The 243,677-nt window shown below is 41.9% G+C and overlaps 15 protein-coding genes across 34 annotated transcripts; 4 read left to right on the top strand and 11 right to left on the bottom strand.

Annotated features, from left to right (window-relative positions):
* Positions 1-861: 861 nt before the first annotated feature.
* Positions 862-10,907, top strand: oit3 (oncoprotein induced transcript 3). Its single transcript, XM_085800417.1, has 9 exons — positions 862-1,050; positions 4,087-4,461; positions 4,563-4,673; positions 6,408-6,530; positions 6,636-6,758; positions 7,678-7,838; positions 7,997-8,409; positions 9,584-9,683; positions 9,840-10,907. Exons 1-9 carry the CDS (start codon positions 993-995, stop codon positions 9,996-9,998), a joined length of 1,623 nt encoding a protein of 540 aa, XP_085656543.1. The 5' UTR covers positions 862-992; the 3' UTR covers positions 9,999-10,907.
* pla2g12b (phospholipase A2, group XIIB) lies at positions 10,243-13,096 on the bottom strand. Of its 2 annotated transcripts, none has more exons than XM_085800418.1 (4): positions 12,387-13,096; positions 11,796-11,884; positions 11,499-11,664; positions 10,243-11,352 (listed from the first exon to the last, which is right to left on the bottom strand). In XM_085800418.1, exons 1-4 carry the CDS (start codon positions 12,964-12,966, stop codon positions 11,234-11,236), a joined length of 954 nt encoding a protein of 317 aa, XP_085656544.1. In that variant the 5' UTR covers positions 12,967-13,096; the 3' UTR covers positions 10,243-11,233. The 2 variants fall into 2 exon arrangements, with proteins under 2 accessions (XP_085656544.1, XP_085656545.1); XM_085800419.1 differs by having other exon boundaries at positions 11,808-11,884.
* Positions 13,097-14,885: 1,789 nt separating this feature from the next.
* Positions 14,886-18,146, bottom strand: LOC146973648 (uncharacterized protein C6orf118-like). Its single transcript, XM_085799024.1, has 9 exons — positions 17,529-18,146; positions 17,204-17,326; positions 16,729-16,788; positions 16,245-16,369; positions 16,095-16,156; positions 15,546-15,718; positions 15,346-15,399; positions 15,165-15,226; positions 14,886-15,057 (listed from the first exon to the last, which is right to left on the bottom strand). The coding sequence occupies exons 1-9, from the start codon at positions 18,144-18,146 to the stop codon at positions 15,009-15,011; spliced, it is 1,326 nt and encodes a 441-aa protein (XP_085655150.1). The 3' UTR covers positions 14,886-15,008.
* Positions 18,147-21,196: 3,050 nt separating this feature from the next.
* Positions 21,197-78,279, bottom strand: pde10a (phosphodiesterase 10A). Of its 6 annotated transcripts, none has more exons than XM_085800410.1 (23): positions 77,050-78,279; positions 76,772-76,945; positions 46,909-47,040; positions 36,573-36,601; positions 35,295-35,418; positions 34,278-34,327; positions 34,011-34,151; positions 33,261-33,416; positions 32,391-32,441; positions 31,809-31,867; positions 31,453-31,504; positions 30,746-30,888; positions 30,293-30,385; positions 29,974-30,160; positions 28,841-28,983; positions 28,440-28,523; positions 28,197-28,347; positions 27,605-27,760; positions 26,899-27,071; positions 26,644-26,755; positions 26,330-26,410; positions 25,427-25,515; positions 21,197-23,897 (listed from the first exon to the last, which is right to left on the bottom strand). In XM_085800410.1, exons 2-23 carry the CDS (start codon positions 76,839-76,841, stop codon positions 23,798-23,800), a joined length of 2,376 nt encoding a protein of 791 aa, XP_085656536.1. In that variant the 5' UTR covers positions 76,842-76,945; positions 77,050-78,279; the 3' UTR covers positions 21,197-23,797. The 6 variants fall into 6 exon arrangements, with proteins under 6 accessions (XP_085656536.1, XP_085656538.1, XP_085656537.1 ...); XM_085800412.1 differs by having other exon boundaries at positions 35,295-35,415; XM_085800411.1 differs by lacking the exon at positions 77,050-78,279 and having other exon boundaries at positions 76,772-77,006.
* A 6,058-nt stretch (positions 78,280-84,337) lies between these two features.
* Positions 84,338-87,037, bottom strand: tbxtb (T-box transcription factor Tb). The gene is made up of 8 exons (XM_085799023.1): positions 86,832-87,037; positions 86,455-86,719; positions 86,147-86,281; positions 85,874-85,935; positions 85,723-85,784; positions 85,435-85,611; positions 84,964-85,096; positions 84,338-84,644 (listed from the first exon to the last, which is right to left on the bottom strand). The coding sequence occupies exons 1-8, from the start codon at positions 87,035-87,037 to the stop codon at positions 84,380-84,382; spliced, it is 1,305 nt and encodes a 434-aa protein (XP_085655149.1). The 3' UTR covers positions 84,338-84,379.
* A 1,057-nt stretch (positions 87,038-88,094) lies between these two features.
* LOC146973645 (uncharacterized) lies at positions 88,095-95,818 on the bottom strand. Its single transcript, XM_085799022.1, is given in 11 exon segments — positions 88,095-88,288; positions 88,291-88,341; positions 88,434-88,581; positions 88,836-88,896; positions 89,111-89,214; positions 89,319-89,390; positions 90,999-91,095; positions 93,656-93,758; positions 93,864-94,002; positions 94,114-94,194; positions 95,643-95,818. Coding segments are annotated over 11 exon segments (1,080 nt in total). The 5' UTR covers positions 95,775-95,818; the 3' UTR covers positions 88,095-88,196.
* Positions 95,819-98,692: 2,874 nt separating this feature from the next.
* prr18 (proline rich 18) lies at positions 98,693-100,769 on the bottom strand. Its single transcript, XM_085800408.1, has one exon. The coding sequence runs from the start codon at positions 100,557-100,559 to the stop codon at positions 99,792-99,794; it is 768 nt and encodes a 255-aa protein (XP_085656534.1). The 5' UTR covers positions 100,560-100,769; the 3' UTR covers positions 98,693-99,791.
* Positions 100,770-102,609: 1,840 nt separating this feature from the next.
* Positions 102,610-114,894, bottom strand: sft2d1 (SFT2 domain containing 1). The gene is made up of 8 exons (XM_085800409.1): positions 114,673-114,894; positions 113,809-113,895; positions 112,702-112,784; positions 108,501-108,582; positions 108,025-108,060; positions 107,872-107,930; positions 105,521-105,550; positions 102,610-103,317 (listed from the first exon to the last, which is right to left on the bottom strand). The coding sequence occupies exons 1-8, from the start codon at positions 114,736-114,738 to the stop codon at positions 103,278-103,280; spliced, it is 483 nt and encodes a 160-aa protein (XP_085656535.1). The 5' UTR covers positions 114,739-114,894; the 3' UTR covers positions 102,610-103,277.
* A 2,699-nt stretch (positions 114,895-117,593) lies between these two features.
* mertka (c-mer proto-oncogene tyrosine kinase a) lies at positions 117,594-132,543 on the top strand. Its single transcript, XM_085800407.1, has 19 exons — positions 117,594-118,216; positions 119,224-119,539; positions 119,636-119,736; positions 119,822-119,986; positions 123,971-124,057; positions 124,151-124,266; positions 124,352-124,541; positions 125,219-125,364; positions 126,901-127,036; positions 127,882-128,032; positions 129,113-129,201; positions 129,320-129,415; positions 129,538-129,618; positions 129,704-129,796; positions 129,885-130,003; positions 130,101-130,210; positions 130,317-130,476; positions 131,139-131,275; positions 131,745-132,543. The coding sequence occupies exons 1-19, from the start codon at positions 118,129-118,131 to the stop codon at positions 132,196-132,198; spliced, it is 2,835 nt and encodes a 944-aa protein (XP_085656533.1). The 5' UTR covers positions 117,594-118,128; the 3' UTR covers positions 132,199-132,543.
* Positions 132,544-133,224: 681 nt separating this feature from the next.
* tmem87b (transmembrane protein 87B) lies at positions 133,225-141,660 on the top strand. Of its 3 annotated transcripts, none has more exons than XM_085800403.1 (19): positions 133,225-133,387; positions 134,293-134,353; positions 134,445-134,536; positions 134,634-134,768; positions 134,848-134,901; positions 135,012-135,183; positions 135,376-135,437; positions 135,769-135,952; positions 136,052-136,151; positions 136,240-136,333; positions 136,990-137,063; positions 137,967-138,073; positions 138,188-138,246; positions 138,333-138,436; positions 138,527-138,600; positions 138,734-138,804; positions 138,996-139,048; positions 139,152-139,182; positions 139,745-141,660. In XM_085800403.1, exons 1-19 carry the CDS (start codon positions 133,238-133,240, stop codon positions 139,784-139,786), a joined length of 1,719 nt encoding a protein of 572 aa, XP_085656529.1. In that variant the 5' UTR covers positions 133,225-133,237; the 3' UTR covers positions 139,787-141,660. The 3 variants fall into 3 exon arrangements, with proteins under 3 accessions (XP_085656529.1, XP_085656532.1, XP_085656531.1); XM_085800406.1 differs by lacking the exon at positions 136,990-137,063 and adding an exon at positions 136,677-136,750; XM_085800405.1 differs by lacking the exon at positions 136,990-137,063 and adding an exon at positions 136,677-136,759 and having other exon boundaries at positions 137,976-138,073.
* Positions 141,661-143,979: 2,319 nt separating this feature from the next.
* fbln7 (fibulin 7) lies at positions 143,980-154,971 on the bottom strand. Its single transcript, XM_085800402.1, has 8 exons — positions 154,672-154,971; positions 153,269-153,431; positions 151,784-151,960; positions 149,268-149,393; positions 148,924-149,061; positions 148,214-148,351; positions 147,601-147,739; positions 143,980-145,886 (listed from the first exon to the last, which is right to left on the bottom strand). The coding sequence occupies exons 1-8, from the start codon at positions 154,747-154,749 to the stop codon at positions 145,514-145,516; spliced, it is 1,332 nt and encodes a 443-aa protein (XP_085656528.1). The 5' UTR covers positions 154,750-154,971; the 3' UTR covers positions 143,980-145,513.
* Positions 154,972-155,856: 885 nt separating this feature from the next.
* zc3h6 (zinc finger CCCH-type containing 6) lies at positions 155,857-164,540 on the top strand. 3 transcript variants are annotated; one of them, XM_085800398.1, is made up of 12 exons: positions 155,857-156,355; positions 158,317-158,548; positions 158,671-158,793; positions 158,884-159,130; positions 159,219-159,361; positions 159,566-159,694; positions 159,969-160,085; positions 160,201-160,308; positions 160,424-160,653; positions 160,736-161,148; positions 161,235-161,411; positions 161,489-164,540. In XM_085800398.1, the coding sequence occupies exons 1-12, from the start codon at positions 156,270-156,272 to the stop codon at positions 163,006-163,008; spliced, it is 3,525 nt and encodes a 1,174-aa protein (XP_085656524.1). In that variant the 5' UTR covers positions 155,857-156,269; the 3' UTR covers positions 163,009-164,540. The 3 variants fall into 3 exon arrangements, with proteins under 3 accessions (XP_085656524.1, XP_085656525.1, XP_085656526.1); XM_085800399.1 differs by having other exon boundaries at positions 155,886-156,154; XM_085800400.1 differs by having other exon boundaries at positions 155,887-156,066.
* A 124-nt stretch (positions 164,541-164,664) lies between these two features.
* LOC146973638 (uncharacterized) lies at positions 164,665-171,973 on the bottom strand. The gene is made up of 7 exons (XM_085800401.1): positions 171,728-171,973; positions 171,413-171,596; positions 166,229-169,528; positions 165,967-166,143; positions 165,265-165,437; positions 165,053-165,170; positions 164,665-164,919 (listed from the first exon to the last, which is right to left on the bottom strand). The coding sequence occupies exons 1-7, from the start codon at positions 171,919-171,921 to the stop codon at positions 164,719-164,721; spliced, it is 4,347 nt and encodes a 1,448-aa protein (XP_085656527.1). The 5' UTR covers positions 171,922-171,973; the 3' UTR covers positions 164,665-164,718.
* Positions 171,974-172,689: 716 nt separating this feature from the next.
* On the bottom strand, positions 172,690-219,961 carry itga9 (integrin, alpha 9). Its single transcript, XM_085800397.1, has 28 exons — positions 219,548-219,961; positions 219,100-219,227; positions 217,630-217,736; positions 215,265-215,388; positions 213,640-213,707; positions 210,904-211,033; positions 210,737-210,822; positions 210,589-210,651; positions 209,994-210,131; positions 209,471-209,576; positions 207,642-207,736; positions 207,231-207,321; positions 206,888-206,933; positions 206,616-206,770; positions 204,696-204,856; positions 189,019-189,171; positions 188,210-188,286; positions 187,586-187,733; positions 183,940-184,026; positions 183,671-183,750; positions 183,372-183,455; positions 182,838-182,946; positions 182,626-182,733; positions 181,244-181,369; positions 180,946-181,065; positions 180,755-180,850; positions 177,300-177,419; positions 172,690-175,179 (listed from the first exon to the last, which is right to left on the bottom strand). Exons 1-28 carry the CDS (start codon positions 219,733-219,735, stop codon positions 175,081-175,083), a joined length of 3,093 nt encoding a protein of 1,030 aa, XP_085656523.1. The 5' UTR covers positions 219,736-219,961; the 3' UTR covers positions 172,690-175,080.
* Positions 219,962-221,025: 1,064 nt separating this feature from the next.
* Positions 221,026-242,804, bottom strand: golga4 (golgin A4). Of its 10 annotated transcripts, none has more exons than XM_085800381.1 (25): positions 242,604-242,804; positions 241,523-241,603; positions 239,795-239,896; positions 237,180-237,248; positions 236,755-237,081; positions 236,570-236,617; positions 236,403-236,459; positions 236,225-236,323; positions 235,543-235,693; positions 235,223-235,413; positions 233,801-233,884; positions 233,294-233,441; positions 233,024-233,202; positions 232,708-232,806; positions 232,447-232,602; positions 228,314-232,062; positions 228,063-228,184; positions 227,497-227,627; positions 226,814-226,900; positions 225,148-225,168; positions 224,963-225,031; positions 224,549-224,624; positions 222,862-222,959; positions 221,876-221,962; positions 221,026-221,725 (listed from the first exon to the last, which is right to left on the bottom strand). In XM_085800381.1, exons 1-25 carry the CDS (start codon positions 242,679-242,681, stop codon positions 221,711-221,713), a joined length of 6,324 nt encoding a protein of 2,107 aa, XP_085656507.1. In that variant the 5' UTR covers positions 242,682-242,804; the 3' UTR covers positions 221,026-221,710. The 10 variants fall into 10 exon arrangements, with proteins under 10 accessions (XP_085656507.1, XP_085656509.1, XP_085656508.1 ...); XM_085800383.1 differs by having other exon boundaries at positions 233,042-233,202; XM_085800382.1 differs by having other exon boundaries at positions 241,523-241,600.
* Between the last annotated feature and the right edge of the window lie 873 nt (positions 242,805-243,677).

Here is a 243,677-nt window from a genome sequence, read left to right as displayed (position 1 = left end):
ATAATCACTAAAACCAATGTAAGTACAGTTAATATAATTTCAAAGTTTACCCAAAAGTCCAAAGTCTGAAAACTATATTAAGATGAAATTTAGAGGAAAGTTGAACAAAAGGAAACCATTAAAAATAAAGAACTCTGCGTCCATACTGTATGACTTCCCTCTGCACAGTGTGGTTATGCAGTGGTGTAATAAAATGCTGATTGAATCTGCCTGTGCCGTAGAGACTTGCAGCCGGGAGGCCTAACAGTGTCTTATTTCCAGGGGTAATCACAAAAGAAGAATGGCATGTTCCACCTCATTTATTCTAACAGCCTTGAGGATTAATGCTTCCATTGCTTCAATTACATATAAGCAATAAAAACTGCTAGCACGAGGTTAGTTTGGGCAGCGTCTAAATGAAAAGGACCATACTTTAGGCATTTTCTGGCCTGTACTGGTGGGTAAGTAATTAGCTGAATGAGAACATATTCAGTCACTAGCACAGTGTCGCTCAGAGTGTCTCAGTCTACTTTAAGGGAAATCCTGAGTGTGCAAACCCAACTATTGCCTTAAAGTGAAGGATGCTGCCGCCGGCTGCACAATGTTACGCAGATTAATCAGGCTGGTTTAATGCTGCTGGAGATCATTGCTTTCATTTCAGTGGCCTTTAAATCAGGAGGGGGGGATGAGACAGAGTAGATAGCCATGTTTAATTATCATAAGCCCAAAACACACTTTTTCTGAATATGTTTGGGATAGTTTAGGGTAGTGTAAAGTGATCTGTGTGTGGAGACAGGGGAGGAGAGTGTGGGGACTGTTCAGTCTGAAACAATGGGAGGATGGTCCTGTTGTGGGATTTAGGGAGAACAAGGTCAGGGGATCAAGGTGAGAAACAGACATGACAATGTGACGTATACAGATAAGACAAGCCTATTAAAGACAGACCCCCAATAGGAATACACACCATACACATGAACCTGGATTTATTATTCATCCAACTGTGAGAAAACATCATGATTTTTTGGGTGATTACCAGTCTGCTTCAGGAATTTCTTGCAGTTGCAGGTGAAGGTGAGTGTAATATTTCCCATTTTGTTTACACTCAGAACAGGCAGGTGTCTCATGCACTAAGATTATTTTGCATTTTTGTACAGAAATGTGTTATTGTCTGTGTCCATTGTGCTTTACGATATAATAGGCTTTATGCACAGCTCCACTACTTCCTGAACTTAAACAAGCTCCTTTATTTCCTGTATTACATTACTGGACAAACTAAACTAAACTAAATTAATCCAGGTGTGTCTGACTCTGACCTCAGTAGTCACAACAATGGTCAGGCACACCTGGATTAATCCGTTTGTCCAATAATGTAAGACAGGAAATAAAGGAGCTTGTCTAAGTTCAGGAAGTAGTGGAGCTGTGCATAACGCCTATAGATTAAGAAAAGCAAGCAGCCAAATCTTTCTTATTGTCAACACATTTTTAAAAAGTATTTATTTTGGGGGTTTATTTCTTTGCCTTTAATTGACAGGACAGTTGAAATAGACAGGAAATGGGGAGACAAAGAGAGGGGGAATGACAAGCAGCAATGGGCCGCCGAGGGAATTGAACAGGGGCCGCTGCAGTGAGGACTGTAGCCTCTATATATGGGGTGCCTGCTTAACCCAGTGAGCTATTCAATGCCCCACTTCCAACAGATTTAATGAAAAATCCAAAACCAATAATGTGGCTGTTTAATCTCTTCTACTTGAGGACTTCTCTGACACTCAGCACCGAGCCAATTAATTTTTACTAAATTTATTTACTTATTGTGGAAAATTGCACATCAAATACATATTACTTCCAAAGGCTAAATATGTTCCCAGAATGGGAAGAGATCTATAGTTGTTGTTTTTCTTTTTAAATGTCACTCAAACTGGGGTAAATTCAGGCTGGGACCGTTTTACACTGTGGATTGATTTATTTGAAACAGTATTTAGAGCAGCAGTATCAGGAACTGGGATTGAAAATGATCCATAACACACATGTTTATGATGAGGTAATATATCAGACTCCGAGGCTCACTGATGTGTTTTAATAGTGTCTAGATAATAACTGAGGTTTATGGCACAGGATTTGAAGATACTATATCAGATTCTAGATAATCGGTACATCTTTGTAGAACTGTTTCTTTGTTGGTTCTGCTGTTTTCATGGGATTTATTAAGGATAGTGAAAGTATATCTTCAGCTTAATTCTTTAACATGAAATTGTTTTTATGAGGAACAATAAGGTTGGACATTGTCAAGTGTTGGTCCTCATCTTCATCTATATAGATAACACACAGGAGTCTGACCTGGGTCTTGTGCTGCTCCACGTTCCCTTAATAGCTGTATTAAGTTATTCGAGCCCCATCTGGAAGATTTAATACCTCCATTAACATAGAACTGCATGAGTCAGCTCTGTCCTCTGCCCCCTCTGTGGTGCTCGAGCTGGAACACAGTCAGCCAGTTGTACGTCTCAGGCTCAGGCCCAGGACATGGATTGATCCTCCTTTAACTGAAGCAGCAGGTTGCGACAAGATGGACAGTCCATTATTGGTTGGTGTGTGTGTGTGTGTGTGTGTGTGTGTGTGTGTGTGTGTGTGTGTGTGTGTGTGTGTGTGTGTGTGTTCTTGTACATGCTACGTTGTGAGGACCGGAAGTTTTTAACCAACAGAGTGAGGACATTTTTGGGAAGTGAGGACATTTTGGCCGGTCCTCACTTTTTCAAAGGGCTTCTTGAGGGCTAAGACTTGGGTTAAGACATTAGGTTATAATTAGGTTTAAATTAGGTTTAGAGTAATGGTTAAGTTTAGGCATTTGTTTTGGATGGTTAAGGTTAGGGTAAGGGTCTAGGGAATACATTATGTCAATGACATGTCCTCACAAAGATAGATTTACAAGGATGTGTGTGCGCGCACGTCTGTGAAATGAATTCACATTTTTTTCTACCACAACTTGTGCATGGTTGTGTGTCATCATGTTTACATGTGATATCAGATATGAGAGGAACTGTTATTGTCAGCCTTGATCTAGGTGTCACACAGAAAGCCATTTTTATTCAAGGTATGGAGGAGGGGAGGTAGTAACGTGGACATTTTATGTTGAGCATTAATCCAGCTAAATGCAAAGCATGGAGCCCTGGTTATGCTGGTGTTTACTGCTCCGTGCCGGTCCTCCGCACTGTCATGTTTCCTGGCTGTGGCCTGTCACTGAAGATGCTTTACTGCTGAGGTGATCAACCTCCTGCTGTGTCCTCATCACCACTGATACTCAGTGATTAACAGTTACTGTCACTCTTATCCAATTTGCCCATTCCCATTATCCCTCATGTCTTCTTCTTCTCTCTTTGTTTTACATCTAGCTCTTAATTACACTGTTGAGAGGGCCTGATGAGGGGGGAGACTATTGATTGTGTAGCTGCACTTTGTTTACTCTGCCCGTTCAGCTGTTCCCCTGATTCGGCACAACTGGCTGCAGTGAGAAGAGTCGCCACTGACAGAACTGGCTGGATAAAGAGCCCTTTGTGGACGGCTCGACTTTTAGCTCAATTAAAATTGACTGTGGTACAGTTTATCTTGAAGCTTTGCTTCATGGTAATGTATACATTTGCTCCAGTGAGCAGGATAGACACAATCTCACTGAAGAGAGTAAAGATTTTGTACTTGTTTATGGGGTGAGCAGACATTTGGATCTTTCACAAAGTGACAGCTGCTATCACCTGGAATCAACTCACAGCTAAAGGCTCATGCCACTGAAGTGACGAGACAAAGACGGCTCTATTAACATGTAGCAACGGCAGGTAATTTTGGTTGTGGATATTTTAATTTTCACAGGAATTGAAGAAGAGTTTATAACATAATTTTGCCTCTGTTGTGATAAAAAGAAACCTGTCTAGAAGACTGGGGAAGCATAGAGGAAGTATACTGTTATTCTTAAGGGTGAAGTTTCCCTTCCATTGTTTCATCACATTATCATTTGCTTCAGTAAAAGTTGAGTCTTAGTCTGAAAAGTTACCAACTTTGACAACCCTTTCAGAGACTGTACAAAATTCTTCTCATTTTTTCCATCCCACCCACATGCCTCAGCCCTGGACCCGTGCTCTGCCTACATCAGCCTGAACGAGCCCTGGAGGAACACAGACTACCATGTCAACCAGACGTCTGGTGTGCCCCTGTGTGACAGCCACATGTCTGGAGAGTGGTACCGCTTCACCGGCATGGCTGGGGATGCCATGCCCACCTTCTGCATCTCTGAGAATCACTGTGGCACCCACGCTCCCATCTGGCTCAATGGCAGCCACCCCCAACCCAGTGAAGGCATTGTCAGCCTGCCTGTGTGCGCCAGCTTCAATGGCGACTGCTGCCAATGGAACGCTAACGCAGAAGTGAAAGCCTGCGCTGGGGGGTACTTTGTCTACCGCCTGCCCAGACCCTCAGTCTGCTTCCATGTTTACTGTGGCCGTGAGTGACCGTGTCTGACGTGTAAAAAGTCACCGCATGCTACATAAAGCCTATTACTGAATTTTCATGCTGTTATGTTAATGTACATGTGTGTTGCACAGATTTCTATGATATCTGCGATGAGGTGGACTGTGAGGGTCCCAGATGTCCTCAGTCTGACTGTCGCTGTGGATCTGGAACTGTGCTGGGACCAGACGGACAAACATGCCTGGGTGAGACTGACAGGGACACAGAGGGACAAGGAAGCAAGGGGACAGATAAGATGTGCAACAGAGGAAGATAAGAAAAGGGAATGTTGAAGCAGGAAACGCTGGAAATGGTTTCTGAAAAACAATAACAAGCCAACCCTTGATTTGTTTTGACAATATACATTCATATTTTAGGAGGCACGTTTTTATGCCATTCTGAGTCAGTGTTACATCCCTGTTGTTTACCTCCCTCAAATGGGATGTCTGAGCTCTAATAAAGTTTATGTCTTTCTTTATTATAGTTTTTCACAGTCTTACTCATTATCATTCATGTCAGGGTTTATTTTCAAGAGCGCAAAAGTTCAAAACAGTAAATCTGATGAAAATGAATTTGATTGGATTATTTTGTCACTGAATATCAAGACAATTAAATGCACTTTGCCATCTGACCACGTAGTGGAAACAGCGAGAGGATTCACCTATCATTCTCAGGGGTTTAAACCCTCTTAGACCCTCTTGCTGTACCCAAATTCGACACTCTTCATTTGAACTGATTTAATTGGATATTATTGAGCTGTTACAGTCACTAAATACTGTAATAAAAATGGATGACATAGCAGCTGTTACATTTCTTACTAAATCTTTACTTTTGGCCATTTTAGCACTTTCAGCAAGCTGTTCCAACTTCTGACTCACTCACTTAATAGTTTTCACACCAGTGAATCGCAGCACTCACAGCACTGTGTGATTTTATGGCTGACTAAATGTGTGGATATTTATTCTTGTAAAATCAACTCATTGTATCAGCTACACCATAATATTTACACTAACCAGGGGGTTAGATGTTAGTCTAGAAAGTCTTTTTTTGGTTTTTGGTCCATTTTCTCCAAAACCACTGGCCCGATTTCAACCAGACCTTCTGCGTTGGACTCCCCTCAGCCCCCCAGATGACATATTCGAGTTTGGAGAAATTTGAATTTTGGGCCCAAAAGCCAATTTTCGACACCCCTGGTGGTTAGAAATTTTTTGCATTCACTGGAGGGATCTTTCGCCATTTTCTCCAAAACCACTGGCCTGGTTTCAACCAAACCTTCTGCGTTGGACTCCACTCGGACCCCCCAAATGATAAATTCGAGTTCGGAGAAATTTGAATTGACACGCCCAGCCCCCTTCAAATGCAGAAACATTACACTGCACCATGACTCTGCCACTGCTGCTCCGGCCATTTGATCTCATTTCTATAACTGTATTCTGATTGCTGTTAACAGGAGGTAACACAATCATGTTTTATAGGCTATTTGCTGACTTCACTATTCGTATGTGTGTGTGTGTGTGTGTGTGTGTGTGTGTGTGGTACACTGGATGGTACACCTGATAATCTGTGACAGGCATGAAGTAGGAATCTAGCGTGCTTGAAATCTGCCATTGTCTCATTATTCATCCATCAACCAAATCAGCCTTTCAGTGTCTCAGAAATGACTTCCTCATCTCTCCATCCTCACTCCCTCCATTTCCTCACTTTCTTGCACGCTCACTTTTGTCTCTCCTTTTATTTCATCCATCATTATTTCTTTACAAGCCCCCTCAGTATTATAAACTTAGATTTAAAGTACTTTAAAGTTGATTTATCATCCTCTTCCACAAAGTGCTAAGTGAATTGCCTGGAGGTAATAACTCCACCCTTCTGCTACTCAGTCAATTAAAACAAGACTCATCTGATAATTACTGACCCAGGTGTGTTGTGTGTCCCATGTTCAGATGTGAATGAGTGTGAGAAGGGCAATGGTGGTTGTGCAGAGGTGTGTGTGAACACCAAAGGCTCCAGGCGTTGTGATTGTGGGCCGGGCCGTGTGCTGGATGAGGATGGACACAATTGCAGAGGTATATCTATATTTGTATAACACACCAGTGTTGTACTGAGATAATTAAACCATCAACCACACAGTGTTCTCCATCTTTTCCTTTTCTCTGTGTTGCCTTGTGCAGAGATAGCAGGTTGTGACGGTAACAATGGAGGCTGCAGCCATGGCTGCTCCTCACTGTTGGACTCCTATCAGTGCCACTGCCCGAGAGGACTGGAGCTGGGAGAGGATAAACAAACATGTCAGGGTGGGTATGTGTACCTGTGTATGTGTGTGAGATAAGGGTAGGTATTGAGGATAGATAATCAATGAGACAGCAAAGCAAACTGACACTCAGATTCATGCTTGCATTAATCTGAAAAGATGGTAGAGATTTGACCAAAACCCTTTTTTTAGTCTGTATCTAAAAGATTTTTATAACATAGAATGTGGTCATTTATTTATCATGGAGGATCTTTAATCATAATAGCAGTTGATAAGAGGAATGTCCAGTTCTTTTCTGCAGACCTCTTGGCTGGGGAATGGAATAATGCAACAGTAAAGTAAAAACAACGAGTTAGTTTTAGTCCATTTACTTCTGCCAACAGTCAAAATCTCAAATATGTTCAGTGTATAATCACACAAAACAAAAAATAGACAGCAAATATTCATGAAACCAGTAGATATTTGGCGCATTTGATAGAAAAACTGCTCTTATAATAAAACAATAAAAGTGGTTGCCAACGAGTTTGATTTTGGATTATGGTAACCAATCATTAAAACAGCAAATCATTTCAGCTATTTTCAAATTGGCATCAGAGACAATTGGAAAAAGCAGCATATAAACAGATGCATGAGGCTTCTGCACCTTGTACCTTGAGGGAAGCACAATATTGACAAACTCAAATTCTTACATTATTTAGCTAAGGGTCAGGCAGATGGTGCTGCAAGGCGAAACACATATTGGGTTTTTTATTGGTTTTCTTTCAAGAAAACATGTTAAAGAATACAACCCTGTTCTCTGTGCCTCTGCACTTTGCTTTCACTGTCATTTTTCATGTGCTCAGCAATAGAGATTGTGTAGTATGTCTTCATCTAATCAAACAACTGTGGGATGGTTTTACGCTGCCCTTTGTTATTGTACCCATGTGCTCTTTCATGATAAGAGACATTTTTCTCCCCTGCAGTGCCAGTCCAGTGTGATCCCAGCTCTATTACAGTGTCAGTTCCTAAGGACCTTGTTGGAGGACTGGAGCTCTTTTTGTCCAACTCGTCTTGTCGCGGCGTCTCCAATGGCACACACATCAACCTCAACTTCAGCCTCAAGACCTGTGGCACAGTGGTGGAGGTCAGGATTACAGAGTTGGAAATTTTAGACCGAATGTGCTCAGGGTTTAATCTTCATGGTTAGGGGGTTGGGGAAATAATACCACTATATCAAAGAGCACAGTTGTGTGAGCTTGTCACTGAAAAAGCTATTGAAGTAAAGTAAATGTTGGCCCTCAGGTAACTGATGACAAGATTGTGGGAACCAACCTGGTGACCGGCCTCCCCAGGAGCAGCCCAGGGAGCAGCAGCGACTTAATAGTTCGCACCAGCAACTTGGTGCTCCCAGTCACCTGTGTGTTCCCCAGAGAGTACCATGTGTCAGACGGGTACCAGGCGAGTCTACGCAGCTCAGCCCTGAAGCTGGCCGGCCACAGTGAAGGAGTCTTCCCCTTCTTCCTGGAGCTCTTCAAGAATGCAGAGTTCTCCGAGCCGTACCGCAACCCGCCCCAGCTCCGGCTCCAAGACTCCCTGTTCTTCGGGGTGGAGCCCAAAGAGAGAGTGGACGGTCTCTCTGCGTTAGTGGAGAGCTGCTTCGCCACACCAGGTCCCAGAGCTGACCAGGCTCTCAAGTATTATCTCATCAAAGATGGGTAAATAGTTTGGAGGTTCTACCAGTTTCAAACCCTCTTGTGCTTCTCGATATGCCACACCTCAAGAAGAAAACAGTAATGCTTAAACAGTACCTACACATGTTTGTTAATGAATAGGTTTCTGTTCTGTTTTTCCTTTCCTTTCTATGCCAAGTTCTTCTACAGTATCACACTGAATGATGTTTAGGTTTGTTTAGCAGTGTGCTGTGTTTTAACAAAACAAAACAAAAATGCTTGGATATTTATAGAACCTCTGGTATTTGGTCAATAAATTCAATTTTATTTGGCCAGTTTTTAAGATCAAGTCAGTCTCTGGTGTTTCTCTCTCTGGATTACTTTGCTTGTAAAATAGCTACATTTTGTTTGGCGATTACAGCACTGTTAGTCTGAACTAAACAGTCATCAGTTTTCATTGTGACATTTTCTGTTTTTATTGATAGTCATTTCAATAAAAGTCTTCAACTCTGAAGTCATATTTCACATCTAGAGAAAGTTAATAGATGTTTCAAATCTAATTTTATACATATATATTTTATAACCCAAGCAAATGAAAACAGAAATGCTTAGTACAACAAGAAGTGAGAGGGTAACAGCTTTTTGTAATTTAGGTGAACTTCTTGCTCATGCACTAAAAAACTGCTGAATTCTGTCTTTTTAATGTTTTATCTTTAGGACCAGAGCTGCATTTACTCTGGCAACTTAACAGTTCTTCTAATACACATTGGCTGGATCAGACCCAGCTCTGTTTCCACAGCATCAGCTGCTTGACAGTTATAGGACAGGAAATCTCCGTTCCTTCAAGGAAATGTCAGATGAAAAATGCCACTGGCCTCGCGCTCTGATTAATGTGGAAAGAAAACAAGAATGTTTTGGGTCGAAAAAAAAAATCGAAACACAGAACAGCCTTATTTTCTGGGGAACACTCCCTTTTGGCAGACCATTTCGTCATTGAATCTAGAGTAAGAGTCCTCCATGTTTCTGTGTGAACACCAAATAGTAGGGGCTACAATCTATTTTCACGATTGCCTATTAAAAATACAGCAGATTTTCCAGGCCTTGGGGCAGCTCAACTTGATGAAATAGCTAGTTAGAAATATATATGGATCACTGAGTACTGTGTTAAGATATCGTATGCACTTATAATTGTATTTCCCCTCCTTCACTTCTGATCCAGGTGCATCTCAGATGGAGCAGTGACACAGTACTCATCAAAGGACCAGCTCTCTAAGCACTACCAGGTCCCTGTGTTCAAGTTCATTGGCAAGGACAATCAAGTGAGTAAAAAGAAGCATGCTGGGAGCCAGCTGGCGAGTGTGTGTCTGTGTAACAGTAGCACCATAATGTAAAGACTGGCTTCACCTAAATTAGCAGTGTCCTCACACTCTGATGGTGGTCTCTGCTTAAAATAAGTGTGTTTCCTCTGTTTACAGCAAGTCTATCTCCACTGCCTGGTGTTAGTATGTGGGGCAGGAGACTCCCGCTGTGCCCAGCCTTGCCGTAGACGCGTGCGGAGGGAGACGCGGACGAGTGAACCGCAGCAGCAGCAGCAGCACACACTGAGCGGAGGTCCCATCTTTATCCTGCCTTAGTCATGATGCTGACATACAGCCAGAAAAAACAACAACACAATGAAAACAAGCCAGCAGCAAATAAAGGACATTAACATTTCATTTGATATTTAAAATAGCAAACAAATATGGGTTTACACTCACAAAGTAGTTATTGCACTGTCCCTTTTTAGGTCATGTAGATGTACAGTAAACACATTACTATTTTTTGCCGGTTGTCGCTTGCTTTGCTGTAGATCAGTTAAATTCTGCTTAATGTATCCAAGTGTCCCCCACTTTGCCTGGCAGCACAATTTGCTGACATTAATGTGAATGACATTTCTATTAGAAATCATTCAGAGGGGCCACAGTTCATTTGTAACAACTCCAGCATGACGGATGTTTTTCTAGGTCACACTTTGAGGCATTTCTCAGGCTTGATTACAGCTTAAAGATTTAGTGGATTTATAAAAGTGGTTTATATTTCACACTATCACTGGCTTGAAAAATACATGTGCAACATCCACAGATGCATCCTGACTCATTTGCTCAGTATAATCGATGGCTGGGAAGCATGTCACACATTACAGTGTGGTGGGAAAGAGATATTAGTGCTCTGTGCCCGGAAATTATGCAAACGCTTCATCACTCTGACAATTAAACTAGAATTAATCATGTCATTTAAACTGCAATTAGTCATGCATTTATTCATTAAAAAAACAAAACAAATAACTGACAAATAACTTACATCAAACATTAACATAGTAGATGTAATAGGCATTACATTTTACAATACGCAGACTTAAGGTCTGAACAGACTAGTTTGATAAATGTTAAATACCAGAGCACAATGTACCGTGTGCGCCACAGTAATTATCTTGTGACTTTCTATCTGGAGCAAATTAATCCTACTACAATATCCTTCCCATCAGGCACTTTGTTTGGAGTCATCAGAGTAATTTATGGTAATGGAGTCATAGAGGCCTAAAAATGGCTTAAAATGTAATGAACTATGGAGAGTATAACATGCATGAACAAGATTCTGCAAGTCATATTCAGATATCTAATATTTGTTTGTAAAACCTATGAATAAAAGCTAAGAAACTGTTCATTTGCACTGCTCATTTATGTCCCTGGCTCTTAATCTTTAGAGCGCTCATGTGAAGTATCTCCTCTTTGACAAATACCCTATAAATATACAGTATAATCAGTGAAAATACCCATGACCCTCTTATTTGTCTGTGAAAGTGTCTGGGAGTTATCCACTGTGCTCTGTGTCACAGCTCGTCCCTCTCCTCTCCCTCGCAGATGCATGCTGCCCTCTGGCTGTTCATGTAAGGCCTGCAACCCAGAGTCCACACCGTGTTGTAGAGTCCATCTGCCATCGACTCACAGGCTAGGACAGAGATAAAGAAGGGAGACACGTTTACTTATCATAACTTTTTACTTTTCCATAACTCACAAGGAAGAGTGATGCTCTTGTCAGATATTCTAGTACACAGCCAGGAAAAAGTGAGAACTAACTCTTTGCAATTTTCTCACCTTGCACCCTTGACCCAAAGCCCAGGCTCTTCTTGAGGTCAGAGCAGATGCCGTGCAGACATGTGCGGAACTTGGAGTCGCAGTCGTACTTGTTTGTTCCACAAGTGTCGTAGCACCCATCCAGCTGGTTGCAGCACTCTGTCATGGCAGGGATCCCCAGGTCAAGCTGTGAAAATGAAGAATCAGGTTGTGTCAGCACAGTTTACTCACACAGAAGCTATAGTGTTATAGTTGAAGCCAGCTTCACAGTGATGTACTGTAGCTCTGGGCTGTTGGTCCTATAAACAGGCCACCTACAGCGGCATTCACCTGGAAACCAGCCAGAGAGGAGCTGCAGCCGTTGGGCTCCGGAGGCTGGTAGCTGGGCCGAGGCTGAGGAGTTTCTCCTGAGAAAACAACAAAGAAGGTTCCATTTAATTCTTGGGCAAACATAATAGTGTATTGACAAGGTAATGTCATCATCAGCTCCCAGTCAAGGATTCATATCTATGTTCTTGTGTTGTGTCACAGCACAGATAACACATAACAGTTGTTTTGATTGTATAACTGTAAGGTACAGTACATCTACACCTCCCAGACTGATAAAGACTGTATTCAGGTTTCTGTATCAGCAGCAGCCTACGAGCCGTTTTTGTAATCTCAGATCAAGACCTGAAGTGGCTGATAAACTGACAGTAGAATTTATTAAACCTGAGTTAAAGTGTTCTTAGGAAACTCACAAATAGTTACAGAAGGGATATTGGATCTGAACAGCAAAATATTGATTTGAAAACACCCCAATAACAACAGCAATCTAGCTATCTGTTGGTCATTCCCACCTCCTGGACACTAGACATCTGATTTTCTCAATAACATGACAGTGGATTAATTCATAAGATTCATTCTTACCATATCTGCAGCGGTACTGGCACACCCCATCCTTACCCCCCACCAGCTCCACCAGTGAGTCAAAGTATCCATGCACAGTCTGGAAACTATTTCTAATTGAGTTAAGGCTCCAACTGTTTTGTTCTTCATTAGCCAAGGGTTTGTCCAGGGACTGAGTCTTCATGGGTCTGATCTCATTCTCACTCTCCTCCTCCTCCTTCGCAGAAGTTTGCTTCTGGGTGACAGCCTCTTCAGCAAGAGCATCCATAGCAGGGATGTCTCTGGCAGGCCCATCACTGTCTGTCCCTGGCTCTTCAGCTGGAGCCCCATCTGCCACTTCTTGTTCCTCCGCTGCTGGGTTACCCACTGTAAGTATTTTAGCTAATAATTTGTCACCAAAGCTAGTATCAGCTACAGGCTCCTCAGCTGCAGGCGAATCACCCACAGAGGAAGCTGCAATAAAACCTTCATCTGCAGTAGCCGAGGTCGCAGCTCGGGCCTCCTCCTCCACCTCGTTTTCTTGAGCCTGGTAGTGGCCTAAAGTGGCACACATGCCCATGGACACGCAGAGGAGGAGCAGGACCACAGTCCGGGTCAGCATGGTGTTGAGCTGGCGACAATCCAAGCCGAGGAAGCTCCCCACAAGGCGAGGTGTTGTTAACAGGGTGAGAGGGGCTTAGACAGTGAGGGACAAAAACACACTGCGCTCCTCCCGGCTGTGTCAGCCAGAGAGCAGACTTTGACCTCTGATTAGGTTCTAGCAGACAGCAAGGCACCCCCTCTCATGATGGGGGCAAAGGTCACCAGCACATCAATCCAAAGAAATCTAATTCAATTCCTGTAATCTTCTCTTTCTCTGTGATTCTTGAGCACATTAAACGAGTGATTTCACTACAGTTTTATCTCCAGAGTTCATAATTGGATTTTTGTGACTCAACAGTCACATGACTTGAGCCTAGAGGAAAACCCTCTTCCTATTCACTTTAACACTTCCCACATCGAATGCTGACATTTCAGCCTGTGACCTTTATCAACATATCATCAACTTCAAACGGGCGCCACTGTATTTTGATAAAGGTCATACACTGGTACTTCAGCGGCCAACAAGTAGAGAGTGGTGCATTATCTTAATCATTCAGCATGAGGTTGTTTTCAAAGCAGCTTGTTCCAGTGCAAACTTCAGAGCACTTCTCTGATATGTATGTGCCGCCCTCTTGTGGTTATATTAAAGTGCTCCTAATGCTGTGGAAATGTATTTCTTTAGTGTCCCTGCCTAACAACTGAGGTCTGTTTTACTCCTACTTGTGAATCACGTTATGGGATTTCATTTTCTTGCCTTATTGAGTCTGTATAAATGAATACTGATTACTGTCTTGTAGCCATAGAAGGGCTTGTTATCCTCCTGATCTTCTTCATATTAAAATATAGTAATTGAACAGCCCTGGGCCACTAAAACAACATATGGGAAGTGTCAAAATCACTGCTGCTCTTTGGCTGCAGGGGGACTAGAAACTGTGAAATCTGACATCTTCTAACATGAAACACCGCATATGCATGTGATCACTGAGCCTGAAGCCCTTTCATAGTCTTAGGCCTGAGAATACTGATGCTTATGCAACACAAGTAAAAGTAAATGTTCACCACAAACAGCAGAACAAACTAACTACATGAAATTACTCATATTTGTGTTTAACCCTCTATAGCATGCATTTGTATTTTAGGGGGGAATACTGTAGCTATGTCACCCCAGTTTTGGGAGCTGGTTAATACACTTAATACATTGCTATGTTACTCTACTGACTGATCCTGACCTCCTAACTGTGCTACTACTAGGTCCATTCTTCCTCACTGTCACTCTCCTCAAGCTCACTGTCCTCACTGTCAGAAGGAAAGAGCCTTATTGTTCGATCACATTCCTTCCACACATGAAATGTTCCTGCATCCATTTCCTGTGAGGACTTAAATAGTAAATAGTATAGCAAAGACATTGATTGTGGTGACCACATCTGCATGTTGCATGTTATTGCCCAAACAAAATTTCGTAAATCACAGACTTGTCATGTTCCTTTCTAAATTATATTTTATTTTAAAATATTTACATGGGCAATGTGAGCACCATGCCAGAGAGGGTTAAGTTCAGTTTTGAGGTACTGTATGTGTACAAGGTGTAATTGAACACTTTACACTTTCAGAGGCAAACCTTTTACTCCAGGTGGTTTAATACTAGTATACGAGTAGACTACAAAATACATGATCATCCTCTAAACTGGAGGAGATTGTTCCAGATTAAACTTTCAGACAGTAAATAAAGTAGCTAATATTAGCTTCACAGTAACCATCAACAATATCAAAATACATGCTAACGTGTACCATAGTAGCAGCTGCTTCAATGCGGGACTTGTAATAGAATATTTTCAGTTGTGTTATTGATATTACCAGCTTTAACATATGATCTACATGTTATATTCAATAAAGAGATTTCCTACACACTCAGCTTGGGGGCTATGAATACTACAAGGTTTCTATGTTGTTGCTGTGAAATATGTGATTATTTTAAAACATTTTATTGCATATTTTCTTGTGCATACCATGTGACTTTGAAACAGCCATCTCGAGAAGTCTGTTGTCTATTTGTTGATGAATTTATTCACTGTCTGTCTGCAGATCGTCCTGTATTTCATCCCATAACATCCTAGTGGTAAAAACAGAGAGCAGCAGTTAGCAAGAAAGAGGCCCTTGGATCCCATAAATGGTCCTCTGATCAATTGTGACATAGCGTAAGTGAAATATTACATGTACCGTCTCATGGTCTTGTTTAATTTCTCCCTGTTCAGCACTGAGTTGATTTTGTTTTCCATATTCTTAAGGGAAAAATACAGAGCAAAAAACATGACCCTCTGTCACACAGCAATTTGTGCATTTAAAATCTGTAATACTATCACAAAAATGATAAGGGAGGAAAAAGGTCAAACTCCCTTGCCTTGTTGGCGGCCTTCAGACGCTCATTTGAGGCTATCAGTCCCAGTGTCTCTCTCTGTATGTGAACACAAAAACAGGTTACATAAAAAAGTGCAGCTATATGCAGTTTTACAGTAGCAATCGCCAATCACACATCCTGTGCTAACTTTATCTCTGAAAGGTTTAGAGTTAGTGGAGGAGAACCAGTTAATTTGCCAGCACCCTCAGGTCTTTGATGCGTCTTTCAGTGTCGGTGGCTGTAACAGTGGACACCTGGCTCTCCTTAATCTCTTCCTCCAGCTGTTGGATCTCCGTCCACATGTTCAATACCTGAAGCCTCTTGAATTGCACCCTGTCGGTGTGGTCTGCGTTCTGCGGCCCTGACAGAGGTATATCTGTCCAAACAGGGAGGAGATGAGCATGAATGCACTGTAGTGACTAATGATGAATTTGAAGTCTGAGAAAAGTTGAGTCTAGGGCAAGGCAGCTGGACTAGGTTGTAGATACGTGAAGACGTTTCACCTCTTATCCAAGAGGCTTTTTCTGTTGTTCTGTACTTGTACATTCACACCCCTGGAGGCATCATAAAGTCACAGCTGACTCACCAATACTACAAAACTCTCTTTATGTCTGTTGGCATGACAAAGTGATTATTTGTTCAGTGTGTCCAAAGACTGAACAAATGTGCTGTTGCCCTGCAGGATAGTGCAGCAAATGCTTAGATGTGGTTTTACCAATGATCAGATATACCAATGTAGTCTTGAGACTTACTCTTCATGTCACTGTCCTCTGGGCCTGCGATAGCTGGAACATTCTGTAATTTATTTTGGACTCTAAGGTTAAAAAAGAACAAATATACTTAATAATAACACAATATATTATTATATAATTTTTTTTTTGGCAGAGAGATGCTTGCAGTACCGTTTATTCTCCCTCAGAGCGCTTCTGAATTCCTCCTCCAGCCTGCGAACCTCCTCTGCAGCCTCATCCACCTCCACCTCCCTGAGTTTGCCAGTGCTGGGGTCTTCAAGTGAAGTATTCGGTGACTGCAATGCAACAACAAATTATAATTAAGACTTTTATTGTTTGCCAAATACATAATGAACATATATCCTAAACCAACCGTTGAAATGAATTACAGGCCTTGTGATAAATGTTATTCATCATCAGAACTAATATTATAGGATGCTATTTTCTTTCATTCTCACATACTATGCAAAACGATTTCCTCAGACTTTGAAGTGACAAATTCACAGGACTTAATAAGACATTAGATTATGCTTGCAGTGAGTCACCTACAGAAGGGAATCAATGTCCGTAACATCAAATAAGACCAGAGAGTCACACCCATGTTGTATGTACCATCTAAATCTATATTGATCACATCATAGCCAGTGTGCTTTACCTTGTCATGTAGAGGTAAGTGGGAATCCATCAAGTGGTTAACATACAAATCATAATCTGTCTGAAAAAACAAACAAAAGACATTTATCATGAACACAACAGGGTGGTACAGATTTTGTGAATTAGTGTGAGTTTTTACACATTACTACAACATTTGTGCCCTTATTAAGGATAATCTAGAGAGTGCTCATTCCTGTCCATGAAAACATATGAATGCCAAGCAATGATTAGTTTTATTTAATCCTAGTTTATTTCACATGCAAAGTGCACAAACAAAACTTGCATGACATTTCTTATGAATGAGCTGTAATGGAGCCGTTGCCCTCTGATGACCTGCTTCCTGACGTTTCATGACCAGGGTCCAGTGGTTGCTCTACTTCCGCTTGCTACACGAGGGATTCACTCTCTCTTGGCTCTAATACGTCTGACGGCACATGCTAAAAATGTGCTAGTGGGTACAGAGGAAATGGAAAAACCTTAATTTCCCTGAGGATGCGTCCAAATACTGGCGAGCTTTCACATACATCATCAAAGACGTCACTGAACACCGCAAGGCGGTCTCTGCTGGGCCAGCTCTGCACTGACAGCTTCTTCAGCTCCTGGATGTGACAGGAACACACACACAGCGTTAGCAAGTGAAGATGTGCGTGCCAGTCTGTGTGCGTCTTTATTCATGCACCTTCTGCAAGAGTGTGGAGAAAGCATCTCTTTTCAAAATGGACATATTAGAAAGACTGAAGATAAGGAAACCAGTGCAATTACAGAACTATGATGATGTCATGATTTGTGTACCAGGCTCACCTTTTGTAGTTTTTTCTCATGCTTTTCTGCAACATTTATTCCAGCCCAGTGAGTTTCCTTGGCTATGAATTGCCTACCTAACCACTGATTTGTCTTTAGTTGGTCTTCATTGTTCTGTCCCTCCTGCTCAGACTGGCGTCTCCCCTCCACATCAGATGAAGGGTTAACCTCGTGGGAAAAATCTCTCGGCTGGAGCAGCAACAAGTTTGATGACGAGCAATGAGCTTTGTCAGATTGGCTTGTATCTTCTCTCCTGTCTGCATGTGATGAATGATCAGTAGCCTGGTCTTGTCTTGACTCAGAGACTTCAGACTCCACTAAAGCAGTGCTGGCAGTGACCTCAGATGGAGACTCGTTCAATGCTTTATTCTTCACACAGGTCAGTGCCTTTGTTCGGCGTTGCTGGAGTGTCACAGGGCTTGGGGTTTCCTCTTGGCACTGAGACATCTTCCAGAAAGACTGCTTTGTGTCCATATGCGGCTGACCCTGGTTCAGACTGTGGGGCCCCAGATGACCTGAGGAGTAGGTCATGATATCAGCCTTCTGACCAGCCTCAGCAGCCAGTAGCAGGCTGTCGCTCCCAGAGCACCCAGGCTTTGGCTCAGTGCTGCTGGACATACTGTAACTATGGAGGCACAGTTTGTTACTAGTACCCTACTGTATGTACTGATATTGAATTGAGCTATTATCCAAAGCAAATACACAACATGAAAATGTGTGAAAAAGAATGAAAAAAATTAGGGGAAAATGGGCCTATATAGCTAAAACTGTATTTCAACCGTTCTTTAAGTTAAAGCTAGGGAGGTAACTAATGCTAAATAGTTTTACTTTCATGCGAAGTAAATATTTAGTTTGTAAGCAGCTGAAGCAAAGATGAAATAGAGAAACCATAAATGATAAGCTCACCTGTTTGGTAACTAGTTGTAGGCTACTTAGGACAGGAAGCAGAAAACCAACTTTCCTCATAGACTGTCTTTCCTCAAGTCCACAACAGTCTCGGTTGCTAGGAGACCCAAACGCGTAGTGCTTGCGTTGCGTTCACTGTCTTGTTAATAATCGTTCCCATGAGCTTTGAGGTGCAAGATCTCATTTGTGCCTGAGAAGGTAAATAAGTGACGTTAAAGTCACGATGTTAAACCCCAAATAGTCTGTGATTGGTTTAATAAAAGATGTATATTGCAGTAATTGTTGTTGCCAATTAAAAACAAAAGTTTTTGCTATTTGATCAGTTGAAATGAATGATCCATTCCATGATTGTATGGTATAATGCCAAATGATAAAGTGTTTCATTTCTCTGTTTTACCCTACTTCCCCTTTCTTGCAAACTGAAGGGCAACCCCCAGCTCATTTGAGTCTCGACTGTATCTAGCTACTAAAGGAACCACTCTATTTTACTGCCCTATGTTGAGCATTATGCATTAAAGGAATGATGTCTCATAAGCAGTGTTAGTCTATATGTGACACAATGAAAGAAAAAGAAAACTGAAATAAATAAACAGGCTACTGATTAATACTGAAGTCACAATGTCTCACTCACCAGGCTTCATCTTACTCATACTTTCACTTCTTAATTCTCATTTCACTGTGACTGCAGAACCAGTCTCTACAAGTCAGCACAACTCATCATTATTGCTGCTGCTGATGCAAGCCTATCTGAGTTTCATCTCATGAGGGTAACTCCAAGTTTGGGCTTTTCTTCTCCTTTCAAGAGTCCTTTAACAGTATAAGAGTTAAACTCATTATCACAATTGATAATGAACACATCTACATCTGCATCTTGTTAGTCATTTGACATGGCTGCTATGAATTTAGTCAAGATCCAGAAAAAACACAATGTGACATTGTTCAAATTTAATTCTCAACACTGCAAATGTGCTCTGTAAATTATTTAATGTGCAAAACAACAGACTCCAACAAATTCTCCCTATTTACCATTTTTTTCTTATTTTGTGATACTCAAATTTCCTGCAGGCTACCACAAATCCTTACACACAATAACCAAATTACCAGATAAACCGTGTAAACATTGGTTGTTGGGGAAATCGGGTTACTGAAAAAACTCCTGCAAATGCTTCAATCAAACTATTATCTTAATCGGGTTAGTCACAGTAATTGGGTTATTGTGTGCAAATACACAGTCGTGATGTAGCCTTTACTGCAAAAGAGAAGGAAAAGGGGAAAGGGAGTGAGACTCAGGCCTAAGGGCTGGCACGGCCAGAATAGGAAAGCACCCAGATGGCAGAGCTGAGCATGAGGGCAAATACAGTGTAACATGTTATGCTTCACTGAAACAAGTTTCCAGTATTTGGTATTGGGAGTCTGCATTACAGTAAGTTGCATTCTTGTGTTGTCCTTTAATGTTTGAGGTAAAAACAAACAAACAAACAACAACAAAAAAAACAGGGCTGCAGTGTATGATGTCTGAAGATCTGAAGTGTTTACCGGCCAACTGAGCTTGTGTTGCTCATGACAATGGGATTTGAGAAAAAGCATTTATCTTCCATAATATCCAATCAAGTACTACTAATGTAAATAAAAATAATCACCACCGTAGCTTGAGAGAAATGAAAAAGGTGCTTTAATTAAGCAGTTGCTGTCCGGAAATTGTCTGTATTCATAATGACTATATATCAAAAAAAAAAAAAAAAAGGAAGAAAAAAGCTGCAATTGTAATTGAAAATAACACAAATTAAAGATTGCTGAGCAAACAGCAAAAATAAAAAAAAGACACAGCATGTGAAGAGTTATTCTTCATCCCCGCTCCACCCATTTCAAATTAATTTAAAGTTGGAAAACCCCAATGGATGGCTTCCAGCCTCAGTGTTGGTCACCAGCTGTTAAACACCAGAGTGCAGCCGTGTAGTGGTGGGCAGCCTTGTTGTTGGAATAAGTAGGTGTCATTGTTTTACTGAGAGATAACAACTGAGCATGGTGAAACGTCCTGACGGGACCATTGCATTTATTCAACAAATTATTTAATGGATGACAAAATATTGAAACACCTAAGGTGTTTCATCTCTGCCACCAACTCAGCCAAACATTCCAACACCAAGAAAATTTGGACAAAAAATATAAAAAGAAAGCCTTTTTAATAGATGGTGGAACATGATGTAGGAAATGGATCAAACGTACGAATGGGGATTACCATGTGTCTGATAAATAAAAAAGACTAGTGCTAGGCGTAAGGGCTCGAAAAGTGATTTGAAGTGTGGGGGGTGACATATGTCACTACACATGCAGAAGTAATCTGATAGCCCACGTGCCATATTTTGTATTAAGTGCTAATAATGTGTCTTAAAATGGGGCCAAAGTTATGTGCATAATTGTATAGTTTTAAAATGGTGCCTCATAAAATAAAAGGAAAATATTCTCACCATTACCAGACATTTTCAATATCCCAATTTTTATTCATATTTTGACTATCAAAAAAAACAAAAAAGAAAAAAAACAAAACAAAGAAATGACATTGACATATCTCTGGGATAATGAAACAAAAAGTACCTGATTGAGTGCAATAACATAATGTCAATCAGGAGTGACGCATCTTCACCCAACACTGTCACTGACTCTGCAGCTCTACCAATAAAACAATGTGCATTAAGAGTTAAATAAAGGCAAATAAATAGGCAGCTCAAACATGGAATAAAGAATGATCTGGAACACACATGTGTTTTTCAGATATTTAATAAAATTCATTTGGGCTACTGCTCTTACATTTACAGTTGAGACATTCCTCAATTATTCTGGGTAACAGTAACATGTCTAGACCGTTTTGTTTATCTTGATGTTTACTTTGTACAAAACAAAAAGGCCAACATTATTTTTCTTTGTATAAAAAATATAAGTTAATTTAAATTTAACTCTAATTAAGAAAATAACAATAGTAATAAGAGCAATAATAATAATCATCAATAATAATAATGATAAAGATCATAAGCTAAACATAGTGCAGACAATGGGATATAACTGGTGCTGAAAAATAGAAGGGACAGTGCAGTGTTATGGACTTAACCATGTTCTCATGTGGGGTTGGAGTGGGGAAAGAGACAGTCAAAGCTTCCTCTCTCTCTCTCTCTTACTCTCTCTCTCTTACACACACACAAATACACACCCTCTCTCACACACATACACACAGACTACACACCCAGTCAGAAAGCGCATGACTGCCATTCAGTTTAGCACCATCAGAGCGAACGTCTCAGTCTGTACAAACTAATTCCTAGGTTGCACACAGTATACACCTATTACCGTATATGCAAAACTATATATAAACTTCAGTTCAGGTGCATGCTAATTGTGGCTCTTGGTTGAAGCTTACTGGAAGCAGTTCTGAAAAGAGTAAGACAGAGGACATCATGGAAACTGATGGCGCACTATAACCCACATGCCACCACCGAGGATCTGCAATCAATGAAACATTCATCGAAATGTACATTCACACCATATGGGTGAAGGGGAGCGGGAGTGGAGCGGGGCTGGGCTGGGATGAGGGGGTAAGGGATGGGAGGAGGGGGCACAGTACCAGTTGTAAAACAAATTATTTGAGCGGCAATTTCAGTCTTGGAGGGACGATGTCCACTGGAATGACAGTTTCAGACAAAAATCGTTTTGTCTTTTGGAAGATCTTGGGAACTCATTTGAAAGAGTCCAAATGCAGCCTCCGTCTGAAGCGCGAGGGGACGTGAATTTCTGTCCTTCGGGGTAGGTCATGGACGTGATGGGGGGTGAACTTCTGTCACACAACCTGCAGAAAGTCAACCGACATTCTTTTGAGCTTTTGAGTCCCAGACATTTGATGCACTTTAGCTTTACAGGTTTGACAGTACGGGAGAGTACAAGGCTGACGGCCGCTGAGAGCTGCTGTGCCCTGCACCAACAGCAAAATGACAAAGTGTTCAGTGTCACTGATGTTTCATACTACGGCTTTGAACCTGCAAGGACACCCGTTTATGTCAAAAAGGAGAAAACATCTGAGACTGTGCAGGCCACCAATTATCCCACCTTCCACTCTTAATCTGATTTACATCTTTAAAATTCACCACACCTTCACCCTGTGCTCTAGATCAGGGTGCTGTCTGGACATGACACGTGGTAGTTGACCTGTAAAAAGTTTTTTGTGGCTCTGCAAACAGACTAATCTTTATAATCCACTCAGCCAACTTGTGCAGTATCCTTACTATAGCTGTGAAGAAGTGATTAGCGATTAATAAGAAGAACCAGACTGTTGTGTAAAATAATTCATGATGGGATAGTGGTGTGGAAAATGTTGTGAGAGTGGAAATTCAATCGAATGCAGTCTTGGTGTACTATAAATGGTTTTAAGTGATGCTATTTGTGCATCTTGGATTTTTTTTTTTTGTCTTGTGAACTCCGTCCTACAAACATTATGACTGCTGGCCTGGGGTCAGATCCGGTTGATCAGAAGAAAAGTTGATGTACTATGCAGCAGGTTCCTAAATGCCAGGGGGAGCCGGGGGGCAGTGCTGTGGGGGGTCCACTTCAGGGAGAAACATTGTGACTCTCTTGTGACTTGTGTTCACAAGTGTCGACATTATCTAACTCCTCTCATCGCAGTTCATCCACGTTTTGTAGAATATGCTGCAGGGGGATTTCTGCAATTTCCACGTAAAATAGGCTGTATCTCTTTATTCAAGTACTGCAAAGGATTTTTGCTCAAAAAAGTAATAAAAAAACATTCTGACACGCACCTTCTCAATAAGGTGGCATTACACCATACATCTGCTCTACACATTCCTTCTGTCTCTGGGAACACCTTGCTGAAGTAGTGCGTGTACGATAAACCTACCACAGAAGGCAAACAGTACCATTTTCAAAAAAGCCTGAACCGACAACAAGATTTCACATAACCAAGCCTGTGAAAGGTTCAGAGTAAGGCCTCTGCAAATACAAGACCATAAAAGAAAATTAAAAAAACAAAACAAAAACAAACATAAAACAGCCAAACTAAAACAACCAAAACGGCACAAGTCCATTCTACCAAATGAATTCCCAAGCTGAGTGGACGCAGGGTGATGGGTTGAAGTCCCTCAGCCCCATCAGCTGTCTGTCAGTCTCTGGGATCGGTGAAACCGCCAGTGTTGACACCTCCGTCACCCAATGAGGTAACTGTGTGTTTTCAAAGTCAAGTCGCCTTTAGCTGATCTGTCTCCTGCTCACACAGGATGTGGGCTCTTCCTCCTACAAAGTTCCAGGTCCGTGGCAGGATTCACGTTGTACTCCTTTGGTGGGCCAGCAAACCCCTTTGGTAGTCAGTTGTCCACCTTGACAGGGCCTGAAACGCAAGGTCGACTGGGCACTACATCCTCCAACTCTCCCCGTGCTATCTTCTCCCACTGGCCCAGGTTCTCCCTGCAAACACACATCACCTCGGATCAGAGTCGGACTCTGCTGCGTGTCATGGGTTCACAATCATGGCAGTGAAAACAGATATTACTTGAAATTGGAAATAAGATAAGAACCAAACATATTGTAAACTTAATAATAAGACAAAAGTATTTCAGTTAATTAAAAAAAGGGAATGAAATTGCTGAGTGTTTTTTTTTGTCAAATCCAGTGATTTAAGGTTAATTTGAATTAGTATCTTATAATTTGAGGAAGCTATTATCAGATCTATATTTGTGATTTTTTTCTACTGCAGTCAATGTACAGTTGTTTTCCTAACAACTTTACAACTCCTTAAATGTACTCACACTATGTGATGATGGTTAGTTGAGACACAACATTATAACACTTTGCTGCCACAAGGGTGTGCATCTGATTCTGACTGTGGTATGGCCAGTGTTGTCATGTCATAATGAGACAGCCTGTACTTTAAAAAGAAGAAGTTGGAGAAGCTGAGCTTATGCAACTGAAGCATTGATGTTGAGAAACAGAAGAATATGAAGTCACAGCTCTGATCGTGTTAAATCTCAAAATCCACAATGTAAAAAAGCTGCATTAAGCACGGACTTGTTTTGCTCTTAATTCAAGACAAAAACTCGACTCAAATGAGCACATGTCACCACAGCCAGGGAGCAACAGTGTAATTCATTAGTCACCTGCTGTAGCAGTTCCATCAGTTCATGTTGTCATGAAGGTAACCTCTGCTCCCCGCGCCATAATCAAGCCTGACATACGAGCGCAGAAAGTGCTGCCCTTTGCTGCCACTCCATTCAATTAGCCAGCCTGATGCAGTTTACACGTCTGTGGCAGATCCCACAACAAGCAGCCGGGCTCCGCGGGGTCTAGGCCTGCTGCCCACCGAAGGCCCCGGTGCTGACGTACTGCCGGGGCTTAAATATTACACTGCTCACTTTGTTTGCATTCCCCGCAGAGCAAGGTCACAACATTTTAGAAACCAGCAGGTTACCCCAGGGGGGGCGGCAAATGTGCAACATGATCCTGCCCAACAACCAGAAATCACACTTATAAATACATTCTTACCGTCACACAAACACACAGCTACACTGAGTTGGGACGAGCAACTGTTTCCTGTTCGCCCACTGTATAATGAAATATCTGTATATGAGCCTTTATATATAGTATATATATATATTAAGTTTGTTTAATTCAGTGTCAGTGCAGAAGTACGATATGTGTGTTTGCATTTTCAGTGGAATGTGCACCTATACACACACACACATTTCTAATCAACCTCAAATCTCATTTGTCTGGCCGATTGCTGCTGAAACAGAAGCTGCTGTCTGTATCAGACCATAACGTTTGAATTGTTTTTGACTTATTTTCTTTTTTTATTTCAATAATTATTCAGTTATTTAATATTCTTATTCAACACATACTGTAATCTATATACATTCTCACGTTCTTGCTGAGTCTTTCCTCACATAAGGCACACGGTGAAGGATGAGGCTTGGAAAACTACAGCTCTGAATACTTACTTGCAGGCTCTTAGAAGAGGACTAGAAGGAGGGAAAAGCTCAGATAGTGTCGTGTAACACGGAATTGCAACAGCATTGTAGAATCCCACCTAAAAAGACAAACATAAAAAACAAACACATATAGATAACTGATTAATTGTCATTCATTAACAAAATTTACACCATTAATACCTGACACGAGTATTACAAAACCTACAAAATGATGGACGTGTAGGGACTGACAATACATTTTATGGAATTTGTTGATATTCTTTCTATATCACCGTTTCATTATGCTTCATAAAAACACAATTATCACCTTGTTATGCTATTATTGCATTATTATATTGATATGTTTTTTCAGGCTGCAATTGTTTAAAATGACAGTACTTACTATATTAGATAACTGATGTATCTGGTTTCTTTGGCAGTATTTAAAGCGTATATGAAAACAAAGGCTCAAACATAGCTTTGGAGAATAGTTTAACCCATATTAATTATTCTTAAAAAGTCTATTAAACTAGATATAACCAGAGTATTATGTAGGAACGTCTTTCACTGGATGTTATTATATACAGAATAAATGTGTTTTTTATTTTTTATTTTTTAATCTTGGTTTGTAGTGATACTTTGTTATTTAAGTTATCATTTCCTACATAAGGAGGATTTTCTAGTCCTCTCTCCACCACTGGCATCTGCGATTTCTTCTCTGTATTTTCTTCTTCTGAGAACTTTTACAAGAATCACCAGCTTCCCTCATGTGGTTATTTCACACTACACATCAGAATGCTGAGATTTTAAACTTCTTTGTGTGTGTGTGTGTGTGTGTGTGTGTGTGTGTGTGTGTATCTGTGTGTGTGTGTGTGTGTGAAGTGGGGAGAGTAAGTATAGTCAGAGACACGTGAGTAAAAATGCTGGTCTCACTTGGCCCTGGGGAACCTCGGCCTTCTTGTCTCTGTCCATCATAGCGATCGGCTGCATCCCAATCTTCTTCATCTCGTCTCCCTGTAGAGGAACAAAGAAGTAAGGAGAGAATTTTTATTTTATTTTATTTTATTTTATTCTTGCACTCTGCGTCAAATCTCCTGACCATTAGACAACACTACATTGTGCCTTATAAATTGTAGGACTGCTAGGTGTAGCAGTACTTACAAGGAATAACAGAGATCTGGCTGTTTGACTGGAGGCATGATCATGACACTAAAACTGTTCAAACTCTCAACAGTATCCCACTGTACCTCAGCCCAGAACTCAGCATAGATGTCGTTGGCTGTGAGTCGTGTGATTTGCCATTGCTTGGTAACAGAACACAGGTCACATGCTGTCATCATCAGACCAATCACACGGTCCCTGGAGGGGAGCAAAGCCTTATTATAGCCATGTGGAGAAACTCAATGTGCCGTTTATGCGCACCGGGTCAAAATATGTCTCGGAGAGGTTTAATATGATCCTGTGCACTAGTGCGAGTCGCCGCCGCCGCCGCCGCCGCTCACCTGTGCGAGTGGTTGTTGAAGTCCAGCCCACCCAAGGTCAGCAGCTCCGACAGCTGCTGGTGGTTGTTGAAGTACAGGGCGAGGTCCGTGGCGATGATGGCCTTCCGGATGATCTCCAGCACCTGCTCGTACTCGGTGGAATTCAGGTTGGAGAAAATATTGTGCCCTTCCAGCTATGAGAAACAAAGAGATCAATAAAAAAGCAAAAGCTCCACTTATGAGGCGTTCAGCTCAGCTAGACTACAACAGGTTGTAATCTCAGATTCATCTCAGGTTCACGCCATCCAAACAGATCCCGGATATCACAGAAGAGGGCAGTGAATCTGTGTGTGCGTGTGCATTCATTTCCAGTAATTATGCGTCATATTCTATTTGTGAAAATTAAAGAAAGCCGTGTTTCATGCACAGACAAAAGATCTGCTGAAAAGATTTCAACTTTACACCAGTTCAATTAAATTTGTAATATTGATTTTTTTTTTAATCTTTGTGGATTTAGTCTCTAAAATTTAGCTCTATGGAAATATATTTTTTTGCTTTGTAATTCCTTTGATGACATGTGGTGTTCCCAGTCGTTTGCCCCATCTGCAAGTCTTTAAGTGAGATAATGAAAGAGATGTTATATTAGCACGGCATTTTATACTAGATTATGACATTTAAAGAAAATACATGTTTATTGCACAGTAAGTTCTGCATAGCTGAGATCTACCTGTAGGATGGAGACAGTCTGAGAGAAGTGGTGCTGCTCCATGGTGGAGGTGGAGTACAGAGCAGCCAGCGGATGGTCGAACTTCTGCAGGTATGCGTTACTGTACCCCCGATGGTCCAGGTCATGGCACAGACAGGCTATCAACAGACCTTTCTTCTGTAAATCAGAATAGGTAGTTTTAAAAAAAATGGTTATAATGGTAGATTATTGTATTGTTTGTTTGTGTGTCTGCTTTAAGTTTTGCTGTCTCTGTTTGGGACCTAATCTCTTGTTTTATCTATTTTATATGTTCTTTCTCTTCAATGCTGTAGTCTATGTGCCTAGTGTCTCTCTCCCGTATTTTTAGTCCATGTGTTGTGTGCCTGTCTTCCTTGTTTTAAATCCATGTGTACCATCTACCATCAAATAGGACCACAATGGAAACAAGCATTTGGGCTTTATTGTGTTTTTTTTATCCCTTTGAACACTTGTCTAATGTTGTTCAATAAAGTTTTCAATCAATCAATCAATACACAGGTGATAATCTGTCCTATACAGTTTAACTCATTTTTGTCAAGCAGAGATAAAAAGTCAGACCCAACAGGGAGCAAACCTCCAGCTCTGTGAAGATCCCAGTGGTTTTCTGTAGGATGGCGTACATACAGTGTGCCACCGTCACCGCGTGCTTCCAGTTGTGGTAGGGCACACGTCGGTAGTTCTTCCGCACTGACATGGTGAACCGACAAAGTTTCTCCAACTCAAAGCTACGTGCAGAGGAGGGAAGACACGGAGGGATGATTAAACGCCTCGGTGAGGAACTGACAGTGACGTTGACATCGGCCCTGTGACACTTTACCTGGTCTTTCCACAGGAGTTATGAACCATGTAGATGAAGACAGCAGGCCAGATCTCCTCAAAGGGACTGATGTCAAAGTGGAACCTGAAGGAAGGAGGAAGAGATGGGAGGAGAGGCTTAAATTAGCATGAACGGCACACCTGGGAGAGGGAGAGAAGAGACAGATAAAGGGACATCTGAGGTCTGTGTGTGTTCAACTGACAGGCTTACTCAGAAGGCACGCCCCTTCCTGTACTGTGCAAGCACATACACACGCACACCCCCTCCCAACCCCCGTCAGGTCTGGACTCTTTCACAGACGTGTGGCTGTGGGCCAGCCACACTCAGAGTCACGGGTTTCGTGTATCAGAGGAGATAGTGACCCAAAGCTACTCCGGATCTGAACCTGAGAGGGCACTCACATTTCGATCTCCTTATAAATGGGTGCAGGGAGGTTGAGCTGGGTCAGGGTCTTCCATTCCTCTGATGTGCAGATGCTGTGATAAGACAGTTTTTCCATCGTCACTCTGTAAATGCATTCAGAGTGCCGGATCCTGTGGTACATCTATGGGAATCACAGAACAGGGATTAGACTATAAAACATCGGGGGAGAAGCTGAACAATCCAGTGGAATAAATACCATGCGAATGAAAATATCTTATATCACTGTTGAATCCTTTAAGTATTGTTGTTGGAATTTCCAAAAGGGTCAAACAGAGTTAAGTTATCCGCAACAGTCCTGTATCATATTTTATCTGTGTGTCTCCAAAAAGTGTCTCCACATCTGGTTTGTATCCCTGTCCCCCTTCCCAGACAGGCAGGAATAAGACAGTCAGGTACAGGCGCCAGGCCTTACACCTTCCACCATAAATCACCATAAATCAGGAGCTGGCGAGAGTCAGTTTCCTAGAGACGTGAGGCATAAATTACAGCTAAACATAAATCCTGTCAGTGGACGGATGCAGACTGCTTGTCTTAAAATATTAACGTGCCTCATCAATTTTAAAACCAACTTTGTGACGCCGCTCCTGCGTAAGTTCGTCGCACGAGATGATGGTGAGTCAGGCCCCACAGAGAGGAGAGGCTTTTGACAGACAGACCACACAAGGCAAGCTTCGAGAGTTAGCATGATTCATGAAAACGTCTGTGTGTTCCATGTAAGGGATAATCATCACTGTCAACCATCAAATAAGAAGCTTTTGTTCAGATTTTGGGGCAATGAACACTTTAAATAGAAGCTGTTGGCACTACTTTTGTCAGCCTTGGAGAAAAAACGATATTACTACTGTGAGAAACAGGGGAACAGTGGAAACAAGCCTCACAGCAGTGAGAGTGATTTCAGGATGGTGACGAGGCCACTGCGTCAAAGGTGCAGTTATCTGAAAATAAGCCAGGACGGACTATTCATTTCTCCAAAGTACTACACAATGTTCACATAATCTACCCACACTGGATGAAATACATAACAGGCCTGTGCAGACTGACATCAAGTGAATGGATGACATTTTTTGCAGTTAGTCGTTTAAATATTGTAATACTGATTGTGTGTACTCACATTTGCACAGTGTAAGGCCAGAGCACAAAAGACAGCAAACATCTTAAAGTTGTTTTCATCTGTTTTAGTGAAGGCACTTCCGCAAAGCTTGTTCACCATCTGCACCACTCCTATAACGCTCCCCCTGCTCACGATGGGCATGCACAGGATGTTCCGCGTGGTGTATCCGGTTTTCAGGTCCACCTCTCTGTTAATGGGTTAGACAGACACATAAAAAAAATCAAGATCATCTCGATTATCTCATACGTTGACAGCAGAAGAGAAACAACTTAAAAAAGTTAAATGAATGATCAACGATCACATATAATAAAAAAGTTACCGGTTGAACCGTGGGTCTGCATAGGCATCTGGGATATTTAAGACTTCCCCTGTCCGAGCCACTTGGCCAGCTATTCCCTTGTCTATAGAAAACCTACAGGGGAGGGGGAGAAGAGAGGAGAGCAGTTCAACTTGTGGACTGTGTGTTAAGGCTTCTCAGGCTGGGTGGATGCATAAAAATCTGCTTTGAAAAAAAAAATCAATGATAAATCAATCAAAGAAAAATCTATGTGAAAACTGGATTTTAGAAATTGCAAATTTACAAGACTTCATATTCTCATTGTAACTGAACTGTTGTAGTTGTAAAAAAAAAATGGTACCAAATCAGCAGGTCATTTGAATTGTTTTTCTTTTGACTGAACACGAGAAAATCCATTTAAAAAAAGAACATAGACATAAAATTAAATGAGCTTGGTATATTGTCAGAGAAATACTGGAGGTAAAACGTACACACCTAATTTCTTTGGTTTTCCTAAAGACAGGTTTGCCTTCTTTCTCTTCCCCGATATCAAACAAGTCGGAATACAGTTCTTTGTTGTTGTGATCTACCTGGAAGAGTGCGCACCTGTCCGCATTCACCAGGTTTTTTGCATATATCTGCAAAACAGCAGCAGGCACGCAGACTTATTAAACATTTGAAAGGGCTTAAAATAAAACCATCAGAAAATTACACATAGCACCTGCCACTGAATTAAATCATACACATTGCTGCAATTTGAATTGTTTGGTTTGGATGGAACAGTTCAGTCTAAAACATACACACACACATCTAAGACTACAGGTCATTCCAGTTCATTTCAGGGTTTGAAACAGATGACTTGAATGACCTGAGATGACACCACGATCACAAGGCAACAACACATACGAACACAGAGGTGGGTTTTAGTAAAATAAACACGCATCCAGACCACGTCTTCTTTAGTAGTGAGCTGAAAAACCTGCTTATTTCAGGCCAAGCCGAGTTTAAACATGTATTTACTATGTAAGCATGATTATAAAAAATCAGTATCACAACTAGCAAAGGTACAGTACTGAGGTGGCCAGTGTGTATCTGCATTACATTACTACTCAGTTTAACACACATAGCCTGACACACACTCCCAGGATGTGTAGCCTTGAAGACAATGTGAATGAACACATACTTGCAGAAATCACACTCACCATAATATGTTCAAGTAGAGAATCTATTGCCACAATGTTATCAAAGTATGTTCTGTGCGAAAAGAAGAAATGACGCATTGAGATGTTTGACAAATGGGAAGCTCTGATGACGTTCACATTCAAGACATGAAAGCTAAGTTGGCTAAAATTCTTTTCTATTTAGCGAGCAAAAAAAAAAGAAAAAAAGTTTTATTTAACATTGGACCTGACAAGAATAAAGATTAAATACAAACTCACTTTTTTTTTGTTATACTTAAGACTAAAATAGGAACATGGTGTCAATACAGAGTTGAAAAGATTTTCAGCAGCATTGATCTATCTAGTGTTAGCCAAACTGTCCCACCATCAGCTCTTACTTTGACACATCTAGTAGGAAGTCATTGAGCTCAGTCTGTTTGGCGAGGCCTCTGCACACCTAGAAACAAAGAAAACCAGGTCATGACCCGGCGCACAGGCGATTCAAACATTTCCCACAGAGCACATACAGCATCCTGCATGTACTGTAAACAGACCGACTTGCTGTCTACACACTTGGCTGTGGGCCACCTCCACGAGTTTCAGTGGCAACAGTGTGTTTTCGCAGCGAGCAGCTAACAGCGCTGCAGTGGGACGCTGCTTCTCTGAGGTGTTATGCTATCTGTTCATATAAAAACACCACCGGGGCGTAATGACGTCCTCGGGGAGCTGTTTGTTGAATCTATGGCTTAGTTGATTGGACTGGGCCGAGTGACAACCCAGTTCCTGTACACAGTGGATTTCCCCATTAAAAACACCCGTGCAGAACCAGAACAAACAAAGTCACCCAAGATCATAATAAGTGGGACGGGCGGGCTTCACCTTACTCCCAGACCAGTCTTTAGTGAAGTGTTACATTTCAGTTTACCTGCTACAGTGTGCAATCTGAAATTCAGAGCAGCCATGTGTGGAAGTTTGCTCACCTGTACTTGATGAATGGCAACTGACGCCCACGCTAAATTTGCTGTTGCAACCTGGAAAAGAAAGTGAAGTTTAGTCCCAAGGAAAAGCAGAAAACACAAACAAACAAACAGCAAATTTGCTACACATTTTCCAACTTTAATTTGCTCTTGTCACATTTCCACATTTCTTTTGTAAAACTCGACTTAATCGTCTGTTCTGCACAGCCCACAGATTCAGAGTCATGATTGGGACACCATCCGTAACACTGCTGCATGTGCATGTTTGCTGTTATGGGTTAAAACTGAAGTGATGCAGAATTAAAGCTGCACTACGAGATATTTTGCAACCCAAACGAGGCCAACCCACATTAGGATTAGAGCCCTGCAGTTTTCCTCAGCTCAGCAGAACATTTTTGTTTCTGTAACCTACAACTTTAATGTTTTGTTTGACAGTCTCTCCCACCTCTTTACCTGCAGCTGTTTTAATTGAAAAGCTTTTGATAAACACTGTGTGCTACCCACACATCAACAGTTGGCAAGGGTAAGGTGAATATTGGACTGTAAGTTGCCAGAAATTCAAAATAACTGTCCTCAAGCCAGTTTTACCTGTTGAATTCTGCTGAATCTTCAAACCCATGCACCGTAAGTGAGCAACCTGTATCTTATGTAATTTTCTATCTTATTACACTGTACTACGTATATATCTCATTAGCAGCTAGTAGGAAATCCGTCAAGACAAAAAACATGAGTCAGTATTTTCTAGATGAGCCCGACAAAACTTGTACAGATCTTAAACAGACCCAGATTAAGGTGAATACCAGGCTAACTGTCGTTCTGTGAGCCTTGCTCCAGCCTCCCACTCTTGGTGTGTTTTGTCTGGGTCAGACTGACCTCCTGGTGGCTGAGGTTGAAGGGCTCCTTGCCCCAGTGCCGATGCAGCTCCAGGATGGCAATGAGGTCCCCGATGGCAGTGAGGATGGGGAGGCACAGGACAGAGTGAACATGGATCCCTGAGTCCTGTCCTGTGCCGTCGGGGAAGCGCTCGTCCTGCGAGACAGAGGTCAGTGAAGATTGTTATCACCTGGTATAGATGGCGAACAAGACAAATCCTAACATTTGCCCCTCAGCAGGGCAAAAAACCCCGTTACTGAAGCTGCATTTACCACTGTACACAAAATGTGGTGTGACACCTGTCCGAGTGTTACCACATGCAAGGATTTCACCTTAACAAAGATTTGTAGCTTTCAACTTATTTTAGACATGGTATTTTCTCACAAAAGAACACCTTTGAAAATATTTTCTTTCAAAGCATAACGGGGTTTCCAGTTTTATGAGTGTATAAAGTGTGAAAGAGGACGCATCTCCATTATTTATTATCTGTGCTGTATTATAACAGCAGCAGAGCATGTGAAGTGACTCTGAACATGTAAGTCCTCCATCAATCCAAATTTAAATATTTCTACAGTATTTTTGTAGTTTTACCTTGAGGTGCTGAGTACACTGAACCAGATGATGAAGAACACGGATGAGTTTACAGTATAAGGAGTTCATTAGGAGATCTGCAGTTGCACATCACAGCTATGCAGTGAAATGTTCCTGTGATGGCTGAAGCTGAACTGGATGAAAGAAAACAAGTCTTACCCCCATGATGTCCTCTACCAGCAGTGTTTTGCGAATCTTGGCAACATGAGCGGCAATGGTTGTCCCAAATGCGATGGGGCCTGAGGGGATGAGGCTTGGAGGGCCATCCTTGGCCCCCGTTGGAGTGAACATACATAAACTCTGTTGAGAAGCATCGACAAGAACAAAGAACAGGGGGAAACAGAAACGGAGACATGTATGTCAGAACACATGCATACAACTGTATTGTTGCATAAAATGTCTTCAGCGAATGTCCTCTGTACTTACATTGTTGCATTCTCCCAAGAAGTAAAGTGCAAATCCATCAGCTTTTGTTGCTGTAGAAACAAAAGACACACAGGTCACAGGTGTGCGATGTAAGTGCTTTAAATACGGTTAGACTGTTACAAGTTGCAAGCGACCGGTTAGCCGTCATTGTACGTATGTCATAACATCTGACATAGATATGTTCAACAGCCAATGGCAGGTATACCTGAGAGGGTAACATGTCAAGGAGACAACAGTCCGGTTACAATCCAATAACAATCTATTAACAGTGTCCCACATTACAACAAGGGCACTCTGACCGAAGGCTTTGACTGCCATCCAGTTCATCTTATTCCCTGTCCTCCGCTCCAGTCCCCCTTCACACTGATATATAGGTCATGTTATCATACAATGTGACAACAGATAGACTGGAGGATCAGCAGTGAATACACAGATGATCAAGAAGTTAATGAGCAGAGTGGTTTTAGTGAACTGATCCTTTTGTGGCTTGGTTAGACCCTTCACTTTGTCTTGGATGCATTTCTATCACTGATCCTGTCCACCAACTTAAAGATCATGATGAAGTAAGCCTTTATTTCTATATGACATTGAAAAACACTGGGCATTGGGAATTAAACTCTAGAATAAGGTGTATTTTTTAACAAACTTTGAGAAAGTTAGATGATAAATTATTGATTTTATATTTCATTTGTATTAGTTTTCGTTATCGCAGCATATGGGGGCAGACGTCCCACAGTGGGCAACATAGTCAGTGCCAGACAAAATGCAAAATTTGACTTCAGAAAAACCTCCCTCTACTGCTTAGATTACGCACCAGGGAAAATCCTGCTCCCTCTCTCTCAAGTTGTAGGACATTTACAATATCTAACCCCCCAACTCATGATGAGAAATTTACATGAAGGTATGGATATTTTTCTGGAAGAAACGTTGCTGTCAGTGTCACTTTTGGGCTGCGGAACCAGTGTGATGTTGAGTGAAAGTGAGAGGATCAATAATCTATGGGATTTCTACATTTACCTGTTTTGATGATGTTGCACAACTCATAGAGCAGGAGTTTGTTGTCTCCTCCAGTGTCCAGGCGCTGCTCCATGTAGCTGTTGAGTTCGTACACCACACCCTGCATATTTGTGTCCTGGTACTGCTGGACACAAGACACACAGAAAGTTGCAACTCCACAGTCTCACATAAACACTGAGATTGAATTTCAAAATTCAGCAAGTGCTTCGACAAGGGAAAAAAAGTGACAAGCTGCACTCTGCATGGATCCAGTCTAACGTTACAGCAGCAGACAGCTACTAATTCAAATAGTAAGATTTTAATTGTTTTTTTTTATGAATGAATGAAAGGGGATTATCTTCCTGCCATTCACAAAGACAGAGCCATTCATCACAACATTACCCTTCACCCACCCTTACATTTCCCTTCACTGCTGCATTCTAGCCCAGGGATCCCCCTGCAGTCCCAAGAGGGGGCCGCTGGAGCCCCACAGCTCTGATTAGAGGCTTGGCAAGCTCTGATGCTCAGCCTCAGCTTAAAGGTGTGGTTACGTAAGAGGCAGCCCTCCTGCCTTGTATGGGGCCAGAGAACTATTTCTGCGCTTGCAGAGAGGGTGAGGACAGGACGGCAGGGAGAGTGGTGTACTAGAAAGCTTCCCCCACGGGACGCCTTCTATCCTCCCACATCCTGTTTGCACAGACGTATGGATGACGCACTGAGGGGTCGAGTGGCCCTCGTTTTTTTTTCTTCCTGTGTGTATGTGTGTGAAATCCCCTCTAACCAGCTCCGGGGCCCTGGTGTGGGTGCTGACACCTGGACTCCTCGGGGCATGATGGTGTTAAGCTAACAAAGGTGTGAACACAGGGATGTGGAGCGCAGGGTTTTTACTTTTCCGTTTCTCATTAACTATCTATGTGGTGCCGACTTGGACACTCACAGAGCATCACTGCTGTGCTACATCTCATCCAAGACTGCACAGGTATGAATTTGTAAAGTATTTAAGGCCTTTTATATTTTTTTCAAGCCACTGAATCAACATCACACTGGTGCTGTTCTAAAGAAAGAAAGGAACAAGGACAAAAAAAACTAAAAGTGTAGTTAATCTGCATCTTAATTAAGCACACCCAGACGATTTTGCAGTTTGCAGAAGGACAGTGTCCTGTGTTCTGTGCTGTCCTTGCATGAGTTCAGGCAAAGTGTCCATTCCTGAGTATGAACTCAATTAGTCACAAAGGTGAGCTTTGGGGAATCAGGGAGGTTGTAACAAAAATATCTACAGAAAATTAAGCAAAAACCTACCCTGCTGACTTCTTTAGCTGATGTGTCATCTGTAAAGAGAGAAAAAGCACAAAGTTAAAAAGAACTTCACAAAAAAAAAGATTCCCTACAAATTAAAACTTTAATCCATAAAAAAAAATCTAATCAATCCTTGCAAACTGAAAATACTCAGGTATTTTGCCACTGGTTAACTTGGTCTGGACTGTCCAGCAGCAGCAACTGACATTACTGAGTCAGTCTGCACAGTTGAGGACTCCCTGCTGTTTTACATGTTTTGGCACTTCTAATGAATTTTTAAATGTGGCCACAGTGGCTTTTGTTTGGCAAAAGTTACTCACTGAAGTCTTTCTTGATGTAATAGTCTGTGAATAGGATTGGATATAAACTTAGTTTGTGTTAATAACCTGGTGAAGGCAGATGTGTGAAACCAACTTTGTCTGTACTTTAAAGCTGAACACACCACTGTGTGAGAGCGACACACAGGCCTGACCCGGCTGTCTAAAGGTTGGGTGGATACATTGGATTTGTGCACGGGGGGATAATGAAGACACAGCACTAAAAACAGCAAGTAAGCAGTGTTTGCCCTCACAACCGTTGACAGGTAAATGGCAAATGAGTCAAGGCAAAAAAATATGCAGTGTTTAAGCATTAATACGCATTCTATACATAAATTATGGATGAATATATTACCTGCTTTTGATGGGAGACATTTGCTTAAATTATGCTCCTTTTAAAACAGAATTAAGAGAAGTATTAATTTAACCTGACAAGTGCAAAATTTTGTGGCCCCGAGTGCAAATTCTTGGTGTGATTTCAGGCTGTTGGAGAGACAGTAGACATATGACTATTGTCTTTGGATGTCGACACTGAAGTATGTGATAATAATGAAGCCTTCAGCCAATCAAAACACTTTCTGGACTTATAGTCTAGGAGTGGGCCTGCGAGTGCTACTTGGGATGAAAATAAAACCATTCACACAGCTCAAGCGGTTCTTCATTACACGCGAGTCACCAGCACACGAGAACAGTAACTGCTCAGATCTCTTTGATAACTTTTCATGTGATCAAACCATGCAAAAAGCTGGGCAGATTTTAGAAACAGCTTCTGAAGTGCTGACTTGAGCGGGCGCTCCTTTGAGACAAACCTCTTTGTACATGTGAAGATAGAAATTACAGCCAGCAACATTGTTTGTTGTTTTAAACATTCCACCAGTATGCTATGAGTTTCCTAACTTAGCCATGAGAGCTATTTTAGAGTGAACCCCTGGCCGGGAATGACGTCAATCAGAGGACAGAGCGTTGCACTTGAAAAGGACTTCAAACCCTTTTTGAAAGGAGGAGAAATACAACTTTTTTTCAAGGGAGAATCTTTTTTTAATAATAGCTTGTTGAGACTTCTTTAAAGGACAAATATTAAAAAGTATTACCTATTCAAAGTTGGTCTACATTTATTAGAGCAGTTCTCTCATTGTAACACAAACACAGTGATGCATCCACTGATTATTGTGCAGAAAGAAAGACAGAAAGAAAGAAAGAAAGAAAGAAAGAAAGAAAGAAAGAAAGAAAGAAAGAAAGAAAGAAAGAAAGAAAGAAAGAAAGAAAGAAAGAAAGAAAAATAATCATGTCTTAAATTCAACCTGTATGGGAACTGAGAACCAGTTCCAGTTGAGAACTGGTTTCCTTTTCAGATGTTTCTCACAAAACAATGACGTCAAACTCACGCATGGGTGAAAACAGCGATACGTTACATCTATCTACGCAACATGGACTTCAGCTCCAGGAATGTCATGTATTTGACACTTTGTTCACAACCGAGCAGCATGTCCTTTACCAGGGCAAATATTTTGTGTTGTAATAGGCTACCAATATCACACAGACACTTTTTCATTAAATTCATTAGAAACTTGGTTCACACAGACAATTGTTCAGGAATCATTAAGGGAATCAATTAAGAATCAGACTAATTATCAGACACTGATATTAAGTCTTGTCCAGTGACATGACAGGTTGACAGGTGTCTAATGTCAGGTGGTGAATGAATGCGAGTATAGTGAGTGAGATGCTGGAGATAAAGGGCTGAGCAAATAAACCTGATTTAAACCATAAGATGAAGTAACTGTAAAAACATACCAGGAAATTTAATACTGATTCCATATTTGGATTGTTATACAGTGTGTCGGTGTTTGTGGTTTTTGAGCTTTAAAATATATATTTCTCCCTTTCAGGACCTGAGGTCTCATCTCTCAGGACCCCCTCACCCACTTGGCTGTGGCAGGGACAAGCAGGGAGGAGGGGCAGGATAGGTAAGAACCCACAGGTCATAACCAAATGCAAGCAACACTATAACAAGCTATAACTCTAGATTTTAAATACCAGAGGGTGGATTTTTTTTTCTTCTGCCTTGTCTGTTGATGTTGGCTGCCATAGTGCTGTTGGTTCTCAACAACATATCATTGCCACTTAACATTATTGTAAGGTGCCGCAGTGCCAATAGCTCCAGCAACACTGATATGTACGAGTGGGACTGGGCAACAAATCCTATCAGTGAATAAGTATGTGATGATATGATCACGCAGTGTTATCATGTTATGAAATTCTTTTGTGTGAAGGAATGAGTCTGAAGCTAAATTGAGTTCTAGTTTTACACATGAAAAGAAAGTGATGTAATGTGTCACAGTGAAATACAACCCATCAGTTTTTTTTTCATGAGCTTTTACAAACATTTCCAAAAATAATAATTATATTGCGCAAATATTATTATCAATATTTCAACTGTATCACTCAGCACTACATTAAAGCCTTCCTATTCCCAGAGGTATTCACTCAGTAAGGGCTCATCGGTCCTACAATGCTCAACGTCCCTCCTGGAGGAAATGGTCACCAGGCAGTGTTTGTAGTGTAGCAGGTCCAATTACAGCCTTGCAAAGCTCCTCTGCCGGCATCTCGAGTGGAGCCGTCCCAGTGGAACAACAGGGTGAGCACTGAGCATTGTTTCCGCACACTGGAAATGTCTAAGGGGCCAAAAAGTAACACGAAGCTGCTGTACTCGCGGACTAGACCCTGTAAGGTAAATCTCTAAATGAGATACGAAAGCGAGTGCCGTTTAAATCTGCTACACTTAACCAGGCGCCTGGTTGGATCAGTTCCAGTAGTTTATTTAAAGTAAGCATGCACACATTCAGCAGGTGGAGGTCCAGCATGACTCTCTCATATTCCTGGTTTTCCTTGAAAACAGAGGAAAAAGAGAAAACGTGCTGTTGCTTTTTGGCCGGGACAACTTTGTTGAAGAAAGTGCGCACTATAGCTGCTCCCTGTCTGGCCGGCTCTGTCAACGTGGAAGAGGCTTCAGAATATATAAAACTGACACTTTGCCTGCCCCATTTTGCAACAATAACATCTTTGTTTCATCAGGTATGTGTCAGGGGATTAACCCCAATTATACACCTACCCCTGAGGCAGAGGGGAAAGGAATGTATGTGTGTGTGTGTGTGTGTGTGTGTGTGTGTGTGTATATGTGCATGTCTGTGTGTTTTATCAGCACACCATGTGGTCAGCCGCCACCAGCACGGGGACAGAGACCAGTAGCCTGTTCTAATGCCATCCCATATTTTCTGGGACCTGCTGTGCTTTGAGTAAACACAGGAGGAGAGGGCCGACATGTTCTTAGAAAATGCGCTGCCAGCTCACTACACACCGAGCACTAAACACAACTGTCGAGCAACTCCTGCACCCGGCGGAGGCTGAGCAGACACTCTGAGTAACTTCATCACACCATTCATGTTTTTCCCTGAACAACCTCAAAAGCTTTAAAAGGATACAACCTCTTTATTAAAGTAAAGCTCAGAAGATTACTAAGGTGGTCAATGTAATATACTGCACATACAGATTCTGTTTGTCTGCATACATAAAATATTAATAACTACTTTAAACCATTTTCACACATCTGGCTTACAGAGCGAGAGGTCCATGTGGCTATTGTAGATAATCCTTAATTACACTTTAATGTTTTAATGCACACCATTTGGACAGTGTTTTAAATTTGAGGTTGGTAGTCCTGATACATTAGCTGTTCTGACTTTGAATGTGAATCTCGCACCAGTGTAACAGTTCAGACGGAGGAGCAGCAGCCAGCTGAGGCTGGAAAGAGAAAAACCCTCTAACAGACCATTTTTGGAAAAACAGAACAAACAGCAAAGTTAAAATAAATGGATCAGCAGCATGACGTCAGAGAGGAGAGAAACCCTATCCAGAGTCTGCATCGAAAATGTTATTCTACTTCCATCACCACAATAACAACAAGAAGGCAAAAAGCCTTTTCTCACCCTACAAGGATAACTGTGTGAATTATTACATGTATTGATTTCATGGTGTGTTTCATCTTTGTGCCAGACATTTGTGCTACAGATGAAACACACACACACACACACACACACACAGAGGACCCACGATTAGTTTAATGCCTGGATTCAACAGATTGGGCAACAAAGAGTGAAGCAGACAGTCCAAGTACTGAATCCATGATAACGTGTAAAAAAAACTTTTCAAAAGAATTCAGCTGCAGATTCAAACAGACTTCTTTTTTTTTAGCTGGAGTGAATCGTTAATAATACTTTTGCATCAATAGATACTCTGTCATCAGTTATGAAATTCACTAACCGAAGTACAGTACATGTACATTAAAGAAACATCTCAAACTCCAGCTCTACTGGTCATTAAAAAGACTAGATGAAGATGATTGTTGCTCATGGTTGGCTGCTGTGTTTATTACACGGCTTCCTCAGGTACGTGGCGTTGTCTGCACCTTTGAATGTTGAATCAAAAAATATTTGCTCTGCAGCAAGTGTGAAAAATATGCAGGAGAAAATTTGCGTAAATAAATTCTGATTTGCATGCTCACACTGCAAAGTGTACAACGTATCAGTGTCATATGGCTATGGATGACAAATATACTGTTACTCTGAGAACTACTTAGTGAAACTTAGTTGTCAAAAATACTAAAAGGAGAATAGCTGAGAGCATAAAAATCTGGATTATAATTGTGCCAATATCGTGCAGCCTTATGACAGACTGATGACTTCTGGAGACCTTAAAAGAGACACATCTGCAAACACACCAACACACAAAACCTGCGTTAAGGTCTCTGGTGAACTGTTTGATAAATGATTTGAAGAAGCACCACAGAAGATATCAGCAGCCCCCAAAGTTAAGAAAAAAAAATCCCTCAGTCAGCTGGGTCTAATGTGCACAATACTTGATGGGTGCTTTATTGATCTGCCGCCAAGGATACACAGTCTCCCACAGGACGGTCAGCTAGCAGTGACTCAGCGGTCAATATGTGTCGACCTAGTGGTTGTCCTGCATCGACCTGCTCCATAGAGGACGTGCAGCTGCCAAAAGCAGCGGCCTTCTTCTTCTCTTCACCTACAAACTCATCCTCCGCTGTTTTTTAAAACTGTAATGTTGATCTGTTTGCAGGTCTCTCTTTAAAGCAGAAGTAAGCGATCCGGTGGTTTTGGCTAACTTCTTGTCAGCCGATGGAGTTAGCAGTCTCCGCCCTCGTCCCTTCGTCACCACATTCACGCGCATCCCTTGGCTGCACACACAGAGAGGACCGCCCCTTTATGCCGTTCTCTCTCCTCATTGGATAAAGGTTGTAGGATACAAGGAAAGTTTTCTCCTCGGCTTACAGCAGAGCAGAGTGACTGACAGACCCGTGTTTCAGACCAAACACTCTATATAAGTGATTGCCGTCGGAAGATATAACTATTAAAGACTTATATTAACACAAATATTCCGCTTACTTCTGCTTTAAATTCCCGTGTGAAAAAAGGGTTTAACTAACTTTCACCAACAAATATATTTTCATGCATTTTAAAGGATTTTTTTAACTTTTACTTTTATTTGGCATATTCAACCATATTAATTGCATTTTAAACTACACTAGCAAGTTGCACCCACTCAGCGCTGCACAGGGGGCCCACTCCTCCTCCTCCTCCCCCCTGATGGAACGCCCTGCAGGTGAGACAGCTCTCTTATCACCGTGGTTGCTTATGAGTGTCTGCTACACAAGCACATCTTTGTTTTCTTGTGACTACCATCCAAACACATCTGACAAACAGTATCAGCTGCTCAACAGTTCAGCCCAACTCCTGCCTCACTCAAGGCCAGGAGGAGACTGGAGGCTCAGCTCAGCCGGCTTCCACAAAGTTTTCCATCTCTAATCAGGCAGCCAGTCCCACTCGTGAAGGATGTTTAACCTTGTGAGGGATGTTCTCATCATGTGTACTATGTTGCCAACAGAAAATTCTGACCTATTGATCGCTTGAGTGATTTATCAACCAAAAGTTCTATGCTATATGCTATGGTTTTTTTTTTTTTTTTTTTTTTAAATTTCCTCACATTTGATTAATGAATATACTGTATCCAAACTATCCAGGCGTCATGGTGTAGGAAATATATGATGAGAATACAAATGAAATGCAAAAACTGAAAGACTTTATCCAACCTCAAGCCTCAGCTTAACTGGGCTGAGGGACTAAGAGTTGTTATTATGTGTAAACGTGTACATCGTGTGTATGTGTATGTGTATGCAATATATAAGGTGGGGGTGGAGAGGGGTGGCGTAGCAGCAGAGGGTTTGGGATTTGTTAATTACCCTGTGGCAGCGTGTGGTGTGAACAATGCCAGTGGGACAGTGGTCAAGAGAGGTTGTAATGGTGAAATGACATCAGTGGGAACTCTGGGAAATCTTGTTCAGCTCTGTAGCTTATGAAACACCTACATCTGACTAGAAAGCCTCATCTCGACGCATAAGCACAGCTACTTAAGTAATAAAAATAAACTGCACAAAAGAGTATAATTCAGGTATGTGAAAAAGCAAATTTTCAATATTACCAAACAGTGATTAGTGTGCAAATGTGGCAGCTTTTTCTGGAACCACAGGCTGTAACACAACATTTGGGAACACACACACACACACACAGACACTTGTGTATGTGTACAGAGAAACTGATTTATGTAATCCAATGTTGTCCATCACATGATAAGTGAGAACGGGACTGGCTGCAGGGACGGCTTCCAGGAAGCTGTGGTTATCTCAGTGACGATCACATGATGACAGGTCCTGCTGCTGCTGCACTCATAAAGAATATAATATCAATCCTATCCCTAAAAAAAAAAAAAAAGTTACAGGAAAAGGAAATACATCTTCCGAATAGACGACAGAAATGAATCTACAAGTCAAATACCAGCCATCATCCCATCACAGTGACCGTTCAGCCTGTGTGATGAACCAGAAATTAGACAGCCACTGAGAGTGAGACGCAGAGAGGCTTCAGAGTGGTGCCCAAGTGTCTGCTCACAGTGGTCCGACAGAGGAAGTGGACTCAGAGTGATACTACTGATGTGATATAGAGATCAACCCCGAGAGAGACACGAGGCATAATGGGGGAGCTGTCGGGCTGATTACTGATGTTTTCGCTCTGAGTCTGGTCGCCTCTCTCTCAGCTGAAGAGCCCAACTGCTCCGAGCAAGTGGCTGAATATTGTTCAGTACCTGCAATGTGTAAATGCATTCTTGCAACTTGGTAAACTCAGGAAGCCTGGCGTGAGTCTCCACTGGTCCAGACAAAACTGCATGGCGAAAATTTGGCAAGTGAATTTTTTCAAACTAATAACCATCCAGACCAAATCTTTCTGTCCTCAATCCATCACAGGACCAATCAAATTTTATTTATATAGCAACTACTCACAACAGATGTTATCTAAACTCACTATTCAAATAAATGTTTTGTTAATACTACTGTGTTATTTTCTGGGTAAATTCCTACATAACCATTTGGACCAAAAGACATTTTACCCCCCCTCAAAAAAGGATAAGCATTGCCGCTGATGAAGTAAAATATTGTTTCATTCCATGCATATACATCTTCCTGGTCTTTAAATTACCCACAATGCAACTTGACTACAGACAATTCTATTGAATCTTCAGGTATAAAATAATTTCTTCGGAAAATTAGGTGAAAACTAATGTATCATATTTTATGCTATAAACACTTCATACATATTTTTATTAAGTTAATGCTAAACAGAGCAGTAAAACAAACTGACGTAAGCTACATTGCAAAGATACACTCACTGTAACACTTCCAACCATGTGTAAAATCAAATAAAAGATGACGCTGTTGTTTAGCAACTAGGACGACAGACACAAACAAACAAACTAATCCAACAAAATTAAATTCCAAGAAATAGGAATAGCCCTTGGTGGTCCGCATGCCCCCCACCCCCATCATCTGTCCATCTGTGATTTAACTGATAGGAATTTTTGGAGGTAAAAGGTCTAGACACTCATGGCATGGCAGCGTACTGCATACCTACCTGCATCTGACCTACATTAATCAGCAAGTGCTGGTACTCAGGGAGAGCTGAAGGTATGCAGGTGGGCAAATGCTGAAAATTCCCAGCAAAGGAGCGGTCACAGTGTGATGTCGTCTTTATCACACCATGAAAAAAACTATTATCAATTATATTATCTACTGTAATAGTCAAAAAAACAACTGTGATTTGCTTCTTTATCAGTTCAGTAATTTTATATTTTTTAACACAAACTGTGCTGTATCGTTGCTCTGGCCCTCCTCTTTGCATCCTCACCTATAACAAACTGATGCGGGTTACCATTTCACCAGCAGCTTGACGCATAGTAGGGGATCAGTAATGTTGTTTGCATTACTGTTCACCACTGACGTCATTGCACTCTAGTTTTTTTCTCTCTCTCTCTGTCTTGCAGGCTGTCAGTGTTCAGCATGCTTCTCTGCACAACATGAGAATCGGCTGAGATCAGAAAACTTGCTCGAGACATGAAATCCATCATAATGAATGTCATGTCAAAGTGAGGTCACGCCTGTGTAGTAATGCAGCACAGACGTTTCAATGATAACTTTGTTCACTGATTGGCTGCATGACTCGAGACAGTTTCAGTTTTATGCGAGCTGATTTTCCAACCGCACTGAAATAACTAGTAGCTGAGATAAACACAGATTTTAAAACATGCTTTGAAAAATCTGTAGTAAACAAAGGGGTTCTTAAGGTTGTGGAGTTTCTGGAAAGGATGGGAACAACATGACCTTTGCACTGTGGGGAATTTGGTTTCATGACTCATATGATTACTGAAAACTGATCACAACGCATCAGCCTGAAAGTCTTTGTGCTCTCTGCTATTAAACTTTGTGAATCAACGTTCTCCTTTTGCTCAGGCTTCATCTGCTCTGACCTGAACTACATGGGTGAAATTAGTTATTCCCACTTGGCGCCGGCTAGAATCATTTTGGCCTCTATTTCTACCTGTTAGAGTCAACACACACACACACACACACACACACATGTACGCACTGCACTGTATACAGGAAACTGTTTTAAGTGCAGGATCAGACCTGAGAGACCAACGTCTCTGCATGGCAGCAATAAACACAACTGTCTGTAAACCACATGGAGAAAGCAGCAGCTCCCAAATGTGACAAATCCATCCTCCGCCAGCCCCAGCTCCCCCCCCCCCCGCCCCCCCCCTTCACTTCAACACACCCACACCCTGAGCCAGCACAACCCCTCACCACCACCACCCCCACCCCCACCATCCCCGCCCCTCCCCTGGGCCCCCTTCAGCCGGCTGCATGTCTCTGGAGGTCGCCTCTGACGTCAGCAGCTCGACTGGGCAGAGTGCCAGCTCTGTGGGCCCTTGATGGATGCGGTTGGTCTGAGAAACAGTCCGCTGTGTGTGGAGCGCACGGCACAGACTCAACTCGGCCCGCTCAAACACATCTAATGACCCGTAAACACCCGACAAGCCCGTTCCCTCTCCCTTTCGTCTGTCTATCACACACACACACACATATACACACACACGCACACACACACACAGGCGATTAAAGGAAACACGTGAAGATGAGTGATTTGTACTGCAAATGGCCAGGATAATAAATGGAGCCCACAGAGTTACACTCTGCCTCGGCTCCAGTTATCCTTTGGTCTTTAAGAGAAAAGGTTTTAGTTTTTCAGAGCAATAAAAGCTAAAAGACTGACGTGGCTGCAGATATTCATGGCAGCCTGTATTTGTGGTTGACTCCTCGGGAACTCGTATGGGATTATGTGAGCTAAAAAGTACAAACATTTAACCAAAGTAAAATATTACAGAAATTACAACTGTGCGTCAATACACTGAAATCCGCTGATCCAATCATTATGTCACAGTGATCCAGAGAGCTGCAGCATGTGTGTGTGTGTGTGTGTTTCTTTGTTTATCCCTGTATGTCTGTGTGCATGCATGTGCGTGTGTGTGTGTGTGAGTGTGTCGGAGTGGTATACCTGCAGGCCTGCTGCTGGTCTTCCTCTTCAGCCATCTGTCCAACGTCTCTGCACTCACACTCTCCAACACAAAGTCGTCCAGCATCTGCGGGTGCAGCGAGAGGTAGGCCTTCACTTTCTCATCTGTCAAGCCTGAAGTGCACAGAAACAAAAATGTCTTTTAGTTCATGCACAGCGCAACTTTATCCATGACTAAGCAGAGCATAAGAATAATAATAATAAAAAACAAAACAAAACATTAAAGTGGCGCAGGGAGATGTTGCACAAAATCATGGAAATAGCAGAAAAGTGTGGAGAAGAGAAACAGAAAGATATAAGAGGATGGAAATAACGTCTCAGTCTGGCCCACAGTGTTCCCGACAGCCACCCAAACAAATCCACAGGCTAGAGGCAGCAGAAGGTCATCTCTCTTTTCGTTGTACCGTGAGGTGAGTGCAGCAGCAGCAGCAGCAGCAGCGCCTAGTTTTCCGGCTAAGGCTCTCCGATAGCTGGGCTAGCTCACTTATGTTTACTGTAAAGCTGTGTCTCCAGGGATAGGAGCCCCCAACAGAGGCAGCAGGATAAAGGAGGACTCGATTGTGCTTAATAGGCAATTAGGTTCTTGAGAGCTCGCTAAGTGCTGCTGTTTACTGTCTTTGTTGTCAGGGAAAAAAGCCATTTGCCAGACCATCGTTGAGGGAAAGTTGTTTTTAATATACCCGCTGGCGTCTGAGAGGCCGTCATGATGCACTAGGAAACCATCATGTTTAGGTCACTCACGCAAGATGGAGTGTGTGTCTAAAACAAAGACTAAATCCAGTCGTGAGACGTCATCTCATCCTGGGACAGTGAACTCAACGCTCACAACCAAAAGGGATAATTCCTAAAAAAAAAAAAAAGAAAAACCCAAAACAAATCCTATGGCAGTGCTGAATTTATGACATGCTCCACAGGATTGATATCTGTTATCAGATAATAGCAGAAAAGAGAGGTGCTGTATTCACACAGCCCCGATCATTTCACTGCTTTCTCACGAAACGTCTGGTTATCAGCAGCATCTGTGTAGACTCCCTTCAACTATGAATCACAGGAGGACATGCAGCTGGAAGGCATGTGTTCTGCTGTCAGACACACACACACGGCATGAAAATATTACTAAGTGGGGCGTCTGTCTGAAATCCTTTATATCAGGTTAGAGAATGGCTACAGTTGCTTGTGGACAACAAAACAAGTACATGAGGGGTGGCACAGACTGCAGCTTTGTGCCAGATGACAAAATAAAACCAGCTGCAGGGGATACGACTATCCATTCCACTTAAAACTGCAGGTAACTTCATGTGCGTCAATAAAGAGCGTTTCAAACCTGCATCTCAGGAAAAACTTTAACTTATTCCAATTTAATTTGAGCATCAAAGTGCTCCTGACTCCGGTAAAAAAGTCAGCAGCTACCTACGACCTTTGATTTATTCCCCCAGAACAAATAATTTGATCTTCAGTTACGATGGATCATCTGCTCAGCGTGTGTGCCGCGTCTATGTGTGTGTGTGTGTGTGTGTGTGGAGGTCGAGGAGGCTTGTGGTGGTTGCAGGCAAATAAGGGAAACAGAGGTGGGGGTAAGTTTGGGGGGTGGAGGACGCTGCGGTCTGACGCTGTCCAGACACGAGACACAGCTCTTCAGGAGCGGAACGCCTCACGAGACTCCTGGCCAGCTCTGACGCACATCGGCAGAATACGGCTTAATAAATGAGAGAAAGTTAAGGGGGGTTGAAGGGAGCTGCAGGGGACAGAAAGACACACAGAGAGGAGTAAAATGGGAGCACTGCAAAAGACCCGTACGACTTTGTCCTATCTGACACACAAAGGAGGCACTGTGATTGGTGACACCACAAAAAAAGAAAACACAAGGAGGCTGTGTGAATTTATGAATACAAGTTTTGTGTCGATCGGCTCTGAAAATTATTTAGGAATCATATGTGTGCACATCAACAAAAATAGTCAAATGTCCTATTTCCATGGGGCAAAAAACAAACAGCACTGATAAGAATATTGCAGGGGGCATATAATGGTTCATAAAACAGTGTTGTGGGTACACCCTTGTGCTTAGAGTTGAGTCCACAGTAGCAAGAACTGTGGAAAGGGGGAGTTTAGGACCTCTTACTCAACAGTTAACTGTCTACAAGTACAACAAAATTTTCATTAAAGTAATATATGGCTCGTACATGTCAACTAATACCCCAGTAATTTCCTAAAAGAAAAGGCTACCCATACATTTTTGGTTTTGTCAACAGGACCAGTCTGTCTCTCAGTACTTTCCAACTTCCCCAACCTGTCTGTGTGTCAGCTCCAAGCTCATTTCTTCCTGCTCAAGACATAAATCGAAATAGTAGTTATGAATATATGCTTTTTATTAAAATCAGGAAAAATCATTTTCTAAAAGGGCAGAGTACCGCACGTTGTATATCAAACATTATTAAAACAGAAGTCAGAGTGCATTCGCTGGGGACTATTTTCAGCTGCGGATTGATACACTTTTGGAGCTCTGCTGATTATTTCAGTTGGCAAGACGGTGTTTCTGGGATTGATTCAAAATAAACTACAGTGCCCGACCGTGTTCATCAGAATGAAGGAGGATGTCAGCCAGTGCAGCTCTGTGATGTGTATTTATTAGTTTCTGGTCAACAATGGAGCTCTACTGCACAGAGCAACAACTGTATCAGGCTTCAGCTGAACACACACAGCACTTGTTACTGGGATTACTTCAATGTTTCTTTGGGTCTTTTCATGGTATGTGTGACTATCACCAGACTTATCCTCCAGAACTTACAGTATCTTGCTATCTTGATGCATTAATTGAGTTCTTGCAGGGCAGATGTATCACAATGTAATACAATAATGTGATGTATTACCGGAAGACAGTCCACATGACAGGAAAACCTTCAGGGGTCGACTTCCTCTAAATGTGAGAGCAAAGATGTTTGAAAATGTCAAATCAAAGTTACATAATTTTGACATTTTGTTGAAGTAATTTGAACATTTCTTTCAGTGAATGACTAATGAATCTGTTCCACAGTTAGTTCAGGTGATCCAGTGGGGGGCATCTTGACCTATTAAATGTATTTATCTGTATCAGTTTAGGAAAACAAAATGTAAATGTCGTCAATCTCTATTGAAGTGCCTTGGAAAAAAGAAACCAGAGGAATGACTGGTTTGATCTGACAGCCACTATATTATGGCACGATGGTGATTGATGGCACTTTTTTTTTTTCCTGTACATTCCTGCTACTTTTCTGCCGACCTTACAGGCTTTCCCTCTGATTTCCTCTGAAGTCTTTAGAGCCGCAGCTCACCCTAATGTGACCGCAGTGACACTCAGAGCTGTGGGATATGCGTCAGTGTCCCGAGCCTGCGACTACGGCGGCTAATCAAAGGTGCAGCCAGATCTGTCCCACATGCTGTGGTCCAGAATGGTTAACCCCATTGGGAACCACATGTGCTCACTCAATCAGGAGAGAGAGCGAGCGAGAGAGAGCGAGCCGTGGTATGAACAACAGCTTGGTTGCTGGTTTGACCAAAGCGTTTTGCTTTTATTTTGTAAAGCCACAGTGATATTTTCCTTCCCACTGGGGCCGACGCTGCTGAAGACAATGGCGTCATCAAGATAAGATAAAATATTTTTCATTTGTTTCTAACAGATATCGTGATAAGGAAACATGTTTGACATGTCTAGCCCGAACTGATTTCAAACAGCTTCATTTTTGAAGATTCGTTATATTAAAAAATATAAATCTTAATCCAGTCCATGATTTTTATTCGTGAGCAGATACAACATTAAACTGTGTGTACTTTGTTGGCAGTGCAAAGCCTGTGGCAGGAGATGACTGCCATTTACTTCACATGTTCATTATCACACTTAAAAGGCCAGTCAAGTAAAGTAGTTTTGCGCTCAAATCCTATTGAAGTTAAATATCTACTTCAAGTATCAAAAATAAAAGTTCCAGTGATGCAGAAAAAACATCCTGTGACTGATATCTTATTATATATGACTCTGTTTAGACTGTGAGCACCGATGCATCCATGCATGAGTCGAATTTTACTGTTGTTGGTGGAGATAGAGCTGGTTTAGTAAAGTGGTTCCCAACCTCAGGGTCAGGCCATCTTCATAGGGTCGCATGATAAATGTTGGGGGTTGAGAGAGGATTAATGGGGCAGCAATTAAGAAAAAAAAAATCTAATCTTTGCTTTTTTATGAAATTTGTGCCTTTGAACTTTTTTTTTTTTTTTTTACATGGATCCATTTTAAAGGGGGGAAGCAGCTCCTTTGAACTGTGACTTCACACTACTTTAGTTGGAAATGGTTGGAAACTACTATTTCAGTCTTTAACAATGTTTTGCATTTTATGCATTCATCATGTTTCTATGTAAAATCTCGATTTACTATAGATGTGGAGGAGATAAAAACAGAACTATAGGAATATAGCATAAACAGAAACATTCATGTAAAGTACATGTTGAGATTGCACTTAAGAGCTTAGTTACTTCCCACATCTGTGTTTCAATGAAGTTGCTCCTTTTCGACAAACGTATAGGCGGGAAGTAGTTTGTTGTGCAGTATGTTTATGAGTGGCTGTAGCCCAGTTGGCAGAGATTTTGGTTCCTGACTCAGACTTGGGCTTCCTGTGTAAAAACTGAAGCCTGAGTTCATGCAGTGAGGTATTGTTGCATAACACTTATCTTGACTATAGCACACCACACCCTGGGACTGGGAAGGGAAGGCCAAACCAGTCTCAGTCCGTCTGGGTCTCTCAACATGAGCACGCTCCTGTTTGACTGGGAATGCGCTCACAGACAGCACCAGTTTGTGCTGCTAATATGGAAATTCAGGCATCAAAACATCCTGAAAAAGCATCAAAATAGTCAATTCTCCAGAGTAACAATTCCACTTTATGAGAATTTTTATTAAGGAAATCAATTAGGCATGCTCTGATTTTATATGGAAAAGTAAATGGCTTGTAGAGATGCTGTAAACTGTTAAGTAATTCACTCCATCGTATAATAAAATGTGCTTTGAATAAATATTTTTTATGCATTGTATTAGCACAACAACTTTAAAGTGTTGAAATCAGCATCGGATTTGAAACTTGACACTCAATCAGTTGTGGTGAGGTATCACACATCAGCATCAGGGACAATGCAGGTCAACGTTTATCAATGGTACACAAGAGGAAAACCCCAGTGTATTCTTCTGACTCCACATCTCTTTATGAAACAAAACCACCATGAAGTAAGCAAGGCCTCATTTCTCTGTGTCCACAAGACTGTTCTTATTTTCCCATTAACATTTTGTTTGATTTACGCTTGCACAACCTCCGTCCGTCACTGTAAGCAGCACAGAAACACCACGCTGCATGTCAACCCCTCAGTCTTCATCTGATAGCCCAGGCACAGTGACGGTGATTGCAGTAGACATCTCCAGCCACCGATCAGCTTCCTCTTTTACTTCTTTTCTTCAAAGGATTCTATTTTAAAATCTGAATTTCTCAACATGAACGTCAGTGATGAGAGTAACCTCACCCACATATCACAAGTTTCTTACCCAAAGCAGCGCAATCAGTGTCTCACTGTTATGTAGGGGAATTCATTTTTTTAAACTTTTTTTTTTCTTTGATTCACTGAATAATCCTTTTGTCTATAAGATGTCATAAAACTGCAAAGAAATGAATGTGATGTGGAGGTTTACCAGCACACAGTGACATCTTTGATATTATTATTATCATTACATATAATATTATATTATAATAAAAATATATACGTATTTGGTATGGTTTGCCCCGGTGGCTGAACCCAATAGTGTGTACCATGTAGGCTTGGTTCTAGTAGCAGCAGCCACGGGTTTGAATCCGTGTGTCAATCCTGTGTGTCAACCCCCCTCCCTCTCCACCTCACCGTCCTGTCAAATTTAAGGCAAAAAGTTCCCCAAAAAATAACAGAAAAAAAAAAAAAAAGTGAAGGTAGTTTATAAACTAGCTCCGAAGTTGAACATGCTTGGGACACTTTGTGCACTAAATCTTGCCTGTCAGGTTCATTCAGATAAACTCTTTGCCCAGACACTTCATTACTAGTGGGCTGGTGTGAGGTGTGGAGGAACACTTGGTGAAGTCTGACTTGGCAGTTGAAGCTTGTTTGGTGCAACAGACATTACACCACAGGTGTAGAGGCTGTTTAACAAGGCTGCTCAGCTGAGAGAACCCTGATGAGGCATTGACTCAGTTGGCAGGAAGGTGGTTACTGTAGCTAAGGGTGAAGTGTGAGTTCATTTCACTAGTGGTGTGCATTTTTGTTTTTTTCTTTCCTGAAATACTTTAGGAATTACACAAAGGTTGAAACAATATGAGGACTGGTTGAATTGTCTCATTCCTGCTTTGTAGGTTTGCACATTCCTGGAGGTACTGTAAAAGGAAAGTATTGCTTTATCTGAAACAATAAGCTCACGTGCGCAGATGAAGAGATGGAGAGCTGTTAAAGACAACAACCAGCTCCACCCATCTCCATCATGCATTTCTATTTCCCATGAAGCAGTTCGCTATCATGTGCGACTGACAGACAGACAGTGCCGTAACGGAGGCGAACGTGCGTCCCCGGCGCTCCTGTCCTGTTGAGCAGCACTGTCAACAGCAGCGCCGAGTGTTTAGCGAGCAAGATGTTCCTCCTCTGCAACACATAGATGAAAAATGCACATGAGAGAAAAAGGGAAAAGACCACTTCTCTAGAAGCGCACTCCTTCTGGCAGAGAGTCAAGGGCAAGCTGCCAAGGTACTACTTTTCACTCTCCTGACATGAGGCTGAGGCAGGAAAAGGGGGTGGGGTTGGGGGGTTGCTGCAGGGTGCGTGCGTCAGCAGGTCCGCCTGGGACTCCCTTGCCAGGAGGTGGGAAGAGCATGTGGTTCTTATCTTATCTATGGGAGGGCTGGAGCACAGCGTCCAAGACTGACATTCAGTTAGCGGCAAAGAGGGAAAAAAGAGCTAACGCTGAAGATGAAAACGCTTTGACTCCTCTCCCACTGCTCACCTCATTTATTCATTGAGCCTGTGCCCGTGAAAATGTGTGTGTGTGTGTGTGTGTACAGGTGAGCACTGCACATACATCTACGTACACACACACTCCCCACATTCCACAGGAGTGCCAAGGGTGAGGTGGCCGGTGTGGCTAAATCAATGCACCAGTCAGTGAAAAAGTGTCAAATTAGGAAAACGCTGTTTCGCCCTGGACTTAAGCTGCAGTCCCATCACTTCCACAGACACGCCTCCACATGGCAAAAACAAACACCACTGCACAAACATGCAAGCTCACACCTCTCTCTCTCTCACATACACACACACATAGTGCAAGAGAGAGAGAGATTTCCATGGAAATGTAATTTGCATTATTTCCACCTCCATGGTCCAGGTCATAGACGTAAAGGGTAAGGGCTATAAATGGCAAACTGAGATGTAGATAAGGCATGTCCCTTGATCCACAGCCGAATAGTGTGGTCACAGGCAGGCGGCAGCGCTCTAACTGCAGCTACAGACAGACACACTGCAGGTCGACCTTCAACTCCAAACTTTCTTGTGCTTTTCCCTCACTGAGAGGAAACTGAACGACAGCCAGAGGTGGGGAGATCACGCAGCACTGTAACGCTGCAAACAGTAAAGCTGGAGCTGCTGCTTCAGAGTCAGCATCTCGCTCGAACCGGTGATTTGATGTAGCGCTGCATCTGCACCCCCCACCCCCCACCTCCCCCTCTGCTTTCCTTCCCCAGAGCCACATCAGTTATCAGGGGTCATGTTCCCCGCTCCACATCTGGACTGATGCTGAACTCTGCAGCCGCTCTGCAGAGGGGCCAGTTGGGACCTGGTAATGAGAACCACAGATTCCTTGCGTCTTCTCCAGTGCAGTGTTCTTTTATGAGCCCTGACACGAGGACAAGTTGTAAAGAAATCTACATGCATGTGGCCTTTTCCCATCCCCTCAGATACCAACCCACGACAAGCTGACGAGGGGTCAACGGACGCCTTGAGGAGAATGTCATCTGTTTCCCCACTCTGATCGTGCACTGTGCCCTGGCGCTGATCCAGTCCTGCACAGATCTTCACATTAAAAAAAAAAAAAAGAAGGGTTGAAACCGCAAACAAGCTAATTTTCTTTGGCTTGAATTTTCTGAAAGTTTAAATAAACACAGAAGACAAATCACAAAGAGAAACTATTTGGCATGTGTTCAGCCCAGTCTGGAATTATTTAGCCATTCAAATTTCAATCAGGCTTTAATTTTCATAAGGCAGTCCTATCAGGTGCGTTATGTATTTACATATTCTGTGACAGTGCTGAGAGAAATCCTCGCTGCGAGAGAGAAGGCATGCGGTGGGACAGGAAATGTCCAGCGTGAGCACTTCCTGCCTGACAATGCAGCCTTCTTCACTGAGTTAAGCAATTCGTCGACAACCAATTGGGTTTGAAAATGCCTGGGAGATCACATTAAGGGTGACCCAGACTGACCTCTGATACTGACCAGAACTATCCACCAACAATGCACACAAACACGCGCATGCATAGCCTATTTATTTTCCCACAACGTGAGGCTACAAACAGCTATAATATCCCAGGACCAAGTCACTGCTGAGAATTATATGAGCAACCAGGGAGTGAAAGAGCCAACATGTTGTCTTTGACAAACTGGAGTCTGTCTCTCTAGGGAGCAACTGGACAGTCCAACAACCAGTCCAATTTCAGAAAGGACAAACAATGATAGGAGGATAAACATACCATCAGTGGCTGGAAAACAAAACCGCACTTTTTCACCACAATAAAAGCCCTCCTCTACCCTTTGTTGGATACATTTGAAGTCATCTATCATACATGGAATCTTTGTAGAAAGCACTCTCCATAAACAACAGCGTTGTAAAAACATACAGAGCCCATAACGAGTTGTATTCTAGTTGAGAAATGAATGTGTTCGGGTGTTTTTATCACTGTCACAAAGCCTTGGATGGAGCATAATCAAATTATTTCCTGATCCCACACGAATCAGAGGGAAACATGCAATGAGAAGGCAAACAGTGTGTCAAGTTAATCCTATATTTAACCCAGATTAATTGACAGCTGTACAGCATTTGAAAGAAAAGAAAAAAAGACTGAACAGCATAAATGTGAGTGACGATACTCAAACAAACACCAAACTATGACAGGAGTGGAAACAACAGTGGATGATATGTATTTTCTAAGGTCAACATATTTGTGAATGACATGTTTATGATGTCAAAAAAAGGATGAGTATTCAGCTCAGTGGATGTTACTTTAAGGCAGTCGACTTTTCACATCCACTGCTGTTTTGTAAATTCAAAACGTTTGAAGGCTTTGTGAAATCTGAAATTCTTGTCCTTTTTTGGTCAGTGTGAGGGCAGGATACCTACATACTGTACCTCAATAATACATTCCATGACTGCAGTTTACTGCTATGTGCGTACTTTGGCATCACTCAGTATCCCAGGCCCCAAACTTACTAACTTGTTATTACAGGGTTGCCACTAAAGGTCACTTGAGGTGCCACTGAAACAACTGGAACCACTGACGGAATAATTCATGTGGCATACAGACAGACAGACAGACAGACAAGACAGACAAGACAGACAGACAGACAAGACAGACAGACACCGGGAATTATGGAAAGACAGAAGTGATAAAGTTTGGAGTTCCCACAGCAACATTGCAAAGATACAACAGCAGATGAATGTCAAAATGTGGACTGGAAATCACCACTGAACTGCTCTGACATGCAAAGGAAAATTAAGTATTTTATAGAAGCATACAGGAGATATTTAATTTAGTGACAGATTTTTTTTCTGTATTTTTCATCATTTGTAACAATTTAATTAATTTGTAACAAATTATTTAATGAGAATAATATCAAATTGTTAGGATATCTGCTTCTAATGTGTATTAACAAAATCTACAATAAAGGAAAAAATAAATTATCATAAGAGCCAAACTGAATAGGATATTATTAGTGTAGGACACTATGGAATAAGAGCTAGTATTAGCCTACAGTGGCCTATATATATTATTAGTTATAGGAAATAATAATAACAACAATATGCTAATTCTGACAGTTATATTTAGGCCACCTAACCTTTTCTTCTGCAGTATTTTAGGATTTATTTCTATTGGGATAAGCAGCATTACACTTTCTCTCCTCACTCCGGCTCCTGCTGCTCAGACTTCGCTTCGCTCTCTGATGACATGTCTTGTTGCAGCACTGCTGACACACCGGACTCAGCTCAGATCCGAGACGGGATTCACGAATCTGATCTAAATTGTGATTAAAACCCTGAAAAGAAGAAGACTGAGGAGACGCACGCTACATTTGACGAATTGCAGTCCTGCCTGGTTCCCCACCAATGAAGTCCCCACCCATCTAAATCAGCTATCAATCGGTCATTCATAAAGTTGAGTAGACAAACGGGCAAATAACGTCCGCCTGCAGGACCAGCAGAAATAACGCATCCCAAATATACCAGTGTTTTTGTGATTTGCTCCCCTGTTACTGTTAATTCAACACGGTCTGTATTCTATGCGTAAATGTCTTGTCCATTCTGAATGTTAATAAAAAATAAAAAATAAAAAATACCTACTTGCACCCAAGAAACAGTCCGTTAACCTTCTGAAACAGCTTGTTGAAGACGGACCATCTTCCATGTCGGATTGTGAGCGCAAGAGGAGAGAGGAGCCACGGAGAAAAGTGCGCCTCTGCAGCTGCAACTTGGTGCGTCTGGGCAAAAAAAAAGCAAAACTATTCCAGGACGCGCTGAGGTGATGGTGTCCTCAGTGCTTGAGGCTGTGCACGGTTTTAGGAAGGGCAAGAAGAGCAGTGTGCTGCCCCCACCCCCCCACCACCAGCGCTATAACCCAGCACCGCTGGCCGAGGTGTAGCTACAGTCGGTCCGCCTCCTCGGCGTGGTGGCTCCGCTGTGGATGTGCAGCAGCAGACTGGAGGAGCAGGGACGACGACGCATAGACACAGAGAAATGGGAGTAAACACACACACACACACACACACACACACACACACACACACACACACACACACACACACACACACACACACACGGGGAGAGAGAGCGCGCCAATGTCAAGTGTACTGCAACGACAGAGCTCGACTTCCTCGGATTGGTTTCAAATTAAAAGCCCCCAAAATAGCGAGTGCCGTGTAAAATGCCTTCTAACACTATATATACTAAAATCACATTTTATCAAGACCATTAGTTGATTTCACAACCATTTCCAGGAGTTTTATTCAGTAAAAACATTCGTGCAGCCCTCGAGGTCTGTGGGTCTGCAACTTCGGCAGTGTGCGGATTTCTCATGAAAGCTGTTCACAAATGCACCCACAACCAGGAAAGGGCGCATAATGCATACATACATCATCTTTAACTGATACAAACAAATTGTCAGTAAAATGAAAATGATCAGGGTTTTTTTCTTCCACAAGCCAAGACATGCATTTTAATTTGAATGGGACATTGTCGTTGTTTCCGGTGTTTTAGCATATTGACGCGTCTGGGCAGCGCACTCTTGACGCTGCTGAGTGCTGTTCCTGTTCCTGAATTTGGCTGCGTAAAAGGGGCCGAGCCATATGCCCAGCGCTCAGCAGAGACACGCTGCTGTTTCCTGATCTACGACTCAGTGGTCAAGGAGGAGACGGCGACAACCTCCAAATTTACAGCATGGCAGGACAAAGCAATGAAGCGTCCGATGCTGCGTGAACTGACTGATAATGAACAGCACCGCGTGTAGAGAACAAGGCTTTAAGCGTCTTGCTCTTGTGCCCTTTAGCAAGGCACTGATTCCTCCCTGCCACGGAGGTCCCAGAGCTGCCACAGACCACCCTATGCACACTGACAGCTAGAACCAGGGATCAATATGTATCAGTATATTAAGTGTTAGGTTGGGCTCTACCAAACCACATTTTTATGAATGGCTTGAGCCCACCAGCACCTTCATTCAGATCTGCCTTCCATTAAAGCCTGGCACCCAGACAACAACTACCTGCGTCAAACACACAATCTCCTGGATGAAAATAAATACCAAACATTAAAAGACACACTTTCATCATGGTGCAGCATAGGGCAAGATTATTTAATTTAACAGAAACAATGTGAGAGCAAGCAAGGAGTTACAGTTTCAACACTCACCACACCAAGGTCTATCAGTTCCTTGTCTAGCTTGGGATTTTACGTAAGGTTCATTTGTCTGAGGTAAAATGAAAATTTGTCTTTATGCCACTTTCTCTGAATCACTGTTGATATTTCACCTCCTGATTTCAAAAATATGCAGAGACTTGCATTTACAAAAGGAATGTATTCAATTGATTTATTTCACCAGGCCAAACTCAGTCGTACATTTACATAAATTATAATTGTAAATATCGCCTTGAATGGGCATGATAAAATAAATCAATACAGTACATTCCTTCAGCAAACGCCTAACTCTGCAAATCACTGCAAAGACTGCACAGCTGCAGTGCAGCTGAAATATTTAGACTAAACTTGCTCACCAGAATCGTGGGGTTATAATCCTATAATGATAATAATGATAATAATAATATCGGGTCTCATAGAGATAATAATAAAAACAATCAAATTAACCTCAAATTCAGGTCAACCAGAAGCACATTTTGCATCCTGCACCGGCAATCTGGAGTGAAAACAATGGAAGCTGAACACACAGATGCACATTTCTAAGAGCGATGAACAATCATTTAGCTTCTACAGTGTTCAAAGTAGAAAATGGTACATTTAACGTTAGCGGCCACAGAATCATCCCAGTGTCAGATTAGATAGTTCAAGTGTTAAAATGTCAAAGGATTTCCTGTATCATTTTGAGTTCTCTCTGACGTCCTCGAGGCCACACTGCACAGTTTCTGCCTTAAAACCAGCCAAGGAATGCATCACCACTCATGTTTATATTTCCACTAAGAATATCCATGTAGAAAAGAGGCACATCACTCATTTACAGGACATTGGTAGAGCAAAACAATCCTGACATGGAACTCATTTCGAGCCATAAACCGACAAACTACACATAATATACAGCATACATAAAGATCTCAGTTCACTCTACATGTACAAAATGTCAACAATTATCAACATGCATGTGAACTGCCATGGTTTAAATAACAGATCGTTTTTTTTCTTTCTGTGTGAACAGTCTCAGTGAAGATCCCACATCAGGCCCCAAATGAAGTGAACTCCTGGGGTTCACAACCTCTGTCGATGTGCGCTGGTGTTATCAGTGCTCACAGAGCACCTGAACAGCTCTGAGTCAGCAACATGATACAGCACAAAGCGTGCCAGACTGGCCGCAGCATTACATACTGATCATATCGGGAGAGAGAGAGAGAGGAGAGAGGAGAGAGATGTGTGGGAGCTATGGTAGGTGACGTCAGCATTTGCGCTATCAATCAAAGGCATTCCTACACTCTCGAGCAGCTGGTCCATTCAGAGGTCACGTATAACATAATGGATTCTGTCTGACACACTCTGTCGTGTTTCCTCCCATTTTAGTCCCATGAGAGTAACCCCTCAATGTAGAGACTGCTTTCTTCTGAAGGTAACACATCAAACACCTAATTTCATATACACGATGTCTTTTGATTCTCCAAGTGTAAGAGTATTACCTGATTCTGTTCATTTGAAAGACCTTATAATATGCCCAGGATTTCTTTTATCTTTCTGAATGAGATATACTGTAGATAAATTCAGCCATTAAGATTTTCACCTGAAAAATATCTACATTAAATTTATTATGTGCATGCTTTTAATGCTCTGAATATTAATCAGATTTTATTCTGAATTAAGGCTCTAATGAGAATAAAGAAAAGAGGTTGTAAAAGCAATATAACCACAAATGAAATGATGAAAACAATCAAAGAGAGGGTTCTGGGTTGAAGTTCAGAGAGCTCTGTCAGCCGTTCACCTTCTGCACTTCCTCCCAGCACTTCAACTAACTTATACACAGAAATTCAGACTGACAAAAAAACGCTTGAAGACGTTTCCTGCGAAGTTCGTGACTAGAGGTTTATGAGCTTATGTGAGACGGTTATGGATGAAGAACATATAGAGAGATGCGGTAGATCACAAGGGATGCCACGACTCTGTCTGTGACCCACCAGTGAACCCTTCTGATCCACCACTCTCCAAAGTGGCAGAGAACTTGCAGAACTATTACATAACAGGAAGTAACTGACCAGCTTGACCTGTCAAATTAAACCGATGTCTGTTTAAAATTAGTCCACTTGGATCAGGACGAAGCTCAGCTCTAATATATTACTCCATCAGTGATACAAATGATTAGAAGAAATTAAAGACAAGCATGAATAGAACATGATGGTTGTTTTATCTGCACAGTGGTCTGTAATTATTTTCACCCTTGAGCACAATTCCAGAGTATGTGTATTATATTTTAATGTGTGTGTTTGTGTATATGCGGCACAGGAGTCATACTGTATATTGACGGTTGGAGAAAGACACAAGTGCAACACAAAGATACCAGCAAATCCTGAGCAGTCAGATGTTTCCTGTACTATTTTTAAGTGCACAAAGCGAGCAGCATTTTGTAAGGGACACATTGTTGGTTGGTGCCTGGCAGCAAGTACAAGAGTAGTTCATCAAACTGCTACTTTGACCCCCACATACAAAGATTGTGTGAGACATGTTTTTAATTTGAAACTGTGGAAAGAATATACAGCTGTATAGTTTTTCATCACGCTAAAGGTCTGACAAAGATCCAGTCCTGGGCAGAGGTGGAGGAATCATAGATTGTAAAAGTAAAATACAATACTGTAGAATTGTATTGTACATAAAGCATCACCGGTTTTATTTATGCATTAATGTGACATCTAACATCTGTATATTAGCCTACTTGTTTTCCTCAGCCAGGCCCCAGAATTATTTAGTATTAGACAAACAACAAAAGAAAAGCAGCATAATTTCCACATTTGAGGATCTGTAACGATTTCAGGTCTAATTTTTATTTGTTGGGTTAATTTATTTTATTTCCAAGAGTGCATCATATTTTATAAAATCATCATACATTTATATGCAAAACCTGTGAAATAGTTTAATGCACATATGCTGAGATGTAAAACCTATTTTTGTGCTGGGCAGAGAATCATGTAAAAATATACAATGATAGATCACAAGCAGACAGACGGGTCAACAGATGGATTTTGTGATTTTTCTGCGTCACAGTATCTTTCTATTTGTTTGGATACAGTTGGGATAAATGAACTAAGCACCACAAGACCCCCCTCCCATAAAAAAAACTCAAAATGTCCGCCAGGGCTCTCTATCTGGCTTGATCTGTATCAATTTGGACAGGCAGTGTGCACTCTTTTCTCTGTCAACATTATCCTGCCACCAAATCCCATATCCATCTGTGAATGGATCACATGTGTGTTACAGGGAAATTTATGGAAATCAAAAAAGTGATGATGAAAGACGCTGAAATCTCATCTGTCTTAATATGAGATGTGTGTGTGTGTGTGTCACATGCAGTTGGTTTCTATGGCTGTTGGTGAAAGAGTGGCTTGACTATTGTCCGCCGGGGGATCAACAGCTGACTGAAGAGTGAAGTGGTCGGCAGCCATGCTTAACTGTTCTCCCCTCTCGGCTGTTTTTAGCAAACATCCTCCTGATGACTACGGCCTCTGTCTCCCAACGTAAGAGCTGCACATCTTCAGACGTGTGTGCGCTTGTTCACACACAGCTTTACCCCCTACCCCCACATTACAGACCTCATCCACTTAAGCACATTTCTCATTCAAGGCACTGTACAAGCTTTTTGCACACGCCCCAGATGTAAGTGAAACATTTACAGATCACATGCAAGCACACGCAAACATGAACACACAGGAGCATACTTACATCTATGTAGGCACAAACACACACACACATCCACACACACACACACACACACACACACACACACACACACACACACACACTCTGTCTCTGTCTCTCTCTCTCTCTCACACACACACACACACTCACACACATCACATGCGGCAGACACACACCACAGAGACTTCCAGTCCCCTCCCCCCAACTGAATAGTCTGTTCTGACAATCCACAGGACAGCCGGAGCATTGACGTCAGAGGCAGGCCCATGAAAATACAGGGTCCCTGGGGGGCTGAGGGAGTTATGCACATCTTCACAGCTTGGCTTGCAACTAGTTCAACAACCAGTGAGCATATTACTGCCTCTGTTTACTCTTATTTGTCAGAAAATGCAACAATAAAAAAGAAAAAAAGAAAAAAAAAGGAGCTTCACATTTACACAAAGCCTGGCATGCACAAATTTGCATGCGACTGCAATGCGGATCATCTCAAACATGACGTCAATGGACGTCATTGCACTGTGATCCATTAGGACAAATGTGAGATAGGTGCATAATTTAGGTTAATGGAAACACAAATCACAGCACATCATTACCTGCCCTCCTGTCGTCTTAATAATTGCCATTTTGAATAACTGTTGTCAGATTGTAGTATATTAGACGTACCCAGAGGAAAGGTTTGTTGCTCGCTCAGACATCCTCACGCTCCCAGGAGAAAAGATGACATCTTTGTTTATCGCTCAATGTTCTGAACCTCTTTCTGTTTTTTTTCTTCTTCTTCTTCTTCTTCTAAGACATCATTAGGACATCAGAGCCATTAATCTCATTGCCCCCCCTCGCTCAGGCCCCGCACCTTTTCTGACATTGTCTATGGCAACTTATGTGACGTATTTTGTTACAGACAAACATACTGTTTGTCAAATATACTATTTGTCCATCTGTTCGCAAATAGACTGCCTGATGCTGAGGTCGTAATTATGGGCATATGTTGCGTTTTCCTGCCTGACATGTTAGTGATTAACAGAGAAAGTACGGCTCGAGTCGCACCTCACTCATTCACACTCATCAGATCTACATGCTCACTATTTTCACGCTGCCAGTGCTCTAAAGTATTTCCATCATTACATTAGCTTGTTGCTCGCTAGCTAAATCAATCATTTGTTTCTGTTCCCATGAAATGGTGACCACTACCACAAGGGACAATACAAGAAAGCCTGAGTAGAGAAGTGGGAAGGCTTTTCTTCTCAGCATTACACGCCTGCTGAGTTCATTCCTCTGTCTGTCTGTCTGGGCGCATACGAATTGTTGGGATGCTACAGTGCATCCAAGTTTTAGCTTGGCCCGGTCTTTATTGCATATTGCATGATGGTGCATCAGTCAGGTCACTTGGACAGCCACTGTCCAGGTTTGTGGATCTAGTCCAGGATATGTCTCTTAAAAAGTCAGAGGGATCTGATCTGGGTCCACTATAACTGTGATATCTAAGAGGTTTAGCATCTGTGATACTTCTGACTACAAGGACGCGAGGAAACTGAGAAGAGCAAGGAGAGGTTAGTCTCACTAGACCTAACCTCTTGATTGCCCAGTAGAAGCTTTGATGGTTTCTTCTTTGTTTCAGTAAAGTTGGAAGTAGAGCAGAACTCTCAAAAGTACACATTAATGGAAAATATAAGTGGGCATCCTACTCCTCAGTACTGCAGCCAAAATAATCCATTCTGTAGAAGCTGCTTTGGCCAGCTGCAGATATGCTGCCCTACGAGAACCACAAGGTTTAGCTGCATCTCCAAAGCGCCATCCCCTATAGGCAGGAGTCGATATGAACATCTTGTCCATGAAGTACTAAGCCCACAGTTAGATGCCACATGTAGTGACTCAGCTGTATTTTGGAGGATTTCCTTCCATGTGATAAACATTGTGACAGGAAATTAAGAGTCCCGTGCAGTGGAACCACTAAAAACAGGCTTTTTTTTTTTCTCAGCGTTGTTACATCAGATATAAGCATTGTCGCATCAGTGAAAGAACAGTGTAGATTACAAAGCAGGGATTAGGCCTACATGTTGCATCCCCAAGGGCAAGTGTCCACTAATAAAACTTGGCTCTTCAGCTGCCTACTGCAAGAGACGCAGCACTGGCTTGTCAACAGGAAGCAGGCTGAACTGGTGAAAGTTGCCTTTTATGGACTCACTGACAGTAACAGCATGCTCAAGTAACCTGAGGAGGATGAGGGCCCTAACTTTCATTTGGGGTGGAGCTGATTAAATGAAACACAGTCCAGTTCTTTCCATTATTGTGTATTATGTGATATAGGCTTGTGCTGGCTGATCTGCTTCCTCTGCAGTTCTCTCCGACACTATGAAGAAGTCCTCTGGAGACCCTGCATCTACAGTTTCTTGCCAAGAGCCGTGTTGCTCTAACAGCAAAGCATATCAGCAGCAAAAGTGTCAGGACCCCCAAAATGGTAGATCAGGATGCTCTCCGTTTCTACTACCCTCCATCTGTCAACGATGCTTTAAGAACTAGGAGTGGTGAAATTTCATTAATGGATATGTACGTGGCTTGATTAGTCTGACTACCTGGTTAATGCAACCTGTTTTAATGAAGGTAATGTATACTCAATACCAGAGTCTATTTCTGGGTACGAGTTCTTTCAATAGTCTCTCTTCAACAATATACTGTACACTTTTAGTGAGACATGTGAAATTGATCTTCCTGAAAAGCTATCACTCGAAAATGATGATGTGACTGTTTATAATGTAAACTCAATTGATCCTATGCAGAGCACACACTGCACACACCACAAACCAACAATGTTTCAATCAGTCAAGCCAGTGGAAAACAAAAAAAACCCACAACAACCACTTGCAAAAGTTGTAACTTGCAAAATTACAGTACACAGACACCAAATGTATTAATCTAGGAAGCAGATGCAGATGTGATGCCCACATAAACTAAACTCTGTTTCAAGGAACTTTGTGACTATCTTGACGCTTGTCAATACCTGTTGTAAATGAATCAGGTCAATCGTGACGAATAATTATAGACTATGGTTAGTCTTTGCAGGTTTAGTTATTGATTTTATTGATTAAGATATGAATGTAATCCCCAAATTCATGCTAACACTGCAGCACTGCTGTAGCAGAGTCTGACAGGGCAAGGACAAGGACAAGTGTTTACAGTATACCACAGGTTTTAGACAAACCAGGTTAAACTGAGAGCAAGTGGTGAATGTTTGTTCAATGGGACTTTTTTCCCACTGAACAAATATTAATTTAGGCAGGACAATATTATCATATCCAATGAATAAGAAAAAATATTTAAGCTTCACCAGTGAAGTAAAATAAGGCAATAGTTTAAAAAGAGGTGACAGTTTTACAGTGCTCCATTTCACGACCAGTCATTCAGGGTTAGGGTTAGGATTCATTCATGGATCATTCATGTATTTACTATGATGAGAATTCATCTAATTCAGAATATACTACCTGTCATAATATTGGTCTACTTTAGAAGCTTTCGTGCCATTATTCCTGCCATACAAAAAATAGGATAATGTACTTTTAGATGGTCTAATTGTGGTGTCAGTATATGTACATCTTATAAACATGCAAGTTTATCGAAAAGCAATTAAAAATTCCAAACCACAAAATCTATTCAGCAAGACAATGTTTCAATCCCAGTTGGAGCTTTGTCAGGTTAAAAATAAAATAATTTACAGTAAAATGAAATCCAAAAACCTGACCTGACAGCTTGGAGTCATTTTGCAGACCGTTATTTCTTTTCACTGATTGTGGTGTTAACAATATTTATTTGGCTTTTGAGAAGTAGTTGAGTTGAGTTGAGATTACTTTATTTATCCCATAGGGCAATTCAGTTTCTACAGCTGACCACCGCACCACAATCACATACACAAGCACAATTGAGGAGGAAAGTGCAAGGCAGTGCAAAATTGAGATCAGGTAAGATAAAAGTACAAAAATATAATAGTAGGGCAATATACATAAAAACACATTGTCAACAACAGTACTAAAAACTACAGCTTCAAGCCAGCTGAGAATTCAACAAAGTAATGGCAGAAGGCAGTAAACAAGTTGGAAAAGAAAAGTTAAATTTAGCAGACAACCAGAGACAAAAGTAAAACATGGGATGAGAAAATGCAACACATGACACATCGCTAGTGTAATTTCATGTTCTAAATGTACATAGTATGCTTCTGTACCATGTGGTTATGGTTATCTACTGTGAGGCACCAGAAGTATGACATCTCTGATACAGATGAATGTTTCATTTTATTAGCAGATGCTATTCTGAATAATTAATTGTCTAATCCCTGCAGAGAGAGAATGTTTGATCACATCACTTCCCTATTTATCTACATGGAGGTCAGAGGTCAAAGCAAACTGTAGCACCCCTGGAAGCCGATGGGTATTCCTGTGCATCATTGCAACCTGAAGCGGGTCACTCTAGATAGTAAAAAAAAAAAAAAAAGCAGAAGAAGCAAGACACAACATTATAGACGTAGGTTTGTAAGGCAGCACTCAGAGCAGCAGAGCATACTCTGACTGCAAAAAGAAGCATTTGTAAATTTAGAGCACTGCCAGAATTCCTCTGCCTAAATTCAGAGCATCAGACTCACTGGTAGCAGACAACGTGGAACAGACGTCTCAAATGAGCAACTATGCTACAACTATGGCAACTGGCATCTCATTAAACGGCTTAAAAGTATAAAACTATGGCTCTTTAGACCAAAACTTGGCCTTCTAACTCACTACTGTGGGGTTTCATCATATTTTGGAGAGACTGTCCAAAAATGTGCCAGCGTTTCTTCTTTCCATTCTCTAATTACAACTTACACCTTTGGGTATTAGTTAATTAAAAATGTTTATGTATTAATACATTTTAGTTTTTGGATATACATTAATTATAAAACTTGTACATTCATTAATATAGGTATATACTGTAAATCCTTTACGAATAATTATTTCTAGATTATGAACTTTATTCATTTATAAGAAACACTTAAACAACAGAAATATTTTTATGCCAAATGTGATAAGGCATCCAAAATTTACACAAATGTTGCACAACAGACAAAGTCTCCCTTCAATAGTGTGTTTATTTAACGTGTTTTTACTTCATGATTGTGCATAACAAAACTGCACGGTGCAGCTGATGGAGAAAATGTAATGACGTGATCCCTGACGAACATATTTCATTGTGCATTTCAACAGTTCTGATGCAGCTGTTGACTGAAACAGTGGAAGCCGTCCTCTGCTTGTCTGCCACATGCTGACAAATTTAATGTGGACGAATAACACCTCTAATGCTCTCAGTGGCTCACTGCGATCCAGAGCCTCGAACTGCACAATTAAATTCAAAAGGAGAGAGGATTAACGTGGATAATATGGCGGGAAATAAATGAAAGAAATGCTGATAAGGTTTCCTATCAGTGCAGGAGAGACAAAACAGAGAAGGCATATTCAGAGAGCCCACATTGGACAGGTGGTGCAGATATGTGATGTGTATAGCTGTGTGGAGCGCTGCAGTGGAGGGAGCTGCAGAAAGCACATGAATCAAAAAAACAAAAACAAAAAACATTTAAATAGGTGAAAAAAAAAAAACGTGATGAAAGAAGTGTGCAGGGGTAAGGAGGGGGGTGGTGGGTGTATCTGCGTCAGAGCTGGAGCCAATGAAGTCAGAGATGGGGCAGGCTCGAGCAGGAGATGCTGTTACTGCCACTCACAGCACCCGCCTGGGCCTCATGTCCTCTACGTCACAGAGCTGGCACAAATTATGCCTGCCTGAACGTTTGTCACACACATGCATGCACACATTCAAACACACACACACACACGGTAAAATGTAATTTATGTGCATTACACATCTATACCGCAGCATTCAATGCCATTTAAATTAGCTCAACAGCAGACACATATTTTATTCCCTTCAAAGTAAAACCACAGTGAAAGATTGTTCTCTAAATTCAGATTTGTGAAAATAAACAAATAAAAAATACAGTCCTGAAAATGAAGGATGACTTTTACAATCTCATAAAGCAACAGTTTTTTTTCTTACATCATCCATTGCACCTTATGCAACATGCGCTAATGCTAATATATTTAAATAGCTGCAGCATACATCCTGATGGCCAAATGTCTTTCTTCTGTCAGTGTCAAAGGATGCATTACTAATAAAGCAGCCGGTCCAGCATTATATAATATGTTCTATTTTTTCTATATATCATTACAGCATTAAATTATGTATATAGGATTAGCTCTGAAGTGCTCCTAAAAAAATTAATTCTTTAAGATTTTCCTCTCAAAAATGCAGATTAATCAAAGCATTTTGTGATAAAATCCATATTAAAATTTTTTAAAAAAGGTCTGATTAAATAAACAGCCTCATTTCTTTCATGAATAAGAAAATTAATTCTCAAAAACATATACTTTTAATTTTTTTTTCTCCCTGACGAACACTGTCCAGTGTTTACACACACACACATGCATCTCTCACACATGCAAATCCTGGTTATTTAGATTAGTGGGCAGTGTTTCTGTTGGCACCACTTCTGACCTAGATTATCACATCCGTAATTCTAGAGGATGATTATGATGATGAGCATGTGGTCAGAGGTCTGTTGAGGAGGGGGGGGGGCAAACAAAACAAACAGTGCTCATTGGCTTTGCTGACGTCACACGGCCATGTAAAATGCTTCACTGTGCAATCTCATAAAAACTGCAGGCAAAACAAGGGGGTCAAATGTGTGTCTTCAGATGTACTTATGATGAAGACACCATGTGCTGAGAACACACCTTTATAAAGCTTTACACAGCTGCAAATATTATTCTATTGTTTCAGCTACAATCTATATTTTCTCTCATCAGTGAAATTTAGCTTTGCGCCACAGCTCTGTTTCTTTTTTATTATACATTTTTTTTAAATTTCATTTATTATATATTTTATTCTTTGCATGCTTCTTATGCTAATGCTTCAAAAAAAGCATGAGCAGTAGCTGCAGCTCATCTGGCAGGAGTCACATCCTATAGGTGATGACGCAGGCAGGAGACATGAGCCATGAGCCATGACCTCATTCGCTCCACATCAAACCATCACCCTGCTCTATACCTCACACACGTCACACACACACACACACACACACACACACACACACGCACTAAAGATGAGCTACAACTGGCTTTACAAAAGACACACACCCTCTTGCGCTCCTTCACACGTTGCTTGATAAACACACATGTGCTGGTCATGCTAACGCTGTCCTGGTCAAACTGAGGCTCTCTAACCACCAAACACTCGTCAGCGCTCACAGCTGAGTGATGTCACACAGCCTGTCACAGTGGATCTCTGCTGACGGTGTACAGTGTATATGAAGCGAGGCGCTCGCCGAACGGCTGTTTGACTCTGGCCCTTGTGCAAGCATTATACACACGGACGCACCAACAGGAAATTATCTTTAACACAACAGCACTGTTTATTTTTACATGTGATCCTTGCTCAGTTTGTAGCCTACTCACCAAGTTTGATTTTTTTCAGTAAAGACAGATTTTTTTTCTATTTCAGTTTTATTTCAACAATAGCTATGAATAAAACAGGTTGTGATTAAAATCTTTAACTAATATATCCCTGGAACAATTGAGTTGCATTGTTATCCAAAAATGTGTTTTCTTGCGCACAATGAAATGTTACTAAGCTTAATTTCTAGCAGTTGTTTTTGTACCTTATGAAAGAAATTAAAAAGAAAAGAAAAAAACAGTGAGAGAGAGAGAGAGAAAGACAGACGGAGAGCTCCATATTGAGCTCAAAGAATTTGGGGAGTGGTGGGGAGAGGGGGGTCGGTAGCTGGCGGCCTGCAGCCCTCATCAGACGCCAAACAAATTCAGTATGAATCATAGGTGAGAAATATGGGTGCTGACGTACAGGCCTGTCAATCTGAGCAGGCCAAGACGTCCAAGCAGCCAGATGTCAGGTCTGCCTGTTTAGTGATAATACATGGACACAATCCATTTATGAACCGAACACACACACACACTTAGCCTTGTCCTTTCCTCACACTTCGTTTTCAAACTATAACAAAACATTCATTGTTTGAATTTTTAAAGAGCTGTAATATGTTTTACTGTATTCTATAATCTAATTGTTCAACTCAATATGTTAGTGATGAGGCTTAACCTTGTTCAGCAGTCAACCATCACTGAAACTGTAAAACGGATAACTAATAACCTGTGTGTGATGTAACAACAATATAATTATATATAAAAATTAATAAATAAATAATTAAAAATATATATATAATATATATATACAGTATATAATAACAGCTCCACTGACAAATAAAGGAGCAAATAAATCAAGAATTTTGTGTCAGGTATCAGCAAGTCTGCAAATAATAATCGGTGAAAGAAGAGAAAAAGGAGAAATATCTTCAATATATATTTTCAATGGTAAAATCCCTGATGCTGCTCGCTGCGTTTCATCTTTATACTTTAGCCCCACCTAGTGTCTGTCTGTCTGTCTGTCTGTCTGTCTGTCTGTCTGTACACAAATGGAAGATCTAACCTTTGGCAGATTAAAGAGAGGTCAAAGATCAGTTAAATGGATATAAAACATGTGGCAAATATGATGATGTGAGGACATTTTGTATTCTTACTATCCTGCACAAACCTTTGTGTGCTCTATACTGTGACCTGCAGTACACAGTGAGACCACTAAGTGGTATTCTTGTACAAGCGCCGTCTACAGCTCAGGCCTCAAAGCCTGAAGCTGTGAGCCGCTGTACGACATTGTCTTCGAGAAAAACGTGGATGAGAGCATGTGCGAGGATACGTGAGTGTTTGAATGTGTGTGAGGCTGTGCGTGTGGTTTACACACTAAAGGCTCTGTGGCGTCATGAGGATGGCAAATGGCCCCTGCGAGCCTCAGTCTCTCAGCATCGAGGGTACAAAGCCAAGCTAAAGAGACACACATGGTGCACCGCTGGAAAGCCATGCCTGCTTATGACGCTGGGCTGCTCCTCTGTTTAATCTATGAGGACAAACCCGTCCACAAGATGTGGAACTATTCTCTCAGTGGTCTGAATTCACTTTTAAGAGAAACTCTAACTGATCTCCTGTCTCATAGGAACAGGGCCTTTTTGTTCCTGTGTGTGGAGGCCATTTTGTAATGTTCTTCTTGACGTTTTGTTAATGAGTTGGGGGTGCCTTCATTGTTACAGTGAAGACGATATATGGCATCCATTTGCTCCAAAGACTTCTGATGCGGGAAAACAAAGTTCACACGGTCAAATCTCCACCACATGAACTTAATCATTCCACTTTTTGTCTCCTTTGGTAACAGTTGTAGTATGTAACAGTACTATTATAAGGGTAATCTATATTCTTTTATGAACAATGTACGTTTGAGTGTCTTTCAGCTCAGCCTTTGATTACAAAACTGTTCCACAACTTTACCCTTTTCTTTTGCCAGCAGTAAACTTCAAAAAAGCTATGACAAACTGGCCAGCAGGCACATTTAAAGACAGGCTGATAGCAGCTCAGGAGCCAGGTATTTCCCCTCAGGAGATGGTGGAGACCAAAATGGAGCAAAAGGGGAAATGTACTAATGGATTTGTAATCACTGAGCTGCCAGAAACATCAGTCCAAATGAACACTGATGTTGCTTTGCATCATCTAAAAACATCTTGTGATAATGTCAGTGTTGTAGGATGTTCCACAGCGCCAAGTAATGCTGCATTAAATCAATCAATTACTATTATAGTTGAGAGTGAATACAGTAGGTTGCCTAACACATGTTTTGACTCTCTTATTTGTATATGACCATATTTCCTCATATTTGCAGTATACTGATGTCCACTGAAGCAGAACAGTCCACACCACAAATAAATTCTCACTTTGGTTGTTATTTTGTTTGGGGTGTCCACACAGCCATATACAATATTACTACAATTTCCACAGTTTGACAGTTTGATCAAACGCCCTTCACCCTGTGTATCCTGTCTTTCAGTGCTGAGTGTTAAAAGCCAAAACAGGGAATCTAAAAAAAACTACAATGTCACTCTCACGAGGAACAAAGACTATTTGAATCAGCAGTGCATTCAGAGATCAAGCTTCATGGCCACCTTTGCATTGGTATCTTACTGTAATGGCAGAGAGCTGGGCATCTGCACGGCTGCTGACTACCTGTAGTGATGGTTGATGGGTGGCTGGGTGGCCCAGGAGTGGCCCTGTAATCGACAGGTCCAGGCTGCACACCAAGAGGCAAGACAAAAAACGCTTTGTGGCCCTGATATGAATCTCAATGCCTCTGTTTCTACACCTCCTCTCCTGGCCTCGCTGTGGATATCTGAGCGAACAAAAACGATCTCCATGAGAAAGTACGGGCTTGAACACTCAGAGGAGACAGTGAATGGAGATGCGACAGCAGCAGCACGGTGGCTGGTCCTAATTTTCAGATTCTGTTCATGATACACAAATACGTCATGTACTGTATCACAAAACCAAATCAGTTTGGTTTCAAGGACATTAGGTTTAAAGGATTCAAGCGCAGTATATCCTCTGGATCCTTCACAAATCAATCATTCATTTTAACGAATGCCAATTATTTCATTCATTTTATCACTTTTTCTATCAATTCTGTTTCAAATCGGCATTTCCTTTAAACGCATACCTGTATTTGTTTCAGAGAGTGTACCAAGCCTGCACCAAAGTGCGCAGGATGGCAGAATCTTGAGTGGGAGGCGTTCAGTGGGTGTGTACCCCCTAAGTAGACACAGATGCCAGGCACAGTCGGGGAAGGAAGCGCCCGGCTCTCCAACCGTGTTAGCCAAGGGAAACTCTCATTTGGGCGTGGGCCCAAAAAGACTTGCAGCCAAAGACTGTGATGCAAACAGGTCACATTTTCAGTGCAAACAAACAATTCCGCAGGCCTGAGGAAGTCATAATGTTTACTGTGAGTCCCGCACTGCACCTTGGAGTTTATAATGAAGTCTTAAAGGATTAGCTCTCTTGAATCAGGAAAAAAAAACTAAAATTCAGCGGTGGCCGTGCAGATTGATGCGATTTGATTTGTTCAGCTTATGAGAAATCTGTTCGTAAGATTTCTGCCTCCAGGAAAACTAATCAGCAGTATAATATAAACTGTAACTGACATATTACATGTGGAGAGATTTCCAAACATTGGCAAATAAAAGCATGCCTTGATATTACTGGAGGTAAATGAACTGATCCAACAAGTCCTCCAACATAAACAACCCTATAGGTTGTTTTTCAATGCTCTGATATGAATCAGAAGTGTGTGCATTACCCTAATACACACACAACTGTACTGAGTGTGGCCTAGCCGACCGTACCTGGTGGTTACTATAATAACAACAGCAACAACTTGCCTCAGGTTTTGGTACCAGAACTATAAGAAATTATTGTAATTTACTTTCTTAACATTAGACAGTCATTGTTGTCGTGGTTACAATAACAACAATGTGTGACTTTGATGAATACTCATGGATAAAAGAATCAACATAAACTGCCGACTTCATGTGGGAATCAAACATTACTCTCCTGTGTCTTATTACTGTGACCTTGTTGCTCTTTATTCTACATCAGTGGGACATTCCTGTTGCTTTTAATTACTACAACCACTAGATGTCACATGGCAACAAGACTTATCTATGGGCAACAACAACCTGCTGCATGCAATGGGAAACTTGGTTTTTCTTTGATGTGTTGTGTAATAATTTTATAATCTATTCTGCTGTTTTTAAGCAAACTGTTCTATTAAACAAATAGGCATGTACCTCTTAGGCAAATAATGCTTAACGTCAGATGATGGTACTTTGAACTGTCTGGATACACATGTGTACGGCATCATCATTGTATAAAAATCTGATCCTATCTTCGGTGGGTGTCCAGTCTCTTGAGACCCCCGTGGTTGAAAGACACTGCACCCTATTCAGCCGAATAGCAAGACTTGGTCTCTGAATCTCTTTGATAATCATTGCTGACTATTGCTGGTTCTTCATTCTAAATTGATATACTCTGTAATACATTCTTTAAATCTCAGTGAGACTTATTGATGTCTTTACTTCCTCACCATAGAGCCTCTAGACTGCACAAATGGCCTATGGGCTTGTTTTCTATAGGAGGACACTGCTCTTCAAAAAGTGAAATTCAACGGAAATGAAACGTTGTACTGAATAAGGTTTCCATATACTAATGGCACTGAATTTCACACTGTGATGCACAGGAAACACCACAAATGTCCAGTCCTCATGTGAGCCGTTTCCATTGCTACAGCACAATTCAAGCAAGCAGGCACGACTCTCTGCTTGAAGGTGATGTTGTTCTTGGCCTTGAACTTACAACTCCTGTCATGTGTTTGCCAGCATAATAGCAGCCACACTGCCAATCGAGTTATTTCAAAAGCTGCCTCTTGAAAAGGAGGAATTGAATTTCAAACGAAAGGATGAGCCGAACCAGTGTTTTCAACTGCAAGACCAGGGACGCAGCAGAAACCAAACCCAGCAGTTGCTTCAGTCTGGTCACGTAAATGCTCTATACGTCACAATGACGGGCATCAAACTGATATCAGTTACGTAAGATCACATACACTTTGAGGAAAGTAAAGTGCAACATTCCTAAGAACTGGGTTGATTTTTGTGGCTTTTGTTTAGTGTCTAGTGATGACGCATATGTAACTATGATCATCCCATGACTGGATTAATACCTCCGCATGCCTGAGGGTGTTTAATGTCAAAGGGATCTAAACTGTAAGTTTGTTTATATAGTGGCCTGTTTTGACAGGTGTTAGTTAAAATAAATATATAATACAATAATAATAAACCTCTTCTAACCAATTTGTACTCTAAGACAGCTGTCAGGCCAGAGGGGTGGCAGTGGGTGCCACGGTTCCTCCCTCTACCAGAGTCCGATCATGGAGAGATTACAGAGCAGGTTGACATGCACTGGACTGAACTTCTCCATGATGTGTCTGTTAATGGTTGGAAAGTCAATCAAATAACCACAAAGGGGCGCAGAACACAAAACAGTGTTGTGTCTCTTTCAGTGGGTGGGAGACCTTTTAAATGTCTGCGTCCTTTGTCTCAGACTCTTTCCATGACTGTTGGCTATTCACTGATGTAGCTTCATAACAGAATATTTTAAGTTCTCCTTTCTCTTGTCAAATGTTTTATTTTATTTCACTGATATTCACAAATGATACATGGAGGGGCAGCTCTGTGCTGGCGAGTTGCCATTTGTAACTACGACATTTAGCAACAGTTTGCTTTTATTTTCTCTGTGCAAATGAAAGAGCTGCTTAATATACTGGGCCACTGGGTGCACACCAGGAACATTCCTATTGTAGATCCGTCCCTGACTGCTCCTCTAAACTCACACAGTGCAACAACAGATTAATTTACAGTGACGACAAAGCTCAAACTTATACAGCGTATAGGCTACATTACAGTCCCTGAACAATGACAGATCTACTACCCACAAAGCTGAGCTCACCCACATTCTTTCCTCTGGTGCCACACTTTACACTGAACTACTGTACACTTCCCTCTGTGGCTGAAAATGAAAGTCTGTTTTGCAGCCAAACCTGATGTTGCACAAATGTGACTCCACTGAGGATTGATGAGAGATTATAAAAAGTAATCCACAGCAGCAAAGAAGATCTCTTTCTAGGGATAAAATATACACATAAAGGAGAGTTGATTGCATGGCAGCAGGGTCTTGACCCTATAAGTTTGATATAGTATAGATAGAGTTGATACAGCAGCTCTACGGCCAAGACTTGAAACCCCAGAAAACTGTGTCCTACTCAGAAAAGCTCTGTGGGAACATCAAAACATAAAGGAATTCATCCCAATGTCCCAATGCATGTAACACACGCAGCAATCCAGCAACAATTCAACTTTCAGACTGTCATTTCTGACCATGATTCCTACCTTGGTCGCTGCTTGCTGCAGGAGATTCCTCAAAGTCCTGGTCGTCAGGACTTTTCCGTTTCTTCGACATTTGCTGCTCCCTATTCCAGTGATGGATCTACCCACCGCTGAATCGATATCTGCTGATAACGTGAGACACCTTCAACCAGCGGGATATACAACACATACAACAGTCTGTGGGGGAGGCGAGAAGAGAAATGCGAATAAATCTCAGTCCCATTCATTCAAATCCTTTCTCTATATGTCATCTTTCCAACGTGCGGTGTGCGCAAAGTTACCATGTGGTGGCCAGCAGAGCATCTGGAGACGCAGCGAGGCATGGAGCTGGAGCCGGACAGCTCCCGATTCCCGCCGTAATCGGACAAGATGTGTCTCCGCGGACAGTCCGGGGTTTATTTCTCTTGACAAATGAGTAGTATTTGCAGCTGAAGTGATTTGTCGATCACGTGCGTCGCGGATTATGCTTGAACACCGCTTAGATGGAAATTACGCACTGGCGGCAACTTGTTGATCCACGTCTTTATGAAAACATTGGTTTTCGTCACTCCGGATGGATTTTGAAAAAAAAAGAGAAAAAAAAATCAATTTAGATTTTCAACGTTGTATGAGGTGTTTTGCTTGAATGGTGCACAGCGACGTCAGACTACAAGTCTAATCAGGCATGGATGACGCACAGCCGACACAACGGGAACTCTTGGGTATCTTGAAGAGTATAGGCCAATGTAAATGGAGATTATCTGGACGTGCTCTGAGTACACCAAAGCATGTGCGGCGACATTTGAGCTGCACACTAAGTTGCGGGTAGAAAATGCTCTCCGGCAACATCTGTGAGGGAAGAGAGGATTCCTCCTCGGCGTAAAACTGGAGACAGTGCACTACAGATGTGGTGTAGGGGGAGAGCGCGGCACAATACCTTCTCTTTCACAACACCATCAGTCCAGCGACGAGTAGAAAAAACTCTATTAGTCAGTGACACTTCTTGCGTAAAACCTCCAAATCCAAGTGCCAGAGAGACATACACCGAACAAACGCGCATTGTGTTATGAGGAGCAGTCTTGGACGGACAGGTTTGCTTTCACTCCAGTGTGCGGGGGCCACAGAGCAACTTGAGAATAAGCTGTGAATAAATGCAGCGGGAGAGTCGTGCTGTTGCGCGTACTATAGAGCAGACAATGACGCCACCGGTCTGGCTTTTACAAATTGCTTGATGGTAGTTTTCCCCTCCGGTCGTCTCAGCTCTGAATGCAAGAGAGAAAGGGAGAGAGAGAGAAAAAAAAATCAGCACTCCTCTTTTCACTAAGGCAACAAAAGGTCTGCACGTGCTTTGGGGAGTTTTAAGAGATGTCCAGTTGGATAAAAGTGCGCAGACCTTCCTCAGATTATCAGTGACTTCTACACTTTCACACATTCATTTTCCTTCCAGGAGAGTCACAGATGGGTGCCTGACACCAGTTGAGCAAAGGCTCCCCCTCAACCGACCACAACTCCCTCCCTCCTCCTCCTCCTCCTCCTCCTCTCTTCATTCTCTCATATGCTGATTTATTTATGAACTCTCCCGGGTCAGGGGATCATATTCCATTTACTACATCTGGTTTAGATTTCCAATGCAGCACCTATACAGTTTCTTCAAAATGTGTCACTTGGATGTCAGGGCCGAATAGTTTTGAAATTAAATAAAAAGAAAAGAGAGAAAAAAATGGTATTTTTTTTGTGCATCCATGCGCACATCCGCGGCGGCTGTCTTTGCAAAGGGCTACAGTTGCATTCAAGTCCGTGACGCTGGTGTTTCGTGGTATTTTCTGAGGGCAAACACGCCTCCCTCTCTCTCACACACTCTCGCTCTCCTCGCCCCCCTCCCCTCTTCCATCCCTCATTCACTGCAGCTACTGACGTCAAGAGTTGCTTGCGTCAATGCTCCCTGCTTTGACAGAGCTTTTTTTTTTCAGTGGGATCATAATGGGATTATTAGGCTTAGAGAAATACCCTGCCTTCGTGGCTTTTTAGATATTTTTGATAGATGTCCCGTCCTCTTTTCTTGCTTTAAATATTATTTATTATGAGAAGAAAAGGACAGGAGACACATAATTAGCACTTACTGTATAACAAATATTGAATTACTGTATATCATTTCACAAAATGATGATGCTATTCCTCCAGTTTTTCTATTGCATTGTAGCCTAATTAGTTACAAAGCTGCATGAATCTAAAAACATATAGAAAGCCCATTTATCTATTAAAAAACATACAGTAGTCTATATGTATGTTTATGGACATGGATTATGGATCTACACAAATATGAATGAATATTTCTATTATGATTATTACTATAGATACATGACAGGTAATCCACTTGATCTGTGTTGATTAATTTGACACTGATGTGTTTTAAGACTCATTTCTTATAACTCTTCAAACACACAAACGGCTGTTTGACTCACACAGTTGCACACACACGAACTGTACAGACAGAGACCTTTTCATCCACTTCGCTGGGTTGACAGTGAGATGCTCAGAGACATTAGTGAATCAGTCAGTTGTGTATTTGATTTAGCGGATTAGTCTGTGCCTTCCTGTCTGTCTGTGGTTGCTGGTTGTATAAGGGAGAGGATGTCATGATGTCCTGATACACTGACCTTCATCTTCTGGGCTGAATGGGCTCTTGTGCTGTTGACTGACCTCAAGTCACTTCGGTCATAATGCCTTCTCAACTCGACTGCTCTACACTTTGTTTCACAGTCTGTGTCTGGATATTCAAACTCCATATGCTCTACGCTTATTGATGTCGCTGAGTTCTCTCTTAAACATCGACTTGTGCTTGTATAGAGTGATAGAAAGGCAAACAGAAACCAAACGAGTGAAAAAATAATACAAATGTCACAATTTCTCTGAGAGGGGAAAGAAAATCTCATTTTTGTTTACTCCCTGGGTGCAGATGAACGTAATGGGAATGTAATTAGCTCTGCAGACATTTAGTTATAGATCAAAGTCCTGGACAGGCTGAAATTTTGATGTGACAACAGAGTCAGATGGAAAGTCAGTGGATCGTCAGAGGTATTGTTAAAAGCCCACAATGCTGGCAGTGATCATCATCAATAACATTTATGCACAGAGACAGAAAACACATGCTGCGTCGTATTGTGATGTTCTGATAGGAAAGAGGCCGGATTGACTGTAAATAACTTGATCGCTTACCCTTCAGGTCATTTAAGGTTCACCAATAGCAACAACACAGACTGATACAGGAAAATCTCCAGCATGATGTCCTTCCTGTGGCAGATGAAACAACACAGCAGTTTACTTCAAAGCAGGAATTGTTCATAATTTATAAGTCATTATTTTATGCATTTTGTCCTGTTTACTACTATAAATAGCCGTATGGTACACAGGACATACAATACAGACGATGCAGTTATTGACTCTGAAAGATGCTTGTGAAACAGAAGCCTGATGGGCGGAGCCCTCGCTGTTAGCAGCAGACAGCTTCTGAAGAATATTCACATTTTTATGAGCACGAGGAAGGAAAGGAATTTCAGTCAAGATAGAGATGGGAAACTGCCCTGATGGGTTCAGAGAGATATTTCCCTGAATTGAGTCTTTCCATCTGAATAGTGCAGGCCACCTGGCCAACAAAGTGCAGAGGACCAGAATGTTGTACTTATGATTGTGTACATGCAGTCTGTGGTGCAATACCAAATAAAGCAACAAGAAGGATGGATCCAATGGCTGTAGTAGTATTAGAGAAAGTATTAAAATCAACTGCCAGAGTTTAGTTTTAGAAGTGAATCCTTTTTGCCTTTTATTGTTCAGATGATTCAAAGGTGTTGTGTCATCTTCACAGATGCTGGAATAAATACATCTTCTTAAATTATCTAGTTGTAAAGTTTTGCTATTGCTAAATAAACAGTCAGCATTAACAGCTGTTTACTCACCAGTCTAGAAGAAATTATTTGCGTTCAGCATCAAACTTCATTCCTTTCCTTAAGGGCTGTTTCAAGAGGTGGAAAGCAACACCAGTGCTAACTCTTGTCTCCGTCATGTCTTTTCTTCTACTGTTAGCAGGTCGCTCCGGCCCGTGTCGTCGTTTTAATAGTTGTCCTGTAATCGCAACAACATCCAAACAGAGAAGACTTACAAATAGCCACTTGAAGCTAAATACTGAAGGCGTGAATAAAACTGATGGGGTGAACTTTGTTTTTAACTATTGAGCACAAAGAAAGAGCCTGTGTAGAGGGAATGACCTCCCAAACTGGTTCCAAAAATTCTAACCAAATGCATCCCAAATGGGGCTAGTGGTTTAATGAGAGTGTTGGTTTAATGAGAATGGTTTTACAAGTGTGAGTTCAGTGCACAATACATCTGGTAAGGAGGTAAACAAACAGGATATTTTCCCAAAAATTAACCATTTAGGTGCATCTCAGTTATACTCTGATGATATATTTAATTTACATTATATATAGGGGGGGGGGGGTTAAGGTTAGGGTTGCCATACCACAATTGAGGTGAATTATGTATTTCTGTATGAGGGACTGTTTTGTTCCAGACAAAGGTTGATAGAGGACTAAATTTACCTATGGAGCTAAAGACAAATTTTGTTAAAATGAGCATTCAAACAGGTAAAGGAGTTTAGGATTTACACTCGTCTTGATGGTGCTGATCCTATCACTCAGAGAAAGGGGTGGCAAGCCACAATATCTAAAGTCCTGGCTAAATATAATCTATCTAGTAGGGAGAGATAAAATCAAAAGAGTATAACAGCAAATCATCAGCATAAAGTGATACTTCTAATCCAGGATACACATTTTGGGCCAGATAATCCCACTCCACCCAATCAAAAGCTTTCCCATCTTGAAATGATAATAAAAATCTGTGGTGTGTCAGATGGAGAGGGATTATAAAGGATTTTTAGAAGGCATCCAATGAATATCCATTCTTGATGAAGCCTATTTGGTCTGCTGAAAGAACTGAGGGGAGGTTTACCACAAAACATTGTGCAAAGAGTTTTGCAAGCAACTTTTCTAACAATCACTTAACTTTGCTATGGGACTGTGGTTGGTATGTGCTACACTGACAAGTTTTTATGTTTCTTCATGGGAGGGAAATAGCTCTTTTGCTCACAGATGGAGGGAGAGAATTTCAGGAAAATGATTTCTCGAAGTCAGAGAGGCGAGTGTTTCTGAGAATACCTGATCTACGCTGGGAATGTCAAGAGGATGAAAAAGCTTTTCCAGGCCAGATGCATCTCCTGAAGTTTCTGAAGGGCCGAATCTGGAAAAGTATAGGGATAAAACCAAGAATGTATTTTTGAAATGGCACTTTAGACCAAATTTATTAATTGTTTCAGGTATCTACTAACACTGTCTTCTCTGAAAGTAAAGGGAGTGGAGCTGTATAGCCTTTGAGGACTTGCTGTCTTTGCAGCTCAACCCTAACCCTAACCTAACCCTGTGCATACTGTGCTCTACAGCTTTACAGTATCTCATAACCTAAACCTGAGATATCTAACCTGTGAAGCCACTGTGATATATAACTTGAGATGTAAATTATGGTATCAATAGTTTTATTTTAAATAGGATAACATTGAAAATTCTTGCTCATACCAACTATGCAACCGTTAAACAATCAACAATTTTTTGTTGGTTATAATTGAACACAATTTACAGAATTACATTTTAGAAAGTACATTTTTGTATACATGAAAAAAAAGAAAAGAAAGAAAGAAAACCTTTCAATATGTCAATAGCTTTGGTTCAATAACTTAGGTCGAGCACACTAAGACACACTAAGGTCATTTTCATGTTGTGCCTGCACTGGCATGACTTAATACATTTTTCACACCTAACTGAGAAACTGCATGTCTTGACTTGCTCTTTAACAGGATGGTGCTATAAAGCTCTGTGCTTAATTAAGGGGATTGAAAAGAGAGTACTGTAGCTCTGTATATTTGATGGATAGTCAATTATTGAAACCACTGCAAATCTTATTTAGTCTTAACCAAAGTCTTCAAGAAAACATTTTATTAACTTTGTTTGAATGTCTGTACTGTAGAAGAACACTGCACTCATGTCAGTGAGATGTGAATGGGAATAGGGTGAAAGGGTTAAAGCTGAGTGTTGATCTCTGGGGTTTCTCACCCTGACATCGAGCCCATACAGCCCCAGCAGTCCACCCCCCTCCCCCCCTTCACATGTACACGGATGTAATTCCTCACCCATGTGTGCAAAAACGCTCCCTCTGTACTCTCAAAAATGGGAGGATGAAGAAGAGCTGAGCAGGACTTTTAACTGCATCACAGAAAAATGAAATATGCATCTTTCTAATAATGTTCTACTAAATTTAGGAGGAAGAAAGCAGTTTTGTCCCAAACATCTGACTGAATGTGCATGACAAATAGAGAAAAGTGTTGATTTAGCACAGGAAGAAAAGGAATGGGCTTTTGGGATTAATTGTGAATGATATTATGAAGTAAATATTGTTGGTGGATGTTAGATATTCAACAGATCTGTTGCTGGACTTTAAAGCGTAAATCTCTGCTTTCCTGACTTTCTCAGGAATCTCAGGTACATGTTTTTTTTTCTTTAAAAAAAATAAATAAAAACCTATATAAAGTTTCTGTGGAATTGATGAACATTTTATCAGGACCAACTAGACCACTGATGTCTCAACTAAAACTGCCCCTTATATTACCGGGGACCTCCTTTAATTTGAAGCAACCCTGGAGGCCCCTAGACTTTATGAACCACTTGTGAAGATATTTTTTAAATGTGCCTACTGAGGAATTTCCCGTTGTGGCTTCTACTGTATGGAAAAAAACAAAACTAAAGGACACGGCACCCAAAGTGTGACAACTTAAAAAACAACAACATAAAGAACAGTGTTGGTGAGCTACGAGCAACATAGTGCAAAAGCACAACAATGACATTTTTATTGTCATGTTCAAGGCCTCAGAGCAGAAGCCTCCTGAGGGACCTGGACATGATATGGAAAGTTGTGCATCTGCATTGTGTGCACAACAGACTTTTCATTCACTCATTTTCATTTCATTTTTGAAATAATCTGGAATACCACAACTCAAACAGCATCACTGTAGTAAAAAACAAACACTGCATTTATTTATTTACATGTAAAATCTTGTTTGCTTTCTCATTTACACTATAAACATTATTCAGCTGTACATTTATTTATTTATGTTTTGCTAATGGCTATGAATATTATTGACTTGTGCTTAATATAAGCAGATTAAAATAGTTTTAAAAGGATAAATATACTTATCCTGCTATGCTGCTATGCTGAGCAAAAGCATATGGTAAACTTGAAGGAAAACCAACCAAATATAAAAAATAAACATATTAATTTTGTTGTTTGAAATACAAAAGAATAGGAAATCTAAGTAACCTTTAGAAATATTAAATTAAAAAGTACAATTTTGAAGGGTGGATTCAACTCAAAGTCAATGTTGAAATTTATGAGCCAAATTAAAAGTGAAAATGAAATGAATTCAAGCTCCCTGAAAACAACAGCTGTGGGTGGCCCTGATAAATGTGATTTTTAAACAAATAAAACCAAATGTTTCATTCTTCATGTCTTTCCCAGATCGCAGAGACACTTCCATCAGAGGGACGGAGGTGTGATAGGGGTCCAGGCGGAAGGAAGTCGCCCCTGTGGGGACGTGTCATACTGGGCTGTGTCATGCACCTCTGTGGCTGTGTCATACATGGGAGAGCCAGACGAGGGCGCTGTGACTGAGTAAGACAGGCCTGTGTAGTGGTTGCTGGACCCTCGGAGGAATTGGGAGCTCAGGCCGTTGTTTATCCCTCCATTCTGAGACACGGGAGTCAGGGGCGAGTTCCCCACAGACCACAGGCTGGTGTACTGACTGTACAGAGAGACGGACAGAGAACATCTTACTCTTCTTCTCTTATGTTGTCCTAGAGGTGTTTCTCAGGCAAACATCAAATTGTTTCAAATCTATAAGTTATCAGTCTATACAGTATATTGATATATATTTGAGTTAAATATGACAAACAATGTTAAATCATGGTTTCCAAAAACAAGTTGTTACATAATGGAGCTGTTTATGGAGAAATAGACACTTTGTAGACAACTTTCTAATTTAGTTATTTTCTCCATCTCTACCATCTTCCTCATGTTTCTGAGCTTGTGCAATAAAAATAAAAGAAGGAAACTGCACAAACCTAGAGTTGGTAGCAGAGGTAGAATTGTGGGCCATGGGCATCATGCTGGAGTGTGTTGGCATCTGCAGACCGGACCAGTTATCATGACTTGACAGCATCGTTAGACAGGCTGAGGAGTTATCGGAGTAACCAGCTACAAACAGAAGCAGCAGGGTTAAGAGGGTACACAGGTAACAGGTGGTTTTAGATATAAGAAATCAAATCTTTTACTAATAAAACTGTTATTTTCTCACTGAAGTTGTGAGATTCTCTGATATCAGTGTGACAGTTAAAGGTGTGAATCCTCTGCACATACATTCCCCATCTGAACCCCGGTCATTTACAGCTCTGTGGCTCCTCTCTCACAAAAGCCCAAGGAATGCAAAACATTCCTCGCTCAACAACATTTGTTTGAGTTTCTTGTTAATAGCTGGGGAGGAAGTGGTGTAATTCCTGGATGCATGAAGGTTAAAGGTGGAGGAGGGCACTTACTGGGCGAGTTGGCCCGATGGGTGTACGGGGTGGTGTAAGGGGCAGAGCGGTGGTTCCTCAGGGTGGAGTAGCGCTCACAACCATGGGATGAAGAGAGGGTGATGGGGCCCCCAAACTGGCTGTGGGGACTAGTTGGAGTGCAGAGGGAGCTTGTGCTAGGAATAAACCAGCCACCTACTGGCTCCACAGAGGACAAGAGACATGATGGGCACCGAATAATGTACCAGTCTGAGACTAATTTAATTTAAAAATTGAAAATTAAAGAAATAAATACTGATTTATACTCACGTTGAGAGTAAGTTGACTGTTGGTTTTCATTGGCATCTTCTCTCATGTCTTTGATGTCACTTCTGCAAAATTAAAATTCATTAATTTCTACCAGACATCTTGTTGGAACTAACTTTTACTTATCTTGAAGACATTCTACAAGTAGTCTCACCTCTCCTTTGCGTCCAGGAAGGCCTTGGCAAAAGGATTGTACTTTATTTTAAGAGAAGTTACCTAAAAACCAAAAATAGACGGACAAAAATAATTAGGACGGTATTTGGGGGTAATTATAATCCCAGAAAATCAAATCAAAACGTGCGTAAATACCGTGCTTAAATTACGCATAGTTTTTACGCGCATATACGAAACATTATTCACAATTATTGATTGCTTATTAGGAGTGTGTTAGTTCAAAAAAAAAAAAAAAAAAAGCTTTATTACCAACCTCTTCGTTTTGGTATGCTGTCACTGCGATGAACTGTGTCTCTGGGAAAGAGTGGCTGGTGATCATCCTCCTTGGGCCTCCCACGCGCACTATATGGATGCGTGGCTCATACTTGTGCAAGGAGTTTAACATTATCTGAGAAAAAAACAACAAAAAACAAACAAAAAAACATGATAATTCCATGTCACCAAGATATAATTTTATATTTTTTTATTGTAAGAATGAATTTAAATGAGACAAATATAAAAAGACAAAGACGATGAAAGACACAAAAAAGTAAAGCATCAAACATCCTGTCGCCTCCTTACCTGACCTCCACCGTTGAGTTTATTGGTGAGTTTGACTTTACTAAACGACACCGGAGCTTTCATCCAGTGCGCTCCGAAGTTTGGAGAGTCCGGGTGGATGTACACGCAGCTGGGAGTCTGAGGCTCAGGCTTTCCACCGGGGACCCACTCTCCGTTCACATATTTCCACCTGTGGTTGTCCGCAGATACAAAGTCCAGCAAAATCGAATACATTGCGTTCGGGTCTAGTCCAGACACGTTCACTTTCAGCACAGGAAACATGCGCCTGATGAAAGGGAGAATACCAAAATAAATATTTATACTATTAGCTTTAAAAGTATGGTGTTGAACTTTTGTGGTTATAGATATTAAAACACTCTGTGCGCAGTTGAACTCACCTGCCGTTCTTTGTCACTATCATTTCATTAATAAGATTCTTAAACTTTTGCCATAGCTCGTTCTCATCCAGGGAGACTTTCAGTTCCCTCTCCGTGGGGTCGCCCTTCTCGCTGCCGGCCTGCAGCTCGCTCTCCACCGCACTGAGGAGGTGATCCACCCGGTACTGGCTGGCCTTACCGGGGCACTCTCCCGCGCCCGTAGCCATCCTGTCCAGCAGCTCCAGGGCGCAACAGTTGTAATCACAGAGCTTACTGACAAAAAATAAATAAATCTGACCCAGAATTTGCTTCTTCTTATTTTCGTGTCTCCACAAACAACGTTTTTCTACGGACGCGGAACGTCACGCACTGCTCCTGATTATATAGGCAGAAGAGACGCTCCATCTCCGGACGGCGGTCTGGAGCAGAGGTGGTTGGTTCCTGTCCCCTTTGATCTTTGCGGGCTTGGTGCTGATTGGCTGGGGGCGGCCATATCATTCAGGGCCACAGGATGACAGCGTTTTGAATAAAGAAGTTTAGCCTACTTTATTACATCAACCTGCAAATATTGACACTTAGATCAAAGCCACACCTGCAGAAATGAAACCACCAGGCGGGCCGGGACTGGCCCTCAGCCTCACAGGACTTAGATATCAGTCAATTTGTGTTCGATTCAGCTTCAGCTGCTTTTTGGCACAAACCCGTTGTTATCCAAAAGGGATTAAAACTCAAAGATCAGGAGGATGACGTGAAGATGTGCCTTCCTCGGGATGAACACGTACATTTTTGTTCATTATGATCCACCATCCTGCTACTGTGGATAACTTAATCAATAACATGTTAAACCAAATTAACTACTCTGACTGAAGTTTGCAAAAACAAAACAATAATGCACAGGTGTTTTTTTTGTGTGTGTGTTTGTTTTTTTCTTTTTACTTCTTCTTACTCCTGTTTACAGATATTTTTGACAAGAAATATAAAGCACATTTGACTTGTGATTTAATTATTTTATTACAAACTTTTATTTTTATGTCACTAAACTGATTATTGATTCTTATTACAGTTTCAACTTTGATGGACTTTCACTTTTATTCAGGAAAAACTACCACATAATTTGACTTTATTCTCAATATAACTGAATTAAAATGACAATTTTACTATAATAACACTATATTTTTGTTGTCATGCAATGCAGTTATATAACATTGTAAAGAACATACAGAGACATTACATTACGTTCCCTATAGGTGCTACAGTATGGTGGTGATGTCTTCAGTGATCTGTGTTGTCTGTGTAATTACTCCACAGTTTAAACCCTTTGTCAATGATCTAAAGTGAGAACAGAGAAAAATTTAAATTAAAAGACCACGCAATCTTGACCAAAAATTATTTCAATTGAAGATGTATATTTACCTGGATGTTCTTTTGCTGACACACGTCTTCGAGGGATAAGGGATCAGGTGTTTTACGTTGGCAAATTGCTGTGTGCAAAACCGGAGACTCAAAACACTGGTGGCTGCCAAGGAAACACCCAGTCATGAAGCATGCCAAGACTGACAATCAGTCTTTTGTTTCTATTAAACAAATGAAAAAAAACAAGATTGTGCATATTTGTGTTCACCCACCTAGCTGAGGTCATTCTGGTCAGCTGCTGGGGATGGATAGGGCGGTCATTCTGGACACTGATTGGTTGTTTCGGTTTGGTTGAGTGGAGAAGCGGCTGCTTGGTTTGTCTTGTCTTCCCTTCTTTGGAGTTAAGAGCCGGAAGCATCTATGAAAGAACAAGAAAGGAGCAACATATCAACTGATTTACATCCATACACATAGTACAGCAGCATCACGCTTACAAATAACCACTGTATGCCTGTAATTCTGTTCACTGTGACCTGTTGTCATGAAGTCTTTGAAACAGAAGAAAACAAACCAAATGTTAAAGGCAGATACTGTGTGACAGCCACATGTTAGCTTCCATAGAGCTCTGTGGTGTTGTGCTGTGTTGTGTTGTGGCTGGTTTGTGTTACTAACCAGATCTTGGACGCCTCGTTCCTCCTGCCAGCACAGCGAGTCTGTCTCTCTGTCCAACAGTCTGGACCAGAGTTCACAGCAAGCAGAGAAAAACAAACCCCTCTCAGTTTAAAGAGCACTTAAAAGACTTCTTGAATATGCTTCTGATCTCCTGTCTCCACACTGGGCCTGAATGTTACTTCTTCAAAACCAAATATGAACTTAAAAAGAAAAAAAAAATCTCAATGTTAGTGCATCATTTTTTTGTGTTTCTGTCTGTCTGCTGAATTACCGACCTTTTGGAGAAAGCCATGTTGGTTAAGCAAAGATCTCGCATCTGTCTCAGCCGACTCAAGTAAATCTCTGCTTTCCTGCTCTTCTCAGGAATCTCAGGAATAATCTGGTTTGAGAAAGTGGAGCATATGAGCATTTTACTCTCTGCTGCCTTGTCCTGGCTATCACACCGTGTAACCATAAAAGAGGCAACATCAGTGGCTGACCTACCAAATCAGGCATCTTGCTTTGGAAGTTTCTCATAATGTTCGGCTGTAGTGTTGCAAATGTGGGAACTTTCATCTGTGGGAAGTATATATTACATTCATTCATCATTTCCTTTTCCATTAAAAAAGACATCCCCGGCCTTGTGTATGAGGTGAAATGACCATGGTGTAAAAGTCAGAGGTGTCATAGCCAGCGTTATTTCCCACAGTCCTAGTGTCCCATTTGGCACCTTCCTCTCCTCTAACACCCCACCCAGCGCTAACTGTCGCACTCGGCCACTTCCTGATATGAAACTGCAGCACTATTACTTAAGGTTACTGCTCTATAGGGTACTATAGATCCCCAGGCCTATTACTCCTACCCTCAAACAATAAAATGCAGGTGCAAGTCAAATAAAAACTTTGAAGCGTGTATTCACCTTGCTTCCTTTTTAAAAGTTAAAAGACCAATACAGTGTTTTTGCATCTTGCAACCCCTTTGACTTTCCCGCTAACCATGCTCATTGGTGGATTGTTGAAAGTCAACTTAGATTATGAAACACACATTTGCTGAAGTGCACTGCGAACATACTGTTATATTATAATAAACCTATAAGGGAAACCATGTGGAAAACATAAAAGTCATATTTACTATTCACAATTTGTTGTAAACTGGCAAAATGCAGACATATTTATCAAATGACTACTAAACACAGAAAAAACATGAATGTAACAAAAATGCAAAAATGAGCATGGACTAGAACCAACACCTGCCTGATGGTGTTTTTGCAAGTATCAATGGGACTCTGGGGAGTGAATGAATTGTATCCCTCCATAATAATGTTAGAGAAACACAAGCAGAGGTGAAGAGGCTTAAACTATAAATCACATAATAATAAGTGAACCAAATGAAAATGAATGAAAAACTAAAATACCTCCCTCATCCCTTGCAGAGCATACAAAATGAAAGTACTGTATGGTGTTTATGGTTTCCTAACTTTGCTGTAGTTCCAACGAATATATGTCCACACAAACACTCACAGCCTGAACCTTGGATTGACACCCCGAGGACGTCAATAGTGGGGACAGGCCTCTCCGGCAGCGGTGGATCTGAGATGTCAACACAAAGCTGCTGTGCGTAATTCTTTGACCAGCCTTGTCTGACCACTGTTTGCCTTCTCCTGCTCTCCCTCCATCCAGGCTCATCGTCTGTTTGCTTGGGCCCAGTTTGACATGGAGGTGAGAGAAAAATGAGTCCTGCGTGTTTGTCCGTATATGCTCATCTCAGCACCTGAGCATAACCTCATCTCCGATGTTCTTGTTTTTCTCTCTCTCTCTTTTTTTTTTTTTAAACTTCACCAGACTCTCTACTATCACTGCAAAGACTTGGAATAGTGCTCTGTATGGCTCCACCATCTCTTAGTAACCCATTCTTCATGCCAAGCTGAGATAACCAAAGCCAGGGAAAGTTGCACAGAGCCCACTGAAAGAAAGTCAATAAGTATATTTCCCAAAATGTCAACTTTTCCTTGTTGAGGGGTATCATGGGAAAGGTGAAAAGAGTTGCTAAAACAGATTATTGATCTTGCAGTCTCACTGCTGAGTGTATTCTAATAGGGAGGTTTATGCATGTTGGATGATCACTGCTCCAGGTGTGTTTGCCCTTGTGAAGAGGGATTACTGCCCCTGTGATTCTGAGACTAACCTTGGGAAACATTTGCTCAGTTGTATCGTCCTCCTGGCTGCCTCTAAAGACCAGCTCCACCAAACTCTCCGCTGAACCAGACTCTTGCTCTAATAACCTGCACATACACATTGAAATGATGTTAAAGCTGGTATAACAAAACAAAATCGACACTAACCCAACAGACAATGACTGAAAAAATAAAACCCATCACCCCTTAACGGACGTGTAATAACATCTTTATCGGCCTACTTGCTGCTGTGGTGTGTGACCTGCGCACAAAATGTCAGGTTGTTAATATATTCCTAACGGTGTGCTACTTCTCAAGAGTAGCCTTAGTGCGGTGCAGCTCACACCCGATAACACTGCGCACTCGGGTGACAACACACTTTGTCTGCTGGGTGCAAACTGGCTCCAGGGAGGACTCCTGAGCAAGGCAGCGTTTACTCACAGGACAGTGCAGCAGGTAACAGATCTATACAAACCCCACAAGCTGCACAGGATGCAGGTGGAGGAGGGAGGATGCTGACCTCTGCACTCATGTTATGTACAATATTAGTGATGACATGTTAACAGGAGATGCTGTAGAAGGTTGGTTATGAAAAGACTCCATTAACACATCATGAGTGTTACCCCATTAGGATGCTACTAAATAAGAGGCAGCTGGACCAGCCCTGCCTTATGTACATTTTCCACTCATTGAGGTCAATTTATAGTAATAGACATGGTATGTTCTGGTAAATCTAATTTTGTAGATCTGTACTGCACACTTGTGAAATTCAACATGTTGAAGAGACCATGACCAGATGGCCACAAAGATAGCAAATTACTGCCTCAACTGTCCAATAAATCAGAGCAGCTAATAATGATTATATAAATAGCCACAAAGCAGGACAGATTGGATAAATTGGCTCATTAGTTTAAAAAAAATAACCAAGGACTGTGCCGACTCCATATTTTGGCTTTGGTTCTAATTGCTTTTATTTTGGGTATTTCTCATGCTTGAGGGGAATGTGCTTATGGCACATGGCGGGTTGTTGGGTGTACGAGGGTGGGGGGGCGGGGGGCACTGGTGTCTCGCCATGTTTGTCTGTGGAGCGGTGAGATTTCACACTGATGGAAGACTTGTCAGCGCAGGCCTTCATTCGTCTTCTTACCAAGCTCCTAATGTCCCCGAGCCAGCGTGCTGCTCGCCGGTGGCAGCCTCGTACTAACAACATACATGCTCCTACTAAACAGAGTTCAGCCCTAATTAACAACAGTATAACACCCTCCTGTTACACATTCACAACATGTAAACACAGAGGACGGCGAGGGGGATATGAACAGATGCACCCATTTACATGGGATCTGGGGGACATTCCTTGGAGACGAATGTCTTCACATCATAAGGAAAAACAGTGATGTAGAATATCTGAAATGGTCTTTTAATTGTTTGTGTTTTGTGTCACTGGTCCACACAAGTAAGAACATGCTGTTTATAATATATATACAAATATTCCTGAATCAATATAATACATGTTTTGACTGTATTACAAGATCTCCAACTAGAAATGTTTAAATTTGGAAGAAGACTTTGTCTTTAGTGCAGCAGCTACAGGTTCAAATCCGACTTGTGACTCTTTACTGCATGTCAAACCACCTCTCTATCCACTGTCCTACAATAATAGAGGTTAAATGCACTCCAAAATAAATTAAAACTAAAAGAAATAGTGGGGAAGTGGTCACTGAAACTAAAGTGCTGGAAGAAGTTTTCAGTTTAAGCACTGAGTGAAGCTGAAATGATGGTTCATATTTGGGGAAATACTGAGCTAGAGGAGAGAGGTCAAGCAAAAAATGAGAGGTGGTGGCTCAGTTGGACAGATAGAAAGACAGTCAAAACGTTGGATGAAGGGATTCTCAAAAAGGTTCCCTTGTAATTAAAGAATGCCATATTGATTGTTTTTGTAACCGCTGCTGAATACTTACATAACTGATGATGAGTGGAACCACAACACAACTCAAATTCACAGGCTCTGAGATTATCTCTGTCACTTTTGGTAAATGGAGCACTGTTTGCCTGGAAGCCTGTAAAGCTTTAAAAGAGAAGAAACTCTCCAAACATTTCAACATCTGCTCACAGTGCTGGCATGAAGTGACACCACTGCCCCAATTGCTATATCTCTTTTGTAGTGGGCATAATTACAACATTTCCCCCTCCTCCCCCCGGATGATGTTTGCAAGAGTCAGAGCGGCCGTCCAAGGAGGTGAGCCTCCACAACAGAGGGTCAGATTGTGTTTGGTCATCTCACTTCGACGTGAGTAATCAGCACCGTCCTGCAGGGAGGTCCGTGCTAAACAAGCCTGCAGCGGAGTCTGTGTTTGCTCTTGAAGGCAACGCAAACAAAAGATCCAGAGAACCCACAGCTTTAGACCAGAAGCCTCTGCAGCTGAGTACCATCTCTCTGTCAGCTCGCCACCAATACTGGAACTATCGCTCCAACGTTGGTGCTACATGTAGGAGAACATGGCTTTATATGACCAAAGCAGCAGTGGCAGTGATATTTGGAAATATGTTTGATGGAAGTTTTGACCAACTTGATAAATCACCAAAATATGAATTGTACATGTTGTAAATGCACTAATACTCAATCTGATTATAACAATTGCAGACTTGTTGGAGTGTAGGTCGTTACAACCTGGAGTGGAAAACATTGTCCTTGTGTCCTCTGTCTTCAACAGTGCCTGGATGTTCTTCTGTAGCCTTGTACTGAGGATGGGCTGCAGACTGGCTCTTTAGCGCTGTTAACATTACAACAACATACAAGCATAGTCACATGCAAGTGTTTTCCAATATACAATCTAAGAAGGACACCAATGGTATTGTGTATGGATCTGAGACTTAACTCTTTTTCTTGATGTCTTGCAGACTTCTCTGAAGCTGTGATGGGTGACCATTATACTTGATGCACCTATAAAACTCCTCCAAGTCGTGATGGGTTTTCATATGTCCACGCTCAGCTAACTGCCTCTGGAGTTCAAATATCTCAGAGAAAAATGCAGCAACAGGAGATGAAACCTCACAAAAGAGGGACAAACCCTATATTTGAAATCAAATGCCACATTTCTTTTTTTTTCTTTCAGTGTTGGGACATACCAGGTGATAACTGGTTTTGGGGAGGGACTTCAGGTATGAGTCATCGTGCTGCAGCTTGGAAAAAGACAGCTTCTTTTGTTTCTAAGTACAGAGGGAAAGTGAAGGAGGCAGACACACAGTCAGAGACGGGAAATGTGGGAATATAAATTTAAAGTGAGCCTTCCTTGTTTCAGGGACTGGGAAACAGAGCACACACAACAAATGAGAAGTAAACAAACAGCCACAGGAAGCCATTCAACTGAGGCAAGGACCAATTAGGCCCCAGCAGGTGTTCCTGCCTCTGCCTGCTTTGGTCCTGCTTCACCTCCGTGTCTGTGACAGAGTCTCTGGATCTGAGCTGAGGAAACAACAGGTAGTTTCATTTGCTGAGCAATTTGAAGCAAAGGATTCCTGCAAGAGGACCTCTAAGTCCTTTATTGTGCTCTCATCACCCCCACTCCACCACCCCAAGTGCAAGTCATTAGAGGGGGGCAATTACATCCTCCTGAAGAAGCTCAGCTTTTACAGGAGGGGAAGATAAGACAGGACCTCTGTCTTGTTAGACCCCCTCTATGCAGGCGGTCTCTGAAGCTTATTGCTCTTTTCACACCCAGACACAACAGAGACAAGACAGTCAAAATCAAAGTCAATCACATGGAGAAAGAAAATGTATGAAAGCAAAGACAAGGCACACCGTCTTGAATCTTGCAAGCAACTGAATACATAATCGTGAAATGCTGCCATAATGAAAGTTTTATACAACTGAGATCATTATAATGTACTTTAATTTAAAAATCAACTGAATTTTCATATTTTAAATTTCCAAAAATTTGGAAAAAATTTCAAAAAGTTCACAAATTATGACAGTAAAGTAATGTGGCCAGTTTAAAAAAAAATAAAGTTTTGGATTTGGAATTGAAGCTCAAACTGGACTGAATAACTGTGATACCAAAACCTCAAATTAAAAATGTTGTAACTTAATGTCTACACTGCACAGAGCATATAGACTCAGAGGATTCAGGCCTGTGATCACATCCACTGTATTCATGTGACTTCAGGGCTAAAAATGATTGTGAAGGTGTTGTGGTCAAAACACACACAGGGTTGATACACGGGTTTGTGTATCATCACACCACAACTGTAACAGGTCATTTGAACAGAGCTGATAAACTTAGCAGATGAATAACTCAACCCATGGTAATAAAATAGAGCTCATTTCAGTGAAACAAACACCACACAAACAGCTGACAGTCTAACAGATACAGTATGGTGTGTAGATGGTGTCTTTTTAAACTAAGACAACAACATTATTTTAATTCAGCCATAAATGAGGCAGACCACTGTTTATTATGTGTGTGTGTGTGTGTGTGTGTGTGTGTGTGTGTGTGTGTGTGTGTGTGTGTGTGTGTGTGTGTGTCCTATAAATTGAATTTTAATTATCATAGACACACAAAAGCTGTTATAGGTTATAGGTGTGATAACTCTAACTCTAACTAACCTCTACAAGACATGACAGAACTTAAATAATAAATACAGACAGAATAATTCACCTGCGTATTCTCAGTGTCTGACTTGGCCCTTGCCTTCTCATCTCTCTCCTGCTGCAGTAATCTCTGTGACTGCACCTTGTCTCTGAGCAGGGCAGCGTAGCGGCAGTAGAGAGCGTCTCTGAGACGGTGCATGTTCCTGTAGGTCTCTAGATGGCGCTGGATGATAGACAAAGAAAATGAAGGCTGCTGACTGGGTGGGAAGTGAGTTGAGAAGAAGCATCCACTGAGTGTGGAGGAGGCAGGGAACATTGTGTCAGTTTAGTGACTGCAGGTAATGACATGATGAAATGACTGATCACAGTGAGGTGCCGATCAAAGGACATCAGTGTGGCTTCTCTGCGAGAGCCGACTGCAGGATCAGTGTGAAACCTCGAGATCTTACATTCAATATTTATCAACCTGCTCCAGCTGAGCCTGACACCGGGCCTCGGCTTCCTGGTCTGGGTCTGGGCCGCTGTGTTGCATCTTCTTCCTCCTCCTCCGGGGCTTAACTTTGACTTTATTTCCTGCCTAACAACAGCAGGAAAAAAAAAACTATTTAGATGCTGTGGGAGTGAATCAGTCAGCTTGCCTCAAGATTATAAAAAGAATGCATTTTTGGTAATCCCTCTCGTCTGCCAGCAGCATCCTCCCACACAACAGCCTGACATTGTGTTCTTGCAGTGCCCAACCAAAAGAAAGAAGAGATACGCAGGAGGAAGATGCCCACTTCCCCTCCTACAGAGCCCTCACCTTTCTCTTCCTGATCCTTCTGAAAATCATTTTCTATGGCAATGCTCTGCCCTCAATCTATATTTGGCAACAGTGTCTTTAATCTCTCATTAATGTATGTAATGATGAGGAATGATGCTCAACAGATGTTCTAGAGGGAAGTTTTATTGGGGACAGGCTTCACTACTACATCTCTCAGAAAATGTTGGCTGGTCCCAACAAAGACTACTGAGAGTATAAAGTGGAAATCTAAGATGTAGAGGAATGCAAAATGTGGGGTATTTAAGACAAAAATGCAAGGCTAATGGGAGAAACAACACGCATGCCAGCGCAGATTAACTTCACAGAAAAAAACATGGAGTGCATGCTTCTTTTTATAACCCTCAAATGAAGAATGAAACCTGCTTGAGCTTTTATGGGAGGACTGCACTCTCTGATCTAAGTCTTCTCTGTGAGGTCGCCCTGTCCCTGGGAAATGTCTCATTGTTAACAGGCTGCCACTGAATGACCGCATTACTAAAGTTTATGGGCCGAGACGATTCAGGGAGTGTCTGCTTTGTCCTTTCTCACAAAAGCTGCTGGAGACGAAGGATTTATCGGTTCCGTTGCCACAGAAATGCCGTGGCGACGGAGGAAGGGGGATCTGCGGCACTTTGCTGTCACTGCTGTGTGCAAAGTTGTCAGTGACAGGCTGAAGGCAGCATCCATCTGCGTTCCCTGCCACTACAAATCAGTGGAGGATAATGCAGCTGCCCCGCTCCACCACGTCACTACTCGAAACTGCGATCATGACTCTGCAGTGAGGTGGACAGGAGCCTACAGCCATTTCCTCCTCACTCCTGAGCCAAAAAGAGAAGCTGAGATGGGAATGACTCATTAGGGAGTCAAACATTAGATGCTGTAGGTGTGAACAGAAACAGTTTGTAGCAGAGGATGAAAAGAGCTGAGGCCTGCAGTATATGGGCTGGAGCTATTAACTTAAAAGGAAAAAGACCTTGAGGGTCGCTTTGGAGAAAAGTGTTTCCACTTTGTAACCAAGTCGACCGTCTCAACAGCTGCCAGCTCCAGCTTCTTTAAATTCTACTTCTCCTATTGGACAAATATTAGAGCTGCTTCAGACATAATAACGCAGCTCTCACCCCCAGGACGGCCATGAATAGCTCGGCTTCAGGCCTAAATCAGATGGCAATGAATACCACGGGGAGGCAACATAAACAAGGCCACAATTGAAATGACACAATAGAGTGGGATTACACAACTTTCAGACACCGAGCCAGTAGATAATATCATCATCACAGGAACCATGGAGAACCCAACGGGTCTTGGTACAAACTGTACTGGCTCAGCCATGATCTCAGTCTGCCACATAAAACCACTGTGTGACACTGAATGGGGATCTATTCAGGACCAGATACTGTGTTGTAGCGTCATGTCTGTGTGTAGTCACATGATGACAAAACCTGTACTGGCATGTACTTGTACTGTCCTACAAAGTTGTACCAGGACACGTTTGACAGCGGCAGATTTATAACTGAAGTGTTTATCTGTCCCTGAATGAAATGTCATTGAAACAGAATAAAGGTGAGTGGGTTATTCGAAATACCTTTGCATCCACAATAGCGGGCAGAGTGTTTGCCTGATGAAGGACTTGGCACTCAGATCTCATTGCAAATCCACAATGGAGACCTTTAGAGAAAACAGGCTTGTTTCACTGAAAGAAAATAACATACAAATCCACACTGGTGATGTGTAAAATGTCCTGGCATCAAAATGTAAAAACAATATCAAGTGATAATATTAGGCCTACCTGTGAATTCGGTCTTTGGTGTGTGAACTTTTCAAACGCACTCTACTGTACAGACGTTGCTCTCCTCTGCTTAAGCTCTAATTGAGGTTTTAAAGTGAACCACACCGTGAGTAAAACTCTGGTTACCAAGTTACACAGGACAATACAAAAGAGTTTAAAGCTCATTGCAGAAAACCTCCACACGTTACAAACATTTAACTATGTTTGTGACCCTGCACAGAGATTTAATTTGTGTCCAAGGTTTGCATGCGATTGTCATTTCCTTCAAAGTTTCCCTTTGAGTGGTTTAATGATCAGCGCAATAAAGTGAAGGCAGCTGAGGTAAAACAACAAAGAAACCAGAGGAGTCTTTATGGCGCAGTTTTGTTTGGTGTATTTTGCTGAGTAATGTTTTTTTTTTTTTTACTGGTTTGTCTCTAGGCCCTCAAGTTGTACAGTCTCTGTCTCTCTGACTTACACAAGTTCACTGCTCTTTGAGTATGGAAAAGTCAGGGTTAATCTTTCTGGAGCTTTAACAGACATGTGGACCAGATTTTTAGTACTAACACTGTTTATCTCATGTTGCTGCCTGTATTGTGTTGTTTGATGTGACAAAAGAAAGGCAGACTGGGGGTAATTTCCTGAAGGGATCATGCACCTGGACCCTACAGTACACTGATCAACCCTGCTTAACAGGAAATCTAAGAAGCTTAGAACACTAATGCCCAAATGGCTTCAGGTAGCAACAGTGGCAACAAAGAGCCTTTACACAAACTGGCTGAGAACTGGCCAGAAGTGTGAAAGAAATCCAAATGACTGCAAATCATCATCACGTAACAGACTTATAGAAGCACAACAACATTAAGCAGAAACTTTAAAGGCTCAGGGACACTTGTGTAATTTAAAAAAACGTGTTTTTACTTCAAATGGCATAAAATCATCAGCTGAGAAAAAACATTTGACAGTACAAATATTTAGTAAATATTAAATACTGTACAACACTGATAAATCCCTACAAAGGATATAACCCTCTCATTAGAGGAAAAATAAACAGTCCAGTTTGGTTTCAGCAGCAGGCTCATATAAAGCCCTGTTGTTGACAGCTTATTGTTCTCCAGCACAAAGGAACGGTTTCGCGTCCCTTTAGGCAAAGCTCTCTGCCAATCCACAGGCGCCCCGCTGAAAACAAAAACCATGTGCAAAGGACAGGAATATTAAGGTATTAAAATCAAAACTTCAACAAAACATTGAATAGGCAAAAGCAAAGTCCCTGGTGTACCGTGACAAGCAGTGGAGGAGTTAGGCTGCAAATAGCTTAAGCTTTAAAATCAGATTTTTTTTTGTTAAGAAGTCAATGTCAGAGTGAATCATGTTCAGATCAAATTGAAGCATCTGTTTCTGTTTTTGTAAGTAGCCTAAATGCAATTTCTAATGGTAGCGACGTCTATTTTTAGGAAGTTGTAATGAAAAAGACCCTCAGGACAAATTGACATTCCTCCGGAGAGATGCGTATGTTCTCCCCCCTCATTTACAAAGGTTCAATTTCACAAGATTCAAATTTAGTGTATGCCGTGCCACAGCAGCAGGCCTATATCAGTGCCAGTCCATCGTCTCCTCGTTGGAAGTTTAGAAAAGAGCTCAGTCTTCAGGTGTCAGCAGCCTTTAAGGTGCGGGAGTGCAGAAAGTTTGTCCACTTTTCCCAAAGCAGCGGCGTTTTCGACTCCTTTCAGCCACTCTTTACATTTCCTGACAACAGTCTCATCCACATCTCCATCCTCTTCTTCATACTCCACATCGTCGTACTTGTATTGATCGTTCAACAGTGATATTTTAACGATGGCGGTGATGTCCTGCTCGGCGCTCTCCACTTTGGCGACGGGAGCGCAGCCCTTGGAGACTCCGTGCGTCTTTTTGGATGGAAAAACTCGCCTGTGCCGAAAGTCCGCGGAGGCACAACACTTCTGCTGCTTTGCCAACATCTGTTTCTCTAGATTGCGTTTTTGGATAACGAGAATGGCCTCTGGAGTGAGGCTGAGGGTAAACTGAATCTCCTTCTTCCCTTCGTCTTTGCTATGCAGCTGTCTGGCAGAGTCCATGGAGCTGGAGCGCCTGACTCCCTCCGATGAGTCCTGAGGTTTGGGCACCGAGAGCCAGGAGCACTTTCCCTGAGACTCCTGAGCGGCCCCCGGTTTCTGAGCCGGGCTTTTACTCTTGTCTTGGTGGGCTTTACGCCCCAGATTCCTTAAATTCGCCGCAGCCCATGAGGTGGACTGCTTCCCCTTGTCGGACCCTCCTTTCTCTCCACCCGATTTGCTGGTGATCTCAGACTGAGGAGGCACTCCGTTGGCTTTCTTTTTCCCGAATAGTTCCCTGCCGGGAGATGAGATCCGCTGGTGGAGGCTGATGGGCGGAAAAGGCATCGTTGTAGGCTAATATCTTGGAAGCGATCAGGATATAAAAGCGTGCAAATGTTCAAAGTGCAGATGAGGAAGCCCTGCGCAAAGCGGCGAGGGGAGCTCTGTGTGCATTATCCAACGGCGACGTGGAGGCAGGCTGGAGGTGCACCTGTTGTCCGCGCCGGCTGGAGTTCAACTGGTGCACACGCTCGCTCAGCCTGGCTGCTTTATGGTCGCGGCGGCAGGAAGGCGTGGTCAGGAGACGCACCGAACAAAGCCGTGAAAAAACTGGTGATGTCATATCATCATTTGCAATAACTTCCTCAAACGACGAGCCACATCCACCTCATGTTACCCTCGTGTTTTCTCACAGTGCCGCTGTGCTGTCACTAGACCACATGGCACACATCCAAACTCCCAGCATCTGTTTAATAGACACTCTGAAAGCCAAGGAGTGCATTCAAAGAGATGAGGTTTAGTGACTAATCTGATTCACTGAGGATGACTAATTTTGGTCTGTTTATAAGAAATAAACAATTACTTTAAACAGACAAATTAACTGGAAATGAAGCAGATACAGTAGGGCTCCATACTGTTTAGTCCTTGGTGCTTACAGAAAACTGTCCTTGAACTAACAAAACATGTCAGTGACACAATGACATGCAGTTTGCCCCCCCCTCCCCTTTCACTCAGCCAATACAGCCTCAAATGTCAATAAACGGATGTATAGAGAGTCCATAGCCATGCAGCCTATGAAAGAAATCTGGGGTTTAAAATACAAATAGTCTACAATATTGATTTCTCCTCCTTTCTGCTGTTGTCTGCTCTTTCACCCGGACAGTTCCACAATTGATTCAGCGTGATTTTGTTTCCCTCAGTGTAGGGTATAAGAAGAAATCAATATTTCCTTCCAAATGTATGGCATGGCATGACATGGAGTCATGCAACTGATATTGTGTTGCTCTGATTATTCCTACATCATTACATGACGTTTTTGTGTATTTTCATTTCTTCAAATCCTTAGAGCAGAATTATATTCCTCCAGTGATTCAATTCACTCCTCTCTACCTTGGGGCAACCTGACAACTAGCGGTGTTAATAAATGGCATGGAAATTACCCTTAGAAACACAGGCCGAGTTATTTATTCATCTATGAGCCAGATCATGAGGTTGGACATGGGAGGCAGACTTGTTTAATTTAAGCGGCTGTTGTGGCGTGGGATCCCTCTTCTCTCTGACATAAGAATGGATTAGATGTAATGAAGAGGAAACAGTCGGGACACTAACAGATTGCCGAGGTCAGGGTACTTCCCCTTCATCCTCCAACTTTGGCGTAATCCAAAAATGGCGGGTAAAGAAATCAGATCACAAAAACAACCACGGCCCCTTCATTCTACGGCATGATTTTATCCCTAAGATTACTCTGAGAGGGATTTACCAGGTCTCCGACAAGTTAGTTGAACAAGTAGTACTGAGGGGAGATTTTGTGCATGTTAATCCACCACAATATTACACAAGCGTCTAAAGAAACAATGTGGGGGCTGCAAAACAAGAAGTAAAAGGCTGTTATTTAGTCACATCAAGTACAAAGAAAAGCCTGAGGCACGTTTCTGGGCAAAAACTGCAGCTGATACATGGGTGTTTTCTGTTCATCCTCCAGTATAAACCAAACTCTGGGGATGTATTTATGACCAAGTGCCAGTCCAACGTACTCCAAGAAATGAAACACACCTTTTCATTGGGATAATGTACACATCTGCACCACAGATGGGGGGTAGGCAGAGGTTATGAGTCTTTCCAGAGGAGGTTGTCATGACAACCGCATCCTCAAAGGATATGCCATGATGCTGAAGCAATATATGGACCCCGATGCAAGCTATACTGGGTTATTAGGTCACGTCAAATTCACAATGCTCAGAAAAGCGTAATTAACTGGGTCGTTTCTACATCTGCCAGGAAATCACATCTGAAAAAAAGGAGAAGCAATTTTGATGTAATTTCTTGAGCTTGCAGAGTGCGGGGGGAGGTTGGGGGTGATCAAATACACACAGAACACTTACAGACTAAACAGGAGCTGCGTTTTGGTCTTTAATCTCTTTAGCTTTGCTGGAAAAAACCCAAAAGAGCAGTGGATATCATATATCCCAGTGCATCATCAGTGAAGCAGTGTCTCAACCCCCTCAGGGAAAATGATCATATATAAACAGAGTAGCATCTGGGAGTCTCTTTATACATCAGTGCGTCATACACAGATTGAAAACAGAAAGACGATGTGTTTTAATAGTGTGTGTGTTTAAGAAGTCAAAACGCCATTTACAAGTCCAGAAGAAAATAGAAATTCACACTGTTAAAGCTGTAAATATGAATGGTTGGTCACTGTGTCAACAGATCTCTGTATATAAATGTTTGTGTACTGTGTACACAATATTAAGGCACTTTCCCTGCATTTTAACTGTATAAAATCTTCAGAAAACATAAGAATATCTTTAAATATATTAAGCATTAAAGGCACTCATATCTCTCATCAAAGCAAAAAGAGTGATGAATGTTACAATCTGATTATTGTTACAAACCTTTAGCTATAGACCTAAAAAGCAAAAATTCACAGTAGGAAAAAGCCACAGTAAAAAAAATTTGGAGATAAAGTGTATACACAATTTAGATTTATATTTTACGGAGCCACTGTTCTTGGAGTTTGCATATTGGGACCAGTCTTCATATGGAATTAAGGACTCCGCAGTCCTAAGACAGACAGGTTGTGAAGCATTTCATCACAGCATCCCTGTGTGAAAGAAAAAAATGGTGAGAAAATATCCAGAGAAATTATCAACAGCATTATAAACGATAAAATGAAGTAGGGACGCGCAAGAAAAAAGATATGAAGGAGTGCAGCTCTAAAATTGTTCAGGAATAAATAAATCCACTGGAGGCTAAATTCGGTCATGCACGTAAAATCGAAAGCGACAAAAAAAGCACCTTGCACCCTTTGTTACGATGATTAGGGTGGGGCTCGTCATGAATAAGTGAGTGTGTTTTGGCGGGGAAGCACCACATGTTCAGATTGATGGGGGCTCCCGCTCTCTAGGTAGTCTGTGTTGAAGGATGATGCAATGTGAGTAATCACCTTGGCAACCACGGACCCTTGCCTACACTGTTTCCCTTCACAACGCTTGCTCTTGCCATCAATGTGTTGCTATGCAGACTTCGCCTGCAGCCACAGTCAAATTTCGGGTGGAGGAGGTGTGAAACCCGTCAAGGTTAAAAGGAGAAAGGGGGATCATAAGCAGGGAGGAGGAGGAGGAGGAGGAGGGGAGGTCAGTGGACAGACAGGAGACTCCCACCATCAAACGCCTTGGTAAGTCGCTTTGGTGTACAACACAAAATCATTCAACACCAAAGTCCTCCTATTATTCTTCCATACAGCATGCAGGTTGTTTTTATTCACTGGGGGCTTGGTGCTATTTAGAACTGCATGAATAAATAATCAGTCTCGGAGACTTTCTCCACTTCTGATTAAATATCAGAGCAACAGTCGCCTTAAAGCACTGTGGGAAGTGCACATGCAGCAGGATTTAGTACTTTGGTCTGAAGGCATGAGAGGTTATAAATAGGCAACAAGGTAAAATACATTAAAGGATCAAGTCCACTGGCCATGTGGCGTTGTGGCTAGCCAGGTATCACAGTTTCTGTGACCACAGACAGGAATGGGAAAGGCACAGACTTTATGCTTATGCTAAAAGACTAATGCTTTTTATGTGTCACCCAGAGTGATAAAGGCCTGAGATGAAAAGACGCAGCTGCTCTCTAGCAACACTGAAAACAAAAGAGAGCAAAATGATGAAATCTAAATTAAATGAAAAATGGATTAGAGTAAGAAGCTTAAAGGAGAGAGGAGGATATGTTGACAAAAAATGGAAGAAATATAATAACAAAGGACTAAAAAAATAGACAAGTGATCACTTGGACCTGAGTGGTCAGCACAAACACTGGCTGTCAAATTTGCATTTCTCCATTGGAATTTGGTGTTTGGAAGGGTGGCATGGGAAAAAAAGGTCTTTGTCTCAGCTTTGTGTTGTTGTTAGCGTTTGTGTTGGGGGAGGGGACGCTATAGTTCGTCTCTCAGCTGTCAGAATGGATTACGGGGTCGCCCAAATACACACGGCACTAAGTGAGGGGGCTGCATGGGGTGGGGGATCTGGGGCTCTCACCAAAATGAGACATAACCCTGCTTACAGCTGGACTGGAAAAACAACATCACACCTCATGCTTGGCACGTGCCACTGAGGTGGGACGCCATATGGCACAAATTGAGAAGTAAATACCTGAGTACATGGGAGTATTTTCTTTCAGTGCCACTAAGCTCCATATTGTATATGTTGTACAATAAACACAAAGAAAATGAGCTATGAGGACGACTGATATTCTTTTCTCTGGATTGTTTTTCAGGACAAGGGCTTTAGGTGTAGATCTAATTAATATTTTGCTGTGTGCTTCCACCCTGTAGAGCTTAATATAAGCTCATCAACAAGTAATGTAAAAGCTACAAGGGGGGAAGAAATACCTTTGGCAAATCTGGCTTAAAGAGCATTATATCTAGGAATGATTTGATTTAGATATTATGAATAAAGCGAGTAACGTCACAGGGCTACTGCACAGTGTGAAACAACAAGCTGCCATTTGTTTGACACAGAGAGCCTGCGCTGGTCGTAGTGGGGGATTACAGCCATATGGTGGAGGCAAACAGTGTTTAGAGGAAAAATAAAAACATGTTTTCATTGCAGTGTCGCGTAACGTTTTCCCTCCAGTGTGTGGGGTGTGACAGTGTAGGGCATTATATTAGATTAGATATAAAGGGTAGGGGAAAATGAATTTAATTTGTAGGTCAAGTGAACGGCCAGCTCAAATATAGAAGATAACAGACTTCACATAACATGTTTCAGGATTTGTGCAGACAAAACACAGCTCATAAAATGATTTTATCTTACCTGGCAAATGGAATGTAAGAGATGCTATACCTGAAAGAGAGAAACACAAAACATGATTATGAGGAGAAAATGTTTACAGTAAATAAAGATATCTAAATCTAATCTAATCAAATCCAAGTCAACAAAATACATTTTTTATATACAATGCCATTAGTACTTATTTCAAGCTCATGTATAATTAATGTGACGTCACCCTTAGATTTGCCTCCGCTGGCCTCACAGTTAAAATTTAAGGTCGCTTTAGTTAAACATTTACAGTCAAGTTGCTATTACTTTGCTGCTCCATTACAAAGACAAGTCAACGTGTCTTTAAATCACCACAACATATAACTGTTCCTGTACTTCTATATGTCACATCATGTAGTATCATTAGAAACCCAGGAATCTTTACTCTAGCTTAAGGTTCACTTAGTTTTAATGATAACTTTCAGCATGCCTTGGGTTTGTAATGCTGTAAAGTAAGGAGATTTAAGATTAAATGCAGAGAGAAAGTAATGTGATTAAAACAAAGAAAAAAGCCCCTGATTAGAAAACTAAAATATGTAAAATATGTGAAGAATCTGCTACAGCAGTTGGATTATTAACTAGAGCTCAAGCCTGAACATGATTTCCAACTTATGTGATCACAAGTTAACAGGAAATCTTCCTCTGCCCCCCCTGAGCTGTGACAGAGGTTTTAACTACTGTAGCATATTTTAAGTACATATTCTTAATGTCCAAACAAAACAAGTCAACTGTTTAATTATTACTTCCTTCTGCTGTGCTCTACACTGAGTCAATGACAGCCAGGAAAGCTTCAGTGTCATATGGTCACTTCGGCCTGAGGACTGGACTTTGCCCACTTCACTGTGTGGGTCGGTGGCGACGTCTTATGACAGAGCCACCTTCACACAGACCTCTGTGTGCCTGCGTGGGAGTGCACTATGCCCTCCAGTCTGTTATGAGTGAGTCTGGGATGTGTGACTTTGTGGTTTCCATGGTGATGCCTCTGCGATAGGAGGCAGAGCGGAAGTGAATGTCCTGCATGGAGGTGCGAAAGCAGTGTAGTCATGATGAGGCTGACACAGTCCTGCTCTATGATGCGCTCAGACCGTCCGCTCCTGCTGTTTGTGTTTCCATACACAGTTCACACACCGAAACTCTTTTGTTGCTGCTGTGCAAATATGCACAAATTGATGAACACGCAAGCGCTGACATGCCAACACACATCCGTGACAGCTCTTATTATTCACTACTATGTGGCACCTTAACCTCAATGACCTTAATACAACATGTCCTCCTTTCTCAGTCTGCTAGTCTGGTTTTTATGCAGGGTCCATAAAAGCAAATGTAAGAGCCTGAATTCAAAAGTAACAGGAGCACTAGTACACATAACACAAGTGTTCACATTTTAAATGTTTAGTCAAACAAATGTGAAACAGAAATGGCAATCCCAATTCTCCAGAGCCAAAGGTGACGTCTAGACCCACTAACACCACCAAAAATATACTCTTTTTCTCTTATAAATATACGCTTTCAATGTTAAATAAACCCAATCCAAATCCTCACATTATAGGAAGGAGGAAATGTTGGCAATTAAAATATCCAAGTTATCGAAATTTGCAGGTAAATAAATCAATAAACTTGAAATAACAGAGCCATTTTTTGTATTTTGTATACAGATAGTCTGATGGAGCCATTCACCTGTGATTCTGGCAGTAGTAGCAATAGTAGTAGTAGTAATGACCCCAGAGACAGCTGGCACTGACTTTGTCTTGGTTGGAAATGCCTGTCTACCTTTCTTGCCAGGGCGACATCAGTGTGTCAAAACAAGTAGGTCCACACTGATCCTGATTACCTACATGGCAACAGGCCAAAAACATACTGAGCTCCTGTGCCACCTGGCATGACCTACCTACCAGTCTTATTAAACACCACTGACTCCACCTGTGTGTCAAGTAGACATCACTGATTGCTCAGGCAAACTAGGGCAAATCCTTGTAATCAAACTACTCATGGTAGAATACATGTACTTCTTTTTAACTTTAGATGATTTCCAGCGTATTTCCATTGTGTTCCAAGTAAAAAAAAAAACGTATTCAAAATATCTTGAAAAGATATGGTGCTGTTCACTGTGCCAATGATTGTGTACGTTCATTGCACGTGCCGACTGCAGTAAATCAGCTTATTGCTTCAGCGGCGTGATTATCTCAACTCACGGACATGGATAACTCAAGCCAAAGCAGCTGGACCAAAGTTCTCTGTCACGGAGAAGATGGCTTCATCTGCGTTGGTGTGAGTGATGATGAGTAAATGAATGTGCCAAATGTAGCAAAGAAGAGCGATGGCTCAGATTCTTCAGTCACACTTACCATGTCATCGCCAAAAACTGCAGAATACAGAAGATGATAGCCAGTCCCTTTTTATGCCACTGTAAAATAAAACAATGGTTATTCTGACAGTTCAAAATGCTGCACTAAAACAATTTAAAACAATAGTCTGAAAACTATGTGTTATCTACTTACCCAAAACACTGCACAAAGTGTTAAGAGAAGGCAGAGCTGGTGAAAAGAAGAAAGGAATGATTACAGTGTCAACTTGTATGGTTGTAATGTCAGATCAATTTTACAGGAATTGTACAAATCGAAAAATAAGGAAAACATGTTAATCTGTTGACGGAAAATGACAATTGAGTCAAACTGGAATACAGTATGTTGTCAAGATCAGTCACCTTATCTTCTCAACTCTTTAAGACTGCAAGGTAAAGAGCATCAGACCCCTAATTGAACATGGCCTTCTAATCCAAAGCCAGAAACACCTTTCAAGGGTAGGTGACAGCAGATACACTATAGATAAAATGTTGCCTCCCCTCAAGAAGGATTTACCAGTATTGAGAAAACCATTTCCAATACAGAAAAAAAAAAATTCAATATAAACTGGAAGACATAGAAAAACCCAGAGAGTCAAGATAAGAGTTCATATCAACAGTGAAAGTAGTTACCAGCATAACAATGGTGGCTATCAGTCTTGTTGGCTCAAACATTCGCTTCAGCTGTTTTAACGGTCCCATTAGGAAGCAGGTGCTATAGAAGAAGAACAAAGAAACAAGAAAGGTAACAGTTTTTAAACATCAGAAAATAATGGTGTGAATTGTTAATCCAGGATCTGAAAAAACCTCTTGAATGAGATGTGAAATGTCCTTAAGTATCTACAACCAGACCCAGCTGCCCTTGATTCAACTTTCCCTACGTTTACATTAAATTTGCATTTCCTTTTTAGCAGCTGATTTTATCCACAGAGAGTTACAAGTGAGGGACTCACCAGAGGGCTGGAGAATTTTCACAGATATCTAGGAAATGTTTTTTTCTTGACGCCTGGTGCTTCCCTTTTTACGCTGAAGTGTAATTTCATTGCACTTAGTCATTCGATGTGTCAAGCAAGTGTGTGTTCATTTTCAGTTTCTGTAGGTGCTTTTGTCATCGCAGTCGCAGTCTTTTATGCCAATTCTATTTGCAAAGGGTTTTATTAAAAGAGCAAATATCACCATGATCTGCTAGGACAGACATTGCGCACATACTTGTTTATTGTGGAGGATTTCCAAACAGTTCTCATTGTGTGTGCGCACACACACAGACACACACACAAACAAATCTCTTCTGAGGGACATACATGTCTGGTGGCCACCACCATCAAATTGACACTACATGTGGCATGCATTAGGAGGGTAAATATTTCATGGCCAACACCAAGACGACACACTTAAAACCTCCTACATGATGCATGCGTGACGTCAGTAAATGTATCGAGACAAAGGCTTTCCCCACTGACGCGGCACGCAGCTCTGGGCTCGGCAAAGCTGTGTGGGTAGAGGGAGTCTGTGGAGCGTCACATCTATTAGATGAGACATGAGAGTAGTCAGTGTTGACGCAGGCTCTTTCTACTGGTCTGCCGAGAGGGATGGATGCTTTTTTATTTTCAATTGCTGCCTTAGTGTGACAGAGGCAGTAATTATATCCAGACACATACAGTGCTACTGCTGAATAGGGAGAAGAAAATCAGTCATCTGTCTCTCGGCGCATTCAAGAATTATTTAAACCGCTTCTATTTGTCACTATTTGTTATGCTGCAATTTATGCAAATAAATTCAATTTCCCCCATCATTAATCTACACTCAGTAACCTATAATGACAAAGCAAAAACAGACATTTCAAGAGGAAAAAGAGTGTAGAAATACTCCATTTTCAAAAGTATTCAGACTTGTTGCTATGATGCTTGAAATTAATCTCTGGTGCGGTGCCTTCTCTTGATCATCTTTGAGTTGCCTCTACACCTTGGTAGGAGATTATAAACAAAGTTGCATGATTTGGAATGGCCCTTTACTGTAGAGGCGGTCTCAGCTGACAATCTTCATCAGAACAAAAACCAAAGCGTGAGGTTGAAAGAACAGCCAACAGAACTCAAACACAGGACTGAGTTGGTCCAGAGCAGCAAAAATATTATAAGCACAATGGTCTCCATAAAAGCTTTCCCTGCCTCCTAGTCTAAGTTGGTGATTTTGGCCCCCGCCTTGATTAAAGCGTGTGAGCATGGGGGCCGTTCAGAAGTAGCGTCTTTTGCAGGCATTATTACTTGGAGAAGAAGGGCTGTCTTCCCCAACTGATCCTGTGTGGCGATGGGAGAAACTTGCTTTAAAAAGCACCTAAAGATCAAACTGTGAGAAACAAAATTCTCAGGTCAGATTAAACTAATATTGACCTCTCTGACCTCAAATCTACGAGTCATGGCAGGAGTGGGGGGTGTTGTATGCAGCAGGGACAAGGTCAGTACTGAATGAATGTTGAGAAGAGCAAAGTACAGCGACATCCTTGATGAAAACGAGGTCCACATTCATCTTCCAAAATTACTACGACCAAAGGCATACAGCCAAGCCAAGAGACAATACAGGAGTGGCTTCAGGGAAATGTGAATGTCCTTGAGTGGCCCGGCCATAGTCCTGACTTGAACCCAATCTCTGGAAAGACCGCCAACATTCCCCCTTCCAACCCGACACGGTCTGAGAGGATCTACAGGGAAGAATGGCAGAAAATCCCCAAATCCAGGTGTACAAAGCTTGTGGCATCACAGCCAAGAGGACTCCAGACTGTAATCACTGCCAGTGCTTCCCCTGAGTAAAGACTCAGAATACTTGTGCCAATATGATATTTCAGTTTTTTATTTCTATAATAGACTGAACACTGAGTGTAGATCTTTCAAATCAAAATGATTTTATCTGATTAGGCTGCAACTTTACAAAATGTGGAAAAAAAGTGAGGGGCTCCGGGTGCCCTCTGAAGGTCAACCAAGACTGGGATTTTACAATTAATTTGACAAAAGACGAAGCAAAACTCGAGGGTGGATGACAACAATGTTGCACAAAGAATATATTAACAAGACTACATTTTATGGTATCCATGTTGTCAAAGCCACATACAGGTGAAAAGTGGTTTAAGATCTTTAATATGTGACCCTTGCTGGCTTTGGATCAGTAACCTAGTTTATTGATGACTCTAAACCTGTCTGGACATATGATACCATCCTGTCTGAAAACAAACACCTCATCATGGTTCACTATCTGTCAAACCTGTCAAAGACATTGTTATTGGGTTCAGACCTTGGATTATATAGATTGAATCATCCATGATATTGTGAAAGCCACAACATGTTGATATCTAGTGATGATAAAATCTAATCTAAGTGGACAAAACGATGGATATATGGATAAGAAATCTTTTACCACTGTATTCAGTTACACACTTGGTTTTGTGCCAATTAGAATTATATGGAAAAATTCAGCTATCGCCTGTGTAAGGGCACAGTAATGACAGATCTGTAAGTATGGAGCCCTGTCTGTTGGAAGGAAACCATCTTGTATGCTTCTATAAAGAGGTGCTGCTATTTACTTGGTATACTCCCACAGAGCAAGCAAACACTAATGTCTTCTCTATTCAAAGTGTCAGACAGCAAAACAAACAATCAGGAGACACAGATAGCAGCCTGTTCCTAATGACCATTGTCCCTTTATCCCCAACCACTGCCTACAGCCTATTAAGCAGCATTTAATTAAGCAGAGTTAATCACATTATCAAGATCATAAAATTACATAACTCTGCAGAAATATTTCTATTGCACATCCTTCTACTTCTATGTTAAACCACACTTGTGCTGGGGCGGTGCGTGGCGCAGTGGGTAAAGCGGCCGCCCCATGTAGAGGCTACAGACCTCACCGCAGGCGGCCCCAGTTAGAATCCTGTGTCGGGCAGCCCTTTCCTACATGTCATTCCCCCTCTCTCTGCCTCCCCCTTTCCTGTCTATCTCTACTGTGTGCTATCAAATAAAGGCAAAAAGCCAAAAAATATACTTAAAACAAAAAAACACACACTTGTGCTCCTCAGAAAATTCCTACTCACAGGTAAGGCTGCCTAACAATTTTCTCTTATCCATGTCATGATTAACAGTCCGTTTCCAAAACAAAAGCACAACTGCAGGCTAGCACGCTCTCACTACATAGGTCTAGCATTGTGCAAGTTCATTTTCTATTAAGGCATAAATAGTCTCCATATGGCTACATGCGGCAGTGGCATAATTGGGGTTAGGGTGGCCTAATTTTACTTGCATTTAATTGGGTTGACACCATTTACTATGTGACCTTTTCATGAAACAGACTTGATGCAATGTGATTATGATTCTGTTCATTTAAACTGTAGCCGTGCTTATAACTAATGCTAACACTAATCTGATTTAATCTAGGAGATTATCATTTCAGATATAATCCCATAGTCCTGTGCTGAATCAGTGATCACCAGCATTTATCACCAATATCTGAATGTCAATATCAGTAAATCAGACTGAAAAAATCTCATGGTTCCTCAAGCACTACGTTGTGTGGGTTGGGTGACAGGTGCCAAGTGCACACAGGAGAATGACAGCGAATTACAGTGATGTCTAATTGATGTGTCTTCTTTCTGTACTGTACAGCCTAGAAGCAAACTCTGGAGAAATGTGTATCTTTGCCAAAGGATGACAGGATGATTGCAGGGTGTGGTGGCTGATATCAGAGTGTACCAGTCTGCAGCTCATTATTTGTTGCATTCCTGGCAGTGTGCCACGCTGGTGAGGAAATTACAACATCAATTTAATACCAACCAGACCTGGGCAGGACTTACCTGGAAAGAGCAGCGACATTCCCTAATGTGTAGAAGACTGCAAAGAGCTTGATTCCATTCGGAAGGAACAACAACGCCGAGCCCTGTAAAGACAACAAAACAGCCCGTCAGCTTCACAGAATAACATCAACACACTTTACTTTAGGAAGACAAAAGAAAATAAATGTTTTAGTTAGTAACTTAATGAATCCTGGACCTAAAGATTGAAAGAGTACCTCTTGTTATTTTTATTTAGTTGTTAACATAAATAAACAAGTAAATAAAACCCCCAAGGGATTATGTGGGCTGTTTTATGGTTGAGTGAAACACAATGACATAATGGGCTTCCACTAATACTAAAATACAACAAGGTTTTGCTAGGCTTTGTTAAAGAATCACTACCTTGACTTAATTCAAATTTTCAAACATATTGTCTATTTGGATTAGATTAGTCTCATGAAGCTGAAGGAAACATCAGTTTACTTAAGCATTGTTTTTGGCATCTCTCTTCCCCTCATTGTTATCATCACGTCAATATCTGTAATAAATGTCCAAAAATAAATTTTTAAAAGGGATGCCTTGTGATACGCACATTCCTTTAAGGTTTACTGCATGGGTCATGTGTGTGTGATTTTATGCACATATTCTCCACAGTTCTTGCTCGCGTTTACAATCCACGCCATTCAATACACGGCTTGGTAAATGTGTGTGTGGAATTGCTGCAGTCAGCACAGAGCTGAATGGAAGAGACATAAGAAATGTTGCTTAGTTGGCATAAACACAGAGATCTCCTAACTGTGAATTTCACAAGCAGTCCTCCACAGAGAAGTTGTGCTGTGGCTTTGTCAGTGTGAATTACCACTGAATTTTATCAGTAAGGGCTGTCTGTGACCATGTGCTGATTAAGTGAAAATGACATGTGCCAATCACTTACTTTTGACAGGGAACAATAATGTATTTTGATGGCAATTGTGCTTAGTCATATTAACAACTTGAGAATTTACGGTGTCTACATAGTGTCTACAAAACAGCAAACTGGAATAACTAACTTGGACTCTGCATTTTCTATGTCAGCATTAAGTAAGACAGAGCAAAAGCTGTCTCAGTTTCAAAGGCCGTGATACTCACAAGTATTGAACACAGGATGCCTGAAGCAAAGCATATGACGAACCATTTCACCCTGGTGCTGTAGCTGAGAGTGGTGGCATCAAGGACCTGGTGAGAACAATGGGAGGATGTCACAAGACAAACCTAATGACCTGCACAGAGACCCACAGGCTTCCTTCTCATGATTCAACTATGTTGGCTGGAGTTTTGCAGATAACACCCAGCTACTGTAGTAATTAAAACACAAAACACTCACAGCACAGGGCTAAGTTACAGTTACAGAGCAATACCCAGCAAACTGAACTTAGGCAAATGGGCCAATAAAATACAGGCTGATTTGGAAAAAGGGTTTTATTAGTAAGATAAAAATCCGCAGAGATATGCATAAGTCCAGGCACTAAAAGTCTCTAATGTTTCAGAGTCAAACTTAAACTTTAGAAACATGTAACTTAACTGTTACCACCACGAAAAACACAGGGTTGAAATTAGCATCTTACCTCATTTCCTTCTCATCGTGAACGCGTGTAAAAAAGCATGAATAAACAAATACAGTTTATGTGATGCCATCGTAATAAGATAAAAAGTAGCTTTAAACGGGGAGGAAAGAGAAACAAACATAAACATGCTAGCGGCACTGTTCAGTTGGCTAACGTTTAGCCAACTGCCAAACTGTCATGAACCGACATTTTTCTTTTTCCTTTTCTTTTTTTTACATGCCACTATTGATTTACTGGTAGACAACAAAACCATTTCACACGAACATTTATCTGAACGTTATCACAGGGTGTCAATGACAACACATTACTATTTTATTCACATTATTTACATTTCCACTGGCACGGCATTAGCGTTAGCAGAGTATGCTGTCACACAGCAGCCACCTACCTGTGCTGTGAGACCCAGCTCTTCATTCTCCTCTTGGCCGCTGAGCACACGACGGAGCTTGTCCATGGCTGCAGGGTAGCTCGATAACTTGTTCGAAAACAATGTTGTCCTATTTTTATAGTTATTTCTCACGGTAAGTCTTACTGTTTCACTATGACTACAAGTTTTTTATCGTCGGAGTAGCGACTCCCGACTTCCTGAACGGCACTTCCTCTCAGTACTGACTCAGAATCGGTTTGTCAGCGCCAACTGTGCACACGCAGGGTGTGCAAAAGCAAAACACTGACCGTGGATCAGCGCATGAGGACAACTTCACTGGTCCACTGCCTCGCAAATGTTGCTGCGTTTCAGTGCTGTCGGAAATTAGCAATTACAAAACAAACTGCAAAAAAAGACGAACATTTTGCGGGAAAAGGGAACTATTGCCACAAATTCATAATTTGACAGCATGTCACGCATGTGTTGCGGATGGTGGATTGCAAAATTTAATACAATTCAAAAACGTCTTTAACAAATCAGGTAGACAGCCATAGGGGCCTCTATTAAAAATCTTACCATATCTTATATAGTTCATGCGACAGCTGTATCGTTATCTAAAAGGCACGTCACGTGTTTCTCCTCTCGTTTTAACCATAGACCGTGTGGGTTTAACCTATAAATCTGTCTCAGCCTACTTTCTTCAAAATTAGTTCATGCAATGCGTCCATCTTTTTTGTCGCTTTGTCGCCACCCAGTGGTGATAAAGTGACATGACAAAAAGCGGTTGGCACAGTCAGCACAACACATGATATGAGCATGGTTGGTAGTTTAATTTGCTTATCTTGTGAATTGTGTTGGCTATGTATGCATACCTTAACTTTTAGTTAGTCAATGTCATTCAGAAAATTCCTTCAATGTTTTTAAGACAGGTGGAAAAGCAGATTGTTTTTTCAAGTAAGTAATCAACGATAGCAGTTTGTTTGTGCACACCCTGGTTCACCTTCCTCGTGACATATGGTGTAAGGTGTTGTAAGTCAAGACTATAAAATGTCGCCTTGTCTAGCTACAATATAACAGGCACCAATCAAGATACAGCAATGGAAGTTTTTTGACATTGGGTCACACTTTCCTACGAAGGGACATCATCATTGACAAGGCTTTTTATGTGTGTGCCAGCAGAAATCTTCATTATAATTAACCCTGAATACACAACACTTTCTGGCACAAGATAGACTAAACACAATCAAAGAAAAAAGGGTGGCACTGAAAACACATAAGATCACAACTGTTCATTGGTACATTTTGTGGCTCCTTCACTTTAAAGGCAGATGACTGTCCCTTACATACATGGAAAAATCTTGCTCCGGTTTCCTTCACAGTTCAGTCATCTTCTGTACACCCTTGGTGGACCATGTACTGTATGTCGACTGTCCATATTAAACTGTGCACATTTAACCATAGTCAAGATTGCAAATTTAAATTGGGATTAGATGTTCAGTTGTTCCTATACTGTAATGTAGTAGCCTATTAGCTACTACTGTAAAGGCCAAGTGGGAAGTCAAGATGTTTGCACTGACATGCACCTACTAGCTGAATATTGCATGGGTGTGCAACATGAGTGCATGCAATACAGGTGTTAGTCTCTTATTCGACTGCCTGACACTTGAATTATTGTTATTCCAAATCATTGTGTTTTATTTAGCACACCCAGATTTATCACGGCAACTGGTTTCTCACTGGGGATGTGGATGTTGCCCCTGGTTGGTGTGAGAGGAGTGCTTACCTATGGACATAGAAACTTCTCTGGCTCAGGCTGTCATCATAATCTTCTCCATGCGCGCCCTCATTGTTGTGTGGGTTTGTTATGTGCAGATCTACCTGGCCATGAAGAATTCCTAGAAGAAGTAAGAAGTTCTGAAGCCAAAAGGGCATGGCTGTGGTCATCTTCATGGATTTCCTGGCACCCATCTCCTTCGCCATGTGTGCTGCCTTGGAGGTTCCCCTCATCTCAGTTCCTAACTTGTTGGTCCCCTTCTTCCCCATCAATTCCTGGGCCAATCCTTTCTGTTATGCTATGATCACCAAGGCTTTTAGAAAGGATGCATATCAGCTTATGAGTGCAATAGGCTGCTTTAAGGCCAGTGCTGATCATATGAAGGCCTGCTGCTCAGAAAGTGCACTCAAGTGCAACCTGAGATCCAATAATAAGAGATCCCAAATTGAAGCGAGGCTGTCCACCAGACCACAGCAGAACCATCACCTGAATATACTTACAGTAGTGTTTGAGACTGATGATGGGATCAAGTGATGAAGAGAAACAGAAGATAACAATTCATGCTGGATTTCTCTCTGTTATTATTATTATTATTATTATTATTATTTTTTTTTTTCAAATAGAACTTTTTAACATTCAGGAAACTGCTATGCAAGTGCAGGTGCCTGTCTATCAAGTCTGATATCAGTGCAACTCATTAAATTGGTCTAACAGGACAATTATAGGTCTCAATAACAATAAGGGTACATTCAAAAAAGTGTCCTGGTGACCTATGGAGGTGGTAAACATATGGAATTCAGTGATACAACATAAAACAACATTAAAAAAAAAAGACTAGAGAAATGTAGGCATACTAAACAGTCTTGATGGGCCTTAGTCTCTAAAAAGTATAATCCAAAACTCTAGAACAGCTACTAAATGGACGCTGTGGTGAGAAGTTGTTACACTGGAAACTTTTTTTTAAATGTCAAATGTCCAATTCATGTCAAATAAAATGTATTATCCCGAGGTTAAGATGTATTTTAGTGGGATGTCTCATCGATTTGGTTTAGACAGGTTTCAGGAAAGCTCAGTAGCCAGAGTTGACCACGTGGTGGAGTAGTTGCACAGACACTTTAGTTTTACCAAATCCAAGCTTTTTTGTTTTTCTCCTTACGAATTTGTTATTGAAAATATCACCTGCTTAGCAAGTGTATAGTTGATAGGCTAGGCCTATACATGTGCCTAATGCTTATTATTAGGTTTTATTTTGGAAGGATAGGCTAAATATATTTAAAGAAATAGAATACCAATAAATATGATAAGGAAAGAAATCAAATTTTATAAACTATCTTACAGGTTTTGTTTTTATATTTTATAGCCTACTGAAAGTGTTGTTTTAATGTGTAGGTTGTTTTCACTATTTCTGTGCGTTTCTCCACACTCAGTCAGTCAGTCCCGCCTTTATGGGATCCCTCCTCTGACGTCGGAAAAGGTAAAGTTTTCTCCTCTTCAGCTAAATGTGGTCGAGGGTCAACAACTGTCCACATACACAAGCTGCGCTGAGCTGAGCTGAGCTGAGGCTGCTGAGCTGCGGTGGCTGATGTTGGTTCCTGTCGGAGCTGAGGCTCGGTTCATTCACAGTCACAGTACGTGGACAGACGGGTTGAGGCTGTAGCGGGACACACTGCAGCAGAGAAGAGAGAGGAGAGATCTCACCAGACATGGCAAAGAAGTCAACTTCAAGCTGGTTTGGATTTTTTCTCTCCTCGTCGACCATTGCCCTTCTCCTCTTGGGGAGCCCTGCAAGCGGTGAGTTGTTTATCTTTGGGGGATGTTTCTTTTCTTTTTTTTCTCTCTGTAGGCTTCTAACATGTGGGATTGAGGGCTCAACTCGATAAAACACAGGAGGGACCAGCTCTCTGTATCATGAAATACCTATTTAAATACATTTTTTATAAAGGCATTTATATAATCAGGGAAGCTTAAGGTTTTTTCTTTTACAGAAATGTCTTAACATCTCCTTAATTATTTTTAGTTTTATTTATTTTTTCAAAAGCCCTGATTTGTTGAATAGCTCTGACTGGGTATTTAACTTTTTTTAATGATAGTAATAAAATGTGGCATTCGTGACAGCAGTAGCCGAGTGGCAGTAAAAACACGCCATAAACACTGAGCTCAGTGAGCTGCGTTTGAAAACATCAGAGGAGAGACAGTCTCTGTTTTTGTTTTTTTCTTCTTTGTTTCCCTCTTTTGTGGCCTTAGTTCACTACTTCTAACGTTAGGTCCAAGTGTTCTGTTCTTTTATCACTGAAGCTGATAAGTGCTGAAACCTTTAGTGAGTTTACTGATTAGTCAATCACAGAAAATGTGATTTCTGCTATGATAATCAACCAACAATGTTGACTATTTTTTCAGCATGAAAACCAGAAATGAATTGGATTTTAGTTCTTACTGTGTCTGTTTTCTGCTTATCCATGATTTGTATTAAATAGATTAATACATAAAAAAAATAAATGAAAGTTGATTTCACTACTGTCTGACTTTCAGTAGACTAACTGATTCATTAATTAATGCAAATAATGATCAGTTAAGTTGTAAACCTTTCATATTGCATTTGGAGGCTTCTTTATGGTGGTTTTGGGTAATGTTTAGATGTGATTACATGTGAAGTCACTATGGCTCTAAAGTTTCATAATTGTATATTGTTAACTACATTTTTTATATAACTTATTATATTCTTTATAAAGCATAAACAACATTTTTATTAAGTGTGCTGGTGTCTGTATAACATACCATGACGTTTCCCCAATCGACAGCCCAGCCTTCCAGGCACCAGTTTCGTCGACCAACCAGGACCTCGGAGCCTCTAGTGATATCTGGCCGCGCTCCAAGGCTTTATCTGACCCCAGATCAGCTCAGACAGCTGCGCTTCAAGCCCACCATCGGCTCCATCCAGCTGTCAGAGGGCCATGAGGCTAAGTTCAACTGCTCAATCGACATACCTGATCCCAGGGTGGAGCCCATCATGATCTGGGTGAAGAACGGCAAGGACCTGTCAGAGAACGGCCAGGTGTTGATCAACGAGCTCCAGACCACCACAGACGGAGTCACTACTCTGGTCTCCACCGTGACGTGCGTAAAACAAGATGGTGAAATGTGGAGAAAAAAAAGTGTCAATATCACAAGTCGAGTTCAGAGAATGATGTGTCCCGATGTGCTGTGTTGCAGGATTAAGTATGTGCACAGAGAGGATGCTGGGGAGTATTGCTGCAGACTGAACATCAGCAGCTGGATAATAGACTCTCAACCTGTCATTATTAAAGTGGAAGGTGAGTTTCAACTAGGCTATACAGCAGTGGGAGCTTCTTCTTCTTAATATTTCTGGATATTTACTTTGATCCAATCCATCCACAGGTTTACCGACATTCATCCACCAACCTGAGGACATGAACATAACAAGAGGTGCAAATTTCACTCTGTTATGTGAGGCGGTTGGACCTCCAGATCCGGTTAAGATCCGCTGGCTCCGTGATGGAATACATGTCAATGACTTTCATTCATCCCGCTACGTTGTATCAGGTGAGACGCAGACCACACAGCCCCGTCTTCCTCATCGGTCTCTCTCTGTCTAACACACAAACACACACACAGTGGTCACAGTGGTCTACCTAATGACAGCTATAACACCTCCTTTCTCACTGTTCACCTAACACGTTGTTTACTGTAACAGATGAGTCTGAATGACACCTTGAATCAGATAAAGAGGAGCTGGAGTTCGTGGTTCATCATGAAATCAGAAGATTTACATTTAGTTATCTTCTCTGAAATGTGTTTGAGGAGCTGAGAAAGTAATTTCCTGTGATATAAAGTCATGGTTACATTAAAGATTACTGCCTGATCCATCTGTGGAGAGTCAATGAAAGTGTCTTTTGATCAAGCTCTGTATTCATGGGTTGTTTTTATTTTGAGTAAGGAGAAACTTGTTTTAACTAGAGGAACTTGTAGCTTGTATAAAGACATAGTAAAAGATGTGTAGTGGAAACAACACAGCGCTGCAGCTTCATAACAATTAACTGCCTTCGCTCTGACTTCCTCAGTGATTAAGCGTGGAAACATTCGTCAGCAGAAATTAAGGGACGTCTCGTTCTTGCGTGCAGGTGGTCTTACTCAGCTTGCATCCCTTTGCCGATGGTTTCTATTCTGCCTCGTCTCTGCTGCCTCAGCATCTGTACGGTGCTTACTGACATGAGATTTACCTCCTGCTCAGTGGTTTATCAGCGGTCATTCACGTGTGCAGTGCTTTTTGTCACAGCGCTCTGCTAGACAATAGGGTATGGGTAGAGCAACTAAACAGTGGAATTACACCTGTTGTACATTGGATTAAAGCAATAGTTTGACATTTTTGGAAAATACACTTTAGTGCTGACAGTCACATGAGAGGATTGATGTCATTTTCATTTTTGTGTGGCAATTTGCTTTATTTAAGATAATCAAATGCAAAACAATTAGGTTTCTTACCAAAATTATGATCTGCTAGTCCTAAAGGAGGACTGCACCCAACAATTATGACATTATTTGTTCCATGAAATTCGTCACAATTAGACACAATTCAAAACCTAAATATATTTTGTTTAATAACACAGACAGACAGACAGACAGACAGACAGACAGACAGACAGACAGACAGACAGACAGACAGACAGACAGACAGACAGACAGACAGAAGGAACTATTTCTAGCTGGGACTAATGCATTTTAGCTTTAAAATGTATTGACAGTTTATCTATTATAATTCCTTAGCAACTAATTATCTGTCGACTGACTAATCTATTTGTCAGCTCTACATTAGAGTTATCATCAAAGAAACCTTGGTTAGTTCTTATAAATTCTCTTTATACAAAATTAAAGACTAGTTTTTGAGGATGAGCTGGTTTTGTTTTTTGATGTTATACTCTTAAAATTATATAGCATTAACTTCTGAGACAGTTTTGTTGCCAAAATGTTTTTATAAGTAGACTCTTCTTTTATGGCCTCTTCACGAGAGCAAACATTTGTCATTAGAAGCACAAACCCTCTGCTCTGAATGCTCTAACCCTTCATCTCCAGCCCGCCGCAGGCTGAGCTTTCCTGCTGCAGTCGGTCAGTGGTGATACGGCCCGAAGCTGAGGGGGTTAAAGGTTTAGAGCTGTGCTTTGGTCCTGCATGTGCAAGGGCCTGGGCCCTGGCCTGGGGAGGGAAAGCTGCACAGGGAGTCTGTTCGGGGGTTGACCCCAGAGACAAAGAACTCTTTCACAGAACGGCCCACTACCCAGCAGGGAGGGGCTGGACACAGAGGCTGGCAGGCTGCAGGCTACCAGGGCTCTGTGCAGGACCAAATATTGGCACAACAACACAGTGTAAACCCACTCTTCTGCATACTCACCTCATGCATACCAAGAATATAGGGCCTCTTTTTCACTGAATCCTGCACTCCATGATATTATTTGGGTGCATTTGCCATGTGAAGTGGCCAATGATTGTAGGTTTTACTGTATTTCAGGAATGTCACTGGCATTTGTCCTTGAGGGCACTGCTGTGTTGTTTATTAAAGAGATCCAGACGTTTTTAATTGGGGTTATGGCATGCCTTCTTATCTCCATGTCATTATTTACTTTGTCTCCAGATAAAAGCAGAAGATCATTTTGTACTTCACCCTTGAAAACACAAGGGAAACGGATGGAGCAAAGACTCCCTGGCTAAGTTGTAGCAGTAGTTCGTGGCTTTATTTGCTGGCTACATATAGAGATGGAAAAATAACATAGACATCTCCGGCAGCTCAGTAAACTGGAATGCTCCCAAACCTGATAATTACAGGCTGCTGGATCTACACTACATTTACCAAATCCCTCCATCATTTCTCATGTTTCCATTTGAGAGGCCAACGCGTCTATTTTTCTTTTTCATTGTTGTTGTTGCTGCGTTTTGTTTTTAATTTTCTTGCCAAGTCTAGTGAAAGCAGAAATGGTAGGGCTTGAGTTTTCTTAATTCCCCTTTTGCTGAAATGATATAACTTCAAAAGAATGTGTATCTTAAGTGAACCCTAAAGATCGTGACACAAACAAACTATGGTCTGTCTTTGACCTCAGATTGATCTTTTACTGTTAGTAGGTGCGGTTGGATATTGTTCCCACAATATACTGTTGCTCTGCCACACTCCAAGTTTTGTTACCACACTGGATCATATTGATCAAATGTATGGATAGCAGAGAAGTGGATTATATGTTCTTGTGATACATTTTCCACCATGAAAACTTGTCCCCACAGGAATCCGTAACGCCTGGCATCATTTAGCCATAGCCACAAAAAGGAAGCAACAAACTGTATGCGACTATAAATATATTATATATAAAACAAGGCTGGGTTTTCTTAACTCAAAAGACAGATTGTGGGAGTTTTACTTTAAGGTGAAGCTGCCAGTGAAGTTGTGACATTTACTAACTTTTTCCTTTTGTCCCTTTGCTCTTTGGTTTAATTATATAAGTCTGACCACTTTCATTTGGGACAACAGTCAAACCTACCCAGCTCCCACTATGCCCCAGTCCTCTGTTTGCCATGCAGTCGGAAATGAGGCATGTGGTAATTGCATTTGCACAGCTTGGCAGCAAATGTCCAGATGTGTTTGCACATTTCTCCCACAACCTAAACATCAGTTTTATTGTGTGATTTTGATCCTTGTCAGCCAGAATGTATTTTTTCTTTTTCTTTTTTTGTGAGCATAACTTACACAGATGATGCAACCCGGCCTATTTTAAGTAAGGATCTATCTCTGTGCAAACAAACCTACTATGGTCAGTGTTTGAGGGAAAAGTGAAACACTGTTTTTACCCTGCTGCTCTGGAGCAGTGCAAGGCAAACTCATGAGGTCGTGATATTCTGCAGAACGTAAACAAAACATCCCAAGTTGGTTCCAGCCATCCCTCACAGGCTGCTCTGTGATTGGCTTTGTGGAAAGGTTTCCGAGATAGAGACACTGGAGAACAGAGCACAAAAGGGACATTATTCAGCAGCTGTCCCAGTCCCATTCTAAATGGGCAGATCTGGGGCTATTGAAAGACAGGAATTGTGTGTCCAGGGAAAGAGACCGGGCAATAGGTTTGTTACCACAGTACATCACACTGGAGAGGATCACTTTGAGTTTACTGCATGGGGCACACTTGTGTAAACTTTTGAGGTAGTAATAAAGAACTGAGTCATTCCTAGATCTGTTTTTTTAAGATATATATGTTAACATCAGTCTTACTTCTCCATTGAGGCTGACATTGCACTTCTGCCCAAAATTCACCTTTGACTCAGAGAATTCAGTTGCTCTGTACAAAATGTCCATTCTTACTGTGAGAATGTGACTTGCTGACTTTCTTTTTTTTTTCTTCCACTTCCCAGCATGGAAGCAAAATAAGACGTGATGAACCATTTAGGCTGATTTGCTGAAACATTTGGCGCTATCAAGACCTTGAGGACCGGTTGTTTTGAATTCACACACAACATTGCGCTGCTACATTGTTGTCTCCAATGTGTCTGTTGCAGGTGTGGACGAGTACACTCAGTTCAGCTGTGAGGCCCACAACTCGAAAGGCCTCGCCACCTCCAGAGAAGCAACTATCAACATCAAAGGTAAGATTGTGTCCCAGTGGGGCTGTGAGACATTCCAAGGGGTTTCCAACCCCGTGTTATGGAGTTAATAAGGGTTTTTCTGATGTTTTCTAGTGCTTCCCAGTCCACTGTCCAATGTTACTGTGACAGAAAGGCAGTCCAACAAATTGATGTTGAGCTGGAGCCCTGGTCACGACGGTTTCTCTCCACTCACCAAATGCCACATCAGGGTAAGTCTCACCTCTGCACACACAGACGATGCTCTTACTTAATGTCCTCAGAATAAACCTCACGCCTTCTTTCTGACCTCTTAAGATTAAGGAAGTGAGTCGGCGGATGGGGGAGGTGATGACCACCAGGCTCATCAACGTCACTGTGCCGCCTTTCCAGTATGAAATCCCGGGGCTGCAGGCCATGACGTTGTACAACATGAGTGTTTCCTGTAGCAACGAGGTGGGAGCCTCTCCTCCCAGCACGTGGATCCAGAACAGCACCACAGAAGGAGGTGTGTGAGAAGTTAAAGAACCATGAGGCAGTTTGCAGGCAGTTGCAGATCAGCCACAGATTGAATGAAATTACAGCAGATGCAGTATGTGGCAAAAACAAATAAAAGCAGCACATACACATTCTGACTGCTTGATTTGAGTAAGTTTGAAAAGCATATTGTGTATTAAGGAACCCCCTTCCTCTGTTTAGGCTTCGAGAAAGTAGCCGACTACATTTCTAAATAAAATGGGCTCAAAGTAAGCCTCCTTACTGTCGTGGTATGGAATAAATGGAATTTACGGAAGTTGCACAACTGCCCACTCTGCTTGTGGCAAGTGCCCTTCTGAAGTCATATCCACTACACTTCTGTTGTTTTCCGGAGGGGTCACATAGGAAATAGGAGTGGTCTCTCTGAGAAAACACAAAGTTCTTACTGGGTGGAGCTGCTCTCAATTTCCTTCCTAAAACCATCACAGGGGATATTTTAGTTGAAAGATTGAATTTACTCTGCTGGGAAGTGACCACATTCCAAAAAGTAATCAAAGAATTCAATGGAGGGGTATAGTTTTAGTTTCTCTTTTCTCAATGTTGTTTTTACGCTACTTTCACACCACACCTTATGAAATATTTCAAGCTTGTGATAATTCTCACTGTTCCGTCAATCAACCTGTTTCCCATTTCTTGTCACATTCTCAGTGCCATCAGTTTATCCCCGAAATGTCACCGTAGAGATCAACGGGTCGTCGCTGGTGATCAGGTGGAAGCCTCCGCCGGAGGACAAGATAAATGGCATCCTGCGTGGCTATGATGTTATCGTCAGATATGGTGCACAAGAGAAAAGGGTGAGTTGTGATTTATGTGATAATGTAGGCGTAATAACCATAGTATTCTGTACACTCTGTTGGAAGTTTACTTGGTGCACTTGTTACAGTCTAAATCAATAGAAAATCATTAATAGAAGTTCACTTTGTTTCAGTTAAACTGTATTTTGTGATGCTGTGTGCTGTGTTGCACTGTAGAAAGAGGTAGATATAGATATAGATAGATAGATACACACCCAGACAGATAAAACAGATTTATTGATACTGATTACATTATATACAGTGAACTGTATATTAGATAAAATGTCATATTTATCATACTCGTGTTCATGGGGATGTCTTTGATGTGTTTTTGAGAGCATAGATATTATTTTCTATAACAATTACTAATCTATGACAAATATGAAAGGAATGGGACTTGTATGTTGGGAATACGTGACCCTCCCTTTGTCCGGCCTACTGAAGCAGAAGGTCAGCTTCATGATTATCTGAGAACAACAGTTTTTCCACTGTGCACAAGAATCAACAAGGCGGGGAAGTCCTTTTCAATAAGTGCTTTTTTAAATTTAGTCACACTTACTAAGAAATAGCAGAGTTTCATTTTAAAACCTTTCTGTTTAAATATCAAGTGTCCGGTGAATTATTCCATGATGCTGTTTGTGCGTAGTCATGCCTCTGTTACTGCATTAGTGCTATATACACAGTACAATAGTGTGTTTCCTGGCCTTCCTGTGTGTGTCAAAGGAAGCTGATGGTGTGAAAACTGTTATTCACTGTTATTCTCTGTTTGGCACGTGGCCATGAGTCATCACAGACTGGATAGGATATGAATACAAGGGGTTCATAGTCCTACATTAGTCCCAAATATCCATATGTGACTTCCAGTCAAATGCTGATGTCATTACACACAAAGACTTTGTAGTAGCAGCAGAGACTGGAAATGACTCCCCACACTCACCTGTGAAGAATTCAGAGTTAATGCTACTAGAGATAAATTAGAGTGAATTAGAATGAATGTTGTGTTTTATGGCAGAAGTTGTGGTGCCATCATCTGGTTTTGAATTTGAGTTTAATTCCCAAAATATGTTGAGCATTTCTGTTGTGAGAGCGTACAACCACATGTTGTCTTTTGTGAGGTGCAACAGACGAGCCAGACCATTAATCATGGGTTCAGCAGTTCGCTTTCAGACCGTCAGCACATTAGTGAAGCACAGGAACCCAGAGTGCTACCGTATGGTGTTGTGAAACACAGGACAATGTCTGTCACATGTTCCTGCTCCCTTTGCAGCACATGAGTTTATCCAGAAAGTTTGCCTCCTTCCCTTTTTCATTATTTACAATAATACCCAAAATGCAGGCCACAGGAAATTTCCAAAGAGGTTTTATACTGTAAGTGACTCTGCAAAAACAACTTTAAGGAACTGTGAATGTCATTTCTTATCATCAAGTGGAAAATATTTTGTTTTGCAACATAGTCAAATTTATTTATATAGTAATACATGATGTTACACACAAACACTCCACATTTAAATGATCTCCGTTGCTGTTTTATTTCAGACCCACAGTTACACCACCGATGTAGCTGTACCTGTGCAGGAATTCAACATGACGTACAGTGTGGAGGTGGCTGCATGCACGCAGGCAGGGAGCGGCATGGTCAGCCCACGAGTCTGGCTGTTTGTGCCAGAGGACAGTAAGTGGCTCTGTTGATTAATCTCCTCATCTGGGATCTGTCAACTTTATGAACCCGCCGACGTAGTTCAGCTGATCTGTTGTACTTTACTTTATTGTCCTGCCCCATGAACAGATACAGTATATATTAAGGCTTTATGCATTGATTAAGCCATATTACTAGTGTGTGGCTGTAGGGATGGCAGTGTCCTTGAATAGGACACTCGGGATGCACTTTGTATGTAGTGCTGCTGAGGAATTGCTGAGGATAGCCAGCCTTTAGTAAGTAATAACAGTTGTGAGTTCAGCATCAAACATCAAGTATTTTTCTTCCACTTTTAGACGCTAAACAGCTAAACAGCTAACCAGCTAGCTCTGGCCCATCTCGTCACTTTCCAAGTGGCTCACTGGTGTATTATTCTTATTGTCTTGTAAGCTGTTGTCAAGGTACAATAAACAACCATCTGCCCCAAGTGAGAAAACCACATTGACATCAGAGAGAATGTACAAATAACACAGTTTATTGTAATGCAAAATCACAAAATGTTACATTTTCTATTGTAATATAATTCAGATATTATTATTATTATTATTATTATTATTATATATCAATCAATCAATCAGCTATTTCCGACGTTGTGCTCCTTCAAAGCCAAACTTAAGACTTTTCTGTTTAGCTGTGCATTTCCTTAAATGTCCTTGTGTGTATGAACTTCTGTGTATCTATTGCTGTTTACTTTTAATATGTTGTCCTATATGTAAAGCACTCTGAACTGCTTCTGCATGATATGGTGCTAAATAAATTTGAATTGAATTGAATTGAATATAAACTTCGCTCATGCTTATCATCTCCTCTCTCTGCCTCAGAATCAGCCGTGTCCCCATCATCCAGCCCTGACCTCAGGGCCCCAGACTCTTTCAATGTTGTTCTGGGCGTGGTGTGTGGCATCTGTCTTTTGCTGATTGTCCTCTGGACGGGAATCTGCGTACACAACAGGACTTGTGACTCTTGGCTTGGGTATGTTCACTTCTGTCTTTTCAATCATGTGCAAACTTTTTGTTGATTCAAAAGCACAATTTGTATTCTTCTACCACCGATCAGCCACTGTCTCACAATCAAAACAAAACAAAAAGGTTGAGTTTGATGATGTCATGATTTAGCCATGTGAGCATGGGAGTTATTGTCTTTTGCAACTTGTGATTTTAGTCAGCTTTTCCCGGTTAGGGTTCTGTCAGTGGTAATAGTTCACATCTTTACCAGAAACCACAGGATCAACAGAGGTCTCCTCCTCTTCAAAATAAATGGACTGGTTGATGAGAAATGGTTTATCATACCAGTTTTTAAAATACTGCATAAAGCTGTTTAATGTTAAAAAAAAAAAAAAGAATCTGTCCCACCAAGAGCTACCAAGAAAGTTTGCTCAACATGTTGATATCTTGTAGGATATATAATAAAGGATCATGACTAAAACCCTCTTATAATGAAGGTATGTAGCTAAAAATGACAAAGAAGATCTAAAATGTGTATTAACAATTTGTTACAGAATATTGTTGGAAACAGTTTGGATAAAAAACATAGGTTTAATTGCATTTAAAGATTTGAATGCAGAAAAATGAATGCCCAGTGTTGCTACTGTATCTGTGACCCATTTTGTCTGCTTGATCTGCCCTTCACTTCCTACTCTGATTTATAACCATGACAGATCTGATTGTTTGTTGTTCATTTGGGATTGACACCTGAGGATGCTGAGTAATCTTAATAAACTGCCACTGCTTCCTCTTAATCACCAATGTCACCAGTAATAACCTTGCAGCTGGAAAGACAAAAAAACCCCACATGTTAATAGTCTGGGATTCATTATTATGAAGTGTGTGACTCAGTCTTGCCACGCAGGATATGGACAGGAATGTGTCACAGCCTTCTGCTCAGATAGGAAAACAGCATCTGAACCGCTCCAGGAAAGAAACAACTCAGAGGGCTGCCTCACTATGACCACCTCTTCAGCTGAATGTCGTCCTGTTTGTGTGTAATTTAAGACTTTCAGTGAAAGTATTAGTTCACTGCTCAGCTTTTCTTTTTTTCCCCCCTTTTCTACAGGCGAGTGTTTGAAGGTGGAGAAAAGCCACAGCCTGTTGTGGAGTACAAACCCCAGAGATCCTATAATCGATCAGCCATAGGAGTCACACGTATGTTCTTGAATGCAACTGTGAACAAAATAGCATATGTTATATTTAGACATTCATATTATCCTGTTGAGGGCAAATTTTTATCATGCACAATAACTTGAGTGGGTCCTGTCTGCAGTGGGGAACCTCGGTGTTAGTGAAGAACTCCAGGCCAAACTTCAGGATGTGATGGTTTTGAGGAGTTTGCTGTCAATAGGGAAGATCCTTGGAGAGGGTGAGTGGACCAGTTTATTTTGGGAAATGTAATCTTATTGGAAGCATTATCATATCTACAGTAGATTGATAACATCCAGTGTGCATAATATGAACTATTTTTAATTTGGTTTAAATCATCAGGTGAATTTGGCTCGGTGGTGGAGGGACATTTAAGACAACCGGATGGAACATCGGAAAAAGTTGCAGTGAAGACAATGAAATGTGAGGTCAACTACATCCCTCCATCTCTAAAAACAATAGAACAAGTAGACTTGGAAATATTTGACTCTTGTCTTTCCTGGAACAGTGGACAGCTTCTCTCAGAGGGAGATCGAAGAGTTCCTAAATGAGGCGGCCTGCATGAAAGATTTCAACAATCCTAATGTCATCAGACTGCTCGGTAAGTACTATACAATGCTGATGCTCTGTTCTGTAGCCCACTGTGGTCCGTTTTCATTTGGACATCCGTAAATTGTATTGACTTTTAGGCGTCTGCCTGGAAGTTGGCCCAGGACATTTTCCCAAGCCTATGGTTATTCTGCCCTTCATGAGATATGGAGATCTGCATAGCTTCCTGCTGCGTTCACGCCTCGGGGAGAGTCCAATGGCAAGATTTTAGCCAAACACTTCAACACAAACATTTATATAATATTATTGTTATTAGACTAATAAATATTAACTTAGATTTTCTTTTGTTTTCACAGTTCTTGCCCACTCAGACGCTCCTGAAGTTCATGGTGGACATTGCTCTGGGTATGGAGTATCTCAGTGGGCGTAACTTTCTTCACCGTGACCTGGCAGCTCGTAACTGCATGTAGGTCGCAGATACAAAAACATCTTAGTCACTTTTAGATGAAGGTCAAAAATGAGATCTTGGACTTTTTATCTGATTTTCCTTTTCCTGTTTCTTTTCCCTGCAGGCTGCGTGATGACATGACAGTGTGTGTAGCAGACTTTGGGTTATCTAAGAAGATTTACAGCGGCGATTATTACAGGCAGGGCAGAATAGCCAAAATGCCTGTGAAATGGATTGCAGTAGAGAGTCTGGCAGACAGAGTTTTTACCGTGAAAAGTGACGTGGTAAGGACCTTCATCTGCTCCCATCTGTTCTCTACTGTCAGTCTCCTTAGTCATGATGCAAATATGTGAACGTGTCAGACAAAAAGCGCACTTTGTCTCTTCCAGAAACAATAGCCACTGTACAGTCACTGAAAGAAGAACTTGACCCTTCGTCTGCACTTTCCCTTTCACACATTACTTTCTGTTGTACTGTAACAAATTTCAAGGCCTTTTTTTCTAACATTTACACAGAACAGACAGTCAGTCAGTCAGAATTTACTCAACAGTAACCAATCAACTTTTTTCAAGGGCATGGTAAAGATTTTGTCTTGGCAGTGTGTTTTGTACTGTAGATTTAATCTAATATTCCGAAGTATTAGGTAAAAAAAAAACATACACCCGTACCAGTCCTGTCTTGTTTACTAAAAGCACCTGCTATATTTATTCCCACTTCTGTAACATAAAAGTGAAAACTGGAAATGAAATCAGAAGGAGAGGCTGAGGGGGATTTTACAATGCTCACACAGTGTAGTAAATTTCAGGTCAGTGCATTTGAAAGGTATGGGCCGGGGTTCGTCCAGGAAAGTAAGCTCACAGAGAAAGTGACAGTTCATTACATGCACTGTAAGTTGTTGATGAAGACATGATGATGAAATCTGAAATGAATGTTCTTTGTGTTCTAGTGGGCATTCGGCATTACCATGTGGGAGATTGCTACACGAGGCATGACGCCCTATCCCGGCATCCCAAACCATGAGATTTATGACTACCTTGTTGAGGGACACAGACTGAAGCAACCAACAGACTGTTTGGATGAGCTGTAAGTGCTGTCTCTGTCTTTGAGATACAAACCTTGAATTTGGTTTAAAATGCTTTAGATCTAACAGAATCAAGATAAACTGCAAAAATGTTATTAAGTTTGCTTAAAAATGACTTTTGTTGAATTGCTGTTGCTTCCACAGTATACTGTAAGGTCAAGTTTCTCGTTTTCCCACAATTTTAACCTAGAGGACGATGTTATGCACTTGATCTTCTGATACAGGACATTCTGTTTTCCACTTCTCCTTCTTTTGGCTCTGATATAGTTCGGCAAATAACTTGAGCTTTAAAAAAACATCAGCTTTTGAAACTGCATGGCTTTGCTCACCGCTGCCATCTGCAGTGAAAGTAAAAAACTGAAGTTTACATTTGAGTCAAATAAATGCCTCCACTTGTGTTAGCTGCATCCCAAATCAAGGCTGTTGTACAAAACAAAATCAGTCAAATCTGTCTTTATTTACTTTATCTAGGTATGAGATCATGTACAGCTGCTGGAGGGCAGATCCACTGGACAGACCCTGCTTTCCTCAACTGAGGGAAATGTTGGAAAAGATAACGGAAAAACTCCCGGAGTCTTTCAGCAGGGACGATATCATCTATATTAACACCAGCTTTCCTGAAGAGGACCCAGATGGGGAAACACTTCCTGCACAACGTCCTGTGTTCAGCTCCTCGCCTTCCTGCAGCCAGCGGGCAGCAGAAAACTCAGTAGTTACCGCGGACATTCATGGGAGCCTGGAGGATGAGGATGATGAGAGCGATGATCGTTACGTGGTGGTGATCTCGGCTGATCCCTCCCTGAGAGCTCCCACGGCGGACACTCCTCTTTTGTCAAACGATGCTTTAAGTCACGCAAACGGAGACATGGTCGCTGATGTGACAGGCATGGATCACAGCTCGAGTGACACTTCTTGCCTGCTGTAACAGTCGGTACCCAGCAGATTAAAACTGTAACAAAACCGTCACCTCGATTCATCAGTACTAAACATTTTGCCTCATTGCACTGGGAGCACCTTGATGTTTCCTGTTTTGTTCTATGCTTCACATGGACAGCCGAGAAGTCAGTGTTAAGAATTTCATTTTCTGTGTGTGTGTGTGTCAACTTCAAACATGTTGAATGCACATGTTCCCATTATAAGCTTAAGAAACACTGAACTGTGAAAGTGTTTACTGTAATAAATTTGTTGTTTCAATGTAAATATAGAGATGTACAGAACATTTATAAAGTGATCTTGTTGTATACTGTAAAATAAATGCTTTATGAACTCATGTGAGATTCAATAATGACAAAGGGAAACATTTTGCCATGATTTCTTCACATTTCATCACACTGTGACAATTATAGTGTTGGGGAAAGAAGATCAGATTATTCACTTATGTAAAATGTAGCAGTGGGGTGATCAAAAGAACCAGCCTACATTAAAATTAGGCCTATAATTAGGTAGCCTGCTATAGGCTACAGTATAGGTATTACACACTTAAAAATATATTGCCTAAAGGCATGGGTCACACTGACACTGTGAAGTCAAAAGCAGCACAATCAGGTGTTGAATAGAAATATTTAGATGCTTTTCAATAGATCTAAAATATTAAAGTAAAATGTAGAGCAGGCCACTTTATTTCTCATGAATGTTCAGTAAAAGTAGCAGGAGCCAGGAGCCTGGAGGGGAGTCAAATGGGAGAAGAGGAGCAAAGCAAACGATGTCTGAAGGTAAACCCACACTTAAATGTGGCCATTGTGTGACTGATAATAAATCTGATGATGATCATACAGGTATTTTTATTTGCCACAGAAACAGTACTGACTCTGACACTGTGCTGTAGGCCTATACAGTAGCCTATAAAGTCTATTGAGGCTGTGTCCTGCGGATGACACAGGTAGCAGTCGGGCTGATGTAGCTCCTCCTCCAGCTGTTGCGTTCACGGCGCCTCCTGCAGGTAAATGTCGGCTCCTACAACGAACATGGCTGCTGCAGTCAAGATGAGGACGTGGAGCTGTCCGACCAGAGGAGTTTTCTGTCCATGGGGAGTCCTTTGTGTAGTCCTGTTCAGCACCGTGAACGCGGTCGTCGCAGCCCCGGAGACAGGACTGTGGAGAATCACAGTTGTAAATGTGAGTAAATGGGATTAAATCCAGCACCGGGCAGCTAACGCCAGCTTCATTAGCCTTGTTATGCTAGCTGGCTAGGAGCTGGTTGAGTAAAGGCAGCCGTCTAACCTGCCCTGGCTGTAGTAATAGTATCGCGTTATCGACTATTGAATGCGACTTCTTATCCTTCATAGACCTTGAGAAACTGCTGAACAGAAACAACACAGTATGTCGCCGAGCTAGCCAATTAGCGGTTAGCCTTAAGTAGGGGAGCTAATAAGGGTTAGCCGTGGCTAACTAGCCGAGTTGGACAGCTGGCCATTTACCTGAGTACCTGAGTTCCCCCGTAGGAGTCATTAGCCTCTATCTGTGTGTCCAACCATACAAGTGTCTCAAGACAAATATTTGAGGGACCACACCCCTGCTTGAACAGTGTGTTCAGGGTTTCTTGATCTGCATACTTTCATCATCATCATCATCTTTCATCACCAGCCTTCTCCACATCATTGTTGCATTATGCATGGAAACACACCCCGAGAGTTCATCTGCAGTCTGATCATTCACTCCTCTACTGTAGAGTCCTCTGTCCCGTTAATCAGTAATAAGGCACACTTCCCCAGACTTGGTCCACCAGTACGCCACCATAAATAATTTAAATGATGACTAGTTTCAGTTTGCAGGATTAGGTGTGCTGAGCGTCAGGGTGCAACCCAGACAGATCATACCTGCAGACAGTACTAAAGTTTCCACTTCACCTGGCCAATGTCTTTCTCATAGAAAGGACAAGGACAATACTAACTGCTACAGACCTCCCAACCCGTCCAACCTAAATGTCTGATCAGTTCAATAATCTAATATGTGTGAGTGTGAAGAGTAAAACTAATCAATGGTTAAACTCCAGCTCTCCAACTTTATCTACTCTTCCACAGACGACAAGACCGCTACTGTTAAAGAAATCTATGTATAAAGACACTGACATTGAATTGAAAGGTAAGACAAGAAATGTACTCACGACCCATCACAGGAATCTGTGTCCCGTTTGTCCCTTGTGTTAATCCTCACTTGCATCTTCACTTTTTAGTTGTGTCTTTTGGCTGTCCTGAGGAGGTGACCTTCACTATTCACTGGTATTTAAAATACTACCCCTGTCACAATGAATTCAACAATATTGAAGTAAGTACTAAAGCTTAATGTGACACTAATTATCAGACAGTCTATGTGGGGACTTGGTTATTTATGATTGCTGAATTGTGGCTGTCAATGTCTGTAGGAAATGTACGAGAGAACGCCTCTGAGTCGTGGGGAGAGCCTGGATCCAAATCCCCTCGGACAAGGAGAATACATTGAACACAGACACAGTCCTATTACATGTAACGATGCATTGCGCACTTTTCCAATGCTCAAAGTAAGTTTGTTACAACATGCATTTATTGTCTGTCATTTTCCTTCATATCAGCATCTGGTAACGGACTATATATTTTCAGAAAGCCAAGGCAGATCCACACACGGTCTTAATACCTGGGGGGGACAGAGTACCAGTAAGATAATATAAATGTTCTTTGACCTGATGACATAATTAAAGTGTGTTGTTTTGCCATACGCAGCATCATAAAGTGATGAGTAATGTGTTATTTTTGTAACACTGCAGGTTGAAAATGACACCAGGTGGCTCACTGAAGAGTATGACAGCAGCAGCGCCATGAAGAACAGCAGTGTTAATATCAAAGACAACATCATAGCCACCACATGGAAGGATGGGCCGTACCTGCTGGTGGTTAAGATTGTGTCCAGTAAACAGGATGCTAACTGGAACTTAACAGGTGAGGAAGCAATTAAAATGTGACTGGCCTGTATTATCCCCTAATCAGAGTGTGATTCATGGATGCAAAGCATCTGCAGTAAACACTGAGAAGTCAAATTGCAAAACATGTCACAACCACTAACAAATTCCTTATGTGTTGGGAAACACTGTCGTACTTGATTTGTTTAATGTGTGGCTTTTGTTTTTTCAGTTAATGTGGTGATGAAAGGCAGCCATGGCTACATTTCTATCACAGAGTGGCCTCTCATGATTGTAAGTAGATAGTTTTTTGTGATTTATATCAGAAAATATGAATTACCCATTTGTAAAATATATGTGCGTTGATGGGTTTGTATGTACTGTTTAGGGTTTGTGCATTTTATTAATGAACTGGTTATTTACAGTACAATACAGATTCATAATACCGTAATAACATAAGTGTCCACTGCTGTCAAACCTTAACAAACCTCACGGAAGCTGAATTAATAGTCGGTACTCTGGGGAGGTTTTTGGATGAATGGCTCATTTTTGTGGAATGTAGCTAATGAAGACCAACTGCTCCCACATGTGTTGTTGGACTAATCCCCTCACTGTGTGTTTTTAGTTCTACATGGTGATGTGCATAATGTACATCCTGTACGCCCTGCTGTGGTTTGTCTGGGCAGCCTGCTACTGGAAGGATCTGCTGCGGATCCAGTTCTGGATAGCCGGGGTCATATTTCTTGGGATGGTGGAGAAGGCAGTCTTTTGCGCCGAATATGAAAACACTAATGCCGTTGGCTCCGCTTGTAAGGATCTACAGATCTTCCCCAAATATCATTTTTATGAGAACACATTTGGTTTTATGAATCTATAAATCTTTCCCCCACCCTTACCGTTTCTCTTAGCTTCAAGCCTGTTGATCTTTGCCGAGTTGGTTTCCGCCCTCAAGAGGACTCTGGCTCGATTGCTCGTCATTATCGTCAGTCTTGGCTATGGCATTGTGAAGTATGTCAGCATACATCTGTACACATAGACACACAGATACATTTTTGAAGAATCAGGCAACAGACTTCTTTATTCTCTTTGGATTTAGGCCTCGACTGGGAACAGTGATGCACAGAGTTGTGGGGCTCGGTATTCTCTACTTCTTCTTTGCTAGCATTGAAGGCGTCCTGAGGATTACTGGGGTGAGTAGTCTATGCAAAATGTCAACAACAATTTTAATTTCTTATTCAATCTGTCAAACACTTAAATAGGTATAGAAACAGTTTTGGACCAAAGGAAACCAAACACATCCTCAAATCAGAGAAGCTCTCCCCAACTTGTGCCAGTTGGTCAATTGCAAACAATTATTTGATTACAAAAACTGTGCTTAATCAAGTAAGATGACGTATTAGGTTATCTCTGATTGAAAAATGAATTAGGTTTAGCATTATTACAGCTCTATGGTTTCTTGTCAGTTTGTATTTTGATGCAAACTAATTCCACAATCTGTATTGTCCTTTATTTGCTGCAACACAAAAAATCAAGGGGAGAGACAATGGCCCCGCTCTCATTACAGCCATTGCTCTTGCTGTATGTGACTCCTGTGCCATCTGGTTCATATCCTTCCAGTGTGTGGAACGTGGACAGATTTGTTAGTTAATCAAGCCCATGTAGTCTCGCCTGTTCTTGCTTTTTTGGTTGGATGATTGGTGATTTTCTTCTTTGCACTTTGGCAAATGGTTCTATATTTTACTTTCTGTGCTTCCTTTTTTTTTTTTTTAATCTCCCAAACTATCTGTGATTTCTTTCCTCTTTCCTTCCCTTGTGTCCTTTGGTCCTGCTCTGTCCTCCCTTCTAGGCGAAAGACTCTGACTTGGCCCTGCTGGCCAACATTCCCCTGGCTCTGCTTGACTCCTCTCTATGCTGGTGGATATCCTTTTGTGCACCTACAACCTTTCCCTTTGTGGTTCCCCCCCCTGCTCCTCCTCCCCTCCTTCACATGAGCCTGAATTAGACCAAGATAGTTTGATTTGCAGCTATCTCATTGCTCTCCCAGATAATTATCGGTGAAAGACTGCCACTACTATTACAAGTGTGCAGCATGCTGCTCTGCAACTCTGAAGAAATGCCTTCACATTAATCAATCATTATCTTCTACTGAATTTTTTTCATGTTTTCTGATTGGTGGTTTAACTGCTCTTGAAATTCGCAATTCCCACTATTTTATTTTCATTTTGTCGCTTTGCCGTTAATGGACTGTCTTGGTCTGAGTGGGCAGCAGCGAATGATTTGCATGTCCCGCCACATGGTCCTGTGTAAAAATGATATCACTAGTGTGTGGATGGATGGAATATATATATATTGTATTATTTTGTTTACCTTTGTGCAATTATAATTTTAATACTTTTTCTTAAACAACAATTGGGAAATTAGAACTAGCCATAAAAGGTATTTGAAAAATATACGTACAGTCAAATATATACTTAATTTGTCTGCATTATTAGGTACTGTAGACTAGATGGTGTAATAGCTATACTGTTAGTGTCTGGTTCTACCTCACTGGACTGTAGCTGACTGTTACACAACCAAGTCACCAGATGGCCTCATGTTTCTGGGTCTGCCGGTCCACAGAATCACATGAAGTGTCACATTCACTCTTAAGTGACCACTTTATGTTTGTTTTTACGCATATGAGTCAGTGTCTGGAGGAAAGAGCCCATTGTTGTATAAACAGACAGCTGTAAAAAATGAATGGGATAATAATATAACATGTGGGGGTGTCACTTGGTCTCAGTGTAATGTCTGCCACATTTTGACCTTGACTGCCACTAACATTTTTGTCAGTCTGGCACAAACCATCAAGACTCTGAAGCTGAGGAGAAACCCTGTCAAGTTGTCTCTCTACAGGCACTTTACAAACACACTAATATTTGCTGTCATTGGTAAGTGGTAGAATTTACTACACTTGATGTCAAAGCTCACGATTTTGAGTTATTTGTATTTTCATCTATGTGCTACAACGTAAGTCTTTCATCTTTGCCCATTCTTCCCTCAAGCTTCCATCATTTTCATGGGTTGGACAGCAAAGAAATTTCGACTAGCAGATTGCCAGTCTGTGAGTATGGGTTTGCATGTTTGTAATCAAAGAAAAATCGAATCAATTTTAGGCTTATTGATGACAAGATCTATTTGTGTGTAAAGGATTGGATCGAGCTGTGGGTGGAAGATGCTTTCTGGAGGTTCTTGTTCTCCATGATTCTGCTCGTCATCATGTTTTTATGGAGACCATCTGCGAACAACCAAAGGCACGACGAACCATAGAACTGTTAAGAATGAACATGTTAATTCTTTTCTTTTATTAATAACCAATTAACCACTTAATTCAATCTCCACAGGTATGCTTTTACTCCTCTCATTGATGACTCTGACGATGAGGAGATAGAGGAGTTCATTGCCTCTCCAAACCTCGGTACGGTAACATCATCAAGTGTTATTTTAATCCAGAGCAATCAAAACATTTTCTGTGTGAAAATCAATTTCTCTTTTTTCTTTCCTGTGTTTTACAAATGCATCTATTAATGTATTTATATTTTAATTTACAGCTGATGGCATTAAGTTGAGATCAAATAAAACTGAGACAAATGGCACAGTGAAGCCTCCAGAAACAAACCCAGTAAGTTACACAACTGCACACTTTCTGTGTTGTAGGTCTGTATTGATACATTTAATTTGATGCAGTGTTAATTTCTTTTTGTAAATATGATAAGAGGAGCTGACCAAGTTTTAGAGATGCAGCTGTTCAAGTGTCCCATATTTCAGCAGATGGCAGTGTTGACTTTTTTCGTTCTGTTTCTACTTGTCCAGGACGAAGACTTGAAGTGGGTGGAGGACAACATTCCTAGCTCTCTAACTGATGTGTAAGCATCATATCACAGTTATATTAATCAATCCAGCATGGTGATTTCACAAGGCATGTGCAATTTTAACTGTGTCTGTCCTTGGTCCTGTTTGTCACTGCAGAGCTCTACCGGTCCTGCTCGACTCAGATGAGGTACGAATCACAGTATTTACAAAACACGATTCACACACATGTTACTTGTTTAACTTGAGAAAGTTAGTTTAGACATGAGGAGGCGAGTAACATTGTCTGAAGTAGCAATAGGGAGACTGACCTCAGGGTAGAGAAAGTGGTGACTTTTGTGAAAACCTTTTACAGAGTTTTGATTTTTCCTTCTCATTCTATTAGCTCAATACAAAAAGTTCAGTGTGAGAAAAGCTTAACACTTGTATTTCAACATGACATCACATATGAAGTCAAGATTATCCTTTTATAATCAGTCTGGTACAGTCAGCCAGACAAAGTGTTTTCAGTCAAACTGGGATTAAAAGCCTGCTGTTGTTTAGGACTTTAAGGACTTGTTTGAAATATTGCTGATGCTGATTTTCAGAGTGAGGAAGAAAAGTTTAACCAGGCTTTGCGAAGGGGGGCAGGGCAGAGCAACATTACATCACGTCCTTAACAGTCTAAATAGTAACAGGATCTCTATCTGAAAGTGAGAATTAAAACTTGATGAGCCTGAGCAAAAATCAAACATGTATATATTATTTCCTAGGAAATCATGACGACCAAGTATGAGATGTCAAAGCTGGAGTGAGGCAGGACATTTCCAGCCTTGAGTGGACATGGAGAGAGAACACAGCAGCCGTGCCCTGACTCTGCAGCAGGGTTTCCTCCAGGATTTCCAGTCAGGTGGTGGTGGTGGAGTGCCATTTAGTTTTGCAGGAGATCCTCCTGAATGGCTGCTGCTCTGCAGGGTGGTGCAGGTCACAGTTTAGGAGGACCTCTGCTTATTTCCTCAACTTCTCAAGCGTAAAGAACTGTACCAGAGGAAGACTGTCTTTTCTCCGACCAACTGGTTCACCTTTTCCCCTGACACGATCAGTTTTGAGCCCTTCTTTCCAAAGAGAATGTTTCATTTTATATTAAGTGCTGTATTTATTTCTGTTTTTGTCGATGTGAATTTATTTTAGCAGAGAATTAACAACAGTGGGCCTCATGCATGAACATACTATCAAATATACATGAAGTGTCTTTTTGAGGGTATTGGTTGTAATAAAATTAGATACTTCTTTATGATGGAGAAAAATCATTGAAAGGCCTTTTTTTTTTCCTTAAGTGAATAAGAATGGTTTATCGAAGTTGTTTTTGCAGCCGGAAGAAAAACGGAGAGTTAAACTTCAGTGTGTCTGAATAATTTCGAGCAGGATCTTTCTGTCTATATAAATATGTAATTGTTAAGTTTGCAAATGTTAAGGTATTCTGTAATTTTCCATGTGACCATGCACACTTTTCTGTTGCCAGAGTTTCAAATCTGAGACATGAAAATTGAATTAATGTCAATTTGAATAGGATTCGCTCTTATGCACTTTGAAGATCGAAGCTGTGCCTACATGTAGTTTTTGGATGAGGCCTAATCTGTTTAGGAAACTGAGAGCAATGTGTATAAAAGTGTCGTCCATTTCTCAGATTGAAACTACCCAGCATCCTCAATGTTGATGTGTGACTGATTGTGAGAGGGATGGTGCATAAACAAGTAATTTGTACAATTGGAGATGTCACTGGGTTCAGTAGAGTAGAATTGAAATTTACAGTCATGTTTTGAATCTGCTGTAAGTGTGTGGGTGACCCCAGGGTTTTATGTCTTCTGAAATGAGGAGCAATATACTGTATGTATGTTAAAGTTTCATTATTTATTTGTGTTTCAAGTGTACTTATAAGTTGTTAAAGTGTGTGTTGGCCTAAGTTTACTCTATAAGTGTGTTTACAATGTGTGCTTCCATTTCTTTAAATGACTTGGATCCTGAACAATCTCTCGATGTATAAGGCAAAATGTCCAACTACAGCTTGCTTCATGTTTCTTTGCGGTGTTTGTGTTGTCTTCACAGACACCTTACATCTTCTTTCAGATAAGTTCCACGTCTTTATTTTTTTATGGTCATTTTTGAAAATGGATGGCATGGTGTTTTTTTGTCGGTGTCATTTTGGAGTCAAAACACTGTCGTCATCTTCATGTTTGTTGTCTTGAGTAAATGTAACAGCGGGACTTGTATTGTTGTCTGTCTCGGCCATCCCATGATATGACGCACTAGACAAGTTATGTGGTTAGCACAAGCACAAGCTGATCATTTAAATGGGTTTATTACATCACTGTTCTGATTTTTTTTTTTTTTTTTTTTTTTGGTTGGAAACATGGAATAATTGTGCTTATGATGGCAAGCTGTCCTTCTGTTATATAAAACTGCAGACACCTGCAGTGGACCTTGATTATTTGTACAGATGGGTTGTGGCTCATTCCTGTTATTTCATAATTCCACAGGTGCAGAGTTGTCTGGTTAATATGACTCGACTGTTTCTTTTTTTAATGGGTATCGTGAAGAACGGGGCTTTAACTTGTCATACCAGCCTTTTTTTTCTCCCTTCCTTCTCAGGAAGTATGTACAGATTAAATATGAAAAGAATACAGGAGAACTCTGTTTCCTGATCTATGATTTTCAGTGTTAATTTGGCAATAAAAACACATTATTTTACTACAGTGTTAAGATCTGATTTTAAAGCTTGTCTCGCAAATACCAGAATCCAGAGAGAGAGAGAGAGAGAACAGAAGAAACTGTTGGATGAATGGGCTTTTGTGAGGGTAACTGTGATGAATGATAACATGATAATGAAATGCAGAGACTGAAATGCTGAGAGGAACATTTGAACGAAGCACAGTTAACTTGTTGTAAATATAAACCCTGAATGTTTTTTTCTCAAGCCATTAGCCTCTAATAGGCTTGTGTTTTAGAGGACCGAGACGACATGCAATGCACAAACAAGGTGACGTATTTGTCATGTCAACATTACACCTTGTTTTGTGGACACTAAACTGGTTTAGGCACTCTATACTTCTATACCAATACCCTATTCCATTTAAGAAGACAGAGTTTGATATGTGCCGTCCTGTTTTGCTGCAGTATTTGGTTAAAAGGTCTAAACATTAAGAGCTCATGTACTGAATTTGCAAATAAAACTAACACAGACCGTTTGTGGAGACAAACAGAAAAACATTCCTCTTTCATCTTGATAAGAGCTGCGTGGGACCTGAGTCTGAGAGGCCTGGTCCCTCTTCTACATCTGAATCTGAATCCACATCTAATCTGATAATCAGGCTCCATCAAATGGTTTGTTGTTTGCATCAAGTATTAAGTATGTCATTATTAGGGACTGTAATGGTGGAGTACAGGCCACTTCAAAGTCAGAGACCAAAGCAAAAGGGACCTTCATTCTGCTTTCCTATGACTCTCACATATTTCTGGACTACCTCCAAACATTTATCCCACATGAAAGATGATCCACAGACGACCTCTCCCCTCTCCTGCATAAGAAAAGTAGAACAAAATTCTTCCACAGTGCCTTTCATTCAGGGAAAACCCACCAGCGACACACGTGCCTCTTTTCCGTTTTGATGGAGATTCATAGATTAATTCAGTTTCTTTTGTTTCTCTCAACAGTGATTTAAGCTTTTGTGCTCGCAGGAGCAAAGTGAGGAGGATGTTTTAGGAAACTGTACCGTAGCTGAACATTTTACGGCCCCTGGAATTTCAAGAATTTCTGATGTGGAGATTGTTTCCTCCTTTTTGTGGAAAGGTGCGTGTGCTTCTTTTTGCGGGTGGCATGTGACCAGGAGCTTTAAAGTCCAGCTACACGAGGAGGACAAAAACACACTATAGCCCCGCAGCTACATACCAGAGCTTTTCTGTGTTGGTGCCCATTTCGAGCAGCAGTGCTGACAGTTAACAAAGCACAGGAAACTTTGCACTGCTAAAGAGAGGCCAGGTTAAAAAATAAAAAAAAAAGCTTCACCGTACTGATACTTACTGCAATGTATCTTTGTGTGTTCCCAGTGTATGTGTGTTTCTCTTATTTTGTCCTGCCCCTGTGAATAGATTGATGCACTAAAGTCACAGTGAGCACAGAGAGGAAGACCAGAGAGTCAAGTCATCGTGTTTCTATGACTCCGACATAAAACGAGTGTAAACCACACCATGCTGGCTTTGCCTCAAGGCCCTCACTGTATATTTTTTATCATTACTCTCCAGCAAATGGCTTGTGTTATGTAGCTCAGCGCTCTCCAATTGTCTCTGGCAATATCCTTCTGCCTGAGAATGGATGAAACATGTGAACATCAAACAGCCTGAGCACAAGCCTTGAAACAAAGGCTGCAATGTGAGCGCTCCTGGTCTGGTTACTGAAGGAAATTAGGCCCGCCATTAAGGCACGTTGTCATTTTCAAAGCAATGTGTGCCGTCAGGGCATGTGTTTTGATTCTCACCATCCACTCCCTCCTGAAAGCATGCAGCTCTTCTGGCCCCTTTTATTGCAATGTAAACCCCTGGATGGAGACGGGAGAGGAGTGAAGGAAGTTAAGAGAACACATGTGGTGAACATTAGTCTCTTCTTTCTGTAACACATAGACACACTGAGATATGTTTTTGAAATGTGACAGTTAGTTCCTTGTATTTGAGTCGAGTAGAAATACTGTGAAGCTTCTTTTTGGGGAAATGCCGCCTGGCATGTATCTGTGGACTCGCTCATACTATGAAGCACACATTCCTCCTCTCTTAACCTTTTATCCATTCGCTCAGGAACCTTTTATAGCCATCCAGCGTTCATTTATCAACTCTGTGTTGGTTTGCATTTCGCTCATTAAAATTCACTCCTAATGGACGTAGAATGAGAACAAGCAATGCCACATGAAGATTTAATAGCACACTGTTCAGCATCAAGTGAAATAGCCCTAACAAATACTGAAATGTTGGACTGACTTTATTTCAGTTATGCAGAGACAATTAAAATTCCAGATAAATTATGTAGTGCATTGGCAAGTTTGCCAAATCATCTATGATTTTGAATATAATGAGACTATTTCTCAGTAACATAGAGAATATGAGTAATAGAGGAAATATGCCCAGGTACAGATCTGCAGCTACTGTAGAAAAAAACCTCCCTTAGTATAATGACTGGTGCCTTAAACAAAGCAAGCTGGTACAAAAAAAACAAATATACAGTATATGATGGGAGATAAACATGTGGCGCACAGTATGTTACAATGTAAAAACCAGCAATAATATTTCCAATAAATTAGAGCCACGGGAGCACTAATGTCTTATAGGTATTTATCATCGATAAAGCTAGGGCAGTGCATCAGCCCCAGGGCCGGACCCTGAGCTACTCAGTCATGGTTTATAATGGACATAAACATACAAACATAAGCAACAGTAATGAATGACCAAAGTAGTTTTCCATCCCTCCCCATTGTTTTAGCTAGTTTTCATGCATTCAGACTCAATCAGTCAAACTCATCCTTCATAGCTCAAACTGACACTAAGAAGCATCTGTGATGTTTTTGGTCTACCAGTATATATATTTATCTTCATATAACTGTTAAAGTGGAAATAGACAACTTTTTGTTTCAACGTATCGTCATGAAGTTGATGTTGATTGCAGTATGTAATGGCTATTAGACTGGAAGAAGAATAATGACACCATCTGTATTTAGATTAGGTCCCTATGTGCTTTGCTTTCACTATTGTAACTTTGTCAGAGGGAGTGAAGTTATAAATACATCAACTTACAAGCAATTGTTTTGCATCTGCTACTGCGTAACTTAAACGGACAGAGGACAGTGCTTTTGTTTTCAGTAGCTTTGCTCGGGTAATGGAAACAGTCAACTAGATAACAACCAGCTTAATGTGGTAACTCTACACGAGCCCCATTGTCAGAGCAGACAAAGTAGGCAAAGAGAGAAACTAAGATGGACATTCACTTAATTGAGATATCCACAGTCAGATTGGGACAGAAATTCAGCCTCGGACTCATCCACTGGGACCACAGAGAGGGCTGATAAAGAGACTGAAAGGGTTTTATGGAAGGTCCACTAGCCCACCAAGATTTGTCCCAGTGGTCCTGATATCCAGTCCAACTATGGAAAGGGCTGACAGTAAGTAGAAAACCTGCCTACTTATTAATACAACTGGATAGGACTCTGCCTTAATCACAGGACTGAGATCAAACTTTGTAGTCGTTTCTTGTGTTGTAGCCAGGTTAATAGCTGAACAGTTAAAAAGTTGTCTATTGTCACTTTAAATATTCTAACTTGCTCTTTTGGTAATTTGGCCACTGAACAAATGTTGGCCAGTGATTGGCTGCTCGGACACATTAATTTCTGATAGGGGATGAACAAATGGTATCAGAAAGAAAAATCAGTGCTCATTACGCACTCGTCGCCATTCCTCTTCACCTTTCTCTTTCTTGTCTTCCTTCTTTCTCACCTTTGAAGCTCTTAGAAGTTGTAAGGTGAAACCAGAATGTGGACCCTGGCCACATGCTTGGCCTGGAAGACGCGGTCGCTGTATTCAGACATGTCCACATCAATGCTGATCTCCTGTGGCCCACGCAGCTGCTGGACCAGTATCAGCTCACCAGTCTGTCTGTCTGAACGCTGCATGACGAAGATCCCTCGGGAGTTTCCGCTCACTATGCCAAAGCGCAGGCTGTCCGGACCCGTGCGTCCGGGCGCTCCTGCGGTAGCCATACGGAAAAGCGTGGCAGGAGTCTGCAGGTTGGAGGGCAGAGACAGGTAGTGGAAGGACACGGTCTTAGGAGCCAGGTGGCAGGAGCGGCTGTCCATGGGGCAGGGGTTTCTCTCACACTGACTGCAAGAGAGAAAAACAGCAATTTCAAGCCGGGGCCATTACAGGACAAGGTGGTAAACTGTTTCCATTCTGTTTGCATGTGTTAAACAGTTGTCATGGAGAAATTGTTACATAATTAATCCATCCCCTTGAGAAAGTGCTCAGAACTAAATAGAAATGGCACATTTACATACAGGACATTTGAGGTCAAGTGTCCTGAAGTATTGAATCACTCCTGTTGTGGGTAGAACAACAAGAAACAGAGGGGTTTACATTTCTGCCCTCATACAAACCCTGCAGGACACCATCTTACCTCTCTTTTCAACAACACGGGTTTGTCTAGTTCTCCGCTTCACACTGCATAATTAATAGAATTCATAATATACCAATACACATACTAATTGACATAGATTACAACAAATCCCTCCGTCCCCAACCATATTAAAAAGACATACTCCTGATTTTCCAAACATATTAAAATCATTTTTATTTTATTAGTTGAGATCACACCATCATCTGCAATATGTTTTATTTTTTATGCAGCTGTTAGTTATTTCCTTTAACCATTGCACTGTGGGATATTCCCCAAGAAAATGATTTCATAAGCACACTAACACTTGTAAATATACTTCATTCAGTAATTCACTTCTTCAATGATGCACTACACACCTGCAGAGCATTAGTGTGTAATATATAATTGGGTCACAGCTACTGGCTTACTTAATTTCCAACTTTCTTCCTTTTTGAAAGATTTTTTTCCCCCCTAAACATTTATCCATCCCTTCAGCTGGCAGCGGAGCTGTATTTCACCACATTGATGGTTCACTAGAAGCAGACAGAGCTTTGTTTCATGCCTTCAACTGAGGCAGCTTGCTGATGACTGGCAAACACAGAGATGGAAGTTGTTATACCTCCAAACATTGGTCAGTGCACAGATGTTTGACGTGGTTTTAAAGAACAAAAAAATGACGTCATTCAGTGAAGTTCTGCTGAGCATGCATGTTCTTTGTCAGTAATGATTTGCATCTCTATGATACAGCTATAACCACAATCTTTTTTTTTTGTCATCATTTCTATTAGTCATGGTCACACTGTATTCATGAATACCGGGAACATGTGAGTGTCACCACAATGACTGGGAGAGAATCTCGTGCAGACAGGATTTACCTAAACCGCTTTGGTTGAGAAAAAAACTGAAAGTTAATGCACCCAAAATGTCTCCCACTGCACTGTAATAATATGAGCACACGACTTTAGCAAGCACACCCAGTCAAAGCTAAATCAGGACGTTGGTGGGCAAACTGTGGTGGATGTTTACAACTGTTTTAGTTATGGTTTCAGCAGCAGTCTTCAATTTCTTCTTCAAGTTTGGTTACCTTGGCCATTAGTGCTGTTGTTGAATTGCCAGATCTCAACAGTTACCACGGTGACTTCACTGTTATTTCTATGTAATGTTATACCAATGAAGTCCCAACTTGAATGAAAAGCTTAAGCAGTTCATCTGCAGAACTTGAGGCTGTAACATCACGCTCAGCTGCACCTCTGCAGTGACAGATCTTTCTCACCACCACGTCGTCCACCAGAGTCTAAGAGGTGGCTTTGATTTAGTATGTGCTGGGTCATTTCAAAGTTGATGATGACACTTTCTTTCTGAAATGAGGAAGATGTGATCTGAGGGTTTCTTTTGTTCATTAGATGTTCTATCACCGACAGAACAAATGCTGGATCTACTTACAAAGAAGATGTCTTGACATAGCTGACGTTGCCATGAGAACGGGGACACTCTGGGTTGACGCACTGAAAGCCTCCACCCGTGTTGATACAAGTTGTCCCTCGGCTACAGTTGTGCTGCTGGCTTAAACATTCGTCCACATCTGGAAGACAAAACAGCAGAGGCATGTAAGAATGAGAAGCAGGGAGAGAGAGAGAGAGAGAGAGAGAGAGAGAGAGAGAGAGAGAGAGAGAGAGAGAGAGAGAGAGAGACTTGCCAGACTGACTCCCTGCTTCCTGGTTACCAAAGTCTGAGCAGGGGGTGCTGTGCTCTGATTGTTTATTTGGTTTTTCAGTTTAGTCTCCCACAAACGCCTCATGTCCTAAAGATCCCTTCTGCTGGGAAAGGGTGAGGTCATTCATTCCACTGGCAAGCACTGTGAGCTTCAGAGGTGCTAATGAAAGTAGTACCCAAGACCAGGAGACACCTTTGCAGAAACTAAAAACTCTGCTGCTAAAAGGCTCCTCGTCTTTCTAAATCACAGGTATTTCTCTCCAGAGAGGAACATACCCAGCCAGATCTGCAGCCAGGATCCCTGTGAATGAGCCTTTGTCCTCTGTTGCTTCTTGTCACTCACCCTCACAGCTCCGCCCATCTGGGAGCAACTTGTAGCCGCTGGGGCAAGAGCAGTGGTAGGAGCCGGGGACGTTCACACACTCGTGGATACACAGCTTCCCTCCTTGGTCCAGCCGATACACTTCACACTCATTTACATCTGTCAGGAAACAGAAGAAGAAATGCATGTGCATGGGTGCCTTAAACTTGCATCACATAACCCAACGAAGGCATCGTGTGTATAGAAATAGCTTGTAGGGAGGAGGTGTATAGGTAATAACACACGTCATGCAGTTTACAACCAAGGTATGTTGTTGTTGTCAGTATTTAGGCCCCCCAGTTTTGCACTTTGCACTTTCTTGGACATAAACACATTTAGAGCAAGTGCACGGAAACTTTCATTTCAAAATGTTACTCAACCAATTACATCTTAAAAAAACAACCGAACCTGTGACCTAAACGGATGCTAATCAGCTTGTGACCTCTCGAGAGGATTATTTTGTTTGTCACAAACTGGCTCCACAGATTACTCCCATTTGTAACCATATTAATCTCTAGAGGAGTAATTGATTCAGGTATTCAGACATCTAACATTTGCCCTGCAGCGATGTCGTTGAGCAGCGTGAGGGGGGAACTGCTCCGTAGCTGACCCTGCCTCCCTGTGAGGAGGAGCAGCAAAAGGGGAGAATGTCCCAACAGGGATCAGTTAAGTAACACCTTATTATAGCTCACCCTGACAGATGCTGTTGTCAGAGGTGCCACTCATGTGAAAGCCTGCATCACAGCTGCAGTGTTGGGCTCGGTTCACCTGGGCACAGCGAGGTCTCCGGCTGAATGCCGGATCGTTCACAACACTCCACTCAGGTGGTGCTGCAAAAGTGGAGAAAATATGAAAGGTGCAGACCTGTGGTAATATTTGACCTAAAGCAGAACACACTGTACACACACACACACACACACACACACACACACACACACACACACACACACACACACACACACACACACACACACACACAGTGGTAGATCTCAGTTTGAATATCTGATATTTAATTCATTTAATTTGTTGGACTGACCTGTTTGTGTATGGTGCTGGCAGTGAGAGCCACTCCAGTTCTGGGGGCAGGTGCATTTGTACTGGTTAACACCCTCCACACAGGTACCTCCATTTTGGCAGGGATTACTTGCACACTCACTTATATCTGTAGTTGTAGGAGAGAATTAACTTCTTCAGTGGTCCATGGTCATTTTTGACCTGAATCCCAGGTTCTTATATAACATACTGACACATGTGAAAAAAAAACTTGATAGAAATCATGTCAAATAATAAAAAAATAAAAAATAAAAAAAGCCTAAAAGGGAAAAAAGATGCTTAAACTAGGTCTGGTTTGAAATATTATGAAAAATAGTTGAACTACAGCAGAAGTTGCTTCAGTTTTCACTGGAAAGCAGATGACTGTTAAAGAGATACATGAAAGAGCTTCTGTAAGTATTTCCTGTCTACCATTCATCCATAGAGCGGGATAACTTTGATAACTGATACCTCAGAATGAGAAACTGGTACTGTAATTATGGACACAGTATGTCAACTGTAAGTCAGCGATGCCCTTTTATTAATTCCATTTGTGGAAAAGTAGCAATTCTAATCATTCATCTTCTAATGTCTATAATTATTAGTGTAATTACAAAGCGTGAGTGTAATTACGCAAGTCCATCTGCATCTGCAAAGTTGAAAGTTTAAGGTTGCTGCTGTTCATCTGTACTTTACTCCACTAGCACTTTAAAATATGAGAATAAAAAAAGTTACAGCTTTTCTACTTGTCTTTTTTTTAATACAAGTCTTCGCAAAAATGATTACAGTCTCCAGTTTAAAGGGATAATTCAACATTAAGTCAAATTCTCCTATCACCATAATCCCTATAGTCATAGGAGCAGGTTCATTACCTTTAATTATCAGTCCATGTTGTTTTGAGATCCGCGGGGCAGAGACATGAGCTTCTCAGCTAACACAATGGAGGTGAACGGTACAGGTCCCCTGTCCCTCATCAAACTCATCAAATACACAATCCAACAACTCCAAAACGCTCCCGTGGAGAAGTTGTGACCTGCACATTCACCACGCTATGAAATAATCATGTAATATTACAAGACAGAGTTGCTTTCGAGGCAAATGCAAAGCCGGAACTACATTCCAGACACTCCAGACGCTGCTGGGCGGAGTGATTTCAAAAGCGCAAGTAGTTCCGAGTATTTGCTTCATGTGTCGTAATGTTACATTAATTATGTGATTATTTCATAGTTTGGTGAATGTGCAGGTCACAACTTGTCCATGAGAGTGTTTTGGAGTTGATTGTGTATTTGATGAGTTTGATGAGGGACAGGGGACCTGTACCGTTCACCTCATTTGTGTTCACTGAGCAGCTTGCGTCTCCGCCCCGCAGATCTCAAAACAACATGGACTGATAATTAAAGGTAATGAACCTACTCCTATGACTATAGGGATTATGGTGAAGCATGTTCTGCCTGTCAAAGTTACAGTAGGAAACCATTGGATAAATACATCATGCCTTATGATCTTTGCTTCTGTAGCCAGCTCTGAGAGTTGTGCAGATGGTCTCTGCTGCTCCTTAAGCTCCAGGGCTGAGGCCATAGTATACTGGATGACAACCAATCCCTTTAATGTTTATTTGGCTTGCCCCGGGGGTCACCACAAGGCCATAACATGAAAAGGCCCACTTCAATATGCTAAATATTTTTAAACTCTTTTTAACTTTAAGGTTTTCAGACTGTCAATGCTGCTTTTTAAGCATGACTATATTTAGACCTCTTGTGCCGGGCTGAAAAACACGAACAGGGATAATACTGTGTCGAGTCGGGCTTTTTCATGTTGGTTTAACCATTAATGTCAATAAACGTATGCACATGTTCGACTGAGTGTGCCACTTGGAATTTTTGGATGAATGCCACCAGCAGAGGCTGAAGAGGCTATCAATAGCGTGCTTAGCATACTTCTGTGCTATCAGACCATGGTGTGGGTATAATGTCTGGACCTTACCCCGTCCAGCGGGACTGCCGTCAAAGAACTGGGGAAACATGAGCAACAGAGGAGGTGGTGGTGGTGGGGCTTACAGTAGCTCAACCACTGCTGAAACCTGGAGGGGAAGGCACCCCACAGTGGAATGCAGTACAGGTGTTTTTCTATGTTCAGAGACATTTAATGCCATTTTAACGAGGGCTTCATTCAGAATGGAGGAGTTCCAGCCCTCCCAAAGAAAGGCTCTTTTCTTTGCATGTTATCTGTGTGGATGCGTGTGAGGAGGTCAGTCCCTTTCAGCCTGGGTTTTAGACACTGCTGAGCCAAGGTCGCCCTAAATGGGTGTGGGGATTTTTGCTCAGCAGTGAACAATGCACAGACATAGCAGTCCTGGAACAAAACATTCTCCCAAATCATACATGCAGACAGGCAGTGGATGTGTGTTTGAATGGGGGAAAAAATACACTTGCCTCACACAGAGTCAGAAATAAGGCAGGAAAATAGAGCTGGGACAGCTGTGTCTTGCTCAACAAACCATAAACTCCCAGTGAGACTCACCTTTACATGCCGCACTGATGCCAGTCCAGGTACCATTATCCCGGCAAACACGTGTGGCAGAACCGACAAGTTGGTATCCCTGGGAACAAGTAAAATGGACCTCATGTCCAACAAAGTACTTTGAGCCAAACTTGGTACCATGAGCTGGGGCTTCCACAGAGGGGCAGGTGGTGGGAGCTGTGGGAGAGACAGAGACAGCACGAGAGGAAGGCTGGTCAGATGTGGAGTAAGCCTCCTGACATCCTCTGGCATTCTCTGCCTGGGGATGTACACGTGTCACTGGGCAGTGGAGAGCCTTCATGGGAAAGAGCAGTTCAAATGCCTCATTTACAGTCAATCACCAAAGGACCGGCCACTGCAGTGAGTCACAATCACATCAGCAGCCAAGTGCTATACCATGTTCCATGTTCTGGAATGTTTACTGCTTGTATAATATGTAATTATATTACATAAGTGTGAATGAATTGCATTTTTGACTTTGGTGAGATTTAAATGCTTCCTCCAACTTGGAGGATTGTGAGAAAATGTTTCCTATTTTTCTATCTCAATTGAAACGGTACATTTCAGATAAGGCTTGCATCACCGCCAGACCTCAATCATGTCCAGCTCATGTTTGTAGTACAATTGTGGTCAATTTTGCCAAAATGAGATTTAAAAAAAAAGTGCTTCATAGATGGGTCAGGGTACACAAAAAGCAGTGTGTGCAACATGTATTAATGTCCTTTAAAAAAGATATATTAATTGTAACAACAAATTGATTTGATCCTGATTTGATCACTTAAAGCAGGTGGTGCAATCATTTGACGCTTTTTATTCTGTTGAGTCTTTATTGCTGCAAATGTAAGACATCAGCTTCTTTCTGTCCTGCCAAGTACTCTCCACAGAGTTATGGACTGCACTGGTCCATCACTAACAAATTGGCCGAACTGCCTGCTGCCAAACAACACAATTCCACAAATCCACTTCCCCTGTCAAGTGCCCAGCTCTGTAACTGAGATGGCCTCGTGTTGGATGAATCTGTAATCCCATTACACAAGAAGCGATCTTTCACTATTTACTGCCACTGACAAAAAAAAAAAAAACTTTTCAAGAGCAACTGCAAATAATTTAACTTTTCTTGAAATGTTGTGAAATCAATTGTTGGAATTTTCATTTGTCTTTATCATTCACTTCAATAATATATGGTGAAATCCTTTTTGTTAAAATATATGCATTATATAATCTAAAGCAGTGCAGATGAAATTATGTTTTACAACTTTATTGTGTGTTTATATGATCACTGGAGCAAATCTAGGCTGTGGTTCTGTATGTTGATTTATGTGAAAATATTTCTACTTATGAAATATTATGTTGAAATATGTACATCACTGCGTAGCTCACAGGGAAAACACCTGTGCCTTTCCAACTAGTAAAGATGACAATTATAATGATTATAAAAACTAATATGACAACAAGTGTGGAGGTGTGAGTGAGTTTATTACTCACCAGCTGACTGGTCTGCTTGAGGTAACTTGGAGACAGAGTTCTGAAGAGCTGCCAGCTTTGACTTCATGATCCTCAGACCCTCTGTAAATCGCATCTCCTGGCCTTTCAGAAACTTCTCCATTTGACGGAGCACCCCGACCACCTGGTGCTTATCCATGCACGTCTGTGAAGAAACCGTAAGCAACCATGAGAAGAATTAAGCACTGTAAAAGGATCCTGGCCAAAGTGTTTCTAAAATGCAATGACTTTCCAGCGAGAAAAAACAAGCTCAGTAGTAAAAGTTCTCTCAGTTACATAAAAACGTGAGTGATGAATAAACATTAATCTGCAGCTGTGGAGAATGATGTCATTGAAACCAAATCCATCTTATTGGTTGACACATGGCCGTTAAGGTTTTCATTGATATCAAAATACATTACGTAACACTGCCAGGTTATATTAGTGACATGTTTTTTTTATTCAGCTAGGATAACACAGCAAACTCGTGATTCCTTTTACTTTCAGCTTTCCACTGTTTTCCATTGGACCTCATTGCGCTCACATTTGAGACTTTCAAGACCTACCATCTCTCTTCTTCTCTCCCTCACTTCTTTTCCACTTACTACCACAACTCCAGTGGCAGGCACAGCTGGACAAAAGCTGTCTGACAGATGTCATTGGGACCTAAGTCCAAAATGCTGTTCCTCTGTATATTTTGCATGGTGGTAGGAAGGCATATGCTCATTGGATAATCCTGAATGGGCAGACTGAAAACAGCATGGGTGCCACTAGCAGTTACTTGAGGGAGAAAGCTTGTCAAGCCATTACAAAGTTCCTTGGAGAAAGTGCCTCTAATCCTTTCAGGAGGGTTTATTAATCACATGCTCATTGGAACAATTTCTCTGTGCGGCGTGCTTTAAATTCCTGCACTGACATTTCTAGGGCTTTGTACTATAACAACTAATATCAATACATTAAAATTCACATTGTGTGCTTAGTTTAGACATGTGCAGTAGTAGGAGTTCAGTGCTCCGTTTTACCTGCCCCAGGCAAAGGGGAAATGCCACCAGCTGACAAGACATGAGAGGATTCATATCCAGATGCTACAATGATTTTTTTTTGAAATTCAAAAAATATGAAGTCATCTCTAGAGTAGAAACTGTAGACTGTGTTCACAAACTCTGCAAACGTCTTATGTCATTTAGCCCTACAACAAAACCATAAGTGATGCAAGCCAGGATAAAACAAAACAAAACAAAACAAAACATGGATATCTTAATTTATTAAGTAACCACAAATTACTTTTGATGTCAGACCTGGCTGAATAAGATGTCCTGCACCCACAAACTTTTAACTGAGTCAGTTTTTCAGGCAGCAGATCTTATTAAACAAGTGAGTTGTTTACATGAAGTAATCACTCTTACCTGGACAGCAGCATGTCCACTTTGGATGGCTGTTAAACACAGCAACAGCAAACACCTGCGTTGAAAAGAAAGCGCCATCCCATTAAAGTCCCGTACAGTATCAATACTTTTCCCTGTTGATGCTCTCCGAGATTTAAAATGTGCTTTTTGGGGGGTTTTGTTTTGTTTTTGTTTTTTGTATAGTGGTTCGATAAAAATCCCCCTAAAAACAGTTTTCTCTTGTAAAATAAAGTAAAACAGTTTAAAGAGTCTGGAAGATGCTCATCAGGTGTCTGAGACAGAGATGCGCTCCTGTCTCTGGAGCTCTGCTTTCGGACAGTTCAGCCTCTGCGCTCTGCACGCCACCTAAATTTCCTGCAGCAAGAATCCCTCCCACCGAGATACTCCCAAACACTCACGAGTCTCTCTTCTTACATCTCTCTCAGTGCCTGCCACGGACATGGAATAAAGCCTGGTAAATTGCACTATTAAAGTCGGACTGTTAACTTGTTTACACGCTCATTAAGGGTAAAAAACCAAAAATAAGTAGTTTCCTTTCCCTTGGAAACCAACTGACTGACTGGAGACTACATTCCCGAAACATGTTGTTAACTGAATTGCCTAAATGACCAAGGTATTTATCTGTAATAAAGCTACATTGTTGAATGTTGTACTGTGGAGTTCACTGTTAAGGCAACATTGTTTGGTTTACTGTATATTAGCGTTGAGCCTGTTGTTGTTCTCCTCACTGAACCCGTTACACACCGCTCGACGTGCGTTATGCTGTTACCGTTACACCAACGGTGTAGTCTGGTGAGCCTGTTGGAGTCTGAACTGTAGAGTCGGAGCACCACCTGGTGTCACCTGACAGGACTGCACGAGCGCTTCCGAAGCTCGTGCACCTCGTGCGTACGCGCGCGCGAGTTCGCAGGCGCACTGATACAAGGAAATAAATACGTCGCTACTAATAAAAACGACCAACTTGAGCTGTTTTGCCTTCAAAAAATAACATAAAGTCGAGTCATTATAACTGCGTAATAACCACGGGCTCGGAATAAAGGAGGAAACTAAACGTCGTATGAACTTCATTGTTGCAGATGTTGAACGTAACTGGCGTGGCTGTGAACCAATGAAAACCGCAGGTGTCTTTACCCAAGCGAGAATTGACCAATTGTTGTTGAGGGTTTGTTGTATGCAAGTTAGATAGATCCGGACAGGACTATATATACGTGGAGGAATACATAATAGAAGAATGTGTTGCAGAACTCAGAAGCCATTTTGAGATGATGTCCCTGTTGAGAAAACCTATGAAGATGCTGAAATCAACGAGCATGGTTACATTTCTGTCTGTTTCTCCCTCCGTCTCCTCTATTTCACCATGGCAGCTGTCAACCGACGGGACATTAGCAAAGCGGGGTATCAAGCTGTGCTCACAGAGTTAAAACGTCATTGAAATGAAAGAGGAGAGTGTCTGTTTACTGTCTCTGTCGAGACATGTAACACCGTGAGTTTTTTCCAGTCTGAAATCTTCCAGCATCTCTCACAACCCAACGTCTCCTTGAGTGACTGTGTTAATTCACTCTTGTACCGGAGAGAAAGGGAGGCAGATCCGTTTTCCAATGGCTTCTGTGAGCCTTGTTTCCAGTCCCCCAGCCCCTGTTCTTGACAAAAACATGACAGACTCTGAGCTTGCAGGGGATGAAAGGTCGAGTAACATTCTTGTGCAATTGTTAATACGCTCATCTGTGCGTTTCAGTGCTGTGGGTCTACATGTTTTGTGTTACTGTTTTTCTTATTTTAACCATTAATCGCAGGGCATAAGAGCCATTTCCACGGTTTCCCCCTCCAAAATCTTTGCATGCCTCTTTGGTGCAGTTAAATAGCGCTGTCCAAAATAGCCTAGATATACCATCTCCGTGTCGACAAGACTCATCCATGACCATTTCCATCCAAGATCGCAGACCTCATCGTATGTGTTGTTGTGGCACTGGGATGGGTTCATGGCTTCATTGTTGCCATCTGCAGGAGACCATGCAAATGACTATGATGTAAATGCCACGCCCATCCTTGTCCTGTAGTCCCCCTAGCGGGCTCATGGCAGTACTGCTGAGACAAGGTTCACACAGGGTTGAGATTATGTGCTGCTGCTGCTGCTGCTGCTGCTGCTGCTGCTGCTGCTGCTGCTGGGTTTAGGCCGTGCCTGCGTCCTTGTGAATGCTTTGTGATCTGAGGACAGGACTCTCAGACCATGTGGACAATGGGTTACTGCAGATGATTTCACTGATTTCAGCCAAAGAGGAAGAAGCAGCTGGTGTTGGTGTTGAGTTGGGAGAAAATCTTGAGTGCTCTTGTCACCTTTGATAGGTTTAAACCTCTGGTTTAAATCTTGAAATTGGGTTAGAAAGTCATGCAGTACTGCAATGGGAACCTCAGGTGTGACTGTAGAGTAAGGGGGTTGTGGTTTTATGCACTTTGTAGTATTACTTTATTATAATATGGTATTACTGGAAATGTAATGTTATCCCTTAGAATTTCCCTTCATTGGCTATGACTCATGAATTAGGTGTAATAACAGTTAAATATGAAAACAGGAAAGGATAGTTTTATGCTATTTTGGAAGATTCTCATGGTGGATCTTGAGGTCTCTGCTGTGAAGTAAAGTTTAGGAACAGTATCTTTGGCTGTTTAGGGAGTCAGGTTGTCACTGGAAGTGGTCATGTCTGTGGAAACAGACTATGTGGGGGATACTTTCCCAGTTTGTGGTGATTTTGCTTCATGCTTGCATCTGCAATATATCTGAAAAGCAATGTAATGAAAATGACATCGAGACTTAGGAAATTGTAATTTGAACCTGTTTTTTAGGATGCACATATAGGTGAAGTACTTATGTGATCATTTCAATTTTAGATTTTAATCATAGTGTGTCATTTAAATATGCATGCAGCTATGTGACACGCAGGGCAGCAGCAAACTAATAGAAAGACATCTTCCAGAATTAAAGTTATGTATGAATCATTAAAATGATAGATGTTGTATCTTTCAGCATCAATATCGCTGTTTTCCAATGTCCTGCATCAGATACTTCCTGTGCCATATTTCTTGGCTGTATAATTGTTCCTGCAGGTGTACTCAGGCCCTCCAACCAGGTGGCTTATGTTCCATATGAATGTCTCTCATTTTGCTGTTTAAATGAGTAGTTTACTCTGTAGAGATGGTTCTCCATTGTCACAGAGATTTTTGACTTTGAAACAGATTTCCCTACATCACACTACACAGGTTGTCTCTTATGTAAAGTAAGTGAATAACCTTAGAAATAGACTTCCTTCAACCTTAAGTTGAAATTAATTTGACTTTTCTAAAATCAATGCACACTAGAAATAAAGACATAACCTTGAATTATTAATACAATGTTTTCAGTGCAGGAAAGGCTGAGGGCGTAATGGAAAATGTCTGGCATGATATTTGATACTCTGTTCCAGTTGAAGGAAAATACATTATAGCAGGTTTACAAAATGTCATTTTTATTTCATATTAAATTATTACAGCAGGTTCATTGCATGATTTGCTCATGATGTGATAAACATATTATCAGTGTCCTGGGCTGACAAAATACAACATCTAAACCCTCACAGTTGCACTCACTGAACTGACTTTCCCTCTCTTTAGAGAGGACGGTGAACTAGAAGATGGAGAAATAGATGACGAAGGGATTGGAATTGAAGAAGAAAACAAAGAAACTACAGAAGTGAATGAAGAAAAGGAGAAAGAGAAGGACAAGGAGAAAGAAAAAGAGAAAACTAAAGAGAAAGAAGAAAAGAGTCACAGACACTCCAGGAAAAGATACAAAAAGACCAGAGAGAAGAGAAGGTCTAAAAGGAGGAGACGGGACAGACAGAAAGTAAGATGCCTTTATACTTGTTCTTCCAGCGTAATATCTCTCAGTGCTACTGCTGTGAGGCCATGAATGTGATCTACTTAGACTAATTGAAAATTCACTGCAATGTTGTGCCCTCTCCTCAGCACCACTCCCCCTCCAGCAGCTCCAGCTCTGACAGTTATGACTCTGACTACGACCGACCAGAAAGGCCCAAAAACAGGAAGGGCCAGGGGTCGATCCGCGACTCTGATGGTCAGCCCTCTCAGGTGAGTTCAGCTCCGCTGGCAATGCTAACTCTTATTATCCATGAAAGCACTATTGTCCAACTTTCCTCTCCTTGATTGTTGACTTGGCAGCATGGCCGGGATTCAAAGGGAGGCCACGGCAACTCGCAGAAGTCCCCGCCGCACAAGAGCAGTGATTTTGACAAATACAGCGACTACAGCGATGACAAGTATGACTATGATGAAGAGGAGAATGATTATGACGATGACATGTCCGAGTATCAGGCAAAGGATTCACCATCCCCGATTCAGGGAAAGGGACGTCATGCTAAAGACCAGATGAAGAGAGGGGGCATGAGGGGGATGAAACAACAACACTGTACGAAGGCATTCTTAAGTTTTCACATATAGTCATTCATCTTATAGGTTTTTGAGATTGATCACGTCCTCCAAAATGTCTTTTTCAGTTGGACAGAGGGGGAGAGGAAGGGGGAGTGGACCGGGCAGAGGACGCGGGATGCTTAACAAGAACAAGAAGATGAAGGGCAAAATGTGGGGAGGACGTGGACGAGGCCGCGGGGGAGATCAAGGAATGGACGACATGGGACTGGTAAATATACCTCTGAAAGTTCAGCCAGAAGCATTAATATCATATCACTAATTATGGCAAATGGGCTGCGTTTGTACAATGCTTTCCTACTTAAGGCACAGTGACTCAAGCTACAGTGCAATGTATGTAGTTAACTTAACTGTAGTCTTAACTGGGAACCAGGCAAAACTAAGACCACACCTTTTTGTTCACGTTGTGTCACAGGATGGAAAGAATTCTACTGGTTTTCAGAAGAAACGTCCAATTATGAGCAAGGAGTTTATCAATCAACACACAGTTGAACACAACGGTAGATACATCTGCAAGTATTTCCTGGAGGGCCGATGCATCAAGGTAAAGTAGTGCTAATACGAATAGAATTTAGCATAATGTTGATTTGAGATGTGTTTTTTTATTCTACTTATTCTAACCCTATGCTCACTTTGGATTTTTCTGTTTTTACTTTTCTTGTATAGCACTCTGTAAGAAAACTGCCATATGAATAATGTTATTTTTATTTTATTTTTATTTTTTTTAATGATCTCTGGCTTCTTGTAATAAGAGGAAATATGTGGGAGACACAATGGCCTTCCTAATTGCAAGATGAAATGATTCTGTCTTCCTCCAGGGGGAACAGTGCAAGTTTGAACATGAGCTCGTCGTGCCAGATAAGAAAAAGGAGCTCTGTAAATTTTACCTCCAAGGATACTGCAGCAAAGGAGATAATTGCATTTACATGCACAATATCCTTCACTAATGACAAATGTTTTTAATTACATCTGTGTCATTGCATCACGTAATGAACGACGGTGTCATCATACCATTTAATTAGTCCTGTTCCTTAACCTGTGACTGCACATGAATACCCGTGTAAGTTCTTTCATACAGGAGCCAAATGTTATCAGGGGGACAACTGCAAATTCTCCCACGAGGCTCTGACTGATGTTACCAAAGAGTTGCTTGATAAGGTCAGACATGAATAAAAAAAGTGATTAAAATTTTTTTTTAAACACTTTCTTGCTGAGGGACTCTGAGCTCTAATGGAACATTTGTCTTATTTCTGCTCTGTGACTCATTTTTCAGATCATTAACACCGAAGAGGAAAACGCCCGTGAGGATGAACTGGAGCTAGAGGATCTGAGAAAGCAGGGTATTGCCCCACTTCCAAAGCCTCCTCCTGGGGTGGGGTTGCTGCCCACTCCTGGTCAGAGCAGTCCTACAGATGCCTCTTGCCAAGGAGGGAAGAAGATCCCCTCCCTGTTTGAAATCAAAGTCCAACCTACTGTGGACTTGGCTCAAAAAATTGGTCTGAGGTAACCAAAATAATCTGTAATAAAACTCTACAATGTGCTTGGAGCTTATCCTCAACTTAATTGCGTGCATTTTATTTTTCAGTGGATCCAACTACTCCCAGAATCAAGCAGAAGGCACTAACCAGTTTAGCGGCACCTCGGAGGACACACAGAGTGCAGGTATGGTGCCTTCAGGCTCCACTGCTCCTCCTATTCCTCCTCCTGGATCACCTGGTCCCATGGGCCACCCCACCGGACCAGCCATGCCGCAGAGTCCCCCAGGACAGCAGCCACCACACGGATTTCCAATGCCACCAGTCCCCTCTGGTCAACCCCCACCTTTCCACGGAAACCTACCCAATATCAACCCTCAGATGAACATGCAGAGACCTCCATTCCCTCCGATACCAGATCTACAAATGCTGCAAAGCCTCTTCCCTTTTCCATCATTGGGTCAGAACCCGGTGGAATTCTTTGGCAGCTTCCTCCGGAACCAGAGCATGGGCCAACAAGGAGGTCAGTATGATATTAAATACTGTAGTTATCCAATAGGGTAATAACCTTTTAAACATTACTGATTTTGCCATTTTTTTCCTGTATAGTGGACCCCAGTCTGGCCTTCATACAGAACCTCCAGCAGCAGATGGGTGCAGAGTCACAGTTGCAGTCTTTACCACCAGCAGTACAGAAAGCCATCTTTTTACACCTGACACAGACACAGACACAGGGCAACGAGCCACAGAGAGCAGAGGCTCAGGATGATAACAGTGCAAACAGAGGTAAGTGCTCAAGCACAAAAAGCAGGTTTGCTGAATTCAGAATGAAACGTTTAATGTCATTTCATCTGTTCTTTCAGACGAAACTACAAACTGGTACTCGAGCGACGACGAAGATGGGAACTGTGTTGCCTCCATCCTTAAATCTCTAAAGAAGCAGAGTGAGATGCAACAGTCTCAGTCTAAGCCCCCCCAGGTCGCTCCCGTGGCCCCAGCGCTGGGTGACCCTCGGCTTGTGAAGGAAAGGGCCCCGCCCAGTGACCCGCGTATGAAGACGGACCCCAGACAGCGACCCCCTGATGTTAAAAAGGAGTCGGATGTCGGTGCAGATCCACGGCTCTCTAGAGACCCGAGGAAGATGAGGCCGATGGAGCAAAGTTCCTACCGCCAGCAGGGCCACCTTGTTCCTCAGAAGCCGCCCACGGGAGAGGAGGACGAAGAGGGAGAGAGGGAGCTGAGGGACAGAGCTGTCCTCATCCCTCTGGATGCCAGTCCCGGCGCGGTGCTGAGGGATCCTCGTTGTCAGTTGAAACAGTTCAGCCACATCCGGGTTGACATCCTGCTCCAGAGGCCTGCCTTCGCCCAGGCGGTGGTGTGGGCCCCCGAGGACCTCATCCCTTCCCTGGTCCCCAAACAGGAGCACTCCATCAACCTACCCCTCCCACCCCTAATCGCCGATGCTCAGATGAACCGAACAAACTTGCCAGAGCACCCCACTGTCTCCAGCCCGCCGCCGTCCGACCCCAGACTGTTGGCCGCGCGTTTGAAGGAACGTATTCGAGTGCCCTCTGGATCTTCAGAGCCGCGATCCGCCACAGAGAGACCTGTAGACCCACGCCAGCAGAAATCTCTGGACCCCAGACTCAAACGTACAGGAAGCCTTGACTCAAAGCTGGTGGTTCACAAAGAGCCCTCCTCTGGGGGAGGAGTCGTAGACCCCAGGCTACAGAAAGCCAGTTCCAGCTCCTCTCCTCACGCTGCTCGAGCCAAGCCAGAGCCTGAGAAGCTGCCGCCGTATGCCCCTCGTCTGGCGTCCTCTGGTGGAGGGCTGGAGAGTCCCACTACAATCCTAGGGGGCATCAGTCTATACGATCCTCGTGCTCAAACAGAGCAGGCTCAGAAGGAGCAAGCAGAGCCTCCTAAAAAGGCAGGTATTCTGAAACACCCGGCAAAGAAAGACAATACTCCACCGCCATCACTCTCACCGACTCAACGAAGCGGCTCTTTTGATGAGGCCAAAAGCACAGACGTTGCTTCAGAGCAGCCTCCACCGCCCACTTCCCCCACCGTGCCTCCAGCCTCACCTGTCAAACCCCCTGCGGTTCATAACCTCCCCATCCAAGCGCTGGCCGGCCTGATTCGGCCCCAGTATACTGACCCCAGACAGGCCAAACCGACCAGCCAGGGCTCTACAGGAGCACAAGAGGAGGTGGAGCTAAAGAAGGAGCAGGAACAAGAACAGAAGCAGGAGGAGAAGGAGCAGGAGGAGGTGCTGAAGGAGGAACCGAAAAAACAGGATCCAGAGGAGGAGTCGGACGACAGGACACTCAAAGATGTGTTTAAGACCTTTGATCCCACTGCTTCCCCTTTCTGTCAGTAAACACTCCTGTGTGGAAATGTGGAAAAGTTGCATAAGATTTGTATAACGTGGAGATGCGAGTATTAATCTTTATTTAGCTTTACATGAATCTATTTATTTCTGTATATAAATGATCTTGTATAGAATCACATTATTTAGTGCACTACATATTTGACAGTACGGAGAGGATACTGGACAGGTGCGCAGACACGGTGTATAGTCCCTCTTAACATAATCACATTAATGCTGAAATGTGTGTTTTGTAAGTGTGTATGTCAAGGTCTTTTTATCATTCTGTAATTTTCATGTATCTTTGAAACAATCAAAAAAAAGAAAAAGGAATCGAGTTAACTTGTATAGTTTTCACTAAGGACTGACCCACGTGTTGTTCACTAAACTCTGGGTTCATTTCAGGCATTACACGCCGTAGAATAGATTCACTCACTCACTCGCGCAGAGAGATAATGCTGAGTAATCGATCGAATTACAATTGTAAGAATTCCCTTGAGAACTTTTGTATTTACATATTTATTTCAAGACACTTTTATATCAAGATGTATTTAAGTTTTGCTCACTTTTATGATAAGGGATTTTTTTTCACCGTAAGTTAACAGATGTTTTTTTTGAACATTTACATTTTTTACCACACACACCCTGATATAAGCTTGTAATATGTCAAGCTCTGATACGATCAGGTCAGATTCCCCCACAGGCCCCTGTTGCATGTAGCAATGCCAGATTGCTACTCCCTTTTTTTCAAGATTTAGTTCTACAGCTTGCTATTTTTTGTGCAATATGAAACACTACCCTGTTCAGCAGATGTTCTGCAGTTTTGCAATGTTGGATCAGTTCATTTTTTTCATTTTATTGTATTATAAAGTGGCCTAAATAATCTTGAGGATGTTATTGTTTGTGGGTTTTTTCTGACTTGCTTATCAAGTAATGACAGTTAATGGAGGAAATTGTTTTATCATTGTCATTACTTAAAAGACTCAGTGTTGACAAGCTTGTAAGTAGCTCCCTAAGATTTTCCTTCACTATTTTTCAAAACAGATAATCAGAGTAATAAGTCAAGAAAGTAAGAAAACCAGTGTAATATACAAAGAGGATACTATCTTGGTGACTTTGTAGTTATGTGTTACAAATATGACCATTATGCCTATTTTCACCGTAGAATTTCATTGGAGTTGAGTGTAGATGGACTCATTTTGGTAAAGTGTGTTACAGAGGGTGAATGTTGTAGACCTAAGGTGGCATATCGCTCAGCAGTTTGTTTTTATTAAAAGTTCTGTGTCTGTTACAGTGAGTGTGTCGTTTGGCTGAAATTAAGCTATTTACTTTTTTAATTGTTTTCATAATTCACGTTGTAAATGCCTATTTTGTATCACGTGTACAGTGTGTTTCTGAGTGTTTTAATGAATAATGCTTTTTTTTTTCCTGTCATTATGGTGATTATGGTTGTAATAATACTGTAAGACATTTTAACAACACATATGCCTGTCACATTTCAGTGATTTTATTATGAATATCTGAAATAAAGAGATAAAACATCACCGGTTTTATTTCAGAAACAAACATCAATTTGAAATGTCTTATTATAGAGTGCATGTCCAATACTTGAACAGCTAACAGCTCTAATACAAACACTGCTGATATATCTTTGAACGTGTTATTAGGTTGTAGCGGGCTTCATATCTCTATTAATGTGTCACGTCTGTGTAAGGTTATGTGTTACTTATAGCCAACTTTTACATTAACTGGTGGGGCAAGACTGGGTGCTACAGGGTGAGACGAGGTCTTCCTCAAACCCAGGTCATCAGTCTCCAGGTTGGAGGTCTGCTGTGCTCGATGGATCTCCAGGTTCCTCTTCCACTGGAAACACAGAGCTGTGGCCTCTTCACCATCTGAGTTTGGCTCAGGCTGCTTCAAACCCTGAAATAAGAGCACAACCTTATAGCTTTTAGGATTTTCATTTCACATAAGAAGTAGTTTGAGTGACGTCACAAAGAAAACCTCATTTGCTTTGCAGGTTTGTTGCTGTATGTTTGTGGTGCTTAATACTTACTGTGATGCAGGCTGTCTCTGCAGCATGGACCCCACGCAGCACCGTCTGGAGCAGATTCTGTGCGTTCTTCACGAGGATCTCGTCAGATGATTTGCAGCCAGGTGTTACAGCATTAACACTGAGTAAACCATAATATATCGTCTCATTAACTTCATTTATTAATATGTCTTTTCTGCCTTTGTTTTTAGTAAGCATGTTTCAGCTCTTCTTACCTGGAGATGATGTTGAGCTGGTTGGTAATGGTGAGAATCTGCTCAACAATGAGCGACAGTTCGACTGTACACTGTTTATCCAAGCAGTGGTTGGCAATGACTCTGATAAACTGAGTCACTGACTGACAGTTTGACATCACATCTTTGGCTGCTGTGACAAATGCCTCTTTATTCTGAAAAGAGAAATTATTGCAGATTATTTGCATCTAGAAATATCAGGACAATGGTTGTTACAGTTGTAAGCCTCCACCGCCAGGCAGGTTTCAGGCTACATCCCCCTTCATCCAGAATTATGTCAAATATCAACAATTCGCGTGAAATGTCAGAATTTCTGTGTGAATTCTTAAATTATGGTTTGGTCACAGTGATCTTGACCTTTGACCTTTGCCCACCAAGATATAATTAGGTCATCCTTGAGTTAAAGTGGATATTTGTGCCAAATGTGAGGGTATTCCCTTGAGGAGTACCAGGGATATTCACAGGGCCAAAACCATGTTTTGTGAGGTCACTGTGACCTTAACCTTTGACCTTCACCCACAAAAATATAATGAGTTCATACTTCAGTCAAGTTGAATATTTACCAAACACAAAAACAATCCTACCAGGTATTACTTTAGTGTTGCGTTCATAAGAATGGGATGGACAACCTGAAAACACAACACCTCCAGTCCTGACTGTTGAGTGACCTCTGGTGTTCCTTACCGGTATTGGGCCTCTGCTCTTCAAGTACTGAGTCATGTAGCATATCGTGTCAGCCATCTTCCTGGTCACCTGCACGATTCTGTTGTCCTTGGGATCCCAGCTGTCACTCTCTTGTTTTAGGAAAATGGAGGTGTAGGTTAGTGAAGAAGCTTTGAAAGCACCAAATCCAGCAACATCCTGTAGAGAAAATAAAGACGTGATTTATTGTGTCATAAAGGATTCACTGGCCTTTAAAATCAGATGTCAGTCGTGAGATACTTACGCCTTTTTCCAGATTTACAGTTCTGTATTTGGTCACAGCTGTCATGTTCATATTTGCCTCTGGAGCATCCACACTCTCTGTCTTGCTTTTCTGCCAGGATGTTATTGCTGTGCCTGATGGAAATTCCACTTCTTTGACTTTTGGTGGGTTTGCAGGCAGCAACTCTTTGATATCCTCGGTTGTTTTGCCCTGTAGACCAACTCTAATATGCTCTTTGGCCTCTTGGTGGATCCCATCCTGCCTCCTGATCTCCTCCACCACATAGTGAGCTTTGGCTGACCAGCACTGTATTTGTACCTCTAGACTGAGCATGTCACTGATGTCGTGAGTCTCTACCATGAGCCTTGCCCTGCTTATCACATCTGAGATCTGAAAAGACAGGTGGTCGTTGATAGACCTCAGGTTAGAGCGGGCACGTGGGTCGTGGATGTAGTTTAAACAGCCCTCAACTCTTTTGGTGGCAGATTTTACATTTTCAAAAAGTGTTTGAGTCGCACTTTCAAATTTTTGCTCTGCATCTTCTGTGTTGTTCCGCCGCAATCGTTCAACTGCCAAATGGGCAATGCTGACAATATTTTGAAGTTCAGAGTCATAATCCTTATTTGCTTTGCTTAAATGCCCGGAAAGCACTCGAATTTTAATCAAAAGATGTCTCTGTAGGAATTCTGATTTCGCAAGTTGCATCAGACTTGGCATTGCGTCAAGGTCCTCCGCAGCTTTTAGGAAGGCTTCAGTTAGAGTTTTTAATTCATCCTGGTATCCTGTTAGCTGCTTTGCTTTGTAAGCACTTCTACAATTCAGGCTGGTAAGCCTTGCTGCCTCTTGGATACGAAGCGAGTTCTCAGACAACGCTGATAGCTGTTTCTGAGGTCTCAACTGGTTCACTGCAGCTGATGTTCCCAAAATCTTATCCAGTGAATTAATCACAATCTGAATGGAGAGACCCCAGAGGATGCAGAGTCCTTCTAGTTGATCTACCTGTCCTTCCTGTGATGTGGAGAACTCGGCCAGATACCTTGTGTTGTTCTGGGCTTTGTTCAGTTTGTTGTGTAAGACGCTGAAGGTCTCTTGACCGTCGCTTTGTGATGTTAAGTCAGATGATGTCAAGAGCTGGACTGTGTCAGCACATAAACTCATCACTTCATTCACTTGATTTGTACCAGTGGCTCCAGTTGTTGGTAGATTTCCTTGCAGTGCAGCGTAAACAGCATGATTCCAGGTTCCAGCTACTGGCATTAAAACTTTTCTGATGTTGTTAATAAGGTCAGAAAACTGTACGCTGTGTTTGTAGATGTTCTCGGTGCTCATTGCTGAGCTCATTGCCATCTCTTGAGCTGTCTGGATGAGCAGCGGAGTCAGTGACACCAGCTCTGCTCTAAAACCTTCTAACGTCTGACAGTCAACCACATCAACGATGGCCAGGGCCTCCTTTGCAGCTTGAGCGAAACAGTTTGACAACTCGAAAACACCAGTGCAGGCCTGGTTGAGCACCATCACATCTTTCTCTTTAGTCACAGTCACAACTTTGTACAAGAGAGGTAAAAGGTCAAAGTTAAGAGGCTTGTGGATCAGTTCAGGCGCATCGGAGACAGCTGGGATCTTTAAATCACCACTGTCATATTTATGAGCCAGCTCTGCTTCTATGGTTTCCTCATCTGAGCGCTCCTCCTCATGTTCAGCATGGGAATCCCTCTTCATAAGCTCCAAAACAGGAGAATCAGAGCCTCTCACCATATGATCCAGGTTCAGATCACAGGTGTCTTCCACTGGTAAACAAAGCTGTGAGATGTCAGGTTGACGTGCCCCCTCTCGTAGTGGGCTCAGAAGATGTGGATGCTGTTGGCCATCCACTCCCTCCTTTAGCACTTTGAAATGCTGAATGACAGTGGACACATTGTCTGAAAAGGTAGAATATACCTCCACATTTAGACAGGAACCTGAAAGCATGTTTTTGACCGACTCATGCACTTTGGCCTGAGATGACTGAACCTGTTTCAGCAGGACCAGGAGGCCGTTCCTGTAGATGGGGTTATCGCTTCTGTCCAAGTGCCTCCTCACTGAGTGAATCACCAGCTTCATGTGACAAATGAGGTTTGTTGCATGTTCTTCAAACTGTTCATAGGACTGCTCTCTGTACGCTGCATCACACCCACGTCGATCATCGACCATCTCATTGATAGCGATACTGGTGAACTCCCTTACATCCATCACATCACTGAGAGCATCCAGAAGCTGGCTAGTCTCCTCCTCCCATTTCTGACAGGCCTCATGAAGCTTTTGAACAATTTGCATTGTATTATCCGCCAGCTCCAGTGAAAGAGGTGCAATCTCAGCTCGGAGTCTTGTAAGGCACGCTCGTGAGTTCTCCACATTCTCCAAACTCTTTGCATTGACAGCCACAGCTGAGATAAAAGTTGCCACTTGTGTTATTCCATCAGTGGAAGATATGAAATCCTCAACTAGTGGTTGAATAAAGTTCAGATCCATCTTTGTAGAGGAATCAGCTACCATGACCTGTCTAGTCACACTTAAAAGTTCCTCATATGTAGAAGATGCTGTAAGAAATGTGTCCAAGACTTGATAGAGGATGGCAGTCATCAGAGCTTTATCAAGCATTTGTATCTGTTGCACCAACAGTGTGAAGGTGTCCTCAAGGCTGCGCTCATCACCATCCTCTGAGGACTTCAAACTCGTTTTTATGTCTGACCAGAACTGCAGGGTGTGAAGACAATGACCCACCACTCTCTGCTGAAACTCTCTGCGGGAAGAGTTTGCCACAACCATACAGTGAAACACAAGATCTCTCACCATGCTGTCAAAGCCACTGCTTCGGACTGAGGTGGTGGAGGAAGTAGTAAGTATCTGCAACAGACTGGTCCTCCTCCCCGTGTAATACCCAAAAGGACCCAGAGAACTTCTGTGGCATTCACTTTCGAGGGTAAAAATAATGTCGCTTACTGTGCTATGCACTTTATCCAGAATGTACTGCTTTGATGCCAGTGCCTGCTCGTTTGCAGGGTGTTTGATGGTTGTGCACATGGCCGTGTGCAGCATGGCGATGCACTTCTTTAAGGTCTCCAATGAATCAAAAAGCTGTTTGGTTTGCATGGGATCCTGTAAGGAGTGTGCCCTCTCCATCGTCAGACTGTTGAGGAGACACAGAGCCTCAGAAAACACCTGGAAAGATCTGAGCAAAGACTTGATGTCCATGGAGGAGCCAAGCTCAGAGAGGCTCTCCAGAACCCAGTGAGCAGCAGCTACGACTCTCCTGACGGTAGCATCATCGTCCACCAACAGAACCTAGGGACAGAGAAACAGATAAGGTCACCATGTAGCCTAACTGATTTGTTCCACTTTTTATTTTTTCAACCCATTCTCATTTTGTGAACTGTGATGTGGGTCTGGTCAGTCAATCGATCAACCATCTAGCTTCAAGAGAATAAAGCTTCCAGATGCTGAAGACCTCCTGAAGTGTCTTGTGGCATGTTGGCATTTTATACTGAAATGTCAACAGTGTGGACATGAAATTTGGTTTAGATATTGATTCCAATGACTCCATGCAAAACTGGCATTCCCATCATCCTCCGTTCAGCTGTATTTTAAGGCTTAGCAGGGCCGGCCCCTGGCATAAACACTCTATGCGGTTGTTTAGGGCCACAGCCGTTAGGTGGGGGGCCACATGATCAGAAAGGTACCGGGGTTCATTCAAGTCATTTAAACATCCTGAGGTCTGCACGTGCACGCTATGAGCTTTATATGTAATTTGAAGTCAGTATTCAGCTTCTTTTATCTCACATTTGAGACATTTGGTGAAAATAGAATGGCAGAATGACAACATTTGTGCTCAAAAAGCAATCTTACAAAATTTAATTTTAGACTTGTTTTCTACACTTATATATTACTGTATTCATAAATCTAAATTATTTCTTTATACAGTCTTCTAGGACAAATTGGCCTCAGTGTGCTTACAGCGGAGGTTCTAATATTTAGACATAAAACACTTGAGTATTGTTGCATCTGCAAGTATCTTAAAAAGACAAATTTAAGAAAATATGTAAAAGTCGAGAAAATGGCCTCAATTAAACCTCAGAGGGCATAAACACGTCTGTATTCAGTCTTAACCAGTGATTTGGTTTTTGCGCTTAGAGTGCAGGGCCACAAACAAAAATCTTGTTTAGGGCCACCAAAATCCTAGGGCCGGCCCTGAGGCTTAGTAACAATTAGCACATGTTAGCATTCGACTGCTGGACTGAGATGGGACACATACATTAAACCTGATAAATATAAGCACATTAGCACAATTTGAGCATTTAGTTTAGCATAGCCTCACAGAGTTCCTAGCATGGATGACTCCCAAGTTTTGTTCACAACAGCACATTCACTTTAAATTAAATTAACCTTAAATTTAAATTAAGTTTGTATGCACTTACAGCCAAGACAAAACAGTGAAAAAGCAGAGGTACTGTATTTGACCTAGCTATTTTGCAGTATCACTGCATAATATTAAGACAATATAATTATGGGTAAAGACAGAAGTTCCTGGATTATTTCGCAATCTGTTCATAAACCTTGGACAATGGTGGGAAACTTTATGTGTCAGCATGTTGTGACTGTGAGAACTATTGTCTGCAGAAAATGTTGAAATTTAAATTACACAAATATGATACTCTGGTGTGGTGACAGCAAATTATCATGGCCACAGAGAAGAAAGAGCAGATAAAGTTATAATGCAATGTTGGTAACAAAGTAGACCTCTGTGCTTTGTCCAGTTCAAAAAGAAAGGCTGATGTAATCCACCTTCATAATTTAGAACAGAGAAGGTCAGTGCATAGACATGACACCATAAAGATAAGTTATCAGTCAGTGGCTGATAAGGAAAGGTTTGCTGTCCTCACAAATTAACAAAGGGCATTTAAAAACGTTATTTGCTACAGTGTATTATTTCCATTTAAGGAAACCTGAGACAAAGAAAAGCACTTGCAGCTGTTGAAGATGAATCTATTGGGACCTGTCTGTGTTTTTAAACGGTCGCTGTCTGCCAGTGTTGGACAAGGCAATCTTTTCTTTTTTTCCTTATCTGTATTTAATGTGGGGTAAAATGGCCATATATCTAGAACTCACAGGACATTAGGCAAAACATTTTCAGACACCCTTTCAACCAGGAGAGGAAAAATTATACTTTACTTTGACTAATCTCAGGAATACGTTTTGTGTAGCCATGATGAGTTCCTCTCTGTGTTCGGCCAAACTGGGCTGGATGCTGAGTTTCTGGGCTGCCAGCAGCACATGCTGTCCAGACAGAGCGACCGACTCCAACAGTGATGACATCTCCATGTGCAAAACCTCATCATCTGTCTCCTGTATACGCCTGGAAGTAAAGTGCCTGGTGTTTGTCCGATAATATATTACACATGTCAGACTCTTGTATAAATCAAATAAGGTTGGAATGTGAATTTCACAGATTGTACGTACCTGCAGTGTTAAACACAGTGTACATACCTGGAGGCCACCGCTGCCATGTTCTCAGTAGCTTTAGCCACTTCCTGAGCTGCTTCCTCCAGGTGGCTGAACTGCTCAGGCTCCTCCACCCTGTCACACAGCAGGACCAAATGGCACAAATGGCTCGCGATTGGAGCGACCACCTGCTCCACTGCCGTAGTCCTGATCAATCCATGATCTAGTAAGGAGGACATGGTTAGAAGAGTGATTCTCTCTGGTCAAAGGAAAATGAGCATAGTTCCTGCTCTATTCAGACTGCCAGTTGAATCAATAATTCATAGGACTCTAGAGAGGAGCTCATGCTTGATGACAGTGTTTCATAGCAACTGGTGTCACCTGACTGAGGAAACTTAACCTCATCAGGTTTTTTAAGTGAGTGGTGACTTTCTTTTTGACATATTGTTGTATGTAAGCCAACCTGCAGTATCACTGCTGCTGGCATTACAGAAGGCACAATATCATTTGTGTTTTTCTCAGAAATTATATTTTAAACAATAGTTATAGATTCCCTGTACATGGATGTTCAGAAGAATTATAGCCTACCTTTTCACAGATATATGACTGGTGTGAGTATGGGAAACATGGTCCACGGTGTTTAATCTATCATCAGCAAAATGTTAGAAACACAAAACCAAAAGATACTCAATTTACAAAAACAGTGAAAAAAATCCTCATATTTTAGAAACTGAAATTAGATATTTTCTGTTTTTTTTTCTTCCTGATAAACAAGGAACCAATCAAAATTTAAATAGTGGCTAATTATTTTTCTGCTGATTCTACAGAAGAAAATGTGACGTTCAAGCAAAAACTATAGCAAAAAAAAAATCAAGCTCCCATTTAAACATGTAGTTTTGTGTTGTGTCTGCACATTTACATCAAAGACACCAGCAGAGAGCAGCACATACCATAAGAAAACACACCAACCAGACCACAACTCAAAAACAGCAGACAGAGCCAGGAAATTTCACTCTAAAATTTATCAACAGATAAATATACAGCTCAAACATGACTTTGAACATCAAACATTCAGCACACTATAATGGAAATGATATTCAGTGACAGTAGTATACTCAGAACAAAAACCCCAAGAACGGTGAGATTAAACAATGACAACAAACAAACATACAAACAAAATATAACCATCACAGTTAAAATTTACCAAAAAATGTCAAGTGTCGGTTTCTCTGCATACAGGTATAGCATCGGTTTAACAGATGCAGAGGGAAGACGTGAATGTGTACAGTATATGCCATCATGCCAGTGGAATTAAATGGTAAAAAATAAAGTGTATCAGATCAGTAAAAGAGTCATACAACACAATAGCGAGCTAAGCAATTGTAGTGAGCCGTAAAGTGACTTAGCACTGAAGTCTTCATACATAGTTTTGGTTTTTGGCATTGCACATGTCAATCTGACCTGTCTACTGCAAAATAACCCACAAGTTCAAGGACCGCAGGGTGTCATCCTAACTTACTGATATCAGTTTTCATATCCTTCATTTACACCTTTTTCATGTTATTTTGTGATAAAGCTCTCAAAATGTGTAGTAACAGTAACATTCCTACTTCCTTGGGGACATTTAATATCAAATTCAATTCATTGTCCAATGCAAAAAGATTCATTAACACTCAAGCCTACAGTAGCATTTAAAAGACTTGAAAGAACATGGGGGTAGAATTTTTTTTTTTTAAAGGAAAAAATTGAGCATCGATGAGCCGTGGACTTTAGTGGTGGCAGGTTTTTCAGGGCGCTTACATTCCTCCATGTTGACTTAAAATGAGCTTTTCCCATGAGCCCCAAAGAGCTCGTTTATGTATGGTGATTGAGTGCAGCACATTCCCACCTATTTTTAGGGCATTAGTCATGGCATGGGCCCCTGTAAATGACTGTAGGTAGACTCCCATCACAGACTTTCATCTGGCCGTGGAGAGTAACGTATCTCGTATTTCATGCTAAAACCCAATTCCTAATAATATAATGGTAGAATTAAACGGTCTGCTTGGTTGAAGCCGGGAAAGGTTCTGCCAATAAATCATGATCAGGTCCTATGTTAGGACATATCGTGAATCATGTCCTCCAGAATTAATTAAGATACCTTTATGTGCACCCTTGAAACCTTTGGGGAGTCCATGTAAAAAGCCAGCTGCATACTTGAGGGACAGCTTGTTGCAGGAGCAGCTTCAGATCATTTGCTTTGCTTCACCATCAGAGCGTTCGCTAATTTACAGCACCACCGAGAGTAAAGATCAAAATGTAAATCAGTCTGAATCATCTACATTACATCCACTTTAACACCTACAAACAACTTGGTTTAAAGCATGACCAGAACAAATGGAATGCTTATGGATGGTCACGCAGTTTGAAATGTGAATGGAGGCTAATTTACAATTCATCCTCTGCATTTCAGGCGTGGATAATAAAAGAAACATGGCAACTAAAGTGTTAATGGACAACTCAACAGTGCTGCAGATTACTGAATCCTGAACTAGGTCCCAATGACCTCAGAGAGGGCACTTTTTTCTGGGCCTTCAGAGCTTTTGAGACAACTCTACCAACGCTGACAGGATGACATCAGGACACAGTGTTTTAATTATTGTGTGTGTGGGTGTAAAACACAGAAATATCTCTGGCTGATTATCTGCAGGAGGGAGGGAAGGTCAGATGGAGAAAGAGATATCCATAAGCCGGAAATAGTAAAGAAAAGATACAATCTTTCACTCCCAGGAAGAACTGAATATACAAATGACTCCAATCATATTACTATACAGGACAAATCTTTGGCATAAAAAGTAAAGCTATTGGAGCCAAGGCATTCATTCTTATCAAACATCAGTGCTTTTAGGAAAACATACTGCAGATCCAGTATGTTTGTAATGGCCTTCAAAACCCCCAACTCTTCTCGAAGCCCAGTTTTTTTTTTTTTTTTTTTTTACAATATGGCTTAAAGTGTATGTATAAAAATAAATTTGCTATGTAACATAGCCCTGAGGGTTTTGTTGTCCACCAGTATTCATGCCGTCTCTACATCTCCACATGGATGTGTATCTCCATCAGCAGCCACGCTCCGCTGGCCGGGAGTCACCTCCTTTCAGATTAGCTGAATTCCACAGCAAGTGTCCTCTGGCAAACCACACTGTCACCTCAGAAACCTGTTTCCTGGACCCCCACTCACAAAAAAATATCAAGTCTCCAAAAAATATGGAGAATATTCCTCTCTTCCACATATGGAAGACTGAAGGGTTCGGTGCCACTGGGGCAGCTGGGCTGCGAGACCCCATTGCTATTGGATCCTTCCTGACCCAATCCTTAATTGCATTGGCTCCTCTGGGACCCCCCCACCCCAACTCCAAGTCTCAGTGATTCTTTTCCATCCAGTCCCAACTTTCATCACTGTCCTTCCTGTTCTTTTCAGCCTCGATGATCTCTCTGTAGCGCCGACGGAAGAAACCCATCTGTTAAAGAATGAAAAGAATTTGGATTAGTGATGTGAATCTGTGCAAGGGTGAAATATCGTACACTTTACATTAGTGCTAGCCAAGTTCCAAAGGATATTATAACTTCTTCTTGGTTTTCCTCCCCTTAGTTTTCAGTTAGGAAAAGTACAACTATGACCTGTCATATTGTTCCATAGTAGCTTATCGGGGGCAGACTGGTACAGACATGATAAATGGTTCAATCTTCTCATCTACCAAAAACAAACACATGTCCCTCATGTCAATATTGGTGGGCAGTTGGGCCGGTGTTTAGCTCAGTTGGTAGAGCAGCCGCCCCATGTGTTGAGGCTACAGTCCTCGCTGCAGGTGGCCCCGGGTTCGAATCCCGCATCAAGCGGCCTTTTCCTTTGCCCCCCCCCCGCCTCCCCATTTCCTGTCTCTCTCTCGACTGTGACTTTCAATTAAAATGAAAAAGCCCCAAAAATATACTTAAAAAAAAAAAAAAAACAATTATATATATATAAGGAATCATTCTTTGATATCCAGATCTATGGGATCTTATTAAAGATGTTCACTTATGCATTTGTATTAAATATATATGTATAGATATAGTTTGAAGTATTGTGAGATTTTTCACTTTCACTGGTATCATCTTAAAAACCGTTGTATCTGTCAGACTATAATGCAAATGTTTAGTTAGCTTTATGTTTTGTCAAATTCATGCAAACTCATGCATTGTGAGAGTCACAACGCTGCAGAATACTGGAATTCAACAGATGTTTTTGAAGGATTTTCAAAATAAACATTTATTTGGAGGTGTTTTTGTTTTACATTTCTGGACTCATTAAAGAAAACGTGTGTGTTCTTCACAGAAGTTAGGGTGGGTGAGGAGGGTAATGAAGTTGCTGGAAGGCTCTGTTGTAAAATAACATACTTGCTGGTGCATTCAGGTGCACTCCAGGACAAAAGACTTATGATATTCAGCTGTAGAGGAGCAACATTTTCATATAATTTGAAAAAATAACCTGTAAGACTGTTGGTGGTTGTATCTTGGATTGGACTTTAGCTTGTAAATGAGGTATTATTCACCAACGAGCTGTCAGGAACGTCAGCGAATGAACCACCAGTGAGAGTTTATTAAAACCAGTCTGTTCTTTCCGCTGTGTTATTATTAAAACATAACTCAAACGAGTAATGCTTCAAACCTTGAGTCTCCTGTGATGGATTACATCTTTAGTTAGATGTAATATCTTACTTTAAAAAAATATGAGATTTGAGATTTCTGAAAGTGGAAATCTATGTGTGTGTGGGAGATACAAAATCAATTTAAAACATCATGGTGTGGTATGCTTTGAAAAATGCACAGCATTAATGTAAAGCATACACAGTTTGAAGCCACTAGGCTAAACCATGCAAACCACCAGCATAGATGGAAGCAAATCAAGAACTTCCCCTGTAGAAATGGAGAAGACATGAAGGAAGGGAGAAAGCAGTAGATGGTGTGTGTGTGTGTACACAAAGCCACATTGCGATGCTGCCCCTTCTTCACTACAACTCCATTCATTTATCTGCATTTGGCTACTAAAGTTTATTGATACAGACCTGTGCTCTCCTCAGGCATTTCCTGAAAAGAGCAATACAGGACATGTGCTGCTCTTGTAAGTGAGGTTTATTTTGGCAAGATCTGAGGACCTGGGGATCGAGGAGGAGGGGAACGTAACCCAGGACCAACATTCCAAGGTTTAGTTGTGGTATTCCCGGTGGAAAATGAAGCAATGAAAAAGAAAAGGAGTTTTGTGCTAACAGGGCCTCTGGACATCAGTGTAATTGCCATTTCCTCTATAGATTCTTCTTTCATGTGAGCGGTATGGTGTGAATTATTGTCTGTGATTTGTCCTTTTCATAGTTGTTAAAGGCCCAAAGTAAGCTCCAACCCCCACCTCTCCCCCGACCTACAGCTGTCCCTGTACAGTTGAATAATGCGCGGACGTCTAATCAGAGTTGGACGCAGCTCTTCTGGTTACGACATACAAGTCGTCTGTCATCTGCCTCTCTCTCTCTCTTTTTTTTGGTGAAATGTTTCTTGAAAAACAAGGAGTTTGATTTGATGAAAAATCAGTGTTTGTGTGCTGCTTTACCTTCCAGAGTAGCACAGCTAACAGCAGAAAGATGAGGATTCCCACCAGCAGACTGATGGCGATGATCCAGCCCACTACGTAACCCCTCGGCTCCTGACTGTGGAGAGCCTCGAACACCAGCTGGAACACAACAACACTTCAGTCGGTCAATGAGTCACAGTCAAACGCAGCACACACGGGGCAGGGACGATTAAACACATTAAGTCATGTGCTGCTAATGATGCAATGTGAGTGCAACGACAAAAACCAAAAAACCCATCTTGTTTCAGTCTGCTTGAGCTGATTCAAAAGGAGCTTCGTGTTGTAAAGCAAACATGCCACCAGACAGCTTGAAACTGGACACTGATGGAGTTTATTTTATATAGAATACATTCAATCAGTCAGTCACACATGCAAGACTACACAAAACTGTCAAAATCCACTGAAACACATTTCCAAGAAAAGTTCTTTGTCTTCAGCCAACTCAGATCAGGACCGACTGCTTTGATGACCCACGGCACAAATTGTGAACAAGCTGTTGTGCTGTAAAGCTCCATTTCTTATAAACATAATGAATGATCATTTTTAACCAGGGTTCTGTTTATTTCAACGTCTGTCTGTTGTTTGGATGGTCCGCCTTTTTGGTCACTATGAGATATCCCAACAGCTATTGGATGGATAACTATCCTAGAGTCATGGTTTCCAGAGGATGAACCCTTGGACTTCAGCCACCCCATCTGGACCTACTGTACAGCTGATTTTGTCTTTGGTTGTGAAATATCTATACAGTAAAGCAGATGAAATTCTTATCAGTCTCAGATGTAGATCAATCAGCAGGTAGAATATTAACCACACAAAGGTGAGGTTAATATTGAGGTTAGAAATGAGGTTATAAAACATTATAGATATTAACCAACACATCGTGTTAGTACATAGTCAATGTAAGCTTGTTAGCTCACAGCACCATTGCATGCCAGCACAGCCTCTCAGACCTCTCTTGGCTGTAGACCGGCAGTCTTGATATTCATCATTAACTCTAACATATAAAAAGACGTTCACATATGTAATTTTTCCCACTGTCTATTAATATACAATCACAGAACTAATCGGTGAGCTTGGCCATGATGCACTGCTGATGCCAAACTAGTAACTCAAAATAACATGTCATCTACTCCCGTTTTCAAGAATGATAAAATGCTTGAGGCCCAGAACGAGGCTGATTCTGACAGTTATCTCGCTCATTCTGGGAGCGCCTGGCAACTCTTTAAAAAGTAGTCTTGTTCCACCAATAAAAAAAAACAGATACTCAAGCTGTTTCCCATGACATGGGTGAACGCTGACCCGCTGGATCATCTGTCACCGACGGCAAACTCAGTTCATTTCATCCAATGCACAGTGCAACACTTTACTACAATAGAGGGAAGCAGAATCTATCCAGAGATAAATGCTGTACTGAATGTAATTAAGTCAACATAATCGTCTCAGATCCCTTTCTAGCACCATTAAGTCTAATTGTGTGACAGTAAAACAGGCACTTTGGCTTTGAAAAAAGTCCCTTTGAAGCTATTTGATATTTCTGTACATGCACCATTTCCAAAACAATTACGTCGATCACTTGACATGAATTGATTTGCTCTAAATTAACAGTGGTTAATTGCATTACTCTGCACCGCAGCTAAGCCTGCTTTAATGTCAGCATTCAGGTCTTAAATGGTAAACAGCACATTCACTAGGATCATGAAAGAATGTGGTTTATTTCCAAATAATCTCAAACAAAGGCAAATAACGGCAAATTATTATAACATATAATAATACTGAAAACAATGATGGGACAGCTTCAGAGCGGACTGAGGAATCTCACTGCTTCAATGTACATAGCTGCATGGGATTTGAACACAAATGTGGCATGAGACGCCAACTGCGAGCCAAGTGGACAAGTGAAGATTAATCTCTCTGTTGAATACTTTGCCACATTAACACCTCCCCCCTGCTCCGAGCTCAGGAATCTCACTGTTGTCATGCATGCCAAAGTGGTTGCGTGAACAAAAAAGATGAAAGCTCCACTGGTCGTTGCTCTCTGACTCTCCGACTTCCCCAAATATAACTTGTGCAATCGGTTCATTCTGGGAACGATGGTTGAATGTGAAGTTCGTTCAACTCGGCTCTCTGATGCTCCAAGTGTGCGACTTGGTTGGTTGGTTACTTAAGGCAAAACACATATGGAGTTTCGTGCAGGTTTGTTTACATGTCATGGGTGATAAAACGGGAGTGTGGCATTCTGCTGACAACCGGGAGTCCTGCTGCGAGCAATACAACCAGGGACCACAAATTATACTTTGCAGTGTGTACTCTAGTCAGCAGCGACCCTGAGGGAAAAGGTAACTGTGTTTACTAGAACCCAGCAGGATGAGCTCACTCGCTAGGCGCTGAGAGAGCGGCATGGTATGGACATATTCATAGCGGGTCTGAATTTTCCAAGCACGTCTGGAGCTCAGGGTCGGCATGAGGGCTGCAGCCCGGTCAGAACCCCAATCACTTGGGAGATCCCACCGCGAGCTTTACGGGACGCTCAGTGCAATCACCGCATCTGATCTGGTGGGTCATTCAATCACTCAGCAAACAACAGTGGGGGGAGGGGCCGTCCTTGAGCACAGCTGAGGACCCCGAAAACAACAGAGAAAAGTGCCACCGTACAGTATACCCAGCAGCTGTTCCCTGGACTTGTGTCATTTATAAATGATACAGATCGTGTCCTTCAACCAGAATCTAAGTCTGAAGCCCTTAAATATCTTCTACCCTGCCGCAGTGCCTTTGTGCAAGACACAGCTGCCTCACTAGCTGCCGCATTACGGCTCTGTGATCTAACCAGTGACTCCTGGCAAGAAGAAATCTCTCAATGTGATTAATTTAAATTTAGAGAGAAACATAATCTTTTGACTCAATTCTAATGGATTTAATTTAGGTTTTATTTGATCAAGTGTCTCACTAAAACGTTTTATTGGAGTTATTTTTCCACTGAAGACAAGGTCACTATGAACACAGACTTGAAGCCTCAGTTTTGGTCTCTAGCAACCCCTGAGAAAAGGCTCTTAAACTGCTAAATGCTCTTTTATATTCCCTAATATCGCATGTCTGCTGTTTAGTGCTTAATCAGTCATGTACATTAGCCTAGTTTGTTTATCAGAGTGTCTTTAGAATAATTCTGCTGTCTCTGAAAGTGTCAAAAGGGATGGAAAACAATAAAGCTTGTTGCCAAAAATGAAAACAATGCAGCATGTGATGATAATTCTCCACTTACACCTAGCCATCTGACCCATTATTAAAATAAAATTATTGATTAGAACAGCTAAGTGGATTATGCATGATAAAACCTCCCCAATGACACTCTGTAGATATATTATGATTTATGTTGAGTGCTATAGTATAAGAGGTGCTGTCAGTGTAAGTGGATGGTGCGTTACTGTTGATATACTCACAGAAATGTCCTCTGGCAGGCCGTTTGGCACCTCCATTGTCTTGTCATTGACTTGCACACTGCCCCTTGTCACAAACTGGATCACTGAGGAACTATCCTGTGGTTAAGAGAGGGGCGATTACTGTTACTGTTGCTCTCATGATCACAATTAGGCCGCGCCTGAATTCATCAAGCTTCAGACATGTTTCTTACCCTCTTGAGAATTTCAGTGTTGAGCAGAAGTTTTATGTCTATGCTCAAAGCCTCTTCTTTTAACTGTGGACCCAGACTGCAGGAAATTGTCATGCATGCTCTTCCAGGCCGGTCACAGTCCTTTAAAAAAAAACAAAAAAACAGACGGGGGAGAAGAAGAAAGAGAGAGAGCGGGGAAGAGAATGTGTGGGAGAGAGAAAGATGTGTGATGAACAGATGTTGCACTCAGGGAAAAAAAAAGAAGAATCCTCACAGGGGGTGACTGTCCATGACCTTTGAAATGTCAAAGTGTTTTTACCAAAACTTTGCGTCCTGATTTGGTGAAGAAGGCAAATATGGAGTGGAAGATGCTCTCTTTGTCCTGGGGGATGGTGCACGGCGTTGGGTTCCTGTGAGGTGTGCAGTTGCCTCGACCGTCGGCCACCTGGAAAAAAAAGAAAGAAAGAAAAAGTGAGCTGTGTGAGTCGAATAAGATCTGAGTGAAAGTCAGATAGAGGATAAAAGAGTCGAGTAAAAATAGGATGTGTGGCATGAAGGTGTATAGGAAACCAGGGGTTTTGGAGTTTGACAGCAAAAATGTGGACACAAGCACTTTTGTCAACTAAACTGGCCCAATCCCACTATTGTTACGGGTCTCCAGGGCTCACAGGAAGTTCTCCCCAACGAGAAGCTGGTACCCCTCCCAGACAGATTTCCCATATGGAGTGATTTAGAGGTGTCTGCTTCACTGCCCCGTCCCCCGGGGAGCACTTCCCCTTTCCCCTCTTCTCAGTCCAACCTCCAGCTCGGAGGTGGGATCTCCGCTGGCCGTCCACGCCGTCTGCTCTGCTGCCACCCAGCATGTCTGAGCTTTAATTGCTGCACTTTCTCATGTCCTATGTTACTCCCTCTATTGTTGGCGTGAAGATTCATAGGCTGCACTGACTTAAACCTGGTGAAATCCCCACGCAAGAATTTGCATTAAATAACAATGATTGAACACACGGGGTAACAGTGAGCAGCTTGTATATCATGTCTGAACAAATGGAGGTCTGTATAAAATGCAAGAATATCTGCTATAAAATACCAGTGTGCAACAAGGTAGGCGCGGTGTTAACAGTGTTTATGATGGGGATGGCGCGGGGCAGTAGCCAGGTCTGCAGGTGTCCCATTCCCATTTCGTGCAAGCTGTCTGATCCCCTGAAAGTGATTCCAGATGGGATCTATGAGGGTGGGATACAGTCAACTCCCGTCTCCCATTCACAGTAAATACAATTAACAGCTTGAGCTCCCCCATGATCTACCTATATGAAAGGGAGCAATACAAGGGTTAAGAAAACATTTAAACCCAGCGGGAGGATTGTGTTTCTTTATCTAAATGCAAAATGTTGTGAAACAAAATGGTCTGCTAGCTTCAGTAGCAACGTCAACACTTTTGCCGCGATTTTCACTGGCCCTGTGGTGCCTCACACTAAGCAAATTGTCCAAGACATGACAGAAAGCCCAACTGCTTTAGCCATTTTCTGTGCATAAAAGTGTCCTCTATAGTGGATACAGGGAACTGTGCCATGAAAAGGGGCAAGACTAACAGGCACGGGCTGGATAAATGAAATAAAAACGTGGCTGCCTGCGGGTGAATAAACTAATAAATAAGGATTTGGGCTAGATAAATAATGTAGATGGACTGCTGTTGGCATCCACCTGTGTTTCAATGATGTGGAACATGTCAGCTCCACTGCCAGCCAGCCGGTTGGGTATCCTGATGTCCACAGTGGAGCCAGGCAGCCTGCTGGGTCCCTTGTTTATGGCCTGGAACCGCATCACACACAGACAGTGAAAGGAAAAGAGAAGTGAATATACACAAGGAAAATGTAAAAATGTTGAAAATCCTATGTGCTCTGTGATAGCAGTACCTGGAAAGTGAGATTGAGAGGCTGGAAGTCGCACTCCATGTCTTCCAGCTGGACGAAGCGCGAGGCATCGATGGAGTTTCCATAAACGAAGGAGCTCGGCGTCACCACCCTGTAGACAACAGTGTCGAGGAGAGAGATACCAGATGACGCATTGACCCAAAAAACTATTTATTTAAATACGTCGAAATATTATTAAAACTAGTGACACAAAAGTCTCTGGCTTTGGTCAAGTTATTAGTTAGAGTTATCTTTAGCAGTTGAGATATGAGTCAGTTGTGCAGCTTTGCTCTGAGGCCTCCCTCCACATTAAAGACAGCGAACACACAGCAGTCTTATCAGATGCCAGAGCTCTGGCAGCTTTGGGCTGTTTTACATCTCTCTCCCTTCTCTGTGAAGCAGAGCTATGATAAAAAGCATTCAGAGATAAGGCTTTTCAAGTTGATATGCTCCATACTGACAAAAGCACTCCCTACTATAATTCCCCAGAGCCAGCAGATGGGCAATAAGTTCAAGACTCAAAACAGTTGTTCTTACCCGGTAATAGTTGTGTCTGTCTCATGGACCAGAGGAATGGACAGGTCCAAACTGTTGTCGGACAGTTTGTACTCAGGATTGGCGCTGCAACAAACAAAGTAATGATGCAATTACCCACTTACTGTATTTTGGAAATATACTCAAGTGCAGGATTACATATTGGGGGGAAACAGATGTACTGAATAGGACATAAATAATAAAAAACATTTATGTGGATAAATAAGCATTTTAATTCATAGAAAACTCTTTTACACCAAATAATTATTGTTAGGTATGAAGTGAAATGTGACTCTACTAACCTTTTTGCTTGGACTAAGAACTGCAATGTGTCATTTTCCCCAGAGAGCTGAGTTGTGTCAAAAATCACTGCAAAATGATACTGAGAAGAAAAAGACAGAGCGTCAGTGAGTGCACTCTCGGCCTTTAAACCGTTTTCCGTGTTATACAGTATGTTTGCTGTTGGATGCAAAAATGGTGCAACCCCAGCTGGCCTCTGCACACCAAAGCACTGCACTTTACTTTCACATTCTGACATTGTGAATTTTAACTCCAAGTCGCTTGTCTCTACCTTAGTCTGTGCTCTCATGAAGGGAAATCCCACGCTGCATCTGAGGAAGTCCAAATCAACAAGCTCACAGGAAATACCCTTCTCTTCCTGCAAAAAAACAGGCAGATAGAGGGAGTGAGAGGGAGTGATAAAGACAGACAGACTGGAGACAGAGTTGGTGACATTCATGGAGACAGAGGACACAAAGAGGAAGACAACGGTTGAGGGGACGCAGACTGTGACCAGGAACCATCTGTTTAGATAAGTTAACGGGCAAAAAGCATCTTCAGCGGCTTTGAATAGAAATATTATAGATAATGTCATTTACTACATACACATAACAAAACCAACTGTCTGCTGCAGCTTTAAAAACACAGACAGACATACCTGCCAACATTTACAGTACAGGGAGAGTTGAGTTCAGGGTTAGAAAAAGACAATATATGGAGAAGAATAGGTTCTCGTGTCTCGTTGAAGTTCCAAATTAGGTTAAATGAAGAATGTACAAAGCCGTGATGGCACACACACATCTTAGCGGGTGGGTAATTGGACAGCGTCCAGGCTGTGTGTTTGGAAGCTTGTCTAAACAATACGGAGCTTCACCGGCTGCGCTGTGTAAACACTCGGGCCTTGACCCTACGAGGAGTAAGAATTCTTTCAGCCAGAGTTCACTGAGAGTCTGTCAGCTGAGCTCGTGTGCTGGGAGCATGAAAGACGGCGAGATTCTTCACAACTTTGACGAAAAAAAAGGGAAAAAGAAAAAGGAGAGTAGCGCTTCTGGAAGATTTAGCACGAGGCTTAAGTTAAGTCATACAAAATATCTGCATGCTTGTTCTGCTGCCCAGTGTGAGCCTGTGTTTATAACATGTTTCCAAATGTGATAAAGAAAAGAGGTGTGAAGGTTGTCAATGCTGACATATTTAAAGGTACAGTATATCACCATCCGCGTATCATCCACACTCCCATTCCCCTTATTCAGCAGATTCCCAGTGTCAGTCCAGGGGTGTGGCCGTGCCCTCAATCTTCATTAAGTCAGCTTAAATAAGCAGTGTTGCCCTCTGCATGGAGACTAGAGCCAGCTCTGTGGGGGTGAGGGGGGTGGGAGGAGTGTGTGTGTGTGTGTGTGTGTGTGTAGGGGGGGGGGTTAGACCCCAGAACAACTGGCAATGATGGAATTTCCTCTATTTCCTGTATTCCTCCGTGCTGCTGTGCAAACACCGCCTGTCCCATGGGGCTGGGCAGGATTGTGGAAGTCAGCCTGTTTACCCATCACCCACCTGGCTGCCCCTGAGAGAGAGCAGAGCACTCAGACATATGGCGTGCCGAGCCTCCACAACGACAACGTCTGTTTGTTCAGCACTTCTTCACTTTCTTTCTCTTTGCTTACTTTCTCTGTCACGAACAAACAGATGCTGGGATTTTCACAAGTGGCAGCATCATTAAATATCACCGTGGTTGTTTACACTGCTCCGGTGTCAGCTGACGCCTCCACTGGAGCAGCAACACAGAGGAGACTACTTGCTCTCTTGTGTGTTCTGCATTTATCTTACACCTACATCCAATTTGTACAGTGCCTGGTATTTGTACAGTTGGCCCGACTTTGGTTCACCTTTTCCAAACCACTGTCATCGCCTCCTTCATCCTCTCTATAAGACCATCTACCTTTGGCTTTAGTGGCATGTGCAAAGCTGCACTTGGCAGCCAAGAAAACCAATGATTCATATATTCTCGTGATTTGAAAGGTCCGATGAAATCCACAGCTTCACACATTTCTCCGTTGCATTCCCAATTTCTGGGCTTTTCACCATGATGCTCATGTCTTCCAAGTGTTAAATCACGAAAAACGGCAGAAAAAATATTCAGATCCTTCACTCAAGTGTGAAGCAGTAATACTTCACCGAGTGTAACATTTATTCAGAAGTGGTATGTAGTGTATCTATTAGTAGGAGAGTCCATTTTAATTCAAACCAAGTAAGTTTTAGAAATCTCAATCTGCAAAGTAGCCACTAACTATATCTTAATGCAAACTTGGAGTGGAGAAATAGTATAAACCACTGCCAGAAATACAATTGTGCAAACATCTGCTACACCTCTGCCCTTAAAAAAACAGACTACTCAAACATTTGAGCGATAAAAAAAAAGGAAAACACAGAAGCCAGCGTGGCAGCGTCTGTGTCCCACGGGAGTGAAGGCAGCGCTCCTGAAACCAATTCACCTCCGCAGCTCTCTGACAGCTTGTGTTGCAAGAACAACACAGATAACACGGCCCAGTCTTAAATATGAGGGGAGTGCACGTCCCCGCTTCGCCCGGAGGACACAAAGCTGTAGGGGAGGACTGAGAGAAACTTTCACACCCTCACCCCCCCGACTTACTGCAGTAATTAGAAATGTCTCAAAGAGCATACAGCAGTAAATCTCCTTTGTGGCCCCTTTGTCATCTCTTCATACACTTCACTTCCTGATCCCTTTGTGCAGCAGGCCATCCTGACCTATCAGGTTCCCGAACAATATGTGGCTCTGTGGCCGCCGGCAACCTGATACTTAATGTCAGCCTGCTTCATTAGATTAGCTATGAAATTGAAACTGAAACACTGTTTTTCTAATAGTTGCCTGCAGCATGTATTCTATTTAAATTCAATTTCAGCTTTGTTGGGGGGTTTTAAATCATCTCACATGTTTGGTTCTTTACAGAGACAGTCCTATCCATCACAGCATTAAAAGAAAAGAAAAAAAAGCCAGCTGGTAGACAAGCATGGGGTCCATTTTTTAGGAGAAAAGCCCTTCCTGATGGATGTTGAGAAAAGCTGCCGGACCCATGCAGGCTCAGGTCAGAGTGCTCTGTCTGACGTGGCGTCTCTCCGAGCAGCGAGCGGACCGGCCGCGCTCTTCACGACAAGTGAGCGAACAGACGCGAGGTGCAGAGGCAGAGGTGGCTGCTGTGAAATCCATCCACACACTGTGGGGTCACGAGGATAATCTCTCAGGTTCTTATGTGGGATGGCAGTGGGTAGATATTTCTTTAACAGGATGCTGAAACAGTTCTCGGTTACAGGTCAAAGGGTACGAGGAGAAGGTTTAATCGATACCTCTGTCAGTCTCAGCCGTTATCCTGATTTACCCCCTTTAGTACGGTCTTAAGGGATTCTTTCGACACTGAATAATGCGATTTGAACAGCGCATAAATCAAGCTTGAGGTAATATTAAAGTATGTGTTCTCATGCAAACAGCTCACATGTTGTTGACATGCTGCGTCTGTCTTGAATGAGTCAAAGATGTGTATGACAGGTCAGCCAGAGGCGCTGCCCTGTGAGGGAGGACAGCTGCTGCTGCTGCTGCTGCTGCTGCTGGGGCTCGCTCGCTCTTCACCCTTTCATCTGCAGGACTTCATTTATGGCCCAGTCAGAGCTTTAACTTCATGCAGGTCTGTCTTCTTTGCGCTTCACTGTTTAGACTGAGCTCCTGACACATCATCAGTCTTTTTAAATAAACCATCTCTGAGAAAATGTACATCTCAGTAGGAAAACTGACAATATTCAGCTGATACGTGTGGGTAAAATACCGCTGTGTGTATCATTTCAACCTCAGATCCCCCGCCCCATCAGATTTCAGAAATAAGCACGAGCACCTGAGTAAATAAACAACAGATTCCTCAGGAGCCACAACACACCTTCTGCCAAAAGTTGATGTAGGAAACCTCTCTGGAGAAGTTAAAGTAGATGTTGGTGTCGTAGGCGTCGTCTCCGGCGTTAGAGATGGTCAAGTTCAAGGAGACGTTCTTCACTCCTCCGAGGGCCAAATGGGGTTTGCTGTACACCCTGGAGGAAAGATTAAGTAAACAATATATTTCTGAGAATAAATAAACTTCTTATGACAACTGTGGGATGTTAAAGGAAGGAACAGTAAGTGAAGATTTATATTAACAAAGGAAGCCGGTTTGTTTTATTTTGAAATTTTTACTGTAAATATGGGTAAACGAAGAGAAGAGCCCTTAAAATAGAGCATGTGCTTGTTTTTGCAGAAAAATTAGGAATACACAAAGAAAAATGTCAAGTGGTTGCCATGACAGATCTGAACTGTCATTGTTATGCGCATAGAGCAGATGACACACAACAAAAAAGAAAGGGAACTCCCTAACTACGGAAAAACATATGGATATCCTCCAAGCATGCGTCATGGTTCCACGACCCACACCCACATGGCCTATGACGTCAGCTAGCTTCCTCAGTGCAGGAGGAAAAGGCAAAAAGAAGGTAAATGAAACTAAAATGAAGAGGTAGAGTTTTTTTTTTACCCAGAGAGCAGCAGTCTCCCATGAAGCCTCAGGTCTGCAGCGCAGTCGTCTGACAGGCAGTTCTTCTCAAACAGGGTCTGAAGAGGAAACAGTAAAGTACACAGTTCATATGACCTCATGCAGCCCAAGCAGCGAGCACACCGACTTCATATTCAGACTAGGGGGCAGTGTTGTGTTTTTGTTTGAGCTACACAGGAGATATTTCTTTATCCAGGAGGGCCTGAAGTCTTTACTCTGTCTGATCTCTCTTTTAATTAGTCAGTGGATGAGCTTTGGTTTGAGGCTAAATCATGAAAGGAAACTTAAGTGGAGCGTTGAAGTTCAATAAGTTGCAGATAAGTGGATTCTGTAGGTGCTGAAAGACGCAAATCCCCCCCCCCGTTTTTCAAGAAGTGCAGACAGTGGGGGAAACACATGTGGGGCAGGTTAGAGGTGGTTGCAAAGAAAATAAATGAATCAGTCTTTTTGGACTCCACTCAAGAAAAGCTAACAGAGACAATAATAAGCTGGTAACGAACACCAAATCATTATAACAGGCAATTTGAACTATTTCCTTCGGTTCCTTCTGCGATCCTTATGTCAGGTGTGAGGAGAATTTCACCTCAGTCAAATAAGCCGAGGAAGTGAAATTTATCTCAATCAGAACTGAGAAAAACTGAATACAAGAGTAACACTGACATAAAACAAACGTTTGAAACTTGCATGACCTGAAATATATATTTATATCACTTTCCCAGCGATGAAAATGAGAATCCCTGAAACCTTCAGCAGCTTCATTTGATAATATATTAATTAGATTTAATTTTTACCTCATTCCTCACTGCAATCTTGTTTCCCTTCCTCCATCGTAGCACTGGAGTGAGCGCGGGCAGGTCTCGCTCCTGGTGGCCAGTCAGCACATGCTTCCCCAGGCTGTAGGCCACCTCGAATGCGATGGCTGTGAACACGTCCTTCACATCTTTCTGTTGAGACAATAAACAAGAAAAAGGCTGTTGCAAAGAAATTCACTCTGACCCTGGACACGAGACTGTTAAAAACAAATTTAAACCTCAAAGCATGAACTGGCACGTAACAGCCTGGATGATTATGGCAATTTAACATCTTTCTCTAATTGAGGCCCCCGAGCGCAGACTGATCACGCTGCAGATTATCAAAACATCATACAGTCTGGATATAATGTTATCACTGTAATCACCCAGCGAAAGACCCACATGGTCGTTTGCAGATGGAAGCAGACCGCTAAACCACAACATCACCTTAATCTCTGATCAATACACGTCTTTGACATTTTGCTTAAAGGGATAGTTCACCCAAAATTCAAATTGCCTTCACTATCTACTCACCCTCATGTTGACTAACACATTTTGGGGTTTCCCTGTTACTACAACAGTACAGGGGGTCTCGGCATAGCAGTGCATGTCCATATAACGGTTGCAAATGGATACCACTTTTCTTCGTAACAAAAAGACACACCAAAAAACATCCAAATACCTCCATGCTGCTCGTATGTAATGTCCGTCTTGTATTGAAGCCCCGAAATGCGAAATTGTTCAGAAAAAAAAAGGTCTATATTTCAAGCTTGTTTGTAGCGGAAGCTCCTCTTCCTGGTCCGTCCAAATCAACAAGCTTGAAATATAGACCTTTTTTTTTTTCGGAACAATTTCGCATTTCGGGGCTTCAATACAAGACAGACATTACATACGAGCAGCATGGAGGTATTTGGATGTTTTTTGGTGTGTCTTTTTGTTACGAAGAAAAGTGGTATCCATTTGCAACCGTCATATGGACATGCACTGCTACGCCGAGACCCCCTGTAACTCAGAGAAGCCACGGAGGACTCTGAAACTTCTCCCAGCCCTTAGTCCACATGAGGGTGAGTAGATAATGAGTGCAATTTGAATTTTGGGTGAACTATCCCTTTAAAGTACTGTTGTAGTAACAGGGAAACCCCAAAATGTGTTCAGCAAAGTGAACATGTAGGTCTTTCACTTTAAAAACCTGCTGGCTCTGCCTCTCGGAGCTATCTTCTCGTTTTTCTGGCGGCTCCATCTAAGACCACAAGAGACGTGTTTGATTTGGCACCAGGTTTGGAAACAATGCAGACAGAACGAAAACAGAGCTAAATGCGATCAAATCCCATATCTTCATTAGATGACAGTGCTGAAAGACATACATGGGAAAAGCAGATACTGATGTTGCTTTTTCATCTCCTCTGTCCATTAAAGCTACGCTCAGCTCTTTGAAGGCTCGGTGGGTCTGGCTCTCTTCTTAATGTCTAAAAAACTGCACCCAAAACACACATAGGGCCGATCATGTCCCTTTGCCAAGTTGATGTCTACCAACACGGAGCCGAACCCACTATAAAAACACCAACGGCTCTCCTGTGTTTTCCGGTGGTCACATAGGCCACTCGTTCTTTTGCGCTTTCTCTCTTTTGTCCATTATCAGACCGCTTTCCAGCGTCCACCCACCCATCCTCTTTCCTCAGGCAGGGCCAGTCTGGGCTTTGGACACATTATAGGCAACAGCAGTGGAGAACCCACCCAACTCATCAGCAGTGAGAGAGTTACAGCAGGAAAGAGCAGCCGTTAGTGCAGGACGTGAACAGACAAAAACAGAAGATTTGGGGCTCACTTGGGAAATGGTGCTGTACACAGATAAAAAACATGGCTTTGCTGATAATATCTGAGAATTTCTAGCCATTTTCTGTCATTATGTGGTCGGCTCTACAGTTGACATTTGAAAATGGGGCTGCAAATCATATCGAAATCCATCAATATGTTACTTTCTTGATTTATCGATTCATTGTTTAACATTTCTCATAACCGAAGCAGAAACCATAAAACGTGTTTTGTGCAACCAGCAGTTTGATAAAACTGGATATATTCAATTTACATACATCACATGCCATATAAGACTCAAAAGAACAAAACAAAGACCAATCATATCTGAAAAGTGGAAACTGTGAGGCTGAAATCTGGCGTGTTCACACTGACAGTGTCTACATCCTAACATAGATGTCTGACTGTAGTACAAAGTTCCCAAGTGGTATCTTCAGCATTTCTTGGCATTCAGACTGCAGTTTGGCATGCGCAGGAAGCGTTGACGACAGCGAGTGTGTAACAGATCTGGTATCAGTGTCAGTTGCGTTGGGTTTGTACGACTTTTTAAGACCGAACACTCTCGGCACATCTATGGCAAGACGGGGAAACATGTCAGTCAGTCATTACCTTCACTTAAACCAAGCTAATCTTTGTCACACTGTACTTTTCTTAACACTCTGTAATTCTTTCATTTGGACAGATTTTGGTCCAGCTCTACCCACTACCACAGTAGTCCTGGATGATAAAACGACTTTGACCTCGCATCCATCCCCGGAGTACAATTCATGCCTCATTGGACTTACAGAGACTGTGTTGTTCTAAGAGTATGTCGGCTCAGCTGGGAGGTAACATGACACAGTGGTAGTCAGTGCCGGACGAGTGGTGGTGTATACAATGTAAGGCACTGGCAAAGCCCTCGGCCTCAGTAGCCATTAAAGCAGAATGCTTGAAATGGCCCCTGTCCTCTGGCCTCTGAGTGAACTGACCCCCTGGGAATTCGCAGCTCGGGTCTCTAGCCCCAAACTCCCACAGCTTATCTCACATTTTCACAAGCCACAGGAGAACTGAGGGACATAATGACTGGAAATGAAAGGCTGTGTTTTTGAACAAGCTCTCGCTTTAGGAGAGATTTTTATGTACAAGTAAATAGGCATAATCTCCCCCCATTACATGAGTGTGTCGCGGAGGGATCTATTATTGTGCATGAAGGGATCTTTTATTGTGCAGATACAGGATGACTTTCTTCTGGAGGCACAGGCCTATACACTGTTAACTAACTGGAGAGCTCCCAAGACTCACAGAAAGCTTAGATTAGAATTGCCAGAGGGTGTTCAGTAACACTTGGCCTAAGCTTTTATTATCCCTTGATCAATGCTGCCAATTGCCCCACCCGATTCCACACACCCCTGCAGTCACTTACTCCCTCCTGACCCTGCTTTTAATTCCTGTATTTATGGAACAGAGGAGTTCCTGAGCTCCAGCTGAGAGGGACACCGGCTAGTGTTAACGGCCTGCTACCTATAATTTTATGGAAAGAGACCCAACAACTGTTCCTTACATGACGGCAAGTTTACAAGAGAAAACTTGTGACAGGTCATTCTCTGCTCAAAAGGCCTCCACTGTGTAAATCCTCGTATAAACATAAAGGCCGCTCTATCTGATCTGAGATCAGAATACAGCAAGTCTGGGATTTATGTTATTTAAAGAACATTACAATGAAGGTGGAGATATGAAACAGAAGGTTTCAATAGCTTATGGCATTTGAAAGAGAGAAAAAAACCCTTCCTCTGACATAGTGTTGCAAAAAGCTGAACTCATGAGCAATAAAACACACCCTCGCTCACTTTAATACAGTCAGGAGTTCTGCTGCTACAGCCTTGGCCAGTAGCTGACGATGGCTCAAGTAAAGCTAATGACTGTTAGTGAATCAGTTTACTGACTTTATGACTTCTGACCAACCTTTCTCCCTGTGCTCAGTTACACATATGTATGGCATGTCACAGATTTTGTTTTTATCACAAAAGTAAAACACAAGGTTTCACTGTTTTCCTGCTCTGAGAAAAAAAGAAACAATTGACCAATCAGAGCTTCGTGGGGGTTTCCAAAGTTGAGGTCATTAGTGCAGTTTACACCATTCTTTCATCAGGTTGGGGCCGTTTATTTCTGTCAGGCACAGGCCAAAGTTATTTTCTTTTCAGATTTTCTGTGTGAAATAAAAAAAGAAGGTACATTTCTTGCAAGGCTACCTTTAAAAAACAGTCTGAAGCCTCCTCTCATCCTCCCATGGACAGAATGACTTATTAACGCTGTAGAGATGCCAGCACACTCAGCGGGAAGCAGCTGTTTTCCAAGCACTTCTCACCATACTTTGGAAACTGTAAATTCTCTCAACTATATAGGATGAAAATCTGCATGTTGGGATCTTTTATGACACACTTGATAAAACTCTTCCTCCCTGTATGGATATTCATATAGTCAAGTCACAGGACAGAGGACAGCTTAGCGCTCTGTATGTTTTGAAAGAAAACAACTGGGAATCGAACCTTCACCTTACACCTTGACAACACCCTCTCTCTGCGGAAAAAGGTTTCGGCCAATACGCTATCTCTGTGTTTATGTTCGCGCTCAGGAACCATTCATTTAATGCAGCAGAGCGTAAGTCGCCCCCTCGCCAACCATTTTTCCCCTTGATTTCCCCCCAAACTTGCTACTTAGACTTTCTCCAACGACTGATGCTCGCGTGTCCTAGCAACATAAAGACTGCAGCTGGATTAATCAACCTGACTTATAGTTCAACATCTTTTATAGATTTCGACCTGAACTCGTGCTGAGCTGTGCATGAGCTACACTCTTAGAAATAAAAGTGCTAACTAGAACCATATAAGGTTTTTTGGCTTGTCCTCCTTTTGGGTTTGTGGTTCCTGGAACTCCTTCAAAACAGGCTTTTTCAGAAGCAAATGGTTCTGGGTAGGAGCTGAGCCCTTCTAGAAGAACCCTTTTGGAACCCTTATTTCTCAGAGTGTATATGGTACTCCTTCTGCTGCGAGCTCCGACTCCAACATGTTCATCTGATCAACAGGATGGCAACGCACCAAGTTGCCCCCTTCGTGCTCACAGAGCAGCTCTGCCGTGGTGGTGGTGGGTGCGGGGAGGATGACGTCAGGCTACAAAAGGCTCTGATCCTCAGTTTAAACGCCTCATGCTTGGCTGAAATGCACAAGAGCTCCACTCTCAGCCAAAACCGTTCCCCTCAGAAGCGTATAGCACTAAGCCCGGTCGTGGGAAGTCTTTATTAACTCGTGAGCGAAACGCGCACACAGCTCTCCTTTTTAGGACAATGGCTGTTTGGAAGACTTGCAGGTTGAGGCCATTTCATTCAAGGGCTGAACTCCGGGGAATCTTAAAAGCTTTTTAGCTAAGTGATGAATGGATTCAGCCTGTCAAAGGTTCGGGTTACGTGTGTATACTGAGACAAAGGGAGACAACTTGAAATTGAGAGAATTTACAGTAATGTCTGCAGCATACAGCAGACATGCACTCAAGCAGTTTATCTCAGCCTGTCCTTGAAAAAAAGTCTAGAAGTGAGACTATTACTGAGATGTTTAGTGCGTAACTCTCTGCCAGATCGACTACAGGTCAAACTCGAGCAGCTGCTCAGCTCACAATAGGTTAGCAGATGTTGGGAAGCCTAGAAATAACAAGCTGTGTAGGAGCAGGAAGAGTGTCATCCAGTTGTTTTTTTTAGAGACCTCTCTGCAGAAGTTCAGCGATGAACTGCTTCACTCTGTCCTCACGCTCCTAAATCTTTCTCAACACCTCTCATGGCAGAAAGATCAGAGTCTGCATCTGCTTTGTCATCATTACTTCTTGAAAAACACACTTATCTTTATTTGTAAAAGAGAAGATTGTAGCTCTATAATAAATCCCATGGCGTATCCTCATCTTAAACAGCGTTCTTTTTGGTTTATCAACTCGACTGCTAAACTCACTCTTATCTAAAAAACACACCCATTACGTTCTGCCAAAATCTATGAAGTTACAGTTCCTCACTTCACTGCTGCGACTAACACTGAAAAAAAAACTTCCTTCAAGGACACTGTCAAGGACTTCTGAGTGAGAATGAGGTCAGTCGCCTCTAAAGCTGGTCATTCAAGATGTTTATGTCCTTTTCCTCTTGTTTTTTGTTACTTTAACCACACCTTGCTTTTAGTTCCTGCATCCATTATAATGCTTCTGTAGCTTGCCTCTTCAAATGTGTTTTCCACCTCTAGAAACCTTTTTTTTTTAAATTGTTCTTGCACCTTTTTCACATTTAATGCCAGCAGAAGAAGCTTTAAACCAACACTACTGCTAAGTAGTTACATCATATACAATATCATATTTACACATCCAGCAGACACCAAGCAATGTTAACATTTCTTTTAGCTCTACTTTGGTCTCCACCAACAAATTACCCAGGGTTAACATTTCCTGCGTTCCTGCTCTGGTTCTTTGCCTATTACATTGTTTGCCATTTGGCAAGATGTGCACACTGGGTTTATTGGAGCTTTGTGATTGAACACAAAGTTGAGGGTGAACCACAAGCAGCATGATGTAAAATCAAAACAGTGAGATCAAAGGTGCTAAACAAGAAGGTTAATAGGTCTCTGTGAGGTCATCACTTGTGTCCGAGTCCAATATTCTCCCCTGTTTCAGCTCCGTTTGTGGTTGTCATGTCCTGAAGGAAATAGCAGCTTTATAACTTGTAACTTTGTCTAACTCAGCAGATCCAGTGTGTTTGAACCAGAGCAGTAACATTGTTTAAGTGACTGCTGATAAAGTGTTACAGCTCCTTAAAGACAAGAGGAGCCACAGATTCAGGTCATCATCCTCTAAAGGTTCAACACAAAGAGCGATTCTTTCCAGTACATTATAATAAGGAAACAGATAATTAAGCAAGTTAAAAAAATCTTGTCTGAAGTGACAGATATGGATCTATTAAAGTAATAATGTTTTCAATAGCAGGTCTGGAAAAAAATGATGCAAGTCAACAAATACTCCCTTCATCCTGTCCAAAGCCAAATCACTCTGACTAATATTAAAATGCCACATTACCAGTTCATACCAAACGTATGCAGTACGCCTTTGAAAACCCTTCACTCAACATGTAGCCATGTTTACTCCAACCACTGGAAAATGCTTGGGTCTGTCTGATGTTAGCAGCGGGTTCTCTGATGTCCGTCCAGCTCCACGCACCAGCCTGATAAATCACACACTTTACACACTCCACAACCTGTTGTGCGTAAAAACAAACAGTGCCCAAGAAACAAACTGAAGTGGACTAGTGCAGCACTGCAGAGCGCTCATAGCTCACTGCACAACTCTGCCTAGTATAAAAAGGCAAATATGTTCCTGAGAGCTAATCCAGGGTTGTTTCTGCTTATTAAGCTAATTTGGTTAGAAATAAAAACAAATGTGTGGATTTACAGGGCTGCACACTCATGGTCATTAGGAGTAAATCATGCTTTCAGTAAACAGTACACCGGTCTTGCCTACAATGAACCTCTGCAGAAATAAATCAAAGCCCCCTCTGACTGATGGTGTAAAACCTTCACTCATCACTGTGACATTTGGACAAAAAATGGACAGTGTATTTTAACACCAGACTTGTGGGAATATTGAAAGTGTGAACGTAGAAGAATTTCTTGTTCTCCATTTCTACATCTCCCACATTCCCCATTTTTTCCTTCTCCCTTCTTCTGTTCAACCTTTTTCCATCCCCATTTGTGTCCAGTTTGATGAAACATTTACAACGAACATCACAAATAAATGCTCCTGTACAGTACATTCTTCATACAGATCTCAGTAAACCACAAGAATCCTTTGTGCAGTTTTTAAGCTGCTGTTCCTGTGAAAACGCAACTCAAACAAATTCTAACCTTTAGCAGCACTGAGAGTTGCTACAGTAGATACGGGAGAGTGTTGCAATGTGTCCCTAGAGCAAACACATATTTCCTCCTGGCTAAAACAGAGAAGCGCCATCACGTAACTGACAGGAAACGTATACCATCTGTACTGTCATGCATGAGGCCGCCTTGTGTATAAACACCAATAAATAGCATGATGCTCTCAACGCATCGCACACACACAAAACATTTATTTGCAGAAGTACACGCTGCCTGTTATTCCAAATTCTTGTCTCGCACATTAATGTTCATAGTCTGGACCACAAAAACAAACACACACACACACATACGCACACACCTCTCCGCTTGAGACTCTCTGTAAAACGACTCTCCCTCAATAAAGATCCCACGGGTGCAGATAAGGAGATATATACGTCTCTTACGCCTTGGAGAATGCAAGTGTATTGAATTTATTGCTTTTTAAAACAATGTTCACGTAAACACAAATTGCAGGAAACTTTTATGGTCTCACTTGCATCATGAAGAAGGTATTCAACATTTGACCCATGGACAGTTAAAACCACAGCTGGGATTTATAAAGGAGGAGAGAAAGGTGCCTCATTTCCCCGGTGGAAATTGGCAGATGGAGTAGGTTTACTGCTCAAACATACCAAATTCATCAGCGTGTTATTTTTACTACAGTCTATCAACAACAACTTGATTTAACGCCAACTCTAACTCTAACTATATCACTGTTATATCCGGGTCTAAAAAAAAAAAAAGGTCCAGCCGGGCCACTTATAAATATACGGATGTCTTCCCTTGTATATCAGTTCCTCTGCACTCGGCTCCCACATTGTGATACTCTCAACACATTATTTGTATCCCTGCTATTTTCAGTCTTATTACAGCATCTAATTTGAGAGAATTACAACCGTTTACACTCTTGAAATGACCCCAAAGCTGTAAAGTTGAATTCTAGAAATTCAGGAGCAGTAAATTAGTCTAAATGGTCCCGTAATACAGCCTCTTCAATTTCCAAATTCTTGACCCAGGGCTGCCGTCATTATTGTGTCTATCTACGTTTAACCCCTTGCTGATCTCTATTGTGATCTGACTGATGAGTGCGGAGTCACTGCACGGACACATGCAAGGCTCTCCTAGGAAGCAAAACAAACCTTTTAGTGAAAAAAAAGAAGAAGAATCCAGATGAGGTCCTTTTAAGGAAGCAGCTCTGTGGTTTCAGAGCTGGGAATCCAATAGAAACAAGGTGGATTTAGTCGCCAGTTCAATATGTTTTATGTTATAGGTAATACTGGGGGGAAAACTGATAGTGCTACTATAAATAATACGTTTCCCAATGATTTCAGGTGCTCAAATATAACAGCTGGGGTTGAATAATGTAGTTTTGTGTGTATCAATCTTTCATTAACATCTGGTTTTATTGATGAACTTATTAACTAAAGGCAATTGAAACACAATACTGAATATTGTTGCCATTAACAACAAACAACAAGCATCTGAAGACTTCCTGTCTCTACGAGATTAACTTCCCCTAACATCCTGACATCCTGATACTTACTCTTGCTACATAAACAGGATGTTTGCTATCTTTACTCTTTAATTAATTAAAGAAGAGTGAAAAGTGGTGAAAGAAAGAGGATTGCGAGTTCTGCATCATGTTGTGTAATTAGGCTACAAGCCTTTATTTGAAAATTAGCCCTTCACCCTCGGGAGAAAACAATCAGCTGATGGATGAGCTGCCACCGTGGAGGAGCGGCTCTGAATGTGCAGTTTTGTAACGGAGCTCAGTGTGTTTGTGAGCACGAGTCTACTCCATCCTGGTGATAGAAGAGCTCTCCAGATGCTTCCTGCAGCTGATTTCGTCACTGTGCGCAAACTGCGGCGCGCTCTTATACGACCTGTTATTGTTGGAGGCATTTTAAACAAAACCTAGCGGCAGCAAATTAGTTATATGATGGCAGGTTACAGTCGTTGCCGCACATAAACAAAAGTCCTCTGTGTACATTTACTTCCTTTGTGGTGGATCTTGCCTGCTTATAAAGGAAGCAGAGTTTTGATGCTGACGCCACCACATCAGTAGGCCTATACGGTAATATTAACAATTGGGTCAAGTACTGGGAAATGATGACAGAGTTACTGCCAGGAAGTTAAGGAAGTGTCACGAAGATGCCAAATGATCAAGTAGCCTTTTGTTCTATCTTGGTTGGTGAAGCACAGTCGTTGTCTCATTATGACGCTCCGACTGTACGTGCACAGGGGTTCACGCCGAAGACTCGCATGCACGCACGTTTCCTTCTGCAGTGGAAGCGGGAAACATGGCAGGAGAGACTCTTTCATTGTGGTCAGACTTGGCCACCCATTACGCTGTCTCGCAATGGCACTGTGTGGCAGTAACGCGGCCAAAAGACTGCGGAAACATTTTTACCCAGCATGCTCGGCTGCCAGAATCAACAAATCATCAAATATGGTCCCTGTAGATATGAGTACCAACGATGGATTTACTATGGCAACAACACAGAGTGGGAATAATGAGCGGCCATACCAAAAATAAGAGTTCGCTTATATCTTAGATACACAACTTCATGAGAAATTTGACTTGTTTTACTGCAACAAAAGTCTGTTGGCCGTGCACTCCCAAGACAAGCCTGGAGAAGAAGTGTCTAATGTTCACTCTGGCATGTCCATGTAGGGAAATCCTGACCAAAATATTACCCTGAGCTAAAATTAACCTGAATAGCTCTTCTTCAGAATTCAGTAAATGTTATCAACACCAACACTCGCAGACAATGGACTGGGTACAATTTATTTATGTGACAGCGTCTGTGACATTTTCCCCTTGCTATAATATTTCAGCAGACTGCTGTAGTATTTTTTATCCATTACATTCTTAATAAATACTGTAGGTGCTTGACTGGTTGCCATGTGTAACAGAAACAGCTGGGTTTGATTACCTTCCTGCTATACGCTTTCATTGTATCAGCTCTCTTGGCCCGAGGTAAATGAAACCGGGGGGAAAGGCATCAAGGGAACGGGACGTTTCTATTGAACTGTAAAGAGGCAAACAAAGCAGGCAGTGTGGTGGTGACCCAGCTCGGGCGTTTTTCAAGTGTCAGACAGTGCTGAGGCTCTGGGACTTTGTTTAGCTGGAGACTCTTTGCGATGCGGCGACAGGAACTGCTGCTTAGCTTTACTCCCCAGAGTTTCCTGTTTGTCTGCGGAGAGCAGACTTGGGTCAAACAGTGAGTGCAAATGATTTTTCACATTTGTTTTGGCTTACTGTGAGGGACAGATTAGAGGACTTAACGGCATAAGGCAGCTCAAACACTTTGAAGTAAGATGTCAATCACAGAAAAGTGTATGACAGCGTCTTTCTGACTTTTCTTGACTTTGGTTGACCAGATCTTTTAAGATCAACAAGCAAAATATCTAACAAAACAAAATGGGACATGACAAGTCATTTAGAAACCTGATAGTTCATGTTCGATGATGTTCAGACTAACTTGCCCATCTTTTTTCAAACAAAAAAACAATGACGGTCGATTTCAAGACGAAGTTGACATATTGAAATAGTTTCTTTTGTCCAACCAGCAAAGAAACTGAGTTTACTGTCACAGATGACTAAGAACATAGCAATATATGAGAACCTGCAACTGATTTATTTGTGGCATTTTTGTTTAAGTAATCATCAAATTGCTGTGGATTGAATCAGCTAATCATTTCAGCTCTACTAATGGCTAACTTATCTTTATCCCAACTTTTAAAAAAAAACAGCCATTTGTGGAAACATACAGCATGTTACATGTATAAAAGTCAAGCTAAAAATACATCAGTTATAATAGATGAGAATAACTTACTTGTAATGTAATTTGTCGTTCAGGCTTTGTTTTCTAACTAAATACAGCATGGAAAAGACAGATGTGACGCTAACAAACAGACACACATTACCGCCTGTCAACTGAATTTGCAGAGGCAATGATACCAGTAACCTGGTTGCTTTAGACCACCATCAGTCCATCCACCCGGTCTGACAATACCAGGCATTAACATGTCTGTGTAATCTGGTTTTTCCATTCAGTCATATGCGACTGGAGACTGGAGATGGCCTCAGTGTATTTAGCAGTTAGATGCTGCAGATGCCTCAATAACAGCAGCAGTCTTTAGAATAAAAATTGATGGAGCTTTAAATACTCCAGTGGTGCCAGGGGGGGGGCACAAGATATAGGCCACATACTCAGTGGAATATAGGCCATGCGGAGGAAAGTGAGTAGGATACTTTACGAGCTAAATTAAACAGACAACTGTTACAGGCAGGGCTCTTGCTGCCTATTTTAGCTCCTCCTCGGAGACTCTGCTCAGGCTACAGCGCTGCACAATACCACTCATGACCACAAATGGAAGTGGCTCTTGGCACGATTTCAAGACTCACGTGCGCAGTGTGACGGCGGCTGCTGCAGCATATGACGACGGATGGATGTAAACATGCCATGAGCTGTGATCAAGGAAGAAGTGCAGAACATCTAACAGAGGAATACATGTTTACTAAGACGGGCAATAAATCAAGGCCGAGTGAGCAGTAAAAGCCGTCCGACAAGCACATCGCATGTGACACAGTGAATAATGAATGTTTTATAGATTAAAGTAAGATATATATCTCAAAGTGATGCTGACATTACACCTGTTGCACTTAAAATCTATAGACACTGATGTGCTTCACTCAATATGTGGCATAGATAAACAAAACAACATGATCTGAATACTGGTGTCACTTTGTCTTTTGGGTTTTTTTTTTAAATGCTTGCACCATGGCTCTGTGGATGGCATGTATAGTACATACAGTACAGTATAACTTCCTCTATGAATGCTACTATTATTGTACCCACATGTAAGGTCCTGTTTGGTAGTGTAGTGTAAAAATATGTCTGCATGTAAAAAGTGTTCCTCATAACTCTTTTCACCGTTCCAGTTTTAATCCATGATGACAAATGTAATAACTGAGGCGTTCACTTGCACATGAATAATACTGCAAACCTTCAAACTATTTCACTACAAGTGCTCTGGCTTCTACAATAAGAAGAGACAACTCCTCATGCCAGGGCAAAATTACTTAATACAACACATACAACGGAAGAATTTCCGCTGAAAGTTGGTGGTTTTCTTGTTAAATGACTCATTTCCATCTCGTGCACTGCACCTCTGGTCTAATCTGAGCCCCGATCATTCATCAGTCATCACTGCAAAGGAACTGCCCTCCCCTCCCTACAGTGAGGTACAACTGAAGGAAAAGCCTGCACAGAGTTTATTTAGCTAAAAATAACCAAACAAAGTCCATCTGGAGGGCTGGTATGCTGTTAGTTGATGCCAATGAAAACATGTTTAAAATGATCAACGTGAAAGTCTTGCATAATTTCAGAGAGCATTACTCCAGAAAAAAAATGTTCGGATTGAACTATTAGCTTCTGTACTCAGTGCTCTCTGAATACCTCCTGTTATGTCCTTGTGTTCTCAGCTCTACATGATTTACCGAGTGACCGGTCCAGCTTTCTGACTTGATTTCAGATGGGGGGAAATCCAGCTCCAGTCCTTGTACATTATGCAGAACAAATACAGCTTTAAGAGCGTGTTATTAAACTTCTCTGTGAACTGAAGTCCTTTAAAAGTTGTTTAATTTATAAAGTCAACAAACGGGGTCGACAGATGGTCAGAGTGGCTACAAACGTGAGAGTGGCTCAGAATAGCTCATGGCCTGCTTCCACCGGCCCTCATGCATCAGGGCTTGAGCAATCAACCCTGACGTGAGGGTTTTCCATCAGCAGCGCCAGCACGCAGCTCCAGTTGACACAACAGCAGCAGCACCCCGCTGTGACGCTATAGCCCCAGTCCTGTGTTTTCACTGTATGTTAAAGCTGAGAGAAGGGTGGGATGGTGGTTTGCAAACCCCCCCCCCCCCCTCAAAACACCCATGAGGATGTAGTCGGGCAACCAGCTGGTTTCCATTAGCATTCCTCTTCTGGGGAATGGGAGGACTGGCTCATGCGGGCAGACACATGAGGAGGATAAACGATGCAATCGGTCAAGCGGACTCTCAGTGCGGAGACAGATCACCTCTGATTATGGTGATTCCTCAACCCCTTGCTCAAGTTTAGGACAAACACGCGCCGTATGATGAGACAGTTATAGGTCGTAATCTTTGTCCCTTTTTACTCTTCATACATATACAAGTCATTCAGCCTGTAAACAGTCTGGCAAGGTTGTAATTTGGGCACCACACCTTCACCATCCTGTGTGGCTTTTCAGCGCCTGGCTGCTCTGGGAATCTCACTTTTGCATTTTGCTGCTGAGCAGGTGGAATTTGTGGATATACATATGGTGAAACAATAATAATTCACGCCGCTGCAGTGGCAACCTCGCCACACTTCACACCTCAGTCAAGCCAATGCAAACAGTTCTGTGTGAAGTCACCTCAAAGACACCTATAGAAATAGCGCATTATTTCTGGAGATAGCTTTAAGAACTACAGCATAGAGACTGGAAACGAAGGGAAACATCTAGGCTTGTGCTTGCTTCGCTCAGTGATAAATAATACACCTGCATAAAACTGTCATGTCTCTAATTTACACATTATTTCTAGTTCAGTCAAGACAACTTGAAGAACTATTTTATACATTTGTAGTTTGGAGTGTGCTAGACGAGCTATTACCTTTGTTTCAAGTCTTGACTAGACTTAGCCACTGTTTCAGTTTCAATATATAAATGAAAGAAAATAAATATATTTACCAAAAAACACAGTGTAATTATCCACCAACATTAGGGCCTCCACCAACCAACAGAGCTGTGAAGTATGTCTCATGGTGAGGTTAACATCTGGCCTGATGGATGGCTCTTAAAGCGAAAGAGTGTTTATCTCACAGCTGGAGAGATGCTTCAGATATGAGCAGCTACAAGCTACAGCTGACTGATAATTCACCCGCCCACCCACAAACTCAGGGAGTTTGTCTCAATGTTGAAATGTCTGTCCGCTTTACTTTGGGTCGAAGAAAACACCATTTTGCATGACTTACCCTCCTGTTAATGTTCTGTGTGTTTAAACTTGGACAAAGAGAAGTGAAGATTAAAGTTGCGATGAACTCACACAAAACCATCCAGTTTCAGTGAACAGCCTGGATAAACACACACCACACCAGACTGGACTGAATAACCCTTGATAACTGTGATGTGTGTCTTGTGATATATAAAGGTGCTTATTGCCGTGACGCCTCCCGTGTGACACGCCCTCATTAAAGTGTGACTGGCTACTGGCCACTGTGACTGCCCCCCCCTTTCTTAGTCAGCAGCTCAGCCTCCCACGGTGAAAGTGCCTGGAGTGCGCCGTTTAGGACTCCAGTGAAATTTACAGGCCTCCAGTGGGCCCCTGTATTAGGAGGTGAAACACGGAGGGTGCCCTCGGGATAAGGACCCTCTCCGTGGCTACTCTACTAAATCACAGAACAACACAATACAGGGACTGTGTGATGACAAAGGCGGACTCTGTTTCCTGTTCCTGTCACTTTCTGCAGACGCTCACTTGAGCAGCAGGGCTTCACGAACCATCAAGCGCCTGACTGTTACCTTTAACCTGACCCAGCTGGGGGACACAAATAGCTTCCCAGCAGACGCCCGCTGATCCGTAGCCTTCAGCTACAGCAGCCGCTGCTCTCACATCGCTGTGACGGCCCCTGTTTTATCTTGACATTTTTATTTTGCTCTTGCTTTGATCTGTTTTAAATGGAAATATAGAGACTCTGACGCTCAAACCAAAAACTACATAAATAAATGAAGAAAGGAAACAGGCCATATAAGCAAATAAGTCATATCTCAAATCAGTAGTGCAGGGTAGAGTGCTCAGGGTCATGGGAAAGCAACTGGGAGAGCAGCTGAGGACATGAGCAGCACAACACAAGATGCAGCAGCAGTTAGGCCCAGACGATGCAAACTTACCTTGACGTAGGCAGTGTAGCGTTGGCACTCTTCCCTGTTGATGTCCAGGCTGAGCTGCTGGCTCATCTGGCTGATCTGAGAGCCGCCCTGAATGAAGTAAACCCGTGATGGCTGGCTCTTCTGTCTCTTATCCACATCGGCTGTCAAGTTGTACAGCAACTCTAAGAGGAGACAAACATTGTAGACTAAGACATAACATCCACTGACAGAGGTGGTTCATTCAGTGAAGACGATCTCGGAAACACTTTTTCTGAAAACATGGGAAAAAATAAATGATCTCTTATTGCAGTCAGATTAATGTGAGTCAGAGGAAAGATGACATGGTTTTGGTCAAATCATCTGATATCGCAATAATTTAACAAAAGCCCATTGTTCTATATTGCATCATAAAATCACTAGATTTAGATAAGAATTGGAAGATTTTGATTTTGTCTAATCGTGAATAGGTGATACATCTTAATACTATGACGTGAATAAGAGCTATGTTGTATAAGCCATTTTTATTAATGTTCCCTCATGCTGGACTGAATTTAGGCATAAAAATAGGCTTTTTGTGCTGATATTTCTGTAGCTTAAGGTGAGCACACCGGGATTAACTTAAAAAAGGAAATTAATTTTCCAGCTGCTGGGGCAGAACTAGTATTGCTGTGAAAGAAAACATCTCAAGGAGAACATTCCTGCTGGTCCCACCCCTGGCTCTAGTGACACTGAGACACTTCCAATCTATTTTGAATTGAGAAATCATAAGCATGAAGTCAAACATTACCAATGTTTCCGAGAAAGCCATATATGGGCCTCTGGCCATTTAAAACCCATTCCTCTGAATGAATCAGCCTCAGTATGTAGTAATTGCTTCAAGAGGGTGTCATACTGGTAAAACAGTGGGAGGGGTGGCAAACACACCCCAGTCGGACCAAAACCTACTGTTTTCCTCCGTCCAACAGAGGGAACGCCATGAGCTCACTCCAGAGGAGGCAAAGGAAGGTTTCATTACAGGAGTCACCAAACACATGGTGCTGCATTTTCCATGGTGTTCGCCAGACGGCTAAACAGAGAAGCTTTATTCCTACGAGCCAGGATGTAGTCATTATGTAACTACAGGGCTCCTGCTCCCCTGGGGTGGGGGCACGAATGACCCCACCCAAACACTGAAACAGGACTGCACCTCAGCTCTCAACAGGCACCGCACCCAAGTGGCAGTTAACGAAGACTGAAGGGTAAAGCTTCGGCCCTGAGCAGCACTGACAGTCAGCCGCGGGCCAAAAGGCTAACCACACTGGCCGTCTCCAAGCATGGGGAGAATTGCTCAGCACGATCATGTTTACACATTTTCCTCAATGAAAAGACCACTGAAAGTTCAAGGAGTATGAATTTCACTTCCTCATAATATGTAATGTATCTGCGAGGGTTCGATGGTGTAAAACGCCTGCTGAGATTGATTGTTTTTGAGATGCACTTTCAGAAACACTCAAGAAACTCTATTACTCACTCACTGCTCGGCCGCTGGTTGCAAACAAATAGTTAGCATTGTTTTGTTTTTTCATTTTTAAAAATACGAGATACAAATGTTAATTTAGAGATAGTGTAGGTGTTGCTAGCCAAGCTAACACTTTCCTTAGCCCCAGTTCTTACGCTAACATAATTATCCTAGTTAGCACATAAGTTTTATCAATCTTCTAACTCACTGCAGGTAAATGAAGAAACACATCTCACATTCTCAATATATTAAAAATATTAATTTTATCACAGCTAAAATATGATTAAAGGATATTCAACTGTGGTAAGCAGGTTTTTCATCTCTTCTCCACTTGCTTAGTCTACGTGTAAGTGGTGTGGAGATCTATTTTTGTTTCCAAGGTAGTTAGAAATTAGACAACTTTCGTGAGGTTTCATTAACCGAGGGTGGTATATTGTCCTCACCAATCTGTCCAGGCAGTTGTCTTCCTCGGAAGCGCATGCAGACGGTGGCGTTGAAGCAGTTCAGGTTGTGGTTTCCCTCGTGGCACTGAGGCACAGTGATGTTGATGGAGACGGGCAGGAAGATGGAGACATCCACTGTGATGACAGGCCGGGTCCTACACCCACATCACCCAGGGGGAGAGAGATCGGGGAAGAGATTAAAACAACACAGATGAAGAGAGAAAAAAAATACAAATGCTGCTGTGTCACAGATTGATCTCATCACTACTAACCTCAGCAGCACCACACTGTTTGCCATGAAAGCTCCGACAGTGACATCTGCAACAAAAACATACAGTAAGCATGATTGATTGATTGATTGAAAAAGCCATGAGGAAGATATGAAATCAACGCAACATCCATTCACAGCACTCTTTGCACCTGCAAACAATGCATAGAGGTCTTTAGCTGTTATTCTGACTGAGTATGAATGTCAGCTGAGGAATGCAGTAAACAAGATGCCTCAATCACGAGTGTGAAACTCTGCTATTGCAAGAGAACAAGAGCCAAACCAAACACATTCAATAATCTCAGCCTTTTTCCTTCTGGTTGAGTTTTGATTTCATGTTCCTGTACCTGTGTAACCGTTGCCATCCATGTCCACGTTGCCGGAGATTGACTGGCCAAACATCTGCAGGCCAGGGTTTACGCTGCGTCCAGACAGTTTCTGTAACAGATGATACCAGCCTTCAAATAACATGTGAGCCAGCCCCACGTGGAAAAAGAGCACATTGTGTAATTTGTTTTTGCTCTGTTTGTTTTTCATAGACGAATAATCTTTGCTTTTACAGACTTGCAGTAAAAACTACATTTGGGAAGCTTGGCTTGGCATTAAGATTGTGTACAGGGGGAAACAGCTAGCACAGCAAACTCCAGAGCTCCAACACACACCTATAACTTCTTGTTTGTATAATCCGGACACAAGCAAGTGAGCATCGTTTCACTACAACTTTGATGTTCCTAGGACAACAACAGGAGCCGTCTTACCATGGAGTATTTGCTGATGATCCCACTGGCATCTCCGTGGTAGATATAAACAGCTCCTCCATAGTCGTCTTCTTTAGGTGCCCCGATGGCTACATCTGAAGAAACAAATTGAGGACAAAAGGTGTTTCTATGTAAAAGGTGGAATGGGGATGAATGAGCACATTAACGACTGCGTGTGTTTGTGAATGTGTACAAAAGGTTTTATTAACCCTCTGTTTACTTTCAGCTTGGCCAGTGCACGGGAAACAAGCTGTTACAGTAAGACTCTTAATAGACAATTAAGCGTTGTTAGTGGCCATAAAAACGTGTGCGACCTCTGAGAAAGTGGAAACAAGACTATAAAGTGCTGGCGAGAGCACTGAAACAACATCTCCTTATGCCATTTCCACACAAAGTCCGTATATAAACTCTCCTTTTATAAACCAAAACACTTCTGCGCCATGTGGTGCAGCATACTGTACAAAAGCAGAAATGTTTTTTTTTTGTAAATATCCCACAATGATTAACTCATTATGTAAAAGTTAAATTAAACAAGTCTCTTGTTCTTGGTGAACCCAAATGTGTATTATGATTTCTGCAGTAGTTTCAAATGAAATGGTAGCAGCTAAGTTGTAAATAACTCTGTCAGTCAGCGAGCGAGTCTGGCTCTTTCGACGCTCCGCGAGACGAGTTATGGGACGGATGAGTTATACTTCCCAGCTGCCATCTTTTCTCTCCACTCACACACACGTACTCCGTGCCAGGCTGCAAGCCTCGAGGCGTATCTCACACAGAGATGAAACCAGGCGGCAGCTCCCGGCCTCCAGTGTGAGACAGACGCCAAATCCAACCGGCAGAGGAACAGACAGCGCAAAATGTATGTCTCTGTGCGAGGATAATTTGGTTTGAGCCTGGCTGAATCTGTGCACAGAGGGGCAAGAGAGGGCGATATTTTTCTGCCGGGATCGAAACAAACGTCTGTGAAAGTGACGGGGTTTTGTTGCATCTACTGAGCAGCTCAACCAGCCAATGTGTTCCCTGAGGTGAAAGATATAAACTGTGTGACTTTATTACCCATCGGATGACAGGGGAAATGGCTTTGTTGCGTGACTCTGGAACAATACAATTGAGCATTGTTTGCAAAGTTTTTCAGGAGTTGCCTGGATTATGGGGTCATGGACCACTGGAGGGCCGTTAAAAGCCTTCTGCATCTAAAGCACAGACACCAACTTTGTTCTGCCATCTCACCAGTGGCAAGTAAGACTTCCATCCCCACAGCTACTCAGGAACAACACCAGCTGTTTTCATGTAAGGCCTGTTTTGAAAGTTCTCCGGAGCATTTGAGGAGAAACTGGTATCTGAGACCAACAAGATTAATGTGTTTTTTATTGCAGTAGGTTATTCAGAAAGAAACACTCTGCTCTCAATTGAAAGAACGTCAATCTAGAAACATGGCCAGCACTAATAACACAAGATTTGTGTTAAATTGACTAAAACATGTTAACTCTCCTTTGAGTCGGTGGTTCCCATTAAATCTTTTGCCCCCGTTAACTTGTTTCTTTTAAACATTTTTCAGGTATATGTCAGAAGTCAACCTGAAACTACAAATTCAAAGTACAGTCCTGACTCCCAGGGCACATGAAGGGAGTCACTGTTTCTCAGTTTCTTCTCATTTGCAAAATAGAGAAGGTGCACTGTCTCTGTTACAACTTTGTAACATATGAAATACTTAAAATAATGTGCAGCATACAGTAATAGATTTACAATAGACAGAATGACAGTGCAATAAAACTTGAAAACATGCTCTTAACATAGTGTAAAAGAAGTACAGGGTGTTACTTTGAACTAACCTTGGTAACCATCGTCGTCTATGTCTCCAATCGCAGCAATGCATTCTCCAAAGTGTGCATTGAAAGCACTGTCACCAGTCAAAACACCAGCGTCCTCCATTACCCCCTACAAAACAGCAGCAGGCAAGAGCTAAACACAGAGCTTGGAAAAGAAAGGTCCTAAAATTTAGAGCTCCAGTGAAATTACTGCAGCTTTTCTCTGCTAAATTGATTTGGAAGTTGTAAGCTGGCTTTTATTCAAACAACTTAACAAAACAGGCAGTCAAGTTTTCTCACAATTATTCATAAATATAAAACAAACAAGCTGAAGCTCTATTCTCGCTCAGTTACATAATGTCACGATGCTTCGCTGTTTTATTCTAGGAAACATGATAACGGTCAGGAATAAATCCAACATGAGCAAAGCACTGTGGACAATAACGGGACAAAAAAAAACGTGCAGGTCAAACCATCAGAGAGAATGTAGTAAATAAAAGTGTGTGTTACGGTATCGCGTTCCCACTGACCCACAGATCCCACTCACATTGCCTTTGCTGAGGTACACAGACACCTGGCCCTCATCCCGGTGCTGGCTGTGCATGGGTGCCCCCACCAGCAGGTCCGACAGGCCGTCCTGGTTCAGATCAACTGCACACAATGAGGAGCCAAAGTAAGAGCCCATCTGGAACCAAGCCGAGCCACAGAGCAATGGGTCAGATCACAGACACTTCTCCTTCAGTTCATACAATTGACATGCGCTCCGACTGGATTCATTTCCCCTTTTATAGCTGGAGAGATATTAAAGGAATATTTACACAACTTATAACTTAAAGCTACCCCGGCTCCCCCTTTATTTACTCGGCATGAAAAGCCTTAGCTACTTCACCGGCTTTGGATTCTGACAAGTGCGCTCTGTCTTTAAATCACTGTTACAGTCTAAACACTTGAAGCAGACGTAAACAGAGCAGCTCCGACAACAAAGCAATTAGAGCAGCGTGTCTGCAACGCATCTAAAGAGTTGACTACACAATACCCGGGGCAGTTGAGGTTAAAAAAATGTTGTTGTACTCTTCCTGATGAATCTAATATATACTGTATGCTACATAATGATTTAAAAGAGACCACATCTGAGCTCATACCATTTTCCCTGAGGCTTGAAAACTCTTCACCAAAGACACCCCGTCGATCTTGAAAATGTAAACCTGTGCAGGAGGAAACACAAAAATCAGTGGAGCAAGCAACACAAGAGGCAGCAGCAGGCGATACAACAAAAGATCAAGTCCTTACTTTTCCACTGCCCTTGTGCTGAGGCGCTCCTGCAGCTATGTCTATTACATTAGGAGAGGAGAAGTGTCCTGCAGTCACAGCGTAGCCTGGAGACACAGACAATAAATAATCAGCCACAGCTCCTCTGTAATGATATATGTCACATTCAACGGTAAACGGGCGCTTACCGAGGTAGCCGTATCTGTGGGAGTCCACGTCTTCTTTGTTCAGGCTGTAGAAAGAGTTGGAGGTCATGTTGTACACCTTGACTGTCCCAGTCCAATAGTAAGACCCCGGTGCACCCATCACCACCAGCTCCTGAAAATGACAACCCCCACCACCACCACAGGCATTTAGATAACTCTGACTGTGATCCACCTTTGATCAGCAGCAGTCGCCTGCTGAGGAGAGGAAGAGGAAGAAGAAAAAAGGCGCTCCTGGGTGAACGTCTGGTTAACCAACGGCCACAGACTGGTGTGTGCTATCTGATCTTAACCACATATCCAGATGGCACGCCGGCCGAGGCTTTGATGTGATGAGGAATTCAGAGCTTGAGCAAAATTGACAGCCGTAAAGTGAGTCGTTAACAGATTTTTTGTTGTGATGCTCCGTGGCTATTAACAGAACAAGACAGTGACCAGTGACCATTCAGATCCTCTGTTTAGACGACAATAAAAGATGTCGTGCTCTTCCTTCCGCAGACTCGGGGGCCTCTGTCACACTGTGTGGCCGCCATGCGACACACAAACAAACTGAACAACACGGCGATGACCTTACTCAGCAGTATACATTCCCTGCGCTGTGGTGTCAAACATCTGGGCACCACCAGGCGTGTGGACCGCGGTTCAGACAAGGATAAGGTTTAACAGTTGGATGGCTTTTCTTTAAATTCCTCACATTTTTTCAAGGGGGGACTGGTGGTTCAAACGCTTTAACAGATCAACAGTGATGTCCTGAGCCCGTGAAAAAAGTGAGTTTGGTGATTTCGCTTTGGGTCTAAAACAGTAGGTTCATTGTGTGATTTCCCATAATCACAATATTTTCTTTCCTAGAGGCAAAGGTCAAATTTTAAGAGGTTCTACACCCCCGCAGAACCTTACAGCTTAAATATTGTGCTTTTTCACTGAGTTTACGTTATAAAAAATAACGAAACTAATTCCTATATCATGACAGTCACACTGCTCTACACCTGAGTGTTTTAAAGAGCAATGGAGAAGATTTTCAAAGCCTGTTTGATACACATCAAATACTCTGTATTGAGTGCTCAGCAGGTACAGCATGATCATGTGAAATGATCCCATGTTAGTATCTGTCACAGGGAAATCAGTTTTAAGAGCGAAGCCATGTGAGCAACATGTACACACTGCTGAATCTTTGTTCATCTGACCGAATGACGAGTTTAGATCTGCGATAAGCAGTTATTTTGCTTATCAGCTATTCTTTTTCATTATAAATGTCACATCAAAAACTTGTTGAATGGACATTTAAAATGTCCTGACCTGCTCAGACCTTCATTATAAACCATTTAGCTAGAGGAATATTAAGTAAAATCTTAGTCTGCTTATCTGTTTCTCTATTAAAAATTCAATCTATTAAATGTCAGAAAACAGTGAGGAATTGCTCATTTTTTCCCCAAACACAGGTGGCTTTTAAATGGTCCAAACTCAAAGATTTTTAATTTACAATGACACAAAACAGTAAAAACAATGAATTAAACTGAATTAAATGATTTTAACTTAACAAAAATGTGTTATCTCCTATTTGATTAGGTGCTTGTGCTTCAGAAAAGGACCAGGTCAACTTAAAGCTAACAATTATATAGTTATTCAGTATAGGTAAAATAAAATAAAAACAGAACAAAAAAAAAACTAATTACATTAAAAGTCCAGCCGTCTTTTCACCATTGAGAATGTTTTCGCCCTCAGGACACAGCCGTGCTCTCTGGACACTTACAGTCTACTGTACTTTACTGTATGTCCCAAATTAAGCGTAACTGTAATCTGAGACTTGAAAAGGGCCTTTACAGAACAGGCTGCTCATGGACAGCATCAGGAAAGAATTATATTACTAACAAAATGTCTAAACTGATCAAATATACATTTTTCAAATTTTAATTTATTCCTCATATGCACATTTTTTCCCTGTCAAACTATATTTGCACCAAAATGCTTGTAGAAGTTAAATCTATTTGACCTCGCTCTCACCACTCACAGTAACTTCATCTCCCTGGACTAAAAGCTGTTTGGAAGATACAATAAGACGGTTCGGTGGTTCAGACTGATGCCACACGTGAATACAAAAACAGACGTGAAAAGGAAGCCCGTATTTTCTCAAGCGCTTTATCTCGTGGCACCACACCAGAGGTCGAGCGAGGCCGCGGCAGCCTTTCCTCACAGAGCTGTATCTGCCTATGGAAACATAAGCTAACAGTTATCAGCACTTCGTCACCAGAGTGCTGACCAACATGTATATCTGACTGTAGAAATCAGATTTTCCACATCATTTGACTTGTTAAACAAACCTCAGCTCAGTGTGTAAGGCCCCTGCTAACTCTCCTCAGAACACCAGAGAGAGGAAGTCAACAAAGACGGAGGGAAAAAAGGTTTCTTTGTAACATCAGACATGTGGTAGTGTTAATGATAATCACACTTCAACTGAGAAAATGAGACTTTTGTGAAGAAAAAAGACAGCAAGGCATCTGAGAAAGACTAATACTTTCTATTTACAGTGTATGTGATGTGTATGTGATGTGAACCCCCCCCCCCAAAAGTAAATTGTTATTATTTTTGAAGATGTGATCCAACTGCTCCATTTACCAAACAGCAAAGTGATGGATGAGGCTCCATTGATGAGTGTTTGGATGACAACAAACACCAGAGAGAGTATTATGGGGATTAAGAGGATGAGCGGGCAACGTTACTGACCTCCGTAAAAACTCCCGCTATCCCGGCTTGGCACGAGCCGTGCTCTTCCCCATACTTCTGCTTATAGTCTGTAAGAAAAAACAAACCACAAATTATTTCACTGTGTGCTCGGGCCAGCATTTACTGGAGTTTTTCCTGCATTCCATATGGAGCTAGTCAAAGTCACAGTCCCATCCAAGAGGAAAGGGGGCAGAAATCAGACTGAGAAGACCTCTTACTTCGGAGGAGCAGGGGAGGGAAGCGGGGGGAGCAGTGCTCTCAGGTTACAAAAATATTGAGCTTGGATCTGCACAAAATGCACTGTAAATAACGTCCCATGCAAAGTCTGCCTGGCTTCTCTATGACTGCTGGCAACGGGAGTTACGGAAGGAAGTGAAACACTGACCTGGGAGCACAATTAAGGTGTAAAACCTTTGATAAATAGCTCTCTGAGTTACACATCAAAACATATGAGGAATGCATTTGCATGAGTCAGCTCAAAATGTTACACAGAACATTATTATTTCAAATGAGAATCGATTTTTAGTGTCGTAGCGTGTGCACAAAGGAAAACAACCTGCAGAACAAATGGATTTGATTTACTACAATCTAAACAAAATCAGATTTCTCTACCCTGCAAGTAAATCTTTTCTTAGAAACAACTGATTTCTGAAAAATGGATTTACAATCTGTCCTCTGACAGAGCTGCAATAATAAGACCTTTGTAATAATGTTTCCCTTTTGTAAAAAGGTGTAGAGGGAATACACCTCCACTGGACAAATGTTCATTTATTTGGCTTAACGAAGCGCACGGCCTTCAGTGGTGGGTGCTGGCTCTTGCCAGAGAACTGGTGTTGGACTGAGGATCTGAGATCACACTTCAAGGCTCTCGTGCTACTCTTCCCCAGTGCCAAAACACCAATCATAAGCTAGAAGCAGATGTGAGTCTGCACACTGCTGGTGCCGGCTACGCAGATCACGTGCCGTGATAAAATGTAACCAGAGAAGATGTAAAACAGACTAAACCAGTGGTTCCTAAACTAGGGGTCTGGACCTCTGATGGGGTCCCAAGATGAATCTGTGGGCTCGTGAGACAAGAAATAAATAAGACTTGGCTGTGTTATCATATTAAAATTTCCTAATTTGCTCTAAACCTAAGCACAGCTCAGGCTGAATGCCAGTGAAAGTCATAAACCAAAGAACTGGGCAAATTACAGGTTTGGCCTCATGATGAAAACTTAAGGCATCAGCAATGTGATTAGAGTTCATGCTGAGGAAAACATGAGTTCATCCTATCGTTGTTCTACTTCTCAAATGTCAATGTCTCATAGTGACACAGGAGGAAAAGTCCAGGCTTCACCAGGATCATTAGGTCTTTTTCTTGGGGATCCTCAATATTTGTATCAAATATGCTGCCGATGTGGCAAATCATACTTTATTTCCCTGAAATCATGTTCATGTTTTCTTTTATAAATTATTTTTTTCTTTGATCCTTTGATGATCAAAACAATTAAGCAAAGTGGGAAACAATTAGACTCCTAAGAGCTCAATGAAGGTCATGACCTGTGTCTCCTCTCTCTTCAATTGTCTGTTCCTGTTAGTTCTGGATAAAATGAAGGAAACCCCTGATTAACTTTGGGCTGTACCTTCATAACAAGGGATGAGCGGCTTGGTCCTGCCCTGAAGTGTTGGAGGGATGATGGAGCAGTATCCGTGCGGGAGAATGTGCTCTGAGTCGTAGTAGACGTTTTTCCAGCGGTGAGCACAAGCCTGGGAAAAGAGGAGCGACAAACAAAATTCAGACACAGGCTCATTCCATAAACACAAATATTTCAGACTGCAGACGGGGTGTGTGTGTGTGTGTTGCTCGAGCCCCCTCCTCGCCTGGCTGGAGTCAGTGCGTCTCTGTGGCTGTCAGAGCGTCAATGAGAGGAGTGGGGTGGTGGTGGTGATTAAAGTCTATCCATAACCCTGACCATAACAGCCACGGTCTGTGGTGTGACTATCTCAGCTGCAGCCTGAGATCTGTGTTTCCCAAGCAGCATTTAACGCGCAGTGAGACAATCCTCACATGGACGTTTTGTGTTTTAATAGTTTTCATTTCAAAACAGCTCCCCCAGGCTCTGGAGTCAAGAGTTCAGATCGCGAAAAAACAAAACGTGGGTAAAAAGAAAGAAAATACTGGAAAGAGAACAAATTCTGACTTTAATGTGCCGCTACTGAAACAGGGAGTACAATTTCTTCATCTGACAGGGAATAATTCTAAAAACAATATTTTTTTGGTGTATTTTTCAAAATAAAACCAAAGCAAATAGGATAATATGGACTAGATTTCAAACTCTGCACATATCAGGCCATATATATACTGTATGTGTAAATGTGGTAATGATTTAGGACCCCGGGGGGATGGTAGTGGGGCTCCTGTGGCTCTGGGGACAGTTTTGGACGCTGCTGCGCAGACAAAGTTCACTTCATTTCCCCCTGCACTGCTTCACTCCCCCCAACGCTGTCTCCCTCCCACGTGCACACACACAGCCTCACACACGCACACACATACACAGCCAATCTAAATGAAAGAGTTGCAGATTGTGGGCGCACACGGAGCGTCAGATGACTGTCTGGAAGCAAAGTTCTGCATTGAGAAACAAAGCACCGCCTGCCAACAGTAGTAGCAATACCAGCATGAACTCTCGCTCTTATGCAGAATCAGATGAAAAAAAACTCCCCCCAAAAAAACAAAACAAAACAAGATCAATCAGCTGATATAAACATAGCAAAAGAAGTTCTGTCAAAGCAGCGATGGAGGTTTTTATGGTTGCCGTGTGGTGCTGTTGTCATGATGAAGAGCTCGCTGGTCACAAACAAGGCCCTTCACTCAAAGCACAGATGAAATCACCACTGCACACATCTGCCAAGCAGCCGTTCTCTCTCCTCCTGTTGCACAGAAACGTGAGTCCATTCAGATGAGATATAAAAAAAAAAGAAAAAGAAAAAAGAGGCACTGCAACACGTGGCTGTGGAAAGTCACCACCTTTCTTTTATCAGAACCCGTCCACCGCCCCCCTGGACAGCAGCTTAGAGCTTGTTGTTAAACAGCTCAAATCCCCAACACTGACAACGCCAAGAGGTTTTCAACTTTTGACGGACTGAGTGACGAGCAAAGCCAAGGGTAACGGTTTGAAAACGGTGCCAGTGAATTCCAACCGAAGTGAAAAAAAAAAAAAAAGGACCAAAGACAAACACTTTGAAAGGAACAGAGGCAGAGCGAGTAGAGGGGCCAAACAGTTATCTGGACATCTTCACAGGGAGGAATTCTTTTGATTTTCTCTGCACTCCCAGAGGTGGAGGTCAATCAGCAACAGGTATTCAAGCACATTCACACCTGTCATGAACGTTTCAAGAGCTGCTGCCCAGCTCCACCGATCCAGTTCTCCCTCCACCGCAGGACGCCGGGGGTTAACGTTTAATGAAGGGCTGCCCTCAGACGGGACCACCGCAGAGGGGCTGAAGCCTACACAAACTCTGCCAGCTGCCCTGTGATCTCTGTGCAAACACCTCAGGGATTAGCACCACTAGTTAGTCTTCTAATTTCTCTAAAACCTGCATCCATTTTTTTTTTAACATATAACAATCTACCCTGTTCCACTGACTCTTCCAGCTCCAAACACGAGGTAAATGTTTCACAGTATTATGTAACCACACAGCAGCTTCCAGATCTTACTGAGTTTAGTATTGAGTCCAGCTTTGGATATGAAAAAAACAAAAAAAAAATCATGACTTAAGTTCAGTTTTTTTTTTTACGTGCAAGCTTGCAGGCATGTGACACAGAGTGGAAGGAAAAGGGAGGGTTGTAAAAGTCGGGGACCAGCTGTGGTTTAACAGCGCGGTTCATGGTAAGACATTTGTAACAATGATGTTGGTATAATCGGGTCTGTTTTTAGGAGCGTACTGTAGATGGTTCCCATTAAACAATTTGCTGAAGTGGCTGCAGCGCCGTGTCCCTGAACTCACCAGTATCTGGCCGTTGGCTCTGTCCTGGCGGGCCAGACTGACCCCCATCCACTCATCGTTCCGGTCTCCCTGGCACGTCTTCCCACACGACTCCTTCGGCTTGTTTCCTGAGAAACAATGAGAGCAGTTTGTAGACGTTGAGTCATCAGGACGGAGGACGGCTTGGAGCAAGTAACTTGTTACTTGTGAGTCGTTGTCAGCTTTTTCAGTTCTGGTATTTATTATTTACTTGTGCTGAATCTACAAGTTTGTTTTTTGCACAGTTGACAGTAACAAATCCTTTACAGCTCTGTGACAATGGAGTTTTGAAGTAGATATCAATACTGATATTTGAGAGTTCAACGAGTCCAGTAACTGGCTGAAGTTCATTTTGTTTTACATAAACACAACACACACAAATATCTTTATCTGGATACCTCATCATTACAACTGAGCAATATTATTTTCTTAATCAACTATATGATTGATTGTCTTGTTACTAAAACGTCAGAACAGTGTCCATGACAAATTCCAGTCTGATGAAATCTGATCACCAGATGTTATGTTGTGTCCAAAATCTAAAGATGCTCCATTGCAATTGTGTTAAAAGCTGCAGAATCTCTCAATGCAGATGCTAGAACTAGTAAATACTTTGGATTTCTCATTAAACAATTACGTATTGATTATCAGTCAACCATTCATGTAATTGACTACCTGTTGTAGCTTTAACTGTGACATGAGTGCACAACGCTTAATAGTTGAAATAAAGACACTGCTTCAAACACATCTTTCTGCACTCAGTCAATACATATGCTGATATCAATGTATCTGCTATACTATTAGGACCTGATCCAGCTCTAACTGCTGATTACAACATGTAGCTGTGGGTGTTTCTGTGGTGCTGCTGGTTTCTCCAGGATTCAGCTCCTCTAGCTGGTGACTCACTGGTCATCGAGCAGCGAGAGTTGGTGTCTTGACCGCGATCATCAAGGTTTTTTGTTGTGGTTTTGGTGACACATTAACAGAGCACAGGGTTAATATTGAAGCCATGCCTGCACCCCAGCCATGCTCAACTTTTTTTGGCTCACGTGCTTGGAAAATATTAGCAGAAGCATAAATCATATTTATCAAAATATTTACAGACCCCCGCACACAGACACCCCTCTTGTGTTTGACATGACTCCTTATAGCAGGTCCAGAACAAAAGGAACAACTGTCGCACTGTTAAAAGCAGCATAAGGCTGCATTATTCTGATAAAACAAAACAGATGCTTGGGGGAGTTTGTGCAGAGAGTGGACAAGAGAAGCCGCAGGAAAACCCAGCATGTGTGTGTGTGTTGCACCAGATAGTGAAGCTCTCTGTGTGATAAGTGTTAATTTCTGAACTGTTGAAGTTTGGAGTGGGTGCAGATGTGCAAGAAGTGTGCGTCATTAAATGCTGTTGTGATGATGCTGCTGCTGCTGCTGCTGCTGCAGGCTGTGGGGACTGACCTCTACCCAGGTCCATCTCTGTGCAGCGGCGGTCAGGGTTGCTGTGAACTCGACACTTATATACAGCTCCAGGAGAGTGCACAGAGCTACTGTAGGTAGAGTTTGCCTTCGGAGCCCCTACTATTACCCTGCACAGACAAGAAGAGAGGAGAGGATTGGGACACAGTGGGTGGGTTTCCACCCGCCAAACACTTAATTGTATATTTCATCTGTGCCGCTGCAGCCTTTAGATAAAGAAGGGAAAATCTCCTTCCTGCAGAAAAAAGGTACAGCACCAACAGAAATGACTTTTCATGAGCAGTATAACTCATCTGCCTCTTTGATTTACTGGGTGTGGGAGAAAAAAAAAGTCTGCAGAGACTTCAACATTTGTTTGAAAAGTACAAATGCATTGCATCACTATTAGAAAATAACATCACTTCCAGGAACAGTTCAAAGTGAGACTCACCAGCGTGTGTTGTCATGATAATGCTCCAGCACAGAATAGCCAAAAAAACTATTGTTTGGTCCGCGGAACACCAGAGGATGTTCTAAGTCTATATTGTAAGAATAAGCCACAGAAATGGAGAGACACACATAGAAAACATTTTGTACTCCCGTTTTCTGTCCCCGAAAAGGAGCCATCCCTTTGCGCATCGTGCGTAATAATGCGTTAAAGTGTCCAGAAAGTAGGGGAAAAAACCCAAAAAACAACAATAAGTAGCGCGTCAGTGGTCAAAGTGTTACAAAGCTATCAGGCAGGTATTTCGTCCTGGACTAGCAGCACATGTAGGCTGTGATGGCATGAGGAGAGGCTGCAGGAGGAAGGGTAACGGTCCGGTAAATAACGGTGCGTCAGCTTCTCTCCATTCTCTGTCAATCTGAGAAAGTTGGAGCTCGCAGGCTCCCTGTGCTGGACATAAATGCTGTCACATAGGTCAAGTGAACCACAGTCAGGCACGAGAGGTACCGGAAGTGAGGAAGGCTTCACCTAAAAAATAAAAGCATCGCCGATGGGTTGTTCCAAACCCCGGTATTTCAAGGCTTTCAGAGCGCAGGGAGGGTTTTAATGTGAAAGGTGAAACCGGAACGTGTTTTTTCCACTGTGGGACTCGGTCACGGAAAGGAGCGAATGGTTTTGAGGCGCAAAGCATCACATTTCAGCCGTGGGCTTTAGGGGCTCAGCTCACTTAAAGACTGAGAAACGAGGGTGGGCGCTGCTGCCACCTAACGTTTTCCACCCTCAGTGAGCGGCTTATTAACATCTTCATTTGAAAAGAAAACTTTAATTTTATTGAACTGAATTCTCTAATATTCTGAATTGAAAGCATAAACGGGGCCCAAGGCACAGTTCAATGTCAAAGAGCAGCAGGTAAATAATGATATGAGAACACTTTTTTCATGAGGAGGCTTTTGCTGAAACTTCTTTAGAGCCAAACTTTTACATTAATAGAAAATTGAAGGAGAGCCTAAAGAAATAAGCTTTTCTCTGTTTTAAAAACACCGGTGTTGGGGTCATAACCCTTCAGTGTGGCAGACATTATTATCCAAGTGCATGTGCATAATTATTTTAAACTTATCCATTATCATTAGTACGTACATTAATTTCATGATACAGTATGTTGTACAGTCTGTATTTGTCTTTTCTTTCTGTATTTTTTTCAGTTTTGTGTCAAATTCTGTGAAAACATATTTAATCAAGTTTGTTCTGATCATCATTGAATGAGGGAACCTATGATCAAATCCATGCTTATGTGCCTTTTATATATAATATTTATTATATAGATTATAGAAAAAAGGTCAAACCTTTGTTTGTTGTGGTGTCTGCATTCCAGGAGTCTATTTAAACAGGAACAAGACAGTGTGAAAACAGCTGATGAGATAAGAGATTGGATTTAACATTAAAGACACTGTAAGATAACAAGGATACAGCAGTGACAAAAGGTGTTCTGTAAATAAGATTTAATTTGTTAGTCTGAAAATGTATAGCAAGTCATATAGTGCCCTATAGTACATTTTGAATTATCATCGTACAATTTACAGTTTTGTGTTTTGGGGTTTCTATGCCAGTGTCAGTGACAAAATATAAAGCATAGAAAAGCTGTGTTAAACAAACAAGGTCCAGAGGCCAGAGTATCTTAATGTGGTGCAAGTGCACAGTTAAAGGGTCGTTTACAGTTTTACAGAGGAAGTGATTCAGACAACAGCACAACACAGTAACCTATAAATCAACTGACCGTCAGCATCAATACATGATAGTGATATCATTTATTGCACAAGAAAATCTGTAGGAACACATTCTAAAATAATAAGGAAACCATTCATCTTCGACTAAAATGTATAAATTAACTTAAACTTAATTTTCAAAGTAAAACTAGATTTGTGGAAGATTTGTGTTTCTGACATATTCTCTCACAATTCCCTCATACCTTTACGTATATTCACACATAATACACACACACAACAAACTTATGCCCAAAGTTGTGCCCATACACACTCACACACACACACACACACACACACACATAAAATGACAAGAAATGCAGAGAGAAGGAATCAATCAAATCCATGGCAGTCTTCCCCTTCAGCAGCAGCAGCAGTAGGTTTTCATCAACAAGGACACGGATCACACTCATCGTAACCAAGGCTGCGGAGGGACAGATATGACATTAATTCAGTTAGTCATGTGCCTGTTACAGAAGAGCTGTACTCATATGTTTTCAGCTGCCAGAGGGCAGGGGGTGAGTTCAGTGACTGAGCTCATCCAAATTTCCACAGCAGGTAAACAGATGCTTACAACTGGTTTTGAATCCTCTTTGTCCAAAACCTTTTGCGCTTGGTCTGGAGGAAACTTGAGCATGGAGGTAATAACTTTGGCCATTGTCTGCAGATGACAAGCACAGAACAAATAAATAACAGAATAACAATCTGCGCTCTGATCTTCATTTGTGAGCAAAGAATCTGTTTTGATTTTGCTGAATTCTGTCAAACATTTTTTTCATCCTCATTTATTATTTCAAATCTTCTTTGCACTTTGACACCATGACGTTAAACTTGTTCTGGGACACTTAAAGTCCAACAACAGCAAGAAAAAAAAAGACAGGGAGAAAAAACACTATATACATAATCAACTCCAGGCCTATCTGCCAGGGTGCATGCATTTCCCCATAAACACAGGCTCTAATCAGAAACAGTGCTGCTGTGTAGGAAACCGAACCGCTCAACTAACACTAAACAAGGCCAGCATGTCTTTAAATGGCAAATCTGCATCATGCAAGATGCATGTGCTAGCAGGCAGCCTGGGGGACATCCTCCACACTGGGGAGGTCTGCCATGTTGTCATAAAGACTAACTGTTTGCTGAGGAGCTGGGAAAATCCCGCTGACTTTAGGATCGTGTCATCAGCACTGTTAATGAGGGAGAGCACTGTTAATTTCATCCAAGAAGACCGGACACGACAAGACTTTCCGAAATGGTCCCATGCTCCTCGCTTAAAACCATGGGATGGGCTGAAGCTCTGATAACAACATCCGTTATCATTTCAATGTGAGTTTCATTTACAGACATTATATATTTACAAAATACAACATCAGACTTTGTCAAGAATAAAATGATGTCATAATGCCCATGGAGTTTTTAAGCTTTGACCAAGATGGAGCCAGATCCAGTGTTTTACATTCAGATAAATTTGAAAATAACAACTTTAAAAAAATAAAATCATCAATATCTTTTTGTATAACAATGTAAAAAGAAAACAAAGGATAAAAAGAAAGAAAGGCATACTTTTGTTTCCCGTCCCATCATGTATTCAAACAACACCTTCCTCAGGTACTCCATCTCAGTGGGTTCTGAGAATGCATCAGCACTGTTGAATACAGGATCTGAAAAAACAAGCAACGGCCATTTAATTATCAGTCATACTATAAAGCACATGTGACCAAGGCTGTAATAATGTCTCATCAGAATAATATTTCACAAAGAATGTAACTGCTTTAAATAAACCAGGAGGACTATGGGACTTTGTGGGTATCATGACAGATTTCCTGGTGAAATACAGCATCTTGTTTGTGTTAGCAACAAAATAAATCACCTCTCTTTGCACAGGAAAGAATGGAGAGACTCAGCATGAGCACTTTAATACTGCAAGTGTCTAAGAACGAAAGTTTTAATTCCCTGCCTGAAGCGATAACATCATCATCATCATCCCTCTAAAAACTATGAATGGGAAAATCAGTGTTACAACTTGGATATGGCTGGTAACACTTAGGCTTCTGCTTGTACAACTGAGACATCCCCAGCAGGTCTTTAATATGGAACAACACCCACTCGCTCCCTGTTTATCTGCTATGTTCATTCAGACGACACCAAATGTGCTTGTGTGTGCCAGGAGGGACCACGCAAATGGAGGGGAGGAAAAGGTGATAGAGAAGTGCAAACAACTCTTTGATCTCTTCTGTGAAATAATGTGTCACCAATAAATCCCTTAGCCTTTGTCCTCCTGACCTCACGCTGCCCTGGCTGACTCTACCACACCACCAATCACAGTGCAACAGACCTGAGACCGTTTATCAACAGCCCCTTCTATGATCGGCCCTCCACCTGAATCCCACAGCTCTGGGTGGGTTAAGTCGGCTCAACAGAGTGAGTGGAAGGCACTTTCACTGATAGGCGCTGCAGCCCGGAGGAAATACGGTGTACAGCAGGCATTAGGTTGGATATACTACTTGTTCTGGATGTAGAGGATTTGAGAAGTCTGTGTGCTGCGGGGTCTTGTGTGGGAAACATTAAGACCGCGATCTGCAAAAGCCATTAAATCCAAGGATGGCTTCTTCACCGCCCCCCTAGCCCACCCCCTTCTGACAGCAGATTCTCTTTATTACACCAGGAAGGTCTGAGCGCAGGGTAGAATTCACTCAGTCTCTCCAAATACGCTCTCTCTGGAGTGCACGCAAACACACACGCACACACAATCTTCCATTTATGATACACTTATGTTATACTGCATTGAGAGGCTGCCCCCTCATTTTACCACTATGGTTCTATGTCTAACCCTAACCCTTACTCTAACCTTCACCAAACCCTAATTATAACCGCAGCTGTAATCTTAACCAGCGAGCCTAAAATCACACTTAGTTGGCAAAAGTGTCCTCAAAAGCATAGTTAAACCAGACCACACACACACGTCATCACACATCACACACTCTGCATCTCTAGTCCCATCTCTGTCCAAAACTAAAGAAAAGTTAAGCAATATATCATTTACGACTGATATATGTGGTTTATATTGCACCTTCCCATGATACTGGAGTTAAAGTGATATATATATATACATATATATATATATATATATATATATATATATACAGTATATGAATACAGTATATGAATATATATGGCATCTTTGTTGTGCTGATCCCAAAGAAAACTGGCTCATAAAGCAGAACTAAGTGATTCATGGTGTTAACGTTACCTTTGTATGAGCTTCCAAGATGAGTTACAACAGTGTTTCGGTGGAAGCATTTAATCTTGTCTTCAAGCGAGTGAATCTAATGTGGAGAAACATACAAGCATGCACAGATTAATAAGAAAAACTCTTTCTGACCCCAGTGGGTTAATTCTATGTATTAGTCTAATTGTTGCATTTTGTTGGTGATCTTTTGTGTGGCATAGTAACGAGGTGTGTGAGAAAAACTGTGGGAGGCATTTCTCCGATTGTTTATAGGGTTAAACCAAATGTAAACAGATGTGCTGTGTAATTAAGGAGATGCAGCGGGAGAGCAGTGGCTGCTCTTGCTGGGGGCCACAGAATCCTGGGAATACACTGCATGGGATTTGGTGTTCACTTGTCCCCGGCAAAGAGCGCACATGGGGTCCTAACACTCACTCTCTCCACAAAGCTCTGCTCCTTCAGTCGAGCCTCGCTCAGCAAAGTGGTCTTCTCGGCGAGCTGAGCCTGAGGTGGAGGACAGAGCATTAATGTCAAGTGATATTATATACTGATCAATGATGCAAGTTTAACAGTGGAATATGTGCTTAGGTACAACTTATAGAAACAACCAGCAAACATACCTGTAGTTCTTCTGGGGTCATCTGTATGAGAATGAATAGGACAAAAGAGAAGACACTGTATGTTAGAACAGAATAATAATATTATAATAATAATACATTTTATTTATAACGCGCTTTTACAGGTGCTCAAAGACGCTTTGAGCATGAGTAAGACAGAAGTGTAGTGACAGAGAAAATGATAATAATATATATATACATATGTGTATGTATATATATACACATACATGTATATACACACACACTGATACTGATATTCTGTACTGATATTCTGCTTTGCTTGCTTTACTGCTTTACAATAAAAGAACAAGAATAAAATGGCAATAAACTATTAAAAAGTCTTCTTCCTTTGTGCAGCTGTGTGGCTCCATGTGTTGCAATAGTGACAGAGTGACACGCTGCACCATTACCTTGAACACCGGCGCTGTAGTTTACTTTGGATCAGTTCCACTTAATCATCCGCTGTTCTAACAAGTCCTGTGTATCAATCCACCGCTGAAAATAGTTCCCACCACTCCTGTTTGAGTAATATTCTCTATTTTCACATATATCCATGTGACATGTTGGGAGCCACATACTGTACAGGTGGATGAAATCAGGAGGTACAGAGAGATGGACAAACTCGTTGTTTGCTTTGGCCTGTTTATGGGAAAGCAGACTGAACATGAACTTGTGGAAAGAGTGCAGTCTCTATTGTGAGACACACTGACCTACTGTCTAAATGAAGAATGGCTTGTGAGGCCCGTAGTAAGGAAAGGCCTCCCCGAGCATAAACCCATACAATCCACCCATAAAGTTATTACCTCACCAGGGAAAAATGCAGCAGAGAGAGCAGCATAATTCTTGGTGTTTGTGTGCATCTGGACATGCGTGTAAAGGTAGAGGAATCAGCGCAGGGGTCTCATGGCACCTCAACACCTGGGTAAAACATCTCTCAGGAGTACATTTGTTCTAGATGGCCCCCTTCCAGGACGTACATCTTGCATGGGAGCATTGGCGCGGCATAAATCTAAGTCCGAGAATCACCTCGCATGATGATAATTGAGAACAGGGATTGAGGCTGGCCGCTGCCTCGCAATCTCTGTTTTCCGAGCAGAACATTCCTGAGTGAATCAAACGAGCTTCACAGCATCCGGTGAGCTTTGGAGAGAAGCCACACGACTGGAGCGAGACACTGATCAGAGCAAAGTATGTAAGCAAATTGTCCCAGAGCTCTTAGACAAAATCCTTCAATTACGAAACAAGACAAAGGAAAAGTCAACCGAGAACTGTTAAGTCTGTTAACCTGGATGTGAACTTTCAAATAATGAGGCAACCGAAAGGGCCTCGTGGCACTGACACAATAATGCGTCGGGATTAAACCGTCATTCAAGACTAGTAATGCTTCCATCAGACTCCATCCCGTCCCATAAGGGAACTGAAAAATGATGAGTTCATACAGCCATTGTTATTTCTTGCAGCCACTGTGAAGTGACTTACTGTATGGCTTCAACAGAGCCACAATATAAATCTAATCTAAACCTCCAGTCTCATATATAATGGGCTTTGATTGCTGCAGGTATTTATTCCTACACCTGCATAAATGGTACAATGTCCTGTTGTAAAACCAATCACAGATGTGTGATGACCGATGATGAATAGGTGCTAGGTCGGTCACACAGGGTTGTACCTCAGCAGAGCCATGGCTCCTTGCTTGCAACTGCTCCAGTTCCTTCTGAACCTGCCACACTCGCTCTCCCATCTCCTCCTCTCGACTCTGAAAAAGAAAGAAAAAGAAAATTGTAATAACAATAGCTGAGTCATTTCCTATGTGTCATCTCAGCATCACATCTCAGCTATGTTGGTCAAGTTGCTGCCTTATTTCAGACCTCCCACCCTTATTATGTCTGGAGACAGTGAAGGTGACGAGTTTATACCAAAACACTAAAATAGTCTTTTCATCAAGCAGGTGTCCACTGATGAGCGAGTCAAATGATGGATGATGGATAAATGATTGAAACATCCACCGTCTATTACTCACTTGTATGAGAAGATGTATCATACCCTCCTCTATTACATGCACATTTGTATCATTAATAGTTAAATATTCTATGTTCAGCCGTTTCAAGTAAAAACATCTGGACTGGAGCATGACTGGTGGTGTCCAGGAAGGGTACTTGAGTTCATCTGACAGGTCTATGAGGCATGTCTGACAAAGAATGCTGGGAACTGCTGCTTTAGACTAAGACTAACTAAGCTGCCAACTAGTGCAGTGATTGCTTCCAAATGGAGGGTGGGGTAAGTCTCCTTTACACAGTCAACCTATAAAAAGTTGGGTTTTTATTTTCGTTTTATCTTCTTTTTTTACAATACCTGTATAACTTCTTCATATTTCTTAACAGTTCTGTGCAAATCGTCCTCCTTCTGGGCAATCGCCTTCTTCAGCTCGCTGGCCTCCTCGCGATGGGTGGTGATGAGCTCTGCCTCCACGCTCTGCGCTTTCGCTGTAACGAGGAACATGAAAGAAGCCAGAGTTGGCACATGAGAAAACCAAAAGGTCATATTCCAAACCGCTCGCTCACATCACGTCTGATTTGAACATGGGGGAAACAAGGAAACATGGCGCTTCAGATCAACTGTTTCCTAATGCAGTGATGCCTTCATTGCTTCCACCCCGGGTTAAGATTTAATAATGCAAAATGTTTCTTTGTAGTTATTCCACCTCAATTTTGTACATGAAAGAAAAATCATATTTTCCTTGCTTTTCCCATTTTAAAGCAATTATTCAGATTCTTCAAAAGGAGGCTGTAATACACTAATATGACCTGACCACAACAAAAAGAATGATTTTAATCATTCATTTCTCGTGTGTTATGACACAGCAGTATTTATTGTGACTGTAATTTGATGAATGGAGGATGTTTTTTCTTCAGCCTCACCGATGGCTTCCTTCACTGCAGTGTCGAGCTCCTTCTCTTTCACGGCCATTTGTGTGTTGAACTCCCTCATTAACTGCTTGAGGGCAGAATTGTGCTTCATTTCCATGTCTTCCAACTCCACTCTGTTTACGACAGAGAGCAAAGTCAAATCAGCAATTATTTACAGACAAGAAATGAATTGCAGCCCCTTAGTTTTTATTTTAATGAGTTATTATAAATGACTTTCATTAATTTGACTTTAATGAACTCACTTCAGCTTTTTCTCATTCGTCTCTAACAACTCTTTCTTCAAGTATTCTAGCTCCTGTTCGTGCTCCTTCCTCAGTAGTCGGATGTCTTTCTGTAAACTCGTGAAGTCCTTGTAGAATTTGTCCTTCTCGTTCGTCACCTGACTCAGTTTGTTCTTGAGCGACTCCAGAGCACTGCCGTCCACCTCCTCCGTCGGAGAGTGGTTTTCCATCTCATTTTCCATCGCGCTCCTGGTTAGCGGTGCACTGCTACATTCCACCTTCATCTCAGCCTCAAGTTGTGGTTGGTTTTGGACCTTGAGATGTTGATCGAGTTGGACTTCCTTCTCACGCACGTCTTCTTTCAGTCGGCTTATTTCTGTGAGGAGGCTTTCGTTCTGCTCTTCTGCTTCTTTCAGCTTTGCCTCGATTTCATGCAGTGACGACGCGGCTTCTTTGAGCTCCTCCTGTTGTGCCGTTTCTTTCTGAAGCAAAGACATCTTCTCTTCATACACGTTCTTCAATTCTTCTAAAGACTTTTCTTTCTCAAGCTTCTCATTACTGAGAATCTGCTCCACTTGTTTCGCCTGTTCCTCTTTAAGCTTGGTAAGAGCATCCTCCAGCGATTTCGCCCTCTCCTCTAACCCTTCAGTTTGTTGTCTGCCGGACGTTTCGCTGTTCTTGAGTTCTTCCAAACTCGTCTGAAGAGCCTTGATCGTCTGCTCTTTTTCCTCAAGCTGAGCTGTCAGCTGTTTTCTAATCTGACCGATCTTCTGCTCCGCTTTCTTCTTCAGATCTGACACTTTCTTCGCACTCTCTGCAGATAACCTCTCCTCGGCTGCCTTCAGACCCTCCTCCTTGCTCTTGTTAATGTCGTCTTTCATCCTCTCAAATTCCTCCCTCTGACTCTCGAGCTCGCGTTTACTCTTCTGGTTGTCTTCCTGGAGGGAGTTGAGTTTTTCTGCCATCTCCTTCTCTAAGTTACCGTTTTGCTGCAGCTGCTCGGCCAGCTCTCTCTTTTCGCCCTCCCTGACGCTGTGCTGCTGCTTCAGGTCGGCCGTGAGCTGCTCGCACTCTTTCGTCTTTAAGGCCAACTGCTCCTGGAGCTCGTCGAGTCGGCTGATGCAGCCCTCCAACTCCGAGGTAAGTCCGCTGACTTTCTGCTCCTTCTCGCTCAACACCTGGTCCATCTCAGACTTGCTGATGGACTGATTGTCAATACTCGCCGACAGCCTCTGCAGGGCTTCATCCTTTTCAGAGATCTTTTGCTCCAGCTCCCCGAGCCTGGCCTGCAGAGACGTAATAGTGTTGTCACTCTGGGTGAACTTGTTCTCGCTCTCAGACAGACTGACCCTGAGCGCATCTGCCTGCTCTAATGCAGCTGTCCTCTCCTGCTCTAATCTCTCCGTGGTCTCCTTCGTTTGAAGAGCGGCCTGCTGTCTCTCCTCATTAAACTGCTGCTTCAGCTGATTTATGGCTTCCTCCTTCTCTGTTATGCTACTTGCTAGCTGATTTTTCAAGTCACTGATGTGCGTCTCATTCGCCTTCGCGCTCTCTGATATGATTCTGTTTGCTTCACTCAGTTCCTTGATTTTCTGAACTTTTTCGCTGATAGACTGAGAATGATCCTCCTTCTCATGTGTTAAGGCGTTCATATGCTCCGTGTGAGCATTTACCTGAGCAGTCACCTGTTCTAATGAAATGCATAGATTCTTATTCTCTTCAGTCTGCTGACGGAGAGTCTCCTCTAAAGTGCAAATTCTGTCTGCTTTAGTGAGGATGATGTTTTTGAGATGTCCAACCTTCTTCTGACTACGGAGCAGTCTATCGTTGAGCTCCTTCACCTGACATTCGACTCTTTGACTCAGTTCATTAGATCCACACTCCACTTTAGACTGAACCTCCTTGCAGTAATGCTCCATTTGGTTGCTGATCATAATTAATTGCTGCTGGAACTCTGCTTCCTTGGCTTGTAGCTGAGTGGAGGTTTCCTCAAATTTACTCTGTAAGTCCTCGCTTTCCTTACATCTGGAGCCCTCCAGCGTTTTGAGCTGCTTCTCCGTTTCTTCCAACTTGTCTGACAAGGTCTTTACCTTGTCTCTACTCTCCTCCTCTGTTGTGTTGAGCTTGTCTTGGAGGGCGTTTCTCTCATTCATAGCTTGGTTGAGGTTCCTCTCCACCGACTCCATTTGATCTTTCAGCAGTGCTTCACCCTGAGACAAACTTTCCAGCTTGACCGCCGCTTCGTTAAGTTCTTCCTGCAGCTTCTGCACCGTGGTTTCTCGAATTGCCAGATCCTCCTTTAGGTCTTTTATTTCACACATCACTTGCTTATTCTCCTCTCTGCCTCTGGTGAGTTGCTGTGATAATTCCTCCAGTTCCTGGGCCTTTTCCTGTAGAATGACAGAGTGCTTCTCCATCGTCTCCTCTTCCAGCTGTCCACATTTCTCCTGCCAGCGACGCTCCAGCTCTTCAATCTCATGTTTATGTGTGCCACGAAGCTTCTCCAATTCTTCCTTATGGTTGGCCTGCAGCTCTGTCATCGCACTGCTGAGGCCTTGGGAGCTCTTTTGTGCCATCTCAAGAATTTTCTCTTGAATCTGTTGCTCTTTCTGCTGAAGCTCTGTCTCCTTCTTTGCAAGTTCCTTCTTCATGCTCTCCTCATTCTGCTGAAGCTTTTTCTTAAAATTCTCCTGCATTTCTTTGGCTTTATGCTTGAACTTCTCCAGTTTTGTCTCCTGTGATTTCAGCTTATTTTCCATCTCAGTTTTAACATTTTTCATCTTCTTCTCATGGGCAGCTTTTTCATCATCAAACTGTTTCTTGATGCGTGTCTGTTCCTCCTTTTTAGTGTTCAGTTGGGCAGTGAATGACTTCTCCTGCTCTGAGAGCTCCTTTTTAGTCTGTTGTAACTGCTGCTCTAGTTCTATTAATGATTTCTCTTTTTCTTGACAATCATTCTTTGCAACTTCTAGCTGACGCTCCAAAGCTGCCAAGTCTGTTCTACATTGATCAAGTTCCTGTGTGATCTTGCTCAACTGTGCATTGGACACCTTTAAGCTCCCACTTTCTGACTGGAGCTGAGATAAACTCTGCTGCAGCTCGCCCACTTCCTTAACCTTGACATTTAGTTCTTGTGTAGTGGAATGCGAGTCCTTTTGTAGTGCTTTTTGTTTAAGGATATGTTCTTTAATTTCCTTTTCCTTTTCCCTCAGAACAATCTTCAACGCATTAAGTTCCTCCTTCAGAGTTTTCTCTATCCCTCCAAGTGACTGCTCGTGCTCACGTTTGATGTTTGCAAGCTCTTCGTTGTGCTTTATCAGCTGATCCTGAAAACTCTTCTCATGCTCCTTCTCCGCTGAACTTTGAGCATCTTCAGCCGCCACCAACTTCTCCTGCAGAAGCTGTTTACTTGATAAAGCCTCAGAGAGTTCAGAGGACAGCGCCTCTAGTTCTGCCTGCTTTGCATCCAGTTTCTCTAATGTTTTCCGGTTCATGTCCTCAACGTGTCCCTGGAACTGCACCTCTTTGTCCTTCAGAAGGGTCTCCATTTCAGCTCTGTGTTTTTCCTTGAGCTCCTCGACAGCAGCATTATGCTCCTGGGTAAGGGTATCCTTGTGCTTGTCCAGCTGCTCCTGGTGCTTTTCCTCTAATGCAGAGATTTGCTCTTTGTGTTTATCCTTCAGCTCATTCAACTGACTGGAGAGTTCATCGGATAGACTTGATCCATCTTGTGAGATCTTCTCCCGAGAGCTCTCCAGCTCCAATATTCTCTGCAATCACATACATGTGAGATTTATATTACATAGTCACTACATTTAAACTCATTTAGAAGAATGCAGCTTGATGACAGATAAGACAAGATAATTTTTAAACAATGATAAGTGTGAGGTTTTCCATTTAAAAAAAGAAACGGAAGACACTACAATATTAAAAAAAATCATCAATTTACTTGTTTTATAGTACAATGTTGTGATTTGGAGTAGAAACACACTTGAAATCCTCCATCACCTGCTGTCTGTGAGTGTGTGTGTAAACTTTTCCGTAAGGCTTGAAGTTTGCCAAATAAACAAATGCACAAAATCAGATAATGCAACTGTTATTTTTGTTTATCGGTTGATATGAAAGTGAACAAAAATGTGAAACACAAAACTCACAGTCCTCGCAGATTCCAGCTCCAGCTGTATGTCTTTAACCTTGTTCTCAGCCTCTGTCCTCAGAGCCGTCTTCTGTAACTCTGCGTCCTCCAGAGCCAGAGAGGCCTGCTGTTCCCGCTCCTTGGCTAACTGGGCAAACTCCTCTTTGCACTCCTCCTAAGCAACACAAGCATGTCAAATCAAGCTTTAAAGTGATTGTTTTTCATCTGATTTACTTGTTTATACTGCAAAATCTAATGAATGAAAACATTTGGCACCTACCACAGCTTTGTTGATTCTGGCAGTTGTCTCTGCTTCTTTAGCAGCCAGAGCTTCAGTGTGGAGTTTTTCCAGACCTGCCACTGTTTCCTCTGATGATGTCTAATATAATTAAAAAATAATAATAGAAAACCTGATTTATAAAGTGCCTTTGTGCTCTTTAACACAATGTACAGCATTCTCAGATATTGTAAATATCAATAAAATAAATATCAGTGCATGATCAAAGGTCAATGAAAATCAAACTCAATACATTTTCCTTTGCACTGTGCTACTGACTTCATTAAAATGAAAATACATAACAAGTCTGCAAAATGACCTTCATTATAGTGACCACCTCCTGTTTGACTCGTGTGAGTTCCTGCTGCAGACTCTTCCTCTCCTCCTCACTGGCCCTTTCCACCGCTTTCACATGCTCCTCCAGCTGAACCTGCAGCTGCTTTTTGGCCTCCTCTGCCCTCTGAGCTACACCCAACGCCCGTTCAAGTTCCTCAAATGCTGTGTAGGAGAAATAAAACAAAAAATTTAATAGCATATTCAGAGACGGCATCCTAAATACTAAATATCAACAGAAATGAATTCAACTGACCTGATTTCTCAGCTTTTTCCTTCTGCTCCTGTAATTCTTCTTTCTGGGCAGTGGCCTGCTGGAGCCTCGAGCGGAGCTGAGCAATCTCCTCTTCTTTCATTTCCAGGGTCTCATGCATCTGGCGCTTTGTCTCAGCAATGACCATTCCCTGAAGGCCAGCAAAGAGTCATAAACAGCAATAAAAGAAAGTCAACCATTTAACTGTGCAACCTGAGCAAATGACTCCATACTGAGTTTAATGTTGCTCTGATGAGCGCCATCTCTCTGTTTTTGCATCCTAACTCGAGCCCCATGACTGAAATTGTCTTTGACTTTGTGCTTGCAGTGTCCCTCACAGAGATATCATGAGCTGTTGACCTTTCTGCAGAGCCGGGGGTCAAAGGTTAAGAGAAACAATATGGGGCTTCAAGGTGGCCGAGGCAGAGTGAAAACAGACTTCTGGTTTCCCGACACAACTGAATCTGCAGGACCTTCAATCAAGAGGAGACTGAAAACCTCTTCACCCACCTTGTCCTGCTCCAGCTGTTCAATGTGGTTCTTGGCATCACGCAGTTGATTGATCAACTTTGTCTTTTCTGCTGTGTGCAGTTCCTTTAAGACAAAAAAACACACTTGACTCAATTTCAGATAAGATCAAATATTTCCATCTGACAAATACCTCAGTACACAGTGGGCTCAGCTCTGATTTTCAGGCTCATATTCTTTATGTGCTTTGATCAGATAACTTCAAAATGAGATGTTTTCTGCACCACCCAGGATGCCTCACCCACAAGCCAAACGACTCAAGAGTGTACACAAGCTCTGCTGAACCAACAAGTTGACCCAAATTATAGCCCAGTTTAACAGCAGTGGCATGTACTCGCCATGCCGCTTTGCCACCGCAGTTTAACCAGCGGTGGCTAAACAGGAAATGCTGGGACGGCTCTCGGTTGTTTGATCTATGTGTGTCACAGGCCATGGGACTCTGAGCGACCTTTCCATTAACAGCTGACGTTCAAAACTTCACAACAAGGATGTGAGAAATGAAGCTTTTTACTGTGTACAACACAATAGATATGACAGAATGGTCTTTTAACCAGGAAGTAAATAATGAATTCAAATATCCTTGAGTTGAGGGTCAGGAATCACAGACACATGGTCTGTTTTATGGGGTATTTGTCTGAGGCAGGGGATGAGCACAGCCCAGCTCAGCCCAGCAGTTCCAGGATGCCTTCATGCTGCTTAAGAGGACTAAACGCCTGTTAACCTCTGCTTTTCCCGACACAGGAAAGGCCCCACTCCCAAACAGAGTGCAGACTCAACATAAAAATGATGGCATCGAATGAAAGCGAGTCAATCAACGTACAGCCACAGAAAAAGCTGCGTGTTATCACAGTGTCTTTGTGACAACAAACATTTGTTATCAGACGCTGCAGAACATCAGAGCAGCTACGGACAAGCTAAACAAGCCGATCATACCACTGAAACTAAATGTTTTGACATCAATGAAAACAATGGTTCAGTCGTGTCACACTGACATGACATGAACCCTCGTCCTGGGCCGTAGCCAGAGAATCTGGATGCTAGGACACCGAGAACCACAGCAATCCACTGTGTCACTGAGATAATGGAGTCACATTATCAGTGGGCCATAAAGAAATTTTGCAGCACCACATAAACACACTGCTCAGTCATTTGCAGCGTCTCAGCCCAGCTCCACTTGAAACCTCTTGGTAATTGCAGTTTACCGCCACATCAATTTCTAGTGAGAAACTGTTGCCAGGAAATTGCTTTGAAATGATGATCTACTTTGAGCCTCTGCAGATACTTTATTGACAAAGTGTGTAAGCAGATCATTTCTAAAATGTATGGTCCAATTTGACTGGAAATGGCCTAATATTACAGTATGAAGACCTACGCTTCTGTATCATTAAAGACGAAGTTAGCTACCTTCATCTTCTCCAGCTCCTGCAGTCTCTCCTGCAGCTGCTCCTGAAGAGTCTCGTTCTCGCTGCTCAGCTGGGCGCTCCGCTCCTTGTGTGTGCGCATCACTTCCTTACACTTCTGCAGGAGGTTTTCCTGCCTCTTCACTCGCTTTTGGAGAGCCTCCATAAGTTTGGTTGGGTCACTGTTGCCCTCTCCTGTCCAGAAAACACATTGCACTAGTTAAAAGTGTCATTAGTTTGTAAAAAATGTTGTATACAAATCACACACAATCATCTTCACGTTGAGTTTGCTCTAAACTAAATTCATATAAAGTGTATTCTTACCCTCAGAGGCTTCAAGCTCCACTCCTCCCTCTTTAGAAGGACTTTGTGTGGCAGAAGCAGTTTCTTCAGTATCCTCATGGCGAGCGACCTCACCTTCAGGTGGCAGAGCACCATCAGAAACCACTTTAACTCGTTTCTTCAGCAGAGCAACCTGCCAAGACAAACAAACATAACTTTGTACATTTATCTTTAAGCATTTATCATACGGCTTGTTTTTCTTCGTTTTAATTTGTACCATTTTGAAAATGTTGTAAGTACAGGTCAAGTTCTAAGAAATAAAGTTGTATAAAACATCATAACATCAAAATGAATCATGCTGAGTAAAATCCCTCTTCTGATTAAGTGTCAAATGTAAATTTATTCATATTAGCTTTTTATAATAAAATAAATGTGTCAACAAAACTGATTGCAAACAAAATTACTAAAAAGATTAAAACGAGGTGAGTAGTTTGTTTTTTGGCCTCTACAATCTCACTTTTTTAATTGATTTTGTTTGATAAAAAAAACAGTCATTGCTTCTTCTTTTTTTTTATTTGAGATATCACTGTGTTGACTCCATCCATTAGTTGATAAAATTAAAATGTGTGATTGATTTTCTGTGAAATATGAAGCCGTGCTTAGCTAACTTGTGAACATCTAAAGCTACTGAAGTAGTCTAACATTCAGAAACTGCGGCACTGACCTGTGTTTGGAGCACAGTGATCATCTGGTCTTTCTCCTCAAGCGCAGCATCAAACTCATCCTGCAGATGTTTCTTGGCCTGCTGGTCCATTTGAAGCTCCTAGTAGAGACCATTCAATATGTTCATTCATTGTCTTCACCTAGAAAGACAACGCTCATACTAATAGCTATAGTTGTACCTCTCGCAGCTCCCCTATCCTCCGGAGAGCTTTGTCTTGACTCTGACTGAGGATGACCTGAGGGGAGGAAGAGCAGAGATGAACATTTGATCAGTTCAAGATACATCAGATATTTGTTCTGAAATGCCTAGTGAGATGAATATAAATATTAAATTGTGTATAATTACCTGGGTTTTTTCTTTATCTCGTTGTACTGTTCGATACGCAGTGACCAGCTGTATGATGTGGAAGTGGAGGTACGTAAAAGAATAAGAAAGAGGGAGAAAGTACAGATCATGACTGAGCTGACAATAGTTAAATGAGTGTATCCACTACACAAGTTAATAAGCTCAACTTTGCGTGTGTGTCTCACCTCTGAGTACTTCCCTCTGTATTTCCCCAAACTCCTCTCCACCCGAAGCAGTCGGTGCAACAGCTGCTCTTTGGAAAGGGACTCGGCGCTTCCTGGTGGCTCCTCAGCCTCACTCTCAATATCTGAAGGGGGATCATATGTCGGCGGGCCCGGGGAGTCATTTTCTCCCAAAGGTGTCAGAGATTCACGTGACGAGCTGCGGACCAGGCTCTCTTTAGAGGGAGAGCGGAACAGGTTCTCTGCCCGACTGGCTCCGCCACGAATCAGCGACTCCATGGAGGGAACCTTTAGCTGCAGTTTCTGGGCAAAAGACTGTGGCTCTTCTCTCTGTTAGGATATTTGAGACAAAAAAACAAAATCTAATCAAATAATAATCAAAAGCAATAAAACAGTGAGGTAGGAAAACAACTGGATAATAGACATACATGAGGAGAGGCACTTCCATCACCATTGATGCTACCTCTGGGAGACCTGCTCGGTCCTTTAGAGGAACTCTGCAGATAAAAGGGACATTATGAGAGAGGGGAAAACTGTGCTAGTGACTGTCCTGGGCCAGTTAGTCATCCACACCCAGCGTGGCTCTCCCTGATTACTCTGGAGGGAGCAATATTAGTATTGCTGGGAGCAATGCAGGGGCAATGGGTACCCTCATGCAACTTGGAAAAAACAGAGGGGTTATATACATAAAAAAGAAGGCATCTCTACTGTACATTAAACAAAAAAGGGTTAAAACTAGACTCTACAGAACAGCCATGAAGACAGATCAGACAGAGAGTTATAAGTCAAGTCAAGTCGGAGCGCCGGCATTTGAATTAAAGATGCTTGGCAGTGCCGTGTGCAGCTGTATTACAAGAGCACAAAGACACAGGTGGTTTAGTTGACTTGTTAGAAGCAGGATCACAGTGAGCAAACTTTCTCCTCCCTTGTCCAGCTCCGAGCTACTCCTTACAGTGCAAAATGTTCAGCATTTATTTCCTGTTCTTTTTCTTATTGAACCCGTAGTCACTGTTGGCCTTGAGTCTTTTTTTTTTTTGCTTTTTGAAGAGCCCTGGTTGTGTTTGAAACTGGGTCTCTGTGGTGAGGTCTCAGCCTGCAGCATGGCTTGTTACTTGGTTACCAGGTATGTGCAGGTGTAAGACCAAATAGGTAAATTCATGTCAATTTTTCTCAGTATATTGGGCAGTTGTTTGATTCTGTGAATCTGTAAATATGTGTGTGTTTGTGTGTTGGGACTGGGGGACCACAGAGCTGACTGGTCATTAAGGAGGCACTAATTGTACAGTGTTAATATCTAGATGAATAAATATTGATGAGTCAGAGACTTTACCAAGACAAGATAGACACCACATGTGTTTTTCTCCACCAGAAAAACTACGAATCAATATTTATTAGGAATGAGCTTTGTTTTGTTCTTCCACACCCACACGATGACGCACATGCACTAGTGTTGCTCCACTTATAGACACTTGTCACTGTTCAAAGTTGGACACAAGGGCTCATGGGGATCTAATTCAGGAAAGCTTACAGTAGAGTCTATTTTTGGGGGACAAATGATACTCCAAATCCAAATCAGTTCTCAATCCAAATACCTGTGACTCACAATGGTTGTTCATATTACAGCTTAGTTGAAGTACCAGCTGCATAAAATCTTCAGAGGTTGAAGTATTGGGTCAAATGAAAAACACTGCTGGAACGACAAGGTTGTACAGTATTTCCAAAATAAAACATAAAAAAAAGAAGAGCTATCGTAGGATTCAGCAATCAACCAAATGTAATGACAAACTGACAGGTTTTTGTAGATGTTGATGGAACATGAGAAAGACTGGATGGATTTAAGGTACTTATGGATAACCATTAACCGCAATCTGTGACTGTGCAACACAAACTCTCTAAACAGTGAACCAACAATCCTCTGATCCACTTTACAGCTCCTTACTGACAAGGACCAACAAAGGTTATATCAACTGCAGGAAAGGTTTAGGTAAGTAACGCAGCTTTTTCAATAACATTTAGCCTGGATGTAATAAAGAGCGACAGCTCAAGACTCAAAACACTGACCCACTTTACCAGTATGTCCTTACGAGCATCAGTAAACACTGACGGTAACTGGCCTTAGTCGAAGAGGCTACCAACATATAAAATACCAACAACAAGGGTCAACTACAATATAAACCACCTTGGATAGAAAGCTTGGGGTATATAACATTTTGTTTCTCTTTTAGCATTTAAAATTTTAATTTTTAAAATAGATAATGTTTTCCACGGCCCACAAGTAGCTACTTATATATGCTTCACGTGAAGCAGTGGGCAAAACAAGATTAGCTTTTTACATCTAATATTTTACATTATTATATTAAATATATCACAGACATTTACAGGCAAAATTGCTTGAAAGATGCATCCATAATAAATTATTGGTATTCTCACATGTAACCCCAAATGCTTCATTTCTGCAACACTTCTGAATATACTGTAGATATATTTATGAAATAAAAGGCATCTACAAAAGGTGTTTGTTTACTTGGAAGAGTTACAAGCGATTTACAGTTCAACTGTTTATGAAGGCTTCCCATAACTTGGACAATGATTAACAACATTAACTCTCCAAATAAACAGACTCACAGGGAGGAGGGATAAAGGCCATTGGGCAACATAACAAGGTGTTGAGGGTCTATAAGGCAAGCAACTAAGGACACCTAAAGACAGGGAGGCAATATTCAATTCTGTGACGGATCATAATAACTGAAAGATAGGGCAATAAAACCAACAGATGACAGAAAGCACACAAGCTTCTACACCGCAGTGTAGACCCCATGAGATGCAGGGTTAGCCTAGATATGAGATGCCTTCTTGTTGCTAAATCCAAAGGAAACAGGAGACAGAGAGCAGGGAACAAGCTGTCCCTACTCGGGCCACAGTCCTCTACCGATTCCCCAAAGGCGCGGAGATGGGAGGAAGGAACAGGGCAGGAGGAGGAGGAAGAGGAAGAGGAGGAGGAGGAGGAGGAGGAGGAGGAGACAGGACGTGAGGACAAACTCACCACACTGGCTACCTGGGCGGTTTTGGGTTGTTTTGAATGGTCCAGAGCAAAGATAGTATACTCAGAGAGAAAAGCGGGCTCTGCTATCATCCCAGCCAGCATCTGACCCCGTCAGTGCAGTAACGGGACGAGAGGTGGGGAAAGGAGAGGAACACAGAGAGCAATGAGAAAAACAACACCATGAGAGTGAAATAGCGCTGGAGGGAGTGTCTAGCCAGACTGTCCAGACGAGGCTGGGTGAGAGAGACTGAGATGGATGGAGAAGAAGACTGAGAGAGTACAGGAAGAGAGAGAGAGACAAGAGGGAGAGAGACTACATGAAAGAGGAAGAAAAATAAGAAAAGCGGGAAAGTGAGACACTCAATCAACATTAATGTCATGAATAACAGTTTGACATCTCTGCAGGCCGTCTGGAGTTATTACTTTAATGGATAAATTAGGCAAAGTAGGCCAGCTTGACGCCTGCAGAGTGTGTCAAAGTGCTCAAGATTTGTGAGGTGAAAAAAGATGCTGCGATGATGAGAAGCTTCTACGTTGAGAGCACATGGGCCCAAAAAGCAACTACACGTCTTTGCTTCCAGCAGAAAGCAAAGAAACCTGAACAAGTGGGACACTGTCACTACTCCAGTGCTGCAGTGTAGAAAACCTGTCATGAATAAGTAACTTAGCCCGTTTTTTTGGGCTAGAGATCAAACAGTCGAGACTGTAAACATCCATATTTCAGCTCTAAAATAAACCTTTTACCATATGTTGCATCATCCATATCAGTTGCTGTCAATACCTCACGGCCGACCTAACTCCGTCTAATGAATCAAAGAAGTCTTGCATTGACTTGCCCATATCCACAGGGGGGGAATATTACAACAACTCACCCGAGAAAGAAAAACACTGAGGAGAGGATACATAAATTATTCATACACATGCTGAAATACGGTCTGAGCACTTCCGTTAAAATGTACTTCCCACTGCCTCTAAATGAGCCTCTTTAAAATGAGCAGATATATCATGGCTGTGAAATATAACCTGTACTGTTAAATGATGATGTTTGGATTTAAAGTGCGAATGATTTGTTCATGTTACAAGGCTTTGAACAAACCATTAATCATTATTGGCCAAATGCTCCTGAAGAAAAGCATCAAAATGCCTTGTAATAATCAGTTTGACTTCATTGTCCCATGTGAACATCCATGCGGTTAAATGAAGGGAAAACGTAAGACACCATACTGTACCTGTGTACCTGTGTGATCACAGTGCTGATTGATCTACAACATCAATTATCACAAGGTTATTTCAGTTCATTTGTTCTCGCGAAATTAGTGGTGATATATTCGTCACCTGAAGTAGAGAAACGGCTACTGTTCAGTAAAAATGCTTGGGGAATGAGCGCAGGGCATAATGTGCATGCCTTTTATTACATGAACAAACTGTGAAAAGCGGAAATGATCACGGGCCTACAGTTTCTAAAAAAAAAATAGACAGTCCTACCAGGTCTTGGATTTACTTTTCACTCAACACAGCAACCAAAATGCACTGGTTTGTTATTGAGAGATCGTGAAGCAGAGCACATGACAGATTTTTGTGGACTGACACGAGACATTACTCTGTGTGCTGTAAATTAGAACAAAAGCAGGGGAGAGGACATGGCATCTGTGCAGGCTGCAGTTTGAGTTGAAAGATATCACATACACATTACATAATTATATCAACACAGGCTGAAGCCATACCCACCTCTCTGTCACTGGGAGATGGTGAGCCATCCTGTTGAAATGGGGTTGTTTGACTGCTGCGCCGATTACCAGAGCCCACCTGCTAAAATAAACAAAACGACATATTTGTATTACAAATACATAGCCCCTCTCTCTAAATAAGACACAATCATAACTACCGGTATGCACTTTATTCTTTATCTGGTGACACTTAGAGAATTAAGTGCTGGGTTAATGTAAAACTGCTCTTATCTTTTCTTGTCATTGAACCCCACTGTTTGTCTATTGCCACCTTTGAACACAGTCAACTCAAGTCAAGACAAAGGCCTGTCTGCAGGAAAGGTAAACATAGACAAACTTGTCCCACACAATGCACAATTTGCAAGAGCTGCTCAAACCATTAATACCAGTAGACAAAGACGTACAGTATTGCTTGCTTTTAAGATTAAGATTTAAGATAACAGCAAACTGGCCAGACTCAAATGAGGACGTTAAGTACCCAACTAACCAACAGGTTGAACCTGACAAGCAAAGACATGACTAACACTTTAATTTTGTATTTTGGCCTAGTCTCCACCCTTTTACAACCGGATACAATGATATCAGATGCCTGTCAGTGGCAGGACTTGTATGTGTCAAGTAAAGCTGCCAGCTGACATGCACATGCAGACCATGTTAGTGACACAAAACAGACACGCCCATATGGTCTGGGGTCATTTACAGTGCAGGTTCCTGGAGTGTCTCGGCTGCTATGACATTCAGGGATTGGTTTCTGTTTATTTGTAACCGGAACAACGAGATTTACATGTTACAAGTTTACTTGAACGCACCATCCTAACTGCTAAGCCAGACGGCTAATCGAGTTAGCATTGTGCTAACGTTTACAAAAAAGCACAAGAACCAAGATACAACACAAGTTGAGAAACGTTTACAGCTTATCTAGTTGTGTTAAAGAGATATATTTAATAAGATATATTTGTTTCGGAGAACTGAACTAAGACGTCAAGGAAACAACAGCTCTCTTGCTGAGCTGGCTGCCTGAGCAGTGTAAACAGACGTTAGCTTAGCCAGTTAGCTCCCAGCAACACAACACAACAACCAACCTGGGCCTGCTGTGGTGACTGCGCACTCCTCTGCGGGGACTGCTCCTCGTTTATCTTCTGCTTCAGTTTTTTAAACATCTTGTCGCGCCGACGTGGCTGGGAGCGGACGAGCAAACGACTACAATCCGGCGGAGGTGTATTTAGTTTCTGCTCAGCCTGTCATCCAGTCCTCCTCAGTGGGAGACTTCCTTGTTCGGCTCTGATCTCCAGCAGGTGACCGGGCGCTCTGCGCATGTGCGGCCAACGTGGAGGAAAGCTGACGTCAGAGTTAAAGGGCACAGTCCGGACTAAATTAGCTACAGCGACCCCTGTGGAGGAAGGACAGCGACCCAAAACTGCCGTTGGTTACAGGTCCTGCAGGTATTACTGGGGATTAATGAATTTATATTTGTTTATTTTACAAATATTTGTGGTTTATTAGTCGATTGGAATTTCACTCAACACGGCCCATTGTAAGCTGACTGTACTGGTCACAGGAGTTATGCTTTTAGCCTATGTTTAAAACAAAAAACAAAAATAAAACCACTACAAATGTGTCATTTTATCATAGTTGTCAATATAGTTTACATTATGGTACTATTGTTTTGTTTTATATACTTTATATGCATAGTTAGGTATCAAATGCTGGAAATTCAACCAAAAAGAAAATGTTCCCTCTCGCATTTTATATAAAGGAAATTTAATTTCTCTCTCTTTCTGATCTCTCTAATCTTCTTTTTGTGACTGAAATTTGGGAAGTTGTTGTGAACATTTGCATCATTTATCATGCACAGGAAACTTAAAAACCATCCTCATACATGAGATATGAACACAAAAGCTAAAGAAACCTTATTTAAACTATAGCTAATGAATCTGTTTCCTACCCATTTGATATTTTAGTGCATAACAAATTGCTTCCACAAATAAAAAAAGAAAAGATATAATAGCATAGCTTGGACAGAAGAGGGCACTGCCTAAGCATGGTTTTACTGTGATTAAGCGTTAGCCCAGTTCAAAGCACAACAAAATGATTCAAACTGTGCTAGCAGCTTTTCTTTCCCTGCCACACGATCACCTTAGTCCTTGCTCATGTCC

This window comes from Trachurus japonicus, chromosome 15 (assembly GCF_045865225.1).
Source record: "Trachurus japonicus isolate A0001 chromosome 15, Traja_1.0".
Taxonomy (NCBI): domain Eukaryota; kingdom Metazoa; phylum Chordata; class Actinopteri; order Carangiformes; family Carangidae; genus Trachurus; species Trachurus japonicus.
This window is presented reverse-complemented; position numbering and strand designations above follow the sequence as displayed.

What these genes read in the sequence shown, in the direction of transcription:
- oit3 (XM_085800417.1), top strand. Translation starts at nt 993, where the DNA reads ATGATTTTTTGGGTGATTACCAGTCTGCTTCAGGAATTTCTTGCAGTT. An exon ending in TCTTGCAGTTGCAGGTGAAG is followed by an intron (nt 1,051 to 4,086) that starts GTGAGTGTAATA and finishes CACATGCCTCAG; the next exon opens with CCCTGGACCCGTGCTCTGCC. An exon ending in GGATAAACAAACATGTCAGG is followed by an intron (nt 6,759 to 7,677) that starts GTGGGTATGTGT and finishes TCTCCCCTGCAG; the next exon opens with TGCCAGTCCAGTGTGATCCC.
- pla2g12b (XM_085800418.1), bottom strand. Translation starts at nt 12,966, where the DNA reads ATGCTGACCCGGACTGTGGTCCTGCTCCTCCTCTGCGTGTCCATGGGC. An exon ending in CCAGTACCGCTGCAGATATG is followed by an intron (nt 11,885 to 12,386) that starts GTAAGAATGAAT and finishes TTGTTTTCTCAG; the next exon opens with GAGAAACTCCTCAGCCTCGG. An exon ending in GTTTCCAGGTGAATGCCGCT is followed by an intron (nt 11,665 to 11,795) that starts GTAGGTGGCCTG and finishes TCATTTTCACAG; the next exon opens with CTTGACCTGGGGATCCCTGC.
- LOC146973648 (XM_085799024.1), bottom strand. Translation starts at nt 18,146, where the DNA reads ATGTCCAGCAGCACTGAGCCAAAGCCTGGGTGCTCTGGGAGCGACAGC. An exon ending in GCTCTGAGGGAGAATAAACG is followed by an intron (nt 16,157 to 16,244) that starts GTACTGCAAGCA and finishes TTTTAACCTTAG; the next exon opens with AGTCCAAAATAAATTACAGA. An exon ending in GACGCATCAAAGACCTGAGG is followed by an intron (nt 15,400 to 15,545) that starts GTGCTGGCAAAT and finishes GTTCACATACAG; the next exon opens with AGAGAGACACTGGGACTGAT.
- pde10a (XM_085800410.1), bottom strand. Translation starts at nt 76,841, where the DNA reads ATGTCGAAGAAACGGAAAAGTCCTGACGACCAGGACTTTGAGGAATCT. An exon ending in TGGTAGAGGACATCATGGGG is followed by an intron (nt 33,417 to 34,010) that starts GTAAGACTTGTT and finishes TCTGTCTCGCAG; the next exon opens with GACGAGCGCTTCCCCGACGG. An exon ending in AGGAAAACCAAAGAAATTAG is followed by an intron (nt 30,386 to 30,745) that starts GTGTGTACGTTT and finishes CCTCCCCTGTAG; the next exon opens with GTTTTCTATAGACAAGGGAA.
- tbxtb (XM_085799023.1), bottom strand. Translation starts at nt 87,037, where the DNA reads ATGGCTACGGGCGCGGGAGAGTGCCCCGGTAAGGCCAGCCAGTACCGG. An exon ending in AACTCAACGGTGGAGGTCAG is followed by an intron (nt 86,282 to 86,454) that starts GTAAGGAGGCGA and finishes TTTTTTTCTCAG; the next exon opens with ATAATGTTAAACTCCTTGCA. An exon ending in CCATCGGGCCAACTCGCCCA is followed by an intron (nt 85,097 to 85,434) that starts GTAAGTGCCCTC and finishes TTCTGTTTGTAG; the next exon opens with CTGGTTACTCCGATAACTCC.
- prr18 (XM_085800408.1), bottom strand. Translation starts at nt 100,559, where the DNA reads ATGCCTTTTCCGCCCATCAGCCTCCACCAGCGGATCTCATCTCCCGGC.
- sft2d1 (XM_085800409.1), bottom strand. Translation starts at nt 114,738, where the DNA reads ATGGACAAGCTCCGTCGTGTGCTCAGCGGCCAAGAGGAGAATGAAGAG. An exon ending in GCATCCTGTGTTCAATACTT is followed by an intron (nt 112,785 to 113,808) that starts GTGAGTATCACG and finishes TTGTCTTTACAG; the next exon opens with GGCTCGGCGTTGTTGTTCCT. An exon ending in CAGTTTTTGGCGATGACATG is followed by an intron (nt 105,551 to 107,871) that starts GTAAGTGTGACT and finishes TCTCTCTTTCAG; the next exon opens with GTATAGCATCTCTTACATTC.
- mertka (XM_085800407.1), top strand. Translation starts at nt 118,129, where the DNA reads ATGGCAAAGAAGTCAACTTCAAGCTGGTTTGGATTTTTTCTCTCCTCG. An exon ending in ATCAGCCATAGGAGTCACAC is followed by an intron (nt 129,202 to 129,319) that starts GTATGTTCTTGA and finishes TCCTGTCTGCAG; the next exon opens with TGGGGAACCTCGGTGTTAGT. An exon ending in AGGGAAGATCCTTGGAGAGG is followed by an intron (nt 129,416 to 129,537) that starts GTGAGTGGACCA and finishes TTAAATCATCAG; the next exon opens with GTGAATTTGGCTCGGTGGTG.
- tmem87b (XM_085800403.1), top strand. Translation starts at nt 133,238, where the DNA reads ATGGCTGCTGCAGTCAAGATGAGGACGTGGAGCTGTCCGACCAGAGGA. An exon ending in GCGTCCTGAGGATTACTGGG is followed by an intron (nt 136,334 to 136,989) that starts GTGAGTAGTCTA and finishes CCTCCCTTCTAG; the next exon opens with GCGAAAGACTCTGACTTGGC. An exon ending in TCCTCTCTATGCTGGTGGAT is followed by an intron (nt 137,064 to 137,966) that starts ATCCTTTTGTGC and finishes TGCCACTAACAT; the next exon opens with TTTTGTCAGTCTGGCACAAA.
- fbln7 (XM_085800402.1), bottom strand. Translation starts at nt 154,749, where the DNA reads ATGGCGCTTTCTTTTCAACGCAGGTGTTTGCTGTTGCTGTGTTTAACA. An exon ending in TCAAGCAGACCAGTCAGCTG is followed by an intron (nt 151,961 to 153,268) that starts GTGAGTAATAAA and finishes TCTCTCCCACAG; the next exon opens with CTCCCACCACCTGCCCCTCT. An exon ending in TATGTCAAGACATCTTCTTT is followed by an intron (nt 145,887 to 147,600) that starts GTAAGTAGATCC and finishes TCTCTCTTGCAG; the next exon opens with TCAGTGTGAGAGAAACCCCT.
- zc3h6 (XM_085800398.1), top strand. Translation starts at nt 156,270, where the DNA reads ATGGCTTCTGTGAGCCTTGTTTCCAGTCCCCCAGCCCCTGTTCTTGAC. An exon ending in CTGATGGTCAGCCCTCTCAG is followed by an intron (nt 158,794 to 158,883) that starts GTGAGTTCAGCT and finishes TTGACTTGGCAG; the next exon opens with CATGGCCGGGATTCAAAGGG. An exon ending in CCAAAGAGTTGCTTGATAAG is followed by an intron (nt 160,309 to 160,423) that starts GTCAGACATGAA and finishes CTCATTTTTCAG; the next exon opens with ATCATTAACACCGAAGAGGA.
- LOC146973638 (XM_085800401.1), bottom strand. Translation starts at nt 171,921, where the DNA reads ATGTCCTCCTTACTAGATCATGGATTGATCAGGACTACGGCAGTGGAG. An exon ending in ATGGCAGCGGTGGCCTCCAG is followed by an intron (nt 171,597 to 171,727) that starts GTATGTACACTG and finishes CTTTACTTCCAG; the next exon opens with GCGTATACAGGAGACAGATG. An exon ending in CAGAGACAGCCTGCATCACA is followed by an intron (nt 164,920 to 165,052) that starts GTAAGTATTAAG and finishes CTCTTATTTCAG; the next exon opens with GGTTTGAAGCAGCCTGAGCC.
- itga9 (XM_085800397.1), bottom strand. Translation starts at nt 219,735, where the DNA reads ATGCGCAAAGGGATGGCTCCTTTTCGGGGACAGAAAACGGGAGTACAA. An exon ending in TCATCAGCAAATACTCCATG is followed by an intron (nt 207,322 to 207,641) that starts GTAAGACGGCTC and finishes CATCTGTTACAG; the next exon opens with AAACTGTCTGGACGCAGCGT. An exon ending in ACACTGAAATTCTCAAGAGG is followed by an intron (nt 180,851 to 180,945) that starts GTAAGAAACATG and finishes TCTTAACCACAG; the next exon opens with GATAGTTCCTCAGTGATCCA.
- golga4 (XM_085800381.1), bottom strand. Translation starts at nt 242,681, where the DNA reads ATGTTTAAAAAACTGAAGCAGAAGATAAACGAGGAGCAGTCCCCGCAG. An exon ending in GGATAGGGGAGCTGCGAGAG is followed by an intron (nt 236,324 to 236,402) that starts GTACAACTATAG and finishes GGTCTCTACTAG; the next exon opens with GAGCTTCAAATGGACCAGCA. An exon ending in GGAGCTTGAAGCCTCTGAGG is followed by an intron (nt 235,414 to 235,542) that starts GTAAGAATACAC and finishes TTTTCTGGACAG; the next exon opens with GAGAGGGCAACAGTGACCCA.